Source organism: Lethenteron reissneri, chromosome 54 (genome assembly GCF_015708825.2).
Source record: "Lethenteron reissneri isolate LAM-NWPU_2019-01 chromosome 54, ASM1570882v1, whole genome shotgun sequence".
NCBI lineage: Eukaryota > Metazoa > Chordata > Hyperoartia > Petromyzontiformes > Petromyzontidae > Lethenteron > Lethenteron reissneri.
The window spans coordinates 10,431,358-10,708,748 of NC_083832.1; the positions used below are offsets into that span (position 1 = coordinate 10,431,358).

Sequence of the window (277,391 nt, forward strand, 5' to 3'; positions counted from 1 at the left end):
TTGGTACAGCACTCGGTATCCAGCTTGGTGGCGCAGAGGTCAGAGTGCAATTCGATGGTCGCGAGGTCAAATTCAAGACGGCCAGTTGAGCTCCATCCTATCATCCCCTGGGTCCATAAAATGAGTAACCACTTTTGTCTGAAGTCAACAGTGTTTTTTTCTTTCTACGACTAAAACACAAGTCCACTGTCGTGGCAAAGTGGAATTTTCAAAATTTGTAAAGTAAGTGGGCCTCCAACGGGGGAAAGCAAGGTGTTTCTGTGGGTTTTTTTGGTTCAGTACTCAGAAGCAGAGCTTCTGGATTCACACTCAAACAGGCCCTTGCAGGGAAGGCATTTGCAGTGCAACTTGACACTTATTGCTCTTCAACTTTTCGGGCAACTGTTGCTTACTTGAGCCGTTCAGTGCCGCAGCGATCGTAGTTTCAGTTTTGCAAGGATCGCAGAAACTTGCCATAGCAATGTGGAATTTCCACCACGGCCTCCGGGGGTGTCAGTAAATGAGCACCCACTCCATGTTCACTTGAGCAGAGAGGCTTCTTTGACTTTCTGAGTCAGTCTGATATTTTTACTTTGACCGAATTTCCATTTATAAAAAAAAATTATTGTGGGACGTTCTGTCGAGTTAGAGACATGGCAGCTCGCTTTGTGAAAAGTTTTCACTTCTCTCCTAGACGTTATATTGACGTAAAGCTAATAGCATCACAGCACACACATCCATCACTTTGTTATGAAATAACCATCAATATTTTTAAATCTCACCATATTACGGTCATTTTGCACGAGAAATTGAATGTTTGGCTGATCCCTTTCTTACGCAAGTGGGAGCAAACTACAATGCCCCAGAGAAAACCCACATCTACGAAGTGAAATGTATAAAAAATACATTAAGGTTAGACCATCTACTTGCTATGAATCATTTCCCTGCCCACATCAGTCTTTTGAGGTGGAAGTATCAAGTGTAACGGGGTGTTGATCCACCAACACTCGGCATCTAAAAGTGTTTTATTTACACGCTTGACCCAAGACAATGGGCTATCTATCCCTTGAATACTGTGTTCGGTACACAGAAGTTGAAACATTGAGCTACGGAGGTCAAGTTCGTCACGCCACTTTATAAGAAAAGAACACGGCTGGTTATCTGCGGAGAACACTGACCAATGTCATGAAAATGTGGAATTTTCACCACCGATTGAGCCCCCACCAACGTACACGTTTTTTTTTGTTTTGACCTAAGCATTAGGTTCTCGAAAACACGTGCGTCTTCAACTGGATGTGATTCAAAAAGGACTCTTCACCCAGCTTCCCACGGTGGCGAGCGAGGAGGGTCGGGACGATGCTACTTGTCGCGATACCACACGACGTCAATTTGCACGCTGCGACCACGATCGCGATTTCACACGATGAATATATGGGGCGGGGTGGAGGGGTCATATCGTGCGGCGTGAACACGGTGCCGCCACACTTGTGACCTCCCGCGTCGTTATTGAAGGAGGAGTACCACCCACGTTTGCCCCCACCTATTTGTTGGGGTTCGTTTTTGGTCTTCTATCGTTGTGGAGCCAGGAGGGGGCTACGATGGCCCGTAAAAAAACGGCAAGCGGTCAGTAACAAGCAGCACTGTTCGAAAGTAAATCCGAAAGATTCGATTTTTTTCATCGGCAGGAGTCGAACTGAAATCGCGCTTTTTGCCAGGCCCAGCTATATCATCGCCTGTTCCAATGCCGTGCGCGTTGTAAACTTACATTGTTATTACATATCTATATTTTCATATTTAAAATTTATCAGCGAGGGCCTGTTTAAAATCCAAAAGGATGTGTTTCAATCTGTTAGATTTTTTTTTTTTTTAGAAATCACTCGGATTGACTACCCACTCCGGAGGTTAAAGTTCAAATCCAGGTCAGGGATTGACTCGGCCCATCACAGTTGTCCCCACTGGACAGCATAAAGTAAGTACCACTTTGTTATAGCTCTTGCCATAGGAATGTGGAATTCCACTACTGACTACAGACTGCCATCTGTGCCACTGGTATATGTGCACCAATGAACATGTCTGCCCCCCTACTCTCACTTGGGCAAGGAGAAACCTTGACTTTTGTAATGAATGGAATACATTTAGATCCCCTAGATTATAATGGGAAAAGTGACTTTAAATTGCCATAATTGAGACGTTTGAATAGCATTTGATCAAATGAACATCAGAAATTCGGCAGCAGTATATTTACGTGGTTAAGTTTTCAACTTTTGACCGCCACTCTGGCGTGCCAAGTCACTAATGAGTTTGGGGGGAAATAAGAAGCGTGCATTATTTATGTATTTGGCTTGCAAAAGAAAATGTCATTTTCCTTTAAAAGACAGCGACCCTGTAATGTTTAACTTTTAATTCCATTGAGAGTGCTTTTGAGGTTGTTTCAGAGCTCTGATGTGCACGCTAGATGATTTGCATAATATAAAAGAAAGTCCATATCTCCCTGGTTGACATTCATCTCCATTGGTGTAGCCCTGAGCCAGCGTTGTAAATTCCACATTCCCATGACAGTGGCCAGTTTATTCATAGAGAACCAACCACTTGACTTTCCCACTGGAACCGATAATTCGTCTTGAGAGGTGGCAGTGGCTTTGTGGAGGCCTTCATCCAGCAGTGGATTAACCATGGCTGACGATGACGACGATGACAACAACGACGATGATGACGACTGATAGTGATGATGATTTCAGCAGCGCAACTTTGCACGTTTGGAGTCTTTCGACTCAAACACGCTATTGGGAAGTAGATACAATTCCACATTCATGACCGGCACCACGGTATTCTAAATACAGCTGCTGCTGATTTCTCACAAATTATTATTCTGTAGACATCTGGGGAATCGATGGCCTGAGGTGACCCCTAACCAGGGTTTGAACCCCCGTAACCTTTACAATTGTGAGTCAAGCGTTCTGACCACAGTACCACTCAGCTCGATATTGGTGTGTGTGTGTGTAAGTATATACAGTATATATATATGAAATGATTTGTATTTTCCCATTCTGGCTAACAGCGGCATTTCAAAACCAACCCTTTTTTTTTCCTTTAGCAAACCACACTTCCAGCGTGCGTAGCTGCGCCGTACACAATATGAATATTTTTGTAATTAATTGTATAATGTTATTAGGATTGGCTCAGCGGGCTGAGAGAGTATCGCGGAGAATGTACGGGGGGATATTTCTGTAAAATGTATTGTTTTCCGTTCCCGTCCGCGTGTGCGCTGTACGCATGTACAAACACTCTGTTGAGTTGTGCACCGCGTCACTGGCTAGTGATGTTAGCGAGCACCTGTCATCCTGTTTATCGTGGCCGAGCGGCTGTGCAATGCTTAGCCCATTGCACCATGGTCCCAGCGAACCCGAGTCCCGATCCATTTCCATGATGTACAATTAATCATCTGTCATTGACCATTGACCTGCGCCCTAGGTGTAGGTTAACCTGGTCTCAATTGAGGAATGCACCTGATGTGGTCTAAATCAGCAAAGGCGGGGAGACAAAGGCAGCCAGGGTCCCCATGGTCTTGGCCACGCCGCTGCAATGCAGCCGGTTTAATAGGTGCTCGCTAACAAGACTTGGCCCGGCAGGCAGAATGCTAAACAAAGGGATCTTGTCACGGATAATAATATATGGATAATATGCAAATGCAATTACTCTCAATTCATTGGCTTCTAAAGTCTTACACATACCATGTGCGGAGACACATGTTATTAAGCATTTATATTAAAACTATCAATTCAGATAAATATTTCAAATTAAATGGTCCCCCTGAAGCTAAATACATAAAGGATTATTAGCTTGGTTCCAAAGGGGTTGTGTAGCAATTTACGTTTTATTTTTGCTGCAATTTTCATTCAATTGTGCTCCAACTGTATTAAAATGTGATTTACATTCTGGGAAATTGCATTGGGGAAAGTTTGGCTACATATGCTCACGCAATTGGCCAGCAAAGTTTACAAACGGACCATTTATCAACTGAGAAAAACTGCAAAATGTAAAACAAAACCTCCTGAAATATAGTTTAAATTAATAATGACAAATGTCCTGCGATATTTTAAAGATTACCGCAATATCGTAAGAAGCTGGGAGCACAGCACATCGACTGCTGACCTGTCTGTAGGAATTGAGTTCTTTCTCCCTTCCAATGTGTTTGGGTTTTCTTCAGATAGCGAAACTCAACACATTCTTCAGTCACACGTGATCGGCAACGTTTCAAGCAATGGCCCTTCTTCATAATACAAGAGGAGGGCAATTGCCCATAAAGTCACCGAGTGTATAATTTTAATTTTAAGGCCACGTGGTGTCATTGACGAATGTGTTGGAGTTGTCTTGTTACGTATTACAATATTTGGCAATAAAAGGCCGTCCAGGTACTCTGGTTTCCTCACTCGTGAAGCCACTCATTCATCACATTGGCCAACGCAGCACCCTCAGGAAATGCAGCCTCGAGATTCTGTGAGGCTTTCCGCTAAGGCAATGTTAAAACGTATCAGGTCTGTAATAATCCTCTCATTCGCGCAGTTCTATTAATTATCGCAATAGTTTTTGTTTTCTGTTATGGTGAATGCGGTGTATCCACGACTTCCCAAGATTTACGAATCTAAAATAAACCACTCTTCCACGCACGATTCGATGCATGTTGCTGGAGCATAAGCATCGGTGATTCTATGGATCGTCACGCCACGAATATTTAACTCCCAACGAACTGGCAAACAATGGCTAACCTTTGTCTTGTGAATCGCATCGCAGTGTTGTGCGTTGAGAGTGCTTCTGTGGTGTAACGGTTAGCAGACCGGACTTGAAATCCAGAGATCACCAGTTCGATCTTTCTGGCACGGCAGTAGAAACAACACGTTTTTTAACCCCTCTCTCCCGCCCCCCCCCCCACTGCCTGCCTCTGTCAACCCAGCAGCATCAATGGGTGCCCTTCAGTTCGTCGATTGTCAGCTTGTGTGTGGTGGGGTAAAGTGTGGGAATACTCCCACCTCTTGCAGAACACCTGGCCAGCTTTGAAGAATAGGCCAAAGTAAAATACCCTCCCAGAGGGGGGGGGGGGGGTTCTTCTGCCTACAATGGAGGGCCCCCTGTTTTCCGCCAACAGCGATCTGAAGCAAGCAATTGCAGGTGGTGCACCTTGACCTTTTTAGCGTGCACTTGGCATCCGTGTCGCAACTTTGATGGCAACGCGCACGCTGTGGTAGCCGGCAGATGGTGACCCAAAAAAACCTCGCGTGCAGCCTGCCACCCCCTGTCGAAAGGGGTCACGCGCTAACCAAGTCCTTAACCTTTCCGAACGATCCCCGGCTGACCACGGCAATGAACCACCTGGGACCGTTCAATAATTTTTGTACAACTGGTTCGGTGGGACTGGTTCACACTTTAGCCGTGTTTTTTTTTCTTTTTTAAAGAAGAAGTTTATACTGTGAATTGGTAATGGAGTCTTGCTACTTAACAGCACGCTTTGATGATGATCGTAAGGGCAAATTGAAAGCACTTTAAATGGGCATGGCTTTCCTCGTCGTTTTGACACAAAGGGACAATTTAATTGTCCGTATCGCCACAACGTTTGTGTAATAGGGTTCCCACGAGACACAAATGTGGACTCTGGGGTCGGATTTTCAGCGACTCGATTGGAAGCGCTTGTTTTTACGTCGTGCTTGCTTTACGGTTGTCTGCCACTTGCAAGCAAGTGCTGGTTGCATGAAGGGGTGTCATTGGGAAAATGTGGTCTTGCATAGAAAACGCATTGAGTGAGCCTTTACACGAGGTGCGTGTCGTCCTCCGACGACGACGACGATGTGAACGCAAAGCAACTGGGTGGTACATCGGCGTGCCGAGGTCTTCATTCGCGCCTGGAGGGGGGAGGGGTGGTTGGGCGGGGGGGCGGGGTGGGTGGGGGGACCCTTGGGCTTGCACTTCACGTGAACTGTGTAACAGCACGCATCGCTTTCATGGCCGTTCAGGAGGACTTTGCTTTCTCTGCACGGTCACGCTTCCTGCGTCGGCACATGTGGAAGGCACTGGGAGCCGCCGTGTCGAGTGAATTGTATTTTTGTTTTGTTTCTCTACACTTTTGTATTTTATACTTTCACCCCCCTCTCTCTCACACCAAAAAAAATCTGTTGTTTTTCTCTCTCAAATTTCCTTTTTTTCCGGTTAATAATAAAGGTCAATTTAAACTCCTGTAAAAAATCATTAAGGTGTTGATATGATGTTTGGTACTTTTTTTTACGTATTATCAGCTCACGGATTGTGTTGTTGTTGACCACTCCTTGTTTGTCAAGCCAAGTGTTAAAATGCAATTCTTTGTGTGCCCGCTACCAATGGCGTGGAATCGACGATGTTTTCGCTGAGATGTGGCCGTTGCATAAATAGGCTTCAGTGGAAACGAGCACGTGGTATATGTTGAAAGTCAAATATGCATTCCAAAATCGCTGTTTCTAAGTCAATTGATAAGCTTAAAGTCAAGAAACCCTTCCGTAATTTATACACATTCGTGTGTTCCGGGCACGACCCTGACTTTTTGTTAATCAGTGTGGCCAAATAACCTGATGGGTGCATACAAAAGGTATTTTACCCAAACACATTGAGTGAGTCTAAAGAAGTCAAAGGAAATTTTCTGCTCAAATGGGCATTGAGGCGGTGTTAATTTACCGTTTACAGCCCTGAGAACAGTGGTGGAAAATTCCACATTCCCAAGGCGGGGTTGAGTCTGTCTTGAGTGGTCAGAAACCAAAATAACAAGAAGAGCCATATTTATATTTAAAGCTTTCGTGATTGCAGGGATTCATCTTCTTGGTTCTTTCGGTAAAGTCACTTAGAATGGAAATAATAAAACAATAAAAATAAAACATAATAAGATAATTCTCACGACGTTTCGGCCACAACGCAAGCAGCCGTCTTCAGGTGAAGAACAGGTCTGTCGAGACGAGACGACAGTTTGAATTCAGACTCTGTCGTCTCGACAGACCTGTGTAGAAGAGCCATATTTTCAAATTCGGTAAAATAACTAAACCCATTTTTCCAGAGCCGCAATGCATTTCAATGCGAGAAACGGTGGTCCTTAATAAATAACGTCACGAAGCTCCCCGAGCCGCAGCTTTCCGTGACCCCTGGTCGATCCGAAGGCCGACCACGGCCGATTTCATTTGAGCGACCCTGGAGGGAATCTGGGCCGAGTCAAGTGCCAGCCAGGATTTGAAATCGCGACCTTCTGATTGTGAGCCTACTCATCTCCTGCTGCGCCAGAATTTGGCATTTTACATCTTCAGTCTGATCGGTAGCTTACAGGGTACCACAGCACATCTGGTTGTCTCCTAAATGGTGGCGTCAGATATGAAATATATCTTATAATAATAATGATGATGCCATATTCTCTGGAATATAATACACTTTTTCCCCCTTCATATTTGAAAGAAGAGTTGGGGAACGCGTTTCATGATCCAATAGGGGGGGTGTGTGAGCATAATTGTACAACATGCTGGACACCTGGTACAAGCTTTTGAGGTGCTTAAGTCCCTTATAATCCAGAAAATATGGTGGTAGTAGTAGTAATACTGGAGCTGCGGTATATTTTAATGCATGGCCAGGTTGTTGCTGTTTTTCTAGGATTTGACTCACAATTGGTGGTCGAATCGGCCAACCACAAACCCTCTGGGTTCAATAAAATCATATTCTTAGGTTTTTTCGGTAAAGTCACGTGACTTTACCGAAAAACCTAATAATATGAATCCTTGCAGTCACAAAAGCTTCAAATCTAGAATTCAATAAAATCACTTTGCAGTCATTCCAACAGTCATCGTACTAAAGAGTATCGATTTAACAAGGCTTTTTTACCCTTCCATAGTAATGTGGAATTTCCATCACTGCCTCGGTGGCCACAAAGCAACGCCCCAAAACTCATTCGAGCAGGGAAATAGCCGACGTTGGACATCCCGAGTTCAACCCCAAATCATTGTTTGTACACACGAACATAAAGTAGACGCGGTTGCTATTTTTCCAGCAGCATTTCTCCTTCGCATAATGTGCGGTTGTTTGGTAATGGCAACAAATGAAATTGTGAAAAGAATGTATGGCGATTGTGAAGATGTCTGTTTGTTGTTTACCTGCTGCCGTATTATTGAGCAGTCCTGCAAACTATTTATCATTTCGCACCCATCCCCATTTCTTTGCCGCGGGGTGTGGGTTGTTTTTTTTTGTTACCCTGAGCACGTTTCTTGGCGTTTGTTGCTTTTAAACCCCGGGGCTTTCACATCAGTCACTCTTTCGTCTTGTAAGTGAAACTTGTAGTAGTATTATTATAAATCCCCCCCCCCCCCCCCACACACATACACCATGCCTTGAATGTTTTCAAACGTGAAGGTTGCGGGACACTGCCGTCATAATCAAGGCCTACTTTCCGAGTCGGATGACAGCACCTCATTAGTTTTTTCCTCACCTCGATGAAAATCACCGGTGACGTTTGCTGAAAACGTGTCTCGCGTTCCGCGTTTACAAAACAAAAAAAACACAGCGACGGACTAATGTTGACCTACCGAATTCGTGTACCTTCTTCAAAGTTGGCTTCTGCTTAATCCGGCAGAGAGATGCGTTTCAGAAAGCAAAGCCCCCTCGTGCGTTACATTTCCATCGTGTCTATGCCCTGAACGTGGAGGGAGATGTTCAGCGTCCTTAATCTGGGCACTCATGTCCACTTTGCAGATGAACTTTCGGTGAAAAATCTTCGAAGGATTTTGTTATGAACCGAACTGTTGTATACACAATCGAACGTTAACGTAATTGAGCCATATAATGGTGCAACCATTCCTTGACATTTCATTTCATTTAGCGCTTCCATGTGTCTTGAATGGTCTTATAGAGGGTACGTGTGTCTGTGTTATGTCAATAATATTGCTTTTTTACATAATTGTTCTCATAGAGTATGTGTAATCAAATAACCCCAGTATTATTTAATCTTTGTAGAATGTGTTCCAAATTAATGTTAAGTGTTTCTTAAGTTAAATTGTTCCGTTAGATAATTGTTTAATGTGTGTGAGCGTGTGAGCGAGATTGTACGACTGCAATAGTGCAAGCTTATGAATTTTTGCACAGCAAGCTGCCAAATTTGACCAAAGCACAGCACAGCGAATAGGAAAAAATATATATAAAATTGTCACTTGCGTTGTGCTTACAGATAAAAAAAATACTATTTATATACGATATATTTATAGTGTTGTGAATGCTAATGATGATATTGTATTTTTCAGTTATACTTTTTGTTACAAATTACCTTTACTTAACATATACCGTATTCTCTGGAGTAAAATAACTTTTCCCCCCATTCCTCGATTTGAAAGCAAAAGATTGGGATGGGGGGTGCATCTTATAATCTGGTAGGTGCGTGTCTGTGTGTGTCTGTGTGTCTGTGTGTGTGTGTCTGTGGGGAGTGGTAGTGTAGCGGTTAGCGCGCTGCGCTACAAACCCGGAAACCCGGGTTCGATTCCTGCTCACGGCCAACATCGGTGACGAATATCTGAACCGGTCCTGGGCCTCCCCTAAGTTGACTCAGCCTCAAATGAGTACCTGGTGCGGTGTGTAAACATCGTCACTTGGGAGACAAAAGCGGTCGGGCGTGGTGCTGGCCACCCACCCCCTCGTGTACCATTCTGGCCTTCATAGGTGCTCGCTAACAGCACTTTCCCTAACAGTCTGTTAAGGCTATACGGGGGATCTTTGTGTGTGTGTGTGCGTGTGTGTGCGCGCGTGCGTTACAGGCCAGATTTGTTCAACTTTATAGAAACCGGGGAGAGGTGAGGAGTGCTGCTTACTTTCCGGAGGCTCTAGTAATCCAGAGAATACGGTATGCGTATCAGTTGAGCTTGGCGCGGTACCGCTGGCATTTGCCCCATGCGATGAAACGCAGGGCACAAGCGAACGCTGATGGAACGCAGCACATTTTCTTTCTTTCTTACAGTCGAGAACTCCCTGGCCCGTAGATCGACGTCTTGTCTAGAGAGGCACCTCCACATAGGCTGTGTGAATTTACACCGGTTGCGCGTTTGCTACTATGACGGATTAAATGAAAGTCGAATTCTGCACAAACATGATATATTTACTTAAAACATTTGAATAAAAATTACGTCTTGAGTTTGTGGTGGTGCGCGTGTTTTCTGCAAAGCATCTGCATCTCGAAGTGTGGGTGTTTGGCACCATCGGTGTCAAGATCGGCCTCTGTGGAGGAGGCTCGTGAAGGTCGCTACCTGGAAATTGGAGGCAGCCCCCCTCCAAAAGCAACGGAGGGCAGAGGAGCGACGCTCACAGCAACGAGCGGAGCGTCGGGCGGCAAAAATGCAGCAAGTTGTCACAATCGGGGGTACAGCTGTTGCAGCATCTGCGCGTCATCTCAGTCAGCCAACCCATGTCACCTGGGTCTGTCCCGTGACCTCTTCCTGTCAGCGAGCCTTCGACACTTCACGTGGCCTCCAAGTGCACCTGGCCTGGCACGGGCGCCGTGGTGATGTCACCGTCACTGAGTGGCGAATGGTGTTGATTGGTATTGGTGAGCTTTTGATGGGGAGTAGTGGCGCAGTGGTTAACCCGCTGCGCTAAGAATCCAGCGGCCTGCATTTTAATCTCAGCCCGCTACTGATGTCGGTGGCAAACGATATCCCATCTGGCTTTGGGACTCCTCCTCATTGTGGAAACATCAGCACTGGTGAGACAAAGTGGCGTCGAGCGTTGGTGCTGGACACACAGCGCCTTGTGAAAGCTGACTTCGTGATTGAGAAGCAACGTATCAACGTTTCTTGAAGGAGAACATTGTAATCAATGTGTACAACCCGTTATGTATGTTGAATTTCGCAGGCGCCGTGCGTATTCGGAGGTGCGGGGAAGGACCACAAACTAAACACAAAGACCCAAAGAGTACAAAAAAGTAGTTCTAAATAAATGAGGTTCCAATCTAAATTTAAAAGCGCATCGCTCCAGTGGCGTCCTCATATCAGAAGGAAGAGTGTTCCAGACGGCCGCAGGAGTGCCATCTGAAAGCGCGCGATGCGGTGTTTGATGACCAGGCAATGGAACGAAGTTCAACACAACCGTAACAAAGTGGTACATTGACAAGAGAAAGCATCTTCTCATCCTCAAATGAGACCAACCCAAGTGGTTGATTTTTTTTAATGGCTACGTACGGCGCGAAAGAAGTTGAACATACATGCGTAAGGTTTACATACACAATAAAAGCGCATTTTGTGACACTTTTGTGGTAGATGTGTACGACTTCCAGTGGGGCCCGTTCCTTAACAATTTTTCCCGTTAATGCCACGAGAAATGCGCTAAATCCCCTCTCTCAGGCTTGCGCTATGTGTTTAATCTGTCTCAGAAGACTGAGCTCTTTATAATCACGAGCACAAGGAAGGGGATACAACTGCACAGATCGCACATCGGCCGGCAAAAAAACAAAACCCTGGACTCGGAAACTTCAAAAACAAATTGAACGCACGTGACGTCGCGATTTTAATTGTTCTGCGCTGTAAATTTCCACGCCGCGAGTTAATCCGGGGAGAGGGGGGCGCGGGGTGGGTGGGGGGGGGAGGAACGTGAATAAATAAATGATTGGACTCTTAATAAAATAATTAAAACTAAGCCCAAGAAAGAAGTAAATCTCGAGCGGCGACGCTGCCAAAGCCGACACCAACCCCCCCTCCAACCCTCTGCGCGCACGAAATGCATTCCTCGTGCCGCTCCGTCGCGGCAAAGGAGGCGTCGGGAACGATGAGCAAAGGCGCCGCGGGTACCGCCGTGTCCTGGGGCGCACTCTTCAGGATGTGCTCAAAGCCCGGGGTCCGTCTGTTCGGAGCGGGCAGGCAGTCGCGGGCAGCCGCTGGCGGCGGCGGCGGCGGCGGCGGCGGCGATGGCAGCCCGCACCAAGACGAGGTGAGGAGAAGTTGCGTAATCTCGGGGGCCCCCACCAATGTGTTTTTTTTGTTGCGATAAAGTTGCGTTGGTACCAAATCGGGCACGGCTTGGAGGGCCTCCCGACCACGGCACGAGTTGTGGAGTGTGTTCATCTGCCCAGGTGGGAACTCGAGGGACCCCCCAGGATAGTCGCATAATGCAAGAATGGCCTGGGTCTTGGGTCACGAAAATGTCTCCAAATTTAGCACGGTTGGCTGCGTACGGTGCGAAAGAAGTTCAACACGCGTACAGACAACGTGTGCGGTGAAGAGTGACCGGCGCCTCTCTGCTCGAGCATCTTCACATGCCGCGTGACGTTGTCTGCGATATCCTGTTCGGTACTGCACAAATACTATACTGGTTATTATTATTATATGAGTATTATTATTAGAATAGAAAGCAGAGCCACGTCGACCGATTAGAAATCAAAGTTTGTTGTCCTTACACCCGCACCTCTGGTTAGCACGGTTTGCTAAGTACGCGTGTGAAATAATTTCTACGTACAAAGAAAATTAAACCGTGTTACAGGATAAATCTAAAAGTGCTGCTCGAACATAGGTCAATTTAAGAAACACATTTCCCTGCAGCGAACGCTGGCCGCGACAAATTACTTTTAAACCGTCCGGCGTACAATGAAGTAGGATGAACATTTTGCAGACGTTTCCATAAACGCGTAGAACATACGAGGATGTATGCCACATCCGTTCTTGGTGATCGGAAACACTTGTTTCCATTGGCCGCCCACAACCGGTGGTGGAAGTCGCTTGATTTGTTGATTTGCGACACGCTCCGGTCCAGGTATCGGTGAACTCCATTGCCTGTGCCGGGCATTCAGAAACAGCGGTCAGAGCCAGTGGTGGAAGTTGCTCATTGCATAGGATGACCACTACGGTGGCGAGATGTTAACTACCTCGCCCAGTATACAGGAGGTCATGGGTTTCATCACAACCCTGGCGATGCATGTTGTATATTTCGAGTTTGCGTGGTCGCGTGGAATTTTTTCAGGGACCTCCAGCTTTTCCCCTCCACATTTAGAATCAACAACGTGCTTTTAGAATATTTGGCTGCTATAAATGTTCGCGCCATGATAAGCCACTTCGTTGTGCTATCACTTGTGGCCAGGTCTTCTCTGAAAAAGGGGCTATACAGCTCCCTGGGTCTTGGCCTAGAAAAATAAAAATAGGTCAACGTCTCAAAATCAGATGATACTTTTTTTTTGTTCCACCGCCACCCAAGTCTGCCTGTCCAACCGGGATTTAAACGTTCAACCTTCCAACTGCGAGTCGAGCGCTCTGAACTCTCACAACGTCCAGGTGTTGCATTTGGGTGACTCCATCCCGGAGCTTCATGAAGCCAGCATGCACGGCTGAGAGATGACGGAGCTCGCATCCAGGAAAGATGCCTGCCCACGATACGGACGAGGATTTTTTTTAATATTGTGGGGCGAGTGGCATTGACGGAGCTCGACTCGCAATCGGAATGGTACAAAGGTGCAGCCCTGCAATTGCTTTGCTCAATGCCTCTGCTGGTGGAAGGGCCTCCGGTAGACAGAGCTTCTAGAAGGGCCTTCTGGAGGAAATTCATCGAGTAAACACAACGAGTGTCTGTCAACTCAGACCCATCATTACTCCCGAGTGGCTTAAGCAGTGCACTTTGTACCAGATTAAACGGTGGTCACAGAGGGTGGTTAGCACTTACCATAGGAATGTGGAATTCCCGTCAATGGCTTGGGACAATCGATGGAAGTGAGCAACCACCTCATGCTCAGTGGAGCAAGGGGACCCAACTTTTGTTGCAAAGAAAAGTTTGGACCACCCCGCATTCATTACTATATGCATTTCACGCTGACGGTTTTGATATTTACATTTGTAAGGCGTATTTCATCCAAGTTATCCCAATGCGCCACCGTGTATGGAAAGCAGGGAAATAAGATCGAGCTTGCAGCGTAAAACGACCAACACTATTGGGAAAAGGCCATTTTACAGAGGTGAGTTTTCAGGGGCAGATTTAATAGCACGAGAGTTTCTGATCGTCTTATTGTCAGAGGCAACGAAATTCCAGAGTCTTGGAGCTGCACTGGAAAAAAACCGATCACCCCATGGACGGAATTTTGACCTGTGATGATGATGGTGCTCATTGTGATTTAACACAATCTAAATGGTGATGCTGCATTTTTTCAAATGTGCAATCTCTGCCCCGTCCTCCCATTTGTTCTGTTCTGCAGGCTTACGATGCCCTCTTGCCAATGGAACGAGACTCCCAGGACTCTGAAACCACGGCAACCGTAATGCCGGCCGAACAAGACAGCCTTGGCATGTATCTCTCCGGGACTACTGAGACGGAATCCGACTGCTAACGAAGCCTCCGTATGGACCCTTCACCGAAGGCCAACTTGAGAGCCACTGCAATGCCAAGATGAACATTATCTGAGGTGGTTGAGTGGCTACCCAGGGGGCTCTGATAATGGCCCTGTCAATGCCTCTGAGCCAGCACTACTGAGATCCGTGATGCAGAGGGCACCGATTCAACTTAAGATAGAAGATAGAGGTCTTGTTAGTGTGTGTGTGTGTACACTGATGCTTTCACGAGCCAGCATTTGCTGCTTGCCTGCTTCGCCTCAATATCATGTGAGGTTACGCAGGGAATCTTTGCCCGAGCATGTGTGTGTGCGTGCGTGTACCTTCATAGGTGCTCGCTAACAGCACTTGCCCCTACAGTCTGTTAAGGCTATACGGGGGATCTTTATCTTTGTGTGCGTGTGTGCGTGTGTGTGTGTGCATATGGGGAGCGGTCGTGTAGTGGTTCGCGCACTGCACTCTGAACCTGGCAACCCGGGTTCGATTCCCGCTCACGGCCAACCCCGGTGACGATCATCTGAACCGGTCCTGGGCCTCCCCTAGGTCGACTCGGCTTCAAATGAGTACCTGGTGCGATGTGTAAACATCGTCACTGGGGAGACAAATGCGGCCGGGCGTAGTATTGGCCACCCACCCCTCTCGTGTGCCGTGCCGGCCTTTATAGGTGCTCGATAACGGAACTTGCCCCTACAGTCTGTTAAGGCTACACGGGGGATCTTTGTCTTTATCTTTGTCTTTGATGGGGAGCAGTAGGCCAGTGTTGTGGTTAGAGCCTCGCGCTATGAACCCGTCGAACCGAGTTCAATTCCCGTTCACGACCAATAACAGTGGCGAATATTTGAACTGGTGCTGGACCAGTTCGAATATTGAGGTCCATTCAGTCTTGAATGAGTACCTGGTGCAGTGTGTACACGTTAGCACCGGGGAGACAAAGGTGGCTGTGCATGGCGTTGCCCAACCACCCCCTCGTGTGCTGGCCTTCTATAGTTGCTTCTCGCGAACAGCACTTGGCCGAACAGTCTGTTAAAGGCTACAACGGGGGGGGGGGGGTCTTTATCTTTGTGTAGTGTGTGTGTGTGTGTGTTTGTGTGTGTGTTTGTGTGTGTGTTGGAAGTGGGGAGGAGCGACGCTCACAACAACGAGCGGAGCGCCAGGTGGCTAAAGCACAGCAAGTTGGTACAGTAGGGGGCACAGGTGGTGCATCAGCCAGTCATCTCGGTCATCTCGGTCAGTCGACCCGTGGCACCTGCTGGGTCTGCCCCGTGACCTCCTGCCAGCGGGCGTTCGACACTTCACGTGGCCTCAAGGTGCACTTGGCCTGGCACAAGCATCGTGGTGACGTCACCGCCACTTATTGGCGAATGGCGGTTGTTGTTGTTGTTGGAAGTGGTGGCGTAGAGGTCGGCGCACACTGCCACAGATGAACCAAGACACGTCGCTGAACTCATCAAGGAGCATAAACCATCATTTGAATTCCGGTCGTCTTTGCAGCAGCAGCTTTTGGATAACCATCGAACAAAAACGCTCTTCTCAGATGCTCTTCCACGGCCGTCTGGAACGCTCTTCCGTCTGATATTAAGAAGCTACCAGAGCTATGCACTTCTAAATGTAGATTGAAAACTAAATTTATTCAGAACTTACTTTTATCGTGTTTTTGTGTGTTGTCGTTCCCTCGCACCTCCGATGCGCACGGTTGGCTACGTACGGTGCGAAAGAAGTTCAACGTACATATGCACACGTTGCTGCGAACTTCTGTTCAAGGCTCCACGGGGGGAAGGGGGGGGGAAAGCGGTGATCTGGTGTCTCCGTGCGTGCGTGGCAAAAGATGCCACGGCGCAGTGGGTCCCGTCGGCTTTGACGTCTCCACGCCGAGTTCCGTTCTAAAGTCGCCTCGTGCTCAAAGGGCGAGAGGGGGGGGGGACATTGAGGACATTTCCACATGTCGCCACATTTGCCCCACCGCTGCTCGATTGTTTGTCCTCGAGGGTCTGGCTTGGAGAAGGGGGTCCGATGGATCGTGGCGACTCGTGGGGGTGCTGTCGAAATGGTGCCCCCCCATACCCCCCCCCCTGTCTACGGTCTAGCGCAGGGCGTCTTAACCTTTACTGCAGCAGCCTTGCAACCCATTTGATTCTCAATCGTAAAAACATATTAATAAATACACTAGGCTTTGATGAAACCAATCAGTTGTACGTACTGTACGTGAGCGTGCTTCATTTGTATTTCGATGATTTACCTTCCAAACGCGTCTGGCCACGTCTCGCATCCACAGAGAGGGGGTTGCGTGCACCACTGGTGAAGAACCACGGACTCGAGCCGCTCTTGACTACCACCACTACTCTCGGTTGCTTCTGCTCAGAATGAGAGCTGTGTTCGATGAATAAAAGAATAGACTTTTACCCTTTCCGGCAATAATACATGAGGCGTTAAGATGTCCAAACAGCCAATGGGCACAGGACAATAGGTTTTACTCTTTATGGCAATAACAAAAGGTGTTAAGATGATGACACACGGGAAAAAAAATCATTTTGGTGAACATGCAAACAAAAAACATCCTCTGATTTTATATTCATTGTCTTAGGCTCAAAAGAAAGCTGTCTTTGGTGTGGACCAATAATAGATTTTATTATCAGAGCATGTTTTTTGTTTGCATGTTCACCACGAGAACGTGTGGTTGATGCAGACAGGATTCCTTGAAAAGAGATCCTGTTTGGAGTTTTTCACACCTTGACACAACTAATTTCTTGCCAGAAAGGGTAACACCTAATGTTTTATTTTGATACTGGCAAGAAAGATCCCATATTGTAAGCTGCTCACCAAAGAGGCAACGCCTATTGTTTCAAGGCGTCAAGTCTGCATGAACCACACATGCCCTTGGCAAAACATGCACACGCACGTGCTCTGATTGTGTGCGTTCTCTTTCACACTGATTGGCCTAGAGCAGAGGCCTCGTCTCACCTGTGTTAGACCAGAGAACGCCAAAAGGGCAAACAGCGTTTTCTGACTGTGCTCTATAACAATTTTCCCGACAAGCAAACGCTGCGGCAGACAGACGTGTACAATTGTAGTCGCTATTCATACGTAGGTTCTCACCCGAGAAAGTACATCATTATTATCGCATAAATCCACGTGATTTCATATTTCCCTTTTTACTGCTGCGATAGTGTCACAAAAATTGATTGTTTCCCCTCTATATCACACGAACACCTCTGCATATAATTTAAATAAAAAATAAAATAACATGTTCACGTAATTCCAAAGAGCGAGAATCCAGGGGTTGGTCCACTGCATCCCAATTTTTTCTACATTTGAAGTTTTTTGTTTTTTTCGGTGAAGTCACGTAGGTTAAAAAATAAAAAATACAATTAAATCACGACGTTTCGGCGGCAACACAAGCTTCCGTCTTCAGGTGGAACCGTCACAGCAAAATTACTGTTGATACAGCAAAATTGCTGTTGATACCGTCACAGCAAAATTGATGTTGATACCGTCACAGCAAAATTGCTGTATGAACAGCAATTTTGCTGTGACGGTTCCACCTGAAGACGGAAGCTTGTGTTGCCTCCGAAACTTCGTGAATTAATTTGTTTTATTTTTTAACCTACGTGACTTTACCGAAAAAAACAAAGAGTATAGTGCTTCATTTCTCGGGGCATATTCCTGGACCGCTCCAGCTGAGACAAAGCCCCATGGGGTGAAGCATTGCACAGCAAAACTCCACTCGCACGCCCTTTTCGTGGCTGTAACTCATACTGCGGCCTCCAATCGATTTGCGAAAACTTACCAATAGTTTGCCTTTTTGCGGATCAGACGAGTGGCGTGGCAAATCAATATCTGTTTAATCCACGGATAAGAGGCGCAACCCTGGATGTGATCGCCACTGTGGCGCTAAATTGACAATTTTTGTTTGGCAGGGTTTCACGGATAAGGGAGAGGGGGGGGGGTCGTCCTTTTATCCGATTTTTTGCGAATACTTGTGGGTCGTACGATCTGCCCACACTGCCCCGGACGAGGCGGATAAGATGCCCGTTGTGGCTTTCCCGAGGAGTTTCACCGCCATTGCAGGGACGTTTCGCAATGGACAAAAATAAATGAAACGTATCAAGCGGTGCCTATGCTGCACGGTGTTCGCTGGGAGAGAACGAGTCAGAAGTCCGAGGAATCTCAGACGAGCAGGAGGGCAGTCACGTGGTGAGCCGCTGGCAACGATTGCCCAAGTTCTGCAGTTATCTAAACATTAAGGTGTTTTTGTCAAATAATCAGCGCTTACATGTGGGAGGATACCGCAGCACCTGGTGAAGAGCCACGCATGCGAGGGGGAAACACTCTATCCCATACATATAGAACGGGTGGATTCCACATTTTGGCTGCAACGTCCCAATTCGTTACGAGTAGAGCTCACCGGTTGTGTTGGAGAGTAAACCCACAACGTTCACGATTCGAGCGAAACGTTTCTCCAGCAATTACAAGGAGCATCATCAGGCGACGGGAAGATGTGTGGAGAAATCCTCCGGTTTCGGTCTTCAATAGAGGGATGTGATGTCGTCACTTGTGAGCCATTCAGGTGCGAAGGCCCAGGGGGGGGGGGGGTGTTATTATTTACGCGATCTAACCCCCCCAAAAAAACTCTTATGGATAATATTGCTCGCGAAAGCCTACGTGTTAAACTACACACAAAAATAAGTTCTGCAGAAATTAGTTTCCAATCCAGATTTAAAAGTGCATAGCTCCAGTGGCTTTCTCTGATATTTGAAGAGCGTTCCAGACGGCCGCAGAAGATCATCTGGGGTATGGCACACCACCTCGACGCCCACGTGGAAGGAGTTTCGCAACAATTGTGCGCGATCCACATCACCCCCCGCTGTCTCCGCAGCTCTGGATCACCACCACTGGGCGGCTGGGAATTAAAGACGCACTCTCGTACAAAAAAGAGATGCCTTTAATTAGATATTTTGTTACAGATAAGTGTCGGCAGCGAGTTTGCTATGTATTCGCACGTCAATTTATTAATGACAATCGGTCAAGCAACAACACATGGGGCATACACAAGACAAATGACACCAGACCCAGTTGCATAGTTCAATTAGAACAGATTTGCACAGCGGTTCATATGTACACTACAAATCAGAGAGCTTTGCATTGGTGTTCAGAAATTGAAAGTCACGTACAATTCGAGTGTGTGTGATTTTAGTCACTGGTGAACCTTCACACAAACACCATTCTCCCCTTTCCTAGCGGCGTTTCCTTATTCGCTTTCATCCCTGGATGAAGAGTGCTATATGAATCCAATGTATTATTACTTTTTTTTCTTTTCTCGAGTAGCAGTAGTGATGTCTCGGATGCATTTGCCTAGAAATAAACGGACGGCTGCAGTTGGCTCAAGAATTTCCGCAGCTGCTGTTATTGATATCATTCATAGTCACGACACACCAACTTGAAATCGTGGTCGATTATAGATTGCCCACATTCTCTAACGCTGTCAAAACAAACCACTTGAATGTAGAATGTTGACGGTAAAATAACGTGTTTCTTGTAAGGTGCGTATAATTGTTTTTCAATCGCGGTGCTTCTCACAACGTTGCTTGCATGTGTATGGCATGAAAATAACAACAACAAAAGCTGTACGTTTTCTTGGAAATATACTTGTCAAGAGCAGTGGTCGTAACGGTTTGACGAATGTTACAACAACAACTTAAGTGAAATGGTAAAAAAAAATTCGTAATGAAGCCCCCCTCCACTCCTGGACAACGTTTCCGGACACAGCGTTAATATTGGTCGTGATTGCGATAAAGAATAACAATAGATGAAAAACGTGAGCAAAGTCACCAGAAAAGTAGTAGTTTGGACTTTGGATAACACTTGAATACTGTTGCATGGTGTTACAGATTACGCAATGCATAGTGCAGACAAAGATTTTAAAACAAACATGTTTTATTTATTTTACCAGGTAAGGCCCACTGAGTTATCTCGCTCTTTGATAGAAGCGACCTGGCCACAAATGATAGCTCAACGAAGTGGCTGATCACGTGGAAACTTATAGCAGCCAACTACTCGAAACGCACGTTGATTCTAAATGTGGAGGGAAAACCCGGAGGACCCGTAGAAAAATCCACGCGTCCACGGGAAGAACATGCAAACTCCAAATATACAGCAGGCGTCAGGGTCGGGATCCAACCCACGACCTCCTGTATACCAGGCGAGGTATGTAACATCTCGCCACGGCGGCATCCTTCTATTAGAAGCCACGTTTGTTGTGTTGCATTCAAGACCCACAGTTTCAACGGGGAATTGTGGCGTCGGTCAAAGTGGGGCTAGGCATGTGGAGATTACGTGCTCTCTCCCTGTTGGGTGTTCAGCCAGACCTATCTCCGTAATGAATAAGACTACATCGATGAGTCGCATGAATGAGACTACGCAGGTCAGCTTGGACTATCCCACGCAGACCTGTGTGTCATTGCTGTTAGTAACTTTCTCACCCAGCCCATACAGGAACATATGTGAAAAAGAGCCTCATAGTTAATCAGATTCCTCCAGTTCAAATAGACTCTGATTCTGTCTTTCTCACGTAATGTAATCCCTTGTCTCTACCCTAAATGGATTTTTCTCAAATTAAATAGGTCCCCCCCCCCCCCCCCCAATATCATTCTCTCTAATTGAACTCACTTTTTGTTTATTTAACAAGACAAGATAAACCCAATAAAAATGTAATAAATAAAACCCAAAAATTATCAACTCCATGCGTAACAAATGCATTTTTTCTTCTTTCAAGTTTCATTTTCTCACATATTTATTTATAGTTGGTGCACTCATTTGAGGAAAACTGCAAGGGCCATATATTTTCTGTCGACCTATGAAGCAGAAAAATAAAATTTGGTAGCACTCAAATGTACAATCGCAGCCCGAATACTGTGGTATTGGCTTCCACACGCACACCAGGGTTCGGGAAAAAAAGACAGGCATAGCCCATGGGCCAATGCAGACATTGATGCCACGTCAGGTGGCAAAACTTTAGTTGTACGGATTTAAACTTAAATTTCGATTTAAAGCTTTCGTGACTGCAGGGATTCATCTTCTTGGTTCTTTGGGTAAAGTCACGTAGAATGGAAATAATTAAAAAATAAAAATAAAATATAATAAAATAATTCTCACGACGTTTCGGCCACAGAGTCTGTCTTCTCGACAGACCTGTGAAGACAGAGTGTGTGAAGACAGAGTCTGTCTTCTCGACAGACCTGTTCTTCACCTGAGGACGGCTGCTTGCGTTGTGGCCGAAACGTCGTGAGAATTATTTTATAATGTTTAATTTTTATTATTTTATTATTTCCATTCTACGTGACTTTACCGAAAGAACCAAGAAGAAAAAAAATTAAACTTGATTGTCGTACGGATTTATTCACGTGTCCAGTGAGAGAGTGCGTTACTTGATAACTCCGCTCATTCCCAGTGGCTATCGCACAGTTCGCTGCGTTTGGCCACATTCGGAACCACCGAAGTTTCGCCAACTCGGGCGGTAGCAGGAATGGAATGTAAAACATTGCTGGAAATGTTTTTGACAACTTGAGCTCGGATCAACGCATCACAAGCTCAAAGCCAGGCGTGTGAACGTGGTGGGGCCTCAACAAACACATTGCAACACGAAGCCAGCTCTTCCCGAGGCACTGGATTAAAACATTAACCCGTAAAAACAAAGTTTTTCACTATAAATCCTTTATATTCGTGGCGGCTAGAGTCCTCTCGTCCTCTGGCTTGAGATGGCTGCCATCTATGGGTCAGATGATTGCCTGCCACCATTAAGCAATTGTTAATTAAATAAAATTAATTTTTTCCTAAAAAGTGTAAAATTTTGGAAAAAAAATTTCACGAAAATAAATTGTCACGCACAACGAGTCTGTGTGCAAAATGTCAGCTCGATTGGATCACGGGAAGTGGGTTAAAAAACGACCGAAAGATTTGCACGGTCGTAAGCGCGCAAGCAAGCAAGCAAGTGAACTTAATATAAAGGATTTAAAAATCAGGGGGTTTCAACTCTCCGTGAATGTTTTTTGTCACTTGCTCAGATCTCAGTATCATGGCTCATTCAGCATTAATGCCAAATAAAACGGAACATAAATCCCCATTGTCTCTTTTAGCACTTGATGCAGCCAAGGAATAATATACAATCGTCTGCCATATATCTTCAAGGTTGGGCTAATTAACTCACGCATCTAACAAGAGGTTTAATTTACAGCTCACAATGGCGTTCTGCTCCGTCTCCGTGCCGCCGGAAAAGGGGCATTAACAATGACAGTCCAAAGGTTTCGTTCTGTAATCAAATAAAACAATAATTGCTTTACAATGTAAATAATTAAGGAGAGAGGGGAGTCAGAAGCTGATTTAATTATATGAAAACACATGACAGTACAGCACTTTGAATAACGGCGCTTAATGCAAATGTTGTTGTGTGTGTGTTCGCAAAGTGATTTTTCATACGATATAGCTCTTAGCTGTTTGGAAAACCAAGCAACCAGTATAATAATCCACGTAAAATAATGTTTTAAAAAGGAATTTTTGCTACGCACCACGACTGTTATGGCACTAAATCACACAACCGCATGGATGCTTTCCAGACAAATGGAGTCACGTGATTTTTGATAATTTTATCAGCAAATCTTGAAACGGGCGGGTCTGATAAAGATTCAAAAAGTTCTCGACTTTCTACACCAGATACATTCTCTGAAGTCGGCGGACTCCGTTTTGCAATGCGTTCACTAAATAATGTTGTCGTTTAATACATTTTGAACTCCACTCCTCTCTTACAATCGTTTCTACTCACCCCCCATCAGGGTGAACACAGAACTGTCCACATACGTGTAGGAACGTTGGGAGCGTTCCATTTTTATTCAAAAGTGAGGGGGCTGGGGTTGTAATTAGGTTGGTGAGTATTTTAAAGCGTGGTGTTTGACAAGTATTTTGTATTTTTAGACAAAGCAAGCGGAACGATCGATCGTTAGACTCTCTCCGATTCCCTCTGTCGGAAACTTTTATCTCCAAATCACTGCATGCATACACACACGATATCGATGAGATGCTTAATCAAATGCAATGGAATCGTCAACATTATTATTATTGTACTTGACTCAGCACGAGTGATATTTGTGTGCCCTATAATTAGCACGAATATTTATTGTCAACTCCTATTTTTTTTTTGTATTTCGTGTCCTAAGGTTAGTCAATTTAAAACCAGTGGTGACAGTGTTTTTCATGTTTGTGTCTATTTGTCCTCGGGTCTTATGGGCCTAAAAGAAAATGCTGCTAGCGAGCCGCAAATCGACTGGCATGCACAATGCCCAGGGCCGCCTTTGTTTCTCCAGTGCGTACATTTATACACTACACCAGATCCTCAAAATTAAGGCGAAAAATGAACCTGGGTGAGGCCAGGGCAGGTTCAGATACGTGCATGGCCAGGAATGAAACCCAGGTAACTGGGATGATTGTAACACAGTATGTGAACCGCTGCACCACTACTCCCCAATGTTAAAAAAAACATGCATCTCTCTTCACATTCTGTACTTGAGCACGTGTGATGTGGTGTGTGTGAGATGAATAACAGATTGTGGGGGAGATGACATGGGATCTGATAAGATATTTCAACAACACAAAAATACCATTACCAATGTAATCGTTCCCTGCTTTGTAGGAAATGGCAATAACAGCTGGTTAAAAGTATTTTACAACGTACGTGTACTATTGTATCTTGTACACATTGTGGTGATGCCGATGTGTGCTATAAATTACCAGCTGGCCAAGCTTTATTTGCAAATTTTATCATACATGTGTCTGTATTCTGTGATTTGCGAGTTTATGGTAGGTACAGCAAGTAGGTTGATGGCATCCCTATAGGTGGTGAGGAGCATTGCCTCGTGTGTTCTCGAAAACGCGAAATTATCCCCGAGGAATTTGACCAAATATCCCAAAGCGGGAGCCTCGTGCAAAGAGTATTGAGAGTCAGCGAGGCTTCTCTTTGGCCATAAAAGAAGTAAAACAAAAATGAACAGCGTGAAGGCAATTAATCTTATCAGATCCCAGAATACAATTACCTAATTCAAAATTGCATTGGGTTTCGTTCCATAGATATTAGCTGCACTGAATGTTGTAAATTCTAAAACTCATTAAAACTTCATTTGTTGATGCCGTTCTGCTTTCAAATCCTCGTTCCATGGAAGTTGATGAATGTCCAATGCACACTATTGCACGTGTCTTTCAATATCCCAACACAACAGTCGGATCATAATTACCGTTTTGCTCTAAACGCAGCTGATCGTACAAGTCCACCTGCAAATAAGGTACAACAACAGTATTGCTTGTAGAGGAATCGATTGTAGATGTTGTCATCCTTTTTTTGTAAAATTAAATTTGCCTTTCCCGTTTATAATTATCACAAAAACACGGTAGTGTACTGTAGGAAATGTGGCAGAATGCTTTGCTCACAATCGAAAGGCTGAGTTTGAAACCTAGACTAGGTCAACTCAGCCCATCGTTGTCATCTCCGCAGGGTGCATAAAATAGGCACCACATTGTGGAAAGCCAACAGTGATTACTCAATGAAAAGACTGCTCCCTACCAGAGGAATGTGGTATTCCCACAACTGGTTACAAGATGAGAGTGATTGTGAGAGGTTCACCTTTTGATTTAAGATTACGATGATGATACTGATGATGATTATTATTGTATAGCGCCAGTAATTATTGAAGTACTTGGTTCTCATATCTTCTGCAATATGATTTCTTTGTAACAAAAAAGGAAACTGACTTTGAAGTACGCACATTTATATTACGGACACGAATACATTCCTTGAGTTAGGAGTACATGAAAACAAGATATTGGTGACTTATTTTTGTTTAACTGGATGGAACGCAACACTTGGGACAGACGATCATGCTTATTTCTCCGGGACGAACGGACGACGGAAACATAAAATATTATTTTTCAAGCAACGCACAAAGACCAAAGAAACGTCGGACAACGTGCAAAGGGGGGTGAACGGTCGACGTTGGGTTTCGATGATGGACTTGGGGGAGCGGAGAGGGACGGGACGGGGGGGTCCGCGTACAATCGGTTAGACGTGCAAAAGTTCTGCTCATACTATAGAGATATATACGTGGCGATGTCACAACGATTGCAGTTATATATTTTTTTTCTTAGAAGTTCCAAAAGCTTTCATTCATGTAAGTAATCATTCAAATGCATTACTTTTACAGTAAAGCTTTAATTCTCTTTTTTATGTTCGATTCATTTTTTTTATTTTCATGTGTTTTTTTGTATGTTTTTTATTTTAGTATTTAATATTTAAACGCCTCTGTATTTTCAACACGCACTTTCAGACATGCAGAAAAAGAGCATTATAGAATAGATATTGGTTTTTTTTTGTTAATCATGCAGCAAACGATATTCACCTTCTCCAGCAACAGGTAACAAAAACAAAGAAGACACGCAGACACACTTTATATTTTCAAGTTGTGTTCTCTCGTAGGCCCTACCATCCCTTATTTTAAGCCGCCTTAATTTTCCATCCTCTCCTGACGCGGAACCATTCTTCCTTTTTTTGCTGCAACAACAGAAAACCTCGCACGGCAGATTCACGCTTAGCAGCAACAATACTGACAATGTGGCAGCGTCTCAAGACCCTGACCGGGGCAGATTTCCGAGCGCTGATTTTGGGCCAGCGCTGCAAAACGCGGCACAATCATTTATTATTTGACTTCATTTTACTTTATTTTATTGTCGTTGTCCTCTGAATTTGGCGATGTGTAATCTCGCCACGGCAAGGATTTTGTCCATTTCCAACATGGTGTGGCAAGCCCACAACAAGAAGGACCTCGCCCTCATTCCACAAAGAATGAGTATTGCTTTGTCTTGTTAATAAATAATGATTACAGCCGCTGTAATATATCACAAATTGTTGACCTGTTCGTTTCTTCTTCTTCTGTGGGACTATGAGACCTGTTGCTTCCAGGATTCAATACTAAGAAAAAGCAGCTCCTTTTGTGTTAATATGCTGACGTTCGGTCAGTGAGCGTGCAATTGCTTTTGCTGAAAATGTGTGAATTATGCAGTTCAAAGTGAGAGCTGCCCTCCTTTGCTGCGTAGAGACACTGTGCCAAAAAGTGCACGTGCTGACCGTCATTCAGGACAATTTTTACGCGAAAAAATCCACAGAACGTAAAATTCCCCGTAGATTTCAAATTGATTTTTTCAATGAATTAAAGAGTTAAGAATAAATACTTGTAATGAATCAGTTTCGATGTTAAAATTTTATCTTTCAATTAAGACTGTAATATGATTGCACTTGAGGCCTTGAAAGATTTTGTAATCATAACAAATGGATTCACTGGGGATTTTTGTGTGTTTGTTTCTCTATAAGACGCACACTTTTGCATATGGTAAAACAGCATTGCGTTTGCATGGTTGTGTGCTCACGCACGCACGCGTTTGTTTGTGTGTATACACGCGTGGACACGCGCGTTCAATTGTGTGTCGCATAGCTGTTCGGCAACCAGGCAAGAATGCTAATATTAGCTAATCCAGCGTCAAACCCATACAAATCTCAACCTTGCTGGATTCATGCCAACCAAAGAAAACCAGCGCTCCGTTACAATTCCTATAATACATTTTAAATTGAACAAGTCATTCATGTCATCAAAGTGCACGGACAACGTAACTTTAAATAACTGTGTTACACTGATCAGGGAGAATCCATGATGCTAAGAATTAAAAGCGTCCGAATAAGATGCAACTGGGCAAAATTATCTACATACCCTGTGAACAAACAAATAAAATTATAGATTCCACTTTGTAAATGCACCGCTCTGAAACAAGGCATATATCTATAAAGCATTCAAAAATTATCCGCAAGGTGCTCTGTTATTCTCCGGCCAGTAAACAATCGTTATTTTAAATCAAATTAACGTAGACGTGTATTGGTGCGTTTGTGTCTTTGCCTTTGTGTACATGTAAAGAATTCTACATTAGTTTCTCAGGTAATGATTATACGTACAAGAATAACATTTTGTAGGGAACAAAGTCAGAAATGTATGTTTGGTCAGTTCCAATGTTTTCATAAGCGAAGCCCATCAACTTTAACGTCAATTTCCATGTTCAGCAATCATTTGTATTATGAACGGTTTATTTTTATTAGTATTTACAATATATGCATATATTCGAAGTGTATCTTTTCGCAGTGTATCTAAATGTATTCATCAACGAACACTTAGAAGTTAACGATTTCTCTTTCAAGAGCCAAATCTTATGCTACCATACAATAAAATTGGCCCCCTGCCATAGCAATGTGGAATTTCCACCATATGTTCAGGGGCTTTTGATAACGACGTGAATAGGCTTAACATTACGTTTGGTTGTTGTAAAAAATATATAATGAACATGTCTACCCAATTGCATTCACACACACACACACACAGGCGTGTGTGTGTGTGGATACACCCAGGACCTCGGATTAGCACAGTTCTACATATGTGCACGCAAGGTGGTGCATATACTTACGTGTATGTGTGCTTGTGTGTGTGCGTTTGTGGTATAGTGTGTGTGTTTGTAGTAGAGTGTGTGTGCTTGTAGTAGAGTGTGTGTGCGCTTGTCGTAGAGTGTGTGTGCGCTTGTGGTAGAGTGTGTGTGCGTTTGTGGTAGAGTGTGTGTGCGCTTGTGGTAGAGTGTGTGTGCGTTTGTGGTAGAGTGTGTGTGCGCTTGTGGTAGAGTGTGTGTGCGTTTGTGGTAGAGTGCGTGTGCGTTTGTGGTAGAGAGTGGGGTGACGGCCAAACCACCCCCCCCCCCCCTCGTGTGCCGTGCTGACAGCACTTTCCCCAACAGCCTCTGCAGGCTACACGGGCAGGGGGGGAGGGGAATATTTGTCTTTGTATTCATAGAAGCCCCCAAACCAAACATGAAACATAACCTCTGATGGAAAACCAAAGGGAGAACCGCGTCTATACTGAACGACCACACTATGGCAATGGAATATTTCGCCAATGTTCTCCCGTCTCAAGTTTGCTCGCGAGCGCCGCAATCGTTACGCCAGCGATCATGAACACTCCACCCGTTGTCACCGAGCGAACCTTGTTGACCACTCGATGAACTGCCCTGCCCGAAGGAAGCGTCTACTACTACTACGACGACGACGACTACCACACATGCGCCTTCGACTCCGACGTCTCGAAGATCAAGAGTCATCCGGATTGCGTCCTCCCCCAAGGGGACGAGGCCGAATTTATCGCACGCGAGAGACGCGGGCGTGCGGGCGAGTCTCCTCTTCCGTCTCTTCCGCGTAATGTTTGCCTCCAAAAGTGTCCCGGTCACTCACACGTCCCGGCAGTCACGCGGGAAGGTCCGGGTGCCGGAACGTCGCGGACAAAGCAGAGAGCGCGAGCTGCCCACGCGAACGTCGCGCGGTCACCGTCGCTCTGATTGCGGCACGTGCCACGAATCGTCGAACAATTTAACCAAAGCCATTGCTTTTTTTTCCTTATCCCCCCCCGCCCGCCCCGCCACGTGTAACACGATACAGTATATACATACACACACACGCGCGCGCACACACACCTGTAAATGTTTATACGAGCAGTTGCACGGCAATATAATTACAAGGACAATTCGGGGAATATTAGAGACGGTAATGACGCGGGCTCCTTTAAGTATCATCGTGCCGCTCGCGCGCCCGCTGTGAATTGAGAACATTTAAGAAGATAAAAAAAGATGTTTACGTGGGACGTTGTGATTACCAGGCTCTCTGTGCCATGCCGAAATGTCTTTGCCGTGAAATAGGCGATACGCAGACGCAGAGACATCGACAAAAGGAGTTTATGCGGGAGACATCGGGAGAGTTACTTCTGGGTATTCTTGAGAAGCAGAAAACGGCAGCCGAAAACCAGCGCTTCAATTGACTCTGCCAGTTTCTCCCTTTTGAATGATTTTGTTGTTGTTGTTACCAGCCCCGCCGCATTCGTCGCTAGCCTAGAGCTGCAGTAACATGGAAAGGGGCACGAACTGCGTCAATCAACGCGGGGGCCGCTACGCTCCGTGTAAGCCAATTGGAGTCATGTTCTGCCCCTTGAGTGAAGGCGGCAAGACTTGAACGACATCATTCTGAATTATAGGATAAAAATAAACATATATGGGGGTCTAAATGAAGCCGCATCTCAAAACGTGGTTCCAAATACAAATTTTGAGAGATTTGTATTTTTGCATAAAGAGGGACAGTCGTGGGCCGATGTTAAAAGCGAAGTCTTGAGCCTGCACGTGAATGGTGGCATGGAGTCAACAGGACAGACGGCTGGGGGGAGGGGAGTTCCAGACAGTGGGGGAAGCAGAGGAGAGTGAGCGACCCCCCATAGAGTGAAGGTTGACTGGGAGGTATTAACAGCAATCGTCGGTTGCTGTAGCAGAGAGTGCCACATTGCAGGAACTAATCAGTAAAGGAAGCCTGGTGCTGGCATTTTCTCTTCTGCAGTAATCCAGAATCAACTCCGATCATGTACAAACATGCAAATGGGACATACATTAGGCACATAATCGTTCATTCTAGATTTGAAGCTTTCGTGACTGCAAGAATTCATACTCTTAGGTTTTTCCGGTAAAGTCACGTAGGAAAAAATAAATAATAAAGACCAAAAAATAGAAATAAAAATAGAAATAAGAATAAACGTCGTGATTTATAATTTTATTTCTAATATTATTTATATAATTAATAAACATTTTTTATTTATATTATCTGTTTTTACCTACGTGACTTTACCAAAAAAACCCAAGAGCACATAATCGTTCACTCCTCGCCCCATGCCGCTTGTTAATTCTCCACGAATGGAGCTGGCCAAATTGGCCAACATAATCCAAATGCGATACCCTCTTTATAATAAAAAATATAACAACCTTAGGACACAAGTAAGGGTGTCCTGGGATAATGGGCATTCGTTGAAGTCGTGTCTCATCATTACTGTCTTAGGTTTAACTCTCGTCTTGTATGGTATGGTGATTGTTAGTGTCCTGTATGGTTTCAGTTGCTCCGTAAGCCCAGGGTATTGGGATAGATTGACTTAAATTGGATCCATTCTTACGCACACAATTTGATGCATGTGTCTCATGCAAAGGAATCTATTTTAATCGATTAACCATTTCATGCCGAACATACATGTCTGTATATGTATATACAGCATCCATGTATCGATAAATACAGCACCTTGTATGTTTGCATGCACACACACACACATGCAAACACACATGCACATACAAGCCTATATACTTATATATGTGTGTATACATAACATACTGCATATACATATCTATAAATATTCTGCAGGTATATACACGTGTGTGTTCTTGCACACCCACATTTTAGACAAACGTCCAAGCCTCGTTCAATCGCTCGCTCACTCACTCGCAAGAGGTGGACGTAATATTTTTTTCAACGCATTATATATTTTTTAAAGGTTTTACCAACCTGATGTTAGGCTTATCTATCGGTGCCTTTTTGACGCTTTAAATGTGGTAGCAGAGTAAAGCGCATTGATTTTCAGGATTGTGGGAAATGCAGTGTAGAGTGAGAAGGTTGAAAGGGTGCCGTGAATTGAATATTGCATCAAAACACATTTCCACCGCCACTTACGTGTGTGCGCGTGATTGTGGCTCAGATTCAGAACATCAGACGTAACATCGAAAAACATTTTATCTCAAATTCCTAGGCCACTTTTTGCCCCACTCGAGGCAACAAGACTCCATCAAACTGCCACTCTCCCGTCGATGCTTCATGTTGTGCAGAAAGTCACGTGAGCACGCGCACGCACAAAGAGTCACTGCTCTTGACACTTTGATGCACTTTTTTCTTTCCGGGTCCACGGATGTGCATCGCCTCTGCCGACACGTGAATGTTTGCACGTATGTACGTAATGAATAGAGCTGCGCTTCTGCGTTCAATGAATTCAGGGGGCACCAACTTTACTGATAGGTGGATCGTTGATGACAGAGTAAAAACAGAAACACCACAACTGTAGGCCGGGTGACCTTTAGTCTGTGGTGTGTGCGTGTGTACTGTTGCTATATCGGTATACATGCACACACACGGGGAGATGTGGTGCAGTGGTTAGTACACTGAGCCACGAACCCGCACACCCAAGTTCGATTCCCACTCAAGACCAATAACAGTGGTGAATATCAGAACCGGTCCTGAGCCTTCCGTAGGTTGACTCAGCCTTAAATGGGTAACCTGGTGCAGTGTGTCAATATAAGCACTGGGGAGACAAAGGCGGTCAGATGTGGTGTTGACCACACTCCCTCTTGCACTGTGCAGGCCTCACGAAGGTGCTAACAGCACTTGCCCCAACAGTCTGTTAAGGCTGTCTTTGTAGACCATATCTCCCAAGTAATTGTCCTCTTTATATATATACCTTTAAAAATTACTGAAACATTATTTTTACCGTAATATTGCAAGCTATCTTGTTGTTCGCGGACCTGCGAGTGACCGTCATAGATTCACCCAGAGTCTGAATCAATACGAGCGTAAAAAATAAATCAGAAATTCGAAACTGAAAGCTTAAAGTAGTTCAACATTATTGGCATTTGGCGATAATCGTGGCCGTTCTTTATCGATGCGGTAGGCTTCCTAAGTCCAATTTTTTTTTCCTTAAATGTACCCCATTACAAACATTTTATTGCCACTAAAAAACATTATAGGCGCTTCACTTATGAAACTTGGAAAGAAACGTGCTTATAGATTAAAGCGCTTACATTTCAACATTGGGTGTTACCTGGGTAATGGAAGCTATTATAGTTACTTGTGTTGTGGTAAGGAATCATTAATGGATGATTAAAGAGTGCTTGCAGTCTTATAAAAACAAATTCAACATTAAACTTTTTAAAAAGTCTAATACATTATTTTTGCACATTTAATCATACGCTTTTGGTTACAATAACGCCCCCCCCCTACAAACCGCTACTGTAGTGTCAACAGCAAAAAACGAATAAAAACGGCGTTCAATGGAATTGGCCAGGCTGGATTCTACAAAAAAGGTTAATAGCAAAATTTTTAGTAAATTGCAACCATGATAATAAGATCCCAATTAAATTCACACGTCTGTAACAGATTTTTGCTGTTGTTAAAATCGAACATTTTCTTCGAGTGGAATTGCAAAAAATAACGATACAAACAGGAGACGAAATATCATTTTCTAAACTAAGAAATAAAAATGGTGATGCAGATCCCTGATCTGTGATTACTAAAACATAAACTACCGTTCATGAAATGTTACGAAAGAAAACGTTTAAACAAAATCGACGAATGCGTTGTCACCCTTCTCTTATGCTGAATCTCTCGAAACAAAAAATGATTGACAGAGCCTGGATAATCATTCTCTTTCTGCTTGTTGATTAAAGAAGCGCTCTCATGGGCGGCACGGCTAAATAAATATTAGCTCAAACGATAAATCCGCTTGTCGTGATCACTGCACTAAATTCTACCTACACTTGACTTGCGAGCAAACAAGTCGATGTTTGACTTGAGATTTTTCAATTGGTCACTCCTCGCTCATCTCCATCCCCAACCACCCCCACACCTCTCCCCCGCCCTCCCCCGCCCCGTATTCTTCTGGGTGAAATACCGATGGCCATCATCTTCACCTGCCGGTGACGACGACGGCGATGAGGATGACGACGGTGCCGCGGTGGAACGAAGCTCTTCCCGATTGACACCGCCACACCCCCAGTAACGTATTCTGATTATTTTTTTGTCAGACTTTGACGATCCTCGGCCGCTCCCCCTCCCCCCAAAAAAATCCAAAAGCGCCCCCCCCCCTGCCCCCCGTCACCCACCGCGTCTCTCCGTCTAAAGCGCCGTCTCCAGGCTGTTTTGGGGGCTCGCGGGCGCAGAAGAGAGCGACGTGTTGGTGAGCGCCACGCCGCTGTCCGTGTTGCGGTTGGTCGGCGGCGAAGACGAGGACGAGGACAGATTGGACCTCCCGGTCGCCGCGTTGGCTTTCAGGGCCGCGTTGGGGCTGGGGTTGGGGCTCGGGTAGGGGTTGGGGTAGGGGTTGGGGCAGGGGTTCACGGCCAGGCACGGCTCGGACGCAGCGGAGTCGCCGATTGGCGGAGCGAAGCAGGAATTCAGAGGCGTCACTGTGGTGGTGGTTGTGGTGGTGGCAGGCTTGAGGTGAGATTTACTGCTGCCCGTGGGACTGGCCCTGGATTTGATGTCCACGTCGCTCGCGCCGCTGTCCGACGCCGCTCCTCCGTGTCCCAAAGAGGCCAGCTGCGTCTGGGAGTCGTCCATGTTGAAGCCGGGGTCGTTCATGAAGTTGTGGATGGAGGTGCGCGAATCGGGTTTTTCGAAGCCCTCGTACAGCGAGCTACGGAACGCATCCACCACTCGGAGCTGTCGAGGGGGGAGGGCAATGGGGAGGGTGACGGAGACAGAGACAAAGAGAGAGAGGCAGAGGAGGGCAGGGAGAGGGCAAGACAGGGAGACGCAGAGAAGCACAGAGACGGGCATAGAAACAGGCAGAGAGGCAAGGCAGGTAGATGGGGAGGGCTAGGAGATGAGGTACAGTGGGAGTGCAACGGGGATGTGGGACAGAGAGAAAGACAGAGAGTAACAGCGGTCATGGGGAGAGAGAAAGGCGGAGAAACGAGGGTGACAGGCGGATAGGGAGATGGTTAGAGATGTAGAAGGCACAATGACAGAGGAAGAGAGCGATGGGGTGGAGAAAGATCGAGGAAAGCAGAGAGGAAGACAAACAGAGAGGGGGATACAGAGAGACAGAGAACGCGAGAGGCAGACAGAGCAGCAGACGGCAAACACAAGCACGTGCTCGTGTTGCGTGTGTGTTGAATGGTGCATGCACACACGTGTCAGCATTTGATGTCGGTGTGTGTGTACGGAGGTGTGTGTCGAAGTATGTAATGTGCGTATTTAATTACGTGTACATATGCGCGTGTATGTAAATTTAGGTTATGTTTGTAAATATGAATGTGCAAAAGTCCCAAAAGTGCGAATGAGATGAGGTGGTGTTAGTTGGTGGGTAAATTAACGTATATATGTGTATGTATGTGTAATGGGCGTATGAATGTACATACGCAGGTATACACACAAACAGCGAAACAAAAAAGCACATATCCATGTAGTTGCAGTGAGAGAGAAAGAGAAAAGGGAGAGACAGAAAGAACATTGGACATTAGTTCCGCGTGCTTTGCTGGTTCGAATATTTTAAGAAATGCCATCACACGCTCATCAAATTTAAAGAAAATGAAAATCAAAAATAATTTATCCGAGGTTAGGATTACTGCCTGCAATTGCAAAGGGGGGAAAACTGATCAAATCTTTCTTTTTTTTACTGTCAAGCAGTGCTTGGTGCTGTCAATTTAGCGAACGGTCCTGGAAGATGACACTGCAGAACTAATTCTGGAGTCAATTCAAGCCGCTCTCATCAAACAACAGAAGCAATCCTTCGTGATTTGTGAAGATCGGTTTCACCGTATGTGGGTCACGTGACATATTTATTTAAAACAAGCATAGGCAAGGATGAATTAAAATAAAAAACGAATGTCTTACTGAGTGCAGTCATTGGTAACAATTAAGTGATTCGAATTACGAATCCAGTTTAAATGTGAGCAGCTCAAACTTAAACCCAGGAGCTCGTCATTGGCAGCTCAGTGTTTCAGTCAGAGCCATTCTCAATCTCTCCTGGGCATTTTCCGGCCACAATTCGAGGGGTAGGCTTTTTTTGGTGCCTAAATGAATTCTCATTTTGTGTTTTTTTTTTACTCGACATTTCAATTCCCCTTTGCAATTGTCATTTTGCCGATTTCAGGTTAGTTTGCTATTAACACTGCGATGACAAATTAGGCGTCTCATCGCTCGTTCCGAAATCTCCGAACGTCATAATTTTTTACGTAGATTGATTTGCAGGTGAAACTTTCGGTATTGTTTTAAGCATCTCACGTGTGTCGCAAGCTGAAGAGTGAAGGTGCGTTTGCAAATGGTCATCGATGAAAAATAATTAATTCATGTTCATGTTATGAAACGGAACCCTAATGGTTCAAATGGCACAATTTCTGCCAATGGTAAAATTATATTCAGTTGTTTGAAAGGCATCTTAATAGTATGTGGCTCATGAGCAAATATTCACGACATTATTTGTATTAATATTGTAACTTATTAAGAGTGGTTAAATTTGACACTGGTATAAAATTGTATGTTCTCGTAACTGATGTCAAAAGTATTTGTGTTAAATATATGGACTGGATGACTGTTCCACCCTACGAACCCTTGCAAAAGTGTTCCATTTGCTTAACAAGAATATGGGATTAAAACTTGTGATTAAAACTGACGACATTATTTAAATTGCTGATACTTCTAAGCGAACAAATGTTTCATTTATTCTAAGACGGTGAATATTTATCAGATTTCAAAGACCGCAACGCCAATTTTAAACATTTTTGAAAATAAACAAATATAAAGATGCATTGGTATGAGACCCTTTGTAGCTCAATTCATGTGGAAGTAGAGGCATTTTCACCGTCAGTTGATGGAGAAAAAAAAAGGTCAAATCTTTGCCATTATCACCAAATTGACCACTTTTATTCTCCACTGAACATTTTTGGAAAGCTGTCATTAATTTCTGGTGTCTGACCATCACAGGTTGCCTCGCCGCGCTAGACTCGGGCTGTGGTGGCGCGGGTCTGATGGGAGGGATATTTGCGTAAAAAAATAAAAAAGCGACCCTCCTGTTCGTCCAATCAAATCAAAGTTCAGCAACAGCAGCTGTGCTTTTACGGAGGCCACGCAGCGAGAGAAACGTAAGGGGGGTTGGTGGGGTGGGTGTGTTGTGCTCTAGATAGACTGTGTCGCAGAAGCTGCCTCCGCTGCTGCTAAGGCGGAGAGATTTGTGGAGGGTCGCACTGCGCTGTCCGGAGTAGCAGGAGTATCATTGCGACAGCCGGTCGGCTCGAACCGGCAAGAACAAAGTAGGGGCTTAGAATATGCGTGCGGTTGCTGAGCGTGGTTGTTGTTGTTGTTGATCGTTTATGAGTGCCAAATGAATCCCAAAATAATCCGGTCGGGTGGCACGATCGTATTCTTGCGTATGGCAGCGATATTTTGAGGCGATGAATGGCAATGTCGAGGTCTGCTAGCTACGAAAATAGAGCGGGCTTCAGGAGAGAGTTTGTGTAGTTTTGCTATCCCTCCATGGATAAAGTGCAGACTACACTGGTTTATTATATGGCCGACGGTTTGGGTTGCATGGCTCTGTAGCATCGGGTCGAGCCTTTCATCAGGTTATGAGTTTAAATAATGACTGGGGATCTGCTCAGCCCATCATCAATACTCTGGGGTCAGTAAAATTAGTCTCGCTTTGTAGGAATCCAATTTTACAATGAAGCTTGCCATGAGAATGTGAAATGTTCTCTACCAGTCCAGTGCCGACAAGGGAGGTGGAAACATCCCAATGCACGATTGAGTCATGGACAGCAAAGAACACCGATGACTTACAAAAAGGCAATCCGGTATTTACACACCGATATTTCTGTATTCCTGTCCATTTGTGAGCAAGCATTGTGGCACTTGCCATGAATTCAAATGATTCTGTGCTCGGGTGAGTGGATGACAAAGAGATTGCCTCGTGCTTGAGACTCAAAACCCCTTTAGATATCTCCGAGTCCATCAGCTTTCCAGATCAGCAAGGTCAAAATCGGCAGAGAGTCTGCCCGCTTAAATAAATGCTGCCGAACAATAGGCCAATTGGCTCACTGCCGAAACACATTTTAGTAATATGTGGAGGCACAACACGGAGTTCTGCGCATGTTTGTTTTATGGCAAAATACTCCAAGGAAATGCATAATGCGTATGAGTAAGTAAAGGCCTCAGGTTTATCCCCATACGTACGGGGTTTCTCCAGGCAACTCTGCTATTATTTTCACACGCGCAGCATACTCAATGAGAGGCTCCCAAGCAGGTCGCTTTGATCACGTGTTTTTGGATTTCCAGGCACGTAACTAACCGTGTTGAGCCGATGATTATGTACACATAGCTTCTGTTGTGGGGATGCAATCCAAACGATGTATAATATTGTAAGCCACGTCTAATCTACGCCCCTTTAAACGGAGATGGAACAGCAGCACGACATGAACTCTCTCATGAAGCCCTCTCGACATTGGCCTCGACCTCCTGAACATATCACCGTTGTGCGCAAGAATATCACCTGGCATCATTACTAATAAAATGAGTACACGGACATGATATTTGTGGGTAAACAAATCTCTGAAAATAAATAGGGCGTGCGTACAACCGTGTGTTTAAATGTTGAAATGCAAAAAAAGTCTCAACGTTTTATTAATAATATCCCAGAAATAAGCCGTGTTTCACAAAAATGGAACTGAAATGGGTGAAATCGAATAAGAACAAAGTTAAAAGAAAAAACGATCTTACAAATGTGTAAACAGGATAGCCTTGCTTTGAAGCCAAAATGTCCCATTTATTAACACAGGCTGCGTGAGTGCCAAATGGTTCGTTAACTTTAAATCGACTCTGATGCCGGGGGCCCTCGAGTGTGTGGGGGTTCCGGTATCGGCAGTGAATGCGAAATGAGGCGACCAATATGCGATCTGCGCATTCCTAATTGTTTCAAAAGAATCCGGCGCGAGACAAACAAAGAAACCCGTAAACCGCTCGGGTAGCGCGAATGGTAAAGCGAGTGCAATGCGTAAAGCAACATTGGCAGGGAAACGAAACCTGCAATAAAAAATATGCATTATCGAGGTGTAATTCGAGCAGAGATCAGCGTGCGATTGTGTTCGGCCTTTGTGGAGTCGATTGGCTTAGTAAAAATATCGACGTAAAAAAAAATGCAATCAACGTATGATCTGGAGCGCTAATTTATGCACGTACACACACACGCAATGAAAATCATTATGATGGTTAATATCGCCCCTTTGTTTTTAGAGGTCTACGCGGGCAAGTGCTGATAGCGAGCGTCTCTGAAAGGCGGCACTGCACACGCGTGAGTGGTGTGACCAGTGCTACGCATTTCCAGCTGCCTTTGTCTCCCCAGCGGTGATGTTCATCACCACGCCAGCTAGCCCCGGAACTGAATTATAGTCTCTCGTGAAATTCATTTGAGCGATTTAGTGCCATTAAAATGTTACTTGGTATTTAAATATATATATAATAATTGAGAGCGTTATGTCAACCTGTGGCTAGACGGTCTCCCCATGTGGGGTTGGCTTGACCAGAATTTACCACGCTGGTCAATGCAGCTTGGTGAAGAGAGGCCCCCATAGCCAGTTGAGGTGTCACCCGCCACTGATGTGAGCCGTGATTGTTAATCAAAATCTCGTTTTCTGGATTCCTCGCGCAATTGCACTAATCACCGCCCCCGCTTAACATTTGTTCATTTCATGAAAACATTTTGCGCGGGTTCACCTTTGAGTCTCACGTTCCCCTTGCCATGAACCTTGACAAACTCAATTATGAACTGAATAACTCACATGTAAAACAAAACCAATCGAGGAAATTAATTAAACACTGGCGTCAAATTTGGATGATGTCCAGGTTGTTTGTGAGAGGCTGCTGGAAAAATATGAGAACAAAAAAACTAACGCTTAATCACGGGAAAAAATATTAGTTAAAAAAAATGTTAGGTTGTTGAGCACTTCATGAAATAAAAAGTGTGATATTTAATTTGTTTTGTTTCAAGGAAAAACTATTAAACGTAAACTGAAGTCCAATACTGTGAAATAGTCTCGCGCTGCATTTAAAGAGAATCAATAATTCAATAAAGTATCCCCCTGTTTTGGCCGAGATGCCTGCACATGTACATTGGGATAAAGTGTCTTCCTTTGCGGAGATGATGATGTGAACCAAAGAACAACATCATGAATCTGAATGTTATGGTCACAAAGGCACCACACTGCACGTAATTACCAAAGTCCATGAGGCTACATGTGCGTAGGGTACACCAAACTGCCTGAGTGCTTTCGTGTTGATCGGTGGGCGTAAGTATTGCCACTTGTACCCACACGAAAGGCGCTGCAGAGCGGGTCGTAAACACGTCGGCTCAATGTGGACGTCTCTTTCAAGCGGAACGCTGCGATCGAATCTCTCGCAAAAAGTTGTCGATGCAACGCAATCGATTTCTCGCCGAAACTGCGCGCCGTGAACCACGCGTTGAAGTTCAAGTCGGGGAAATTGGGTCGAGTGGATGCAAGGGCGACGAACGAGCACGTGATTACATCTATAAATGCACATCTCTCATGGCCCAGGGTTGTCTCGGGTGCACGAGAGACGCGGTGAAGATCATTTGGAGGCGCGCGATCGGCGGTCGCGATGTCCGTCACTAGGAGCTCTGCTGTGATGGCGTTTGCAAGCCGGTGTCACGACCGCTGAATTGTGTCACGAGTTTCGATTTAAAGCTTTCGTGACTGCAGGGATTCATCTTCTTGGTTCTTTCGGTAAAGTCACGTAGAAGGGAGATAATAAAATAATATTATTAAAAATATCAAGTTTAGTTTTATTTGCACATGTGCATTCAATTTATTCAGGGATAAAAAAAAATCAAATCTGTCAGTGCAATAACAACCCAACATTTAGTTTTGGTTATCAAGTAGAGCGATTGAAATGATCAATAATCATGAACAGTGCTCCAGATAAGCCTCATTTACCCCGCAGTCTACGCATTAAAAAATTAAAATTGACTACCTTTGAAGATTGGATTTAACGCATACATTTTTTGTTTACGACAGTAGTCGAAGCGGTTTTGTTTTTCTGTTGCTGCGCCACTCGAGGTCACGTGGCCTTCAGGGCCCATTCGAGGGCATTTGGTGGCGTTGACCGCTAAACTACAATGTGTAGCTTTTGTTTGTTTTAGATTAGAATAAATGATTGGTGCGTGAAAACAGATTTGAAAATTTGTAATTTGCAACGTTTGTTGGGGCTCGTAAGACCATTTGTTTTTGTTTGCAGTAGCACCAGGTTTTTCTACAATTTAAAATTGCAGTTAGTGCACACCCCCCACACGTTTGCATTCATTTATTGAGCAGTATTTATCGAACGTACTCTTTGACGTCACGGCAACGTTGCGTTTCGACTGCGGCCATGCAACCCAAACTACGGATCCGGTAGTACACCACTGTTAGTGTGCGCTATATCAACGGAGGAAGAATATCAAAGTCGCACAAAACTCTCTCGTGAAGCCATCTGGTGGCAAGTAGACCTCAACTTTGCCACTCATCCCCTGAACGTATTTCTATGCACAAGAATAGAATGTTGCATGTTTACCATCTCTCAAACATTGGAGAGCACATTAAAAAAAAAACCCACCCCCCCCCCCCGAAAAAAACTTATTTGGAGCGCTGATCACAGATGTACCATTGGGTTGACATCGAACGGCGTTCTAACAGGATTAGCAGCGGTCTCGACAGACTAATGATGTGTCGGACAAAAAACAAAAACGAGCTGGCTCCTTTAGACACCGTTCACTAACCAGCAGGCTCCTCTCTCCTTCTCGATAAAAACAAAAAAAACACCAACTGCGTGATAGAAACCAAACAACACAGACGATGAAAGAAAAACACGCACACAAACAAAAATGGCATCTTTTTTGCATTTGGCCCTCACCGCCCCTTTGCAGCGCTGTGGTCTGAGCGCTCTGCTCGATATCAGATCACGTGGTCGAATCCCCGTTGAGGTTCCGTTGAGGCCCGGCCCATCAACATCCGAGCATCTATTATAGGTACCATCGCTACGCTGTGAGCTCCCGGTTGGCTGCCCCCCGTCATAGGAATGTGGAATGTACACCACTGGCTCAGGGCTGCTCATGGGGATATGTCCGCAGCCTAACACTCACTGGATGGAAGGAGTGGCGAACAACTTTTTTGTATCACTTACAAAAATTATATAAGTGCCTTCTTAGCAATGATTTAACTCATTACACAACAAGCACACACGTAAATGGCATGAAACAATAATGACATGATGACGAAAAAGTAATTAAAAGTAGAAGAACATAAAAAAGTACAGCATACAACGGCTCGAATGCTGAATTCCCTCCTCCACCCCGACCGATCTCGGTGTTCGACCATGGCTGAGAAGAGTTTCGTCATTTTCGCTGTTGCCTGCCCTTAACCGCGGGACGAGCCTCAACGCTTTAACTCCCACGGAACCTCCCCCAGGTGTCCGGCTGTCGAGCCCATTCAAGTGTCTCGTTGCACCGCCTATTAGAAATCAATCAATCGAGCGTTTTAATGCGCAACTGTAAAACGTTAGAGCAGTGCACTTTGCGAACACGCGGAGAATTAGTCCTCTGTTCTGAACTGCTCAATAAAAAAAAAAACTCGAATCCCGTTTTTTTTGGCGATAAATATAATTAACCGATGGGCAATCGCGCTTTACTTTAAATCCTGAATCACCTTGCGAACGACGAATGGTTTGCGCACTGAAGCTCTTCAAATCGAGACTTGAAATTAGACTGAGTTACTTCATTTGTTCATTCTCTCAATTCCTACTTGAGCTAAAACTGCATTGGGTAATACGTCGCGCCGAGTACTGTCCACGGTAACTGAAGGTACGCGATTGCTCTGAAGAAGGGTCATGATCCGAAACATCAGTCAATAAAATGAGTAAAGTTGCAGACCACTTTGTGGGCGGTCGGCAGTGGTTCGCATTTCGATTAATTTCATGCAAAAGGGGATGATGAAATATCGTCTTGAGATAATACGATTGCTTTAAATTGTAAACTTTCGATGTACGGTGAACAGAATTTAAGATATGGTTTCACGAACCCGCCATCGTTTCTATCACCGCGGCGCCGAGTCTGCTGCGATACGGGGTCGCGTAAGCCACCACTGGTGTTCCAGCTCATCCCGACCGTGTAGGGTTCAAATATTTCGTGAAAATATTTAGACATAAATAGACTGAAAAAATGAAAAATACAAAAATAGTCCTGCTAATTGCATTTTGTGTTTACATTTGTTTTCAACATTAACGACCATCAACCAATGGGCTTGCTTTGTATTGCAGCAAGTAAGGAACGTGGAAAGAATGAGTGGTTGAATAAAGGAGAACTTGACTGACGGTACATGCAATGTCTTGCAGTTTCACAACATTTAAATTCATATTCATGATAATTGTGTGTGTGTGGGGGGGGGGGGTGATGTAAGTGGGAAAATGCGGTTTGAAAATGTAGGATGACTAGAATGAGCGAGGGAGCAGTTCATGAAGATGTTCATGACTTACTTTGAAATGTACTGATCAACGGAGATTAAAGCAGAGGGTAAAGTCATAATTTACCACCCACAAGCTTTAACTTTGAGTCATGAGTGAAATCTATAATTTGTAACACGTACACTTAATGGTGGCATTTGGGTGAAAGTGATCAAATCACATCCCGATTGGGTGTTTTGCCTCGGGCACAATCTCTCCGGCATCGATGAATTGAGAACCATTCTGTGGGAAGCCAACGTGGGATATGCCATGGGTAGACTGGGCACCGTCATAGTAATGTGGAATTTCCATCAACGATAAAGGAGACGAGAAGCATCCCATGTTCATTCGAGCAGGGACATGACTTCCACTTGACTTCATCTAAACAATATTATTGTGTGTACGTGTGTGTATATTAAGTATTTTATATATGTATATATATTGTTTTCATCTGAAATGAACACACCTGAAAGGGCAAAACATTTCTTTTCAAAGTATAATAATGAAACCTTGGTGCTGGTGAACCACTTACGGCAGAAAGTGGTGGTGTTTTTGTTTTTAAATGTCAAGAGTAAAGCAGGCAAAATGCATTTCAAGAGGCAAATTCAAGGGACATATTTCAGCATTGACATTATAATGGCCAGGAGTGAATACACAAGAGGTGTTCGAAAATGTTTTTGAAACAAATATATCTCAGTTTTTTTTTTATATAATGGCCTGGCACCTCAGCGGTAGGGCAAGCGGCTCGCACTTGGAAGGTTGCCAGTTCAAATACTGGTTGAGGATTGACTCAGCCCATCATTCATCGGGGGCAGGGGGGGGGTCAATACAATTAGTACCACTTCGTAAGGGAAGTCAACAACAGTGGATGTCCCTAATGAAATGAGTTTGACATAGCTCAACTGTTTTCTTCTTGTTGTTAAGATGTAATTTTCAAAACATTTTTGAAGCTCCCCCTCTTGTTTGATCTGCCATGCATGGAGAAAAAACATCTGTGTCATGGATGCTGTCTTGCTTATCCAGATGCAGGGAACTTGCACAGCCGTAAGAATAAAAGGGGAGAAAATGATGTTAGAGGAGTGGAACAGCAGTCGCAATGGAGAGAGAGAGAGGGGTTAGTTTGTATGTTTGTGCGAGGATGCAATGCCTTAACACCACGCTGAAACGCTCTTAAAAAATGTTGAAGACTGGCGCAATGTAGTGTTAATGATGCAGTCAGGTAAAAATAAAGACGATGATTTCCTTTTCAATATCTGTGGAGCTTGTCGAGAGGCGAGGGTTCAAGACCACCGGCGTTGCATGCACGTGCTGTGTTGTCCGTAATGGCCATGACACAATGGCAATGAGATAGAATGTGATCAACTACCATGAGAATGGGCCGAGAATTTGCGCAATAGATACATCCAAGCTGCGGTTGTGACAGTGGGTAATGTTTCGGTTAAAAAAATCACACTGGAATTTAAAGCCCGGCGGATCTGAAGGAGAATAAAAAAAATGCACGCAACGTGATTTTGAATTTGGCCAATTGTTATGTTGGTTACAAAATGTCGTTTGTCAAGCAATACAAATCTGTTTTAAAAAACTAACTCGCCAAACGTCCAAACCACACTTGTCAACTCTCATCCGTGCCCCCGAGCTAAAGCAAATGTGACAAGCTTTGAAGTGATTTCAATTGGTTGAACATGAAATCAAGTTCGGTCATTGATATATCACTTATGAAAACATGAAAGCAGTGGCCGCCTGTGTAAACCAATTTCACAAACGGCCGTGGAACTCTCTCGCAGTTGTTCGCTTGCAAACGTCGCAAGTGCAAAAGGGAACTATGAAAAAATAAAAATCTGAAATTAAAAACGGTTGTGCATTGTGCGCAGCATACGTGTACGTGAATTGTGCTGTAACAATCTCGCGTGTCAAACGTGTAACGAATCAGAACTTATATCTGTAGGAGATTAAATAGCGGTACAAACAAATTATGAAAGTGTATTTTCTGAAAGGGAATAAGAAGAAGAATAATCAGGCTTCTGACGCAACACGCCTTGGAGGGGCGTGGGTGGGAGATGCGTCACGCTGGATCCAACCGAGGGACAGGGCACCAGGGGTGCCTTCATGAGGTGGTAGAGCAAGTAGCATGCTGACCTACGTGGGTTTTGTCGGAATGTAAGCATTATCCCTTCATAGGCGTGGGGTTTTTTTTTTATCCTGAAAACTTTGGTTTCGTCCAAATCAAGAAGGAAGTGGCCGAGCATCCCATGGCAGGACCCTGCTGAAATGAGCCTCGAGTCTCAGTGAGGTTTTTCTGGGTGGACAGAAACCGATATTAGGCATTAATGTAATAATGTTTTAATTGGCAGTCATGGAGCATGCTTCAGTTTCATACTTTAAGCATTCGTCAGCAACGTTTTCAGTGCATAATGGCTGACCGATTTTGGCTGTTTACGACAGTATCTTGGAATAGCAATCGACGACGGGCTTGCTGATGAATGCTTATAAGTGTGAAACGTGGTTTCAGTCCAGCTGTCGTGATCGATCACCTTCCAGTGGTAAATGTTCACCCTCGCAATGTGGCGGCCGAAAAGCTGAGTCACTATTCCCTTCAGTGATGAACACATTTTCATCGTCGTTATTTCTTTCATACACTCACTCCCTCTTATCAATAAAATAATAGAGAAAAACGAACACATTTATAAAGGGGACACTCTGCACATCGTTAGCAATCAAAGGGTTAAAAAGTGAGAATCAAGTCTGGTCCGCACTTAGAGATCCTTACGGAGAGACGCATCGGGGGAGAACTCGGGGCGACAATCGCCAATGCCGTCGCTTGCTGGGGGTCAGTAAATTTTCCTCGCCGTGACCTACAGTGGCATCAGCCGGGTGACTCTGTTGTGGCGTCAGGAGCTCAGCGAGTCGTGATGACTACGAGGAGGGGCTGGCCTCGTGTTTCTGTTGCACGAGGGCAATGAAGGAGGACGCTTGGAGACAGCTGCTGCCCCACGATGCCAATTCCAATGATGACATTCAACACGCGTGCGTCAATAGCACGGTGTGGAAGTAAAGAAAAACGTTTCAGCCAACGGACCTTCTTCATGGCACATCATGTAGAGCCATTGGCCCGATTTTTTTTTTCCTTTTAAGGCCACGTGGTGTTTTTGGCGAACGCGTTGGGCTTTTCGTTGTTTGCCTTCCGCTGCCGACGGAGCATCAACACCAAGCGATTTGTTTGAACTTCGATGTTAGTTTTGCTTGGTTTTCTTAAGGATGCAGGAACCAAGTTACGTGTCGGCGAATGTACATTTTCGCCTCAGCGTTGGCAATGCGTAGACAGATGTCTCCATTACCAACAGCGGGGTGAAAACATCCACGGCTCTGGATCTCTTTCGTGCGAAAGCCCCTTCTGCCAGCAGTGGCAATGAGCAAGTAATATCAGTGGCTGCACTTTTGACTTCACAATTAAATGACCAATCGCCTTTTGCCACGATATCACCTCCTGATTTAAAAAACCAAAAACCCCTCTAACAAGTGTGTGCGTAAATTTATATTTAAAGCTTTCGTGACTGCAGGGATTCATCTTCTTGGTTCTTTCGGTAAAGTCACGTAGAAGGGAAATAATAAAATAATAAAAATAAAACAATAAAATAATTCTCACGACGTTTCGGCCACAACGCAAGCAGCCGTCCTCAGGTGAAGACCAGGTCTGTCAGACGCTGTCTTTCCGACAGACCTGTTCTTCACCTGAGGACGGCTGCTTGCGTTGTGGCCGAAACGTCGTGAGAACTATTTTATTATGTTTTATTTTTATTATTTTATTATTTCCATTCTACGTGACTTTACCGAAAGAACCAATAAGATGAAGTGTGTGCGTGGCGTGGGAACGTGTCGCACTCAACTCTGAATGGCCATTCAACAAGACCACGCCTCCGCTATCTCAGCTGTTGTGAGCCCCCCTAAACCTGCAGCAGAATCAGAATATGTATTCATACTGGAGGAATCCGATGAGGTGTAGAGCTCTTTTTAACATATTTCCAGTAGGGGCCGAAACTAAATGACGCGGGTTAAACAGTTGGATGCAACTCGGTTGCATGCAATTCAATCGCTCATGCGAGGAAAAAACAAAACCTGGCTCGGGGCGGACCGAGAGGTCGGATTGGCCACCCTGCAAAAGCAAATCGCTAAGTGCGGACCGTTTGCTTGGAGGTAGTAGTGGCAGGGAAGGCGTGGGGGGGGGGGGTGAGGGGGGGGGTCTCTTTCCGTCGGACGAAACGCCATGCAACGCGCGGAGGAGCTCTCACTCACGGGACAAGCTTGCGCTGGGTAGGGGAAGAGCCAGCGGTCAAATAGCTGCAGAGAGCGGCCGGGCAGGGCTACACATCGCTGGCGCCAAAGGCATTCTGACTACGACATGCGCAGGGGTGCAGGAGGAAGGCGCATTCATTGCCGCTGCTGATGCTGCTGCTGTTGCTGCTGCTGCTGAAGCACTGATGGTTGCGGCTGCTATTACATCTTGTTGCTGCTGCTGCTGTTGTTGTTGCTGCTGTTGCTGCTGCTGTGAATTTATCTGCTGCAGTTGCTGGCTTAGCACGGATGCCTGTCTGCGTAGGGTCGGGGGAGGGGGTGCTGAGCTGCCTTGAAAGGCATTTACTACGTCCATCTGTAGGGCGTCCGGAGTGGGGGCAGGGAGGGAGGGGGAGGGAGGAAGGACACAAAGGGGCTCCCCAACACAAGGAGAATGAAGAGAGACGGACAGACAAGGCAGGGGGACGTGCGTGCGAGGAAGATGAACCAACGCACGTGGAGCGAGAGAGACGCCAACGGAAGAACAGCGGATGGAGAAATGATTGACAAAGACGGATGGACATGGGCTCGCATGTGGAGTTAAATAAAAGACATAGGAGGAGGGCGAGACACAGGGCAACCGGCAGGCACAGGGAAACAGGAGGTTGGACCGGCGTTCAGAATAAAGATTGACTTAAGCAGACAAGCACACACAGAGAGAGAGAGGGATCGATCGTAGAATGAAAGCAGCAGCAGAAAAGCGAGAAAACGGAAGAGGAATTATGACGCCGGCAGTGCAGGTTGCGGTCGGGCATGCCGGGAGAGATCGGGATGGACCAGGGGGTGAGAGTAAAAAACGAAAATGAAAACGGCACACACAGACGCACAAAGTCAGGACGAGCTCGACGCTGAGACGTTACATCGGGGCAGAATTCATTCGACAAAGAAACGCGCCGGAAACGGTCGAGGGTTGAATGGTGCAGCGCGGCGGTAGGATTTAAGAATTTAACTTCGAGCAAAGAGGGATCTCGTTTTGTCTTTTTTGAAACCGCCCTCTCCGCTCAACTCCACAACAAACGGCGCGACCGTGAGAGTCGCGGCTCGGCGTTGCGGTGGCGGAGGAAGCCCGTTGCCCTCACGGGAGCGCAACGATGCAGTGGCGGCGGTGGCATCGTCCATCTCTCGATTAAAACGCGTCAAGTGGCGCGGATCGTGGTGCCACTCGGCGGGTGAAGATCCGGCGTACACGGCCATCGAGGTGTTGGCGGTGGGGGGGTCAACACTTTGGCTGGCGTGTAAAGACATAAAGGCTCAGCTTGTTTTCCCTTTCTCGTGCATTATCTCCGCAAATGTGTCGCAGCGAACGCGGCAGTGTGTTGTTGGGCGTATGAAGAGACCGCAGGGATTCGCCCAAAGGCGGCGGGCGCAGTGGCTCTCAGTTGTAGACTCGGCAACTCGCTGGGATGGTCGCTGCTTTCGCGGAAACGCTGGACAGCGACACGCGTTGTTGCGGTTCGCTGGGTGGCGTGTGGGGGTGTAAATTCGCGAGAATGTTAAAAGAATTGACTCGTGAATCGAATCGCGATCCTGATTCGAGACAAGCCATCCGATTGATCGGGTGCCTTATGAGTGTTAAAACTTAGATGTCTCCTTGACCGCTGTCTGGCGTCTGCTAAGCTACCGTGGTTGGGACCGGTGAGTTGCAAGTCAGCATGTCCGCTAGTTCGAATCCCGTTTGAATAGTCGACTAGGACCACCACCCATTTGGGGCCGATAAAAAAATAGGAACCGCTTTGTGAAGAATTCACCGGCAGTTTTGTCCTCTGCGGTGACTGAACCCTTGCCATATGAACGTCGAATTTCCACAACGCGCGGTGTGCTATGCACTTCTGGGCGGTGGGAAGAGAACCTCGGCTTTGACCTAGCGTGTGCCCGCGTGCTACCAACTTCACCGAGCTCCGCCTAAACGTGTGAGTTTGTGCACCATTCAACCCTAAGCCCCGCGATGGCAGCGAGCGAACGTCAACGCATGGAGACATTTAGGACGCAGCGACAGTAAACGGCGTGGTTAGAAAACGCACACATGAGACGAGGTGCCCAAGGAGCGAGCGGTCAACGCGGCTAACGACCGGGCAAGATTGGCCGTGCCGCTGATAAGGAGAACGCGTGAAAATAGCACGCGCGCGTGTGCATGCAACTCGGCCGTTGTTACGCTGCAAGAGAGAAGTGAACGGTTAAGAGTGACTGTGAGCTCTGCATTTAATGGGATGCACAATGCGATTACGTTAGCCCTCGTTTACATGATCAGATTTTCTTTTTTGTCGCTCAAACGACGACCCTTTAAGGGGCTCACCGCACTTGCGGTGAGTGCGAAGGGGCAGCCCCCGTAACTGCTTGTTCAAGCCACTGCTACTGGCCGAAGAGCCTTCGTTTTTTATGGAGATCTATAACACCTCTGAATAGAGCATTTCAGGCCTCCTCTTGCAAGCTGATCAGACGTCCTGGAAGGGGTATGATTGCCCACTCTTTTCTCTGCCACAGGCAAAGACCTGCCCATTGACGAAAATCTATTCAGTACCAATTTATACAGAGGCGGGGGTGGGGGTTTATTTATGTAACTTAAACTATAATGTTTTTTACCAGGTAAGGCCCATTGAGCTATGCAGCTCTTTTTCAGAAGCGACCTGGTCGCAAATGATATCTCAACAATGTGGCTTATGACGTGGAAATGTATAGTAACCAAATACGCGTGTTTGGAAATGTGGTGGGGAAAAATCGGAGGACCCGGGGAAAAATCAACGCGACCACGGGGAGAACACGCAAACTCCAAATATACAGCAGGCGTCAGGGTCAGGATCGAACCCACGACCTCCCGTATACCAGTCGAGGTAGTTAACGTCTCACCACCGTGGCGCCCCATTGTTTTAACTGCCACGCCGGGAGATCTGCTTGAACCTTTGGATTGCAAGCCCGATGGGATAGCCGTGGGGTAACCGTAACACGACGATACCTTTCCAGGCATATGCAGCAAATTCTTCACTCTGGACACTTTAACGGAGATGAGTGACAGAAACTCCATTCGGCTTTTGAAATCAATATAGCCTGATGGAAAATAAATAATCATATAAACTAAATAAGGGTACGTTAAACACGAACTGGGTGCTGAAGGATACTTTTTAATTGGTCGGTCTAAATCGAGAGTGATGATAATGTTGATAAAATCGAAATGTTAAATCGCTTGCTGTGGCAGTCATTTTCCAAAGGCATTAAATACAATTGGATTCGGTAGCATCTAAATGCGAAAATAAAAACGGTGGCACATGTCTAAAGATAATTTGCATCTTAAACTGCATCGAAAATAAACCGTTGTCATAAGGGCAATTTCTGTATCCAAATTGTGTCAAGAATACATTTTTGATCTATATTCAAATTAGTTTTTTGTTTCATCCCACAGTTTAGAGACTTTTAAATTCCAATTTGATCATGTAAATTAAAAGGGCTAAAGTATTTCATCACTGAAAATAAAATGCGGTTAACATAAAACGACAACACCGTTTAAATTCACGTTCATCGTAGTTTCACACCTAAACACAAAACCGCAGTTCTTCATTAGCGAAAGTTGAGACTGTAAAACTTTACATTCGGGAACTGTGGTTTGTTTTCAATTAAAAAGAACCAGCAAGTTATTTAAACATCCAGATAGCCAATTAAAACTTCCGGGAATACAAAAATATGTGAAGTTAAAGACGCAGCCCTGCAATTGCTTGCTCACACCACTTGCTGGCAGAAGGGGTTCAGCTCGAGGGAGCATCTAAACAACCGCTTCTAGAGGGTATTTGGCCTACTCTTCCACGCTGGTCAGATGTCTTGGAAGAGGTGGGGGTACCCAGACTTGACCCCCACCGCACGAGACCTGCTGATCGACTCACTGCGGTATACTCAGTTAGACAGCTGGGTGGACAGAGGCAAGGATGCATAAGAAACTTGCACTATCGGCCAGAGCTTAATAATAATTACAGCACTATAGCATCCATTAACATGTTTTTGTTTGTCAATGGGATCCGCGGACGGAAATTTGATGTGCGATGGATGGTCACCGATTTCATAACCTCCAACCTAAAATCCTCAAATCATGCAATTTGGGAATTAAAATGCTAAATTTGGGGCTCAGTTTTTTTTTTCAAACGCTCATGCGAACATAAAAAACAGCGGAGCGCATCTTGACAGAAAGAATGTGCAGCTTCAAAAGTGTGAGTCAGAGGTGAACACAAAAACACACATTTAATTAGTCACTGACGCTGGGCCTGTAATGAAGAGAAATTGCAATTGTTAGTTGAATTATTTCATCCCTCCGAGATTAAAAAATAATCAGGCACGCCTCCTGTGGGCATGAGTTAATCGCCATTCACGCCCACGGCATTAATTGCGAGGAATCAAAGCCTCGGTTAAAATTCCCTCAACGTTGTTGCACAGCTTCGGAGATGTGAACATCGGGCTGTAGATGACCACGGCTGGGCGTCTAATAGCCCCGAGCCCCTGCCTGGAAGGAGACTTTGAAAGGTTCACACCCTTGGTGACCCTCTGCTCTGCTAGCGAGCACGCGGCTTAGGGCAAATGAGCCTTGATCCACCCTTTATCCACACCTTGCGAGATGCCATGCCGATTATTAATCAGCTACCTCAGCGTGTGGGTTTGACGTTGGTTGTTTCGATGCAATGGCCCAGATGGAGGCAACCTGCGGATGACGAAGCGTGGGTGCGGCTTCACGCGCACGCCGTCACAATGGATCGCCAAACGACGCGGTACAGATTCTACGAACCTTCGCTCGCAATTTTTTGGGACTTTCGGCAAAGGCTTTGAACCGCGTGGTGCGTGTCAAGAGATGAACGTCGCGCTAAAATGCCTCGATTTATCCACTGGAGCTCTCACGCGAAATGGAAGATTTGCAGAAATGATTTAACGCGACCTCCTGTTTTTTGCGACGGATATTTGCACTGGTTTCCATGGCAGCTAGAATTGGTGCTCGCAAGAAATATTTTAATGAGCAAATAAAAAAACGGATTAAACTTTAGCGTGTTTCAGAACACGTAAATTTTGTTAAGTTAGCAGTGACAGGGCAGCTGTAAATTTTTTGTATGCAGAGAGTAATTAAATTCCTTATTATTCGAATGAATGTTACCATCTGTTAGAACGGAAGCACCATTCTATTGTTAAACGACGATGGTGATGATGCAATGCTACTGCTACTGCTGATGAAGATCGTCAAGATGATGGCGATTTTTGATGGTGATGTGTGTCCGCCTGGAATCTAGGGATTTGGAGGCAGCATTTGGTGTTGATCACGCAAAGAACATTACGTGCGTGTAGCACCCAACTCAAACAGGTGGCCAGTAGATGCCAGTTTCATGAAGTGAGTCGGTGGTTCCCGTCTCTACATCTCACTGAAGTTTGGCATTTCGAATCTCATTAAAATGGTTTGTATGGTCACCACTTGCTATTCGGAGCACGCGCGCAAATGCGCACATATACAGCGGCGCACGCAGACCAACATTTCATGAGGGACCGAACTGTTTTCGCTGTTAATACGAAGTTTAACGAGATTGATCGCATACGAATTAAGCTTTCGTTACGTAACGCTGAACGCACCGATGATGGCATGCGCATCGATGGCCGCTTGCCCGTGTGTGTTCTGGGGGTTGCCCCACTTTAATTCGTGGACCGAATTTCAGGAACTGTTAATCGACGACTCGGTTCCTGAAAGCAGCTCCCGGCGCATGGAGCGAAACGTCGGACATTAGGCCAAGCAGCAGCAAACCCCCCGAAAACACAGCGGAGAGCCACAAAGCGCCACCGCTAAAACCTACACGGCAAAAGAGAATGGGTCAATAATGGTTCATTTGTTCAGTGTTACATTAACTAAAACTATATATTGAGCAGAACATCGTCCATGACATACAACATTCATGTAAATATTTCAGGGTGGAGGGGGTGGGTGGGAGGGGGGCGATGGGCAGCCACCCATCACCTCTGCACACACACAAACACAACAAAGAAAGACAAAGCTCCCCCATGTAGCCTTTCACAGGCTTCTGGAGCAAGTGCTGTTAGCGAGTAGCACCGATGCAGGTCGGCACGGCAGACGAGGCGGTGGGTGGCCAGCGCCACACCCGACCGCCTTCGCCTCCCCAGTGGTGACATTTACACATCGCGGCAGGTACACATTTGAGGCTGAGTCGACCTAGAGGAGGCCCAAGTGTTGGCCGCGAGCGGGAATCGAACTGGGGTCACGGCCGCGACTCGTCGCGCAGCACGCCAACAACCGCTATACTACCGCTCCCCACGCGTGACACGCACGCACTCACACACGCACGGACCTGCGTCTGGATGCGGTTGAGGCCCCGGAACCAGAGGATCTGGCCGCGTCGCAGCTCGCGCTCCGCGTGGTCGATCTCGTCCACGTCGGGCGACGTGACGTCTTCGTTCAGCTCGTGCTCGGCCGGCCCGTGCCCGGCCTCCTTCAGGAACTTGAGGTGGCTCGTCGGGATGGTGACGATGAGCTGGGGGGGGGGGGGGGGGGGCCCGGGACGGTAAGGGATAGGTTTGTGCCGGGACGGGGGACGCACGGCTCCGTACCAGAATGCGGGCCAAAAACCGGTGTCGTTCTCTCTCCCCAAACTCGTATAATCATAATAATAACCTTGCTCAATTAAAGAAACGTGTTCCACTCTTTATCGATGTTGCTGCCGGTTTGGTATTTTGGGCCTGTGCTCGGCACAAAACAAAGGCGATAACAACGTGAGATAGAATTACAAATTACGGTAAACTGACATCGTGATAGTTGTCCCATCGTGAAATCTAATCTGGCATTGTCAAGAAAACAGACCGGGCAGCAAGCCCTCGTGGCAACATCGAATGATCTCTTAGCACAAGTGCACCATCTGCTGGGGAAATTACCGGAACTACAAAATGAGCACAGGAGCATGTGCCAAGTGACCTGTGTGGGGCCAGACATTGCGCACCTTAACAAATGCATCGCTTGTTGACTATACAACGCCAGGCTTCGGGGGGGGGGGGGGGGGGTGGGGTCGCTAAAATAGGTACCATTTTGTGGGGAGATGATTGTCGTGGCAACAAAAGCCTCAACAATTAATTGGCCAATCATCTAAATAAACTCAACTATTATTTCACCGGGTAAGGCCCACTGAGCTATATAGGTCTTTTTCAGAAGCGACCTGGCCACAAATGATAGCTCAGCGAAGTGGCTTATCACGTGGACATTTAAAGCGGCCAAATACTCTAAATGAACGCACGTTGATTCTAAATGTGGAGGGAAAACCGGAGGACCCAGAGAAAAATCCGCGTGACCACGGCAAGAGAGAACATGCAGACTCCAAATATACAACAGGCAGACGACGGAAAACGTTCTGGAAATGATTTCGACGTCGCTGTACCTGTCCCCAGAGCAGCTCCCCGAATCCCAGGACGACGCACCACAGCCACTGGCCGATGTTGAGGCCCGAGCAACTGAAGGGTCTTCCTCCGAACTGGACGATGACAATCTGTCGGAGACACAGCTCGGCGTCACGTGGCCGGACCGGCGGTCCGTTATCGTTTGCATTCACAGTCGCTTCACTTTGCTGTCGCGCCTTGCGCGTCGTTCGCGTCGCTAAGTGAGCTGCGCCCGAGCAGCCAGCGGATGTCGTTCATGATGACGACGTCGTGTCGAAATCCTCCACCTTCGTTTTTTTTACTTTGCTCATTTTAAAAGCAATCTGGCCATCCCATTATCTGCGGGGTCATCCATCGCGGATAACCCGCAGATGATAGGATCTCGGGCTTTTGCTTGCCAGGATGTATGCCCCCCCCACCCCCCACTGCGTTTCTTGTTCTGTGATCGGTGCTTTGTAGCGGGCTCGTGTTTGGTTAAAATAAAAAAAATAACACCGCTACTGCATGCAACAACAAGTCGCGGTGACGTCACCACGGCGATTGTGCCAGGCTATGTGCACGTTGAGGCCACGTGAAGTGTCGAACGCTCGCTGGCAAGGAGGTCACGGGACAAACCCAGCAGGTGCCACGGGTTGACCGACTGAGATGACTGCCCGATGCACCACCTGTGCCCCCTACTGCCCCCTACTGGGCATTTAGGGCAAATTAAGGGGAATTAACGGAAGCAGCAAAGACAAAGATACCCCGTATAGCCTGAGCAGACTGTTGGGGCAAGTGATGTTTGCGAGCACCTATGAAGGCCGGTCCAGCACACGAGGAGGTGGGTTGCCAACACCACACCCAGCCGCCTTTGTCTCCCGAAGTGGCGATATTTACACACCAGGTACTCACTTGAGGCTGAGTCGACCTAGGAGAGGCCCAGGAGCGATTCAGATGATCACCACTGATGTTGGCCATGAGCGAGAATCGAACTCGCGTTGCCGGGTTCGTAGCGCTAACCGCTGCTACGCTACCGCTCCCCACAGAAGCAGCAACAACAACAACCATTCGCCACTAAGCGGCGGTGACGTCACCACGGCGCTCGCGCCAGGCTACGTGCACTTCGAGGCCACGTGGAGGTCACGGGGGCAGAACCCAGCCGGTGCCGCGGGTCGACCGACTGAGATGACTCGTCCGATGCGGCACACGCAGAGAGGGCAACTGGGTGGAGCGCCACACCTGGATTGCGAAGGTGCCCAGGACAATGGAGCAGAAGATGGGGTTTCGGAACACGGCCTCGAAGACGTTGCGCTCGCCGTGGATCTTGCGCGCGTTGATCTCGTTGAAGAGCTGCATGAGCACGAACGTGTTGAAGATGATGGTGTAGTGCTCCGACGGCGGCGCGTGCAGGGGGACGTTGCGGCCGTTGTCGATGTCGAAGATCTGCTCTCCTGTGTGGGGCGCGGCCGGAGAAAAGGATTCTCATTTACTTGATAGAGCGAGCGTGCTGTGACGGTCCCACCTCATCCAACCCACAGCACGATTGCTGTATCAAGTAAGTGGGTGAGTGGGTGAGTGAGTGGGTGGTTGGGTTAGTGGGTGAGTGGATGGGTGAGTGAGTGAGCGGGGGGTTGGGTTAGTGGGTGAGTGGGTGGGTGAGTGGGTGAGTGGGTGGATGAGTGAGTGGGTGAGTGGGTGAATGAGTGAGTGGGCGAGTGAGTGGGTGGGTGGTTGGGTTAGTGGGTCAAGTAAGTTACTTGACACAGCAATCGTGCTGTGACGGTTCCACCTGAAGACGGAGGCTTGTGTTGCCTCCGAAACGTCGTGATTTTTATTTTATTTTTATTTTACTTTTATTAATTTAAATTTTTTTACCTATGTGACTTTACCGAAAAAAACCAAGAATATGAATCCTTGCAGTCACGAAAGCTTCAAATCTAGGAGAAAAGGATGTTCAGTCCAGTCTTATTATTGTTCTTCTTGGTTCTTTCGGTAAAGAACCAAGAAGATGAATCCCTGTAGTCACGAAAGCTTTAAATCGAAACTTATTATTGTTGTTGTTATTATTATTAAAACAGACAGGCCAGTGGTGTCCAGTGTTACCAATCAGACACACGTGTGTCCGATGGCAAGACTGTATAGCAAGGTGAAGCCCTGCAATTCCTCTCTCCTGCCATTGCTGGCAGATGTAGATTGAAAACTCATTTAGTGAGAACTGCTTTTCCTGTGTTTAGTTTGTTGTACTTCCCCCGCACCGCCGATTAGCGCGGTCGGCTACGTACGGTGAGAGAGAACTTCAACACATACATACATACACACTCGTCCTCACTGACGTTAGCCATGGCCGATAATGATCTAACTCACAGGCCGCCTGGTTTCGTATCAAAAGTGCCCCAACCACTAACCCACCACTCCCCTACACCCAGATACGACTAAGGAATATTCTCCGTATAGCGTGTACGCATAGAGCTCCAAGTGGCGGTGAATTTCTTCTTTCGTACAGCAGCCCGTTCACATTACTGTAGCCCCGAGAAGAACCTTGAGTACCGTTGCTTTTTGGGCCCGGTATACCTTTGTGGGGCATTCGGCCGGCATTGTGACGTAGCAGTGAAGACCACGAGCAGGCTATCATCTACTCCCACAGTGACATTCATTGCGCTTCCGACATACATACACGCATGCATACACACATACGCACAGGCCACGCGCAAAAAAGACCGATCGGCCGACCGCGGAAGTCATTTTACCGCAGAACAAGAGCGTGAAGATGACGGTGAGCTGGTAGACGGTGTGGCCCAGGATGTTCTTCATCATGGTGCGCGAGATGAGCGGCTTGTTGCGCCCGTACGGCCGCCGCAGCAGCAGCGCCTCGGTGGGCGGCTCGGTGGCGAGCGCCAGCGACGCGAACGTGTCCATGATGAGGTTCACCCAAAGCATCTGCACCGCCTTGAGCGGGGAGTCCTGGGAGGGTGGCACGTGCGGAGGGGGGGGGGGTGTTGGAATCGTCGGTGAGTCGACTCGTCAACAGCGGAGGCAGCAGTGACCCCAAAACTTTGTTTTGCCCCCCCCCCCCACCACCGTGCTACCGGTGTCACGAGACAAAAGGATCCATTTGGATCCCTCGCAGGGCGGCAGCTGCAACCCTTCGCGTTAAGAGAATGGCCCACGCGCAAGTGGGATATCGAGGAGCTGCTGCTGCTGCTGCTGAGAAATGCCTTCGGGTGACCCCTGGCCCCGCGCACAGCAAAGGGCAGCGCTTTCCACGGCTGCCCTGCACGCGAGTGCGATCGTTCGCCGAATGACAGAGAAACCGTGATTTTAATTCTCAGGACTCGAATGTCGCCGCACGAAGTGCAGTACAAAATAGAATGCATTGGCCTTTTTTGTTTGTGTGTGTGTATGTATGTTGAACTTCTTTCACGCAGTACGTAGCCAACCGTGTGTGCATGTGCAGTCATTGGTGACCGTGTTGAGACCATCGACAGCCCTGCGGCTGAGGACTCAATTCTCATCTCACGCGGCCGCCTGGATTCGGAACCGGGGATCTCGCCGGAGCCAGCTCCTGTCCGCCCGGCCACCTCTCGACCCGAAACTCTTCGTTAACCGTGGACTGGCGCGAAGGGACACGGTCGAACGAGCGAGCCGGCGACCGATCGAGTTGTGGGCTGGCCCGGCAGCTTGGGCTCAGGGTACCTGCGTGATGCAGGCGCCGGTGAAGGCGACGATGACGGCCACCACGTTGACCGTGAGCTGGAACTGCAGGAACTTGGAGATGCTGTCGTAGACGTTGCGGCCCCACATCACCGCCTTGACGATGCTGCTGAAGTTGTCGTCGGTGAGGATGATGTCCGAAGCCTCCTTTGCCACGTCCGTGCCAGCAATGCCCTGAGTGCAATCGCAATGGAGGGGAGAGAGGAGATGAGAGGCGATATGTTGTAGATATATCAATGTGAGCGTGTTTGTGTGTGTGCGTTTGTGTCTAACGAGGCAATCGCCCACCAAGCAACAATAGAGGGCGGAGAAGCGACGCTTGCGGTGAGAAAAAGCGACAGGCAGCTAAAAGAACTGGGCGAGTTGGCACGGTGAGGAGCCCAGGTGTTTCATTTACCCCTCATCCCCGTCACTGAATCCATAACACCTGGGTCTCTCCCGTGACCGCCTGCCAGTGAGCCTTCCACACTTCGCGTGGCCTCAAGTGCACCTAGCTTGGCAAAAGTACTGTGGTGACATCCAACGTCACCGGGGGAGAAGATGACTGCCTGCTCGCGGTCTTCAGCGCCGAATGAAGCTAGTGCGGGGCCTGTAGCATATGTTATGAAGGGGCCCGAAAAAAAAAAAAAACGCTTAAATATTAAAACACAAATTCTTTACTTACATAGTAAAGTAATTGTATAATTTAATTTGCTATACAGCCAGATAATACGACAAACCGCTCACCTTAAACACACAGTCGTTCATAACAGTTGAAGGCAGTATAGTACTCTAGTAATAGAGCAAGTGCAGAATCACTGAACCGGAATTGATAGCTTGAAAGCATTTAGCGCGGAGCCCTTGAAAGTGCGGGGCCCTTGAATGTGCTGGGACCCGTAGCAACATATGTAGCTACTTTTGCTGCTAGGATAATCCGGCACTGGCGGTCTTCCCTGCGACATCAAATTCCCCCACGAAGGAATCCCGGCCTGAATAGCAACGGTACTCAAGGTCCTTCTCAGGGCAAAAGTAATGTGAACGGGCTGCCATACGAAACAAGGAGATCCCCGTCACTTGGAGCTCTACGGCGGTTTGTGTTATGCTCATCAGGGGCGGTGCTGGTCACAGACCGTGTCGGCGCTCGCCCCAACAGGGTGTACACGCTATACGGGGCATATTCTTTATTCGTATCTGGGTGTAGGGGAGTGTTGGTTTAGTGCTTAGGTTAGGGCACTTTTGATACGAATTAGGCCACGTGTGAGTTAGATTTTTGGCCATAGCTAACATCAGTGACGAGTATGTATGTACGTTGAACTTCTTTCGCACCGTACGTAGCCAACCATGCTAATCAGAGGTGCGGGGGGGAAGGACAACAAACTAAACACAAAAAAAGTTTCAATATCATTTCGTTTTTTATCTAGATTTAAAAGTTGCGCAGCTCCAGCGGCTTCCTAACATCGAAGAGCTTTCCAGACGGCCGCAGAAGCGCATCTGAAAACGTGCGACGCTGCGACCGTCTTTGTTCTATGACAGCCAAAAGCCGCCGCAAGGATGACCGGACTTCGCCTCGTGGTTTATGCTCCCTGACGAGCTCAGCAGCAACGCATCGTCGTTCATTTGTGGCAAGCACTTTGCGAAGTGATACCTGAACCGGTCCGAGCGCTCCCCTCGCTCCAACTTTGGCGTGCAGTCAGTGCCTGGTGCAGCGTGCCAAGACATCAAGGAATGGGATGAAAGAGGCGACCGCGAGCGTGAAGCTGGCTACCCCTGCCTCATCGTGGGCCATGCCAACTCTCAGTGGGTGCTCGCCACACTGAACTTGCCCCGACAGCCGATAAAGTCAACCTGCACCTCCGACTAGCACGGTTGGCTACGTACGGTGCGAAAGAAGCTCAGCATACGTACGCACATATCGGGGGATATTTGCCCGCTTGCGGGTGTCACGCCGAGTGCATGTATTCAAACTGGCCGTTCGACAATCCATCCTGGGCAGCTGTTAATGCATTGTTGCTGTTGGCACTGTTGTTGTTGTTAAGCGTTGAAAAGAATACCGCAGGCGTCGGCTGCCAAGCGCACGCTGGGACATGCCGCTTCGTGCGACGGCGCTCACCATCGCGAATCCGACGTCCGCCTTCTTGAGAGCGGGGCCATCGTTGGTTCCGTCGCCCGTCACGGCCACCACCTGCCGTTGTGCGCAGACGGTGCTGTCGATGATCCCTGCACGCGCGCGCGGGGACGGCGCACACACAGCCAACACGGAGATTCCACCCGTGTCGCCTTGGCAGAGTTGTTGGCGTTATAGAAAATGTGTTCCGTCATACATTCATCACATTGTATCCAATTCACGTTATGAAAACAACACGTGGGGTTATAGCAGAACGGAGCGTATTCGACAATCAGGCAAATGCACATACAACGACAACCGCCATTCGCCATTAAGTGGCGGTTTACGTCACCACGACGCTTGTGCCAGGCTATGTGCACGTTAAGGCCACGTGAAGTGTTGACCGCTCGCTGGCAGGAGGTCACGGGGTAGACCCAGTATGTGCCATGGGTCGACTGACACACACACACAGACACATTCGTACCTTTCACGAGCGTGTGTTTGTCCGTCGGAGAGGATCGTGCGAGCACCCTCAGCTTGGGCCAGATCTTGTCTATCCTCTCCTGCTCAATCTGCCAACGCAAGCACGCGTGATAGTAAGTAAGTAAAACTCAGTTTCACTTCGTGCCATTCACACGAGGCCTCGCAAGCGCTGTACAACGAACATTCCAGGAAAGACCCTTGACACTAAAACCAAGAGGAAAACCCACCCCTTACGCAGACGGATACGCAAGAGAGAATAAATGTGTTTTCAGACGAGCACCAAAAAGCTCGACTGACTGAGCGCCCCTCACGGTCTCGGGCCAAGGCGTTCCACAAATGGGGCGCCTGCCTTTATTTAGCGAATGCTTCTACACGTGAATGTCATGCGGTTAGAGCGCCAGCTTTGCAAGAAAATAAAGAACTATGCCTGTCAATTTTTCGATTTAAAGCTTTCCTGACTGCAGGGATTCATCTCCTTGGTTCTTTCGGTAAAGTCACGTAGAATGGAAATAATAAAATAATAAAAATAAAACATAATAAAATAATTTTTACGAAGTTTCGGCCACAACGCAAGCGGCCGTCCTCAGGTGAAGAACAGGTCTGTCGAGACGACAGACTCCATTCTACGTGACTTTACCGAAAGAACCAAGAAAATATGCCTGTCAATGTTACATGTTGTGTGAGTGGAGGTCAGCCCACGTAGCCACTGAGCCACGTGACAGCCTCCTCCTCCTCCAGCACGTGCAGGGCAACAACAACAACAACAACCACCACAACCACCAGTACCGCCCGGCAGGTCCTGGCGGACTTCACAGCCGCAGACGATGCGAGGCGCCCGACTACTGGACACTTTATCGCCCATTTAACCCAGATTTGTCCCCTGACTGGACATCTGTGAAAAGGAGCTTCCTAGCTGAACGCACTCCTCCTGTGTAAATATTCTACACTGACTGCCAGAAAGGGTTAAAGCCTTTTCTTTGTTTGTCTCACAGTGAACTGAATTTCACATACAAGGGACCGCATTGGCAGGAGTGCAAGCACATGTTATGGAGGGAAAAAAACTCACCATCTCCATTATTAGCAATTCCTTATGAAGGAAAATTACATCATAAGCCCATTCTTTTGGCATTAGTCCTCTATTCTATTTCGCGGATTTATCTAGCGCCCTGGGCGCTATATAAGTATCTCTCGAGAAAGGCTTATACACAAAGAGTTTACCATATATAATGTTCTGTTATAAGGCAATGTGATGGTGGTAGAAAATCACTTGACATGATACGGTCCAGACGAACAAAACCTCTCGCATTGCTCTACATCCCGCATCGCCCCCACTCGCCTCTCCCAGCTCGTTGCGAATCCGTCGGTTGAAGTCTTTGCCCTCGAGACACAGGAAGTCCTCTCCCGGGTGCAGGATGCCGCACTTGACCGCGATGGCACGCGCCGTGTTGATGTTGTCTCCCGTCACCATCCGCACCGTGATGCCCGCTCGCTGGCACTTGCGAATCGCTTCTGGGACCTGGTGGACGCACGCGCGGGGGTGATCACGTGATGGCGAGACGGTTCAGGGGGCAAGCCGTGCGACCAAATGTCACTCTCGAAAAAACGTTCGCACAACTTGACCGTTGCCATCAGACTGCTTTGTCCACGTCTGAGCGGGTAGTTGTGCACAGAGAATTACACGGGGGGAGGGAGATCGGGGTCGTAACCACTGATCGCAGATCGTAAATAAGGCACGTGATGGCAGACGTCGCTACGAATCGCTGAGCGGGACGCCTGAAAGCCGAGTCTGTGGAATCGGTTGCGTGCAACCGATCACTCACGTTTTGGAACCTGGCTTTAGCAGGTGTGATAGTCCACCAGTTTTACGCGAACTTTGTAACTCAACACTTTAGATGAAAGGCCGGTCAAGCAAGGAATGACTACGAATGTAAGATGAATGTTTGGGTTGTTTTATTGGCTAATGATAATGATAATTAGGTGTAACATTGTCATCATTTTCGTCAACATCATCTTTTGTTGTCGTTATCTAAATCCAATCGTAATTGACATCATCTAAAATACATTAACTGTCATTCATCAATTATCGCATACATATGTTAACCATAGTTCATTATTAAATATCCATCCATCAATCATTGTCATCAATACCCATCGTCGACCATCATCATCGTTAAACATTCAGCGGAATTATCATTCATTAGTCATCGACAACCACCCATAAATATTTTTTTCATCGTCATGAATCAATCGCGAGCCATCATTCATCATCAACATTAGTTAATCAGTCATCAACAATAACCCTTTGTTTTTGGGCAAACAATACAAACACCGCTTGCAGAGGCTGCGATTAGTAGGGTAAAAGAGGGGCAGATGCTCAATAATGTTTCTACACGACGTAGCCATCTCGTTATTTAACGCAATGCTTGCATTGTGAGTTATGTCATTTGTGTAATTTATGTACATTTAATCAAAGCTGTCGGCTCTCTGTGATTAATTTTATTTCTCAGTCCCTTGAAAATGCTCCACTGCGTTTAATCAAGAGTGGGGGGGGGGGTTGAATCTGCAAATGCACAATGATGCAATTAGTTTTCCCCCTAATTTCAAGCAAATTCCACCATCTGCGATGTCACTATTCATAAAGATTTATTTACGACACGACACAGTGTGCACCATCTGCGATTGGAAATGCAATCAGTGTCACCCCCCACGCCCCCCAGATAATAAAATGCCCAGCACGGGCAAGCCTTTGAAAAGGGTCGGGGATGAAACGAAATCAATGTTCATTCCCAAGTTTGCCAGTGCAGCAAATTCTAAACTTTTTAATGCATTCTGAGGACCCTTTGATGTTGCGTAACGCTTAAGTATTTTAAAAAAGAATGAGACAGATGACGTTGATTATAGCATAGATTACATTTTACAATAAAAACTCATAAAATATGTCTGGAAAATCAGTGGGCTGATGGATTTTACCAAAAATAGTGTTATTTAAATGTGGACAGACAGATTGGCGTAATGTAAAAAAAACGTGCAATGCATTTTGGATGCAAAATGTATTTTTGTGCTGAACATGGCACTATTGCTTAGACAGAGTGCTCGAGACAATAATATCTGGCAACGCAGCATTTTGTTAAACAAGCCTCACTGCTGATGAGACCCATAATAGCGAAACCCAGTCCAGTATTCTTGTTGCTTAAACAAATTCCGCGGATTACACTGGTCAACAAAAATTTTTTTTTTCTGGCATGGACTTTTGCAGCTGTTTTAGACTAATTTCAGGGTGCTGATTCAAAATCTGATCTCAGATTTGCTCTATCACATCTCTTTTTTATGCTATCGGCATACCCCATTTTCATTGATTTTACCCGAAATTAACTCTGTCACTTATGATTGCAAGTTGTTGCGAGTCAGTGACTGCTTTAGTGTTAAAATATGGTGCTGTATTTTTAGGATAGTGTGTTTATAACATCATTTTATGTAGATATCCACATTTATTGAATATTTTTCTTCTGCAGTTTTTATTGAAAATGCAATATTTGATAGACAAAACTGATGCCAGATTTGGAATCAGCACCCCAAAATTACCTTAAAACCGTTGGAATACCTTATGCCAGAAAACGTGTGTTGACCAGTGCTATTATCCTGGTAGCCCAGTTTGTTGACGGACACGTTTTTTTTTAACGCTCATGTATTTTTTAATTTTATCATTTGAGACCTGGGGATAAGCATTGCAGCTGTACACATCTGTGGCTATTTTATTTTAATGTTTACCAATGTATATACTTTTTATTAAGTGTACATTTAATTGTAATATTTTAACGGTATGTTTACTTTGTGCTCTGTGACAATGTTACTTGTGAAGGGCGCTATATTAAGTAAAGTTTGATTGACAGCATCCTCATGGTACAAATCTCTATCCAGCAGTGAATAGCGAGCGGCAGACAATGGTGCCCGCAATAAAATACATCTGACACGTTTAGGGAAATGTGTTTACAGTGTAACATGGTGCAGTATCGTGTTTATCCAGTAATGGATACAAAAAACATTGCCACCCAGAGAGTCCGGCATAATTGGCATCTGTTTTTGGTGGGCATGAATCGATTTTGTACCGAGATCTGATGGCATTGCGTTGAACTTCATCACAGTCCACTGCACAGTGTTGATAGATCTAGGCTGACTGAGAAATATGTCTTGGTCGGGTCTGATGAAAAAAGGTGGCTACCCGAGTGGATATACTATATCATCGTTATAAAATGTGAAACAAGGTCACCCAGGAGGTATATAGAACATGAGGATTTTTATAAAACATAGATATGTCTTTTTTTCTCTCTCCCTCCCAGTGCTGTGCAAAGGCACAGAGTGTAGATTGTTGTACTTTCTCGCTGAGTCAAGACAAACTGGTTTGCCATGGGGAAGTGTGACTCAAGGTGTGGCTATTGTTTTTTAAATAATTGGAACCCAGTGGGGGAAGCTAGCCAATTGACCAGGACCCATTATTAAGGGCGCTTACCCCATTAGATGGTTTAGCGTGCCTGGATAAGTGACGGCCCCGTGTGATTGGCTAATGCCTGGGCCAGGCATTATCTATAAGGTGGCAAAAACTCATTTAAATCAATCTCTGTGTGCTCGGCTAGCATGGAGTCCACTAGGGGAGAGCCAGATGATGCCACAGTAGGCAGATGCTTTGGTTATTCTGCCAGTGTGTCAAATAGTTGTAAATAGGATGTTATGGTAACGGTAGAGAGATAAAAATACTCTTTAAGGGCTCCAACTCCCAAAACTAAACCATTGTGGTTGAATGAACGAGTGAACGTTGAATGTATGTAGCACCATACGTAGCCAACCGTGGTAATCGGGGGAAGGGCAACAAACTAAACACAAAAATGCGTTTAAAATCTAGATTTAAAAATGAATAGCTCCGGTGGCTTCCTAACATTTGAAGAAAGAGCGTTCCAGACGGCCGCAGAAGTGCATCTGATAGTGCGCGATGCGGTGACCAACTTTAAACCTCTCTCCTGAGGATTGCGAACTTTCAATACGAAACTACTCCGAGAGATGTATTTTTTTCAACATGACGTCATGTACGTTCATGAGCGCACATACGCGTGCGTCCGTTATAGACTACTTAACGGTCACGCTGCCCATGACATGAAATAGGTGGTGGTTAATGGGTGAATGGGTAGTGGAGTGACCGGTTGGGTGTATCTAAAACAAGAAAAAAATTACCCAACAGGACCCACTGAGCTATACTGTATTGCTTTTTTTTTCAGAAGCAACCTGGCCACAAATAATACCTCGACGAAGTTGCTGATCATGTGAACATTTATAGCAGCCAAATACTATAAACGCATGTTTCCAAATGTGGAGGGTAAAACCGGAGGACCTGGAGGCAAATTCACGCGATTACGGAGAAAACATGCAAACTCAAAATATACAGGCATCGGGGTTTGGTGTGAACCCACGACCTCCTGCATACATCTCACCACCATGGCGCCCCAATTCTGCAATTCACCAATGCTGACAAAAGTAACCGATTTCGATTTAAAACTTTTGTGACTGCAGGGATTCATCTTCTTGGTTCTTTCGGTAAAGTCACGTAGAAAGGAAATAATAAAATAATAAAAATAAAACATAATAAAATACAATTCTCACGACGTTAAGGCCACAACGCAAGCAGCCGTCCATCAGGTGAAGAACAGGGCTGTCGGAAAGACAGCGCAAGCTTGGTGGTGTTCATTCAGACGCTGTCTTTCCGACAGCCCTGTTCTTCACCTGAGGACGGCTGCTTGCGTTGTGGCCGAAACGTCGTGAGAATTGTATTTTATTATGTTTTATTTTTTATTATTTTGTATTATTTTATTATTTCCCTTCTACGTGACTTTACCGAAAGAACCAAGAAGAAGAAAAGTAACCGAATGGCTAAATCACTCAGAAGTGAATCCCTAATACACGATTCTCTCACAAAGCGAACCCGCACGGGACAGCTGCGTGCCGAGTAGTGCGTAGGGTCCACAATGGTGTCCCACGTCCCACCGCACAGCCGCGTACGAGTGAATTCGAACCGCGTAGAGCGAATTTTGAGTGGCAAAAAGTTATCCGCATATACAGGGTGCTTCAAAAAATCTTAACACGTACATGGGACTATCGTTTTTAATGGAAAAAGAACGGATAATACGCTGTAACATGACAACAAATGTACGTTGTTAATAGCTTCAAAAAGTCAGAGTCTCCACTTGTTTGCCATCGTTGTCAACACGTGCCTGGAATCTTCTCCAGGTGGTCTCCAGAGCCCGGAGGGTCACATTTATTGCGGCAAATTCTCAGAAGTGTTAACATTGTTTTGAAGCGCCCTGTACGGCGTGTGAAACCACGCATGAAACCACGTAAACCGAACCGGAGTTTGACCTGTAGTTAGTGGCTTTCCATTAGAATAATAAGAAGAAGACCCAAATAAAGCAGTCCATTGGTGCGTCCTTGGCTCAAAAGTGGCCGAGGATCGCCGCCATCGAGGGTCGGCAACGGGTGGCGAACCGGGCTGACATGACGGCAACGGGCGGCGAACCGGGCTGACATGACGGCAACGGGCGGCGAACCGGGCTGACATGACGGTAACGGGTGGCGAACCGGGCTGACATGACGGCAACGGGCGGCGAACCGGGCTGACATGACGGCAACGGGCGGCGAACCGGGCTGACATGACGGCAACTAGCGGCGAACCGGGCTGACATGACGGCAACGGGCGGCGAACCGGGCTGACATGACGGCAACGGGCGGCGAACCGGGCTGACATGACGGCAACGGGCGGCGAACCGGGCTGACATGACGGCAACGGGCGGCGAACCGGGCTGACATGACGGCAACGGGCGGCGAACCGGGCTGACATGACGGCAACGGGCGGCGAACCGGGCTGACATGACGGCAACGGGCGGCGAACCGGGCTGACATGATGGCAACGGGCGGCGAACCGGGCTGACATGACGGCAACGGGCGGCGAACCGGGCTGACATGACGGCAACGGGCGGCGAACCGGGCTGACATGACGGCAACAGGGCGGCGAACCGGGCTGACATGACGGCAACGGGCGGCGAAACCGGGCTGACATGACGGCAACGGGTGGCGAAACCGGGCTGACATGACGGCAACGGGTGGCGAACCGGGCTGACATGACGGCAACGGGTGGCGAACCGGGCTGACATGACGGCAACGGGTGGCGAACCGGGCTGACATGACGGCAACTAGGCGGCGAACCGGGCTGACATGACGGCAACGGGCGGCGAACCGGGCTGACATGACGGCAACGGGCGGCGAACCGGGCTGACATGACGGCAACGGGCGGCGAACCGGGCTGACATGACGGCAACGGGCGGCGAACCGGGCTGACATGACGGCAACGGGCGGCGAACCGGGCTGACATGACGGCAACGGGCGGCGAACCGGGCTGACATGACGGCAACGGGCGGCGAACCGGGCTGACATGACGGCAACGGGCGGCGAACCGGGCTGACATGATGGCAACGGGCGGCGAACCGGGCTGACATGACGGCAACGGGCGACGAACCGGGCTGACATGATGGCAACGGGCGGCGAACCGGGCTGACATGACGGCAACAGGCGGCGAACCGGGCTGACATGACGGCAACGGGCGGCGAACCGGGCTGACATGACGGCAACGGGCGGCAAACCGGGCTGACATGACGGCAACGGGTGGCGAACCGGGCTGACATGACGGCAACGGGTGGCGAACCGGGCTGACATGACGGCAACGGGTGGCGAACCGGGCTGACATGACGGCAACGGGTGGCGAACCGGGCTGACATGACGGCAACGGGTGGCGAACCGGGCTGACATGACGGCAACGGGTGGCGAACCGGGCTGACATGACGGCAACGGGTGGCGAACCGGGCTGACGTGACGACAACGGGTGGCGAACCGGGCGGGCGTGACGGCAACGGGCGGCTCACCTCGGGCCGCACTGGGTCCTCGATGCCGACGACGGTGATGCAGGTGAGGTCCGTGACGATGTTGGCCTCGTCCTCCCAGTCGGGCTCGCCGGAGCTCCCCGCCGGGAAGTCGCGGTAGGCGAGGCAGATCGTGCGCAGGCCGTCGCACGCCATGGGCTCGATCACTTTGCGCACCATCTCGTCGCGGTCGCGCGGCTTGAAGGCGCGCGCCTTGCCAGACGCGTCCAGGATGTGCGAGCACCTGCGTGTGCGTGCGTGTTTGTTTTGTGTGTTGTTTGGTGCGTGTGTGTGGTTTGAGTGGAGTTTTCGACGTGGGTTGGACGTACGTGTAATGTTCACATGTACGTGCGTGAATTTTGTTGCGTGTATGTTTTACGTGTTTGTGTCATTTTTTTGTGGGTTTTGCATACGTGTAATTTTCACGTGTGTGATTTTGTGCATATATTTACGTGTGCGTGTTTGTGTGTGGTTGTGTGTGTGTTAAATTCGTGTGTGTGTAAGTTCACGTGTGTGTTGTAATTGTGTGTGCGCATTGGCATGTGTTTGTTTTGTGTAAGTTTACGCGTGTTTGCAGTGCGTTTGTGTGATTCCGTGTATTTGTGTGTGTTCATGCGTGGATTATAATTTTGCATGAGTTTTAGCGTGTGTGTGTTTTGTGTAATTACGTGTGTTTACATGAGTGTTTGCATATTTGTGTCATTTGTGTTTGGGTTTTATGTTCGTGGTGGAATACAAATTTGCTTTGAATGTGTGTGTTTTGTGTTTGCAGTTTATGTACATTTGCATATGTGCGTGCGTGTGTATAGTTTAGTTTTTGTTTGTGGCTGAATGCAAGTTGAATTGTATTTTGTGTTTGCATTGCGGTAGTTGTTTGCATGTGTTGGTGATTAAATAGTGGATGGGATTCGTGTATGTGTTAAGCAATTGAGGTGTGCACAATGAATTGCATTTTGAGTTTGTGGATAAATGTATGTTTGCAGATCATTTATATTTGATTTTTTTACGTTTGAATTGAATGCACAATTACGTTTACAAATGCGTCGATAATTGCGTTATATTTTTTTTGTTCAATTATTGTTTGGGAATTTGTGTTGGCAAGTTGTGTTTTGTGTTGTTTGTGTTGAGTTTTGTCAGGAGTGAAGAGACGCGCTTTGTGCGAGTGCGCAGAAGGGCCCAAAACATCACGTTCACCATTATAATTTGTACCAAACCCTCCACGCGCAAGACCTCGCGACGCACCAAATCGGCAGACCGGTGTCCGTTTTTCACCGCAGCCATGGTGGCTGTGCTGGCAGGGATTGGTGGATCGCACAAACCTCGTGGGTTTGGCATCGATGTCTCCATATCGTGGGTTCCCACGAGAAGGTGGTACAACAAATTGATTCCTTTCCATCCATTCCCATCCATTGTGGGATGATGTTGCCCCCTCGAATGCATGTTTTTTTTTCGGGTACTCTGGATTCCTTCCACATGTATAAACGCTAAATAATTAGCCGAAAACATATTTATATAGAGAGGACAACATATCTTGAAGGGGGGGGAGGGGGTGGAATTCGGCACCGAAAGAAGGAATGAGTAACAAGAAGAAGACAAAACTATTGATTTCCTGAATTATTGTCAAGCCACAAATACCCTCTGGAGCAGGGCTACTACAAAGCTTCCTCTCGTAGAGGTCCTTCTGCCTAATGAGGTTGTGAACATTGTTCAACTTGTCGGCGAGCTGATAGAACAACAACAAATCATGATGCTAATAATCATAGGCGGGTTAAATGCATGTAACAGTGACAATTTTATTAGTTTGCCTGTGTCGGGCGGCGGAGGCGTTCATGACGAGAAAAATAAAATTTGGTCAAAGTATTAATTTGGCACGACCCAAAAAAATATATATTGCGAACTAATACAGTTCGCTTAACGGTAGTGAAATCACCGCTGGTGACATTTGCAACTAAACGGGCCCGTGGCAATTGATGTACGAGGCCTGGGAGCAAAAAATGCCACTTTTTCGCCCGCCACTCTGAGTGGGCCCTGCCACTCCGCCCCCACCCCCAGCCCTCATCTGCTCATGACCACCAGTGCCCCGGTGGCCCGCTTCCCATACTTCTTGAGGACGATCTCCGACGCCCCCTTGGTGTAGAGGCGGAAGCTTCCGCCCGGCTCGCTGAGCACCGTGCTCATGGACTTGCGCGTCGAGTTGAAGGTGTAGACCTTGTAGAGGGACTCCTCGGGGAGCCGGTCGCGCACCGCCTGGTAGCTCCTCTTCATATCCAGCACGAGGCCCAGCAGGGAGCACTCCGTCTTGTTGCCCACTTGCTTGGGGAGGCCGCCCTCCTTGTCGGGCGGCTGCGTGGTGCCCGTCGACGAGACAGACGAATGGGGTAATTGATGAAGGAGTGTATGTGCGAGAGTTGCGGGGGTGGTGGGGAGGGGAGGGTGATAGAATGAAATGGATTGATGGCCACATGAAGTACGTATGGCATTAGACCGGCGGTAGTTTTGTCAGGCCAAAAATACCGTCAAATAGAGGGCTCTACAGTATGGCCCGCTAGCACAGACCCTTGCAACAGCAGCGGTGCCAGTAAGTAATTGCAGGGCTGCGTTTGTGCATTTGACACAGCAGTGCAGTCCATTGTCGACTGGACTGAGACGATCAATTCACTTGCAGGCAGCTGCCTGGGTTGGAACCCAAGATTTCGGTGGTGCCAGGTCTGTGATAGCTCTAAGCCACCTCATCAAACGTGATATTTTAAGGGGTTGGATATCACGAGGCGTCAGAGGAGGCCAGGAAGCTAAGACACTATGAACGGAGGTCGGCTCCAACTACAAAGAATAATATTTCTTTATGCAACGTTTGTAAAGGACGGGCCGCAATTGAATTACCAACGGACGAACAGGCGGGCAGTAATTACTTATTTTTAAAGGTCTCTGTGTTAAAAGTTAAAGAGAATACTGGCACTTTTATATTATTATTTTTTGTGACACTCTAATTAAAAATTGAAATGTATAAATCTCTCATGACATTTTTAATCTTTGTTCATTTATGAGGAAGGCACGTTTTTGCGGTGCTGGGAAATTAAACATCATGCACACTTTTCGACGGCATTTCCCAGGAGCCCTTGAGACGACAATCTTGTCTGAGAGCAGATCACCCCAAATGCTCCCAATCTCATCACACCTCAGAAGCTCAGCAAGCGTTAAGCCTGGTTTGCAGTTAGATCCATGACAACAACGGTGACCACGATGTCGCGATAAGATCCACAACAATCGTATTGTCCATAATCTCGTCGTCTATTTTGTAATAATTAAGCATGTCTGCTGGGGCGTATGCCCTGCGGTGGCTGGGTACGCCTGCAATGCAGCACTGTGGAGGAAAGGGTTGGTGGACCACACAAACATTGTGAAACTCTCCACGCCAGGAGAAGGTGGTACAGCAACTGTGGAAAAATATCCATCTGTTCCATCTGAATGGAGTAAATATGCCTCTAACCGTGAACAAACAAACCAAAAAGTAAAATCGGCTTGCCATATATTGCGGAACGAACATTGCTCAGTGACTTTATAAGATGGAAAGTGCCACAAATGCCCAGCAGTGTTTTATTTGCTGTTCATACTATCGCTACTTGGGAGAAACTAACAGTCTCCTTGAGTGCCTGTCATGTTAGCGAAATATAAATACAGTTAACGCCTCCTCCCCGTATTTGTTTCTCCACATATATATATATTTTTTTAAATGCTGTACTTTTCACACATCCCATTGGCCGCATGGCCTTCTGGAAGTACATCTCATCAACGGTGTTGGATCTATGCAAGCGCACTCCATACCGCTTTTGACAATACGTATTTTATCAGCAGAGTCCAGCTACATTGAAGCCATGCCAGTGAACTGCCTGATGTTTATAGGTGAGGAACCCTGTGTGTAAGAAATTAATCCTTGCAGTTGGGCTGGGCTCTGTACTCAAATAGCAACACTGTAAACATAACTTGATCGTTTGTGGAATAAGCTGTTGTCTTGGGTCGCTTGCCTAACAAAACACCTGCTGGTTTCTGTTTTAGGTTTGTACACGAGACAAATACAAAGTGCCCCATATTGCCTAAACATACTTTTGGGGCAAGTGCTGATAGCGAGCAGCTATGAAGGCCAGCACGGCACACAAGGGGATGCGTGACCAGCACCACGCTCGGTCCCCTTTATCTCCCCAGAGGTGATGTTTACACATCGCACGAGGTACTCATTTGAGCCCGAGTGGACCTAGGGGAGCCCCATGACCGGTTGAGATCATCGTTAGTGGTGTTGGCCCGGAGCGGGAATCGAACTCGGGTGACCCGGTTCGTGGCGCAGTGCCCTAAGCTGCTGCTCCCCACTGTGGGCTCGTACACCACTAGCGCACGCGAACACGCGCACGCATACACACGCGCACACACACACACGCGCGCACACACGCGCACAAACACAAGCACGCGCGCACACACACGCACGCGCACACACACGCACGCGGCTGCAATTACGCGGCCAATGAATAAGGTGCAAATTAACAAGTGGAAATGCTGCAATCTTTAGACGATCCATAAATCACGCGAAAAAAATGCAATCCATAACACGGTGCCAAGGAAGATAAATTGTTTTCGCCATAACGACATTTTACATTTGAATTACTCTGTCTGTTAGGCTGCATGTAGAAGTGCCTGCAAGAAGAAGGCCACCCACTATGAACGGGTGTGGATCTGCTGGCCCCCATATCCCATTCGATGGTGAAACCTCTACCGGACGCACAGACCTCGCCGCATGCGAGTCCTATGTTGAACTCCTTTTGCAACGTACGTAGCCAACCGCGCTAATTGGAGGTGCGATCCCGTAGCTTCAGCTTGGTTCGTGCTTGGATGCGCGGCTACCCAGTGCTTACCAGGCAAGTGGCTGTCGAGGGCTGTGAATGACCGCCAGATGGCAGCACACGTGCACCCCAGGAAAGCCACCGGTGTGCTGTGCTAGTGACGAATTGGCACGTTCTGTTCACGTGACAACCCTTACGAGTTGGCTGTGTCGGTTGGTGGTGGGTTTTAACGCCACAAATTTACGCGATCTAACCCAAAAAACTATATTATGGATGGTATTGGTCGCGAAAGCCTGCTACGTGTTAAACTGACAAAACAGTAAGTGGGTTTGGGCAGGACGATGGGAAATGTTCGATAGTAATAATGGGCTGCCAGCCAAGGTATGGAACGTGTTCGCGCGGACGTCCACAAGAGATGGAGCGATGGGATCAGTAGCATGTGCAGCTGCCAGATGGATTGTCGCATCGCAGGATCGTGAGTGGTTGCGGGTGCTTAGCGATGCCTTTATCCAGCAGTGGACGGGTCATGGCTGACGATGGTGATGTTCTATGTAATTGGGTCACGTGACTCCTGCATATTCAATAGCTCAGACTCAGTCCATTGAGCGGATGGAAACCACTGCTGTGGTCCAGAAATGGATTTGGCCCACGCGCTTTATTGACTGTGGATTTAATCCATCTGTGCAAGAGCTTTGAGTGTCATCATCAGCATGGCTGGCCTCTGCGTGCTCTGGTTTACTCCCACTTTCAGAGCACTCAAAGCAAGTCAATGCAGGATCCCACCAGAAATAAATAAATACAAATATTAAGACTCCGTGAGGCTTTTTTGGGAAAAAAAATATTTACGCACAGTATATGTTTATGTTTAATCTGTATATGGGGGCAGTGGTGGTCTAGTGGTCAGAATTCTCGGCTGTGAACTCGGTGACATAAGTTCGATTCCCGGTCGAGGGTACCTATCGGTGGTGAGTGATATCTGAAACTACCCCGAGTCTTCCCTTCACCAAACTCGCTCTGGCCGGGATGGTGAAGTTTGGTGTAAACAGATCCCTATAACTCACCCGGTGTGGGGAGCCCTTTATCCAGCAGAGGATCAATGTAGGGCCACGCTGTTTTATTCTTCTAATTATTATTGTCCATTACACTATAAACCCAGACAACTGGGTTAAATCCCTGGCCACAGAAAGAAAAAAATCATCGGTGGCGAAGTGGCGTCTGAAATCTCCAGTGGGCCTCCCCTACATCGACTCAGCCTTAACTTGGCACTTGGAGCAATTTTTCTTCGGCCTTTCATCTCACAGAAGAAGGGGTGGGGGTGGGTGGGGAGGGGGTGGCCCAGGACCAGCTCAGACATCGATCTCCACTGTCGTTAGCTCTGGCCAGGAATCGAACTTAGGTGGCCGGGGTTCATAGCACGGTGCGTTAACCAATGTCCCCGTTTCTCCCGTCGCCTGTACTGCATATTATTCGTAAACATGTGCATATGCGTGCGTGCGTATTTATATGCAAGCCTCAAAAGCAATTAGTGAATATTGACAAATATGGCTTCTTTAGAGCCAGAGTGACTGTTGCAAGGTCATAGGGCAACGATATTGGTGGGTTGACCTATAGGCCTTTGAGGCATAGGGCTTGTGTTTTTTTTCCTTTCGAATGATTCATGCAGGCAACCAACTTCAAAGTGTACAGCAAAGCTATTGGTACCTCAGAGCCTGGCAATTTGAAAGCGTTTTTAAATATCCGCTCGATTAACGACTCGTTTTCCATTCGGGGGTGGGGGTGTCTCTTTCCGCCCCCCCTCCATCCACTCTTTGCCCATGCACAACAGCAATGCGATACTTCTAGATTTGAAGCTTTCGTGACTGCAATGATTCATATTCTTAGGGTTTTTTTCGGTAAAGTCACGTAGGTAAAAACATTAAAAAGTAAAATAAAATAAAAATCACGACGTTTCGGAGGCAACACAAGCTTCCGTCTTCAGGTGGTACCGTCACAGCCACGACAGCTGTATCAAGTAAATGAGAGGATTGCAGGAGCTACCACTCCGTTTATATAATGGTTGGAGAAGGTGGTGGGGCAAGGGCCACATACTTTTTATTAATATGGTAAAGTGAGGCTTAAGACTAAGAATAGACTGCATAACAAAGGCTGAGCCTTTGTTATAACAAAGGCTGAGCCTTTGTTATGGAGAGGTGCGGTTTGTGACTCAACCTGTGACAGGGAGACCACCACTAGACATGGTAAAAGTCGCCCTCACCCTTACTTTTTAATGTTTTTACCTACGTGACTTTACCGAAACAACCTAAGAATAGCAATGCGATATTACCCGCCTCTAAAAATAATCGAACGCATTCTGAGCTTCACCTCGACTTTAAACGTCAATGTTTCCCAAGTGGCGACGACTCGAGCGAGTTTTCTTCGGCGTAGGAACGCAGCTCAGGAAGATCCTCAGATCGTGCCTTGCTCACCGTCACCACGGTCTCGGCTTCACACTTGGGGGGGTGAAGGCGCCTTTGCAAATTGGGGCACCTGAACTCTGGAACTCCGAGACCTTTACAAATGTTCACATCTCCACTAAGAACGTGTCTGTTGTTTAAATCGGCGTTTCTCTCTCGTTATTTTCAAACGTCTCTCTCGCTTCTACTTTACCTGCTTGTTGTTAACCATTTTCTGGCTTTCCATGCGTAGCGCCGTGAGAACGATTGTTTAAGCGCGCTATATGAATGATTATTATATTATTACTAGCTTGTTTGCCCTTTCAAAGTCGGGTGTTTATTGCAGTTAATCTGAAATATTCAATAGAAAAATTGTTCAGCTCATGATTATTAATGAGGGGGGGGGGGGGTTGCCCCATGTGGAGTGACGTCACCCGCTAATGGTTATTGGGGAGGGGTGCGGGCATGTGCAGTGACGTCATCCCCTCATGGTTATTGTGGAGGGGTGCGGCATGTGGAGTGACGTCACCCTCTCGTGATTATTAATGAGGGGAGGGGTGCGGCATGTGGAGTGCGCGACCTTCCTGTGCATTAGTGGAAATTTCCACGCGGGCATGAATATTAATGAGGGGGGGGGGGGGGGGCTTCTTTTGCAGTGACGTCACGCACGGATGTCGCACTGTGTTGCGTAGATTAATTTTTTACCGTCACTTTCTGTAAAGAAACGTCATATTTTAAGCGACTTTGCGTAATAAATTATTTAATTCAGCTCGACCTTCCTCTGCGTTAGTGTAAAAATCCACTCACTCATGAATATTAATGATGGGGGGGGGGGGAGTGGGCCTCATGTGGAGTGACGTCACGCAGGGGGGTGGGCCTCATGTGGAGTGACGTCACGCGGGGGGGGGGCACCGAGCGGGAGGGGGCACTTGGCAGAAGTTGACAGTTCGCAGCCCAGTGGCCACCCTGGTTAATATGGCGACTGGCATGAACCGCAAGTATGTGCTGTCTGCTTCACAATGTTTGAGGGTGCTCTATACATTTTAATTATTTTTAAATATCGCGTAACATTACGCAATTGACAGTGGGCCTTGTGTACCTGCATCGTGGTTTTTCTTTTTAAATAAAATTTGCCATAGTTTCTAAATGACTCGCAAATTATCTCAGCAGGGTAAAGCCAAAAGTAACATTTTCCCCCCCCACCTCCGCCCCCACCACCGTCCCCTACTGTGACTATAATCGTCTGTGACACATGGTGTGGTCCTGAGAGCGTTGTGCTATGATAGCGGGGATACCAAATACGCTCGTGATTTTATTTGGTAATTCTGCTGAACGAGACGGTCGGATTAATCCAGCACTCAACTCCCAATCGCGAGCTCCACGTTGGGCTTGACTCGTTCCTCGGTCGATGAACGAGTACCACTCTGCACGAGCGGTGAGTTCTCATCTCCAGAGCTCCCTTTCGCCGAGACCCTTAACGCAAGCGGTGACATCGGCTGGGCAATTGCAGGGCCGAACCTTTACCTTTCAACAGAATTAAGAAACCGCCGTGCAAAGGTTTTTTTTCTCTTCCCCCCCCCCCCTACTTCGGCAAAAGGCGAGAGACAATATCCGCCGGGCGCTGAACTCGTTTGCTGGACATGTGGGAAGCAAATAAAAGAGCATTAGAGTTCATCGGATTCCTGCAGTATATCGCAAATATTCCGATTCTGTTTCCGCCGGGAGGCTTTGTCGTGGTGCGTGTGTGTGTGGCAAGAGGCGCCAATCGGTGGGGGGCCGAACCGGGCAGACGAAGGGGACTCAACTAATTCACGCTGGGATGGGGGGGCGGGGGTCCGTTAGGCGAACGCAAACGGGTGGGCGGCTTGGAAAAAAGAGGGGCTTGCTACATAAATTGCGTCGGTTCGTACGCTTGTGTTTTTATTAAAAGCGCGATGGGAGTGACACGCAGAGAGAGGGCGCTTCTGCTCCCTGATTGTGTCCGAGAGCATTGACGTGACTTTAAACCGGAAAACTGGCACTCATTCGGACACGCGTGTAGGATGGACAACAACAGCGCAATGTGAAAGTCGTCTTGTTGTTTCGGGGGTTAAAAATAGAAGGAACCGGAAAGAGAGGAAGACCTAACAGAGGGTGTCGTGACGACGACGACGACGACGACGTCACAAGAGATTCGGTGCCAGAAAGATGTGGCCACGACTCGAGCGCATTGGCACAGGGCATAGGAAAAGTGGAAAGGAAATCACGAAATGTGCAGCGGACACCCACGGGGCTATCTGCCCCATGGATCGTGATGATGATGATGATGAACGTCGGCGGGATGGAACGCATTCGCTGATGTGGGCAATATCGGCCTCGGGGGTGAGGGGGGCATTAACGTTGGTGGGAGGGGGGGATGGGAAGTCAATCGGCGCAGAAAGCCAACAAACACTCGCTGGGTCCAAGCCGGAGATGCAGATTCTAAGAGAGCAATCGGCGCTTAGCCGGTCAGCTGGGCTTGGAGGGAGAGCGAGCGGTTCCCCATTGTTTTTGCGAGTTTCAAAAAAACCTGTTTGCCGGGTCGACTGGGCCCATCATCCTTCCGGGGGCCGACAAATATAGGTACCGCTTTGTGTGGGAAGTCAACAGAAGTTGTCCTAATGGAGAGAGCCGACCCGCCCCGCCGCAGGAAGGTGGACATTTCCACCACTGGTTGTGTTAAACAGGAGATGAGTGCCAATAATTGGTCATACGAGCAGGAAATCACTCTGACTTTTGAATGTGAATCGTATTACATGGAGAGGCCTCATCATGGCCTGACGACTCTTTACTATGGAGGGTTCTGTATTTAGATGATTGGACAATTAATTATTTGAGGCTTTTGTTGTTTTATAACACGTCGGAGAACACGTCAATGAAGGAGATGGAGCGATAGAATTCAGGCCATATGCAGGTGGTGGATGCATTTCTACGTCGTCGAATTATGACAGGTGGCGGCGGGGGCTCGGAGGAGACCTTCATCCATCAGTGGATTGACCATGGCTGATGATGAAAACGATGGTGGTGATGAATTATCTTTTACCTGTGTAAGATAACGACGCCCGTGAATTCAATTCCGCAGGTCTTTTAAAATGTAATCTGTTTTTTTTATGCGGCCTCTGCGTGTGAATGCGTGTAGGTGTGTGTGTGTGTGCGTGGCGCAGTGGTTAGCGCTACGCTGCGCTACCAACCCGGCGACCCGAGTTCAATTCCCGCTCATGACCACCACCATCGGTGATGGTTATCTGAACCGGTCCTGAGCACCTGGTGCGGTGAACATCGCCACTGGGGGAGACAAAGGCGGCCGGGCGTGGTACTGGCCACCTACCCCCATTCGTGCTCCATGCCGGCATTCATTGATGCTCGCTAACAGCACTTGCCCCAACAGTCTGTTAAAGGCTATATGGGTGATCTTTGTCTCCGTGTGTTTGCATCACAGCGGGTGGGGATTGCTTCAAGTCACTCAGAACGTCGATTTGCACAAATTAAGAATTTGCGTCCGAGTTGCAAATTGGGATAACCTCCGTGCCATTTCGAACACGAGCCGCGATTGGTGGGCCGATTGGGACTCCTGTCTGGGATTCAGACGTTCTTCTGACAGCGCTGCGTCGGCCGGAGGATGAATCCCAAGAGGAATGATAATTATAATAAAGACGGAATCGCTTTTCAAACCGGAAGGTGCGATTGTGCTCATCCGTGCGTGCCGCTACAAACGAGAACGAGCCGTTCATCGTTAACGAGGCCTGCGCGAATTCTCCCCAACGCCCGCGCCTCGCGGGGTTAAGCAAAAAACACTGAAAAGTCAGTCGCTGCAATTAAACTCGGCGAGGATTCGCAGCAATTATCAAGTCTTGTCAGCGGGTGAGCTGATGGGACTGAGGAGGGGAGGCAAGCAGCAATCAATAAAAGCATCGGTCGGCACTCATTGCTCGTGCCGGCGCGTAAGTTCCGGCGTGTCTGTTGGAATATTATATTTTGGAGTCATCTTATTTAAGGCTCCTTTCATCATCCAAGCGTCGCACAGAAAGCTGAACGTGAGCGGCGATTATTTACTATGACTCTTTATTTGTCATTTTACCAAGTAAGGACCACTGAACTCTATAGCTCTTTTTAAGAATCGACCTGGCCACAAATAATTGCTAAACGAAGTGTCTTATCATCACATGGACGTTTATATCAGCCAAATGCTCTAAAACGCCCGACAATTCTAAATGTGGAGAAAAACCCCGGAGGACCTGGAGAAAAATCCACGCGGCCACGGGGAGAGAGAGAGACGTGCAAACTCCAAATATAAACTTGGTGTCAGGGTCGGGATCGAACCCACGGGCTCCTGTGTCCCAGGCGAGGGAGTTAACATCTCCTAGCCACCGTGATTAGTGCTCGCGTCCAGCGAAACAACCCTGTACCTACGATGGGTGTTGTAGGTAGCAGGGTTGTGGTGTGTGGCCAAGATAATGTCCTTGCCGTGTCCTGCATGAAGCCACACTCCTCCGATTAGCACGGCTGGCTACGTATGGTGCGAAAGAAGTTTAAAATACTGTACATACATACTCGTCATTGGGATTGGCCAAATATCTCAATGCAGGAACCTGCTTTGAGATTGTTCTAAAGCAGTGGTGTTTAACCTTTACCGCAGCCTCCAATCGTTAAACACATGTATCGTGTTAAACACATGCATAGGTTTCATGAAACAAAGTTGTACTTATATGCCCTTGCTTATTTTGTGTTTTCGATTATATACCTTATAAAAAAAATCTGGCAATGTCTCGCACCCCCAGAAAGGGCATCTTGCAACCCCAGGGAGTGGCGTGCACCCCAGATGAAGAACCGCCGGCTTAGACCAAATCGGAAATAATTTGTTCGATCTCGGCCATTCTCGGACCTGGGTCCAGCTTTTTCGGGAGTTACGTGGAGGGCGCCAGAGGGCAGTGCAGCGACAGAAACAACATTCCACCTCCACGTTCCCATGGTCCCTGCCTTTGCCAACCCACATTGACCGGCGTGGTTCAAGTACGGTCATGTGACACGTGCGACCCGCACGGCATGGTTGATGGCTTCATCCAGCAGTGGATTGACAAGGGGCAGGGCTGTGCAGACCTAGAGGGTGGGTGGTGGGAGGTTTCGGGTAACACTGCCACTATTTTGTGAGTTCGTCACGGTCAGGAATTGAAAGCCTTGAATTTCAGGGTTTGCGTTCGCCGGCAACAACATAGCAACTCCCTTCAACTGACGCAGACGTATTACTGTTTTTGTGCGGCTATATATATTTATTTCTACAGAATGCTAACGACCCGTACTAAATTGGTTTTAATTAATTTGCTCCTGGTATCAGCATGGGGGGGGGGGGGGGGGGAGGAGGCATTAACCAATATGCTGATCTGTGCGCGCTGCCGATCGCTGGCGCAGCCCCAGCGGAGTTGTCTAAAAAAAGTCAATTAAGTCGAAAGAAACGCTAAACGGCACACTTCAACATCGACATCCAGCTCTCGGGAATATCATAATGAATTGTGACGACCTCACATCCTCATATGAGTAGGTGTTAGAGTTGCCACGGTAGTATCTTCCCTCCCCCCACCGCCCCGACCCGTGCCTTCCACCTCGCGCCCACATCCCAAGTTTATTTAACGTTTTGAACTTTTTACCATCAACTTTGGAACACTGGAAACGAACGCGGCAGGTAAGCCTTGTTGCTATAGTCGCAACGTACAGAGACTCCTCTACTTACGAACATTCGACTTACGAACTTTCAGAGATACGAACAAATCTGTCCGTATATCCAGTTGGCTGTTCAGAACGAGAGTCGTAAGTTCATACGGAAAACCGATATTGCAATTGCATCCTCGTACGTACAGTATGTATGCACGTATGTCATGTACGTGTATCTGTATCCTCTAGATTGGCAATTCCTTTCTTGAGAACTGCTTTTTGTGTTTAGTGTGTTGTCCTTACCCGCATTTTCAATTAGCACGATTGGCTACGTAGGGTGAAAAAGAAGTTGAACATCCTGTATTTAACCAGGACATGATATAAACCCAATGAGACGCATGAAAACCAAAAAAACGTAACCCATTTTCGCAAAAGATCCCCCCTGGGTGCAAACTTTGACATGGCGAGACTCATCGTAACTTGCTGAGACGCCTCTACTGGACATCTGCGAACAAAAGGAAGCTCCAAGGCTCATCGCATTCCTCCGGGGCAGGACTAAATAAAGATTCGGATTCGATCTCGGCAGCACCCGCCCCGCCTGCCCACCCCTCCCCACCCTACCCACCATGCCCGCCCCACCCCACCCCACCCCGCCCTGCCCCACCCCACCCTACCTGCCCCACCCCGCCATGCCCCACCCCACCCCACCCTACCTGCCCCACCCCACCCCGCTCCACCCTGCCCCACCCCACCCTACCTGCCCCACCCCACCCCACCCCGCCCCGCCATGCCCCACCCCACCCTACCTGCCCTACCACCGCCATGCCCCACCCCACCCTACCTGCCCTACCACCGCCATGCCCCACCCCACCCTACCTGCCCCACCCCGCCCCACCCTACCCCACCATGCCCGCATCAACCCCGCCCCGCCCTGTCTGCCCCACCCCGCCCCATCCCGCCCCACCCTACCCGCCTTGCCCGCGTGCCCCACCCCACTATGCTCGCCTCGCCCCGTCTACCGCCCCTGCCCACCGAGACGCGAGCGACCCGTGGGAGCGACCCTCACCAGGATCTTGGTGGTGTAGGCGCAGTTGACGGCGATGCCGTTGATGAGGGTTTCCACCGTGCTGGACGCCACCGAGTCGGGCTTCGGGATACCACGGTGGTGCACGTCGCCGATGTACACCTGCACCACCGTCATGCGGTTCGTGGTGAGCGTGCCCGTCTTGTCGGAGCAGATGGCCGTGGCGTTGCCCATCGTCTCGCACGCGTCCAGGTGCCGCACCAGGTTGTTGTCCTTCATCATTTTCTGTCGAAGGGGGAGGTGGGTGGGGGGGTGGCGCTATTCGTTGATGACGATCGAGAGCAATCGAGAATGCGTAAGGGCAACAGCGTTTTCTTGGTTCTTTCGGTAAAGTCACGTAGAATGGAAATAATAAAATAATAAAAATAAAACATAAACGTCGTGAGAATTATTTTATTATGTTTTATTTTTATTATTTTATTATTTCCATTCTACGTGACTTACCGAAAGAACCAAGCAGATGAATCCCTGCAGTCACGGAAGCTTTAAATTGAAAAAGGGAACAGCGTTGTCGTTCAATCCTTGAGAGAGAGTCGAGGGAGATTCTATGGTGTGGGAAAACCACAAAGTGGGATGTTAACCACAGAGCCGGTGCCGACAATTGCCGAAGCTCTGTGCTCCTGCATTCATTCTTTGGCCTACTCCGTCATTGCGTGAGCGCCATTAGCGAGCACCTATTAAGGCTAGGACAGCACAGGAGGGGTTGGGTGGCCAGCACCACGTCCGGCAGCCTTTGTCTCCACGATGCTGATGTTTACACACTGCACCAGGTACTCATTTATGACTGGGTACACCTAGGGGAGGCCCAAGATCAGTCCGAAAATCGTCAACTGGTGCTGGACGTGAGAGCGAATAAAACTCAGGTTGCCGGGATCGAAGTGCTGCTTGCTAACATCTGAACTCCCACGCACCACACGTGACACAGACATGTTGGGTCCATGGGCATCACAACCTCTCATGCAAAGGTCACAGTTGAAGCCCAATGACATTCGGCTCAGTTAGAATATGTAATAAAGTTTACAAAGGGATGGCCATTGATTTCAGTGCCGTAAGTAAAAGCCCTCGAGGGAAAAGGTAATGCAGTCTAATCGATACGCAATCGCAGGTCCAGCAGGTACACAGGCTTCAAAGCAACTCTGACCACAGCAGCAATCACGCTGTGGAGTGTGACTGCTACAGGGCCATCAGAGTGCACAGCAGGACATTCGACGGTGATGGGGACACCGATGGACTCCCAAGCAAAGGTGGATTTTTACAACGCGCAAACCCGTGTGCAGGATTGCACGTGCAAAAAGCTTCTCGGGCCTTGCCCGGATCGCCAGCTCGAAATAAGTGGGGTGTGCGATCGTTTTGTCGTTTTTGAGACCACACCGACTGGGAAGAATTGAGAAAACATGGGCGCATCCTCACAAGAAGTGGTGAAACATGGACACATCCTCACAAGAAGTGGTGAAACATGGGCACATCCTCGCAAGAAGTGGTGAAACATGGACACATCCTCACAAGAAGTGGTGAAACATGGACACATCCTCACAAGAAGTGGTGAAACATGGACACATCCTCACAAGAAGTGGTGAAACATGGGCACAGCTGTGGGCCGCTATCATCATCCCCACCATCGGAACAGTGGAGTCGTCACTCTCGCACCTCCGAATTAGCACGGTTGGCTACGTATGGTGCGAACCCATAAGCACACTCTGTACTTACACAATAATGGTCCTTTACAAATCCCATTATGCCGTTGACCAACGCTCTCGGAATTCACCCAAACTCATTGGATTTCGGAAGCTCGGCAGAATTAGGCCTCTGACGGTCCTTGGCTGGGCGACCACCGTGCATGACAGGCTATAGACTGTGGAGGCTTGTGCGGTGGTGGACTGCGGTGGCGTCGTGGTTCTTGTGCTACGAACTGGCGACCGGAGTTCGATTCGCACTCACGGCCAGCAGCAGTGAAGATTATCTGAATCGGTCCTGTGCTCTCCCCTAGGTCGACCCAGCCTCAAATGAGTACCTGGTGTGGTGTGTAAAGATCGCCAATGGGGAACCAACGCGGCCGGGCATGGTGCTGGCCACCCACTCCCTCGTGTGCTGTGCCGGCCTTCATAGGTCCTCGCTAACAGCACATGCCCCAACAGTCTCTCACTTACACACACGTGCGTGCGGGTGCACACACACGCGCAAACACTCCCAGCGCGAGGGTGACTCATTATATCTCGCGGAGGATCACTGCTGAACAAAATAGGTCCGCCGTTCTGTTTGCAAGTACGAGTTCGCGTTTTAAGTCAATGTAAAATGTTTTTATCGGAAGCTGGTTCTTAAGTACGGGTGTTCGTAAGTCGGGTGTTCTTAAGTTGGATCTGTTCATAAGTACGGGTGTGTTCGTAAGTCGGGTGTTCCTAAGTCTAGAACTCCACGTACACACAGACCCGGGATCCGCCATTGTTGCACGCACGCAAGCAGCACGCACATGGCACGCACGCGGCACGCACAGCGGCACGCGCGCACGAACCTTCACGGAGTAGGCGAGTGAGATGGTGACGGCCAGAGGGAGTCCCTCTGGCACGGCCACGACGAGCACGGTGACGCCGATGATGAAGAACTTTACGAAGTACTGAACGTAGACCGGCGTGCACTCGGCCAGCCAGGGCCGGCCCTCCACCCAGAACGTCTGGATGACGAAGTAGAGAATGAGGATGAGGACCGTGATGGAGGACATGACCAGGCCTGTGTGTGGACAGACGGGGTTGGGGGGGGGGTTAAGGGACACGGGTAGAGAAGGGTGGAGAGACCGTGTGAGGGTAAGAGCAACACAGTGAGCTAGTAGGCGCGCGTGCGTGAATGTAGGAGGCAGGTATAGATCTTGAGGGCACAAAGAGAGGCAGAGCCAGGTAATGAGAGGTTATTGAAGGCGAACACAGCAGACGGCAGGTATCTGTGTGGGCGATCAACAATATCAGGAACTTACTTCCCCCAGTCATCTGAGCTGTAGACTCCCTACCACCCGTTGAATAACAAGTTCAAGACCTTGTACTATCCTTCTGCCTATAAGTGTCTCTTTCTCTTCTATAATGTGATATCAGTATTCCTACGTTATACAGGATGCACGTGTCTGTTTAACGCGTAGGCTTTTGTGACCGGGTAAGCGTCGCGTGATGGTCACCTCCCCGTTCGTGGTCCTGAACCGGTGGGGAGATGTCCATGATCCTGATGAATGGGCTCGGCAACCACTCACGATGGACAGCTTCTTGACTCCCTCCAAAAGTGGTGCTCGTTTTTAAAGACCAACAGAAAAGTGATCGTGCGAGTTGTGACCCCCCCCCCCCATCCGCCTGGGATTTGAACTCGCAACCTTCCAACCGTGAGGCTTTCATTTGGCAAAGGTCAAACTCATTGGGAAATAAAATGCTCATGTTCCATTGGGACTTGGTTGCATCGTAGAAACCTGGTCACTACAGCAACAAAACACGAACGATCCTTAAACGTGGTTCATTTACGAACGGCAAGGTCATGCATCAAGGATGGTATAACTAATACAAAAAAATACAAGGCTAATAGAACGCCAATTTAACACGGAGGCTTTAAAGCACATCGCATACAAAATCAATAACTCAAATTCTGCAAAGCAGAGCAATCGATTGCACAACTTGAACATAAATCTGAGGGCCAAAAGTTATTTTAAAGTAGGACGAGCATAGTAAGGTTTTTATCCAAAAAATAGATGGTACCACGTGGTCACATAAGTGGCCACCGTCACTGCTCTCTGCCATATGAATGTGCAATTGCCACCATCGGTTCGGGGCCACCGATGAACGGCGCCAGGTGCCACCCCACGCACATTTCACACTTTTAATCCTTTCTTCCCACCTTCGTATTATCTGCCATCGGCCTTGCCCTTGCCGGCTGCTTCGCTTCACAAGGCCTGAGGGTCTCTCTGCGTCTCCCGTGACCCGCAGGTTACTCACCGGCTTTCCCGATCTGCACCGCGAGCTTGGTGAGCTTCCCCTGCAGCACCGACTTCTCCTTCTTGGACACGTTGGGCTTCTTTTTGACCTCCTTGTTCTCGTCGCCGCCGCCGTCGACGCAGGCGACGCCTCCCTCGCCGCCGACCATGCCGCCCGTGGCGGCCGGCATCGGAGATGAGGGCACTGCCCCAACGCCGCCGATGCCGCCGCCGCCATCCACCGCCAGCCGTGCCACCTCCAACCACCATCACCTCCGGAGTCTTCAGCGGTTGCATTTCCATGGCCGCTCCACCTGAGGCTTTAACTAGGAGAAGGGGGGCAGCAAGCACAAGTTGAGGACATTACATTGCAGTTTTCATCAGATCCAACTAATTTAACACGCAGGCTTTCGCGAACCAATATTATTCATAATATAGGTTTTTGGGTCAGATCGCGTTACTTATAAATGTGTCGTAACCATCCACCACCCGACACGGCCAAACAGAAGAGAGAATCAACAGCATTTAAAAATTTGAGTACAAATTTTAAAATGCTGTTGATTCTCTCTTCAACACACCGGTGGGCTAAAGAAGTGAATTATTTTGTCCTTTGAAAAACGTGACACATTTTTTACTGTTTGGCTGTGTCGGGTGGTGGAGGGTTACGATACATTTATAATTAACGCGATCTGACCCAAAAACCTATATTATGAATGGTTGTCATTGGTAAGGATGTTTTGCCGTGGCGCCACGGTTAGCACACTGGGCTTGCAATCCAGAAGCCACCGGTCCGATTTCATCTCTTGGCATGGCAGTGGAAGCAATGGGCAAGGATATATTAATCGCCACACCACAATGTGTTTGGCAGGTCCCGTGTGGTAGGGTACAGTGTGAAGTTCTCCCACCTCCTCCAAGATGTCTGGTGGGCGTGGAAGAGTAGGCAAATGACCTTCTAGAGGGGTTATTTTTGAGTTGCTTCTACGAGAGGCCCCTCCTGCGAGGAGCAGCATGAGCAAGTGATTGCAGCGCTGCACCATCACCAAGAGCTCGAATTATTCGGCAGTTTGAGCTACGCCCATGAATCCACACCGACGCAGACTTGGCATTGAGAACGTCTCTCTAAAACCTCCACGTGCAGGCCACGCCGTTGCTGGCGACGGAGCGCGTTCGCACCGAGGGGAGAAAGCGGCGGTCGCCAATGTCCCGAGTGCGATCGTCTCGTGCGCTTCTACTGCGTAGACTTTCGCGGTCGTGCCGCCGCCGCTGCTGCTGCTGCTGCAACTCTGACGTGGTTGTGGGTCGTGCCCCGCGTCGTTCGGAACGACGCCCGACGTTTCGCTTGCCCTTGCTGGAAGAGCCTCTCGGGGAACGGTTCGCGGTTCCCACTGTCCCTGAAGAAGCTCTCCAGCACTCGGAGCGAAACGTCGGACATATTGCGCCCAACGGCTTCGCTGTTCAACCTGGAAAACGCTGCAGAGAGCTTGGAAGTATTTTGTTTTGTGTGTGTTTGCGTAGTTTTATGAACTGATTATTGAGCTCAAACTGCGTTTTTATCATAATTCCTTCATAGTGGATGATACCCTGATAGATGCCATGTCAACTCAGAATTTATGGCAAAGGAAGACGCAACCCAAAAGAAAACAGATATTATTTTCTCACCAATGCAGGCGCGACAGAAAATAAAACACATTCACAATTAATTAAAATTTCGATATAAATGCAACCATATCTCAAGACGCCCTACAAAATACTGGCCCATGTGTTTTATTTGGAAAGGTCAGGTGTTTAAGATAATGTTCATGTTTTCATCATCGGTGAAAGGGAACGGAGAAGGGGGTGGGGGGGTCACGTGTTCGCATTTGGGAAGGGAGTCCACAGCACGGATGGCTGGGGGAGCGAGAGGATGAGTGAACAATTCCAGACTACATGAGCAGCAGATGAGATGGAGCGACCTCCCACAACGCGAAGGTTGACCTTGGGGATTTTGCAGGAGACATTGGCGGAAAAAGCAGAGAGGACACGAAGTCGACAAACGCTGCGGGATGAGCGGTGGGAGCGGTGGGTGGGGGGGGGGCGAAATCCGTGGAGGATTTTGAAGATGGCAAAGGCATTTTTGTATTTGATCTTAGTCACTGCATTGGGAGCCGGTGGAGGGGAGAGAGAAAAGAGAGTTGTTGTGGAGTGATGTGGCCTCGTTTTACTCGCGAGCGAGAAGTCTGGCCACTGAATCCTCAACCGTGTCTGAGCAATCGGAAGTGGGGGGGGGGGGAGTGGAAATGCGGCAAAAAAAGTCAACCGCATTACGCGCTTGACTCTTTTTTGGGTCCTTCAGACCTCCGGGAGGAGTCGAGAGGGACACACTCAGTGGCCCGCAGAACCGGTGAAGAAATGCGTCTTGCTGCTCCGTCGCCGAGACGGCAAACGACGAGATGTCGCAGCGCAGCTTGCCGACGGTGCGCGTCCTGGGCTATCTGACGTGACTCGAAAGCTTAGTGAGAAGATGCTTGAGGAGATGCTCACAAAGCTGGCTGTCACCTGATGAAGCTGGTTGTAATTACTGGCGAAACGTCGTTCTCAGATTGTAAATGTTGTGGCTTGGTTTCTCCAACACACCGGTGTGCTGTACGAGTGACGAATTGTCACGTTTTGTTTACGTAACAAACAATACTAATTGGCTGTGTCGGGTGGTGGCGGGTTTAACGACACATTAATATATTTACGCGATCTAAGCCGAAAAAATACAAGCATCATCAGCCACGATCTGTTCACTGCTGGGTCAACTCAGACCCCAAGCCCTCGTATCTCACAGTCTCGTGAAGCAGGCTATCCCATCTAGCTCCTCCACACGATCCGATTCCATCGCTCCATCTCCAAGCTGCGCGTACTGCCGTGCGCCGCGTTCCCACCTTTGCCTGCCCACTCCATCGTTAGCCTCAACCGTCAGCCACCATCCCTTCAGACGACGTCTCCTTACCTAGCCCACTTACTTTTATTCACAACAGCAAAACAAATTAAACGAGGGATTACAACGGCAAAAAAAACATTGTTTCTTTATAACTGCTTACTGGCCATGCACGGTGCGAAATAAGTTCAACATAGGTACTGGGCTCCCATTTTCTACGTACGCTCACGATCGTCTACCCTCGCCCACCTTCAACTACCATCATCAACCAGTGTGGTGAAATACGGTCAAGCAAGCCTCGTGACCCGCGCACGGCATGGGGAAGGCCCTCATCCAGCAGTGGATTGGCACAGTGCCGTGCGTGTAATTGCTTTGGTGGGGCTGTGGGTGTGCCGTGGTCGATTTGATAGGGCAATAAAATACACGTTCATAGCATGGGCGGTGTGAACGTTTACTTACGTGCCAACATCGCAAATAAACCTTTTGGGTCATAAATTTTTACAAACTGCATTTGACTGTGCTTTCAGGTAAAATGTAAAAAATAACGAATATCGTTTAAAATGCAATGACATCACGAAACATGTCCAACCATTCTGGTTAAATGTATGAGCAGTTGTATATCTTAATATGAATTAAGAATTTTACAAGTACTAGTTACAGTTTATACTGAAAGCATTGACATTGAATTCAGGTTCCTAAAGCGTTGAACGCATTACTGAAACCAGACTACCAAAGGATTACCTGTAATCCTGTATTTTTACCTTACTACTGACGTAATAAAGTAATATATTACTACGAACCAGTATTTGCTAGATGAATACTCTTCATGTTTGTTTTCGTATTATTACTTTTTTATTCCAAAACAATTACTCGACAATTAATTTGGGAGGAAAATAATGGCGTCATTTTCCCAACGCGGGTTATTCGAGGACCAAAGCTTCACGTTTTGTATGCACCTGGCAGTGGTGGCGCATGCCTCCTATCCAGCACTGGAGGAAGCGAGTGTTGGTGGATTGCACAAATGTTGTGAAACTCCCCTTCCCTTGGGTCTCGAGGTGCCACAACCTGGACAGCGAGTCGACTAATCGCCATCTGTTTCCATCTGTACGGGGGATCGAGCGTTGCCCCCCCCCCCCTCCCCATGCGCAAGGCGTGGCGTTTTCTCCGGACGCTCCAGTTTCCTCCCACGTGGTAGAATAAACACAGCTCACCATTCATTGCCAAGGACAACATCTTGACAAATAAAAGCCCCAACGAAGAAAAGTCATCCAGCTCGGTGTCGCTTTCATGGATAAAATAATAAAATTACAGGTAGTGAGACAGCCTACAGTCGTAGCAGCGTGCCGCTATTCTGGAGGCTAGATCTATCAAAATGTTTCATTTCATTACACGTCAACTTTGCCTCCCGTCATGAGATTATGGAATTGCCACCAAAATTTATATTTTAGTCAAGGGGGCACTTTGAGATTGTTTCGTAAAAGTGTTGTCAGATTGTGAATTTTCAAATATCACGTATTTAAAATGATATTTAACTGCACGTAATTTGTAATTGGAGACTATTTATGAGTAAGCCTAACCTCCATTGCCGGGGAGTTTATGTTTCCGAGGTTTCCGGCTCTTTGCTGGAAGTGAAGATCGGACAAACCCTGCTTTTGAATGTAGCGTTACTTTCCAATATCCTGCACAAGTATTATTATATAACCTCGATATATAAAGTGGCAGTCGTTTAGAGAAATATAACACAACTTTTTTAGTTTCTGGTTTATATATTTTTTCTCATTACCTTTGCCAGTCTCCACAGTTGCGTCTTGGTTTTTTCCTGAAGGCATACAAATGCATTTTGCACAACAACAAAAAGGATGGGTTTTCAATGGAAAAAGAAGGACCGTGACTCCAATGGTGGTTGAAACAAAGTTGGAAAACGCACGCGTGAGAACATCTGAATATTTTTCGGTGCGTTATGCGACCTTTAGCAATTACCCAGACATAGCATGCTGCAAAATACAACACAGTGATACATGCCGCCTGATACCCAATGCAAAAATTACAGTAATATTATTGAGTACCCCCTTGCATTCAACGGGCGATGCTAATATTTGCATTTAATGGTCACCGTGTTAGATTGTGCATTGTAATGTGGTCAATGATTTAGTGTGCATATTACACGGCACTGTGTGTGTATACACTTCACTGGGGAGCGGTGGTGTAGCGGTTAGCGCACTGCGCTACGAATCTGGCGACCCAGGTTCGATTACCGCTCACGGCCAACACCGGTGACGATTATCTGAACCAGTCCTGGGCCTCCCCTAGGTTGACTTAGTCTCACATGAGTACCTGGTGCGATGTGTAAATATCGACACGAGGGAGACAAAGGCGGCCGGGCATGGTGCTGGCTACCCACCCCCTCGTGTGCCGTGCCGGCCTTCATAGGTGCTGCTCGCTAACAGCACTTGCTCCTACAGTCTGTTAAGGCTATACGGGGATCTTTGTCTGGCTGCACTATCCCCTTTGTGCTGTGCTTGCCTTAATAGGTGCTCACCAACAGCACATGCACAGACATTTTATAAGGCCAGACATTTACAATTTATATGAGATTCATTATTTATAATGGGGCTAAACTGGTATACAAAAAAAACCCTTTAATGCTGTGTTCAATTGACCCAGCCAATATATAATTAGGCTGGAATTCCATAAATAACCAAGCAGGAATTTACCATACATAATTGAAATGGCAAAATATTTGTACATAAGACATTTTTACGTATCATCGATAGGGGAAAATTACAAAATATAAATATGCTTTAAAAAATCAATTGAGATTTTTTAGAGCAGCACAACAATTCAACAATTAGTGCAATACATTTCATTTTGATAACTCAAGGATAAGCAGGATAATATAGATTTCCAAGCAGTGATCATTTGGCCAGCATTTATTTTTTATTGCATTTTAGTCAAGCGTCCTTGTCTAGCCGATGACCAACACTGGCTTTGTAGTCAAGTCTGTGGCTGTGGATTTCACGTCTCATGTCGTCATTCTCTCCCGATCTCGCCGACTCGAGCAGTCAAACACTGTGTTGCCCCTCGTAGTTAAACGTTGGCGAGAACTATGTGTAAGTTTCAGCCCCCCCCCACGCTCCCCTAATATTTTCATGTCGACCGATCCATTAACTGGGTGAATCTCTTCCTATGCAGTTCGAGCCAATCACCACGGTTTTTTTTTCTTGGCGCATCGCAGGGGCGCCACGGTGGCTAGGAGTTGTTAACTACCTGGCCTGGTATACAGGAGGTCGTGGGTTCGATCCTGATCCCGACCCTGATACCTGCTGTATATTTGCAGTTTGTGTGTTCTCCCTGTGGTCACGTGCATTTTTCTGCGGGTCCTCCAGTTTTTCCCTCCACATTTAGAATCAACATGCTTTTATAGTATTTGGCTGCAATACATTTCTACGTGATAAGCCACTTTGATGAGCTATCTTGTGTGGAAATAAAACTTTATCGCTCAGTGGGCCTTACCTGATGAGATAAAATAAAAAGTTTGGTTTAGCTTGGCTCTAAGAGGGCTTCTAGATCCGCCTGCATCGTTAATTTCGGCTCATCGTGGCCACGCTTGGATCGACAGTGGGCGGTCGTGGTCATCGTCATTGCGTTTCGTGCACTCCGTAGTCATCGTTGAAATAAATAAGAATCGACCTTTCGACAAATATTTTTATCACTAGTTTCATTCACATATTTAGCACTTTAAAATTTTACGAAGAAAGCTTTTGTGACCGATATGATTTGGTAATTGATTTTTTTTTGGGTTGGGTCGCGTAAATAAAACTTTGTGTCGTGCACCCTTCTCCACCTGACACGGCCAATGAATAAAGTTGTCACGTGATGAACAAACCTGCCAGTTTACCGCTGCTACAGCAGCAGCACCACCGGTGTGTGTTGGAGAGAATTCTCACAACATTGAAATGGGTACGCCATTTCGCTGACAGTTACATCAAACATCATCAGGCAGTTTCTAGAGTGATGTCGTTTTATATTATTGTAATCCCAGCACGGTGAATCATGAATCCACATGTCACACGTTCAACACGACACCTTGGATTGAAGCGAAGCGGGAATGGAATTTGCGGGGAAGACATTCAGAGTTGGCAAAGCTTGGCAGAGTTTATAATGCCTGGGCCTTTCCAGCAATAAGACGTCAACATAGGATAAATAATGAGGGAAATCGGACTGCGAATAATGCCGCCAGAAACGTAGACAAGAGCGAAGCAGATTTTACTAATTGTGCACTATTCTATGCCACAGATCCCGGCGAATTAACAAAACCATGACAACTCCACTGAAATTGGCCCCTTCTAATAACTTATTTACCCAGGACAGCCTCGGGCGGAGGGAGACCGAATGCACATTTTAAGGACGATCCTGAATTGGGATGTTGGGCCAATTGTTCCTTGTTGAGTGTGCTTGCATGTGGGCTGACATTGCAGCACCCAGGGTATGAAGAGATAAAGTTTGTGTGCACCACTTCATGGGAAGTCAACAGTGGTCCTCCTATTGATAAACTAGCCCCGTCACGGGATTGTAGATATGAGTGCCATCTCATTTGCCCATTACAACAGGGAAACTCCGATTCAGATTGTCATTCACACATCCCCAGTGGAACTCACTCGTCACGTGTCTTTGCTTAAAGGAAATGGGACAAAACTCCCATGTTAAAGTGGCATGCGTGTGCACGTTGTATCCCGTTCTGAAGTTCACGAATTACTGGTTGGTATTTACATCGTGGGCTCATCTTTATTTCCCAGACCCGGATTTACTTTTGAGAAAAAATAATTCAACTTTGATTTATTTATTGCGCTGCCAACAATAATGGGCTGAGACGATCCAATCGCCATACTTGGTAACTTTGTTTGTTCAAGGGCAGCTGCAGCTCCCGATCGGAACAGCGCATTCGTCAGTGCTGACTCTCGTTCAGCTCAGACACGGCCAAATGATGAGCCTCTTTGTGCAGCTCGGCGAACTTGGGAAGGCGCGGTGAGTTCAAGTGGCCCAGGGTGGAGTGCCGTCCCTGTGGCGATTTGCAGCGGAGTTGCCATTAATTTCGCCGGGGAGATGGGCGGAACGGCGGTGGCACGTACCGTTGGAGACACCCGGGTTTGGGTTCGCGGCGGAATTAGCGTGGCCCTGGGCACGAGGCCCGGGGCCCAGAACTGCGGGCCGCTGGGGACGAACCCCTGGGGGGCTGGCCCTCCTCCACACCAGCTGGCTTTCCTGAGTGCAGGCAGTGGCGTTGGCGGTTTGGGACGGAGGTGGCGGCGAAAGGTTGTGAAGGCGACGGAGGTGATGATGGATGTGGTGGCAGATTTTTGAATTCACGTGGAGGTGATGGATTTGACAATGCAGGTAATGGTGGTTGTAGTGGTAATGGTGAAGTTAATGAGTGGCGGCGGTGGTCGTGATAGAAATGAGGCAGGTGTGGTGGAGGTCGTGGATGTGCGAACGCAAGGTGGTGTTGGAAGTTATGGAGGTGGTGAAGGTGGGGTAAGTGGGAATATGAGTGGTGAAAAATAGGTGCGAATGGGGGTGGTGTAAATAAAGATGGCATTTGAGGTGGTTGTTATAGCGGTGAAGGTGATGGTATTCAGCATAGAGTTGGTAGTGGTGGTGAGTATTGTGGTCGTGGTGGCAGGAGTTGGTAATGATGTAGTGGTGATGATTTTTATAGTAAATTATTGTTGCGTAGTTAATTATGATGACGATGATGATGGAACAGTGGTCCACAAATGATACGACAAAGGTGGTGGTGGTGGTGGTGGTGGTAATGAAGATGTTATTGAAAAATATGATGCGAGTCAAAGTATAAAATGAGCATATGCATAATTTTAACGACATGCAGTAACTTCAACTTGATAGCAACCAAACATTCCACGCCTAGTTAAAGACAAATCACACGCACAATCTTTTAACAAAAGTAAAACCATGACACGGACAAATGCGAACGTGTCCAAGAGTTCCACGCCAAAGGGGAGCACTCGGGATCCAGAAGGTGGCCATGACGAGATTGAAGCGGCCTTACGGGCCTGGGTATCAAGTGCTAAACAAGAGCTGAGAGATCTAGCAGAAGGAAGGCAGATGTTGGCCCTGATGACCTCTTGTGTATGTAAGTTGAGCTTCTTTCGCACCGTACGTAGCCAACCGTGCCACTTTGAACGAAAAATATAATATAGGTCCTCTCATGCGCAAGAATATTTTCCCCGACCACTCCTATCTACCTGCAAATTCCTCACCCGCGGAACATTACACCTTAAAGTGGATGAATATTCATCCTATTACCGAGTTGTCCACGGCACACCAATGACGCTGCTGCAGCTGCTACTGGCAACTCCTGTTGTCCGTGGCAATTTCACTGACAGGAGGGGAGTCATGCGGCAGATTCCTCCGATAATAACCGCATTCATCTACATTTCAACTTGCTGTCTTCTGAATCTAGCATTCTCATCGTGCTGCTACCGAACCTAGATTACTGATATTATTGGTGCAATTACATGATACATATTTGTATTAAATCGGAGTACATATTTCGAATGTGTAAAAAAGTATACATTAATATTAAACTGTAAAATTTTCACGGAATTTATATGATGTATGTTGAACTCCATTTACCGGACATGCACAGGCTAAGCACCTCTTTGAGATCATCGCACCCAATCCTGATATCGAAAGAGCATCTGAGGATTTCCATGAAGACAGTGTGGGACTTGGCGGATTGCCTGGCAGGCCTGGTGCTTTATAGAGCGGAGCAGTGCACTGAGAACATGTGCTGTAATAGGGGCTGTGGGATCACGGCCTGAGCCACACTGCAGAGCTTCCCGCCTGCGATGGACGGATTCCCGAGCGTGAGTATCTGCGACCGAGACGCACGGCGCCCGCCACCAAAAAGCCGAGAAAGCGAATCTCTCGCCACGTGACCTTCAGATGCCCTACACTGCCGAGATGGCTGACAGCGACGTGTGGTTGGTGTGAGAGTGGTGGTTTTGGGGATCGGTGGTGTAGCAGCGGTCAGCGCGCTGCGCTACGAACCCGGCGGCCCGAGTTCGTCCCCGCTCACGACCAACACCAGTGACGATTATGTGAACCGGTCCTGGGCCTCTCTTAGGTCGACTCGGCCTCAAATGAGTACCTTGTGCGACGTGTAAATATTGCCACTAGGCAGACAAAGGCGATCGGGGCCTGGTTCTGGCCACCCACTCCCTCGTGTGCCATTCCGGCCCATCGTAGGTGCTGTCTGACAGCACTTGCCCCAACAGTCTATTCAGGGTTGAGAAGGACGTGGGTTTAAATCCCGGTTGAGGGTTGATTCAGCCCATCATCGTCGTCATCATCCGTCGTCATCTCGAGCCTCCGCTTAGCTTCGTACAGTGTGAAAGAAGTTGGATATACGTACATCATGCCTGTTGGGCATGATGATGATGATGATGGCCACGGCTAACGTCGGTGGCGAGTGACATCTGAACTGGTCACCAACCCGCACGGGATCAGCATAGTGAAGTATGGACCAACAACCCCCATGACCGACACGATGTCGGTAAGTCCTTTATCCAATAGGGGATCGATAAAAGAATGCAAATGGAAACCATTAAGGCACCCAGGTACTTGGGATTACTCTGATGATAAAGTACCAAATTCTGGTATGTGCGCACAAGGAAATGTAATCAAGTGATTTCTAGCTCATGAGCATTGAGGTAGTTCTCATCACGTATTTACAGGTCTGAGCCTCTGGTAGAAATTACATGTTCCTGTGGCAGAGGTGAGTACATCCATCTACTACTACTATATAATGGTTCCTTTTTTTACCAGTATCAAAGTATGAAATATAACAATAACAATAAGTTTCACCCGAACTGGCAATACAACAGAAATTTTATTAGATATTAAGTTGTATCCATCTACGTTGACTTCTGCACAAAGTTCTACCTATTTTATCGACCACCCCCACACTTCGAAGAGATGATGGACTGCGTCAAGCCCCCTTCCCCAAAACAGGATTTGATCTCACCACCTTGGGATTTGCGAGCCTCTCGCCCCCCTCAAGCCGCTGGCAAGTTGTATACTCAAACAGCCCCGAGTAATTGGCATTTGGAGACTTGTGATGTATCAAAACATACCCCTTCTCAGCACCCCCTATTGATATAAAATGTTGCGTCACTTGCCCACTCGGTTGTTGGGTGTAAGATGACGCTTGTTGGCATTGTTTATCAAGCCACGAGGGAGCTGAAATAAATCGCATTAACGGATTTCTAATTTGCACTCATTTACACTTCTGTTTCGAAAATAAGGAGCCAGGGACCTTGGTAGCATTTTTTCCACAATTAGTTTAAATGGAGACAGATCGCGGCTCGCAAATTGTTTTCTCCTGCCTTTGTTTATTTACTCATCTCATACAATTTTTGGCCGATTTCAAAACAAGCGATCACCCCGAGGAGCAAAGTCAAAGAGAAGACATAAAACATGCACGTTTTCTTGACACAGTCCATCCACTGCACAGCCTTCTGGGAGCTCCTAATTTCGGCAGCCATAGTGCAAGGAGAAAAGGATTGCATGGGTATGAGTGCACAGACACGCACGAAAGATAAAGATCCCCCATATAGCCTTAACAGACTGTTGGGGCAAGTGCCGTTTACTGGGCACTATGTAAGCCGGCACGGCACACGATGGGGTGAGTGGCGAGCACCACGCCCGGCCGCCTTTGTCTCCCCAGTGGCGAAGTTTACACACCGCACCAGGTGCTCATTTGAGGTTGAGTCGACCTGAGGGAGGCCCAGGGCCGGTTTAAAAAAACCGTCACTGATGTTGGCCGTGAGCGCGGAAGCGAACTCGGGTCGCCGGGTTCGTAGCGCAACGCGCTAACCGTCACTGCCACCGCTCCCCATCAGCGTACACAAGCACACTGGGACGTGCGTGTCTGCTGGTAGACCAGCATTTCCATCATTAAAAATCTGTAAAGGAGAAACAACCAACCCGTCACAACAACAACAATAAAATGAGTACACAGCTGGAAAACGCAGCAATTATTGTTCATTCCTAGTTGCCTGGAAGAGAGGAGTGTCACACGTGTGCTGATTCGGCACGGTGAAGAATGATTGCGAACTAAAAGAAGGGGCGACGTGAAGCTGGTGTGGGAATGAAAGAGGCGGATAGATCTGATTTGGCCTCCACGTCGTCTCTGACAGAATAAGGGGTGGGGGGGTAGAATAAATTTAAAGTCGCAACTCGGTACAGGCTTCTGATGCCAGGGCTTCTTTGTAAATGTAAGAAAATCAACTACACAGCGAACCATGGAGCTTCGAGAAAACTAATAGCGTGCCTCACACCAATGCGTAATGTCCTGAAATGTTGTTTGCATGGTTTAACGTTTGTTTGCGTATCTTGTCATCTATTCCAGTTGCTTCTATTCGCATCGTCATGAGACTAAGCGTCCAGTCAGAACTCTCACGGTGCGGAGCGTCATTAAGAGAACGGCCCACGGAGCTAGCTGTCGCAGAGCCACAACTCAGAGCCCTACGAGCAACATTTTAATTCACAAACCAGGGGGCACTGCACTTAGCCCACGCGCCCCGCTTGGCATTAATTAGTGATTGTGTTTTAAATGTTTTCACAATTCGGACTGTGCTGTCACCTGTGACACCGACAACTACGGAAAACATACTCTTTGCTTCTTTCGGTAAAGTCACGTAGGTATAAAAGAAAATAAATCACGACGTTTCGATTGCAACACAAGCAATCATCAGTCAGGTGGGAAAACCACGGCAAGAAAATTTTTTGCTAAAGTGCAAGAATTTTTTTTTTCTTGCTGTGGTTTTACCCACCTGATGAAATGTTGTGATTTATTTGATTTTGTACCTACGTGACTTTACCGAAAGAACCTAAAGAGTATGGATTCCTGCAGTCACGAAAGCTTCAAATCTACGTAAAATATTCAGTATCCATGACCCAGACAAGAGCAGAGGGCTGGCGCTGGTCATCGTAATAGCTGACGGCAGAAAGATGCCAGCCTTACCCTTCATGCCTCGGTGACGGATCACTGGAATGAGCTGATCTCATTTGATGGCATCAGTCTCATCGTTATCCTGGCATGAGTTCACTCGTCACTTTTGACGTGGATTTGTTTTTTTTCCCCTGGACCTTTTTCTTATCACAAATTATATCAAATCATGTCACAAGAAGAGGAAGTAGAGGAAGGGCCCCGATAGAGCCCTCGCAGTTCGTTAGGCAAAATGGCCCTGCAAGGCGATGCCATGGAAACGCATCTGCAGTCAAATAAACATGCCTCTTGATAATAATAATAATATCCTTCATTTAAACCTGCAAGGTGATACCACAGAACTGCAACTGCAGTCAATTAAATACGCCTCCTTGATGATGATAATAATAACAATAATATTCTTGCACCATTGGAACCTCCTTTACCAGTAGCAAAATATGATAATTGGCTTTTTACCCTTTTATCTGGCAACAAAACTGACACCTTTGTTTTACAAGGAGTCATGTTTGCATTGGACCAGATAACGCCAAAAGGCGCCTTTTGGCGTCATCTGGTCCAACACCATGTGAAACTAGGCTCTAAGAAAAGCTGTCTCGGGTGTGGACCAATCAATTTCAAGGACAGTGGCATACATTATCAGAGTTGTGTTTTTTGTTTGCATTCCGACCGCAGGTATTGTGGTTAATGCAAACATGACTCCTTGTAAAAAAAGGTGTCAGTTTTGTTGCCAGATAAAAGGGTAAAAAACAATTATAATAATGTTCTTTATTTAAACCAGGAAAGTCTCCTTGAGTCTTAGTCATCCTTTTTCAGGATGGGTCCAGCACTGGCATGCGACCACAACTCCACAGGCGACAACACTTATCGTTCTTCCGCTTTACCTCTGTGGCTGCTTCCACTGGGAAATTCATTCCCGTCTCTTCCCTTTTCTACCCCCCGCCCCCAAGCGCCCCCCCCCCCCCCCGTGTATGGCCTTACTCGGTGCCAAAACACGTGACGTTCATAACGCCTTTAAGAGTGCTGTTTGTCGCTGGCACCTTGGCAAACTTGATTTGCCGGCCACTTGGCATGTTGGACCTTTGGGTCGACTGCAGTGCTCAGCAACTGTGATTAATATATTTTTTTAAAATTGGCCCCAGTATCATTTCAAGGGTGTGTTGGATATTAGCACGGTTGGCTACGATAAAAGTTCAACATACAGACATACGTAGGAGTGAATAAGAGTTATTGCACTCTAAGTGACTAGCATTGTGGCACAGTGGTGACATCGTAAGACATCACTCCCACGCGTTTCGACACAACATCGGTGGGGAGGTTCCACCGCATCACGTTGACGGAGCATCCTGACCTCGACTTTGAAGTCTCTCTGCTCATCGGCGATTGCGACGACACAGAATCATCAGAGGTTGTTTAGCGAAGCTGTCGTTTAACCCCAGGTCACGCCTCGCATTAGTCGGTGAACTATCCAAGGCTCGCGGAGTCCCGCCGCAGCATTGATAGTCGTCGTCAATTAAAAATGTAGGTACAACTGGATTTTTTGCCATCTGGGGTGGCCCAAATTTGCCAAGTCTCAGAAATGACCCGCAAATGACTGCATTTGAATTACACTGAGCAACCATCGTCCCCTCCTGGCAGCCGCATGTTCACTTGGAGCCCAGTGCTGCGAGCTGTCTTGTGCCGCAGAGGAAGAAGTTGCCATTGGAGGGTCCCCTCGGCTAAAATAACCTGTCTAGGAGATAACGCATTCCATTATAGTCAAAATCTAAAACTATGAACAACTTTTTATTCTGCCAGGTAAGGCCCACTGAGCTATAGAGCTATTTTTAAGAAGCGACCTGGCCACAAATGGTAGCTCAACGAAGTGGCTTATCACGTGGGAATCTATGGCTGCCAAATGCTCTCAACGCTTGTTGCTAAATGTGGAGGGGAAAACTGACTGACCCGAAGAGAAATCCACGCGACCACAGGGAGATCAAGCAAACGTCAAATATACAGCAGCAGGCGTCAGGGTCAGGATCGACCCCACGACCTCCTATATACCAGATGAGGCAGTTAACATCTTTCTACCATGGCGAGATGAATGCAAGTGTTACATTATTTCATACACCGTCAGGGTCCCATTCTATGTATGTTTGTTGAACTTCTTTCGTACCATACGTAGCCAACCGTGTTAATAGGAGGTGCAGTCCTGCAACTCTTATCCACTCTTGTCATGTGCTATGGAGAAGGGACACTTCTCGAAAGGACGCTGGCTACATATTCTCACTTTCAAGGCCACAATGTTCTTGACGAACTTGTTGACTTCATTGTATCGTTCATCCCTGCGGTGACCTTTCCGACACCTTTTGCCCTCTCCTCGTGAATGAAGCTTTGAGGTCCGTGTGGGAGAGGCTGGGACATTGCGCACGGAGGCTGGCTTTAGTGCCCTCATTCGGTGACCGGGTTGATGAATCCGTTAGCGACGGAAATTTTTCTTTTAAAAACTTCCAAGTGACCTCACGAGATTTTCGAGCGCTTGCTTTGTAACTTCGATATTATTGGGAGGGGGGGGGGGGGTGATCAATCTCCTCCGACTTTCTCAAAGCAGCAGTGCGTGCGAAATTGCTCTGACCACAGCTCACGGTTATATACATCTCAAACATTCCCTTCCATTTGGGACACCATTCAAATACAGCCCGCGAGAAAGCCAGTTCCATCACGGATGGCTGAGACCCAGGATTGAAGTCGATGATTTAAGCCGTGCTTTTTCTTTGCCCCCTGACCTGCCCATCACGAGTTCCCTGAGCCCGGCGCACCCTGGCCATGAAAGTATTGTCGAAGGCCAGCTTGTGAGGTGGCACAAACAACAATGCCATAGACCAGCAAATACTTGCTATGGTGAAACAATGTGCAGCGCCTGTTCATTCATGGACGCATTGTTGCAAAATATCTAAACAAGACGAAAGAGTTGCTGCTACTAAGTTGTAGGCGTCATGATCTATTGATTCATCAATTAATATAGATTATTACGCTAATGATAGGTGCATTAAATCACGTATGTAACAATCGACATTCTCTGGTTTTCATCATCGACAATTATGGTTTATCCGCTACTGAGTGAAGGCCTCTCCAAGTCGTCACCGTCTCCACATCGCCTCGCGTCGCAAATATCCATCTAAGCGCCTGCACGGAGAGAGGGGGGGGACCGGGTGATTCATCATCTTCTCGCGTCTGTTGCCTCCCTCGGCTCTGTGATTGATGCAAATTGTATGCACGTGATGTGAAGACATCTCGCGTGGGTTAATTAATGATGCGAACAAAACTGTGCAAACGAGACGGAACATTTTGAAATGGGAATGAGATTCTACAAACGAGACCGATCGTAATTGCTTCGTGCATTGAACAGTGGCCCTGAGTACAGAAGATTCATCCCTGGGTGGGAGGGGGGAGGAGAGAGGGGGGGGGGGGTGCTGGATGAATACCAGCAAGTCTGGCCCATCATCTACATCCTCGTGCCAGATTCTGCAAGTGTTTCACTGCCATGAACAAGACCTCTAAGGTCTGATTTTGCAGTGTCTATCATCATTGTCGCAGACGTCAAATGACTACTTTTACAATCTCCATCATCACAGACCTCGGTCTGATTTTGCAGTCTCATCACCATCTTCATCACCACCATCGAGCTCTGTATATTCTACTTGTTAACCAAGTCAATAATCTAATTTGAGGACCATAGTTGCAGTCTTCATCGTCATCACCACGTGGCTTCAGCTCTCCCCCCATCCCCCCATGGCTGCCAGCCTCTGGGTGCCACTCCGCTGCTCGTCTCGGTCACCTACCTTTGTCCGCCCAGCGCCACCACCTCTTTCCCGATTTTATGTCCTCAATTCTTTCTTGCCGTTATTCTATTCCAAGCTTGCGAGCTATTTATTCTCCCTTAACACATCACACTGTGGGTGTGTGTATATATAAAGTATAACAAAAACACACCAACCTACATAATCTAGTGAGCAGATTAATTATAAGAGGCACGTAAAATCCCCATGGGTGTAACATTCCACATTTAGTTTAGCCCGAAGGCAAAGATATGAGATTGCTATGTGCGTGCGTGCGCTGTGTATACGCGCGAGCGTGCGCGTGTGTGGAGTTGCAGCAGTGTGGTGGTTTAGGTTAACAGCGCTGCAAACCCAGCGACCCGAGTTCGATGCCCACTGTCGACCAATAACAGGGACTAATATTTCAACTGGTTTTGGGTCTCTCCAAGGTCCTCTCGGCCTTAAATGTGTATCCGGCACGGTGTGTAACATGCAGCACTGAAGAGACGAATGCCACCCACCCCCTCGTGCGCCGCCGCTACCGGCCTTGACAAGTGCTCGCTAACACCACTTGCCCCAACAGCCCGTAACGGCTAGACGGGGGTCCTTTGTCTTTGTTTGCGTGTGCGGGTGAGCGTGTCTCTTTTTTCATTTGATATTTTCGGTGATGAAAAGGACTGTCGCACTGTTCAAGGTGAGAACAAGCGACCCAAATTAATTTTTCACAACAGCGTTTCATTGCAGCTCAAAGGAAAAGCTATTAATGTTTTGTTGTTCGTGTTTTTTTTTTATATATAAATTATACACACCGCACCTTGGCTTAAAGCAATCGTATGTGTTTGAAAGACATAGAGGTCAGAACAAGTGCGATTAAAAATGGGTGTAAACACATTTGTAGTAGCGTTTATTGGCCGTGTCTTTTTTCGTTGTGGTTCATTCGAGATTAATGCCACGGTTTGCCAAGCATACCGAAACGTCACAACGGTTCTAAACGGGTTAGTGCTCTCACATGTACGTGCATTCTGGAAGTGAAGTGTGGACACTGCCGCAGTGGTGGTGTAAGAGTAAGCCGACTGGATTTACAATCCAGAGGTCGCCGGATAGATCTTGCCTGTTGAAACAATGGGGTAAGTGTTTTCATATGATTGTGGCCTTGTTATGTCCTAAATGCAACATCCATAACAATAGCACACTTGTGGCCTGATCGTAACATAATTATGGTCTAATTGTGTCCTGATTGTAACATAACTGCGGCCTGATGGTGTCCATGACTGTACTCATGATTGAGGATTCACTGTGACCTGCTTGGGACCAAGCGGTAACTAGACCGCGCCTTGATTGTAGCCTGGCTATTGGCTGATTTGTGGACCCAGTGAAGGCCCTCTTACTTTGGTCTTTGTCGCCTTCTTCGGCCGCTCCCAGGAGCGTGAAGATGATTCCCGTTTGGGAGTTGACGCCAACAGCCGTGACCACCATTCGGCCCGAGCCCTCCATCACGTGGGTACCTGCAGCATCATCATCGCCATGGTCAATCGCCATTAGCACCGACACGGTCATCAACATCATCGTCATCGCCACCAGCAGCGGTATCAACAGCAGCAGTTTCACCATCATTGTCACCATTATCATAATCCTCAACAGCAATCAAAGTCGCGGCGATGATGATGATGATGATGAAGATAACATTGCTGCAATATGATTGTTGTTGATGAATACGGAAAATGAAATGCACTCGAATAATATAAAAGTACAAATATGTGCCTGAAACAATTAGATACAAGTTCAAGTAACCTCTATAATTTACTATAACAGTGACATGAAGAGTTTGGGGGGGGGGGGGTGGTGCATCTATTAATCGTGTGTACGTGACCAGATTTGTATAAGTCTATTGAGCGTCTTACAATCCCGCAGAATGCGGCACTCTCGTCATTTCATCGGTTCCCGGCGGCGATGGTGAACTTAGTCCACCCCTTTCCCAGCCGTCGGGATTGTGATGGAAGTACTTGCACCTCATCACCGCAACCACCCAGCCGCATTGATGGCGAAGCATTACAACTCGTAAATAAATTAATAGGTCTGTAAATAAATAATTCAAGCGCGTTCCGACAGGAGAAATGATACGGACTGCAAACAAAAATCAATAGGGCACTCAGTCGTAATGAAAAGAAATTCTAAAATGAATGTATTATTAATCTGCGAGAAGCATCTTGTGTTGTTGTTGTTGTTAAAATATGTTGCTTTTGTGCACAAAATACAAACAAAATGAACAATGGTGGCCATTGTGAATCGGTGATTGCGCGAGGGTTGTGATTTTATTGCACTTAGTTAACGCTTTAGTTATTTATTTAACTGGTGATAGCTCAAGTGATATTCTGGGAACCCAAAAGCCACTCAGCGACAGATTTAGTTTGTTCTTAAATGCAATATCAAATCGAAAATCAACGAGATTCTTAGTTACGCAGTAATAATACCAATTATTTGTCCAATAGAGAATCGCTGAGACTCAATACATTTTTGAAGGCAGGTCCTCCTTTGGGATGTTTGGCTTCATGGACGTAATCAGAGAAAACCCAGGAGGGGTAAGATATCCTTAAGGCTTTTGAGAAAGCTAGGCCAAGCCCTGACAGTGAACACCTCACCAACAACGATCGTTAGGGCAAGAACTCCTTCTAACCATCTCGGTCTCCCAATGACCTTTCTGTTGCGAATCGAGGCACAGGACCTCTCATGCACAGTGGCTTTGGCGCTAAGGGTTGGTGTGCCACGGTGGTGGGATGTGAACTACATCGCCAGGTATACAGGAGGTCTTGGGTTCAATGCCGACCCTGACGCCTATATATTTGGAGTTTGCATGTCTCTCTCCCTGTGGTCATGTGGATTTTTCTCAGGGCCAACTTGGTTTTTCCCTTCACGTTTAGAATCAATGTGCGTTCAGAGTATTTGGCAGCTACACATTTCCACATGATAGGCAACTTCCTCGAGCTATTACTTGTGGCCAGATCGCTTCTGAAAAAACAGCTACACAACTCAGTGGGCCTTACCTAGTAAAAACTATATATATATAAAGTTTTAAATAGTTTGGTGCTGCGAGACTTCCAACCGACTGGGCTGCAAGGTGGCCAGTACTTCAGCGAGTAGGTTCCTAACTCGTCTGCGTAAAGCTTTGAGCGTCTTCTCCCCTGACATGGATGATGCCCCCTTGCTATCCGTACACATGGTGCCACGCGCCCATTGAAAAGGGAATTGGACAAAACGTTCACAAAGAAAGAAACAAAACGTCTTGAGACTTGATGAGGCTTTCCTGAACAAAAGGACACGGTTGCCTGTGGTAGTGTTTACAATAGTTCTTGACAACACTTACATAGGTTGGTAACAACTGGAAGAAAAATACTCTTGTAATTTATTAGAATACGAAAATACTGTACTGTATAAGCAAACTCTATTTGCGGCCTCCGAATATATTTATCATATATTTTAATTGTCAGCCTATCGACATATTTGGACCAACATTTTCAAGCAGCAATTGTTTAAGCAAGCACACTCTGGACCAGTTTCAACATTCTGGGTCTCATTAACAGTCTGGCTTGTTTAACAATTGCTGCTTGATAACCAGGAGTTATAGCCCATAGCACTCCATGTAAAATATGGGACCCCCGTTGAAAGAAAAAATCGATCCTGAACCATGTACTTATTAGGTTCCATTCGTAACTGTTCTGGCCACTAGGCTCCTTATTTATAAAAATGCAAATTCTGTAAATAATTTTCTACATTCCCTTTTTCATTCTGTCTTGTTCCATTAAGCTATTGTTGTTTCACCTTTCGTCGATCCGTCAAGTTATTTTTAAAACCGCAGCAGCTAAAAGTAGTGATGACACGAAATGTGACATTGGAGATATCCTTGTTGAAGTTTAAACAAGATTTAGCCATGATTAGAACAAGTCCTCAAGTCCGGACAGATTATGGCCTCAACCGCAGTCAACAATGATTACACCATAAACCATCACGTGAAATTAGTTTTTTTTCACTTAAATTTGCTAAATTGCAACTCTGAGAAGTAAAGTATCGATTGCACTGTCATCCCACAATACGAGAGCACAGTGTGTGGGAAAATGTGACCCTTCCTAACTGCGTCAAAAGAGAATAAGGACGCATCTTCGTGCATGACAAGACGCCAGTGGTACAAATTGGAATACATTTGGTCAAAATATAATGTAAATTTACGGAACTGGAGCAATTAGCAATACATTTAATTATCGAAAGTTAAAGTGGGTTCTCACTCAAAAAAGTCTGGAGCAGTGCTCCTCCACTGTTTAAAAGCCTTAATTCATGGATGGAAACTCCACATTTCTCTGACAGGGATTAGTTGTTGTGTGTTTTTCACAGGGGAACACCATCCTCTCAAGTAGTATGCATTTTATTGACCCGACTGGGTATGAAGTGCCGAGTCGATCCCTTTCACCTGGATTCGAACCTCTGCCAGCCACTGGTTTTACAAACGAAACAAGTTGGCGGTGCTGTGTTGGCAGCGGCGCGCGACCCACATGTTAACAATGAACGATTCATAATCTTGGTTCTTTTGGTAAAGTCACGTAGAAGGGAAATAATAAAATAATTAAAATTAAACATAATAAAATAAAATTTTTAAAATATTATAAAATAAAAGAACCAAGAATATGAATATCTGCAGTCACGAAAGCTTTAAATCGAAAAATGAACGATTAATGTTCTGCGAAAACAAGTGCCGTTGCCCAGAACGTCGACCGTCGTTACATTTTTCATTTTTAAGGCCGCAGTGTTTGTCGAGGGGTTTGTTTTTGGAGAGGGGGGAGGGAAAGGGGGTGGAGGGGGGGTCTCACAAAAGTCGTTTCGAAGTTTGAAGAGGAAAAAAAATCTAGGCGTCAAGTTCACCTTCACCAAGACTTTCTCCGCCAACAATGTGTCAAAGAAACAACTTTGCCAACGCTATATATTTGTTTTTGTTCTCACTGTTACAATCAGGCTTGTGTTTTACAAGACTTAATTAAGGTTATTTTTCCATCATTTTTCGAGAGCAATGTACTTGAAAAAATTACTTCCGCGAAATTCCACAGACCCGTGTTGAAAGCTCGGTGGTTTCAAGAAATGTAAATGCCTGCCGATTATTTATTAGGGGAATTTGCCATTCTTTACCACTTAAATAAATAGTTAATTTTAAAAGGACGGCTTTAGTGTACAGCATGTTATCGACCTCTGTTGGTTACACCTGCTAAAACAACGTTATGTATTGCAAATGAAAATTATGCTGTGGCTGGAGCCAATGACCAGATTGCAAAGAATGTTCATATTTACGTGTATAATCTTCATATTTACGTGTATAATTTTCATACATGCATGTATAATAATCATTCACATTTATAATTTTCATATATACATGCATCATGTTCATACACACATGCATAATGTATGATCATATGCATGTGTGTGTGTGTGTGCCTAGGACAGCTTTAAAATACAAATGACAAATTGATGTCTTAATTCTACCAAAAGAAACGAGAACCTTTTCACAAAACCACGCTTGGATATTAAAAGTTCCACTGAAGCATTCATGATGTCAAAAAATAATAATAACAGAGCTATTATAATTTCGCATCAAAAAATGAGTTGTTGATTTTTTTTTACGTAAAAATACATTTGGGAGAAGAATAAAAAACTTAACCCCGATTTATAGAGCTGTCATTCCCCCAACGATCTTCCATTCATATCCGACGCACGGTGCTTTTTATTACTCCTGTAATTTTTCTCTTATTTCTGCACAATTTAATGATTGCCGAGGTGTAATTATGGATGAGGGCCTGGGTTGTGGGTGAGGACCTGGGGTTGTGAGTAAAGGTTAGGGTTTGGGGTTGTGAGTTAGTGTCTGGGGTTGTGGAAGAGGGTTAGGGTTTGGGGTTGTGGGTTAGGGTTTGGGGTTGTGGGTTAGGGTCTGGGGTTGTGGGTGAGGGTCTGGGGTTGTGGGTGAGGGTCTGGAGTTATGGGTTAGGGTTTGGGGTTGTGGGTGAGGGTCTGGGGTTGTGGGTTAGGGTTTGGGGTTGTGGGTTAGGGTCTGGGGTTGTGGGTAAGGGTCTGGGGTTGTGGGTAAGGGTTAGGGTTTGGGGTTGTGGGTGAGGGTCTGGGGTTGTGGGTGAGGGTCTGGGGTTGTGGGTGAGGGTCTGGGGTTGTGGGTGAGGGTCTGGGGTTGTGGGTGAGGGTTAGGGTTTGGGGTTGTGGGTGAGGGTCTGGGGTTGTGGGTGAGGGTCTGGAGTTATGGGTGAGGGTCTGGGGTTGTGTATAGGATCAGGGCCTAGAGCTGTGGGTTAGGGCCTGGGGTTGAGGTATAGGATTAGGACCTGGGGTTGTGGTATATGATTAGGGCCTGGGCATGGGGTTGTGGGGTTTGTCAGATTCATAGCACAATGCGGTAATCCACTAATCCACTGCAAATTTGGAATAAAATATGATTATCATCATCGCCATCATGATAACACCATCATCATGTTACTGCTGATGACGATTATGATAGCTGCTGTTCCTGTTGCTTCTACTGCTGGATTTTCTCCTGCTGATGATGATTTTATAAGCTGATGATGATTATATACGCTGCTGCTGATGCTGCTGAAATTTATCCTCCTGATGATCATAGTTACTGCTGCTGCTATGATGATACTGGCTATAATTGCTTCTGATATTTCTGCTGTAATTGAGATAACTCCAACTGTTGCTGGTGATGATAGCTGCTACCAATGATGAAGATGATCATTGCTGCTGCTGCTCCTAATGAAATGTCTTCCCCTGATAACGAGAGCGCCTTCTGCTTCAATTACAATGATTATGACGCAATCTGCTGCTCCTGCTGCGTGGATGACGACGGCGACGATGATGATGATGATGACATCATCAGCTGATGAAGATTTTGTAAAGCCTCACCCGAGAGCAGCATTGGATCCCTGTCGATGCTTTTGCGCACGTGGTCCGATTCTCCGGTGAGAGAACTCTCGTCGATCTTGAGATCGTTGCTCTGTATGAGCATCCCGTCGGCAGGCAAGAGGTCACCTGGGCAGAGGAGTGGGGGGGTGGGGGAGTGGTGGTGAACGAGGGCAGGAGGTCAGCGGAGGCGTCAAATCGTTACGACATTACTCTTGACAGCAACGGCCGTTTCCACTGTGAGATGAGCGCGTGCCAATGTGGGGCCCCGTGTGCTCACCGGTGTAATTTTGTCTCGTGCCGCAATTTTATTCCAGCATCGGGACTCTCATGGGGTGGCGCATCGTGCCGTGTTCGAAAAAAAAATCCCATCCGTGGAGGGAGATGTCGGAGGAGATGCCTTTGAGTTGAGCTCTTATCAACACTTGGTGGGTGGAGCTGTTTTTCCTAAGTGCCCTGATATGAATAAGTTGGGCGCATGGAAATCAAACTATACTTCCCATGTTTTCGTGCTCAAAGCTGGAATTTAGCCAAATTAAATTTAGAAAATGTGGGCTTTGTGCAGTCATCGGCGGTGACCGAACCGTGACCATCAACTCACTCCACTTGAGAAGTTTTTGTTTTATGTATAATGGGGTGAAATCTGGATTCGAAAAACGTAAAGAAACCACTGGACTTTTCGCCGGCTCCAAACGCAACAGTTTTGCGTTTTCTCCTGCGTTGCGATTTAGTACAGAAATACGACGCCACGGTCAAGCCGTTTGCGTAGCAGCATCACTGATGGTGGATGAGGTGGTCCCGACGTTTCCGCGCAAGCCCGAAAAAAAACACGTCGGAGAACTTTTTTTTTTCTCTCAAGAAAAGTTCAACGGGTTCCAAAAAAAAGATGTTTAACGACCTGAACAGGGCCAGGGGTTTCGTAATCACGATAAATGATGGTAATTAACGTCAGTTCGTAATTAGCATCGCTGCTCTTAGCACAATAAGTCGAGTCAATCGAGCGCAAGATCTTTTTTTATCGCAAGAGGTGCGCAAGTAATTATGAAACAGAATAAAACATTTAAATAACTCTTCTGACTAATTCAGTAATAATGGGGGACTGAGGAGGGAACGAATGAAATTGTCTGTCTCTGTGCATGTCTGTCTGTTCATTTAACTGTCGGTCTCCCTACCATGTATTTGTCTGGCTTTGTCTTATCTGTCGCATGTCATCTACACATCTATCTGAATTATCTGTGTGTCTGTATTTCAATCTGTCCATCTGTCTGTCCGTAGGTCACTCTGTCTACACGTGCATCTATGTATCCATCTGTTCTTCTGTCTGTCTGTCCATCCGTATCGGTCTGCCTGACCTTGATCAGTCTGTCCACTTCTGTGTGTGTATTTGTAGCGCTGTGGTGACATCACCGTCACTTAGTGGCGAATGGCAGGTATTGGTATTGGTGTGTTTGACCCGACAACCGTCCTTCCATCCGTCTGTCCGTCCATCATCGGTGGCAGTCTCTCCGTGACTCCCCCCTCCAACCGGCATTGGCGATCATTCATCGCTAACGCTGGCGGGGCGATATCATCGGAGGTGGGGCAGTGGCCGAAGCGGGCAATCGTCTGCATTGCCAGACAACATCCCGGTGCCTTGCAACAACAAATTAAGGAAGGATCTAATGGAATGCGTTTCAGCCCATGCCAAGGTTCCACTAACTTTGTTCAAATTCAAGATATCTGCTCCAAAAACCGTAGCCTTGGCCATGACCACTCACCTCACTGCTGTGGAAGGTCTCTCTCCAAGCCGCTACGGCCTCATTGTACAATACGGTGCTGCCATTGTAGCAACACAATCAAGGATCCACAGCCGATATCACAGCCCCTTCTGCTGTGGTGCTACAGCATTTACCCATCACCGGTTGCTGCTCCATCACCAGTCTCAACCATTGGCCGAGGTTCCCTTGCCAAACACATTCCTTTCTGTATATTAAGAATGCAGTCTATCAATGTAAGTTGAACTTTCTTCGCACCGTACACCGCCGACTCACCGTACTTGACCTGCGCGATGTCTCCCACCACGATGTCGGCCACCGGCAGCTGCAGCAGCTGCCCGGCGCGGATCACGGAGAAGCGCTGCTCCTGCTCGATGCGGCTCTGTAGGCCGCGGAACTGGCGCTCCTTGCTCCAGTCGTTGAAGGCCGTGACGAGCACCACGCACGCCACCGACAGGAGGATGGCGGCGCCCTCGATCCACCCGGCGGCCGACTCGCCCTCGTCCTCCGCGCCTCCGCTCACGTTACCGCACACTACGCACGCGGGCGAGTGCAAGAGGGGGCGGGCGAGCGTCGGTCGAGCGGGCGAGTGCTGGCGGATGATCGTCAGGGGACGGTGGGCGAATTGGACGGTCGACAGTGTTGATGGACGGTGGTGGTCGTTGTTGGTGAACGATGGTCAGCGATGGTGGTTGAGCGGGTGACCACCAGCGTTTGCGGATGATCGTCACGGCATGGTGGCCGAATGGATTCTCATCATTGTTGATGGAAGATGGTCGTTGCTGGTGGTCAATCCTCAGCGTTGGTGTACGATGGGTCAGTGTTGTGGCTGGGGCGGCAAACCAGCAGTGTTTGTGGACAATCGTCCACCAACAAGGCTGATGATCATCAATGTTGGTGGACGATCATCAGCATGGGTGGATGTTCGTTGATGGTGGTGGACGACAACGATCGGTGTTGTGGAGTGTCACATGTCGAGTTGCGTGTTCATGAAATCAGATCGCCAGTGGCCAGTACTGAGCCGGTAATCTTTACTAATGTGATGGTCCGGTGATGGGCCTCTCCTAGGTCGCCTCAGCCTCAAATTAGTACCTGGTGCGGTGTGTCAACGTCGCCAATAGGGAGACAAAATCTGCCGTGCCGGCCTTCATAGGTCCTCACTTGCAGCACTTGCCCCAGCAGTCTGTTAAGGCTATACGGGGGATCTTTGTCTTTGTTTCGGAGCAGCGGCACAGTGTCTCACATGCACTGGGCCACGGCCGTCGTCACCCAAGTTGGATTCCTGGCCACGGCTCAAATCAGTGGCGAGTGCTCTCTGAAGCGGTTCTGGGCCGTCCCCTAGGTCGACTCGGCCTTTACTGTTTACCTGGCGCATTGTATACAAATGAGAACTGATGAGACAGTGCTGATGTTTAGTGTATTGCTCATCACAACCGTCCCCCCCCCCCCAAGAATGTCTACGATTCTATCCTTAATAGGTGCTCGCTAAGTTTTCAACAACAGGGCACAGGTCAAGGGTTGGAGGTCCAAACCCAAGACCGAGTTTTGGGAATTCTAAAAGCTTTGTATTAACATTGGAATGTCTGAGGCAAGGTCATGTACATGTCCCCCCCCCCCCCCCCCCCATCGCATATATTATATAAAGGTAATAAATATTACAACTGTCCCTCAGAATAATTTTTCCTATTAAATATTAATTGCAATGTCACTCTCAGCTCAGTGGTGACACAGACGTAGCGATGGCCACCTGAGCCACACGTCCGCTGCTGAGTGCCAATGGGGGGCTTTCTTTTGTTGCGTCCTTTCTCCCGTCAGATGAATTTGATGAATTGTTGCCATTTCTCGGCTCCGACTTCCACCGCGTCTTCGCCTCAACCGGCACTGCTCAAGCGAGGTGGGTCAGCCGGCCCATCTCGGCTTCAGCCATCGCATCGTGCGTTCCGTCTCGTAGCCTCCAAACGGGCGCGAGCGGCCTCCTCCCCCCTTCTCCCTCCTCCTCGTCAAGCCCGATCGTCTGTCGAACCCTACGAGGGGAACGTCGCTTCTCTGTCGCAGCTCCGGTCGTTTGGAATTCCACTCCGCCCATAGAGCAATGCCCACAGAGACCCATAGACTCGCAAGGAGAGCCATATACTCCCAAAGAGAACCATAGACTCACACAGAGACCCATATACTCACACAGATACCCATAGACTCGCACAGAGACCCATAGACTCACACAGAGACCCATAGACTCACACAGATACCCATAGACTCACACAGAGACCCATAGACTCACACAGAGACCCATATACTCACACAGAGACCCATAGACTCGCACAGAGACCCATAGACTCGCACAAAGATCCATAGACTCACACAGAGACCCGTAGACTCACACAAAAACCCATAGACTCACACAGAGACCCATAGATTCACACAGATACCCATAGACTAACTCGGAGACCCATATACTAACAGAGAAACCCATATACAAACAAAGAGACGCATAGACTCACACAGATACCCTAGACTCACACAGACACCCATAGACTAACTCAGAAACCCATATACTAACTCAGAAACCCATATACTAACACAGAAACTCATAGACTCACACAGAGACCCAAATACTCGTACAGAGACCCATAGACTAATTCAGAGACCCTATCATAGCTGCAGTAGTCTTGAATAAATTTAAACCTCGCTCACTCCACCGCACATCGGCGTCAGTGTTGTCTTCCTTTCAGAATCTCCGGGATTTTCTCTTCCATTAATTGATCCTCCCACGTCTCCGTCCCTTCAAAGTCCAAATTGCGCCTGCTACTAATCATATTAATGAATGTGTAAATGGATAATATTCAGGTGGACGTGGGTCTCGCCAGAAAATTGAGTGGCTGAAGTTGACGAATAATTGGAAAAGGAAAAAGAAATCGCAATGCAGCAAAACGCAGAAACAGCTGACCCAATAGATAACCTCACGCCGAGAATTTCCCAATCTGGGATTAAAGACGAGATTAAGTCACAGACACACACACAGGGGATCGTGTTACCGTATTGACACTGGGATAAAATAAGTCCGGTGTAAATTGCCGACTGCCAGCGCTCTCGTGATGAGTAACACCCACGGCGTCTGTACGCGTTGCGGGATGAGGCGCCGTTCGACTCGACAAGCCGGCTAGCCCAGTAGCGTTAAGCGAGGATCTGTTTGGGATCTTCAAGCTTTTGCGAGAGAATTAAGCCGGATCGATCCGTGCTCTCTGTGGTTTCCTTATTAAATGTCACCGTTTATGCAAGAATACAAAGATACATGGGGTCCATTCCTAAACCTTAGAACACTCTTACATTCCTGAACCTTAGGCCAGTCTTAAACACCTAAACCTTAGAACACTCTTTAATACCTGAGCCCAGAATGGCAATTACCTGCCCCCCTCCCCTAAGGAAAAAGATGAGAAATAACACATTTTGTATTTTAAAAAATGTCACCGGTTATGGAGTCAGCATCCTCCCCTCCCACCCTCTAAGCCCCTCCACTTCCCCCTCCCCACTCCCAACCTGAACCTTGCACATTGACCAGCGTGGTGAAGTATGGCCAATCAATCTCTCCTGACTGGAAACGTGGGGGAAGCCTTCATCCAGCAGTCCCATGAATTATTATATTTAATCTATATGAAAAAATATTCAAGGCATCTATCCGTAATTTGAATAGCGAAGTTCCTGCATCAATTGATTTCAACAATGTTTCTTCATACAAAATCTACATAACGGCTCAAGCAGAGCTATTAATGCTTCGATATTTGCATCGCTTTTGTGCTGTTCGCCTTTGGCGTTCTCTGGTCTAACACCGCTGATGCGACAAGGCCATGGTAGGAAAATGTCTCTGGTGTAGGCCAATCAAGTTTAACGAACAATGCATAATCAGAATATATATATTAGTTTTGACACTGGAGGAATCTGATGAGCTATGAAGATATTTTCCACAGACGTTCGATGAGAACAATGGCCCTATTCTCTGACGCGTTTCCCCATTTGTTGAAGGCAAAGCTTTGCCGTAAGATTTCTCTTCTTTAGCCAAACAGTTGCAAAGCGTTTATTGGACGGGCGAGCTGATTGAATGAGCATCTCAGATGTAATTTTTTATCCCCCCCCCCCCCCATTTAGTTTAGCCGCATGTATTTATTTATTGCATTGCCCCTATACCCCTACCTTCCCCCATCACCCCCCCCCCCCTCGCCCCTCTGACGTTTTCCCTAACCAACAACCGATTGCGCAAACAAATCACGAGAGAAGCACAAAGAAGACGGGGGGGGGGGTCTATGTGCGTGTGGGAGATCGATAGCGGGGAATGAGAAAACCCGGGCCGTGCGAGATGTTTAATTTGAAAGCTGTCCCCACAGCCGCCACCACCACCAAAAGATAACCCGTGTCGGCCACTGAGTTGCTGAGGGCTGGTGGAGGGGGGGGTGGTGGGTAGTGGGGGTGGTGTGGGGGTGGTTTTGGGGTGGTGTGGGGGGTGGTGTGGGGATGGTGTGGGGGTGGTGGGGGTGGTGTGGAGGTGGGGGGGGGGTGGTGTGGGGGTGGTGGGGATGGTGGTGTGGGAGTGGTGGGGGGGTGGTGTGGGGGTGGTGGGGGGTGGTGGGGGGGTGGTGGGGGGGCTCATAATGGCCGTGTCAAAGACACGGAGGATGGCGTCACTCACATCCCAGGGTTCGAATCCCGAGTTTTGGACACTCCCGTGATTTATTTAGAGCTGCAGTTTTTGGTTTGTTGTCCTTACCCCCGCACCTCCGATGAGCACGGTTGTCTACGTACGGTGTGAAAGAAGTTCGCCATACAGACACACGTACGGGCGTGCGGTGACGAGGCCGAGCGGTCGTGCGCTCGCCTCTTGTTGCGGAGGTTTGTGGTTCGAGCCACGCGTCTCTCCCTGGTTAATACTGCGCGCGGTCTACCAACCGTAAGATGCGCCACCATCTGCTTCACAGTGGAAATTTAAAAGGGTTCAGAATGAGAATATGTATGTATTTGAGCTTATAAAGCTCACAGACAGAAGTCCAGTAGTTTCACAGACGTCCAGTTCGGGTTCTTCAAGCACAGCAAGGAGCTGAGGGTCTCGGGCCGGTCTCCAAGTCTGTTACTTGAGTCTTATCCAACCGTGAGGTTGAGGTACTGGCAACAGCGCGGGCGCTGCAAAATATGCTCGCTCATGTCAACGCTGGTGGAGGGGCGTGGGAGAGCCCCTCTGGATGGTGCTTGGCCCGACTTATCCGCATCGGTCAGCCATCTGGGAAGAGGTGGGAGTTCCCACGCTACACCCCGCCGCACGGGGCCTCGTGACGATCGACATAACTGTGGTGCTTGGGTGGACAGAGGCCGCGGGAGATCCGACGGGTGACCTCTGGTGTGGTGACCTTTACACCACCATGGCAGCGTTGAGCCTTGGAGTGCGTAAGCGCATCGGATGGCTGACACACGGCATTCCGATGTTTTGAGGGCACGAAGGAGCGCCGCTCTCGTGTCGGGGTCAGGTACAAGTTTATTTCATTCAGCGAGAAAAACAAGAAAGAGCGTCTCGTTTGCCGAGAGTGACCTGGCTCACCAAAAGGGGCCGCGGTGATGAGATGTCAACTTCCTCGCTTGATGTACAGGACGCCGTGGGCTCCATCCGGACCCTGACGACTATATTTGGAATTTGCATGTCTCTCTCTCTCTCTCCGTGGTTGCTGGGATTTTTCTCCTGGTCCTCCGGTTTTTCCCTCCACATTTAGAATCACGCGGTTAGAGTATTTGGCTGCTATAAATGTCCGCATGATAAGCGACTTTGTTGAACAATCATTTGTGGCCAGGCTGCTTCTGAAAATGGGATATATAACTCAGTGGGCCTTACCTGGTAAAATAAAAAATATTTTTTTTCATGGAATTGAAGTGTAGCAAATAATCTAATGAGAAATCGGATCGAAAACAACTGCTGTGTATCGCATGAGAAATCTAAAAATATCGTGTTGGAAATAAATCGATGTGAAATAATATTACTTCTATACTGGTGATAGTACAATTAAAAATAAGTTTCAGAAACATTAAAAACTGATTAATGCATCGCTATTGCATTCATATGTAAAAAGACAAGGAAAGTCACCCTGAATCTCAGACAGAGATTGAGGTGGCTTCCTATTGAAGTGGTTCTGTGGTGACTTTGTCTTGCGGGGCAGTTTCTCCGATGCACGTGTGTACGTGGGACTTCTTTCGCGCCCTACGTAGCCAACGACACAAGACGGCGCGCCAGGCCCCCGCGGACCGGGACGAGCCCACGAGAGGATTTCTTCACATCGCCGCAAACTGGTCGTGAACGTCGCAACCGGAGTGAGAGGTGGGGCCGGGAGGGATGTCCCCCGTCGATGTAAAGCCACGCAAAAAAAAATTATTCACGCAACGTGCTCATTATTAAACAGGTTGTAGTTGTTGTTGTTGTCGTCGTTTAAATTCCACGGCTCGTTTGTGAGCGCGGAGACTCGACAGGCGCCAACGCTTCGGCCTTCTCAAAGAGCAGGGCGTGTAATCAAGTCGTGCATCATGACGGCTGACGTTAATGTAAGTGCTCGAGGCGGACTGCATTTACGGGGGTGGGCTGGAGTACTTCTTACCGGAATACGCACGAGGCGATGAATGACCCGCGGCCGCTCAAGGCGCCCTAGGACGGCGGGCGTCTCAACCGGCCGATAGCCAACAGCTGCTATGAAGAAGCTCTTTTACCCACAGACACGTCCAGCCACACATAAGTCAATGTGGGGGGGAAACGAATGGCAGCGAATGGAGCGAATGAAACGATTTCTTCATTCATGTTGCTGCCAAGTGAAAGTGGCGGTGTGCAGCTTGCGTGGTGTGTGAACTCCGCATTATACACTGCAGCACTCTAGGACCCGATCACTGTTGTGAAGATTGCCGTTTCGATTTACAATCGCTTGTTTTACCTTTTTTAACTCGTGGCAATGGTGGTGGTTGTGGTGATGATAATGATGGTGATGACAACAACATTAATGATGATCACCATGATGATACTCACAACGATGACGACGATGACGATGATGGCACTGGTGATGATCATCACGATGACGATGGTGATTACGACGACTGATGGCGATGATGACCGTGTTAATGATTTCAACTTGTCATGCACCGCAGAGTATCCCCCCACTCTGAAAGAAAGAGATCAGCCTGGAGGCGTCAGGAACCACGGCCAAACCGGGCAGGCTGACATATGGTGAACCCGCAACAAATGCCCCACCAAGCTCTGTGGTCCTCTATTAATTAAGATGTTATTCGCCAATTCATGACTGTTTTACTTGTGGGAGGAAACCGGAGCACTCCCGCAAAGAACCCACGCGCGCGAGGGGGCAACGCTCTATCCCATACAGCTGGAACAGGTGGAGTCCACATTTGTTGTACTCCTGGCGAGCACGGGCACTCCGAAGCCCACGGGAAAGGCAGTGTGACGAGATCTGCGCCTGATCCACCAACCCTCACTGCCTCCACGGTGCTGGATCAGAGGCCGCGTATTAGAGCCACCACCGCCCGGCTAATGACCATGATGAAGATGATCATGATGACTCTTATGATGATGATGATGACGATGGTGTTTTCACGGCGCGTTAGCAAAGCTAACGGAGGGAGATCTTACTCTCGGTGTTCTGCCCGGGTGGCTGGTAGAAGGACAGGCCCAGAGAGACGATGGCGGCGATTTCTAGGATGATGAGAGTCACGTCCTGCAGGGCCTCCCACACGAGCTCCAGAAACGTCTTCGGTTTCTTCGGGGGAATGAAGTTTTGGCCGAACACCAAGCGCCGTTTCTCCAGGTCAGCCGCTGTGCCTGGCAGGCCTGCACACGCACACACACACACACAGACACCACGCAATAAAACACAGATTTCCCCCTGTGTAGCATTTAACGCACACCGCACTGGGTACTCATTTGAGGCCGAATCTACCAAGGGGAGGCCCAGGACCGGTTCAGATATTCGCCATTGTTATTGGTCGTGAGAGGGAATCGAACTCGGGTCGCCGGGTTCGTAGCGCAGTGCGTAAACCACTGCAACCAGAGCCCCCCCTACAAAGACAAAGATCCCCCATATAACCTTAACAGACTGTAGGGGCAAGTGCTGTTAGCGAGCACCTATGAAGGCCGGCACGGCACACGAGGGGGTGGGTGGCCAACACCACGCCCGACCGCCTTTGTCTCCCCAGTGGCGATGTTTACACACCACACCAGGTAGTCATTTAAGGCTGAGTCGACCTAGGGGAGGCCCAGGACAGGTTCAGATAATCGTTACTGGTGTTAGCCGTGAGCGGGAATCGAACCCGGGTCGCCAGATTCATAGCGCAGTGCGCTAACCGCTACACTACCGCTCCCCACACGCGTGTTTATACTTACACAAATGCATGCTGGGATTTCCACCTCTGAGGTACATCAACTGGGACATGTCACGGCATAAAGAATATCTCAAAATACTGGAAGAGGGGAGAACTGCATTTGAATGCGTTGTCTTGAGCGAGTGGCGTACTGTTAAAAATTTGACAAAAGCTGGGACTTTTGATGTCACAGGAACATTTCCAGATTTCCCAGGACAGCAGCTGCCTCAACAAGAAGACGTTCCTGGGAAAACCGGGACAGGTGGCAACCCGAGTTTATGCACAAGGACACTTGCGGTTGGCTGGTGTTGGCTGTGGTTAGAGAATTCTACTCGCAGCCGGAAGGTTGTGAGTTCAAGTCCAGGTCGTGAGGTTGCTGGGGGTCTATAACGCGAGAACCACCTTGTGTGAATTCAGTGGGAGAATTCAACGGGAGTTGTCCTCAGAAAGGACTTATTCCTGCCGCGGGGATGTGGAGTTTCCACCACTGCTCTTCCCAATGGGGAGATGCTCTTCCCAATGGGGAGATGCTCTTCCCATGAGCAATGGGGAGACGCTCTTCCCAATGGAGAGATGCTCTTCCCAATGGAGAGATGCTCTTCCCATGAGCAATGGGGAGACGCTCTTCCCAATGGAGAGATGCTCTTCCCATGAGCAATGGGGAGACACTCTTACCAAGGGAGAGATGCTCTTCCCATGAGCAATGGGGAGACGCTCTTCCCAATGGAGAGATGCTCTTCCCAATGGAGAGATGCTCTTCCCATGAGCAATGGGGAGACGCTCTTCCCAATGGAGAGATGCTCTTCCCATGAGCAATGGGGAGACACTCTTACCAAGGGAGAGATGCTCTTCCCATGAGCAATGGGGAGACGCTCTTCCCAATGGAGAGATGCTCTTCCCATGAGCAATGGGGAGATGCTCTTCCCAATGGGGAGATGCTCTTCCCATGAGCAATGGGGAGACGCTCTTCCCAATGGAGAGATGCTCTTCCCATGAGCAATGGGGAGATGCTCTTCCCAATGGAGAGATGCTCTTCCCAATGGAGAGATGCTCTTCATCGGTGGCCCTGAGCCAGTGGTTGAGGGCTAGTCGACTGTTCCCTCGTAGCACGAATTGGTAAATTCCACATTCTCATGGCAGGAGTCAGACCGCCCCATTACGATGCAGCCAGTTCGTTTCCCTGCAAAGTGGCAGCACGCGTCAAGAGCACGAACGAGAGTCGTCTTTTGTCAGGCTTTCCGCCGGCAGACGCTTTTGATTTTATATTATGTATGTATTCTCTTTTATCTAACTGATTTATTTATACTGAAGATTTTGGCTAATGTGCCCTTTGGGATTATACAACGGGATTCAGCAATTCTCTCTGAATTAGTGCAATTAAGTGATTCCTGCTGTGATCTATTACAGACTCGTTCTACAACAGGGCCAACATTTGAATGTAAGTGCCTTCCGCCGCGATTTGATTACCATATACAATACCTACCGACAATAGGGCAGACATTATATTTTAGCATGCCCGTTGCATTCCAGCCTTTGCTTCTCTTTCCCTCTGCTCAGTGTAATTTCCATGATTAAGTTTGACATCGTTCCTGTTTATTATGTTCTCAATGTACAACATGTAAAAAAAAATGTTGTTTACGTACAAAACACAATGTCAGAGCCAAATCGCGTCCGCCCCTACGAAATGCATATTTATAATCGTGACGTTCCGTTAATTACATGCCCGGAGCGGTCTCGCCGAGTCTCAGGACACTTTAACAGGGAAAGTACCTCGAACTACGGACGCTTGGCCAATTCCATTTAAATGAATTCCAGACAAACCTGGGAGAAAAACCGGAGAAGCCGGAGCAAACCCGTCGTGCGCGAGGGGGATAACACTCGAAGCTCTACGCAGATGGATTCACGAAATTTCATTCCGTACTGCCGTGTCTTGAGTGTGGGGACTCCCACGTCTGGGCCGCCGTGGAAAAGCAGGACAAAATAAATCTCCCTCCAGAGCTCCTTCTCGTGAGGGGGCCCTTCCTCCAGCAGTGGAGTGAGCAAGCAATTCCAGGGCTGCGCTTTTACCTCGTTTCTTTTTAATGATCAGCCCCGAGTTAAACGCCTGCACGAAGCTTCATCCAGCAGTGGATAATGGCCCTAGGGTAAATCGCCGTGCTAAATTATCATTGTGTTTCAACAACGGTGCCCATACATCCTGATAACGTCGGCACCTATCCTAACTGTTAACTTTAAAAAAAGGCATTAAAGAAAATGCATTCAACTATTACATCGCATTCATAATCAACGTTTTTGGGTTGTTAGATCGCGTTATTTATAAATGTGTCGTAACCCTCCACCACCCGACACGGCCAATCAGCAAAATTTACAATTTCTGAGTACTCAAAAACTGTAAATGTTGTGGATTCACTCTTCAACACACCGGTGGGCTAAAGTAGTGAACTATTTGTCTTTTGTCAACGTGACACTTTTTTGCTGTTGGCCGTGTCGGGTGGTGGAGGGTTACGATACATTTATAAATAACGCGATCTAACCCAAAAACGTTGATTATGAATAATATTGTTGTTGTTGTGTTTTACCAGGTAAGGCGCGACCTGGTCATCACGAATGAAAACTCAACGAGGTAGCCTATCGTGGCGTGGGAATTTCTCGCAGCCGAATAAATTACGTGAATGCTGCCTAACAATGTATGGCTGTGTTAAGGACGTCGCGAAAATGAGTAACGGACCCCCCCCCCATCCCCTCTCCACAAACAACAACAACAACACGGCCTGGCATGACAACCCACTTCTCCAATCTGCTGCAAGCAAGTTCCAGGCTTGTCGAGGTTGTTTTTTAAAAATAAAAAGTGGCCTTGAAATGCTCCAGACTTTTGACGTACGCTTCACGGAAGAAAAACACAATGTCCCTGCTCAATGGTGGGGGGGGGGGGGCCTTTGTTGCCCGATTTAACCTATGCAAGAGCGGGCCGAAATCAATCAGCGGTCCTTTCTTTCAGCAGGTGAAAGCTGTCCCCCCCAGCCCCCCCACAATGAGATTCATTATCTGTTTGCAACGCAGCCCTGTCATGATTTTTGTATTCAATTTACATACGGGGGTGGGGGGGAGGGGGAACTTGGTGTCCTTCTGGCAATTATCATCAACCCAATAGAGGGAAGACAATTAAGACTAATTTGTGGGAAGAATGTTTGTGCTGCATGATGACCAAGGGATAAAAACGCGCGGTGATGGATTCTTTAATCCATCCGTGCAGAGCTCCGTTGTCCTCCCTCGTGCGCACGCGGCTGCAGGCTGAACGTGGGAATTATAAAGATTCTAATAATAGTTACTAACATTATTGACAGAACATGTTAATGAATGCAGATAAAGCGTCCACCTTCCATGTGAACTTGGCGTTTCTACCAGTGGCTGGCAGGCTTGCAAAACAGAGATCAGGAACAGAATCTCGATTCACCCCAGAAGAATGCGATGAGCTACAAAGATCTATTTTTTACGGATGGTCCAGAATGACCAGAGGAGCACCGCGAGCATGCGCAGTGGTCCAAGAGAGAGAGAGAGAGAGACACTCTGTGGACACACTTTTAAATGTGACCCCTAGTGAAATTGGCACCGGCTCGCCGACCAACGCTGGCGAGTTTGTGTTATTTGCGGCAAAAAAAATTTAAGAGCAAGAATTAACTACGCTTCGTCGATCCACTGCTGGATGAATGCCTCCCCGCGCCGGTTTGGTCACCGGCTGGGGGGGGTGTAAGGTTGTTTGACTGTGCGTGGCCATGCTGCCAGGTGTCCGCGGTACACCCTTGGCCGGCAATCAAATTCGTGGTCGACGGCTAGAAATACGCACTGCGCATACCGCTGCACCACCGCTCAAGCCATCGATCGCCATTCGGTCGGAATTGGGGGGTTGGTGGTACGGGTTGAAGGGTGGGTGGGGGAAAGACGCCGGAGTTTCGGTGCCGCAGAAGGGCGGGGACAGCGTGGCGGAGAAGAAACCGTCCGCTGCATATGGGAGTGGGGGGGGGGATTGCCATCTTCTCCCATCAATTAACTAAAATCAATGCTGCCATCCCCAGAGGAGGAGAGAAAAACAATTATGGAAAATTGCAATGGCTCCAAGATGTGGTTAGAGGTTTTTTTTTTGTTTGTTCTTTCTTTCTCAGGGAGCAGCCGAGCCGGTTGGATAGGAGGGCGAGTACATTCATAGCACGGGATGGTTTACCGGCTAATGCACCGAGTTTGATGAAGGCACAGCAGAGTGCCCAGCCTGGATGTTGTGGCTCGTTGATGGAGCAGAGCGGTGGTCGTGTGAACGAATGGGAGCGTTGCTCGAGACTGGTGCACAGAAAAGACAAACTCTCTGCTGTGAATGTCCACGTGATGATAAGCCACTGCGTTGAGCGACCATTTGTGGCCAGCTCGCTTCTGAAAAAGAGCGAAATGGCTCAGTGGCATTACCTGGAAAAATGAAAAATATTGGTTCAATTTTTCGATTTGAAGCTTTCGTGACTGCAGGGATTCATCTTCTTGGTTCTTTCGGTAAAGTCACGTAGAAGGGAAATAATAAAATAATAAAAATAAAACATAATAAAATAATTCTCACGACGTTTCAGCCACAACGCAAGCAGCCGTCCTCAGGTGAAGAACAGGTCTGTCGGAAAGACAGCGTCTGAATGAGCTCATTATTATGTTTTATTTTTATCATTTTATTATTTCCCTTCTATGTGACTTTACCGAAAGAACCAAGAAGATGAATATTGGTTCAGTTTATAGTTTTGTTTTATTGTTTGTGAAAGCTGTTCTTATGAAATTTCATACGTTGCCCGCTCTTATGCATGTTGGGTTTTCTCCGGTCATTCATCCCACGCTCATTAAAATGCAATTGACAAAACATCCACAACGCAGGACCCTCTGGAAAAAAATTGCCTAGAGACTCTGTGAGGCTTTCCTGGATAAATAAATTACAACCGTATTCTATATATTTTATTATTATTTACTGCCATGGGACATTTTGCATTCAGGTTCAGTGTTGTTCTCCAACAATCGCCGTGTATACTTTTGTAAAAGCGTGTACCTATACACCGCGGGCATCCACGTCCATACGCTCTTAGAGGAATGAAAACAACATATTTGAAGAACGCGGTCTCAATGGAATAAGCAGCGGGATATTAGAGGCCAACCCTTAGACAATCAAATAATACAACTTTTGCATGCCATTGTATTGAGTAAACCAATTTCAAAGATTATAAAAAGCACGACCATATGTTCCAAGCACTGTTTTTTTTTCAAAGCTCGAGTAAAGTCCTACTATATTCTTGGTTCTTTCGGTAAATTCACGTAGAAGGGAAATAATAAAATAATAAAAATAACGTAATAAAATTCTCACGACGTTTCGGCCACAATGCACGCAGCTGTCCTCAGGTGAAGAAACAGAGCTGTCAGAAAGACAGCGTCCTCATTAGGACGCTGTCTTTCACCTGAGGACGGCTGCTTGCGTTGTGGCCGAAACGTCGTGAGAATTTTATTATGTTTTATTATTTTATTATTTCCCTTCTACGTGACTTTACCGAAAGAACCAAGAATATGATTCCCTGCAGTCACGAAAGCTTTAAATCGAAAAGTCCTACTCGTGAAGGGGGAGGGGTGGTGGGGATGTTGCTGTTTGGTTTAACCCAATAAAGTAATTTTCAAATATATATTTTTAATAGTTGGTAAATTTGGACCATGACGCCGGGGACACGTGGCCTACTCTTTGTTTTTACTAACGTCAGGGGACCTTTAAACGTCCACTGTGAAGCAGACGGTGCTCATCTTACGGTTGGTACACCGCGCGCAGTATTAACCAGGGCAAGACGCGTGGCTCGAACCACAAACCTCCGCAACAAGCGGCGAACGCACGACCGCTCGGCTGTGTCACCGCACTCCCGTACGTGTGTATGTATGCCGAACTTCTTTCGCACCGTACGTAGCCAACCGTGCCCATCGGAGGTGCGGAGGAAGGACAGCGAGCTGAACACTGAGCGCTTAGCAAACGCACTGCGAGGCAAGGAAGAGGAGCACATGGAGGAAGAAACAAACCCGTACGAGAGGAGAGTGCTCTCTGGGCTTGAGCGGGACACAACATCGCCAGGAGAGACGATAATGTATGTTGAACCTTTTTTGCACCGTACGTAGCCAACACAAAAAATCAGTTCCAAAGAAATTAGTTTTCAATCTGGATTTAAAAGCGCATAGCTCCAGTGGCTTCCTAATATCGGAAGCAAGAGCGTTCCAGACGGCCGCCAAAGGGCACCTGAGGGCGCGCGACGATGACGATGGCAAGGGTGAGAACCGCAGCCGAAGGAGGGAACATCGCATAAGCAGACGAGGACGACGACAACCATCGCGGACAATGAATGGTGAGATCAGTTAACGTGTGGAGGCGAGGCGGCGGTTTGGGGCACCGCAGGACCACGAGGGATGGGGGTGACCGCTTGCGGACGCTTTCATCTAGCGGTGGATAGACATTGGCTGATGACGATGATGACAATGGTGATGATAATAGGGAGTTGCTGCTTATGCTGCTGATGATGATGATGAGTTTGCTTCTGGTGATGATGACAGCCACTGCTATGGCTAATGCTGCTGCAGATATAGCTGCTGCTGCTGCTGCTGCAGCTAATGATGTTACCTTGTCACGACTTTAATGCCTGAAGAGAGCATCGCTAAGCAGACTCCCAAGACATGTAAATGTTATCATTAAATATGAGAGCGCATCGCAACTCCATAATCCGATGAACACAGTGGAGCGTGAGCAGGAGCAAAGTGCAATGTACACGCGCGCAACGCGCTGCGTGCCATTTGCATTCCGCTGACGAACAGAACGAGGCAGCCCGGTTCCCAAAACCAATTTGTCAGTCATACTTCAGGAGAAATGGCCGGAAGAACTGCATTTTGGGATTTTACGACTGTGCCCATAAAGGAGAGTGGCAATAACTCACTGGCGGGCAGGGGTGGGAGGGGGTAACGCAGGGCGTGCGTGGCACGGGAGAGGAGGCGCTGGAGGATTAGGTGAGTTGACCAATGATCCAAGGGCTGTGTGTTGCAATGGTTAAGAAACTGGGAATAATATGAAAAGTTGTTTTTTTTGCTGTATGCAATGTGTTTTGTTTTTACTTTATGTATCACAGCCACGGTGGTGAGAGATGGACGAGCTAGGGATTGATGGAGATAAGGCAATATCGACATAGATTCAATGTGAGAATTTATATAAAAAATATATACATATTACTCAATCCCCTCGCTCGGTTTTAATCCATATTAACACATTGGTAAAGAACCCGTGACAGATTGGGCAAAAAAAAATCAGCTTTCAGATGATACCGAACAATGAACGAGGAATGCATTTATTAAATTTGCTGATTCGCTTGCGATCGTGACACTCGCTGGTTTCATCGCAGAGTCACACCGTGAATTCTCACGCACTTTAATTCCTTGGTGTCGACCAATCGATGACAATTCACGATATCGCCTTCTGGTGGCCCTTTAGCTCTCAACAGTGAGACTTACAAAGATTCAGGGGGGGGTTCTTAATTTACGTACGAGTATAATCATGGTTTGCGGTAAAGATGGAAAGTTGAGCCAGCATCGAGGCAACGTTTGTCCAACAATCCCAACGTTTAACCAACGTTGGTATTGTTTAACTAGGTTGAATGCTCGTGTTCTATGATCGTGATCACGGTGGTCGTGATCCCTTTGGCGACGACCAACCCAATGACATTTCACCATCACGATGCAGATGAAAGGTCAGGAAATGCATCGCTACAAGCAGCAGCAGCAGCAGCAACAAGCATCATCAGCAGCAAAATTATGTTAATCGTCAATCAGCCGTCAATCATCATTAGACCTCCTTTGCCAGTACCAACATATAATAATAGGGTTTTTCTAATGATGTAGATGCTTACCCCGAGCCCTCATTACTTTTACAGTGCATTGTCTTTGAGCTGTACGCCTTTTGGCGTCCTCTGGTCTAGCACCAATTGGGTCGAGGCTCAAAAGAAAGCTATCTCTGGTGTGGACCAATCAGTTTCAAGGACAATGCATATATTATCATAGTGTGTTTTTTGTTTGCATTTTGACCGCAAGTATTGTGATTAATGCAGACATGATTCATTGTAAAAGGTTTCAGTTTTGTTGCCAGAAAAAAAGGGGAAAACCCCTATTCTTATAGCCGTCAATCATTCATCTTCATCGTTACGATCATTGTCTTGAATCAGCCATCAGGTAATCATCATCACCGTCAACAATGAACCATCACTGATGCTATCATCGTCATCACAATCATTATCCGCGCAAGCGTTAGTTGACCATCAAGGAGCAGCAGCGGTAATTAAAACTCCCAAGGAACCCCTTCACCATCACGAACAAGCATCAGCATCAGGATGATTCTTTTCTTGCTCCTGCTGCTGCTGCTGCTCCCGCTGCTGCTGATGATGATGATCGCGGTTTGGCAATTACCAAAACGCACGCGCGCAATAAAATGACATCTCCTCCTTCCGTGCGTAATGCACCGTGGCAAGCTGCCTCCCGTAGTAGCTGACACGATTGCAAACTAAACTAATGAACAAAACGTACACGCAATTTCAACGTTTTAATTAAAATTAGGGACAAATTTGAACTAATTCAGGCTCCAGCCGAAATCATTGCATTTGTAATGTTCACCAAATGCACGGCGAGATCTGCGCCCATCCCCCAACACGCAGCCAACAAATTAGTAAAACAAATAAATGAATTAAACATTTCATTACGATACAGTTTGAATTCATATCACGTGCTTGTTTATCATCATCATCATCACCATCACGATTATGGAAGGATTTTTTTTCTTCCTAAAACCCTTTGATCGGACCACGCGCCCCATCTGATGGCATCCCAAGAAACGCGGCCAAGGGTTCAGCCGCGGCAGCGCTGGGATGGGGGGGCGGCCGCCAAGCGTGAAACGGGGGGGTGCTCTAGCCTGATGCCGGGTGGGAGGTCTCTATGGGGGGCTACTTTATGGGGGGGCTACTCTATGGGGGGGGGGGGCTACTCTTCTGAGAATGACGCCACGTGATCTTTAACGGCCAGTGCGTAGCAGGCACGGGGGGCGCGTGTACTTTTTTTTGTTACGATTAAAAACACAAACCCGCCCTAATGACCAGGGTGGCCGCTGGGCTCGAACCTTTGCAACGAGCTGGCAAGCGCGCCCGGTCGGCCGGCCACGCCCACGGTGGCCCGAGCCGCAACTGGGACTCCGCTCCGAGTCGGGCGGTGCTGGGATGCCACTGCGGGTGTCACCACGCGGCGTCACTTGCTCGCGGGGCGAGCCTGAGAGCTCGGGGTCCCCGTGGATGTAATTGTAATCTATTTTGTTTTTATTATTCATTGGAAATGCAGCCCAGGGCGTTGGCGGGGGGGGGGACTTTGGAAGAGGAAAATAAGCAAGACCTGTGAAATGAACCCATAAACAAGCCGGAGGTTTTTTATTTTTATTACGGCCCCATCTCGATAGCCTTGTAAATGTATTTGACGAATAGCTCGCTGGGACAATCAAAACCTTCCTACCAGCTGCCCCCCCCCCCTCCAGAAAAGATTGGATTGGTCTGCTATCATTGCTCGCGTATGCCTGTGCACAGATGTGGAACGTACCATTTCTCATTTGTGATGGTGGTGGTTGGGGGGGGCGTAACAGGGGTGTATGATACTGGCCTAACGATGTAAATACATGTATCAAATTTGATGCGAGAATTTTTGGTTCTTTTTTTCAATTGAATTGTTTTGCATAATGAGTTCACGTGATCCCACCCTTCAGCCACTAGAGGCCGCTACATTCACCGCATTGTAGCAAGAAAAATATTGATTCTGGAATCGAATTTGACCTGAGGTCGTGACAATTCATCACACCACCGGGCGAATGGGGCTGGATTATTTTTTCAATCGGTATATCTCCCTCAATCATTAACACCAATCAATCAATCAAAGGCCTCTTTTACAACCATTTTAATTGAAAGCGCTCGGCGTATTAAGATCAGCTCGAGGTTTAAACGAGCACATCAAAACCAGCACATTAAAGAAGCATAAACTGGTTTACAATGAAACGTGCAGCATTTGACTGCCAGCAAATTGGACAACTCCCGTCTTCTCTGCGTTCTAAGACGGAGCTACGAAGGTGAGACGCTGTCCAACTTGTGCCCGGTGTCAATAAAGTGAGACTAGGCTGGTCTCTCACACAAGCACCTGCCGGAATATAGGACGCACCAAATGAATGTTGTTTAAAAAAATGTTGTTTTAAAATACACACGGCGGAGGTGTGGGCAGGAATACGTAATACGTTATAATCCAGAGCATACGGTAGTTGCAAAAGTTGCCTGCTTGATTATTATTCTATATTCATGACATTCACGTTTTGATCGCCAAATCCTAAATCTGTACAATGGCATTGGCTGGGTTGATGAGGATGGTGAATCCTCGTAATTGGGGAGACCGTCTTACCCTCCAATCTGTATCTCGCTTTAAAATAGTTAAGATCACATTTTGAGCTCGCTCAAAAAGATCTTCCAACTATTTGTTCCATCAGCTAAAAAAACCTGCATGTTTCTGCCCAGTAGAAATAGATGCTCTTTAATTCAAAAGAGTAGAGCTTTTCTTTGGTGTCACGATCCAGTCCTATTAACCGTCTCATTGCTGTCAGAAACTCTGGATTGGTTGCAAGTTCGCAAATGTCCTGAATTTGATTTTTGTGCTTTTGATATAAATTTATATATATACGTGTGTACACCGTATTGAGTATACTTCCTTTCACAAGCGTTTATGTCAACGAAATTGTAACAACAACAAAGGTGGAACCTCAAATTATCGAGAAAACTCATGACTTGGAAAAGATAAACATTTTGTGTGTAGAATAGCGTCTCTAAAATCGTAATTGAATGTCGTATTACCAAGAGCTTCCCGAAGCAATACATTAAATGTTCTAGGAACGTGTCCTAGGCCAATGTTTAAAGTCACATAATATTCGCTCAAACAAGCAATTGGGTGGCCCTGACTCCTGAGCTTGTCATGAAATTTCCACATTCCCAAGGCACGGGGCCAGTGTTGATTGTCAAGCCCTTAAATGGTAGTGAGTTTACTAGCCTCAGAGTGATGATGCGCTAAGATGACCCCCCCCCTCCCTCCACCCATTCAGGATTCAAACTCCAACTGTAAGCCAGTCGCTCTAACCACGACATAACTCTCGCAGTGTTTGTATGAGATCCGCTTATTAAAACTTACAGGGCGAGGAATGTATTTCATAATCTAAAAGAAAATGTAATATAACAGGATTAAATAAACACATTTTTTAGGTGAAATTACATTTTCCCGCACACTTGCGGTTTCAAGTGCACCCCGCAAAAAATACCGTTCTTCTCCATATCGGTGCAACTTCAAGGCACCCGTGCATCATCTTGTGTGGCGCCTGAGATTTGAAACTCCCTTCCGCCAGCCCTCAGATTGCCTCCGAGCACCAAACAGTTCAGAGAACACTGCAAGACTCATTTTTGCTTTCTAGATTTGAAGATTTCGTGACTGCAAAGATTCATACTCTCGGGTTTTTTTCCGGTAAAGTCACGTAGGTAAAAAATAAAAATAAATAATAAAAATAAAATCACGACGTTTCGGAGGCAACACCAGTCTCCGTCATCAGGTGGGACCGTCACAGCTAAATTTTTATATTTATTTATTATTTCTATTTTTTTACCTACATGACTTCACCGAAAATACCTGAGAGTACTAATTTTTGCCTTTCAGCTTTTCTTCGAGTATGTCCTCTTTTTTTATCCTTTTTTATACGCGTCTTGAATTCATAGGGAGGACCACATTAGTTTAAATTATACTGCAAAGCATTGCGATGCCCTCTTTGGTGTTTCTTTTACTCGATAAAGTAAATTGAACGAATGAATCTTGTGCCGCACGTGGCAGACGATGTTTTTGTTTGTTGGCTGGTAACGCGGAATTCCGGCGTCCACTCTTTATTTACGTTTTCAAACCGCGGGCGTCGATCGACGAAGGGTGGGTTGCGGTTTGGAATTGGATGTACGCGGAGGATGAGAACAAAGGGAGTCGAAGTCGTGTTTAGAGCAATGCAGTGACCCTTGTTGAAGGGTGCGAGAAGAGAGAGAGAAGAATCAGTCCACTGGCCACGTGACCGTCACAATGCCTCCGAGATTGAGCTCGAGAGGGGAATGGCTCCGTCGTGAATTCGTTCATAAAAATAAGTTTACGTTCATATTCCCGACACGATCGGTTCACACGAGGTGCATCTTGTGAGCTGCGTGCTCTCCTGCCGCGTTAAGCCTCGACGGGACTCGGCGTTTTGTTCACGCGTTTCCTTTACAACAAGCAGAGCGTGTCCCCCACACGTGTGAGTGCATGTGTGCTTGTATGTGGTGGGGAGCGGTGGTGCAGCGGTTAGCGTGCTGCGCTCCGAACCCGGCGACCCGGTGTTCGATTCCCGCTCACAGCCGATACCAGTGACGATTATCTGAACCGGTCCTGGGCCTCCCCTAGGTCGACCTTGTGCGATGTGTAAACATCGCAACGAGGGAGACAAAGGCGGCCGGGCGTGATGTTGGCCACCCACCCCCTCGTGTGCCGTGCCGGCCTTAATAGGTGCTCGCTAACAGCACTTGCTCCTACAGTCTGTTAAGGCTATACGGGGGATCTTTTTTTGTATCCACATTGAACTTCTTTCGCACCGTACGTAGCCCACCGTGCTAGTCGGAGGTGCGTGGAGGGGGGTAGGACAACAAACTAAACACACAAAAAAACTGTGAGAAATAAATGAGTTTTCAAGCTTGGTGATTTAAAAGTGCACAGCACCCAGTGACTTCCTAAGAGCGTGTCCAGAGGACCGCAAAAAGCGCATCTGAAAGCGCGCGACGTGGTGACCCCCCCAGTCTTTTGTTCGACGGCCAGCCAACATCCTGCTGCTGCTACTGCTGCTACGAGGAGGATGACCCGAGTTCGCGCGATGATGAATTCCGTTCCTTGACGAGTTCAGCGAGGTGCTGCGGTTCATATTCTTTGGGTCTTTCGGTAAAGTCACGTAGATAGGTTGAATTAAAACCTACCTACGTGACTTTACCGAAAGACCCAATTAATATGCATTCCTGCAGTCACGAAAGCTTTAAGTCAAGATTTGAGTTGCGGTTTGTTTGTGCATGCACGTGACCTGGGGGGGGGGGGCAGCGTCACAGAGGGCGCCATTGCGCCCTTAGCAGGCGAGGTTCAACTGCTGGCCTTGCAAAAGGAAATACAAGTGGCAATTGGCAGCTGAACCTGCTGTGTTCCTCCACTGGGTCAACGCTGCCTAAAATATGTGTTTGGTGCGGTGTTATCGTCAGGGGCAGCGCTGGTGAGACTCGGGCAGCCGAGCAAGAGCATCGCTGCGCCAACAAGATGTTACTGATCAAAGGAGGGTTGAGACGGTGCTGGACATTCCACATTCCCATGGAGAGGGCGAGTCAATCCACAAGACGACAGCTCTCGACTTCCCCGCACTTGTTTGATCAACCCCAGGGGGACGATGGGCTGAGTCAACCCCCCCAACCACCTCCAATCCGCACCACCGATGAGCATGGTTGGCTACGTACGGTGTGAAAGAAGTCACACGTGCATAGCGCCCCTATCGTTGACAACGACGGTCACTGTACCACGCGCTTTCATCATCTTCCTCACTGAACGCCGTCGGTTTGGATTTGAAAAATAAATCCGAAATAGAATGGAATAAAATAAAAAATATGTATAGTTCATGTGAACTGGCATATGATTTGACTTGGTCATATCAAACAACATGAAGTTGAAGGTTTATAAATGGGCCTTTTGAAGTAAAGGTTACAAGCACGAAAATAATGAATGATGTGGACCGAGTAATCCTCACAGGAATTCATGTTCACGGGACAATATTTTGATTTATACAGCATCGAAATGCGACCACATCTCAATATGCCGTACGAAACATTGCCGCGTGGGTTTCCTGGGGATATAAGGCATTGTTATTATTTATCGAGAGGAGACAATTAGATGCAGAGGAAGACGGGTAGGTCTTGAGCCTGGCCCTGGAAGTGGGCAGGGGGGTCAATACCTCAGACGGTGTGGGAAATGCGGCTTTAGACTACCAGGCCATGCGTTTGTGTTTTTTTTCACAAATCCTGCAGCAATATATCACAGAGTCGGTGCATCACGCAGGATGATATTACAGAACAGGCTAGCAGAGTGGCAGAGCGGTAACGCCTGCGTATGTTCTCCTCCTGTTCCGCATGGGATTCCTCCAAGATTCTTGAAGTTCCACTCCCCATAACTCACTTGCTAACACCGTACCCTGCTGGACATCTGTGAAAAAGTGCTTCATAGGTCATCAGATTCCTCCAGTATGGGTAAAGATTCCGATTCTGAACTAAAAAAAAATCGACGCAGTTTCAAATTTGGACAAGAAATAATTACAGTCTCCCCCTTTAATGCCGTTTCGCAAATACGCCGTCGCTTAATGAATACCACGGCCGGATTTACGTCGCCCTCAACCCCACACGCTTAAGTCACTGACGCATCATCTGACTTCCTTGTACACGCTTTCTATTAACTCACTCTGTCTGTTGTCGTATCTTCAAATCGTGTAACTCAATTTTAACCCACTTCCCAATGTGGTATCGACGGCAAACGTGGTATACTTATGTCATACTGATGACAATACTATATTCTATCATAAAAAAAAATATTTTTAAACAATCTTTTTTACATGTTATGTTTTGCCTTGGGTCTAATTGTCCACGCTCAACTGACGTTGGCCGTAAATCACCACGGTTCCTTACGTTATGGCAAGCTTCGGGGCCACTCCTGGAGTCGTGGAGTTATTCCATTACTATTAGGGTACATTTCATTAAAGCGTGTTTAAAAAAAGTTTTTTTAAATATTACTTATTTCGTTGTCCCTCACCTCTCAGTCTCCACCACCACCTACCATCCTCTGCATCGCGTTGTGATTTGCACCGTCTCGATATTCGCCGTCGCGAACCAGCAACTGTGGTCGCGATGACCTCTCCCCCCTCCTGGCAGATAAATGCGCGTCGTGAGTCAGGTGCTGAGTCACATTTTTCTTGCCGCACAGTGACAGCTGCCAATGGGCGGGTGGATTTTCGCTCCCAGAACGTTTCGTTGTTAATAAAAGTAGTAATAGAAATAAAATAAAATAATAAATCACGACGTTTCCGTCATCAGGTGGGACCGTCACAGCTAGATTTACTGTGTCAAGTGAGGCAACAAATGTCAAGATACAAGTTCATAAATACATTAACTTAACTTGTATTTAAGAACTTGCATCTTGAAAAAATTGTTTGCCTCACTTGATACAGTAAATCTGGCTGTGACGGTCCCACTAGATGACGGAGACTTGTGTTGCCTCCGAAACGTCGTGATTTATTATTTAATTTTATTTCTATGATTACTTTAATGATTTTTTTTGTTACCTACGTGACTTTACCGAAAAAACCTAAGAGTATGAATCCTTACAGTCACGAAAGCTTCAAATCTCGCTGATCTCGTCAAGGAGCATCGACCGTCACGCAAACTCCGGTCACGCTCGCAGTGGCGTTTGGCTGGCCGTCGAACAAAGGCGGTCACAGCGTCGCACGCTTTTATATGCGCTTCTGCGGCCTTCTGGAATGCTTTTCCTTCGAATATTAGGAAGCCATTGGGAGCTGTGCACTTTTACATCATCTAGATTGAAAATTAACTTATTTATTGTTTGTTGTCCTTTTCCCACACATCCGATTAGCACGGTTGGCTACGTACGGTACGCAAGAAGTTCAACATACGTACGTATGCTCTCCGCAGCGACAGCATGTTTTGTCGCCCAACTTCGCGACGTTTCTCATTATCCAGGCCACCGCTCCTACGGTTACCCCGGCGGAGAAGTTCACTGCACGGCACTCGATAGCCCCATCGTACAAAGCTCCGGGCTGCGATGATCCTGGGTTCGAATCCAGGTTTCAGCTCCCTGTGATTAAACCGGGTTCCAATGACTGCTCTGAGACTTAAATGTTTTGGTTTGTGTTTAATTGGCATGTGGCAATTTCTTGTTGTTGTCGTCACTGTCAGTACTAGAATATTTGCCAAATGCCGTGAATAAAAACCACAAATATACATGGTGGCCTTTATTTTTCTGTGCACTAATCGGTCGCCGGGCTGAGATCACAAACTCGCCACGCGCTGCAGAACTTTGCTTAACGATGACGGGGAGCTGAATCCTGGATTCAAACCCGGGCCCTCAGTGGTGACGGTTGGGCACTGTCGTCCATTCATCCTCTCGAGCCACGTGCAATATTTCTGAGATGTTTAATATGAGGCCCATTAAACTCGTCGTCTTTCAGTTAATAACGTGGAAGGACCATCCGAGTGTGTCCTATCTCCTTCCAAGAGGAAACCTGAATGTTCACAATTGCATTTGCGACGGTCGTTGAGATACAAAAGGAAAATTGTGCCCCCGAAGGAAGGGCTATATTTCCTGAAGCTACGGCTTATTATTTCGAACGTGTCGGCTAGAGAGCCGTACGTGGCGTGAGTGAGGAGGGTGGTCAAATTTGTTTTATCTGAAATGTCAATCTCTCCACCATCTACACTAAAGGGCCCTTCGCGTGCAATATCGCCCCATTGTATATTCTCCTCTAACCGGGCAGCACTAATGACGGATGTGGCAAGTAGAAAAAACGCATTTCATTGCAGTTTGATAGCAGCCCATATTTCATTCGTGCGCAAATGCTGTTCATCATCATCAGCAGCATCATGGATGACGCCTGATGTACAGAAAGTTGTGGATTCGATCCCGGCCCTGACGCCTGTATACTGGATTTTGCGTGTCCCTCTTCCCGTGGTCGTGTGGATTTAGCTCCGGGTCCTCCGGTTTTTCCCTCCACATTTAGAATCAACGTCACGCGTTTTTGGGTATTTGGCTGATAGACATTTCGTTGAGCTCTCATTTGTGATAGCTCGGTCGCTTCTGAAGATGTACAGCCTTACCCGGTAAAATACAAAAAAATAGTTTAGTTTTAGTTTAGCAGCAATAGTTAATCTACTGCTGGATGAACGCCTCCCCATAGCCAGTTCTGATAGTCCCCACTAAAGTTAGCCGTGGATAAGGAATTGAACTAAGTTTGCTGAGTTCATAGTGCAGTGCCCTAACCAAAGCACTACCACCCACCTTCCCACCCCACTACACATACGCACGTTCACACACACACACACACCTCCGCACTTGCAACTACCGTGGTCACGTAGAGGGTACTCATGTATAAAGGATGTATCGTTTAAAAATTTAAGCACCTGGGTGCTTGTCCTCAAGAGAACTGCAGGGTTGATTTAAACGGATATGGGTTCCTTTGTTTCTCGGTCGAATTAGATCCTGGACGCTATCGCGGGAACCCATCTCTCTTAACAGACGCAGCAACAACAAAAAACCCCAAAGAATCCCGGTATCAAAACTCTTCGAGGACGTCCAAGGACAAGTTTCCGCCGGTCGCCACTCGATTCTCACTTTGCAAGTGTGCGCCGTGCGGCTGTAATGCCTCACTAGTGGGGCAGCGGGGAGCGCAGTGGTCAGCGCGCTGTGCTACGAACCCGAAGGGACCCGAGTTCAATTCCCACCCCAGGGACCAACGAAATGGAAAATGTCTGAAGGGTTTCTGGGACTCCCCTGGGGCGACTCGGCCGCAAATGAGTAGCTGGTGGGGTGTGTGAAGATCAGCAGTGGGAAGACAAAGGCGGCCGGCGTGGTGCTACCCACACACCCCACAGGTGCACGCTGCGCCTGCCTTATGATGGGTTTGCTAACGCCTCCCGAAGTCGCTTGAATGGCAAATGCATCTACACTCGGGGCACACCAACTCATGCCCTTGAGTGGTTGCCGCGTGCCAATCAAAGCGAAAGCAAAACATGTCAGTCTCGGAGGCAAAATTTGCCGTGAATATGTTGTGCACAGTCACTGAGACCATGAACTCCATGCCCGTGATCATTTGGTTTAATCGCTGGTGGCTGTAACCTGGATTAGAACCCAGGGTCATCAGCAGCTGCAGCCCTATGCTTTGTGACACGGTTGCTATCGAGTGCTGTGCAGTGAACTTTTACCAGGGTAACCGTCGGAGCGGTGGCCTGGATAATGAAAAACGCAGCAAAGTTTGGCTACAAAAGCATTCTGTCACGTACGTGTGTTGAACTTCTTTCACGCCGTACGTGGCCAACCGTGCTAATTGGAGACGCAGTCCTGCAACTCTTTCTCTCTCTCGCCTCTCTAGTCATGTGCTATGGAGAAGGGCCGTTGCCCGAAACGCCGCTTACTAAATATTCTCACTTTCAAGGCCACAATTTTCTCGACAAACTTGTTGACTTCATTGTATCGTTTATCCCCAGTGCTGGAATTTCTCTTGCCCTGTCCTCATTAACGGAAAAGGACAACACACTAAACCACAGAAAGCAGTTATAGAGAAACGAGTTTTCAATCGAGATGATTTCAAAGTGAATAGCCCCAGTGGCTTCCCAATATCGGGAAGGAAGAGCGGTCCAGACGTTCGCCAAAGCGCATCCGAGAGCGCGAAATGCGCTGAAATTGTCTTTTGGGCATCGTTTACAAAACTCGACCGAGAATTCTGAATGACTTAAGACGAAACTGAACTGATGAACGCTCGAGGATTACACCTTTGCAATCTTTAAACGACAAAAAGTCCCGAATTGATTTTAAAGAGAGATTCCGTGCATCACGAACGACTCTTAATAGAGGTACGCTTGAGCATTTGTTGAGATAAATTAAATAACCATATACGATTTGTTAAAATAAATATCAGAACCCTCCGTGTCCTAACTTTTGGGTCACCATGCATATATAGAGATATTATATCATCAAGAAGCTGGATGTTGGCAAGGCGTGAAATTGCGACTCGCTGATATTTTACAGAGCGCCCTTAATTTGAAGATGCATCGTCTTCGAGTTGAAACGAGTTGAGATTGGGGTTTCTAATTCATTTCTTTCTTTCTGGTAATCTGCACGTCGCCGCAATCCTTCGCGTTGCGCGATCAAACGGCGCCGTGCCGTGCGTGACAGTTTTCAAGTGACGTGTTCCGAGAGGGTTAGATCCTTAGAACATTTGTAGTAAAAAAAAAAATTGGTGGCGCGCTTTGCGCTTTTGGACTGCATACGAGAAAATTCACGGCAGACGAGGTCCCGGGGCCAAAGAGATTCTCTGCGCTGAAAGAGAATAGCCAATGGAGGAAATTCCACATTCCCATGACGGGGTCGGTAAGCCCGCACAACAAACATTGTGATCGGTGTAATCTTATAATATTAAGCCGCTGATCTCTTGTATACTGATATGTGTGTGTGTGGCAGTCACAGTGTTTGGTACACTGCTATGAACCCGGTGAACTCGACTTCAATTGCCGGCCATGGCTAATATCACAGACGAGTAAAATCTAAACCAGTCTTGGGCCACTCTTAGGTAGACTCAGCCTTAAACGAGTAACTGGCGCAAGTGTGCAACTATCAGCATTGAAGCGCCAACCGTGACCGGGTGTGGTTTTGACCACATCACTCCCTCATGCACCGTTCTGGCCTGAATAAGTGCTCGCTAACACCACGTGTCCACATGATAGAGACAGGATATAGCAAAAAATTGTGCAAATTGCGGGGAGCGGTAGTGCAACGGTTAGCGCGCTGCGCTACGAACCCAGCGACCCGAGCTGGATTCACACTCACGGCCAACACCAATGACAATTCTCGACTTCTCCTAGGTCGACTCAACCTAAAATGAGTACCTGGTGTGACGCGTAAATATCGCCACTGGGGAGACAAAGGCGGCCGGGCGTGGTGCTGGTCACCCACCTCCTCGCGTGCAGTTCCGGCCTTCATAGGTGTTCGCTCACAAGACTTGCCCCAACAGTCTGTTGCAGGCTATACCAGAATATTTGTATTTGTTTGTTGTCAAATGTGTAAATAGTCTCTTGTAACCCAGGCCGGGCCTTCCCGATGTTCATCTGAGGACTAAATGACTGCACGGTGCAACGCAAATCCGCGCAGGAATTCTTAACGAGGAGCCTGGTTGGATACGCAGCTGGCTAGAGCGGCGAGCGGGCCCCCACATTCTCTGCTGTCTCTGCACTCACTCACACATCATACACTGGGATTGCCATGCTGCCAGCTATGGCTGCAAGTTTGGTCGTATGTGTTATGTATATCGTTTATTATTACATTTGAATCACACTTCCTATGATTGCTGTTGTTACATTGTTTTTATAGCTTTATTTTGGTGATTAGAAAACATATGGTTCATCTAAATTGTCGTATGGTTTTTTTATTGTTGACTTGCACCACATTGGGATTTTTGCACACAGCGTCTTAATACTTTTTTGTTGTTGAATATTTGCTGGTTTATTCCAGGATGTTTCTGTTGCACGTCGTCGCTTTAACATGTTCTGTGTTCATATGTTGTTTGTTGCGGTTGCACCCGACTTAAGAACCGCATGGCTCACAGGGCTATACCAAATAAATGAAACTTGAAAAAAAACCGGGCAGGTTTGCGAGTGGACTGTAAGATCCTGCTGTTGGAGACTCTTGATGGGTCAACCCCACAATATGTCCTGGAACCGATCCATGTATATTCTCCAACGAGGTCCCTGAGATCTGTAGATCGCCTTCCTCTAAGGACACCAAGGTCGAGGCTCTGCCCCTGGGGTGATAGAACCGTTGCCAGCGCAGCTCCCAGACAATGTATCGTTTATGCATTTTGCTAATCAGGCGATTAGAGTCACTGGAGGTATTTAAATCTTGAAACTTCACCCCTTTAAATTGGCCTTCACCCCACAGTTCTGGCCATTTGCCCTGGCTGTGTTTTATTTAATGATTTCTATTCATGGCACATTGGGATCTGTGGATGAAATGTGCCTTGCAAATTTAAATTATGATTATAATTGCAGTGAAATGGTGTCAGGACTTGGGAGACAATAGCAGGTTGCCTTGCCAGCCTTAATAGGTGCTCACTAACAATATGTATTCGTATAATCTGAGGCTACGCGGGGCATATTTTGTCTTTGTGTTCGTGTGGAGATTTTTTTTGCATGCAAATATATGCGCATAAATTAGATCTCAATTTGAATAAAACAGTCGTAAAATTATGCAGAATTTATCCGATTTTGCTGAATATTGTAAAATTAAATAATTCCATTGCTCCCGTGCCACCCATTTACATTACACCTTGACATTTTTAAAATCTGATTTTGCTAAATTGTTCTTATAAATATATAGCGTTCATTTTAGGCGTTCTCTTAAAAATGTCAAACTGGGCATTTTCTGAGTCATATGTCATCTGTTGCGCGTAGAATATGATACTCGGTGTAAATATTACCAAATTATATTAACGTTCTGAAGGCATTTCACCTGCTCGAGTGATCAGGTCCGTGTGCTTCTGAATATACAAATCTGTCTTCTTACCTGCCTTTCCATAACCACTCTTTAATCTGACAAAGATCCATCGCCTTAGCCTCATAGACTGGCGGGGCAAGTGGCATTTGGCGAGGGCCTAATAAGGCCACAGCAGCACACGTGTGACCTGGCGTGGTGTCTCCCAGGTGCTGAAGTTCATGTTACACACTGTGATATGAATTAATTTTAGGCTGAGTCGACTTAGGTCAGGACGAAGCTAGGTACAGAAGCGTAAGTGCCGATGGTGAAGAGTTTGCATCATGGACAGGAATCAAACCCGGGTCTCCGGGAGAGGGATTTATTCCGGCCACAGGAACGTGGAATTTTCAGTAGCTGGTTTTGGACCACGAGGGGAGATGAGCACTATCTCACGCTTACTTGTGTGTGGGTGCCTTGACTTTTTAAAATGTGTTTAATTAGATGGTAAATAATAATCTGGATGTCATAAACGTAGCTGGGTAGCGCTGTGATTAGAGCTCTCAATTTGTGCTTGATAGGTTGTAAGTTCAAGTCGTAGTCTGGGGACAATTCATCTCCATCATTCTATCATCATCATCATCATCATCCCTCTGGGTAAAATAAAACAAACTCCACTTTGCGGGAAATGAACAGTTGTCAATCTATGGAAAGACCGGCTTCCTCCATAGAAATGCGAATACCCCCCACTGACTCGGTTACAAGTGAAGTTGACTGCTCTCCTAACACTCACTTGAACATCAATGCATTAAATTTGAATACACCTTCCCGTGACTAAGACCAAATGACACAGATTGTACACGATGGTGTCAGATCTGAAAAGCTGATCAGTGTTGAACCTAGATCTGTGCGAACACCAAACATAACAGGTGCTATAGGCTGCTACGGGGACAGCGTAGTAAAATCCAATGTTGTACTGTACTTTCTATGCTCTCGCGTTCATGCACCCACAGTGACCAGCGTGGTGAAGTATGGTCAAATAACTCCTACGGCCCATGTGGTGTGTGTGGGGAGGCCCGCATCCAACTGTGAATTGAGAGAGGGGCTGTAAATTGTAACGCGTTATGTATTGTTCCCTGCGTTCGTGTGCGATGTGGGTTCTCACTTTTTTTCCAGGACACCATCACAGTTTATCCCCGCACGGACACTTAAAACTATTTACTAAACAATTTTTTCATTTCACCAAGTTACCTACATTGAGTTACGAGTGGAACTCTCAGAAGCCACACACCAAATAACTACACACCCATGTCCCCCTCCTCTCCCTTTGTATGTGCGTGTACGTATGTTGAACTTCTTTCGCACCGTACGTAGCCAACCGTGCTAATTGGAGGCGCCGGGGAAGGATAACAAACTAAGCATGAAAAGTAGTTCCAAAGAAATTAGATTTCAATCCAGGTCTAAAGGTGCATAGCTCCCAGTGGCTTACCAATATCGGAAGGGAGAACATTCCAGACGGCCACGGAAGCGCGCTCGCACGATGCGGTGTGACCCTCTTTGTTCGATGGCCATCCAATTGTTTATTTTTAATACCACACTCCTGATCGTTGCCTCCCCCCTACGAGAGGAGTAGAGCAGTGAGCCCAGTCACCTTTTGCCGGTCCCTATCCCCCAAGGCCCCTGGCTCCTCGGTTTTGTTGCTCGCGAGGTGCCTCGTGTTCCCTTTGCCCAGCGTGCGCCGTCTGTATTGCTGCGGAAGGATGCTGCTGCAACTCTCTCTAAGCTGGACGCGAAAGAGTGAGCGATGTAGAAGTACAGACTAAAAGGTAGCACCCAAAAGAAGACCTGATGATGTGGCCAGTGATGAGAACGAAACTGACACTATTTGGGCACGTATGTAGGACGGACAACAGCGCTGGAAAGCGACGGCGCTCACCGTCATTGGGTGACGTCTGCAGTCGCAGGCAGACTCCCTCCTTGCCCCCGTACACCTCCTGCACCATGGCGATCGCTTCCGGCCCCCGTAGTTCCATGAGGGCCCTGAGTTCATCCACGGAGAGGCCAAAGTCGCTCTCCGGGCTGCCTCCGGACGGCCCCGCGCCCTTCGGCACATGTCCGACGTTGGCCGTGCTGTTGGCCATTTCTCCCATGCTTGGGCGGCTGGTCTTAGCGGAGGCTTGTGGTGAGAGCGGCCAGTTCTACGGCAATGTCAGCTTTTAATTATAATTGTTTTGCCAACGATTGCATACGTCCTGGATTTTAACGCCAATTGAACTGAACAGACGGTAAACGCAATTTTTGTTTGCCTGTTTCGTTCCACCGAACAACAGCCGTTGTTTGAGATTTTACTCGTTTCTAATTTCTTGGCTTTACTTTGTTTTTCTATCTTATTCTCTTACGGACACTATAATCTATTATTTCTGAAATTATTATTGGCCAAGGCAGAAATTCAATTTACTATCAGTTAGCAGTCTTACAGTCGTCGTTGTTGAGACGTGTACAGCACTCGTTTAAAAAAACGTCCGTTGTCCATGCAGCACCGAAATAAAATACTCATAGCAAACAAAAACTTGATTTTTATGACTTTCGACGCCCCGACTTGACGAATGCGCAGCTGTGTATTTCTTGATGTGAGCAGTGACGTGGCTTCTGCCTCGATGGCTGTGCAAGTGGCCCCTTTCCGTCGTGTTAGGAGATGGTGGCTGTCCCTTGGCTCTCTGTGACTCGAAGAATTCAGCTGCCCATGGCCGCGCAGATCTGCCCGGACTCCTTCCGTCTCTCGCTTCTCCTCGGCGCCTGAAACGGCAAACGGGTGGATTCGTCAGCAGCAGACAAAGCCTGAGCACAGGGCCCAAACGTCCACAGTGCCAAGTGGCCAACAACAGACGGCACTCTTAAAGTTGTGTTTTCTCATTCGGTTGTTTGAGCCAGCTGTCGGAGGATTGGGCAAAACTTTTCCCACTTTTCACCCAGGCAACTCAAGAACAGCACAAAGTAGGTGTCTAACTCACAAGAAACATGTTTAAGAATCACAATTAGGAGACAAGCAACATTTCTACTTTAAAAATAATTTAAATATATTAAAATAAGAACTTTAAATCTCATAAATGTTTCCTCATACTATTCGCGACACTGTTCATGTACAAGGAGGTGAGAACTCTATAGATCAAGGATAAAAGTGTAATTTGGAAAGGGTGAACCAGGGGCATTCGTCTGTCAGTATGGGCCACATATCTACGTGCACATATAGATGCGTATGATTTATTAAACCAGGAGAACAGTGGCGAGTCATATCTGAATCAGTTCTTTCGCCCCCCACTTAAAAATAAACATCTGTGCTGACCAGCGTGGTGAAGTATGGTGTCGCCATCACCATGAGGATCAATTCATTCAGCAGTGGATTAACAAAGGACTGTGCAACATTGTATAATCATCATTATTATTATTTGCGATATCGCTGTAAATGTATGCGTGCACGACATTTGCCAAACATCAACGTTCGGGACCCTCTTGAATGTCTTGAGGCCCATTGTGGCTTTCCTTCATAAAAAAATACAATAATTCTTATTATTTATATATATACATAAACATGCATATGCCCCCATACACACACACACACATATAAAAAGACAAAGACCCCCCCATATACCGTTTAACAGATTATTGGAGGCCAGCACGGCACACGAGGTGGTCGTGTGGTAACTAGCACACCCGACCACCTTTGTCTCCCCAGTGGCGATGTCTACACACCGCACCAGGTACCCATTCAAAGCTGAGTCAACGCTTTTGCCGGAACGAGCCAGTGACTCGTTCCGGCAAAAACCGCTGACGTTAGCCAGGACTCGGACTCGAACTCAGCTGTTGCAGGTTCGCAGCACTCGCCACTATGCTACCACTCCCTTCTCACATTTCAAACACACACACACACACGCGCGCGTTGCAATTATTATTAAATTGTATAATACAAACCCCCACGTCATCCATCATCTCCGCCAATCGCCCACGCTCGTGCCACGCTTCCAGGGGGCTGGCACGTAGCCAGCCCCGTGCTCCCGGGTACCATCACCCCCCCCCCCCATCACTGCCCCCCCACACACACACACACTGCAGGCTGCTGGCTATTTTACACGCGCACGCCCACACACAGCAGCAGCACAATGTCAGACAACGGCGGCGATCGGTGGCGGTTAAAAGTAATGGCTTTGTGTAATGAGTTTTTCCAAATGCAAGTTCCATTCAGGTTATGGCCAAGGTCAAGAGGTCATCGCGGCTACAATGTGTCGCAGCTCTTGGCCTTCTGCGTCCTTCCTTGCTGCCTCGTGCCCCAACTGTAGCCGCAGTTGACATCCGAACCCCCACAGGGTCTTGCTCTTGAGTCGATCACGTGCTCATTATTAGCATCGCTGCCTCCGCCGTCGAGCGAGAGGTCTTCTTGCCCTTGGTCTCCGGAAAAAAAAAAACCTGGGTTGACACTCCACTGCCCGTGTCGGTGGCCTGCCCTCCACCACCCTGCGAAACGTGTTGCTCTCATCGTGGCAACCAAACTGTGGAACGCCTTGCCACTCGGAATGAGCCAATCGGAGTCGGTAGATATAGAGGGTTATTAAAAAAAATGTGAACACTTACATGGGACGATCGTTATGTACAAAGAACGGATAATACTACACTGTAACTGTGTAACACGATAACAAATGTATCTTAATAGCTTCAAAAAGTCAAAGAGTTTCCTCTTGTTCACCATCATTGTCGATACACGCCTGGAATCTTCTCCAGGTGGTCTCCAGAGCCCGTGGGCACATTTCTTGTGGTATTGTTGCAAATTCTCAGAAGTGTTCACATTTTTTTGAAGCACGCTGTCTCCAAGTGTGCTTTGAAAACTCATCTCTTTAAATTGGCCCTCCCTCTTAAGTTGGGTCGGTTGCCCTGGTTCTGTTATTGTTTCCTGATTTTCATGCATTGTGATCCTATGATGGGATACACATTATCCATTTTAATTATTATTATTAATCTTGTTCACCTCATCAGATCTACAATAGCTCATTTCCGGCAAGTTGCTTGACAAAAATGTCCTTCAATTAAATACCTACCATATTCTTGGTTATTTCGGTAAAGTCACGTAGAAGGGAAACAATAAAATAATAAAATATAAAACAATAAAATTATCACGACGTCCCGATTGCAACACAAGCAATCATCGTCAGGTGTGAAAACCGCAGCAAGAAATTTAGAAAAAAAGAAAGTGGCGGTTATTTTCTTAACGTCAGCACCACGGACAGCGATTTAGGCAGTTGGTCAGATGGACGAGTCCATCTATGTTCGGAAAAGAGGAGGGGGGAGAGGAAGAGAATGGAAAGCGGTCTGAAAGTCACCGTAAGCGTGAACACAATCAATTAAGACCCGAAATGGTTGATCAAATCCTTCCAATGATTGAGAAGATGGATTCTGGCTTAGCAATCAATTTCGGTTAAATAATAACGTACGACTTCTATCCCTTACATATGAAGGCACGTGATTTACAATTATTTCGTTTCCGTATAAAAAAAAAATCAACTTGCTTACCCTGTTTTGCCAGAACATTCCGGGTACCCTCCACATGCACTGGTATTCAAACAAGAAGCGAATATTTGAAACCGACGGTAATGCTATAATTTAACTATTTTTGGTGTGTAATCACATTAATAATTTTTACTTCATAACACGCATAGTTTCAGTTCACTCCCAGAGAGAGAACGATTCAGAGGTGCGGGAAACCACACACAGACAAAATCTGAATATGCATTTATACTGGATGAATCTGATAAGCTATAAAGCTCTTCCACAGCTGTCCAGTAGGGGCGGGTCAGAACGTTACAACAACAACACGATACAAAAACACGATAGGAGTGCAAAGTATAGGAAAGGTCAGTAAATCACAAACACATACAAATACAACTAAATTATTTTATTTTACCGGATAAAACCCACTGAGATATTAGCTTCTTTTTCAGAATCGACCTGACCACAAATGACAGTTCAATGAAGTGGCTTATCACGTGGGAATTCATCGCAGCCAAATACTCTAAATACTCTAAACTGGGGAAGGCCAGCCAGAAAGCAGTGCAATAACTGTTGTCCTATATTGCGATGCTTGGCCAACTCCCAATGAGGTTAACAAGTGCCAGTTTAATACTTTTTATTGACGTGAACGGAAGTGAAAAGTCAGAGTGTGACTCCGCTCAAATGTTTTCCAATCCATTGCCAGTGGTACGCGAGCGGTGGAATTCCACATTCCCATGGCATGAGCCAGTCTCTCCAAAGGCTTGACCACTGTCAGTGGTGGAAATTCCTCGTTTCTATTAGCAGGACATCAAGTGGTAACTTCAGCAATGGAGTACTCGGTTTATCAACCATGGAGAGATGATGGTACGAGTTGACCCCAATGACGATTTTGAACTCGAGATCTCTCGATTCCTGATCGAGGTTAAATTATTATATTATATATATTTGTTTTTACAAATTAGTTAATTAATTAAAAAATCAATTAAACGCAGAGAATGCCTGGTGTCAGCAGCATGGATCAACTTGATGACAGCAGCAGCCAATGTGAAAAGATCACGACAACAAAGCCCACAACCTTGGCACGTGCGGCTGCTATTTCCATTGCTGAATCAACCTAATGTGTATTGATTTCGAGAAAATAATCGTTAAGTCAAAAAGTCAGGGCGGAAGTGTCTCCCTGTTCGAAAGAGTGAGGAGCAGTGCTCATCTCCGCTCGTGGGCAGAGTGCATGGAGAAAAGGAGCAGCCCTGCAGTGCCTTGCTCGCGCCAATGCTGGCAGAAGGGTCTTCATTAGGAGGAGGGTACTTGGCCTACTCTTCCATGCTGGCCAGATCTCTTCGAAGAGGTGAGATTAACTTACACTTTACCCCACCATACGCGAACTGCCGATTGACTGTTTAGTTTGTTGTCCTTCCCCCCCCCCCTCCACCACACCTCCGGTTAGCACGGTTGGCTACGCACGGTGGGAAATAAGTTCAGCATGCATGCTGCGGTGATCGATACTGCCTCAGGGGTGAAGAAACTTGCCCCATTGTTGAAGCTGCCGCGTTGAGAAATCGAACCCGGCGACCTCGGCATTGCAAAATCCCGTGGCCATTCATGGAATCACCTTGGGGAGGTAAACAGATGAAAACACCTCCTGATTTTGATTAAAAGTGAGCATCCCACCTATGTAATCTACACCTCCTTCAAGCCACCAACACCCATGCTGGGTAAAGTCCACAGGGAGCACAACTGGGAATGTTCCGTGCTCTCTCCCTCCTCGTGTTCACTCGCGAGGAAGGATTCAGAATCGGAATATTAATTGATTTATACTGGAGGAATCCGGTGAGCTGCAGAGCACTTTTTTACAAACGTCCAGTGCCCACTCCACTCCAATCCCCACCAACCAACCCCTATTCTTAAACTCTTTTTTTCCCCCAGGTAAGTCGTACTGAGCTACTTAGCTAATTTTCAGTAGCCAGCTGTCCACAAATGATAGCTCACTCGACGTGGCATACCATGCGGAAATTTATAGCAGCCAAATACTCAAAACGCATGTTGATTCCAAACGTGCAATTAACATGCGTAATTCATCATAAAGGTTTTTAGGTTAGATCGCTGTAAGTATAAATGTGTCGTAACCCTCCATCACCTGACACAGCCAGTAAGGTTTGTCACGTTAACAACGAGAAAATTAGTTACTACTTCAGCCCACCGGTGTTTACATGACAAACCCTGCTGGCTGTGTCGGGTGGTGGAGGGTTACGACACATTTATACTCACGCAATATAACTCAAAAGCCTTCATAAAAATGATATTCTTAGGTTTTTTCAGTAAAGTCACGTAGGTAAAATCCGCCTGAAGACGAAAGCTTGTGTTGCCTCCGAAACGTCGTGATTTTTATTTTATTTTGTATGAATTATATTTTTTTACCAACGTGACTTTACCGAAAAAACCTAAGAATATGAATCCTTGCAGTCACGAAAGCATCAAATCATAAAAATAATATTAGTCACAAAAGCCTAGGTGTTAATCTAACATGCTTAAAACGCTCAGTAATCGGCCGCTAACATCTTCGTACGTAGAGGACCGCAGAGCTTGGGCCATTGTTGGTGCCGGCCCATCGCGTGGCTGCCTCCCTGCTTGTCTGCGGTTCCTCCTCGCACCTCCGAGTTGTTCTCTCCCTCCTCTCTCTGCCTCTACGACAGCGAGCGGACGCGGTCCGGCGACGGCGCGTTACAACTTGACTTGTTTTATATTCTTAAAATCAAGAAAATACAGACGAATTATTAAGAGTGACAATCCGTCCCATCCCAATTCTGGACGAATGCGCTGGGCAAAATTGCAATCACAAAACCGCACCCCACGGAGAAACGCGTTTAATTGGTTAAAGGTTACGGGAGGGAATATGTTCGGGTGGTGTGACGCTGATGGGAAGGGGTGGGTGGCTCGTGGGGTGAAGGGTAGGTTAAACGTAATGGCTTACACTCTTCAGACCCAGCTTGACGCAGGGATTAATTTTTTTCATTTTCACTCTCTCCTCTCCTGGCTTCCCTTCCACCATGCCAATCAATCAGATTCTATGACCCGTTCTCATTTGCTATTCCTCTCTCTCTCTTTGTGCCATTCCTCACTCAGTGAACCACATAAACCTACGCTATCTCTAATATGCTCACGCTGCCTGGTGCAATGCAAGGACTTCACTCGCAGCTGCTGTGATCAGGGCTGCAAAAGCAGCAAAAAACAAACAACGAAAACGACATTTTAAATTTAGCACGTAGCTTTTCATAGCCAATATTATGATTCATAATCTAGTTTTGGGTTAGGAGGAGTAATTTACAGATCAAATTCGTGTCAATAGGACCGTCAACCACCTGACACAGCCAAAACTAATACAATGTCACATGTACAAACATTCATCATGTCAAGAACATATATTATGAATCGTAGTTTTTTTTCTCCATTCCTGATCACGTGACGCCGTTCGAGTAAATGCCGCTTGGATTTATGAAAGCTTAAAAATGCACACGGATCTCTAAAAAGCCACGCAGATTTAGCGGAGTGCTTGCGCTTTTGAGATTTTAAGGGAGAATTGTGACCAACTGAGGTCTACGGGACCGTTACTCGGCAGGTAGGGAGACGCTATCGAAGCAATGTGAAGCAAAGACATTCATTGGACAAGTGGGAAGTGTTTAAATCCATAATGATCATCAGCTGGGATCTATCGCTGGGATCTATCGCTGGTCTGATGAAGGCCTCCCCCAAGCCCTCTTCACCTCCCTCTCTCACCGTCGTATGATTCTACAATCCGTCCAGCTGCTCACACAAGTTGATTTAATCTCCCCAAGCTCTCCGGCGGATGTCCTCTCGGGCATATTCTCTATCCATAATAACAACCCATTATTTAGCCTTATTTATCTGGCCAGAGGCCACTGTGGTCATGGCACTCAAATCAAAATCGGCGGGTTACGACCCCGCATCGAAGTTGGGGGGTCAATTCATCCCATCAGCATCGCCGTGAGATGGATAATATCAGAAGCACTTCGTGTGATGTCAGCAGCGGTGGTCGCAAGGAAGAACTCGCCTCTGTCATGGGAATGTGGACTTTGTACGAATGGATCAGGGTTCTGAACGGAATTGGTGGCTGCCCAATGCTTGTTTGAGCAGAGAGAGAGCCTTTGCAATTAAACCTTTCATAGAGAGACATCCATGTACGGGATGTTGAACTTCTTTCGCACCGTATGAAGCCGACCCGTGCTAATCGTTTGTGTGGCCCATTAAACATGTGCCACTATTTTGACGTTTTCTTGGATCTTTCGGTAAAGCCAGGTAGAAGGGAAATATTAAATGAATAATTATATATGTATTCTTACATTTTCTTTCTACGTTACCTTACCGAAAGATACAAGAATATGAATCCCTGCAGTCACGAAAGCTTTAAATCGAAATATTTAGACGTTGTTCCCAGGCTTGACAAACATTGTTTGTAGACGTATGGAAAGATGTTGAACCCCAACGTAGGATATCACTTCTTGGCTAAGCCAAAAACAATATTAAATTTAGGGCCCCTCTCCACAATAGTGGGATAAAAACATTAAATTGTAACTCAATTTTGAAGCTACGAAAGTTTGTAACGGGATGATTTGGAATGCGTACTGAATAAAAAAAAATTGCATGAAAGAATGTTTGTTGACATAAATGTATCATCCCATGAGCAATGGGCCAGGTAATTTGCATCTCGTGTTGCGACGTTCGACATGACAGAACGTTGGGAAAATTCCACTCTGTAGGCTGCTCGTGAACAATATTCACGCAGGACACTGACAAAGCGTTATGCTCACACACGATTTACCTTGCTTTACATTAACTCCTTCAACCTAGAAAAGCAGAGTTTGATACCAGGCCTCAGTTAGCATCAACGGCAAGTGATGACTCAATAGTCCCTGGGTCCCCCCCCCCAACTTCACCGATCCACACTGCCCAGTGCGGTGAAGTATGGTCAAACAACCCATGGGGATTGACAAGAGGGCTGAAAATAGATTTTACGGGAATTATGTTTTTGTATACGTACTCTGCAAAACCCTAGGCTTTCAGCGGGTTTGAATAAAGAGATTGATTTCACCAATTGACCGGAGCTCAATAGGCAATCCCTTGCTCGTGAACAAATGCTGGATAGATTTTATCCACCAATTAATGTATGACTTGACGACGTTGCTCATTTCGAGTTGTGATTTCCCTTTCGAGGCGTGGTGGTGGAAGGAGAAGGAGGAGAGGGAAGCTGAAACAGAAGTTGTTGTTCATGATAAATGTTTTTGGGTTAGATCACGTTAAGTATAAATGTGTCGTAAGCAGCCACCAACCGACACAGCCACTAAGGTTTGTCACTTCAACAAAACGTGGCAATTAGTGACTACTTCAGCCCACCGGTGTGTCGTAGAGTAAATCAACAACATTTACAATTTGAGTAACTAATTGACACGTTTTCTTTACACGATCAACCTTACTGACTGTATCGGGTGGTGGAGGGTTAGGGGCCGCCCATAAATGACGTCACTCGATTTTGGACGATTTTTGACCCCCCCCCCCCCACTCGTCACACGGCGTCACAAAACGTCAGACCCCCCTCAAATATGACGTCACAAAGCTCTGCCCCCCCCCCCCAAACCACATTTCCATTTTTTTTATAAAACATGCTTCAAATCGCTTTAAACTATTGTCATTGTAGTGCGTATTTAATGTGGCGCTGCACTCTGATGTTGTAGGAGAAAACTTTATTTAAAAGTCTATTTAATTAAGTAGAACGTGTTGTCTATATTTATTTAAAGTTGCGCATTTTGATGTGACGTCACATTTCTTAAACCCCCGCCCCCTCGTCACATATCGTCACAAATGTCTGACCCCCCCCCCCCCCAGGTGCGTGACGTCATTTATGGACGGCCCCTTACGACACATTTCTACTTTACGCGATCTCACCCAAAACCTTTATTATGAATAACGTTCGTCGCCGCAGCCTGCTACGTGTTCAACAGAAGTTGTATTTATTTCGCCAGGAAATGTTGTTTGACTTCACAGGAATTGACTGTCCCTGGGTTCTCAGGTTTCCTCCCGCATGCAAAGCACTCAAGAATTGGCCGATAACACCTTCATATACAGAGAACAGCAGAGCTTGGGGAAGAATATAGTGCTGGCTCACTGTGTGGCAGCCTCTCCCTCCCGCCCGTGGTTTCTGGCACCCCCGAGTTATCTCTCATTTTCTTTAAGAGCGAAGGAATACTGCGTGGTGTAAGATAAAATCATCACTGGATCCCACCAGCCTGATTAGTGCTTGAATGGGTAAGCACAACAATAAAACTATAATATATATTTTACCAGGTAAAAGCGACCTGGCCACACATGATAGCTCAACGAAGTGGCTTATCGTCCTGTGGAAATGTACAGCAGCCAAATACTCTGAAACGCCCGTTGATTATAAATGTGGAGGGGAAACCCAGAGGGCCCGGAGAAAATTCCACACGACCACGGGGAGAGAGAGAGAGACACACAAACTTGAAATACACAGCAGCAGGCGTCAGGGTCGGGATTGAACGCCATCGCTGATCTAGTATCAACCACGGGCGGGAATTTTACTTAGGCCGCCGGGTTCATAGTGGTGTGCGTTTAACACAGCAACATGAGTCCACCCTGAGTCGTTTTCTTAAAAACGCAAACATAAAAAAACCACGTTGTTTTGAATTTCAGCCCCCGAAAATACATCGTCGGATATTTTCACTGTTTCGCTGATTGCACAGCCACCTAACCATTGCACCACCACTCTTCCCTCGTGTTGCATATGTGTGTATGTTTAATATATGCATGTGTACCTATGTAGGCGTGAGTAGATAATGGGCGCTCACTTGCGCTGTGTTTGCGTGGGCGCTTTAATCTGTCACCTCCTCCTAATTTGATTGATTCGTTAAAGGGAGTCGTGCACGCGAGCGCGTGCGTGTGCGCGTGAGTGTGCGAGCGCGTGCGTGTGCGCGTGTGTGTGTGTGCGCGCGTGTGTGTGTGTGCGCGCTCATTAATTTCTACTGCGTCGGGGCGAAACATATGTTTATAGGAGGTGTCCCCCCCCCCTTCGCCGCCCCCCCTCCCTCCGAATTCGCAGAGAGTGCGCGCGGATGTATCGGCCACGTAATGGGAGCTCTCTCGCTCATTAAACTTTCAAAGGCCGCCCCGCAGTTTCCATCTGAAGAGCCCCACCCCTGTTAATTATTCAGCAGATGGCTTGCCTGGCTTGAGACCGCGCGGGATCGGGAGGGGAGGAGAGGGGAGGGGGGGAGCGGATGGGAGGGGGGTGAATTTTGCACGGGGCAGGCAGAGTAGACAGAGGGCGAGGCAGGAGAGGCAGCATCCTGCAACTGACCCTTACAAATGTTTGATTTTTTTTTCATTGGCCGGTGTTGGTCGAATTTGGGTGCATTGCATGCATTGCCGCTGTTGTTGCTGTAGCTGCTGCTGTTGTTGCTGCTGCTGTTGTTGCTGCTGCTGTTGTTGTTCCCCGTGGTAACTATAATTAGCAGTTGCGTTAGCATGGAAGGTGGCAGTAGTGTCATCAGCTGCGAAAGCATCGGCAGCAGTCGAGGTGTTACCTCCATCATCATCAGCGGCAATAACAGGAGCAATAGCAGTGCCATTATCGGAATGTATTATCATCTTCGGCAGGCAGCAGTAGTAGCATCATCGTGATTAGCTTATTAAGCATAAGTAGAATCTTCAACCGTGCCCACCATAACCCACCACCACTTTGAAAAAAGATGACAATAATTGTGCTTTCGAGACCAATATGATCCATAATATGAGTTTTTGGGTTAGATCGCATGAACATAAATGTGTCGTTAAACCCGCCACCAACCTACACAGCCAATGAGTAGGTTTGTTACTAGTACGGCACACCTGGGTGTTGGAGAGTAAACCCACAACATTTACAATTCGAGAACGACGTTTCGCCAGTAATGTAATTACAACGGGCATCATCAGGCGACAGCCAGAACTAAACAGGTGGATTTATCGGCAACTATGGCTGTCGCGTGATGGTACCAGTTATAATTACTGGCGAAACGCTATCCACATTTGTATTTACGCGATCTCACCCAAGACACGTCGATTGTGGATTCTACACACTCAAAAATAAATTAAGCCAGCTACCACCACCACCGCCACGCGCCACACGGGTCAACATGAACGACGGCGGCGAATAATTATCGGTGAGGTCCCACGCACGCCGCGCCGAAATCCATCCGTGCGTAATTTTAAAGCACACGTGCGCGCGGCTCGTGGGCACGTGTGCATGGGTGGGTGTGAGAGCCCGTGTTCGTGGGTCCAACCCTCGTTGGCGTGCCACGTTGCCGTGAGCGGTGTCTCACACCCACTGTCCTGTGCGTGATGGTATTGCGATAATGTCCGAGGTGGCTATGACCGCGTGGTACATTCCGGGAAACAAAAACCGCGATCACAATCAGTATTTATACGGGAGGAATCCGATGAGCTATAAAGCTCTCTTTCACAGATGTCCAGTAACACACCACCACCACCACCAGTTCCACCATCAGCCACTAACACACCAGCACAATCACCACCAAGTCTTGCACTGTCACGATCACCATCAAAGACAAAGATCCCCCGGTATAGCCTTAACAGACTGTTGGGGCAAGTGCCGTCAGCGGGTAGCACCTACGAAGGTCGGCACGGCACACGAGGGGGTGGGTGGCCAGCACCACGCCCGACCGCCTTTGTCTCCCGAGTGGCGATGTTTGCGCACCGCACCAGGTACTCATTTGAGGCCGAGTCGACCTAGGGGAGGCCCAGGACCGGTTCAGATAATCGTCACCGGTGTTGGTGGCCGTGAGCGGAAATCGAACTCAGGTACACGGGTTCGCAGCGCAGCTGTAGCGCTAACCGCTACACCACCGCTCCCCACGACCACTAACAGCACCACTTCCAACGACGCTATGAGCACAACCACCCACGACAAAGGCACCCTGTATAGCCTTAACAGCCCCCAGGACCGGTTCAAATGGTAGCCGTGAGTGAGAAACGAAGATCGGGTGAGCGGGTTCTCAGCGCAGCGTAGCGCTCACCACGACACCACGGCACCGCACGAAGCGCGCGCACATTGACACACCCCTGCGCTTGCGTCAAGTAATGCGAGAACATCATAACGCACTGCAATGTGTGTGTTAAACACAAACTTTGTTTATATTCTCAGTTTTCCGATTTGTTCTTTTTACTATATATAAACAAGGCTCTATCTCTCTCAAACTACACAATGATACGTATACCACTGCAACAGTTTATTGGCTTTTGTTACACGTTTAAACAGCAGCATCTGTAGATGCACAACTGCGAGATGTAGAATGTTGGCCCGTGGGTTTTCTCGCCTACATCCATGAAAGGGAAATCACGCGTTTCGCTCACTTGATTTAGCTGCACACACTCAAGACTGAAACATTCACGCACACGATACCAACACACACACACGCGTGCTTACAGACACAAAGACAAAGACCCCCCGTATAGCCTGAGGTTGGTGCAAGTGCTGTTATGTTAGCGAGCACCTATGAAGGCCGGAACGGTAGACGAGAGGGTGGGTGGCCAGCACCACGCCCGATCGCCTTTGTCTCCCCAGTGGTGATGTTTATACACCACACCAGGTATTCATTTGAGGCTGAGTCGACCTAGGGGGAGGCCCGGGACCGGTTCAGATAAGCGTCACTGGTGTTGGCCGTGAGCGGAAATCGAACCCGGCTCGCCAGGTTCATGGTTCAGCGCGCTAACCGCTACACCACCGCTCCCCACGCACACAGACACACACACACAGTGACACACACACATACACACACACACAAAGATCCCCCTTCGTGCTGTCGGCTAGCACATGCCGAAGGTTGGCACAGCTCACTAGCAGGAGGTGCCGACATCGCTAGGCCCAGATAACTTTATCTCCAAAGTACTCACATTGCAATCGGTACTCATTTAAGGCTGAGTCGACCTGTCAAAGGCTCACGACAAGTGTACGGGTTCCCGAAAGGGGCGCTCAGAGAGAGACCGACTGAAGTGTAAGCGGTGAGTTGAGCCGTAGCCAAGAATCAAGCTAAGGTCTCAGCGTCGTCGCAGCCGATGGCAATAACCAACTTAGCCACGACTACAAATGCACTTTCACACAGTCGTGCTCGCGAAGCCAAATATCAGCATTCAATCCCCGTAAACGGAGCAAACGCCAAACAAATAACTTTGCACATGACTTCAGTCGTTGATATTCCACGGAGGGGGGGGGGTGGAATTGGCCCCTACCATAGCAATGTGGAATTTCCACCACGAGCTCAAGGAACCTCAAACAGAAAACAAAAATGAGCACCGTCAGAGAATCATTTGAGCGGGGAGACACTTCGATTTCATGAATGAAGGGGAAAAAAAACGACGCCAAGATCAATCGCCCTGAACCCTTGTTCCGATTCCGCCTTCATCCCCTAAAGGACATTGCTGCGATGAATCACCGCATCTTGGCCACCGGGCGGGGAATTGGTGTACAGGAATATCCTGGGTAGACAGACCCCGCGTGCCTTCTGCCGAGGCAGAGTGGTGCACTGTTCATTCTCCGCGAGTGGGTTTATGGATTTCCTGCTAAGAGTGCATTTGCGAATAGAAGCGCCGGCATTGCTGATTGGTATGGAGACTGGGTGGAGTCATTTTCTGGCCAGCTTGGTCTCCATCGAGTGGGCACGTTCTTCATCGGCGTCCAACAGTTCAGTCTGCGATGCTTCAAAATAGCTCCGATAATGACAATAATAGAACTTTAAACATACAATGTACTCTAATATCCAAGCAACTTGGCAGAGTGGTGGTGTAGTTGTTAGTGCACTGCACCGTGAACGTAGTTACCCGAGTTATTTGGCTGCTATAAGTTCCCACGTGACAAGGCACTTCGTTGAGCTATCGTTCGTGGTCAGGTTGTTTCTGAAAAAGAGCCGTATAGCTCAGTGGGCTTTACCTGGTAAAATAAAAATGTTCGTGTGACTTCCTTACCTTTCCTGTACTCTGCACTCCTGTCGTGTTTCCGTATTGTTTGTTGCTGTAACTCTCTGAGACCCGCCCCTACTAGACATCTGGCGAATCTGAATTCCTCCAGTATGAATAAAGATTCTGATTCTGAGAGTTTGATTCCCGGCCATGACTGGTATTGAAGCGAGTGGTGTCTCAAACTCTCCTGGCCACACACCCACCCCCACTTCCCGTTCACCAACGCACACCGACCAGCGTGGTGAAGTATGGTCAAACACCCCCCCCCCCCCCCACAGACACCACCCCATTGCCAAGGCTGCCCAGAAGTTTCCAAGAAGTTCCTAAGATGTCCAGGGTAAAAAAAAAGCCAACGTCCAGGCCCCCTTTATTCATGAACAACAAACAAAACAGGCCCTGCTGGAAGGGCTCTTCTATCGCGCTAGGCCCAGAGGCAAATGTCCTCTTTGTTGGCCGCTTGCTTCTGCGAAGCCCTGCCCATGACCGACATGGAATGGGGAGGGTTTGGTGCAACAGTGAGTTACCAGAGATCCCTTGGATTTTAACGATAAATCACCGATCGGGTTCGGTATTTCGTGAAGGAGAAGGTTGCGTGTATTTGTGAGCGTCTGCGTGTATATACAGGGTGCTTCAAAACAATGTTAACACTTCCGAGAATTTGCAACAATACCACGAGAAATGTCTCTCCGGGCTCAAGATTCCAGGCATGTGTTTACAATGACGGCGAACAAGTGGAGACTCTTCAACTCTTTGAAGCTATTAACATACATTTGTTATTACGCTACAGTGTATTATCCGTTCTGTTTTCCATTAAAAACGATAGTCCCATATGAGTGTTAACATTTTATCGCATCAATCCTGTATATACATTCTGGTGTCACAGACCTCGTGAGGAATAAGCGGCGGCAAAACGTGGGGCACGTGTGCGTGGTATGCAGGAGGGCAGATTGCCAACATGAGAATTGCAGTGGCTCCCTGGAGTCGGCAACCACAAGGGGAAGACCTAAAGCCAGAAGATGAGACAGCAAGAGTGATCCTGGGAAATAAGGTGTCAACTCTCCTACAGCCGAAGGAAGGAAGCGATGCAGCTGTGTGGTGACACCGGCAGCATTGTGGACGCATTGGCAAGTTAGCTCGGCCCAAAGTCAAGGCCATTTTATGGGAAATTCGAAAGTGAACGCTCCGTGGATGTACTGGCACCCGTCATGGGAATGCGGAATCTCCACCACTGGCTCTGGCCTATCAACAAACCAGAGCCCCAACCCATTGCGTATTTATGCGGAGAAGATAACTTGTTTGACTGAAACGCCCTTCCTCTATAACAATTTCCAAAGAGATAGCTTGATGTCTCAATGATAAAACAATGGCTGTCCTGCCACTCTTTCTGCCAGCGTGTGCACTCGGAGAGAGAGAGAGAAAGAGACAGGAGGGAGAGACTGCCAGAGAGTGTATGTGTGAAAGAGAGAGGCACACACAGAAAGAAAGGGGCCGCGGCGTTGCTTGTGAGAATGCTAACGAGCCCCAATAGGCGAAGCTGTCATCATTGTTATCATCAGAGTCGTCATCTCCCGTTGCCGTCTTTGTTAAAAATAGGACTTCAAGCTGTACAGTGCAAGTGCTTTGTAAAAGCAGCCATCTGGCCTCTCAGTGATGATACCAGCCAGATTCACGCACAGACAAACACGCACAAACGCAGATATATATTTCTGCACTCTTGTCAAAGACCCTCAAAAGTCATGGTAATAAATGACCGTAAAACCATTACAGCAGCAGTTATAGCTTTGTTTATTTTGAATTATCCAGCCTTGCGGCACTGTGGTTAGGGCAATCGACTAAGCGATTGGAAGGTTATGAATTCAAAATGCTGATTGAGTGTTGACGCAGTACGTCATCATTCTCAGCACATTAGGGTCATTGAAATGAGAAACACTTTGGGGGGAAAATCAACAGTGTTTTTTCTATGAAGAAACTGCTCTTGCCTCCTCCTCATTATCAAATGATTATCATCGTCATCAGATTAGGGAGAATGTGTGAGCAAGGATGAACGACGAGATGAGGTTATGCGGAGAGGCATTGAAGTAAACACCCCGTGGTTTGGCAACCAATGAGAAGATGATTCGACCCTGTGCGAGGCATCGACTGCGAAACGAGGGGAAGACCCAAAGCCAGACGACGACGACGATGATGGTGGTGATGCTGAGACTGCTGGAGCCGAGTTTGGAAGTCAAATGCCGACGATCACACACATATCTTCTTGGTTCTTTCGGTAAAGTGACGTAGAAGGAAAATAATAAAATAATACAAATATAACATAATACAATAATTCTCACGACGTTTCGGCCGCAATAATTATTTTATTATGTTTTATTTTTATTATATTATTATTTTCCTTCTACGTGACTTTACCGAAAGAACCAAGAAGATGAATCCCTGCAGTCACGAAAGCTTTAAATCGAGATCACACACATACTCTCTTGGTCTACCGAACGACCCAAAAAATGTAAATTCCTGCAGTCACGAAAGCTTTAAGTCAAGATTTATCACACAACGGTTGTGGGATCTTGCGCAAGGAAGAAAGCGATGACGAAATGGGGAAACCTCAACAGCAATGGGTGGTGACCTCTTGACCTTGCCGCTGACCTCGACCTCAAAGCAATTTTTTTGCTACGTACGTTGAACGCCGTTCTCGCCGTACGTAGCCAACCGTGACAATCGGAGGCTCGGCATCGAAGCAGCGGCTTGTGAGACGCCCCTGCGCTCGAATCTCCCGGCAGGCGCGAACGTTGAATCTGGGCAGGAGAGGCTACGGCGAGATTCCCCATTGAAAATGTGGGCCCGGCCGAAACCCCCAGAGGCGTTTCTTTCCCGCACTGCGCAGGGGTTAAACTGAGGGTTAAGTTCCAACATCTAATCCTTGTGCCCTTGCGAGTTCACCCGGGTCTAATTTGAGCCCCTGTGAGCAAGCACAAAGTGTATCCGCAGCTCGTGAGCAGAACACTCAGCATGGGGCGACTTAGAGAAAGGGTGGGAATGCACTGCTATGCACTAAAGAGGGCCCGTAGAGGGAATTTTTGCCTACTCTTCCACGCTGCCCAGATGTCTTCGAAGAGGTGGGGAGCACCCACGTTTTAGCACACCGGTGGTGTATACATTCGCCCTACTGGGTGGGCAGCGGAAGGGCGATTTGAGAAACGTGTCCCATTGTTCCAGCTGTCACGCCGGTAATATGGAATCGAACCGCAACCTCTGGATTGTAAGTCCAGAGCGTGCGAACCGTTGCATGAATGTGAACGGATCGACGTTCGGTTGATGGGTTTACAGTTCTCCTTCGTAGTTATTTATTTTACTCATCCAAATTCAGAACGCAGGCTCGTGTCCCGTTACGCGTGGCCGCTTGGCACGAAGGTCGGAGGGTCAACCCCGCAAATCGAAAGTCGTAAGTTCAATTCCCGAGTGTGGGTGAACGAATCCCACAAAATGTATCGTGCCTCTGGGGACGTTAAAGTAATTCAGTTCCTGCGCGATGCAATGAGCCGTCACAATGTGATTTAATGATCGATGGTTGTTGTGCTATTGTTGTTTTTTAGTCGAAGCGACTTTGCTCACTGTTTCTACACAGCACAACTCCAAATGTTATTGCACTGCCCACGCACAGTCGGGGTGGAAGGTGGGGGCCACGGCAGAGGGGGGGCGTGACGTCACCGCGACGTACCAACCCGGCTTAACGCTGCCTGGGATGCGGGGTGACGTCATCACGCAGATCTGCGCAGTGACGTCACTACCGCGTGTCAGCCAGCCAGCCAGCAAAACTTTTAAATAGATATATATACGTGTAGTATGACAGCTTGCGAAATCCCCGTGGAGGTTGCAAAGTTTCCATCAACCAGTCATGTAGAATGTACATTGTTTGTCACACGCACAATGCGATGAATGTTGTCATGGATTTTTAGGCTGACGATGAGACGCAGACAATTGCATGGCTAATACTATAATTCAATATTGCCGATGTGCCACAAATATATTGCCGATGTTACATTTAGGCTGACGAAGCGATACAAAAACAAATTGGACAAACAAGACGGAGAAAAACAATAATTGTGACTGGAGACATTTTGTATATTTTGCTAGATAGGGTTGGAGGCAAACGATGCCCACACATTTTTCGATTTAAAGCTTTCGTGACTGCTGGGATTCATCTTCTTGGTTCTTTCGGTAAAGTCACGTAGAAGGGAAGTAATAAAATAATACAAATAAAACATAATAAAATAATTCTCACAACGTTTCGGCCACAACGCAAGCAGCCGTCATTAGGTGAAGAAGACGCTGTCTTTCTGACAGACCTGTTCTTCACCTGAGGACGGCTGCTTGCGTTGTGGCCGAAACGTCCTGAGAATTATTTTATTATGTTTTATTTTTATTATTTTATTATTTCCCTTCTACGTGACTTTACCGAAAGAACCAAGAAGATGATGCCCACCCACTTATAAAAAAAAACAGGTGGGCAGTACTGGCTTTTGCCGTATGAATGTGGAATGTCAAACCACTGGCTCAGGATCACTAACAAGGGACGAGCGGCAAAGATTTCTCGTTTGAGAATGGGGACTGATTGTGTTTCTCTTCGTTTAATTGTAATGCCATTTTGAACACGTGGGGTAGTTTCATTCATTGAGTGGACTGTGTACCCCTGAGAGCTGCATTAAAGGATGCTCTGTCCCTTCATTAACGTTGGTTGTTGCCTGGGCTCTCCCACAGCGCTCAGGTGCAGGTGGTTACTCACGAGGACAGGGGGGGTCCCTGCGGTGACTCACAGTGGGAAGGTGGCGATTTAAATTCCCGGCCGGGGTGGGGTGGTGGGTAGATTCATTCCACCACTCTACCACCACCGCTCCAAGTGCGACCGAGTGGCTATCAACTTTGGGAAGCCAACACTGCGCGTCGTATCAGACAGATTTGTCCCTGTCACAGGAATGTGGAGTTTCCACTGCTGACAATGGAGATGAGATTGCATACATTTTTCGTTGAGAGGGGGGGGGGGGTAAGTATAACACGTCGGCTGTCGCGACCAATATTATTCATAATAAAGGTTTTTGGGTTAGATCGCATAAATATAAATGTGTCGTTACCCTCCACCACCCGACACAGCCAATGAGTAAGGGATTTGTCACGTAAGCAAAACGCCAATTAGCTACTACTTCAGCCCACCGGTGTGTTGGAGAGTAAATCCACAACATTTACAATCTGAGTAGTAGTACGACGTTTCGCTGGTAATTACATCAACCAGTATCATCGGACGATTCGCCAAAATAGTGAAGCAATCCACCTGCTTCAGGTCTTAACTAGAGCATCAGCAGGACGACTTCGTCACTGTGAACCCATCAGTGATGACGTCGGGGGGGGGGGGTAAGCTTTGACATTTAAAATAATTGATCCTCATGGCAGTACCCCGGTGTACCAAATAATACAAAATGGCCGAGGCAATAAAATATTTTATTTCTGGGACACTATTTTTTCCAGGGGTGTACTTCACTCCGCGACTGGGGTATCAATCAATCCGAAATCGGTGCCACACTCCGCGATGTCGAAACGCAGCGAGGACGATTGCGCCGAAACCCTGAACGTCCGTACGCACCGTAGTAGTGGTGCATCGTGTACAGCTCGTCGAGATGAGGCGATTGCCGCATCGCCGACCATCAACAGACTAAAAATTACTGAACCACGGACATTATGCGAGAGCCTGGGTACTATGGTACACCGGGGTACCACCACAAGGTTCAAGTGTCGAAGAGGTTGGTGGCTGGGCACCTCAGGCGTCAGAGCAAAGAACCAGCGCTGATGAGATCTTGGGTTCGAGTCTAGGTTTCAGCCATCAGTGCTGAAACCGCGTGGTCCCGAATATTATTTTAAACACATTGTTTTTATTTTACCAGGTAATGCCCACTGAGCTATATAGCTTGTTTTTTTCAGAAGCGACCTGGTCACAAATGATCGCGACCACAGGGAGAGAGGCATGGAAAATGTGTCAGGGTCGGGTTCGAACCCACCGGCCTCCTGCATACCAGGCAAGGTAGTGAACATCTCGCCAATCAATGTGTACTACATTTGAAATTCAGGAATTGTATTTGACTGCCGTGCAATGCACGGTGGGCAGGCGGGTCACTTGAAGGCGTCTCTGAAATAGTTCTGTGAAATCTGCTTCCGCAGGCCGTTCTCTAACTCGAGGTGATGCACAGCTCTCTGCAAGAGTTCCAAGCGGACACTTCATGCAATGGTGGGAGAAAAAATTGGCAAAAAAAACATTTTTACAATATATTGTTGTTATTATTACCATCGTTTATATTCCAATTGGCATTCAGAGCATGTCTTGATGTGAGACTCAGGCTAGCTTCAGATACCAGTTGCCACTGGTGTTGTGCATCGTCGTTAGGAATTGTACTTGGGTTGCCATGATCACAGAAAAGTGAGTTACCGTCAATACCACTATATTCCACAAAGACATAAAAATACCAGAATCGCCTTATTAGCGAGCACCTATGAAGGCTGGCACGGCACACGAAGGGGTGGGAGGTCAGCACCACGCTCGACCACCTTTGTCTCCCCAGTGGCGTGGTCTACACACCGCATCAGGTACTCATTTAAGGTTGAGTCGACCTAGAGGAGGCCCAGGACCGGTTCAGATAACTAATCGTCATTGGTGGTGGCTGTGAGCGGGAATTGAACTCGCGTCACCGGGTTCGTAGCGCAGCGTGCTAACGCTACACTACCGTTCCCCATATCTAAACACACACACACACATACAATAATCATCCCCTATTTTTTTCCTTATAGACCATAGGGGAAAGTGCTGTTCGCGAGCACATATTAAGGCTGGCATGGCACACGAGGGAGTGGAGTGACAAGCTCTATTCCAAAAACACAATTGTCTCCCCAGTGTCGATGCTTACACATTGCACCATGTACTAATTTAAGGCTGAGTTGGCCTCTGGGAGGTCCAGGAAATATAATTCAGGTTGCTGTGATTGAAACACAGTGCGCGATCCACTACAATCCACTTGGTCACTGCTCCAAAGACAAAGATCACCCGTATAGTTAATAACAGACCGTTGGGGCAAGTGCCGATTGCGAGCACCTATGAAGGCCGGCACGGCACACGAGCGGGTGTGTGGCCAGCACCACGCCCGGCCGCCTTTGCCTCCCTAGTGATGTTTGCACACCGCACCAGGCACTCATTTGAGGCTGAGTCGACCTAGGGGAGGCCCAGGACCGATTCAAATAAACGTCACTGGTGTTAGCGACCGTGAGCGGGAATCGAACCCTGGGTCGCCGGGCTCATAGAGCAGCCCACTCGCCGCTGTGCTGCCACTCCAAACAAAGACAAAGACCCCCCGTGTAGCCTTAACAGACTGTTTGGGCAAGTGCTGTTAGCGAGCACCTATGAAGGCCAGAACGGCACACGAGGGGATGGGTGGCCATCACCACGCCCGGCCGCAATTGTCTCCCCTAGTGGCGATGTTTATACACCGCACCAGGTACTCATTTCAGGCTGAGTCGACCTACGGAAGACCAAAGACCGGTTCAGATAATCGTCAATGGTGTTGGCCGTGAGCTGGAATTGAACTCGGGTCACTGGGATTGGTAGCGCAGCGCACAAACCGCTACACTACCGCTCTCGACGTACACGCACACACATTTTTGTCGCGAGCCGGGCATTATAGCACCTCGCAATGGACGAGCACAGCATGTAAACAAAGTGGACCTCTAACCTCGTGCGATTCACTGCACGAGACCGGGAGACTAGGCTCCTTACGCCGCCGTTGTTTAGCTCGCAGACAGGATGCACTCGCCACCATGACGATGGCCCAATTTCAGCGGGCCCCTTTGAAACGCTCGAGTGCGGCCGCGACTTTGAAATTTCACGGGGGATGCCCTTTTAAGAACGCACCCTAAACGAGCTCATTTCCATATTTATTCCGAAGCTTACTTCATGGCTGCAGGAAAAGGCACAAAACGACGTCCCTTCTTCACATTGAGAGCTATCTAAATATGTTTTTTTCTCCAAGCAACACTGGTCTTTTTTCTTCTTGGTTCTTTCGGTAAAGTCACGTAGAAGGGAATTAATAAAATAATAAAAATAAAATATAATAAAAAAATATGATTTATTTTTATTATTTCATTAATTCCCTTCTACGTGACTTTACCGAAAGAACCAAGAAGATGAATCCCTGAAGTCACGAAAGCTTTAAATTGAAAAATAAAACACTGTCTTTGTTTGTGCGACGATCGTCACCACGACCACCACAGCATCCGCCAGGTGGCCATTATTGTTCATTCAATTTGTGGTCAGAGGTTCTCGTTTTTTTTTATTTATAAGAGAGCAGATTCGCCTACTTTATTTTTACGCCTGGGAAATATGTCTGTCCCGTCCATCCATCCATCCCTCCCTCCCCCATCAAAAGACACTTCGTGTGCTTTGATGAAAGCTGGCAAAACGACTCCGGCCATTTGCAATGCAACTCAATAACACAGCTTTGCAATGCTGTTTGTTGCCTGGGTCTGTATAGCTTTCGGGCAAGTTGGGCAATGATACCCTTTCAAGTTAAATGCTGGCTTCAAAATTGCGCTGTTCGTGAGCCGAGCACCGGTGTCATCGGTGACAGCTCTACGCATCGGCGTTTAGGCATCTCCGGAGTAGTTCTGTGGTAGCTTATTCCGCAAGCCGTTTCCTCACGCTGACGCGAGGCACTGCCCTGCGAGAGTTTACGAATGCACAGTCTCATGACGCCATACATTCTGTAAGTTATAGAACAAAAGACAAAGCAGGTTGTGGAATCACGATTCGTGTTGTTACATTCTGCCGACCTTGTTTCAACATGCGTTCATCCTTAATAGTTTTAGTTAAGATTGTTAGCATCTTAAGTGAATCACTTTCGATTGGGAACAAAACATACCTGAGACAAAAAAAACACACAACTTTAACATGGCGTGGGATTCTCCTAGATCAACTCAGCCTTAAATGAGCAACGCCTGTGTGTGTGTGGCTCACATCGAGCGCTATGAGAAACAGGCGGGTTGGCACGTTCCTTGCTGACCTCGCTAACCACGCATTATATGTGTGTGTGTGTAAAAAAAATACGTGGTACATATGTCAACCAAATACTGACCCAGACTCCCGACTGAACCACACACACACCGTGGGAGGGGGGGGGCATCCAAGAGACTGCAGCAGAACCTCAAGAAACCGAGGCACAGAAGCCTTCAGCCATCGCACAAAGGCAAAGGGTTGAGTCTCGTAGCTGTGAACCCACACGGGTCACGCCGTATTGGTGTACAGGGACATTGAGTTTCCAGATCCATACGGCGTACATCCGTCTCGATCCGGGCCAAAACATTATCATACTTTTTTCTATTTGTTTTGGTTTCTCCCTTGCGATGGGACTTGATGAACGTTGAGATGTATAAGGGCACGGGGTGACCATTAAGGTCTGAATTGGTCTGTAATAAGGTAGGGCGCTGATAAGGGGTTGACACGTGTGCTCTGCCAGCAAGGGGGTTAGCTCCCACAAGCCGCAAAAGTGCGATTGTGCCCGTGAGACCAAAACTATGGACCGAATACTTAACCACTAACGCCTGCGCTCCTTCCGTGGAGGAGGAAGAGCAAAACTATATCATCAGCTCTCTCTCTCTCTCTCTCCATCTCCTGAGCCCTCTCGTTGTGGCCAGCAGACCTCGACATTGGCACTTAGCTCCTGAACACATTGCTGTTGCCTACCGTGCACAAGAATAGAACCGGGCATACAACTTGTAAGCATGAGCCATCATAAAATCCTGGCACGGAACTCACGGTTATTGGAGGGGGGTGGAGGGGGGGTTTGTTTTTGGTGCTTTCGTCCAATCGACGCGGCACACGGTGATCCGACTGCGCCCCGAGAGGGAAAAAAATAATCACTCGGAAAATTACCGGCTTGAAAGGATGCCGTGTGTCCCAGGGGGTTTATAATGGCCGTGTCGGAGGCACTGAGCCGGCACCGGCAATACCCTGGGTCCGGTTCCGGGTCTCGGTTAAATTCCGCTTAAACCGGGGTTTTGTTTTTTTTGTTTTTCAAGCGAAGCGAGATTATGGTCACAGCCCGGTCGATAAGTGGCGTACGTACATTTTCTACGCGCGCTAAAGTTTCAATATTATATAACATTCCTTTGGGTAGCGGGACAGCAAGTAGGTTTCTGAGCTTATGTACGGGCTATGAAGAAGGGTCAGTGCGCAATTACGTTGCCTATTATTAAAAAATGTCCCTTCTCTTTTTTAAAGTCAACGTTGACTTCTGACAAAGTGGTGCTCATCGCTCTGAACGCGCTCGGTCTCGTCAGATATTAGAAGCTAAGCAGGCCTTTCAGCCTGGCCAATGCTTGAATGGTTTCCCATCAGGGATTTCCAGGCCAGCGTACAGCTGTGAACTGGCCGTGAGATGGCGGTATTGAGTGTCACCGCCACCACCACCTCGTACGCATGGGGTTTTCTACAGGTTCTCCGGTGTCCTCCCACGCGAAGTCAAACGCTCGTTAAAGGGAAGTCAATCATCCCCATGCAGGAATCTATTGGAAATCAGGAGTGATACTCAGCGAGGATTTTTCTTAGGCGATTGATATTATTATAATTATCATTGTTGATAATCCTGGAGGGCTGAGTCAACCGGTGATGACCATATTTTTTGACACGACATCTCTCGCCAACGTAAACAGTGCCGTGGAGGTCCACGTTGTGGCATACCCTTGAGTTTAAATGCTGTGCAAGATTACCGGCATGGAATTTTTATTTTTACTTTCTGCCGATGCGATGGAATGGGGGGTTTGAGCAAAACACAGCGTTCCTTTATCCATTGTTCCACCTGCGGTATAATCTCTGCCTGGTAATCCACGCCGGCATTTAATTTTGGTTTTTTTGTTTTTAATGAACGGAGATTTTTTAAGCCACGTTTAAGCGCGCTTGGCGCAGTCGGGGAAAATCCCGATAGGGCAAATTCTGCCAAATGGCAGCAAACAAAAATGCCAGCCTCAACATCCCAACTGACCATACGCTTAGGTTTTTTCGGTAAAGTCACGTAGGTAAAAAAAAATGTTTTTACTAAAAGTAATAGTAGAAATAAAATAAAAAACTATTATAGTATTTTATTTTATTTTTATTATTACTTTTAGTATCTATTTATTTATTTACTTTTACCTACGTGACTTTACCGAAAAACCTAAGAGTATGAATCCTTGCATTCACGAAAGCTTCAAATCTAGAATCCCAACTGACCGTTGATTCTCCCCACGATTCCCCAGCATCGCTGAAATTGTGACCAACAAAAGATCAAGGTTGGGTGCATTAGCAGCAGTGCGCAAGCGCTGAATAAGAGCCATTGCCTAAAACGTCAGTCTGTCATATATGCTTACTTATTTATTATCATTGTCAGCCACGATCTATCCGCTGCTTGATGAAGGACTCCCCTCGTCATCACGATCTCTCACAGTCGCGTCCAGCCACAGTCCATACAGCTGCATGTAAAGGTTTAAGAACCACTGCTCTAGCACATTCGCCATGCAAGCCTTGACGAATCCGCACTTTGTTAACATTCGCTAACGGCGCTTGCCACTGTGGTCGCAAACCAAAATGGAAGTTCTGCCATGGCAGATTGTTTTGCCGTGCATGTGTGCGTGTGTGTGTCTGGGCGTGCGTGCTCAGGTGCAGTCGATGTCACACAAACACACAAGCAGATCGGTATTACATTTCATTGTTATTGCTCTACGTTTCAAAATAAGACGCGGAGCATCGCAGCAGTAGCGCAACACGAGATGCCGCACAATGCTTTACAACGGGGATCTCTCTCCCCTGCAGAGAGTTTACGCAAGAGCCGTCGATAAAATGACGATACTGAAGCCTCCACTGCGGAGGGGTCCCACACGTGCTGGGACGCTTGGCCATGTCCACTCCCGGGCATTTGACCTCACGCGGAAGGTCAACTGGAGCACCGCGCCCAGAGAAGCCCCCACCGTGCGCACGAGAAGATAAAGCGGCGCAAAGCGCCACACAGATAGATTCTAGAATGTATTTAGTACAGAAATCCACTGGCGGTCTCGCAGTCCAGGCCCACACCTAGTAGTCCCTGGTGGGCCGCCGTTCAATGGCTGAACAGGCTCAATAAATGCTTAGCTTTCTTCATTTGATGCACTCACATCCGGTGCATTAAGGGTGATATAATGGTGTGCATAACGTACCCCTACAGAAGTGCGCATGCAATGTGAGGTATGATCACCTTGTGTTTGTAATACGGTAATGTATGGACTTAAAACGTACGGACTGAACAGTAATTTGGTGAATTAATATTGCCAGTTTGGTGTCTATAGAGCCACCAAGAAGCATCATCATATCTATCGATCTGCAATCATGTCTATATCACCAAGATTACAATGATCATCATCATCATCCATTCATTCTCACCTTTATCCATGTCCATCTATACCATCATAATCATCGACTCCATAATCAGCTCGTATTCATTTCCGCATCGTAATCTCCATCATCATTTATCATCTTCAACATAATTACTGCTCATACTCGTGCATTAGGAATCATTGTCGTCATTATTATCACCATCTCCATAATAGCCATTCATCTTCATCTCTATATCACCATCATCACCATCGTCATCACCTTCATCAACATAGATCTGATGTCCATAAAATTATATTCCACTCCGTGGCAGTCAACAGTGGCCTTGATGGAGATGGACAGGCTCCCGGTATAGGAATGTGGATTTTCCACCACCAGCTCAGTAGCACCGGGATGGGAATGGGCGTGGCCAAAATGCGTGTTTACCCATGCGCGCCTCCCATTAGCACGGGCGGCTACGTACGGTGCAAAAGAAGTTCAACATACATGCCTGCTGTGACATGCGGTTCGTACACAGCAAAAACAGACAGAACAAAAGCTGAAAAGTGTTTTGGGTTCGATCGCGTGAATAGGAATTGTCGTAGACCCACCTCCACCCGACACAGCCACTCAGTGAGGTTCGCCACGAGAACAAACACGTGCCAGTTGGTTACTATTTCAGCACACCGGTGTGTTGGAGAGTAAACCCACAACGTTTACAATTCGAGTTAGAGACGTTTCGCTGATGATTACAACCAGCTTCACGAGGCGAGATGGGTTTATAACTCAACAAAACAACGTCATTAATAATAATATCGGTCGCGAACGCCTGCGTGGTAAAAGAAAACAATGAAAATTGTTTTATTATGTTTTATTTTTATTATTTTATTACTTCCCTTCTACGTGACTTTACCGAAAGAAACAAGAAAATGAAAATTGCACAAAGAACCGTAGAGAGAGATGCATGTTTGGAATTACGATGATACAGAAAGAGGAACACGTGGCATTAGAGAGCACACGCAGGTCAATGGCATCATCCGAACTGTTAAGTGAATGAAGTTGGCTTGGGATGACGCGTCGCTCGAAGAAATAGAAGCAATGACGGCCGATGCTCACGAATTATAATAATGATGAGAGCAGCAGCCAATGAATGGTAGGCATGCGAGAGTACATGTACCCGGGAGATGGAGTGACGAAATTAGTTTATGCGGATGATGACATCGCAGAATCACGCGAGGTGGAAGTTGACGGTTTGGGGTCACCTTCATCCAGCAGTGGATTGACCCTGGCTGATGATGATAATTCTGACGGCTGCCACAGAACTGCATTGTGGGTGTTCCTTCCCATGCACCCGTACAAGGCGACTTGAGCCGCCGTCCGCGTTGTTAGCCGCGGAGAGTTTTGTGATGCGTCCCCGTGCGCGTTCGAGTTACAACAGCAGCGTGCGGGCAAGCCGATGGAAGAGCTCGACTCATCCCTGTATCACGTGGCCGGCAAGCCAAGGGGTTCCAGGGTCATGAGCTGGCACGCGCACGTGCGGTGAGTCACAACGTTGGGGGTGGAAAGTTGCACCGAATACGCACCGCAAAACCCCCTCCTACCCGCCCCCCGTTCATTTAACGGTAACACAAAACCTGCTAAACCAATGAGTTGGCGAGCCAGGAGATACAGAAAAAAACGAGCCTCTACTTTAATTTCGGGGGGGGGGGGGGGGGGACGACACACAGCAACGCACCTCCTTTAAGAAGCATAGAGGTGTCTTGTGTCTTGGACGGGTAATATTGAACACCTCGAATTCCAATGGTGTCTTGGTCCGCCCGTCTGAGCTCTTGAGAATTTACACTGAACGGCAATAATAATAATAATCACGCGTGCCTTGGATCTATGCACCGTAGACACAAGCCCAAAGAATACCGAGATATGCCCAAGTCTCGTGTGATGTGACACTGCAACCAAATAATTACGCCGGTGCCTTAGCCTGGGTGTTTGAGTGCTGGGCGTTACCACTGAACCGTAATCCTGCTATTGGTGCCGTATTCTGACACTCTAAACCTCGAAGTGCCAGACAATAAATTTCACTGAAACTCTAAAGAATCCTAAAGATAATTGTCTGTCTGAGTGGGTCAGTTTTTAGACTGAACCCTAAAAATCTTCACGATGTCAATTTAGTTATATGAGACTAAACCCCACTGTAGGAATGATAGTACAATTGCATGTACAATGAATGTTTAATACAACCCTTAATGAAAATTACATCATTGTTTTGAACAAAACAAGGACTTGTTTTAAGGATAAATATTCGCACCGTGTATTGGAGAGTCTCATTGACGACAAGAATTATAACAATAGTTCACAATGTTGGGGGGGGGGGGGGGGGCTTGCAGGGGGCTTGCGCTGGACTTTGCGGCGTCACGAGATGGGGTCATGACTCGTGGGTGAGAAAGCACTGAGAGAACAAAAAACTAAACTTTGTTTTTTATTTTACCAGGTAAGGCCCCACTGAGTTACGTAACTCTTTTATCAGAAGCGACCTGACTATCACAAATGATAGCTCTACGAAGTGGCTTGTCGTCACGTGGACATGTATAGCATCCAAATACTCTAAACGCACGTTGATTCTAAATGTGGAGGGGGGGGGGGACCGGAGGACCGAGAGAAAAATCCATGCGGCTACAGGGAGAGAGACACACAAACTCCAAATATCCAGGCGTCAGGTTCGAGATCGAACTTACAACCTCCTGTATACCAGGCGAGGTAATTAACATCTCCTAGCCATCGTGATGATGATTATGATGAGAGAGACACACAAACTCCAAATATTCAGCAGGCGTCAGGGTCGGAATCTAACCCACGACCTCCTGTATACCAGGCGAGGTAGTTAACATCTCGCCTCAGCGGCGCCAAAGTATGGCCACACTTGGGCCATGAGATCATTTCTGCCCAGGGCTAAGATGGATCGTGGCATTGAACAATCGAAAGGGGTGGCATGGGGAGGCCTTTATCCAACACTGGCTAGACAATGGCTGATGGTAATAATGATTGGGCAAGACTATGCCGACATTTAAGACACGATTGAAGACTCGCATGCAGCGCAACAAAACACCCCAACACGGACCCTCATGGAAAGTCTTGAGACTGATATTCTTAGGTTTTATCGGTAAAGTCACGTAGGTAAAACATTTAAATTAGCAAAAGTAAAATAAAAATAAGTTAAAAATCACGACGTTTCGGAGGCAATACAAGCTTCCGTCTTCAGGTGGAACCGTCACAGCAAAATTGCTGCATCAAGTGAGAGAAATTATGTTTCATTTTTTATTATTTTATTATTTCCCTTCTACGTGACTTTACCGAAAGAACCAAAAAGATGAATCCCTGCAGTCATGAAAGCTTTAAATCGAAATTTACCCTAGTAGTGCTTGAGACGTACAAATCAAGGTCTTTATTTATATAAACGATGCCCTCGTGGTATATTACAACCATTTCACTCAACTAGATCACTTCCTTTTTACTGCTGATCGAACAACAACGTTTGAGCATCCCCTTTATATGACGTTTTTATTATGTTTATCAAGTGGGAGGTGGAGCAATGGCATGGTGGTTACCACACTCTACAATGACTCCTCTACTTACGAACACTCGACTTACGAACTTTCAGAGATACGAACAAACCTGTCTGTATATCCAGTTGCCTGTTCGGACCGAGAGTCGTAAGTTCATCCGCCGCGCAATAGATGGTGGTGGTGACATCTACAACTGCAGAACGTGAAGAACCAGTGGCATCTATGTCTACAGCACATTATACAACTTTTAAAGACATTCCCCGTGTTTCGTGCACATGCCGTACAACTATTTGTAATCGACAGGAGTAAAGTTTAACTTACGAACAAATCGACTTACGAACCGACTTCTGGAACCTAACTCCTTCATGAGTAAAGGAGTCCCTGTACTTTGAACCCTGTGATCGAAGTACTGTTCCTGGCCATGGCAAACACCAGTGGTGAGTAATATCTGAACCATTCCTGGGCCGTCATTTTCACCAACTTGCACTGGCAAGTGTTTTGAAATATCGTTATAGAACCACCATGACTGACGTGGCATGTGGAAGCCTTCATCCAGTAGGATGAAGAAAGTATTTTTTTAAACAACACATCAGCCGCATGGCCTTCTGGGAGTGTGCAATTTCAGCAGCATTGATTAAAACACGCAAACCGGACCGGTTTTGACACGGGGTTTATTTTTTACCAGTAAATAACTTAAACCGACATGGGCTCTTCTGCAAGCTCAACTGGGTCGAGATGCCCTTTCAAGTAAAATGGAGAGATAACACAATCAAACAAGTCTTGCGCGTGATCACAAAACATGCCTCAAAAGAAGCATTAGCATTGTTGCGGAGAATTTAAGTGGCAAAATAAGTGGGCAGAAAGTGTATATCCATCTTTCCACATGAATAAAAAAATATTTTTTTAAACAACACATCAGCCGCATGGCCTTCTGGGAGAGTGCAATTTCAGCAGCATTGATTAAAAACACGCAAACCAGCCCGGGTTTGACATGCAGTGTCTCGTCAGCAGAGCCAAGATTGTCTGAATGTAAATGTATGGCACAAAAGGCAAATTAAATACATTTATTACAACGAGCAATGCCGTGAGTAGAAATATAATGACGGGACAAAAGCAGCCGATGGATTGCAATGGACGGGCATACACCATCGGGTTGTAATCATTACAATATTATGTTGGGCGCTTGTCGCCACTGAAATTTGTTACACTAACCAGAGATGCCACTGCGTGTATGAACCACCCCGAGTGATATTTGCAGCGGCATCCACGCCCTGCAGTGTAAATCAACGACGTAGAACGAACCGATGAAGGGTTCTTTAAATCTTTTCGTAATGCGTACGAGTTGTACCAGAGACATTTTACTGAACAAATCAGAATTATATGTATATATTAAGATGAATACATTTATCTCAAGAAATGGGATCCGATCAATGAAAGCGGGTCTTTATTATTCTTGTAGGGCGTTTTTGAGAACGGGTTTCTCCTGAGACCCGCAACTACGATCTCCCTTCTCCCTCGACTGCCTTACCAGTCCAAAATTCCCTCCCGCCCCAGTAGCAAGATGTTAACTACCTCGCCTGGTATGCAGGAGGTGGTCGATTTGATCCCAACCCTGACGCCTGTATATTTGTTCGTGTGTTCTCCCCGTGGTCGTTGGGATTTTTATCCAGATACTCCTGTTTTTTCATCCACGTTTATAATCAACGTGCGTTTAGAGTACTTGGCCGCTATACATTTCCACGTAGAAAGTCAGTTCGTTGAGCTTTCATTTGTGGCCAGGTCGCTTCTGAAAAAGAGCTGTGTTACTCAGCGGGCCTTACCTGAGAAAAAAATAGTAATCGTAATTGGCCAGGGCGGATATTTGATGGTAGGTATGCCGCGTTGCACGGTATGAGTGACGTGGAGTGAATGTACCTCTGTGCATCCGTGGGGGGCCGTTTCATAATGAGCACCAGACTGGACTCCAATGTCACTCGCCTTGGTTCGATCCCTGGCCATGATGTGCATCGTCACCAGTGGCCAATTCGTATCTAAGCCCGGCCTGGGCCTCCCTTAGGCCGACTCAGCATGAACTTCCTACCTTGCACAGAGCCATCGTTACATTGTTTTCCTGCCCAAACGGGCATCTGCTGAGCCGACTGTGGGAATTTAAGGCTCCTCTGGTAAAAGTCAGTCGCTCCCTACAATCACTCCTCCGTGTTGACTTTCCACAAAGCCATGACTCGTGCTCGTAGACTCCATGGACGATGATCGGTTGACATTTGGTCAATGTAACCGCGTGTTTTGCGTACGACCAAATCGGCCGGGACGCGACCGCCACCTGTTCGGACCTTGGAAGCCAAGCAGAGTTGGGAGCCTCAGACGGTGACGGGACGTTGAGGCCACCATGCATAACAACGTTGCTGTAGGCCGTGGAGATGGATACGCGGTGGGCGGTAGTGGAGGGGGCGTCGCAGGCGATTCCCTTGGACTCATCGCCTCCACCAACCCGCACTGAAGGAGCGTGGCGAAGTTCTAAGTCTAATAGCCCCCTATGATTCCACACGGCATGGGGAGGTCGTGCATCCAGCAGTAGACTGGACAGAAGGACCCAGTACGCGTGCGTCTAACTGCACGATGGTAACAAGTGCCTCCACAAGCGGCTGGATTTCAATATAAAAAAAACAGCGACTGCCACTGTCGACGCATATTTGTAGAGCGCACAGCACGGATGCTCATCACACACGGCACCGTGACGCAAAGCAGCCGCTCTCTTGCCTCTGGGTCTCGGGTCCGTTCATTCAAATCCAATCTCAGATGGGACGGCATTAATTAACTAAACCAGCGTGTCTAATTTGCATGGTCAGTTATTTATTTATTATCATCATATCACGCTATTTTGTTACCTGTTAGATGTCAGATTTGCTTTAAATCTGCAGCCTTTTTTGTATCGCGGTGCCCACGCCAAATGTTATTTAGATGTATATTTTGTATATATACTGTATCTCTGTGGGTAAATGTCTTCTTATTAAGAGCTAAAGTTTCTCCTTCTTCAAGCGCCAGTTGGTTGGTCGCCATCTTTGTGGCTTTGAGACACTGGGTGACAACTCCACATTCACGTGGCAGAGGCCAGTCTCTCCATGGAAACATACCTTAGTAATGTGTGCTAATATAACCCAGTAGGTAGCCCACTATCATCATCATTTGTAGTCATAATGGCAGCACCATCATCAGCAGTGGCAACATCATCATCACCAGCAGCAGCAACAGCTGCAGCAGGAGCAACAGTGCCAAATCAGCAGCAGCAGTATCATCAGCAGCAGTATCATCAGCAGCAGCAACAGCTGCAGCAGGAGCAACAGTGCCAAAGCAGCAGCAGCAGTATCATCAGCAGCAGTATCATCAGCAGCAGCAACAGCTGCAGCAGGAGCAGAAGTGCCAAAATCAGCAGTAGCAGTATCATCAGCAGCATCTGTAACAGCTGCAGTAGCATGATCATCATCTGCATCATCACATCATTAATAGTACAAGCAACAGTGGCAGCAGTAGCATCATCATCACATCGTCCGCAACAGCATCAGTGTCATTATCACCATCAACGGCAGCAGGAGGATCAAACATCAGCGACAGTAACAGCAGCAGCTGCAGCAGCAGTAGTGTGTGGTTATTATTGTGAGCATCAGTAGCAGCGGTGTGATTATGAAAATCAGCGGCAGCAGTGTCGTTGTTATTATCAGCTGCAGTAGCATTGCAGTTATTATGTATTAGCAGCAGTAGCAGCAGTGTAGTTATTATTACGTTTCACCAGCAGCTGCAGCATCATAGTGATTATTGTTAGCATCAGCGGCAGCAGTGTCTTTATTATCAGTATCAGCTATAGCAGCAGCAGCTGTAGCAGCAGCATCAGCACCAGGAGAGGCAAGTGACGACTGGCATGGCATGCGCCCTACTTTGGGACGATCCTTGCCAAAAGCTTCCGCTTGTTGTCTCAGCCGTGACTCGCATTAAACACGTTGGTAGCGCAGCGATTGCACGAACATTTTGCTCACAAACCATTGAATCATCCGGCTGCTTAGAATTCTGATAAAACATATGCTGTGTGTGTGTATATATACACACCGTGGCCTCAATTTTCAGCACAATTGCACAGCACATTGCCAACGGGATCGTGTGCACAAGTTCTCGTTTTAAAATGTCACCGGGCCTGCAGGCATTGTTCTATGCATTGTTATGTAATTGTTATTTCAGATTACATGCTTTTATGGTTTAATTATCAGCGGGATTAGATAGAATTCTTTCAGAATCAGTGCCTCGGGCTCAGAGTTGTTGTACTTTGCCATTCTAAACAGCAGGCCCAGATAATAATCCCTCCGTTTGCATGCGAATGACGTACACACAGTGTAAGGAGTTCCCGTGGTGCAATATGTAGGTGCTGTGTGTATGTTGAACATCTTTCGCACCGTACGTAGCCAACCGTGCTGATCGGAGGTACGGAAGAAGGACAGCGAACTTCACACAAAAAACAGTTCGAGAGAAATTCGTTTCTGAATCAAGATTTAAAAAACAAAATCCCTCTGGACCTGCATTCTAGAAGCCACCAGTTTCGATTCCAACGCCTTGCCTCAGTCTACCCCGGCAGTATAGAGGGGTGCACGCAACCAGCCGGTAGGCACGTCACGAGCGGTGGGGCAAAGTGTGGGTGCTCACACCTCTTGCAACACGATTTGATCGACGTGGAAGATTAGACCAAATGCCTTCGAGAAGTCGCTCCAGTGGGAAGCTCTTCTGCCCGTAACGGCGTGAGCAAGCGATTGCAGCAACGCATCTTCAGCGTTTTCGAAAGTGGAGGTGCAATGCAATTCTGCTGGCAATGCCGTGGGAGGAGGGGCAACACAGTGGCGAGATGTTAACTACCTCGCCTGGTATACAGGAGTTCGTGGGTTCGATCCCGACCCTGACGCCTGCTGCTGTATATTTGGAATTTGCGTGTCTCTCTCTCTCTCTCGTCATCATCACGGTGGCTAGGAGATGTTAACTACCTCGCCTGGTGTACAGGAGGTCGTGGGTTCGATCCCGACCCTGACGCCTGCTGCTGTATATTTGGAATTTGCGTGTCTCTCTCTCTCTCTCGTCATCATCACGGTGGCTAGGAGATGTTAACTACCTCGCTTGGTATACAGGAGGTCGTGGGTTCGATCCCGACCCTGACGCCTGCTGCTGTATATTTGGAATTTGCGTGTCTCTCTCTCTCTCTCTCGTCATCATCACGGTGGCTAGGAGATGTTAACTACCTCGCCTGGTGTACAGGAGGTCGTGGGTTCGATCCCGACCCTGACGCCTGCTGCTGTATATTTGGAATTTGCGTGTCTCTCTCTCTCTCTCTCGTCATCATCACGGTGGCTAGGAGATGTTAACTACCTCGCTTGGTATACAGGAGGTCGTGGGTTCGATCCCGACCCTGACGCCTGCTGCTGTATATTTGGAATTTGCGTGTCTCTCTCTCTCTCTCTCGTCATCATCACGGTGGCTAGGGGATGTTAACTACCTCGCCTGGTGTACAGGAGGTCGTGGGTTCGATCCCGACCCTGACGCCTGCTGCTGTATATTTGGAATTTGCGTCTCTCTCTCTCTCGTCATCATCACGGTGGCTCGGAGATGTTAACTACCTCGCCTGGTATACAGGAGGTCGTGGGTTCGATCCCGACCCTGACGCCTGCTGCTGTACATTTGGAATTTGCGTGTCTCTCTCTCTCTCTCGTCATCATCACGGTGGCTTGGAGATGTTAACTACCTCGCCTGGTGTACAGGAGTTCGTGGGTTCGATCCCGACCCTGACGCCTGCTGCTGTACATTTGGAATTTGCGTGTCTCTCTCTCTCTCTCGTCATCATCACGGTGGCTCGGAGATGTTAACTACCTCGCCTGGTATACAGGAGGTCGTGGGTTCGATCCCGACCCTGACGCCTGCTGCTGTACATTTGGAATTTGCGTGTCTCTCTCTCTCTATCGTCATCATCACGGTGGCTAGGAGATGTTAACTACCTCGCCTGGTGTACAGGAGGTCGTGGGTTCGATCCCGACCCTGACGCCTGCTGCTGTATATTTGGAGTTTGTATTGCTCTCTCTTTTTGTGGTTGCGTGGATTTTTCTATGGGGTCCTCCCGTTTTTTCCTCCACAGGAGGTTGCGATAAGTGTGACACCACGTGATAAGTGAGACACGTGATAAGTGTGACACCACGTGATAAGTGAGACACGTGATAAGTGGGACACGTGTGCATGGTGGAGGAGGGCGGTTTGCACTGGAGAGACTGTGTGACAAGAGGAAGGCCAACGTTTTAAGTTTAAATTATTTGCTTACCTTACCTATTATTTCGTAACTTTCTGACCCACCCCTACTGGATATCTGTGTAAAAAGAGCTTCACAGCTCATCAGATTCTCCAGGATGAACAAATTATTCTGGAGACATCGAGCCGTAGGGGTGATGGTGATGGTGATACTGTACGAGCAGAAGTTGGAGGTCAAGTTTAGAATGTGCAGGATCGAGTTTAAGGAAGCGGTGGTGAAATGTGGCGGCATTGGCAGGGTCAAGGTCAAGAGGCCGCCATGACCTCTTCACCTTGAATGGGTGGGGGGTGGGAGGGGTGGGGCTGGGTGGGGAGGGGCTGGTCACCCCGTGGTGCCCTTATCAACGTTTAACCTACCCACGCCGGCTTGTGCCCGCCCTCACAGTCGGGCATATTTGTGGAATACACCACGCCGCCGTTGACCCTGGCCATTGACCGAGCAACCCAACGTTCCTACCAGCTCCCTCCGCAGGAATGTGTTTAATGCAGACTTTATTCATTGCCAAATGTGCCTATTTGGTGTTTGACCACCTTAACTCCTCCTGGTTTATTGCCAGAAAAGGTAAACGTCTCTTCCTATTTTAATTTTGACGCTGGCAAAACGGTCCCATAGATGTCGAGTGTTCGTCTTCACCTGTCTGCTCTTCCTCCGGCGTCTTCTGCCACCACGCGCCAACAAAGATCACCCGAAAAGGTGTTCAGTTTATTCCTCCCCCACCTCCTACCGCACCTCCGATTAGCAGGGTTGGCTACGTGCGGTGCGAAATTAGTTCCACGTGCAGACATTGCCCAAACATCCCCGGAGCAGCACCCCTCCTTGAGATCAAAATCTTGAGGTCTCGGCGAGTTCTCGCCCTCGTGAGCAGAGACGTTAATTGGGAGATCTGCAACGGCTGCAAGGGAAGCACGGCACACCATCAAACAGCTCGGCGACGCATTTTTTTGTTTGTTTGTTTCTATCTCGTCGTCGTCGTTGTTGTTCTCTTTTTTATTTTTACGCTGTACGCCGAGGCCTTAATCGCACCGCTCGTCGCCATTGTTCCTGCGAGCCCCACTTGGGAGTCCGTCAATGACGCTGGGCAAAGTCGTGACGAGCAAAGAGCACGGAGCGAGTCGGGGGGGGGGGTAGCGTTAGAGGCTAACGAGTGGGGCGTGCGCTTTGTTTTGTGCAGTGGAAGAGGATTTCTTTGATTGTATTTTTTGTTATTCTTTTTCTTCTTCATTTGGTGCCTCTGCAGTGACCTTCAGGGAAGCCAATGGGGCTTCTCGACACTCTATAATCCGAACGAACGATCAATCACTGCTCGGCTCAGAGCGCTGTGCGTTCACCCACTCGCGCGCGTCCGCCGTGCCGCGTGTAATACACGCGCGCGCGTGCGGAGCGCAGAGGTGCAGCGCTGCAACGAGCTCGCTCACGACACTGGCGGCGGAAGGGAGGCTTCCGCCACGAGCGGGAGCTCTCGGGAAGCCCCTGTCGACGATATGTTGGCCGATGCTTCGGAAGAGGTGGACGTGCCCATGCTTTACCCCACCACACGCAGCCTGCTGATGGACGAATTGCGGTGAACCCGTTTACATGTTAACTACCTCGCTTGGTATGGAGGAGGTCGTGGGTTCGATCCCGGCCCTGACGCCTGCTGTATATTCAGAAATTTGCGTGTCTCTCTATCATCATCATCATGGTGGCTAGGAGATGTTAACTACCTCGCCTGCTATACAGGAGGTCGTGGGTTCGATCCCGGCCCTGACACCTGCTGTATATTTGGAATTTGCGTGTCTCTCTCTCATCATCATCATGGTGGCTAGGAGATGTTAACTACCTCGCCTGCTATACAGGAGGTCGTGGGTTCGATCCCGGCCCTGACGCCTGCTGTATATTTAGAATTTGCGTGTCTCTCTATCATCATCATCACGGTGGCTAGGAGATGTTAACTACCTGGCCTGGTATACAGGAGGTCGTGGGTTCGATGCCGTACCTGCTGTATATTTGGAGTTTGCGTGTCTCTCTCTCCTCGTGGTTGTGTGGATTTGTCTCTGGGTTCTCCGGTTTTCTCCTCCACATTTAGAATCAACGTGCGTTTTGAGTATTTGGCTATTAGAAATTTCCACCCTGTAAGCCACTTCATTGGGCTATCATTTGTGACCAGGTTGCTTCTGAAAAAGAGCAATGTAGTTTAGTGGCCTTACCTGTTAAAATAAAAAAATAGTTGAGTTTAGTTTAGATCCACCCCTTCCAGCGATTCCATGAATTTCACAGGCGTCAGGGTCGGGATCAACCGCACGATATCCTGCATACCAGGCGAGGTAGTAAACACCTCGCCACCGCGGCGCCATAGCGACATGGCTCAGGCTACACACTGGTATATGTGCATACGTGCAAATGTATACAAGGTTTTTTCAATGATTAAAGGGGAATTTTAACAATAATTTTCGGTGCGATTTAAGTGCGCGGCGTTTCTATTCGCGCGGATAGCTATGTACGGTGTGAAAGCAGTTCCACGTACAGTGCATACACTTCATCGTGAACTGGGGCGTAATAATGTAATTCGTGTGCTGTAATATATTTTTTCCAATGGAAGAGCAGCCAACCGTTATTTTTTTTAATCCTTTTAGGGTGTAAAAACGAGCAAAATATATTGAAGGTTAAAGCTGCAATATGGTGACAATCGCAATGAATCAAAGGCGGTTTTTACAAATAGGTGGAATGGCTTTGGACGCATAGAAACCAAAAGTTGCATTGCTTTCGTGTGAGAATGTCCGATAAGGTGTGACCTAAAGTGACTTCTGCTCGCTCTGTGGTCATTCGTACCAATATTTTTGGCACTCTTTCAGAAATCCACGCGTATCCCCGCGGCTACCGATATTCTGCGTAATTCCTTCTCGCCTGTCATCCGCAATGATCGCTCTCAACGCGAGCGACGTCGGTTGGAGTTAAAACGTAAACTCACTTTGCACTTGCGTGGACATCACAGACGCCCCACTCCCTGTGGATGCAATCGCCCCACCCGTTTGTAAACACTGTTGATACAAATTTTGTTACATTCAAAGTGTGCTTAGTCTTAGACAAATATTATTTGCTATATTCTCTGGGTTAAAAGATGCTTCTTTTTTCCCGCACGTAATTTTTAAAACAAAAATACGGGGGTGTATTCTATCATCCAGGACACATACAAAGACAAAGGTTCCCCCGTGTAGCCTTCACCAGACTGTTGGGGCAAGTGCTGTTAGCGAGCACCCATGAAGGAGAGCACAGCGTTTGACGGGGGTAAGTGACCAGTACCATACCCGGCCACCTTTGTCTCCCCAATACTGATGTTTACACACCGCACCAGGTACTCATTTTAAGGCTGAGTCAACCTCGGGGAGGCCAAAGACCGGTTCAGATATTCGCCACCGATATTTCCGTGAGCGGAAATCGAACTCTGGTGGCACCTACATGTCAAATGAACATACTGATAAAAACAAATCAATAATCATAGGAATGATCTCGGTCGCAGTCACGACGATGATCATGATGATGATCACGATGAGGGTGCTGATTAATATCGGTGACGGTCATGACGACAGTCAACGTCACATTGCCAGTATCAACAGTGACTCTGAGAGGCGGAGAGAGAGAGAGACAAAGACGACAAGCCTCGATACAGGCAATTTCTCCACCTCGCCGTATCATCTCGCGGCAGCATTATAATTTTTCTATTGAATGATTGCGAGGTTAAACGCTAAAATTACAAGGACCTTGCGCTCTGCCGACACCCTTAGATACGGCGTCGCGGGGAGGGGGAATTTCCGCAGAGAGAGAGAGCGAGCGAGGGAGCGAGGAACGGTGGGGAGAAGGGAAGTGATTGGAGATAGAGGCAGCAACAGCACAAATCGTTCGGTGTCATCATCGGCAGACTACTCCCGGTGCACCCGGTGAACTCAGTGGTGTTAATGGACAAAGAAAAACAAAACAACAACAACAACAATCCCCCGCACAGCCTTCACAGACTGCTGGGGCAAGCACCCACGAAGGCCGGTACGGTACACGAGGGAGGGGGGGGGGGTGGCCAGCACCACGCGCGGTCGCCTTTGTCTCCCCAGCGGCGATGTTTTACACACCACACCAGGCGCTCATTTGAGGTTGAGTAGACCTAGGGGAGGCCCAGGACCGGTTCGAATATAGTCGTTGTCACCAGGACCGGATGAAGATTTTGTAGGCCCCTGGGCTACAGGCACTGTGAGGCCCCCAGTAATATTTTCACAAGGATAACAAAGTTCAAGAAAAATTAAAATGTATTTTTACAAGGCTAACAACAAATACAATTCAGCAATTCACTAACGAAAGAACTTTTCACTTCATCTCTGGAGGGCCCCCTCCAGCTGGCTGAGTCCTGCTGGGCTTGCAGCCCCTAAAGCCCCGTGCCTGAATCCGGCCCTGGGTGTCACTGGTGGTGGCCGTGAGCTGGAATCACGGACTCTGCACGGACGCCGAGGGCAGCAACGGAGGCAACGCGTTTCCGTCCACACCTCTGCAATGCGCTTAATACGGCACGCGCGTTTCGATTGTAAATGGAATGAATTGCTTCGTGATAATAGTTTGCAGCTGCTTGTCAAATGCAGTGCCGTGGAAAGCCTCCCAAGCGTGGTGGTGTTTCATTTAGACGCTGTCGCCTCGACAGACCTGGTCTTCACCTGTGTTGTGGCCGAAACGTCGTGAGAATTACTTATTATGTTTTATTTTTATTATTTTATTACTTCCCTTCTACGTGACTTTACCGAAGGAACCAAGAAGATGGGGGGGGGGGAGTTGTTTAGCCATGCAGGAGAACTCCTCCTGTCCGCGGCCCTGTGACCCTCGTCTCCTCCTACACGTGCAGCTGTAGGCTGTGACCCGCGTCTCCTCCTACACGTGCAGCTGTAGGCTGTGACCCGCGTCTCCTCCTACACGTGCAGCTGTAGGCTGTGACAAAACCCCGATTTTCCGTGGCCCTATTTCTTCCTATTTTCCGCGATCTGTTTTACTCCGCCGATAACAAGAGTAGAATCGCGAATAAACCCCGCGGACAATATGATCCGTGATATTGGTGTCCCCCATATCATCGCGGGGACCGGGACCGGCTGTCAGACATGGCTCACCGGCTGATGTTAGCCATGACCGAGTGTCATGTAGCGACACAACCATACGGAGACAGAGACTCTCGAAGCCTGTAACTCCGCGTGCTAGGTTTATACCGCATTGCACGAGCCACCTAAGGGGCCATCCATTTGGTACGTTCGCAAAAAATCTGTCAAAACTTGACCCCTCCACCCCTCCCTGTAGGCAACGCGAACTTTTTACACCCCCCCCCCCCACACCTGCGTACGTACGCCTGACGCACCCCCCGAATCCGATAGAACGGCCGATATTTAATCCACGCAGAAACGATCAAGGATTAATAATATTAACGTGTTCAAGCAAACAGATAGTCCACTGCCGGCTGCATTGTTATTATCGAGGCTTCAACCCCCCCCCCCCCCGTTTCCTATGCGTACATTGTCAGTAGACACCCCATACGCAAGCGTATGCACTTGGGTTACCCCCCTCCCCCCTCCATGCGTACGGACTAAATGGATGGCCCCTAAGCCTCCACTTGAGTGTATATTGCTCTGCGTCCCTCTGTGTCTGTCTATTGCCGCGTCTCAATCTTTGCCCCGCGGTGTCTGTTCCTTTCGGTGCCTGTCGGGTTTCTCTCCAGCCACGTCTCTCTGGCAGTAGTTCTCAAGCAATGCATCGAAATGGATAAAGTTGTCACCGTCATATTAGCTTAGACATTGCATTAATTTAAGCTTTCATCACAGAGGTTTTTTTCAAAGCAAGCTTTTTTTAATCTCAAGGCTGTATCTTAGGCCTGTATTCCAGGTTATCCTAATTATAAGACTAATCTAAAATTACAAAAGAGTATTTTACTGTTGCCCATAGCAACAGAGAAGATGCCTACATCATGGCCAACTGGGCTTCTCTGAGGAATAATTGAGTTATTTTAAGGCTCTTGTCATGAAGCCCCCCCCCCCCCCCCTTGCTGTTAGAACAAGGCCCTATTTTTCAGGCCCGTTTGCTCATACCTCGTGGTCACAGTCAGGCTCTACAGTAGTCCATGGCTTAACATCAGCGGTGAGTCATTTCGAAGCCAGTCCTGGCGAGAAAGCCTGGAGACATCAACTCTAAATTTCGATTTAAAGCTTTCGTGACTGCAGGGATTCATCTTCTTGGTTCTTTCGGTAAAGTCACGTAGAAGGGAAATAATAAAATAATAAAAATAAAACAGAATAAAATAAAATAATATAATAATATTATATAATAATATTATAATATACTTTTATTATGTTTTATTTTTATTATTTTATTATTTCCCTTCTACGTCACTTTACCGAAAGAACAAAGAAGACTTCAACTCTCTTTTGCAACCAACGCACAATGCAATGGAGCCGTGACGTAACTGTTGATTAACGGCTGCCACCTGCCCTGGGTTTACCAGGAATCGCCCTCTTTCTGAGTTAGCATTCTGAGGAAATCTGTGCAATCTTCCTGGGACATTAAAATTCCAGTTTTTTTTATCAGCTGCTAAATAATAATAACGTGAATACACCTCTCAAGACAACGCAATGTAACTGTAGTTCTTTCCCCTTTTGGTCCTGTGAGATATTCTCCAGTGATGGCAAACTCCGGGTTTTAACCATATAGAGGCCTTTGCACGCACATCTCCTGTGATCCAGAGCTTTGTCGGCAAGGGTCGGTGGATCATGCAGATTTGGGCTGTGTATGTATGTATGTATAAACCTCTTGCCCACCGTGTGTAGGCAACCCGTGCTAATGGCGAGGTGCGAGACGTGTGCAGCCGTGGAGTGTTCGGTGTCACGCAGCACCCAGACAAGCGTTTTGCGACAGCCGCCATTCACCACCGAGTTGCCGGCAACCGTCGCCACAACGCTCGTGTCAGGCCAGGTGCACTTTGAGGCCCCGTCAAGTGTCGAAGGCTCACCAGCCAGAGGTCAACACGGCAGGCTCACCAGCCAGAGGTCAACACCGACAGCCCCAGGTACTGACACATCGGCTAACTGGGTCTGTTCCAGGGGGGATGGGTGCGGTGAACGTAGTTTTCACACAATCAATAAATCAAACTTTATTTCTCTGAAGGGGCCTTTCTTAAACCAATGCCCCCGATCTCTCTATCTCTCTCACACACACACTCCTTATGCATTGGAAATGTCCAATGATTAATCTGAAGTTTGGGCTGATCAACCCAGGGGTATAATGTGACGGACTTTATGCAAAGTGCTCACGAACCGGTGTCAGCAGTGGCCGCCGTAATTGCTTGATTAATGAATTCCCGTGCCATTCGTGCACTGAAACCCCGGGCGTCCAGAGGCCCTTTGCATTTGCAAGTGCGACCGCGTCCACTGGCCGGTGCCGATGTTTCATCGCCGCTGCCTTCTTCATCTGCTTCGTCTCATCTCTCCGCTGTGCGCAATTCTAACGCTGCCTTTACCACGTGACGTGCGTTATCTGAGCAGTGTCTCGGCTGCACTGCCTTCTTCGTGTGTGTTCTGTCTTACCTGTAGCTGCCTGTCTCGCCGAAACTGTGTTCTTGGTGATCGTTTTCGTCTGTAACGTGCATCTTGTTTATACCGTCTGACTTGATCATCATTATCAGTACTGAATGCCTCCTTCGTCATATTTACGTTGCACGTACTGTCTTTCTCCTGTTTTACTTTGTGTTGCGTGTACAAGGTGTCAACTGTACGGTCTTATATGTACTGTCTCATTAATCCCAGGCTTTATCCCAACAACAACAACAACAACAAAAAATGCATACCACTTTGCAAGGATCGTAAACAATGGATTTTTAGCGGCATTAATTCGATGCATGCAAACGAGGTGTAAGGATCGATTGTAGTCGTGAAAGCGTTACATTCCAAGTCCCTTGCATTCCACAAAGGGAATGTTGAGGCTCATTTAGAAGACACCTCTTGTCAAACTGCCAAAATGGATTGATTCCAGTTTAATAAGTGCATGCCAGATTTATTTTTTTGACCACATTAGCGTGACCACGTCTGGCGCAGGTAGGTGCTGGCCGGATTAACGCAACTGATCGACGCATCTGGCTGTCGCCTGATGATGCTAGTTCTAATTGCTGGCGAAACGTCGGACTCAGATTGTAAATGTTGTGGATTTACTCTCCAACACACCGATGTGCTGTATTAGTGACGAATTGGCATGTTCTGTTTACGTGACAAACCGTATTAATTGGCTGTGTCGGGTGGTGGCAGGTTTACCGACACATTTGTATTCATGCCATCTAACCCAAAAAAACTCTATTATGGATATTGGTCGTGAAATCCTGCTACGTGTTAAACTGTAATCAAATTACAAAGCTGCATCGTAATGATCATCAGTTATCATCAACCAATATAAAATGCTGGATGAAGACGTCCCAAAGTTGTTTCTTTGGTCGTGTAATGATAACTCTATTGTCAGCGTTTAATCGGATTACCTGTTACGTGTTGCTTAGCATGGGCCGGTTGATTACTTTTCTTCATTACACTCATTATTACAACTGTGAACGTGGTCCCAAAAGGAATTAACCAAAGAGACACGATGGTGGCAACAGCTTCGAGAACTCTGGGGGGGGCAGCAGTCAAAGCATTCACGTCACGGTGCACAGCCTGCAATCATAGCATAGCGCTGTGATTTCTGAGGTTAAATCAAGCAAATGTGCATTCATTCAAAATAATAAAGACATCAAATCTGCCGTCCAACCAAGGTGGTGTTGAGGTCAGAGCTATCAACTCACAATCAGAAGTAAGACTGTCACCTCACCACTCACACTCAACTACCACCACCCATATACACCAACCACTATACTACCACGACCAACAACAACAACAACAAGCGCCATTCGCCACTAAGTGGCGGTGACGTCACCACGGCGCTTGTGCCAGGCTATGTGCACGTTGAGGCTACGTTATGGTGTTGAGTACCGCTAAACCACTACCACGACTACAACCACCCACACCCACCAACCACTATACTACCACTACAACCACCAACCACTACCACCACTACCACCTCTCACACCCACCAACCACTATACTACCACGACCACCACTAGCACCAACCACCAACCACTGTACTACCACGACCACCACTCACACCCACCAACCACTACCACCACTACCACCACAACCACCAACCACCACGACCACCTCTCACACCCACCAACCACTCTACTACCACGACCACCACTCACACCCACCAACCACTATACAACCACGACCACCACCCACTAACCCCTACCACCCACACACCCACCAACCACTATACTACCACGACCACCACCCACTAACCCCTACCACCCACACACCCACCAACTTTCACCATCGCTACCACAGACGACCAGTTTCGGGTTGCCATCTGTCCTGGGTTTTTTATTTTTAAAGCAGTCATTCTAGGAAATCTGTATGTCTTCTCAGGAGAGATGTGTAGCACTACACCACACTCAGGTCGATGCATTGGACACGGAGTTCTGCCCAGTGCCCGTATTGTGAGATGTTCTTTTTGGCGAAGTGTCCAGATGTTAGTTGTACTCCCCCAGGGGGCGACAACTCCGATTGGAAGGCAGAGAGTTCAAATCCCGGTTGGGTTATTGACTGGGCCAATAATTATCACCCCTCTGGGGCAGATAAAATAGGTACCGCATTGTCGAAGACAACAGAATTACCCCCCCCCCCCCATCACCCCCTCCCACCTTATCCGTGAGCGATTAGGAAATGATGGTGGCCCGATGGCCGATGGACAAGACTGGCGACGGAATGGCAGCCGAAGGTGGAGCGCAATGCCTGCCCGGAGGACGACTACCATGGAGGTGGTGGTGGCGACATCGCCTCCCGCGCAGGCGGAGATGGTGTGATGGGTGGTGACGGACGGCAACGGCACGAGGAGGCCTTGATCCCGGCAGCGGATAGACACAAAGGGGCCGACGGTGGCGGACAGTCGCGAGCGACGGTGACGGACAGTCGCGAGCGAATCACCTGATGTCACGTTGAGGCTCTGCCGCGCCGCTCGCCTCTGTCTACCCGGCAGTCTCGACGGGGTCACAGCGCAGTCGGTCGCTGGGTTGGCGCGGTAAAGTGTGGGCACTCCGGCATGTTCTAGGGCAGTGGTTCTCGACTGGAGGGTACGCTGACCCCCTGGAAAGGTGGGGGGGGGCGGTGTATTTGGAAATGTCCCAGGGGGGTATGTGAGCTGATTTTATAAATGTGCGACATTATATGGTGCATGAGAGTCGTTGGTCAATCATGATTGTATGATTTTGCCAAATATAAAATAACCACGATACAATTTAAATCCACGTGGTAACCTCGAGCGATATAAAGTCCCTTCTTAACCTCGTTGATCGTCAACAATGTTGGTTTCCAAGCGTAACCAGCGATCGTGAACAAAATGACATCACGCGTTGCAGAGCGTCAATTTCAATGTTTTCTCTTCGCTTGCGGTTACTTAGCGAGTCGTGATGCCTCACAGAAATGGACAATTGGTTAAAATATTGATGCTCATTATTCGTACATTCATTTCTCAGAACCACGTTGGGTCAGGCAAGTGGGGAGGGGGGGTGCAGTAGTAGTCAAACAAAGATTGAGAACCACTGCTGTAGAACATCTGCTGGCATGGAAGAAGAGGCCAAAATGCCACTTAGAGCAGTGGTTTCTTAACCTTCGCTGCAACTTTGCTCCCCTTTGGTTCTCAATCATGAAATAAATGTAGAATGTTAATAAATACACATAGGGGTTTGATGACACAAAGTGGTTGTACTTACGTGCCCGTACTCGATTAGTGTTTCGATGATTTACCTTCGAAAAAAAGTCTGGCCCACATCTGGCACCCCCTGAGAGGGCATCTCGCACCCCCAGCGGGTGCAGCGTGCCCCCCAGGCTAAGAAGAACCGCTGATTTAGAGAGACTCCGTAGAGCTTCCTCTGGTGGAGACCCATTCACCAGCAGTGGCATTGGCCGGCAATTGCAAGGCTGCACCTTTACTTTTGACACGGCAAACACGAACTCATATTATACTCCTAAAACCTCGAGTAATCGGTAATTGGCGAATAATTACTTTTACACAATTAAGCTCCCGCTAGAGGATTGGTAATTGAACGGCGATGGAACTGTAACACTAAAGCAGTGTTCCTTGTGTATGTGTGTGTTGTCTGTGGGGAGCGGTGGTGCAGCGGTTATCGCGCTCCGATACTAACCCGGCGACCTGTGTTTGATTCTCATTCACGTCCAACACCAGCGATGATTCTCTGAATGAGTTCTGGGCCTCCTCGAGGGCGACACAACGTCCAACGAGTACCTGATGACGATGTGTAAAACATCACCAATAGGAAAATAAAAGCAGTCGGACGTGGTGCTGGCCACCCACCGCCTTGTGTGCCATCCCGGCCTTCATAGGTGCTACTCGCTAACGGCACTTGCCCCTACAGTCTGTTGAGACTATACGGGGGGGGGATCTTTGTCTTTGTTGTCTGTAAGGTGATGGCAAGGGGTGGGTGGCTTGTGGCAGGTGGAGAGGGTAACCTTCCGGTTGTCTATGCGTTCGTCCCGTGTGTTGTATATTCCAGCTGCATGTCCCGCCGAATTGGATGTTTAGCCCACGCAATAATTCGAGATTTTTTTGTTATGAGATCTTGCGCCGTCGGTGTAACGTTGCGTCGTCACATTACTTGGTGCGGTATTGATAGCTCGCGGCTGAGGCTTGACGGTTGCTGCCAGCCGATGGGGCAGACCCAAGAAGGGACTCAAAATTGTCACGAAATTCCAGTCTAGGACCATCCATCCTAGCTGAACTGGTCATGGCCACAATTTACAAGGTAGAACAGAAGACCCTTGCGCATGAGTGTGTGTGTGTGTGCATACTTGCGTGTGTCCACATATGTGTGCGCATGTATGTGTTAATGCGCGTAGTGTAGAGTGGTGGTGCAGTGGTTTGCGAATTGCACAACAATATTGTACTAGTAACATGGGTTTGGGTCTCGCTGGTATCTGAACCGGTCCTGGGCCACCCATAGGTCGAATCAGCCTCAAATGTATAGCTGGTGCGGTGTATAAAACATCACCACTAAGGAGACAAAGGTGGTCGGACGCGTTGCTGGCCACCCACCCCCTCGCGTGACGTGCCGGCCTTCATAGGTGCTTGCTTAAAAGCACTTGCCCCAGCAGTCTGTCAAGGCTACACGGGGATCTTTGTATTTGTATAATTGTATGCGATACGCAGGCCCCCGTACCCTCCAAAAATATATATACATTATACAAATTTACATTTTTCTAAATCTCTGTGTGATTCAATTTGTGCCAAACAGTCAATCGTATAGATTTTTGTTCAAATAAAAATGTGTACGCCTGTAATGTTAAGTCAATGGTCACGGTGCCCTTACACTGTGTTAATGGTGCAATTAAACAGCCACCATATCGGTCGGAGGCCTGTAGCCAATACCAATGCAAATATCGGCAACTGCATGTGGTCTCAAAGCCACCAAAACTCACCGAAATGCAAATTTCACGTGCGTTCAAAAGCTCGGATATTACGTCGGTTACCGCACGCCACGTGCTGCATTGGTATTGTTTCGTGTCCAAGTGGCCATCGATAATTTGGTAACACCTCTCTGACAAAAGAACCATTCTGAAAACGAGTCGTGAATCTCGGAAAGGATTTCATGGATTCAAAAAAGATGTTACGAGGCCTGTAATGGTTCACTTCCAGTCCCAAGTGATGTTATGAATTGTCATGGTGCTGGGTAATGAGTAGGGGGGGGGGGCGGGTTGGCGCCTTTGTTGAGAATTTTAATAACGAAATAAATAACGCCACCGTCCCTATATTTGTCTCCAACACGTAAAATGAGACGCTTCATTCTTACTTTGTTATGTGTTGTGTAGTTTTTTGTTGTCGGTCTCATTTTGTCGAGACATTACCCTTGGCTGGAGTATCAACATCATGCACTTCACCGCAATTGGTTCAAGCAAATCTGACTCCACTGATGAGACACTAAATGTTAAAACCGGTCCAGAGCTTTTTAAATCCTTTATATTAAGTTCACTTGCTTGCTTGCTTGCGCGCTTACGACCGTGCAAATCTTCCGGTCGTTTTTTAACCCACTTCCCGTGATCCAATCGAGCTGACATTTTGCACACAGATTCGTTGTGCGTGACAATTTATTTTCGTGAAAAATTTTTTCCATAACTTTACACTTTTTAGGAAAAAAAAAATTATATTTAATTACCAATTGCTTAATGGTGGCAGGCAATCATCTGACCCATAGGTGGCAGCCATCTCAAGCCAGAGGACGAGAGGACTCTAGCCGCCACGCATATAAAGGATTTATAGTGAAAAACTTTGTTTTTTACGGGTTAATTTTTTATTATTATTATTATTATTGAACCGACGCTACCGATTATTGACCAGACCATCAACTCTCTCCACTGGAGAGCCACGTTTTAATCACGGGCGGCTGGAAGGTGGATTCGAACCCAGGGACTCAACGGTGCAGGTTCAGTGTCCTGACGAAGCTATTATCAATCCCCCTGAAGCTACCGTGGACACATCGCTGCACCGGACTGACGATCGTCATTATTTGTGTACGCTAATTTTCAGAGAAGCACAGGATTATGGTAAATATCAATATATACATTAACATCGCGTTCTGTGAACAACCCCAATCGCCTCAAATCAGCTGAAGCTCATATGTACCACACCGAGGCGTTGCCGAAACAGAGCCAACGCAATTCAGTGAGGATCATTGACGGAACGAGATTCCTTCTTTTTTAAATCGAATTAACCACATGGAAGTTGTTGGTCCATTCAAACCGAAAGGCATTTTCACCAACGCCGTATGGAATAGTGAAAAAGTTTTCAAGGGGCACTTGTGATTCGTTGTGGTCTTTTGAAGGGAGAGCGATTCTGTGATACGCTCGTCACTGGTGCGACAGAGAATGTGCGTCATAATCCAGCCTGTATGCAATAGTAAGGGAGCACATCGGCCCGTGTCAGAACATGATTTGCCATCATGTTTTGCCAAACCCACGTCCTTCATTTTCGCTGGCCGCACTTACAAAAAACTTAATTCATAAAAAAAAGATATGGGAGGGTATCCCCCCTCCTTCACTCCCCCGCAAAGTTTATTTACATCACGCTGTTGGTTTTATTTCATGAGACAGAGACTCCATTTGGAAATCCAGTGTTGTTCCAAGAATGGCAGTGGAATAAATTGTTCACGGGCCATCAACGGCGTTAGCCTCTGAATGGTAGTTTTAGCCTTCACACAGTAGGGGTCACACTTCCCCACACACACTGCTACGAGATTGCTTGTCACGTGCGAATCAAAGTGATATTTGTATTTCTTCAAAGCTAGAATTTAGCCAAATTAAGTGACACCTTCATTTCAATCCAAATTTGTGACGAGTTTATCTCCATTTAAATTATGTTTGGTTTTTGTCTGCTAGATTTTGCAGCTGTTTATTATTTTGATTGTGAGTGTATTTATTTGTTTTATTTACGTGTGTACTCTACGCGGTGTATACTGTATTCAAAAAGTCAAAGTATCATCCTGATAAAACTCTCAATGGGATGGAAATCCCCCTCATTGGTGGCACCGAGCAAGTGGTGAAGATCAGCGACAAGGAGCAGGCGTAGCAGACAATCACCACTCTTTATCGCCTTCAACGTGATACTCCACCGAAGGTCACTTAGTCGGTTTACTAATAAAAGATAATCAGAACATTAAAGTTTTTAGCAAGGGATTTGAAGGCAAATTGTGCACCCTAGGCTGAGCCTACCTTGTATATAATTAAATTGTGCGTGGATAACCACACTCTGAATCCCTTTCCTCTTCCCAGCCCCCTGTGAAAACACACACCGCTCCCCTTTCACGTCAGCCCGCCCATTTCTTCTCTCTCGCTCTCCTCCCTGCCATCTCATCCCCGACATCTTGGCCCGGTCATTCCTTCCCCCCCCCCACTCCTCCGCCTTCCCGCCCCGGCACTCCTCCTTTCTCTCTGCTGCTCATCTTGAGCCGTGCCCTCCTGCTCTTTGTCCGTCTTGGGGACATCCGTGCTGGCATCCGTTCCCTTTCCCGCTCCTTTCTCTTTTTCCATTCCTTCCTTCATTGACTCCACTCCCATTCCCGTGATGCGTCATGGGTAATAACGCTTTACGAGTGAAACTAAGCAACCTTCAGGATGTCATTTTGGGGGCTTGGGGGGCTTTTTGGGGGTTTGGTATTCAGGTTTTGTTAGTTATGAGCATGGGCGCGACTATGTCTGTGCCAAATTTCAGCTCTCTTGTCATTCTGTAACATTTTAAAATGTAGGCTTTCGCGACCAATATTATCATCCATGAATCTGGCTGTCGCCTGATGATGCTGGTTGTCATTACTGGCGAAACGTCGTACTTGAATCGTAAATCTTGTGGGTTTACTCTCCAACACACCGGTGGGTTGGACTAGTAACGAATTGGCACGTTTCGTTTACGTGACAAACTTTACACATTTTCTGTGTCAGGTAGTGGCGGGTTTAACGTCACATTTATATTTACGCGATAAAACCCAAAAAACTTCTCTTGTGGATTCTATAACATCATTAGAATGTACATCATTCGGTTCGTCACGATTATCTGTGCTAAGATACACGCACTGGTATAATACCCACTTTGTGTTCTCTTTTAATGAAATGTTTGCAGGTAATAAAAAAAGTAAATGCTATCAGACAGTGCCATGAAATGCACTTCAGAGCCAATATATTTCATCCGAAGGGAGCGAACATGCATTGGCGCGCACGTATGTGTACTGCGATACCTACGCACATTGATTGAGCTCTTTATTTAACTCGCGTGCAAGCCCATTGAGAGTCATGATCTATTTCGCAAGAATACCTGTGTGACTAGAGTTACACGGGGAGAGTTATTAATGTTTTAACACTTACTCGCAAGTCAAAGTCAAAGTCTCTCCCCGTTCCAGCGAGCACGGAGCGGTGACCACCTCCGCTCGTGGCCCTGAGCCAATGGTGGAAATTCCTCATTCCTAAGACAGAGACGAGTTCGTCCAAAAGACAACCGCCATTTACTTCCAACGATGTGGTGTTACATTTCCACAACCTCTTAGGTATGATGATGGACTGAGTTAACTCCTGACCTGGTGTTTGAACTGCCGACCTGCCACTTGTGAGTCCGGTGATTTACCAGCAAAGTCAGCTGTTTCCCACTCAAGTGATCACCTCTAGCTAACAGCCCTGAGCAGTGGAGAAAATTCCACACGTCTATGGCAGTAATCCGTCTATCCATAGGACAGCGAACATTGACAAACATCAAGTACACTCAATGGTAGGGGTGGAATGATTGAGACCGCACCATTGCACGGGCGACTTAATTCATGTTCATGTAATCAGGAGTCATGGCTCGATTCAATAAAAACGAGGTTGACAATTAGCATGAACCCTCAAACAGCAATTGAACTTTTAATCTCACAGTGTCGAGTCAACCGCTCTAGCCATAACGCCAACTGTCTGGATTTTGATAATAACAGAGGTCGTCTTTTTTCTAATTTTAGTACATGAGCTATGACCAGTGCATAACTTAATCCAGAACAGTCTGGAATGCGATTGCGGGAATTATTGTGGACGCACCACATCGATCTCGCCATTACAAAATCCGCACTCACAACAAGGACGAGGCCATATGCGTTTCATTTCTATAACCCTACTCATACGATTATAATGATATCGGGTACAATACAGGATTAGTATGCATAGGCATGCTTTGTCCTGTAGTGGTAGTGCCTTGTGCCGATAATCCCGACTCCGAGCCAGCCTTGCGGCATTCTGGAAAATATCGAGCGAGAGATTCAGCCCTGGCTATGACTCTTGTGAACGCATTCTCTCTTGCAAGACATGTCACACGATCCGGAACACCGACTTTTACGTAAAAGATGTCTCGTCCCGAAATTCGGTGAGGAATATTACCGATCGGATTGCGAAGGGCAAACCGAACCATGGCCTTCTCGCGAACTGGCTCTCAATAGAGTGACACTCAGCCTAATCAGTCGCAGCCAATCTGGTTGTAAACGGTGAGAATATCTACGGGCCCTGCAAAGCAGCATAAACTACGGGTGGGGGTGACCTCTGATTTTGCTTAGACGGATAGCAAGGTATGCATTCTTGGAACATGTCAAACGTTACATACAAATTGGACATCGAGCCCTGAGCCAAGTATATAATGCCACATAATAGCATTAGTGTACCTGCCCGGCTATAATTAGTGGCTGCATTTCAGAATACAGTAAAGCCTTCTTTAGTACTGGCGATGTGTGCACGTGCACGCGTACATCTGCACTTTTGTCTGTACGTGCGTCTGTACGTTCCCACAACAAAGACGACGGCCATCGTTCGCCGCCAAGAGGGCGGCGATGTCACCACAGCGCTTGCGCCAGGCTAGGTGCACATGCATGTGCGCTCAATAGCGATGCGCGACAAGAACGGCAGTGTGTGTGTGTAGCGGTTAGCGAGCTGCGCTACGAACCTGACCAACCGAGTTCAATTCCCGCTCACGGCCAACACCGGTGACGAATATCTGAACCGGGCCTCAAATGAGTACCTAGTGCGGTGTGTAAACATCGCCACTGGGGAGACAAAGGCGGTCGTGCGTGGTGCTGGCCACCCACCCGCTCGTGTGCCGTTGCGGCCTTCATAGGTGCTCGCTAACAGCACTTGCCCCTACAGTCTGTTACAGGTTATACGGGGGATCTTTGTCGTTTGTTGACATAGATTAATCTACATGCGATGGCATCTCAAGAAGATGTACAGAAACAGAGGTGAATTTCCGAAATTCCTTTTTCAACCTTACAGACAGTTGGGTCAAGCGCTGTTAGCAAGCGCCGTTCAAGGTCAGCACCGGTGCTGACCTGTGGCCATTGGCAGCACGTGCCCTTGGCCGCCTTTGTCTCTCCAGCGCTGATGTTCACGCCCGCCATCGTCGCACCAGGCGCACATCGCAGGGCGGAATGATCCCAGAGGGAGGTCCGGGCTTGGCCCCGATACGATTTGGCGCTCGGTGATAATGTGCATCACGACGAGGAGTTGAACGCGGGTGGATTAGATTGCAATTGTGGCGCGAGCGTGTATTATAGCAGATTAATAATAACATGACCTGCCCCTTTTCGACCCTTTACAAGACTAATTCATTTATAATTAATTGGCAATGGCTATAATTTATTGCTGGCAGTGTGCAGGTCCTGCCAGGTAGTCGGCAGCGAAATAGCACTGCATGCAAGCAATGTGCAGAGTGTGCTGCATCTGATCAGTAATCTGAACATACATATATTTCTCGTTACAGACACATTCAATACATGTATGGCATCTAAAGTGGACCATCCCTCGTAATTCTCAGTCACGCCACACATTGCATTGCACTAATAAATGCATCGCCGGTTGGCAAATGGTGACAGAGACAAAGGCAAATATCTACCCCATATAGCCTTCACAGACTTGGGGCAAGTGCTGTCAGCAAGCACCCATGAAGGCCGGCACGGCACACAAAGTAGTGCGTGGCCAGCACCATGCCCGGCCGCCTTTGTCTCCCCAGTAGGGCTGTTTACACACCGAACCAGGTGTTTATATGAAGCCGAGTGGACCTAGGGGAGGCCCAAGACGAATTCAGATAATCGTCACTGGGGTTGGCCGTGAGCAGGAATCGAACTCTGGTCGCCGGGTTCGGAGCGCCATCCGCTAACCAGTGCGCCACCGCTCCCCATGGTCACCCATGGTCACACACACGCACACTCAGACGCAAATACACAATTTCCATTGTAGCGTTCAGCGAGCAACCGGTGCAACGTCCCCGTTGAACAGTTGCTTGGATGCAGCCGGTGATGTTGTGCCTTTGCACGGTGCCCAATCTTCGTGGTAAGAAGTGTGCGTTCAGAAAACATGAACAGCTATATATAAAACCATATTTATAGGCATGTGTTCACTGTGTCTGTGAATACAATTATCTGCCATTCATTACGAACATGGGTAAAGGTGCAGCCCTGCAATAGGTTGCTCACGTCACTGCTGGTGGAAGGAGCCTCCACTAGAGGGAGCACTTAGAGGCTATTTGTGGCCTATCCTTCCATGGCAGCAAGACATTTGGGAAGTGGTGGGACTACCCACACTTTACCCCACCACACAACCTGCCAATGGACTAACTGTGGTGGCACCCAATTATTTTACTTCAGAGGACAGAGGTGGGGTCTGGGGCGGGGGAGGGTATTTAAGGAGCTTGCACCATCGTTTAAACTGCAATGCCACGAGTTTGAACCGGTGACCTCTGCATTGCAAGGTCACTGTGCTCACCATTACACCGTGGCAGCCATCACCATTCATTACGACTCGTTATTAATTTGAATGAAAAAGCCTGGGCTGAGTCTGAAGACTCTCTTTCAGGAGGTTCCTGCCTGGTTTGTGAGGCTTCATTCCTTAGACACAAGAGTGTTTTGTGGGAGGATATTGGGGAGTGCCTAAAGGAAACCCCATGAGCAGAGAAGTGAGAACACTCAAACTGAAGCGCGTAGAATTTTTGCAACCTACTTTCTGTACTGCATCCTACGAGTAACGTATCTTCCCTGTTGATGGATGCCATTTGTTTGAAGTCTCCATCTCTCTGTGAGCCACTAACCCCCCCCCCCCCCCCCACCACCACTCGTAGTCACTAGATACAGGCAGATTCAACCACACATTACTTATCTTGGCGTGGGGAAGGCTTCATCCAGTACAGAACGCGTGGACATTATTATTTTTAAACAGTTATAATCCGACCGGATGCTGCTCCCAAACGATCGGGCGCCCATCTAACAAGGCCAGGAGTCACCTAATCACATCATCCATTTTGCCTTCGTCAAAAACAAGTACACTATTGCAGTTGTACCACTTTGTGAAACATCAACAGTGGTTGTCTATGATGACTGTCGCCTGCTAAAGGAATGTGGAACTTCCAATAACGGCCCCATGGCTGGCAGTAGAGGTGAGCACTGCCTCGATGGGATGGTTTATTAAGACCGTACGTAAAAAAAACTAATTGAAACAAAACAGAATGTCTGCATGCATATATACAAGTCAATGTTTTTTTTCATGTAAAGTATTTCCACGTTCGAATGGCGCATTGGGCAGTGCCGATCTCTCTGTCGGTTTGGTCCGTCCCACGTGCCTGGAGTGGGAATGTCACGTTTCTATGACAAGTGCCCGCCATCCAGTGCACGTGACCACACCGTGCACGTGACCCCACCGTGCACGTCTTGCCAGTGACAGACCTGGCTGCCAATATAAGGCCATTTCCAAGTAGCCGTCCCCACATAGCCCATTCTTGGAAACTGTTGATGGATAATCTGCCTTAGGGCTGGATGAAATGCTCAATTCAAACCGCGTGCAACTGTGCCAGCCGTAAGGCAAGCTGATAAATGTCCATTAGAAAGCCCCACTTGCCCAGTTGCATGCGTACGTACGCCTGGTCGAGCAAAGTTGATGTCGTAAATATTATCGCTATTTTGTGAAATGGAACTGTAATTGTTTGCGTACGGATTCATACGCCAGTACGCGTGTGCAGTGTTTGTGTGTCACGGTATGTTGTATTTCAAGCCACATAAAATAATCTGCGGGCATTACATTTACAAGGTACTGATTTGTTCCTGACTTTAAATGTTTTTTTTTATGTGGATGTGACATACAGACAATTTGCTTTTGCAAATTGATGCTGCGTGTTATATTTATCCTTTTTTGTCAAAGGATATTGTTTTTTTGTTGTTTCATTTCCGATGTTTAATTATTTAAGTTGAATGCATCATTGTTAAGTTGTACTCGTGTCGCACGTTCGTGGAGTGTTTAACGTATCTGTATGTTCTCAAATTACCAGTGCCTGAATTGTAACCCTTGTCATTCTCCCAACGAAGACGCTGTGGCATGTGATCTTGTTATCGCTGGAGGAACTCACTTACACGCGCATTTAAAAAATATATTTAAAAAAAATAAACATTTGTATCATCTTATCACGCGTTCTGTACTGTATTATACCATTCTCACGACTCTACACACACACAAAAACGCTCGCACAATGCTACGTGTACACACGTGTACAAAATTGTACAACCCTTAAGACAGTACCAGTAGTGATATGCAACCGACTATGCACGGTAGGTAGATTCCACAGCGATCTATGCAGCGAAGATTGTGGCAGAGAGAGAATGTCACTCGCGAGGAGACGCAGTTTACGGAATGACCTTGAAAATCCATACCCAATCCAACCGATCCCAAATCTTACAGGCGTACATGCCTTCCACACACTCACACACATGTGTGAGTATGTAGCACATACACACGCACGCGAGTGTGTATATTCAGTAAACCGTGCACATGCAATCCTCACGGCAATGTCATTTCACAGGGCTTCATTTTTCCGTTGATATCAACTGGCTAGCAACCAATCCCTGCAGACATGCCGCTAAAAGCACTGCAGTTACACACACACGCGCGCGCGCGTACGTACGCATTTCACATGTCAAATGTACACGTGTGTGTGCATGTACTTTCATTAATGGCAAATGCGTTTTGTCTTCATTAAATGTTCGCTAACGTGGAATTGTATACGCATTGTATAGGACCTACGTGTACTGCGCCAACATGGATTCATTACTGCAGTGTATGGAAAGTGGTGTTTGCATTTATGTGTGTAGGTGTATGTGTATTTCAGTCCGACGATATATACACACACACAAAATAGCATGCAGAAAAAAATATAAAATACAGCCGAAAAGCCAGGCAATTGTATCCGAGTGTTAAAAAATTGCTTAAGTAAGAATCTGTGCATGTGCAATTAATATGAGTTGATATGCTGCAATTGAAGAAATGTTATATTGCTTTATAATACAGTACCATTTTTGTCGTTCAATACTTAACGCCCCCTTTCATACATAATATACACTATGTAAATACAGCTACTAAAGTGTACGCATATGTACTGTGGTACAATGTAATAGTAAAATTATATTATTATGTAATTCTATAAAATAGTGGTATAGAGGTGATGACACAGGTGTTAATTGGGAGGTGGTGTGTGTACGTCTGTGATGTGTGTATGTACGTAACAACGGTTTTGTATATACTACACATCGTTTGTTGTCGAATGCAATTATTTATATAACCTGTGGCTACACACGTGAATACATGTAAGCAACATGTGTGTTGAGTGAAGGTGTGTGAATTCATAACATTACATTTGCAGCTCTTGGTAACAGATGGGCGTATGTGTGTGTTATGAAACACAGGTTAGTGTGTATAATGTATGTGTGTGTGTACGCTTGTCACACTCACTGTGTGTGAACGCATGCAGCATGCATTACACACTCATTTACGTTACGCAATATCAGTATGCAATGCATGCGTCACAGTGTATCAGCATGTGCAACGTGTACCTACGCCTGTGACTACATATGTGTGCACGTGTGTCCATCCACCAATCGCACACACGTGCAGGTTACACACCTGCATGCACGCGGACCACACGCAATCCGCGTGTATCAGAGACGTGTGCGCGCGTTATCCTGTGTATGGTAGCCCGCGTGTCCACTGTGTGACCATGTGTGGGCAACTGTCGATGTGCACACGTACGGCCGTGTACAACGAACAACACGCGTGCATTGCCGCCTATCAATGTCGCGTCTCACAATGTACGTTCACCTGTGCGTGTGACTGTGTCTGTGTGTGTGCGTGTGCCCTGCATGATACCCGTGACAATGTCGATGTGTGGTGTATGCGCGCGTGTGCGCGTGTCCGCGTACACGATATGCTACGGCTCGTCTTACCGCAGTCAAGATGCAGACTGCTGCCACCTCTTGCCAGCTGCAGCGGTGGCCAAGAGCGGACGATCAAGGATGGATCAGGCAGCCGCAGCAGCTCCCTCCAAAGCGAGCCAGCCCTCTCTCCTGCGCGGCACACTGCGGCTCAGAAACACAGCTCTTGCTGGGAGCGGTGCAGGGCGCAAAGGGGAGTGGGGTTGGCGATGGAGAGAGTGGGTGGAGAGACGCGCGCACACACGCGCACACAACACGCGCACACGCGCGCGCACAGGGATGGAGGGAAGCAAGCAAAGCGAGCAGGCGGTGGTGATGGAGAGAGAGTTGGTCGGAAGCTGACGGGGGTTGCGTTGGATGCTCTAGATGGGGAGAGCTCCTACAGGGGCTGTCCTGCACATGCAGTGAAACGCGGTGCAGCCTCGCAGCCAGAGCGTTGGCTCGTACCACTCCCGCTCTGTGGTGGAGGGGGGTGGTGGTGGGGACACGATGGCGATGCTGTAGTGGGATATTCGTGGGTTTGGTGGCTGGGGGGAGCGGTGGCGGTTTAATGTGGCTGCTGCACGTTTAGTCATTCAGTGCAGCTGGGCTGGGTTGTACCACTCGAGCCAAGGGGGGAGGAGAATGATGTCAGTGAGGTCGTCTTCGCAAGGTGGCTTGTGTGTGGGGCAATGGTTCGGTGGTGCCTTAGCTCGTTGGGGACCCTAAGCAAAATAAAAAAAATTGCTTCGGTTTCCACACTTTCAATTCATGACCGCCCAGCGAGGTGAAAGGTGTACAATTCTAGAAATGCAGTGAGATTAGATAAGGATGGGGGGAGAGGGAGATTAATCAGAAGTGTAGTGAAATGAGAGAGATGCAGACAAGAGATGGCGTGAGCTGAGAGATATGCGGACAAGATAGGCGCGTGGAGATGATACAGGAAATGCATGTAGCGCTAAAAGAGAGTAAGATAACGTGGACATGGATGTATTTGGAAAAAATAAAAATTTGAATTGCGGGAGATGTCTTCAATTGAGATTCGAGAAAGATGGTAGAACACGCATGGAGATGAACGAATACGCGTGGGAGATATATTTTTATTATTCAGAGATAGACATGCGCTATAACTTGCATTCAGATGGGTTAGAAGGGGGATATGGAATACGATGTATAATAAATTATAAATGTTCGTATGATATATAAGCGATGATATATGAAATAGGAAACGGATACATTCGCACTTAATAGGAAGATTTAACATTAATTCAGATGAGATATTGAAGAGAGTCGCATTCATCAGTTTAGAAGGGAGAATGATTGTAGGAGAGATGCACTAAGATGACACACATCCTGATAGAAAGAGATTACTGAGAAGAAGAGACGCAGGAGCGACAGAACAGGGGGCAGGAGGGAGATGCAATGAGAAGATGTGAGATAGGAGAGACAGGAGAGAGATGCAATGAGAAGATGTGAGATAGGAGAGACAGGAGAGAGATGCAATGAAAAGATGTGAGATAGGAGAGACAGGAGAGAGATGCAATGAAAAGATGTGAGATAGGAGAGGCAAGAGGGAGATGCAATGAGAAGATGTGAGATAGGAGAGGCAGGAGGGAGATGCAATGAGAAGATGGGAGATAGGAGAGACAGGAGAGAGATGCAATGAGAAGATGGGAGATAGGAGAGACAGGAGAGAGATGCAATGAAAAGATGGGAGATAGGAGAGACAGGAGAGAGATGCAATGAGAAGATGGGAGATAGGAGAGACAGGAGAGAGATGCAATGAGAAGATGGGAGATAGGAGAGACAGGAGAGAGATGCAATGAAAAGATGTGAGACGGGGACAGCCGTGTTCAGAAGAGATGCAGCCGGAGGGGGCAGGAGAGAGATGTTGCAGAGCGCGCTGATACTCTCTGCTCATCGTGCTGTCCGATGTTGTTGCCGTGACGAGCATTAAGTCACCCCCCCACCCAGCCCACCACCCTCACTGATGTCACCGCCAGTGTTACGTGACCACCGGACACGTGACGTAACTTAATTACATCACACGGTTGTGTCGAATAATTTCGTCGAGCGACTTCCCTGCAAATGTACCACTTTAAAAGTGTCATTTGCAATCGACGTATTTTGGCCTCTGAATGCGGAGATGAATTTTGGGTTCACTCCTAATGGCCTTTTTATTTTCGCCCTCTACCCAAGGGGCTCCTTTAACCACTTGGGGTGGGGGTGGAGGGGGGGAGGAGGAGGAGGGGGGGTACACCCCTAAGCTTTTGGGCCTGGCACCGCCACTCGGCGTGCGGCGACTTTGACGGTGGTTGCGCGCTACAATGCCCAACGCTGCGCCGTGTCGTGATGCTGCTGCTGCGCTGCTGAGCTGGGATGTACCACTCCTCCTCTTTCCGGGGGGTGGGGGGGGTAGGCGAACGATGTCGATGTTGGTGATGGTGGGATTATCCCAGGCAGATGGCTGTGTTGGTTGGGATGGGGCTTGAGCAAGGGAGCGCGTGGGTGGGGGGGGGGGGCATAATTCCGCAACTCCGATTAGCACGGTTGGCAATACGTACGGTGCGAAAGAAGTTCAACATGCATCATGCGGTTCTGCACTCTAAGCAGTGTCATGCAGCTTGGCTAGATTGTACCATTGTGAAGTTTGAATGGGGGGTAGGGGGGGGTTATAGGGATACATGTGTGAGTTCAAATAGGCTGTGTGTGCAGTGGTGCAGTGCACGAGCGTGGTGCATTGCAGTGCCCGGAAACAAGTGACAGTGGTGGTGATGATAGCAACTGTTGACATTCCGCAAAGTAGTATTATTGTTATCGCATCATGGCGAGTGTCGTCTGCACTGATGCTGGTCAAGCCGTCATCAGTCCGCACTGAACCGGAATGGTGAAGTATGGTCAAGCAACCTCCACATGCGATACGACGTGCTGATGCCTGCACGCCAGCAGTGGATTGAGAGCGGAGCTGTAAATTGTAGATTTGAAGCTTTCGTGACTGCAAGGATTCATACTCTTAGTTCTTTCGGTAAAGTCACGTAGGTAAAAAATGAAATAAAAATTAATAAAAATAAAACAATATTATTATTGTTTTATTTTTATTAATTTTAATTTCATATAAAAATAAAACAATATTATTATTGTTTTATTTTTATTAATTTTAATTTCATATATTATTATTGTTTTATTTTTATTAATTTTTATTTCATTTTTTACCTACGTGACTTTACCGAAAGAATTAAGAGTATGAGCTGTAAATTGTTACTCATACGAGAATTATAAATGCATTGGAGTATTATTCCGCACCTCCGATTAACGAAACAAGTTCGACATACCGTACACTCGGTAAAGTCAAGTACAGTAGGTAGAAAAATAAAATAAAACCAAAAACAATATATCACGACGTTTCGATCGCAACACAAGCGGTGGAACTGCTGGATTAATTTTTTCCGCCTGAGGACGACCGCTTGTGTTACGATCGAAACGTTGTGATGTATTATTTTTTGTTTTATTTTATTTTTCTATCTACGTGACTTTACCGAAAGAACCAAAGAGTATGGATTCCTGCAGTCACGAAAGCTTCAAATCAAGATTGGCCATAATGAGTTTCGTGAACAATAGCGGACAAATGTACGGCACGTGTAACACAATACAACGGAGACACGTCAAGTGATCAGGAAACAGGTGACAGCATCGCTTTGTAAGCTGCCTGTGGCCAACCTACGCCGTGGACTCGGCACTCGACTCGCATGTAATAGAGCCGAATGGCTCACAGGGTTATACCTAATAAATGAACTTGAACTTGATGTGAAGTCCAAATTCTGGTCGGAAGTTGGCTCGGTTCATCACTCCTCTGGGGTAGATAAAATACCGTACCGGTTTTTTTAACCTTTCTGGATGAATTTCGATTTAAAGCTTTCGTGACTGCAGGGATTCATCTTCTTGGTTCTTTCGGTAAAGTCACGTAGAAGGGAAGTAATAAAATAATAAAATTATTTTATTATAAAATAATAAAATTATTTTATTACTTCCCTTCTACGTGACTTTACCGAAAGAACCAAGAAGACTTTCTGGATGAGTTTAACAACAACAACAGCCGTAATTCACCACTAAGTGGCGGTGACTTCACCACAGCGCTTGTGCACGTTGAGGCCACGTGAAGTGTCGAACGCCCGCTGGCAGGAGGTCACGGGGCAGACCCAGGTGCCACGGGTTGACTGACTGAGATGACTTGCACCACCTGTGCCCCCTACTGTGCCAACTTGCTGTGCTTTAGCCACCCGGCGCTCCGCTCGTTTGTTGTGTTTTCCTCTCAGTGTATTCCAATCGTGCCATTGCCGTCATGTTGTGAGACAAATCCATTCGGGAAATATACTTCGAAGAAGGGCTGTGGAAGAGATTTCGTTTTTCCTCGGGGAATAAAAAAAATCCTCCAAGTCAACTTTTCGATGTAGGGGGCGCAATATCATCCGCACGCTACTATGGATTATTTCAATTTAACAAGTAGGTTTTCGCGACCAATATCATCCATAATATAGGGGGGAGGGGGATTGTGTTAGATCGCGAAAATATAAACGCGTGAATTTTGTAATAATTAGATCAGCTCTGAAAATTCACAATTGAGAGTGGTGTTAATATTGTAATCATAAATATTTACGTGATCTAAACCCCCCCCCCCCAAAAAAAAACTTTATTATTCATTATTACAATATTTACACAACCATCAATTGTCAATTCTCAGAGCTGATCTAACCCACCAAAATAAAACCATATTTATAAATTATTACAATATCCACACAACTATCAATTGTGAATTATCAGAGCTGAAACTGTACAATACCAAGTGTAACACGATTCATTATTGATATTCTGGGTTAGACCACATACAGTATATGCTCGGGCCAAATTTGTGTCGTGAATACCTTCCGCCGCCCGACACAGCCAAACAAATGTAATTGTCACTCGATGTAGAAGCATTTAACGCTCCAATTAATATTATTATCGTTTCTGAATTCACTGGTCAGTCGAAAAATGCCCAAGACCAGATTTGGCAGAAAATTCGATGCACCGTTTTTGTTAGAAACTGTGTCAAGGATCATCAGGACAAAATCCAGAAAGTCACAGCCATCAACTCGCTATACGTACTTAAGAAGCAGGATTAATTACAGGCAAATTGCCCGCATTTGAATCCAGGCTCTGGGCAGCATCGGTTATGTGTGTGTGATGTGTGAAGCGACCGGGTCACCGCTGTGATTACCACCTACGAGCAGTCACTCGCAACAATCACTGTCCTATGGAATTGTACAATTTGCTATGGACTCTCAGAGCATCATCAACGTTATCATCATAATCACGATCATATTAATTTTGCCGTCATCACTATAATTAACATCGCCACCGATGTTATTAGCGTCAGCATCGTTACCGCTCCTTCGTTGCCTCCACAGTTAACGTTATTGTCATCACCACGCACTGATTTTTTTTCGATAAAATATGGAGAAATTGACGTATCATTTACGAACGCTGAAAATAGAACCCCCCCCGGGCTTTTCTTACACGTACTGCTGCCCGCGCACATGTAAGGGAAGCAATTGCAGATCCCATAATCTTTGAGAAATTAGACGTTCACAATGTCCTTGTATTATCCAATTAAACGACCAATTAACGTTAATGCATCCTAGCACGGACTGCTTTTGCCTGTGCCAATGTGTGGGCTTTCCTTTGGAGAGGAGCGGTGGCGTAGCGGTTAGCACGCTGCGCTATGAACTCAGCGACCCCAGTTCGATTCGCGCTGACGGCCAACACCAGTGACGATTATCAAAACCGGTTCTAGGCCTCCCCTAGGTCGACTCAGCCTCAAGTGAGTACCCAGTGCGGTGTGTAAACATCGCCACTGGGGAGATAAAGGCGGCCGGGCGTGGTGCTGGCCACCCAGCCCCTCGTGTGCCGTTCCGGCTTTCATAGGTGCTCGCAAACAGCACTTGCCCCAACAGTCTGTTAAGGCTATACGGGGGATCTTTGTATATGGAAGCGGTGCGTTGCTGCGTGCTAATTGGAAAGCGTCTTCTCTGCTGTGTGCGAAGGGGCGGAACGGTGCACGCATCGATTCTTCCACTAATATCGATTTTTGTTTTGTTTTTCAGCTCACGATACATGCAGAGAATCATGCGTGCACGAATAGATGCTTTATAGATGCTTTTCAATTTCCCATATTCGCTTGCGAGTGGGATGGTTTCATGTCGCTCTTCCTTCAGCCTCTAGAGGCGCTACTATTCTCCGCAATTGAACAACTAATAAATAGCGCATAGCAACTGTGTACTTATTTATACATAATAGTGTATTGCCTTTTGTTTTAATATACATTTTATTTATATAACCCTTTTTCTGATTTTTAAAGTGTTACATGAACAGGACAGGTGACATGTAATCATGTAAACCAGGGGTCGGGAACCTTTTTGACTGGGAGAGCCATAAAAGCCAAATATTTCTAAATATATTTCATTGAGAGCCATATAGTATTTTGAACGTATAATAAATTAAATATGTCTTATTTTTAATGCGACTTCTGGTGCTGCATGGTTGCTGATGGCCTTGTGTAGTCTGATTCATACGTGGTGTGGTTGAGCTTCATGCAGGCGTGACCCGTGAAATGTATCTTCAATTTCTGTTTACTTTAAAATGACACAGTATTATTAAGCAATATCACAAGTATTTTAAAATCAGTTCCAAACTGATTCTTATTTTTTATTTTTTTATTCTTTTTTTAACTCAAAATTGGCTGGGAGCCAAATGCAGTCACTGGAAGAGCCATATATGGCTCGCGAGCCATAGGTTCCCGACCGCTGATGTAAAGTAACCATGAACACACGAAAAGATCTCGGTTTGCAATTCATGAGTAAAACTCTACTATCTACACAATATACATAGATGTAAAATGTTAAAACTTAAATATCTTGGGAACAGTAGTCAATCAGTTGTTTTATTATCATATTCGAATGCAGCACATCAAAATTCATAACAAACAGCACATTTCATCTCTGAAACAGACGACGTCTACAGATCTTTTTGGTTCTTTCGGTAAAGTCACGTAGAAGGGAAATAATAAAATAATAAAAATAAAACATTATAAAATAATTTTCACGATGTTTCGGCCACAACGCAAGCAGCCATCCTCAGGTGAAGAACATATCTGTCGGAAAGACACTCAGACTCTGTCTTTCCGACAGACCAAACATTCCACAAATACTTAGTTGGGATTACACATAGCAATCCTCGCCCCCCCCACCCCACTGCGAAAAAAACGTGGTAGGACCTTTTTGAAAGAAAAAAAAGTTGTGAGACTAAGCGAAACTTCTCTGGGCAAACGAGCGTAATAGCAATAATAGCATGTTTTTTCTCGATTTAAAGCTTTCGTGACTGCAGGGATTCATCTTCTTAGTTCTTTCGGTAAAGTCACGTAGAAGGGATATAAAATAATAAAAATAAACATAATAAAATACAATTCTCACGACGTTTCGGCCACAACGCAAGCAGCCGTCCTCAGGTGAAGAACATGTCTGTCGGAAAGACAGCTTCACCTGAGGACGGCTGCTTGCGTTGTGGCCGAAATGTCGTGAGAATTGTATTTTATAATTTTTATTTTTATTATTTTATTATTTCCCTTCTACGTGACTTTACCGAACGAACCAAGAAGATGTTTTTTTTTCTTTCAGTCTCACCCCCGCCAGCGAAATGTGGAATTTCCTCCACTGGTTCGGGTTGTAATCAATAGATCAGTGTTCTTCATGGCAAGGCCCGCTGGCCACCGACGGCCCCTGCTGTCCTTGATTGCGACATGCCATTGTAATAAACTTACAATACAGCTCACATTATGTTTGTCCTCATTATACTGGGGCACCATAGGGTTACAGGAATATAGGATAACAATAATATAGGCTACAAAATATAGCAATATTATGGATTGGCGTACCTTGTATTCTAGTGCTAGTGCCTTACACTAATAATCCCTACTCAAAGCCAAGCCTAACAGCGTTTCCGGAAAAAATATGTGGGTGAGAAATTAAGGCCTGGTTACAATGAATGTATCGATTTACGCATATTCAGTCTCCTATTCACTGGCACATTGCGCGTGTAGTTTCATTGAGCTCAGTCAAGCGCTAAAATAAAATCTGTTCTCACCGACTGGGGAGATTTAATTGACATAATGATCGAATGCTGCCATTTGAAGGAGTTTACCGTGCTAACGAGAACACCATAATGCTATTCTGTAGGTGTGTGTGTGGCAGTGTGTGTGTGTGGAGTGGTATCAGTGTGTGTGTGGGGAGCGGTAGTGGAGCGGGTAGCGCGCTGCGCTACGAACCTGGCGACCTGGGTTCGATTCCCGCTCACGGCCAACACCAGTGACGATTATCTGAACCGGTCCGGGGCCTCCCCTAGGTCGACTCAGCCTCAAATGTGGTACTTGGTGCGATGTGTAAACACCGTCACTAGGGAGACAAAGGTGGCCGGGCGTGGTGTTGGCCACCCACCCGCTCGTGTGCCGTGCCGGCCTTCATAGGTGCTCGCTAACAGCACTTGCCCCTACAGTCTGTTAAGGCTATACGGGGGATCTTTATCTTTTATCTGTGTGTGTATGTTTGTGCAATGTGTGTTTACTTATTATCGTGTGTTTATCTTGTGTCTGTAGATGTATTTGCTTCCCATATGCATTCGTCGTACATTAGCATCATCTTCATCAGCGGACACAGTCGAATCTCAGCTAGGGGGATAAATACTGGGGGCATCCCTGGTCTGGCGCGCTGAAACGTCTGGCTAGCCAGGATTGCAAAAATAATACTAATAAATGTTGGGGGCAGAAACAATACACATGTGGATATATCCATGACATATACACACCAGTAAAGGTTGTGTTGGGACACGTTGAGGTCAGGCGAGGACACACTACAATATAAATGAATAAAGACAACGGTAATCAGAATCTTTATTTAGACTGCAGGAGGAATCCGATGAGCTATAAAGCTCTTTTTCTATACAGATGTCCAGTATCGGGGCGGGCCAGCAGAGTTACAACGGGAAACAAGACAACAACACACACGATAGAAGTGCAACACAGAGAGAGTGGGCGATGGAGGAGGCCGTGTGCTCGGTGGCAGATGACGGGGAGCTCTGCATGCAGTTATGAGCTACCCGTCGGAGGCCGTTGGACTGCGAGAAGGGCTGTGTGCAGAGCGAGAGAGCGAGCGAGAGAGCGAGCGAGAGAGTGAGCGAGAGAGAGAGCGAGAGAGTGAGCGAGAGGTGGGGGTTTACATAAAGCAAAGTTATTTTTTTTTTAAATTACGAAATGATGAACGAAGCAAAGTGCCGACTACATCAAGCATCTTCTTGTTTCCACTGATCGTAAAAAAAAGAGAGAACACACGTGCAAGCAAGTCACTAGATGTAATGCAGTCGGTAATACGGATCCAAGGCGAATTGTCTGAGGACTGGAGGAGAGAGATTTGGTGGGAGGGAGAGAGGGAGAGGAGGGAGGGAGGGAGAGGATGGAGGGGATGGGAAGGGAGGGAGAGGAGGGAGGGAGAGGAGGGAGGGGATGGGAAGGGAGGGAGGGAGTAGAACGCTTCCGCGGTGTCAGGAACGTCAATGTAAGTCCTTACCTGAAGATGACCTGGCGTGGACTCATTATTTCTCACGTACGAGATGAGTTCGACTGGATGTAGAGGCCAGCACACATGTTAGGGTTGCTGAAGAAGGTCAGATTTAGCTAATTGGTAATTGGTGGCATTTGACGTCCTTAAAATGTGTGTGTACGGGTTTATGTATTACGTACATTAATGATTGAGACGTCGGCGCCGACATCATCATCATAACTACCACCACCATCATCATTATCAACACTACCACACCATCATAACTACCACCACCATCATTATCAACACTACCACACCATCATAACTACCACCACCATCATTATCAACACTACCACACCATCATAACTACCACCTATGAAGGCCAGCACGGCACACGAGGGGGTGGGTAGCCAACACCACGCCCGACCGCCTTTGTCTCCAACGTGGCGATGTTTACACACCATACAGGTACTTATTTGAGGTTTATTCGACCTAGAGGAGGCCCAGGACCGGTTCAAATAATCGTCACTGGTGTTGGCCATAAGCAGGACTCAAACCCGGGTCGCCAGGTTCGTAGCACAGCGCACTAACCGCTACACTACCAACACCACCACCACCTTCATTACCACCCATGATTATCATAACCACTTTCAACACCACCATCATTAACACTACTACCATTATATCACTACCGTCATCACTGCAACTACCAGTAGCAGCGCCACCAACATCGTTTTCTTTAGACATGCTTTGTGTCCTTAGTTTGTTGTCCTTCCCCCATACCTCCGATTAGGATGGTTGGCTACGTACGATACAAAAGTAGTTGAGCATACATACACATACATACATCATCACGACCAACACCACCACAATCTTCATCATCATCATCCAGACTCATATCATCCGCATCACAAGACGACCAATCAAAGTGTATTGGTCGCATACACAGTTCAGCTGATGTCATAGCGGGTGCAGCGAAATGCTTCAGTTAGCAGCTGCACAGAATTGCAATAGAATGTCGAACAGATAAACAACAAACAGTTGAAGGAAAAAAATAATTTGGAGAGACTTTGATTTTGACTTTTAGTTCATGCTGTTAGCTCTCATCAGCAAGCCATAGCATGATAGACTATAACCAGTTCACACACCCGGAAGTTTGCGGATGATAATCCAGTAAACGGCACCCTGCATGACTAGCAATCGTAAGTTCATGAGTTCAGTGGGGGGATTGAATCTATCGTCCGTCATGATCATTGCGATGATATGAGCACCACGTTCTGACAAGTCAACATCCATCGTGATGTGGGTAGATCGACGAGTGGCATAGGAATGTGGAGTTTTCCACCACTCGCTCAGGGGCCTGCAATAGAAATGAGTATCTTCTTGGTTCTTTCGGTAAAGTCACGTAGAAGGGAAGTAATAAAATAATAAAAATAAAACATAATAAAATTATTCTCAAAATTATTCTCACGACGTTTCGGCGTTGTGGCCGAAACGTCGTGAGAATAATTTTATTATGTTTTATTTTTATTATTTTATCACTTCCCTTCTACGTGACTTTACCGAAAGAACCAAGAAGATGAATCCCTGCAGTCACGAAAGCTTTAAATCAAAAAATAGAAATGAGTACTTTCCCGTGGCCCGTTTGAGTCTGGAGACCATTTTACTTGAACATCTGGAAAACATATTATGCCAATAGAATGCAATACTTAACGATGTTAATTTCTTTTTTATGCGCATTTGGAGAGCGTGGGTTAATTTATTTATTCAATTATCCAGACTGCTCCACGGCAGCGTCCTGTCATGTAGACGTAGTGCTCTGACCGATTATATTTGTAAACCCAGCAGAATGTGCAAAGCAAGCCTTACTCTGCTGATGAGATCAAAGAGGTCAAAACCAGAGCAGAAATGCTGATGACGACAAGCAACGTTGGGTCCGGAGGGCCACATAGCCGGATGGACTAAGACATTTTTTCTTCATGAAGACACAGAACGGTGGTCAGTATTTATTTAATCACTTGCTAATGTATCTTCTCTTGAATGGGAAAAGCAGATGGAGCTTCCTCAATGCATTAACCGGCGCATTGTGTTTATTAATGTTGTATAAAGAAACTACTAAAACGCTCGCTTGCAACTCTAAAACGGCTGACGGACCCGGTTTACTTTGTCCTGACATGATTCAAATATCCAGCACGAGGCACGGGCGACTTTTCTCAGATAAGGTCAAGACCCCTCTATTGAACCTGATGTGTATTGCATTGATGTATTTAAATACAAGCTAACCAACAAGGACTGTGGTAAGCATGACTCAGGCCGCTATACTTTAACCCCTAAAGCCTAACCCATTGCCTGTGACTTTAACCTCGGAATTCAATTACCACGAGGTATCTTGCAAAAGCAAACATTCGCCCATATAGCCTACCTAGATTGTCGGCAGCGAGTGCTGTTAGCGAGCACCTATTAAGGCACGGCTGAGTGGTGTGACCCCTTCGTCTCCCGAGTTACACAATGCACTCGGTATTCATTTAAGACTGAGTCTAACTAGGGGAGACCCAGTACCGGTTCAAATATTCGTCGCTGATGTGAGTGGGCATCAAACTCTAAGCCCGCGGGTTCATAGGGCCAGGGCGTTAACCAGTGAGCCACTGCTCCATGCACACAAATGCAAAGACAAAGATCCCCTGTATAGCCTCAGCAGACTGTTGGGGCAAGTGCTGTTAGGGAGCACCTATGAAGGCCAGAATGGTGCACGAGGGGGTTAGGTGGCCAGCACCACGCCCGGCCGCCTTTGTCTCCCCAGTGCCGATTTTTACACACCGCACCAAGTCCTCATTTTAGGCCGAGTCGACCTAGGGGAGGCCCAGGACCGGTTCACATAATCGTCACTGATGTTGGTGGCTGTGAGCGGAAATCGAACCCGGGACGCCGGGGTCGTAGAGAAGCATAGTGCTAACCGCGACACTACAATGTGTATACATTTGCGTCACACACACACACACCTGCTGGGTAAGGCGAAGCACGCAATCTGCACCGACAGAATGTGCAAACAAGGGTTGATGCAACTGGGTCTCGGCTTGATCCGTGGATTGCGCTTCGAGGCGATGTCGGAGACTTTGGATCGGGACTCCGCGGAATGGGTAGAGCGCCCTTTAGGTCTGGGCCCTCGAAAACGTTGATATCCACATTTAATTTCACGTGAAAGGAGCCCACGGAAGCCAGATGCTTCAAACTGAAAAAAGAGCACAAATTAGAAGAGACACTGAATTAATTATGCATTTTTCAATTGTATTTCACTTACCGGTATATGACCTTAAGAGTGGAGCATTATATAACTACGCGACGGGGGTTTAAAGTGGCTCTCGTACGACTGAATCAGAATCAGAATATGAATTTATACCGGGGGAATCCGATGAGATACAAAACTCCAGTTTAACAGATGTCTAGAAAGGGGCGGGTAAGAACGTTACGACAACCCGACCTGTCGCTGCCGCGGGAATGTGTAAATTCTACGACTGTTTCAATACAACACGTACGCATTGTATTTATGCAACGTCAACATGGAACCCCATCTCCTGAAGCTGTACAACACACAGTGGCATATGGAAACAAAGGACACGAATATCCCCTGTATACACGTTGTGTTTTTTGTTGTTATTAAGAAAATTGACATCGCCACAGCTTACTTTGCACAGAAATGCTCATGAATGTAATTGACCAAAAATGCGTGTGTATGTGTGTGTGTAGCGGTTAGTGCACTATGCTATGAACCTGACCAACCGAGTTAAATTCCCGCTCACGGTCCTGGACCTCCCTTAGGTCGATGCAGCCTCAAATGAGTACCCGGTGCGGTGTGTAAATATCGCCACTGGGAAGACAAAGGCGGACGGGCGTGGCGCTGGCCATCTTCCCCCTAGTGTGCCGTTTCAGCCTTCACTACCACTCCCCACCCACTCACCCACCCACTCACTCACCCACTCACCTACCCACCCACTCACTCACCCACTCACCCACCCAGTCACCCACCCACCCACTCCCCACCCACTCACCCACCCACCCACTCACCCACCGACCCACTCACCCACCACCCACCCACTCACCACACAGCACATCACAACACGTCTCTTTTTGCATTTTCCCCTCGCACCGCTCTGCTTTGAAATCCCACCCACCGCCCCCTCCACCAATATTTTATTTTTCAAAGCCCACACGACCCTGCCCAATTCATGTGACGCAATGAACTCTTATCTATTACAATTAAGTGGTGCTGTTTGTTGCTGCACACTTAGAGTTTTAGGCCTTTGCGCACTGTGCTCACAGCAACTGCGAATACATTGTAGATAGAAGAAAAAAAACACCCCCTCGTATGCCAAGCAAGAGTCACTTACGTAGCAACTTCGACCAAAAAATTTCGCTCGTCCATTAAGTGCCGCGCTCTTCAGCGTTGCCCATTGATGGCCGAGAAAAGCCCCACGACTCTAAATAAAGAACGGACTGGATCGCCCCGTGCCACACATTATAAAGCCAATAAATTATGCATCGCGACGACGACGACGTGGGAATTTGCTTCCTCAGTGGCCGCGTTCCAGCGTACCAACAACGAGCTCGGCCACTCCTCGCTCTCACCGCGAAGATGCCACAGGGCATCGAAGACAATCCTCGTGAATGGCGATGCCCTCACACGGTGCGCGGTACCGGGCAGCTCTGTGAACTCTATGGATCCAGAGGTCGCCGATTCGATCTCCTGGCGTGGCAGTTGAGACCGGTTAACTTAAATCCACCCCCGACTCTGTCCAGCCACCGTCGTGAATGGGTAGATTAGGGTCAAGTGTGGTGGGGTCAAGTGTGGTGGGGTCAAGTGTTGTGGGGTCAAGTGTGGTGGAGTCAAGTGTGGTGGGGTCACGTGTGGTGGGGTCACGTGTGGTGGGGTCAAGTGCGGTGGGGTCACGTGTGGTGGGGTCACGTATGGTGGGGTCAAGTGTGGTGGGGTCACGTGTGGTGGGGTCACGTATGGTGGGGTCAAGTGTGGTGGGGTCAAGTGCGGTGGGGTCACGTGTGGTGGGGTCACGTATGGTGGGGTCAAGTGTGGTGGGGTCACGTGTGGTGGGGTCACGTATGGTGGGGTCAAGTGTGGTGGGTCGTCACGTGTGGTGGGGGTCACGTATGGTTGGGTCAAGTGTGGTGGGGTCACGTGTGGTGGGGTCACGTATGGTGGGGTCAAGTGTGGTGGGGTCACGTGTGGTGGGGTCACGTATGGTGGGGTCAAGTGTGGTGGGGTCACGTGTGGTGGGGTCACGTGTGGTGGGGTCAAGTGTGGTGGGGTCACGTGTGGTGGGGTCAAGTGTGGTGGGGTCACGTGTGGTGGGGTCACGTATGGTGGGGTCAAGTGTGGTGGGGTCAAGTGCGGTGGGGTCACGTGTGGTGGGGTCACGTATGGTGGGGTCAAGTGTGGTGGGGTCAAGTGCGGGTACTCTCACCACCATCAGAGTGCGCAATAAATTTGCAGGGCCCTGCATTTTTTTCCCCATTTCTTCTTCGTCTTCCTTTATTTTATATCGCTATTATCCTCCCGCCGTCACGATCAAGGCATCCGCCGCGTGGACATCGGTTCGCTGGCGAGCGCGAGGAGCCCACTTGTCAACTCCCCCCCCCCCCCCCCACTTATCTTATCGCAAGCTGACAAGATGGTTGCGTGAGGCGGAGCCGCATTCGCGCGCGTGTACAATCTGTGCCACTGTTCCGAAGAGGAATTCATTGATTTTATTTTTATTTCCTCCCCCCCCCATCGTATCGCGGGGGGTGGGGGGGGGGCAGATAAAAAGTGAAATACGATCACGCGCGTGGGTGAAGAGGTCAGACGTGTAAAGTAAATCTTTGTCTTCGGCGTACACTTCGTTGTCAATGAATAACTGTGAGTTACAATATGCAATGATTGGCAGGTCCATAAATTGCTTGCTTCCCCCCCCGCTACAAGGATAGTAAAATATAAACATCGGTAAGGGATGTTCACCGATACAAAACTTAAGAGTGCTGTTACGGTAAGGTTCGTATTAAATACATCTAGATGGCTCAGCCAAGGGTCATCTTGCAGGATTTCAGTTTTCACTCGATATTTTCTGGAACGCCACTCGGCTGCTTTGGGATTGTTAACATCGGAATAAGGCACTACCATGAGATGGCACTCCTATACATCCTGAATAATGCTATAGCATTATTAATCCCCTGACTCCTATAATTCTACAGATAAGTTGATTCAAATTGAGTGCGACATAAGCCGAGATGGACGTGGTGTGCCAAAATAATTGCCCAGAATAGCGGCCTCATTCTGTCCAGCGTCATGTCTTTGCCCAAGCCAGGCTCGTACTGGCCATGGGGCATTCCGGGAACTTCCGAGGGCCGGTGGGCCGGGTCTGTGTGGGCAAATTGCAAATGTGATCAGAGTAAAAAAATATATATATTTTTCCAACATTTTATTACCTCTAATGTGTATGCGCTTAATTGCTTCGTTACGCCCTCAGTTTGCCATTAAGTCTCCGTATATTCGGCAGCCCCGAAAATATTCTTCCTCACCGGCCCCATTTGTTTTCTTGGCCCAGCCCCAAATGGGGCAATGAGATCGCACGACAAAAATCACGCCGAGACGTCGTCACATCGCCGCAGCATCTAGCTACTCCGTAGCCCTAATGTGGGGCCGGTGTGTGTTAACAAGTGTTTAACGAGTGCCTGGGCCGATTTTTAGTTCCAGTCCGTCACTCGCCCAAGTCCTCTGGCTCGTCGAACCAGTCAATGTGATGGCTCTCCCTTGTGTGTGTTCCCCAGTCCACGTGTTTCCTCTTCGCTCTGCTTTATCGCCGACTGGCGAGAAAAAAAAAACGTGTTGCCCTGCGCTGCTCACATGGTTACGGTAACTGTCGACAAATGCTGCTCCAATTTCCATTGCTGGCCCAATTCACATTCGCCAGTGGTAGAATGTGAGACGTGGGTGCATAACAACGCGCGTGTATCCCGGCGTACAAAGGGGGATTGAGGGCTGCTCTTCTTTGTTGACAAGTGTGAGCCAGTGGTGGAAATTCCACGACACTGTGGCAGGGACAGGATGGCCACTTTGGACTTTCCCCAGTACGATTCAGTGGACTCTGGAGGAATGACGTTAAGGAGTAATAATGATGATTACGATGATGATGATGACCTTACATTTGAATAAATTATGTTAACGAGCGGCGTAACATTGTATTCAAATACACACGTATGGTGATGCTGCCGCACAGTATGGTGTAATGGCCAGCAGGCTGAACTTGCAAACCAGAGGTCGCCGCTTCGATCTCCCGTCGTGGCAGCCTAAACGATAGCGAAAGTTTCTTGAATCCTCCCCACCTGCCCTACCCAGCAGTGCACATGGGTGCAGCTATAGTTCATCGATCGCCAGGTCACGTGTGGTGGGGCAAAACGTGGATACTCCAATTATTGCACGATGCCTGGCCAGCGTGGAAGAGTAGGCCAAGTGCCCTCGAGAGGAGCTATTTGGACTTCTTTCCAATGGAAAACCCCTTCCACCATCAGTGTCATGAGTCAGGAATTGCAGGGCTGAGCCTTTCCCTGACACGCTTATGAACACTGATTTCACAAAGAGTAGATGTTGGATTTTGAGCAAACGTGCATGTAATGCCGAGGATGTTACACATCCAATGGCAGGGAAGGGTATACACCTCGTCAGTTGGGTTGGATCGGGGGGGGGGGTAGAGTAATCGCCAAGAAAGAAGGGGAGATGTCCTTAAGAACGGGGAGGTTGCAATGAGTGAGCAGCCTGCGTGGGGTAGAGCCGGGCAAGGATTCCAAAACAGACATGGGGGGGGGGGGGGCACCCAGAGGTCAATGACTACGAGGGTAAACCCAGTGTGGCATCGTAGCGACATTATCAGCTCAGGGGGTGCCGGCAATCGGTCAGATGGCGCCCGAATATTTGATTTGAACTCGCACGGTCGCACCGTCAGCTATTTATACATCGCGGCCTCGTCTTGCCCCAATCACATCGTCGCTACACTCACGGTCTCGAACGTTTAACGCCGTAGGGGCTTACACCGTCTTCGCAAAAATTTGAGCCACGACTAAATTTAAAAATGTAAAGCATTTTCACCGAACAAAAAATCGATTTAAACCGCGTTTAAAATAAGCGCTTCGTTCTTTTACGCTGTTGTTGAAAATATCTCGCAGTGGTTGTCAAGGGGGGGCCGAACTCGTAGCTCTGGTCACCACGGGGGGAGGGGGGGGCACCCCCTGCGTGGCTCCACCATGGTCACGCTGCTGGTGCAAGAACGAGAGCCACATTGTGGCATGAGACCGCAAGAGGTGTCCTCAGAGGTCCGTTGTCGACCGTGTCACAGGCGCGTGAGATCGACCCACGGTTGACAATCACAAAGCTGTCAACCCTCACGGTTTACTACCCCGTATTCTTGTGCAGGGACATTGAGTTTTCAGGTCCATACGGCGTACAGCCGTTTCCATATGGGCAAAACATTTAATCTATTTGTTTGTGTTTCTCCCTTGTGATGGGACTTTGTGGGATGAACGTTGAGATTTATAAGGGCACGGGTGTAACCAATAATGTCTGAATTGGTCTGTAATGAGGTAGGCAGCACTGATAAGGGGTTGACAGGTATGGAGTCGTTGTGCCCCACTGTTGCCTGTCAGTGGGGCACACTCGCTCCAAGTTATTTTGACGGTGGCCGATGACAAGACGACCACAATGCTCTACTTGAGCAAATGCTGATGGGGTCCCCCCCCTACCCCCCAGATGAGTGTTCTTCTTGTGCGTTGTTTGAAACTGAACAGGCGTGGGATCTTGCAGCAGGAAGGAAGTGATGGCGAGTGTGTGCGCACGTGCGCGCTGACGCCATCGGCCACCTTGCGAGCATCGTTCTGCGCGTAGAGCATCAATTTATCCGTTCGCGTACAGTGCCCACGACGTAAATGCGAATTATCGCTGAGCCCCGGTGGGGACACTGCGTTTGTTTGCATTGCAGCCTATTGTCAGCGGAGTTTGGGGCAGTGCGTTTCGCCCGTGGGGTGAGCGACTAAATATAGCGGCGATGTTCGTCACCCCCCGCCCCCCCTCCCTTTTGATAACCCCCCCCCCCTCGTCTCTCTGATGGCAGGGCCACGGCGCAGGAGGAGAATGAAGGACGGCAGCTGCAAGCGATGTCCGCACGTGCGCTGCGTGAACTTGCTTGGTTCAAATCCGAGTACGTGACTCGGCAGGTAGCAAAACACTGAGTCGCGTTACGTTCGCGAGACATCCGGGCGAACGATCGTTGAAGAAGGACCCACCTGTTACAAATGAACCCTCGCAACACTTTGATTGTTTTTGCAATCCACTGCTGGATGAAGGTCACGCCGTGACGCTGCGCTGGATAAGTGTGGGCCGGTGGATGAGTTGCCGAGGGCTGGTTTCAGACATCATTGCACGCCCATGTCACTCTCCGTGGCCGGGAATCACACTCAGGTTCGTGCCAGATTCAAAGTGCTATTATCCCTCGACATCCCAGCACCAGGTATCCACGTGTGTACCGACGTCGTTTATTAATCCAGGAAAGCGTTGCCGAGTCACAAGGATTGTTTCAAGAGCGGCTTGAATGGGGAAGTGTTTTTTTTTGTTTTTTTCTGCTTATGGTAGGAAGCTGGAGTTCCCGGAGAAAGTCCTCACCACGCATGAGAGGATACAACGTTTAAAAGTCCACGCACAACGTTTTCACGAACCCATGTGCTGCCCGGCCATCTCCTGGCCACCTCGCCGTGTAACGGATTTGGGAGTTTCGCATATGATATGCACGCTCAAGGGATGTTCCCGATGTTCCGATGTATCTGGAAAATGTGAAAATGTAGGCCTCGATGTAAAATATCGGATGATGCCGAATTAAATATGTTCTCATTCGTACGCAAGTACGGTATAGGAAGTAACGTCGATTACACGATGCCCCCTTGCGTGGTTGCCCTACCAGATGTGTTGTCACTTGGCATCGGGTGATATCACAATAGTGAGCACGACCAATTGTTGAATTTGTACAAAATGAAAATTATCTATAACGAAAAAATATTTTTTTAGAAATCTAAAAAAATCCTTTAATCCCAACCTCATCCCAAGCCATAATCCACCAACCCTTGTATCTAAGGTGTTGCCACACATGGCTTGTAGGCAATATTTCCTGGGCAATGTGGATGTGCAGGAGGACAGTGTGTGTGGGTGTTGTCGGGTTTAGCACGACGCTCCTAGATTGCTTTTATCCACAAACCATGCCATCGCTTCCCACCCCACATACACTGACCATGGCTGCGGCAAGATTTATGCTTTAATCTTCCGATGACATTTTTTTTTGCCGACTTTCATTTGGAGCCACAAAATTACCAGGGACGATGTTGGGGTCAGGGTGGGGTCGGCAGTGGGAATAAGTGGTGGGGGATATATTTACTGTACATGTCGTACCGGGTTGGTGTGTGTGTGTATACAGCACGTGTGTGGATGTATGTGTGTGTGTGTGTATACAGCACGTGTGTGTATGTGTGTGGAGAGCGGTAGTGTAGTGGATAGCACACTGCGCTACGAACCTGGGTAGCCGAGTTCCATTCCCTCCCACGACCAACACCAGTGACGATTATCTGAATCAGTCCTGGGCCTCCCCTAGCATGATTCAGCCTCAAATGAGTACCTGGTGCGGTGTGTAAACATCGCCACTGGGGAGACAAAGGCAGGCGGGCGTGGTTCTGGCCGCCCACCCCCTCGTGTGCCATGCCGGCCTTCATAGGTGTTCACTAACAGCACTTGCCACAACAGTCTGTTCAGGCTATACGGGGGATTGTTGTCTTTGTAGTCGATAGTACACGACCCTGTGAATTTGCGGACCTGCGTTTGATTCCTGTTCACAGCCAACATTCGGGGTGAATATCTAAACCAGTTCTGGGCCTCGCCGAGGCTGACTGAGCCTCAAATGAGTAGCTGGCGTGGTGTGTAAACATTGGGGATACAAAGACGGCCGGGCGTGGTTATGGCCAACCAGCATTTGTCCCAACAATCTGTTAAATGCTATATGGTGGATCTTTGTCTTGTGTATATATACATAGACACACAAAGACAAAAATCCCTCCTATATCCTTAACAGACTGTTGGGGCAAGTGCTGTTAGCGAGCACCTATGAAGAGCGGTACGGCACACACCCCCCATATGCTTTGCTGAACATATGCACGTTGCATTGCATAGAGCCTCGCATTCGCTTCCACTCGGGCAAACTGTGCAGTGAATTAAAATGATTTGATTTAAAACAGGCCACATACTACAGGGAGGCACTGCACTGCCAAAAGGTAAAATTGAGTGCGGGCAGCAGACAAAGGGAGGCTTTTGGACATTTCAGTCATTCTGTAAAACCACCACGGGACTCATATCCATCGTGAGCACACACACTCCAGGACCGAGCGAGACGTTTTTTTTTTACCCCCGCGGTTACGGGTGCCTGGCAAGATAAGTGCGTGATTTTCCTTGCAATGCATGCCTATTTCCGTGCTGCAATTGCCCGATTTGAATTCCTTAATCTTGTCCATTGGTTGCCTTTTTAATTTCGCGATGATGTAATTGCTTTCCGCATCGCGGGTCGGGTCCGGTTGCTGCAGATGTCTTGGCATTTCTTGTTGTTGCTGTTGCAAGACATCGCTTCGACTGCCCCAAGGTCAAGAGGTCACCATGTCCAGCGTGTCCTTAATGCCACTTGAACCTCGCCATCGCTTCCTTCCTTCTGCTGAAACACGCGGCTGTCGCACAAGCTCGAAGTTCTGCGCGCTAACATTGCAACTGACTCGCATCAGAATCAAGACTCGTTTCGATTTTACACGCTTTCATTTAACTCCGTCTGTTGTTGTTGTTGTCGTTCTTGTTGTATCCTCAAATCTTGTATCTCAATTTTAGCCCACTTCCCAATGTGGTATCGACTGCAAACTTGGTATACTTATGTCATACTGATGGCAATTCTATATTCTATTATATTAAAAAAATTACATTCTTTTTTATATGTTATGTTTCGGCTTGGGCCTAATTGTCCACGGTAAACTCACGTTGGCTATAATTGCCCACGGTCCCTTACGTTATGGCAAGCTTCGGGGCCACTTCCTGGAGTCGTGGAGTTCTTCCATTACTAGTACATTTCATTAAAAGCGTGTTTTAAAAAAGTTTTGATTTTATTTTACTTATTCACACCGTGGGTGAATGGTAGCGCCTCCAGTGGCTGCACGGTCGATTCTCAGTTGCCCGATTGGACGCACGCATCGCTGAGCTGAAGAATCGATATTAATCCATGAATCACTGGTAGCCACTCCCACTTTTACTCCAAAGTGAACCACACCAATCTTATTCATCCAGAGCACGTGTCACGATGTGGTGATTAGTTGCTGATGGAACAATGAGCAGTAGCTAGCTAGTCCTCTCCAAGTCACTACCCGAGGCTCATCTGCTTTTGGTGATGCTATGATTTCCCAGGGTTCCACTATCATGTGTGATGCTATGATTGCCCAGGTGGCATTGCCTCTGCAGTTATTCTTTGCCCGCGATCCCACAACCATTGCACGGTGGTTAGCGCACTAACCTCTAAACCTAGTGAGCTGTGTTTGATTCCCAGCCATGGCGACAGATATCAGAACTGGTCTTGAGCCCTGGCTTCGCCAACCTACAATATTCATCATGTGTGCAATTATTTATATTCTTAGGTGTTTTCGGTAAAGTCACGTAGGTAAAACATCAAAATTAATAAAAATAATAAAATAAAATAAAGATCACGACGTTTCGGAGGCAACACAAGTCTCCGTCATCAGGTGGGACAGTCACAGCCAGATCAGCTGCATTTATTGTTAATTACTGATGACGATGATGGCGACAATCATATATTGATCATTGAGCACGATACTTGTTAGTAATAATGATTGATGATTGTTATCATGATGATAATAACTATGACTGATGATTAAGATAATGGTTGATAATGATCATTGATCTCACATTTTGATGATGATGATAATAATAATGGTGACAATATAACGATTACAAAAATGCCGACGATAGCAGTGAACATGATCAGAATGATGATTTGTGATCATTATAATGACTATCATGGCTATTCTGACCCTTGACTGGAATTTAAAAATTCCACTGTTATGTTTGGCAGTGGTGGAGTGACTGTACACAGGCTATCAGTGCCGTTCGGTTGATTGAATGCCCTGCCGTGTCGAGCGTGAGTTATGGCTAGACGCTTCATAAATTCCAGTGATTCAGCAACTGCTGCTAATAAAGATTCGCCTTCAATCCAAGCCTCACTCCCAACGTGACGCGAAAGCCGTGATGTTTGCTGCAAGTGGGCCATTCATGTCTGGCTGCCCAATGGAATAATGCCAACAGGTCAGCCGCGACGTCAATCATCTCCCCCCGCCCCCTACCGCCGTGTTGATTTAATCCCGCTGTTGTCATCATCGTTACCATCAATGGGGACGGTGACACGGCCCAGCGGTAGCGCGGTCGCCGCTCGCCGCAGAGGTTCCGCGGTTCGAACCCAGCGGCCGCCCTGGTTAATACCGTGGTGTATTAACCGCAACGTTTTAATGTTCAAGGTCCCGTCATTCAACATAGACATTGCGCCCCGGAGTCGTTGTCCAAATTTGCCAGATTTTAAACATTTCAGTTCTCGCAAATGACCGAATTAGGTGACGCAATGCGATTGTCTCCACCCCCCCTCGCCCCACGTAGAGAGTCTTGAAACTCGGTGATGCTTTCCTGGGTGACACAAGTGTAGCAGCATAAACAATGAATTATCTTTCCACTGAACTTTCCAGACTGCGTGTTCCAGGGTTTCTTGGAGAGTGCGTACTCGCAAGGCATTTATGGGTAGGTACTCAGGAATGCGAGTGTATGGATCGGCAAGTAGGTCGGGAGATAAGGTAGATATTTACGTATATGGGAAGGCAGGCGGGAGCTTGAGTAGGCAGGCAATTGGGTGGTTCCGAAAGTAGGTAGGCAGGTATGTGCGTAGGTAGGTGGGCAAGAGGTTAGGTGTATGCATAGGTAGGAAAGAAGGTAGCAAGTCAAACGGGTGGGTAGGTGGGTCGATAGGTAGGAATGTAGGTAGATAAGTAGGCAAGCAGTAGGTGATTAGGTAGACAGGCCAATACTTAGGCATATATCAAATGTTTAATTAGGTGGGTGGGTGGGTAGGCAGGTTGTCAGAAAAATGGATGAGTGGGTGCTCTGTCATCAGATGTGCCCTTTACAACATTCAATATGCCGACTTATTTTCATATTTAATCAACCAAAGTGGAACATCCACTGCAATACAATGCAGCACAGCATTAAACAAATTAAATCTCAACAAAATTGCCGATGCATATTTGCCCCTATTTTTGGTTATTTTTGTTTTGTTGAAACAGTGGAGCAATTTCAGCCCGACGCGGCCCTTAAACTGCTATCAAAATTAGCATTTCTTTTGTTTTACCGCACCTCCGACGTGAATGCTAACTCTTTACACCACCCACCGCGCGCCTGAAATGACTGTGATTAGCTATTGATATTGGCCACCAACACGGGCGAGATGTACACATGCTATTGGCAGGCAGTGCATCGGGTTCATTTGTACGCATACCCATGTGCCAACAGAGCCAAAGCATAGATTGTTCGTATGTATGTTGAACTTCTTTCGCACCGTACAAATCCAACCGTGCTAATCGGATATGCGGGCTAATCGGAGTTGTTCACATTATGCGTGCACTTACTGCAAGGTGACTGTGGGTAGAGTGTCCGAGTCACAGCTGGAAGGCTGCGAGTTCAAACTCTTGTTGGGGATCAACTTAGCTCATCGCGCCTCGGAGTTTCATGAAATGGAATCAACTTTGTGGGAGGTCAACAAGGGTTACGCTATGTAGATAAGGGTCCCGGATATTGTAGTTAAAATACAATCGTTGTAATATCTACATAATGCTCCTTTCCCAGGAAGGTTTTACTGAGTCCCAAGATTTTTTATCAGGAGGATGTTTGTCCACTGCGATGGCGTGTGTGAGGACAACTGGAGTGAGTTTTTACACGGTCATTTTGGTTGGCCAAGGCTTTCTACTGTACTTCTGAGAACTCATTTTCAATAGCAGGTGGCTGCAACTTGGATCTGAACCAAATGTCCTCCAGTGGTGGCAGCTCAGTGCTGAGGCTCCAAAGCCACTAGACCACATCTCCTGGACATCTGTGAAAAAGAGCTTTATAAACTCTTCGGATTCCTCCAGTACGAATACCTATTCTTCTTCTTTGCATTCTTCTAAATACAAATGACCTTGAGATTGTGTTCATCTCCGTCATCGGCTCTGAGCCAGAGGTAAAAATTCCACATTGCAACGGCAGCGGTTAGATTATCTCCGTTACGGCAACAACCGTTGACTTCCCGTGATATATTGATACTCATTTTATTGACCCCAGAGGTAAGATGATCATGATTAGAGTCAACTCCTGACCAGAATTTGAACTCTTGAGTCTTCCAAATGTGAGCCAAGTGCTCTAACCGTAACACCATCTGGCTGGATTACAACAATAAAAAACACATGGACACCTGTATATAATCACGAACAGCAATATTAACTTTGAAAATGCCTCTGAATTATCCGCGAAAAAAACCCATCAAAGCAAACGATAATTGTACATTTCGCTTAATGTGACGAACGCTGAAGATGCCTCGCAAGAGAGCGAGGCGGGCTTGCGGGGCGGACTTGTGCATATGGCGCGGCGGTTACACGTGTAATCACTGACGGAGAAGATCAATTCTCCGGCGAGCTCGCCAGCCACGTCCGCCATCATTCCGCTTGAGCCTCCGTGCCAAGCCGAGCAACACCTTCGCGTCGCCTATCGCACTAAGTGGCGTTTGCGTGTGATGTAGAGGCCGGCCCCGCGGGTAGACCTTCAAATAGGGGCGAAGCCGCAGATTTACCAAGCTTTCAAGTCGTGCGCTGCATGTAAAGTTGAATCGCGAACGACCTGCGACTGCACCACGCAGTTGAGTTCCATTGAATTGAATTTCCCAATTATGTAATCAGTTGACTGCCTCCTCTTGAGATTCATCGAGCACATTTAGCAAAGAGATGGCTTGCGCCAGTGCAGGGATGCATGAGCGTTTGTTGACGTTGACAGAAATCAGTTGATAGACATCTCCCAATTTTTTATTTTATTTCTGGCTGTGATGCGAGGATCTGGCTGGGTAGCAATGTTGTTAGGATCCTTGCTTGTTAAGTGGAGTTCACATCCCATTGAGCCTATCATCACCCTTATCATCATTACCACAAATACTATCATCATCATACACACGATCAACTTAATACCATTGGCAAATTGGCATCTTAACCTGGCCAAGCCCACCCTGAGGTCAACTCAGTATGAACATAGCACCTTGCTGCTATGATTTGGTGTGGACATCATCAGGAGCAGCATCATCATCATTGACATTGCTCATCATTAAAAAAGCAGGACCGTTATGCGTGAAGTCAATACTGGTTATCCCCATGGTTTGTAGAACACTCTGTGAATCACTACATGACCACTCGCCATGACACAGGCTATAATAATAACACAGATGATGTAACGGACTCTCTGACGCTGTGACATGCCGACGGATTTTAGTTTTTAAAATTCACGTAGAGCGTGATGGAAGTATAGAAACCTGGTCAATACATCAAAGTGTATAATTCATGGCAAGCAGGGCACCATTGATCAATGGAGACATGGAATTGAATCTGGGTTCAAGCCACCTAAGGTACAGCTGAGTTCTCAAGCATAACAAGCTGATGACCTCAGCCCATTTACCAATGACTTTACAATAAAGCATCACCTCCGATTGTCACGGTTGCCTACGTACGGTGCGAAAAAAGTTAAACATACGTATTTAATTTTGTTATCTCATTCGTTCAAAAGAAAATATTTTTCTTACAATTCTGCATATTTGTTTGACAGCAATGAAAATAACACTTCTCGTTAGCAAAGCCATTTTTGGAAATTCCACATTCCCATGACAGTGACATCCACAATGGAAAAAGAAATACAATCTCCAGTTGAATATAACCACACTATATTCTGTTTGAGGTGTTGTTGAAGACCTGACTCACACTTGAAAGTTTTCAAGTTCAAATTCCAGTTTGGTGTCCACTAAAGCTCATCATTGTCACTCAGCGGGTGGGTAAAAATAGTATAACGCTGTGTACACGTGTTTTGATTGCTGGATAAGGGTCTTCCAATGCCATGTGGGTTGTCGGGATTATTTAACCATACTTCACCAAACCGGTCTGGGAGCACAGACGTGGGGACATGTACAGTACAATGCAATGGATATTGCTGCACTCTCCTCTATTGCTCACCACATAACCCCGCAGCCTATGACACCCGTTATGCACAGCATTCACTCATCCAGGCACTATCCAGGCTCTCAATCCTGTTTGGCTTTTTAGAGATGTGATGAAATCGGGTGCTTTCTATTTGGTTCTGTCATATTCAGGGATAAAAAAAAATGTTAAATGAATATTTTTCCAGGTCGCCGGTAAACTGGAGTCGGCAACTGGATGTGGTGTGTGGTTGCGGAAATGTTTTCTGAGTCGCCAGCTCGGACATACCCGGCTGATACATTAATCCACGGCCGTGTCACCGAACGAAGTCACCGATGGTCGTCCAATAAGCGAGACCCTTTTTTCACCGTAATAATGCTGCGGCATTAAAAGCCAGTGGCACAGGGCTACCAGTAGAAATGAGTGTCGTTTCCCCATGCTCAAAAGAACAGGAAGATGCTTTGACCGTGTCGTAAAAATGCTTTGTTCTTCATAGATATGCGCATTTTTGGCTGGGACACAAAAAACACGGACACTGTTCGGGGTTGTGTAGCGAGATGTTTGACGTCACGAGCCTGCATTGCAGTAGTGACGTTTTTGCTAGCAAATCGTACCTCTTGCTGAGCAATGCAATTACTCTCCTAGTCAAATGTCCTATTGATTTCCCCCCATTGATTAGTCAATATTCAGATCAATGCAAACCTAACATATGGTTGTTTCTAGTTAGGGTATGTGTGTGTGTGTGTGGATATGCATGTGGCCGAGTGTGCTCGTGTCAAGAGGCACGTACACATGTGGGTGGTCGTGTTTGAGTAGGCTGTCTTTCCTATATTTTCTCTTGTCCTGGTGTTGTGGGGAGCGGTGGTGCAGCAGTTAACGTGCTATGCTATGAACTCGGCCACACGTGTTCGATTCCCGATCACGGTGAACACCAGTTACGATTATCTGGACCTGTTCTGGGCCTCCCCTAGGTCAACTCAACCTCAAATGGGTACCTGGTGCAGTGTTTAAACATCAGCACTAGGGAGACAAAGGTGGCCTGGCGTGGTGCTGGCCACCCCCCCCCCCCCTCGTGTGCCTTGCCGGCCTTCATAGGTGCTCGTGAACAGCACTTTCTCCGTCAGTCTGTCGAGGCTACACGGGGGATCTTTGCTGTGCGAGTGTGCTCGTTGTAACGATGCACGCACATATGTGGGCGGTGGAGTTCGAGTGGGCTCTGCCCTTTTTTTTCTGCCATGGTATTGACCTACGTCAGTATGGTCCTTCGGGAATATAGAGGACAGTGTTGTTTTTGTATAAAAATTAGACAACGCAGCCCATAATTTTTCTTGGGTTGATAAAAGGGGCATTTAAAATAAAAATCCAGAGTCTAAGCATACAATGAAATGAGGTATCCATTCGTATTTTTGGCAGAGTAGTACAAGCCACCGTATCAGAATACAGTCCATGGAAGTGGATATGACAGAACTACCTCTGAAATCCCCTCAAGTGACCTCTAGTCCACACACAGTCGACAGCAGTACTTCCCACCCACTCTGCATATGAGAGTGTCACGTGGTAGTCAAACATATAATTTATTCTCAGAGCTGAAATTTAGTTAAATAACGTGCAGAACCGAATGTAATGTAACGTTGTTTTTAGACTGTCAATGATCACGGGCTACGACCATTTATTCACTCCACTTGAGAAGCCGGTTTAATCACAGGAAACTGTTTGGATTCGAATCCAGGTGCAGTGTTGCCATCCCAGGGCTTTGACCTCCGAGCCAACTGGCCAACTCAGATGGACTGGAAATAGGGCTGCCAATGAAAATGATTCCTGTCCCGTGCTCATTTGGACAGTGGGAAACGTTTGGCTCTTGGCTTGGCCACATGCAGACATGTACAGAAACCTACACCCACACACCGGCGCTAACATGCACACACACAAACACTTGCATGCACACACACAAACACTTGCGTGCACACACACACAAACACTTGCATGCACACACACACACACAAACACTTGCATGCACACACACACACAAACACTTGCATGCACACACACACACACACAAACACTTGCATGCACACACACACAAACACTTGCATGCACACACACACACACAAACACTTGCGTGCACACACACACACACAAACACTTGCGTGCACACACACACACACAAACACTTGCATGCACACACACACAAACACTTGCATGCACACACACACACACACAAACACTTGCGTGCACACACACACACACAAACACTTGCACACACACACAAACACTTGCACAGACACACACACACAAACACTTGCATGCACACACATACATCGATGTCCTTGCTCAAACTGTTGAGGGAGGTGGTCATCTCTGTTGGTGGCCCAGGGAGTGGTGGAAATTCCATGTTCCAATGGAAAGAACCAGTTTATACAATTTACATCTACTGTTGACTACCCACAAAGTGGTACTTATTTTATTGACTAATTTAACCGATAGGCTAAGTCAACCACCAACTGAGATTTTAACTGCTAACCTTCCAATTTCCATGCGCTTTCAATGACAGTGCCACCTGGCCATTCACACACACACACACACCTGCACATATAATTTTGCGGACAATTAAATACTTGTCCTCCAAAGGCGTACGTACTCAGCTATGAAGGAAGCACGCTTAATTAAATATCTGTAATGGGCCAAGTTGGCATGACAGTGCACTTTACTTGGAAAAATGATGTAACTCGCGTTATTGAAAAGCACCGAGAAAGTAACTCGCTCTTATGGATCTACAATAGAGCACTAATAGGTTTTAAAAATAGAGCAGATTGGCCAGCAAATTAACTTTTCAGCCATTCTCATAAATGTCACATACAAAACACTACCCGTTGACTGAATCAATGGCTGTGCTATTAAGACAAGTTTTTATTTTATTTTACTAATCAGTAAAGCTCTCAGCTTTGTATGAATTTTTTAAGAGCATTTTATGTTTGCTAAAGGCTCTTAAAACTGCTCATTGTCCTCTCAAGTATCATAATTTATACGAAAGCATTGTTTCTAGCATCTGCCATCTCAATTTAATAAAATTCGGCAACTATTGGGGATTTAATTGTTTGAGAAGACATAGGAATTTCAATGCACACCAGGTTAAGCACCTTGAAAATTGGGAATAGAACCTAGCAAGAAGGCGTTGTCGATATAATCAGTGCGTGGAGGTCGCAATGGGTGGGACATCTGTTCAGGATGGAGGAGGACAGGACCGGCATTGGAGTCGCACACATCGGTCAGCAACCGAGAGGAAAACCCAAATATAGAGGGTTATATTAATCGAGGAAAGCCTCAATCAATCCAAATGGGGGGGGGGGGTTCTGGAAGGAACCATATGAGAATATTTATTCAGATCCAATAAAGAGTTTTTTGGTATGTCAAGGCACCTGGAGAAAACCCACACAATGATGGGTTTACACTCAGAGCACTGCACAGGTAGGTTCAAGAATCCATGACTCTAGTGCCATTTCCAGGCAGATTTAATCAAGGAGAGGAGGTTGTGATGGGTGGGGCACGTGTGAATGATGGAGGAGGCCAAGGTTACCACGGCAGGCATTCGAGTTGGCAGCCACGTTCAGTAACCAAGGGGAGGACCTAAACCCAGATGGTGGTCATGATGAGTAACAAGAGGAAAATGTCTATAATTTGGCAGAAGGAATGCATAGTGAGGTGTGGTAGCATCATTAGCATCTCTTGACATTTTGTCCTTGGACTTATATTTTGCACGATATTATATTGTTGTGGAGTAATGAGTAACAAGAAATGCCTTACTGTAATTAGATAACCAAAGATAAGGCACCAGTTATTCCATATTATTAGTCCATTTGCAGCGTGTGACCAACAATCGTTACTCATCATTTGCCATGTTATTACTGTTTATGATTACTATCCAGTATTACACACCTTCGTCAGTACAAATTACATTACTATGTTACACTCATTCTAAAACATCGTGTAAACAGTAATCACCCACTAATTATTTTTTTCTAAAGTATCCCTCCCAACACTGATACTAGAAAACATTGTTACTGCTTATTGGGCCTGTCCACACATCCCATCGGAGCAGTTTTGGTTTTAAATGTTGAAATGCAGGCATTGAACGACTGGGTCACCTCGCCTATACTTGACCCCAACAGATTGAGTTAAATTTCGATTTTTTTTTGGGGGGGGGGGGGGGATCGATGACAAAGTGACATGACTTGCTCCTGTAATGACACCGAGGTGGTGGTGCCAGTGGTCAGTAGAAAAACAATTACGGCTTCGTGTATTTTATAAACCAGTGTAAACTACGGGAAATGTTCACCGACGGTGTCTCGTGGACCTTTATTCAGAAGTGCATTGAGAATGACTGTGATGGTGGTGTTAATGGTGGGATGTTATTGATGGTGTTTCTAAGCAATGGTGAATCAAGAATGGCCGATGATAATGAATGATAATGTCTCTATTAAGAAAAGAGTCAAGAATCACGGTGATAATGCCGTTGGCTTAGATTTTTTGTTGTTGGTATTATTCAGCAGCGCATTAAAATAACACATTATAAAGAATCATGGTGGTGGAAGTGATGACATTGGTGGTGGTGGTAGTGGTGATGTTGATGGTGTTGGTGGTGATAAAATCACTTTTCGGTCGGGTTCATGAATGTATGGTGATGATGATGATGGGGCTGATAATGATGTTATTTATGGTGATTATGATAATAATAGGGCTGATAATTATGTTATTTATGGTGATGTTTCTGAAGGTGGTGGTGATAATGATAAGTCCATTATTTTGAAGTGGCTTAAAGATAATGATTGGTAATGATTCAGATTATGGTGATAATTGTGCGGATGGTGATGCAGATGATAGTGACAATGACGTTCCACGAAAACTCCTGTTATCCGCAGCACATTTGCTTCCTATAATCCGCGATTACCCGCTATTTTACCCATAATGCAAAGTGAAACTGCATCCTAACATCCGCGAACTTTTAGCGGGTAAGAGGAGTCTCACTGCAAATTCATCCTACGAGGTATTTTTGGGTAATGGGCGTTACATCATTTGTCCTAGTATCCATTTTTTCCCCCACATCGCCGCGAAGACGGCGTTCTCCTTCATTTGACTATGAGTGAACACCACGTTAAGTTTGACGAATGCATTGAGATTATTGGGATTATGTTGCTGCTTTAAATTTATACGCTATACGCAACTTTGTTGAGCTATCATTTGTGGCCCGGTCGCTTCTGAAAAATAAGTTAATACCTCGGTGGTCTTCACCTGATGAGATAAATACATTTAGCATTATTTGTATATGTAGTTTTAAGTGATTTTCTTCCCTTTCCTATACTTTGCACTCATATCGTGTTTTAGTATTGTTTATTTTTGCAATGGTCTGACCCGCCCCTACTGGACATCTGTGAAAAAGAGCTTTACAGCTCATCGGATTCCTCAAGTATAAATAATTATTCTGATCCTGACTGGAAACCGATCCGGTTTTGCTTTTAATCCTCAAAAAGAGCCAGAATCCTCCCGTTGCTAGGCAACATTTTAGCTGGACCCGTTACCGTGGCAACGGGTACCCCCCCCCACTCTCCTCCCTACCACCACGCTCTCGAACTCGATTGGTCGAGAGGGCATCGCTGCGTCACGTGGCTACTCTCAACGGGCGGAAGCGTCGTCGTCGCGGGCCGCAAACTTGCAACGCTACCGCGGTACGGAGTGAAATAAAACAAAGAGAGACCGTCGATATGTCGTCGATAGATCGTCGATAGTTCGTCGATAAGTCGTCGATAGATCGTCGTACACTTTGACGATCGGGTCGGGCGGTGGGAGGGTTAACGACAACACTTTTTAGCATTGCAACTTCCATCCTGTCGCTCAAAAAAAAATTGAATCTGCTTCTTCGGCGGCCCTCTTTGTAAGGGCCGTCGCCTCACTGGAAGTCATTGAACGTCGCGGGTTGATGACAATCGGTGGGGGGAGGGAGCTAGGAGGCGCGTGTTGATACTTCCCCACGTAAGATGGTCACTTAGCGTTCAGTTCAACTTCCCGTGGACCGTCAACACCACGGCAACAACTCAGTGCGACTTCAGTGCCACTACATTCGCCGTTGTTCAACCCACGTGCCGGGCCGGGCCACGTAAGACGATGCATTCGTGTGTCGCTTCGACACAATACGTTCCCCCTCCCTCCCCCACCGCTTAATTGTACACACGCACATGAATGTTGTTGAATTGGCGGTGTCAATGTCCAACAGATCGGCATCATGGTGGGGGTCTCCCTGCATGCGCTGGCGTTGTTGATGTTGGGCGCCGTCTGCTGCGTTCACCTCGCCGCGTGCCCCTTCACCAAAGTGGAGGAGAGTTTCAACCTGCAGGCCACGCACGACCTCCTGTACCACGGCTCCGACCTGCAGCAGGTGCGTGGTGGTCATGGTGATGGTAGTGGTGATGTTGATGGTGTTGGTGGTGGTGATGTTGATGGTGTTGGTGGTGATAAAATCACTTTTCGGTCGGGTTTGTGAATCTATGGTGATGATGATGGGGCTGGTAATGATGTTATTTATGGTGATGATGGGGCTGATAATGATGTTATTTATGGTGATGATGGGGCTGATAATATTATTTATGATGATGATGGGGCTGATAATGATGTTATTTATGGTGATGGGGCTGATAATGATGTTATTTATGGTGATGGTGATGGGGCTGATAATGATTGATGGAGGCTGATAATATTATTTATGATGATGATGGGGCTGATAATGATGTTATTTATGGTGATGGGGCTGATAATGATGTTATTTATGGTGATGGTGATGGGGCTGATAATGATGTTATTTATGGTGATGTTTCTGAAGGTGGTGGTGATAATGATAAGTCCATTATTTTCAAGTGTATTAAAGATAATTATTTTTGTGATGCAGATTACAATGATGATTGTTACAATAATTATAATTATGATGGTAATGATTTAGATTATGGTGATGATTGTGCGGATGAGACCCGTTTAACACGTCGGCTTTCGCGACCAATGTCATATATAATACAAGAGTTTAATTCTAGATTTGAAGCTTTCGTGACTGAAAGGATTCATACTCTTAGGTTTTTTCGGTAAAGTCACGTGGGTAAAAATAAATAATAAAATTATATTAATAAAAGAATCAAGTCACTTGATACAGTAAATGTAGCTGTGACGGTGCCACCTGATGACGGAAACTTGTGTTGCCTCCGAAACGTCGTGATTTATTACAAATTTAATATTATTTTATTATTTCTTTTTACCTACGTGACTTTACCGAAAAAAACTAAGAGTATGAATCAAGTGTTTTTCTTGGGGGGGGGGGGGGGGTTAGATCGCAAACACAAATCTGGCTGTTGCCTGATGAAGCTAGTTTTAATTGCTGGCGAAGCGTCGTACTCAGATTGTAAATGTTGTGGTTTTGCTCTCCAACACACCGGTGTGCTGTACTAGTAACGAATTGGCATGTTCTATTTACGTGGCAAACCTTTCTAATTGGTTGTGGTGTGTTTAACGACACATTTATTTACGCTACCTAATCCCAAACAAAAAATCTGTATTATAAATGAGCCCCGTGTTGTGATGATGATGATGGTGGTGGTGGTGTTGTGTGGGGAGCGGTTGTGTCGCGGTTAGCAGAGCTGCGCTACAAACCTGGGCGACCCGAGTTCGATTCGCGGCCACGGCCAACACCAGTGATGATTATCTGAACCTGTTCTGAACCTCCCCTAGGTTGACTCAGCCTCAAATGAGTCACCCACTCCCTAGTGTACCGTTCTGGCCTTAATAGGTGCTCGCTAACAGCACTTTTCCCAACAGTGTTAAAGCTATGCAGGGGTACAGCCTGTAACATTATTGCTTCACTCATGTATTCATAAGTGAAGCAAGGATGACTGATTAAAGAGTGGTGGTAGTGCTGCTGCCTTCGATTAAGATAATGTGGCGAGATGTTTTGGACCTTGCTTGGTTTACAGGAGGCTCGTGGGTTCAATCCCGACCATGACGCCTGTTTATTTGGAGTTTGCATGTTCTCTCTGACTGTGGTCGCTTGTGTTTTTCCCCTAATTTAAAATCAACATACGTTTCGAGTATTTGGCTGCTATACATTTCCACATGATAAGCCACTTCATTGGGCTATATAGCTCAGTGGGCCTTACCCGGTAAAATAAAAAAAATCCTCGTATTCAGTAGTGACAAAGTGATGATGACGTTGGTAATGTATTCAGCAGTGAATCGAGAATGGCTGATCATGGCGTTGTTGATGATGCAGCCCCTCTGGTAAAGGTCACGATGGTGTCCTGTTGTTGACGATCCATTCCAGCAGGTCCTGGGTTCATCCCAGGTGGCTGAGCCCAGATTCCAACCTATGATTTCAGTTGCCCAGATCCCAGATACACATCGATGAGCAAATTATTAATTGCACACTGCAACTCTTATTGTGAATTACACACCTGTCAACAGCTTATCAGTGCCTACCTTATTACAGACCAATTCAGGCCTTATTGGTCACCCCCGTGCCCTTATAAATCTCAACTTTCTTCCTTCAAAGTCCCATCACAAGGAGAGAAACACAAACCACTTTTTATTTGCCCGTATTGAAACGGCTGTGCGTCATATGAACCTGAAAACTAAATTTCTCTGTACAGAAATACAGGTAAACCGTGTGGGTTGACAGGTATGGAATTACACATTATAAGCAAACATGGTTATTCAACCAATTCTAACATTTATATGTAAATTATGAGAAACTAATTCGGAAAGTGAACACGTTTGACTCTGTGGTCTTAAAACCAGGCCGTGTGCATTATACACGCAGTATGGTGATGTCACGTGACATGTTAGGCACGATGGGAGGATCCATGCAGTGGCTACATTTGAGCCTTTTGTTGTCCACACACAGACTGTACTGTAATTTGTTTACACATTCCTGCGGAGGGAGCTGGTAGGAACGTTGGGTTGCTCGGTCAATGGCCAGGGTCAACGGCGGCGTAGGTGTATTCCGCAAATATGCCCGACTGTGAGGGCGGGCACAAGCCGGCGTGAGTAGGTTAAACGTTGAGTTTTAAAGGGCACCACGGGGTGACCAGCCCCTCCCCACCCCTCCCACCCCCCACCCAGCCCCACCCTCCCCACCCAGCCCCTCCCCACCCAGCCCCTCCCCACCCTCCACACCCAGCCCCTCCCCACCCTCCCCTCCCCACCCAGCCCCTCCCCACCCAGCCCCTCCCTCCCCACCCAGCCCCTCCCTGCACGACGGACACAATAATCCCCTGTGGGCTGGTGTAACCAGGAGGTTCCTATCAGTATTAAATACTGTAGTTTAATTGTTTTGGGTGGCTTTTTGCCTTGTAATATGACTGATAGCCACGCGGGGGCGTCACAATGTCAACCAATATGGCTGATGCGGATATATCTTTCAAGTAGAAAGCTGTGATCGAATTTCGAGCTGAATATTAAACAGTGATTTAAATGAACTATTTATCTTTTCATTGTTTGTATTGATCCAGGTTTGCATATCCAAGAGTTGCGCTCTCTGGGTAGTGTGAATGAATACTTTTAACGATGAATGATGATTGCGATGTTGATTCATTTTTGCTGTGCAGTACGATCACCATGAGTTCCCGGGCGTCGTTCCTCGATCTTTCCTGGGCCCCCTCGTCATTGCTGTGATGGCTGCCCCATGGGTGCACCTCTCCCATGCCCTTGGAGCTAGCAAGTTCGTCTCCCAGTACATCGGTAAGTTGCATTCTACAAATGTTGTGAATCGTGTCATGTTGAATCCCATGCATGTAAATATGTGTTCATTCAAAGTAATATTTCCCTTCGTGCTCGGATTGTGCACGTACGTGTGGGGGAGCAGTGTGCGGCTGCCTGGTCATGTGCATCCATTATTGTGGACGGACGGACGTACGTGTTAACATACACAACCATTCAGTAGTGCACTTGGTGTCGTGTGCAAGCTCAATGTGTTCTTGTGCATTGTTAGCGTGTATGTGCACTCATGTTAGTACGTGCATGGCTTATTTGCGCGACTGCCTGGGCACGGGTGCACGTGTTACGGTGTGTGACATTTCACGTGACCACAAGGTGCACCTAACTTGCCACAAGTGCCGCGGTGAAGTCACCGCCACTATGTGTCGAACGTCGTTGCTCTCGCGTGTACGTCTTTGTGCGTGCGTGCAGTGCGTGGCTGCCTGGGCGTGTGCGTGCTGCTCGCGCTCTGCCGCTACATTGGGGCTGTGCGCGCGGCGTTCGGACACCGCGTGTCTGTGTTCACGGCGCTCGTGACGGCGAGCCAGTTCCACCTGCTCTTCTACAGCTCGCGCAGCCTCCCCAACTCCATGGCCCTGCCCCTCGGTGAGTCGCCCCCCTCCCACGTCCTCCCTGTCTCTGCATCTCTCCCCTTAACGTTCTCTTCCCAACGTATCCCTCTTCCCAGTTCATCTGCTCTTCTGCTGCATCTCTCCTCTACCTAGCCCTTCAGCTGTCACTCTCTTTCCTGTCTGTCCGTTTTCCTAAAATTGTATTTACACTTGACTTAAAGCTTTCGTGACTACAGGAATTCATATTCTTTGGGTCTTTCGGTAAAGCCACGTAGATAGAAAAAATAAAAATAAAATAACAATATCACGACGTTTCGATCGCAACACAAGCAATCACCTAATGACGATTGCTTGTGTTGCAATCGAAACGTCGTGATATTATTATTTGTATTATTTTTTCTATCTACGTGGCTTTACCGAAAGACCCAAAGAATATGTAATTACACTGTCTTCCTATCCCATCCTGCCTGTTCACCTTCTGCTCTCTTCTGCTCTCTTTCTATTCCATCAAACCACTCTCTCCACTACCTCACTCTGCACCTCTCCGATCTCTTTTTTATCACCCATCTATTCATGCGCACGTCAGGACCTGTTCACTCTTTAATCTTGCCCCTTCATCTCCTCTCCGCTCCCTCTGTCTCTCACCTGTTCGTCTTGAATTATCCCACGAGGCGCTTTGATGCGGTTCTCCGCTAAAGGTGCTATGTGTGCGAAGTCAAACAGCTGTTATTTTGTAAATACACAACTGGGCTGTGTCTTGGGCTGTCACAACACGATATTGAAGTTTTGTTAATGGTGACTGAATCTCATATTCATACACGCCACCACAGCGCCATCTAGTGATATCTCAGGAGTGTGTTTTACATTCAGAACGTTTAACACGAAGGCTTTCGCGACCAATATCATCCAAAATACAGGTTTTTTGGGTTATATCGCGTAAATATATAAATGTGTCGTTAAACCCGCCACCACCCGACACAGCCAACTAGTAAGGTTTGTCACGTAAACAGAACGTGCCAATTCGTTACGAGTACAGCACACCGGTGTGTTGGAGAGCCAAGCCACAACATTTACAATCTGATTACGATGTTTCGCCAGTAATTACAACTAGCTTCATCAGGCGACAGCTTCATCATGACAAACCTTACGAATTGGCTGTGTCGGGTGGTGGCGGGTTTAACAACACATTTATATGTTTACGCGATCTTACCCAGAACACCTGTATTATGCCTTTACTACATCTACCAAAGGCTCTGGATTATGACAAGGACCAGAAAGTAAAAGGCAAACCAAACTATGGGATCGTTTTGAAAAAAAGTGTTTCATAATCGAGAGAATGCATTACTCTGGAGAGCTAGAAGATCATTATGGATGCTTTAAAATGATTTCTTCTGGATTTTTTTTGTATAAACAATGAGACTAAAACATGTCTTCTAGAAGATAATGTTTTATTCTGTAGAGGTGTCTTCCTGAAAATGGTTTTGAATGCGCTCATTAAAAATGAGGAGAGATGTGCAGGAAGACTATTCTGAATCATGGGTTGTGGTCATCTGCCCTCTTGAGTGCTATTGTATTGCTTTAGAGAAATGTCTTCCGGAAGACAATCTACTCTCTGCATTAAAAGACACCCCCCCCCCCCTCCCCAACATTTGCTTTCAAATGTAGTGATACAATTCCATCTTATAATTTCGAGAATACGGTAAGTTGCGACACGCGGTGCACGCTGGGCGCTGTCCACGTTCACCCAATGGAGGTCATCACGCGCCGTGAACATTTGAAACCCCTTGACAGCCGCGCTCTGTGTCTGTGACTGATTAATCGTGGTTACGGATATAAATGAGCACATTACAATTCGCAGCGGCGCATTAAACCATTGCTTCAGCCGTAGATGTTGTTTCGATGGTGAAATGAAATACCCCAGCTGTAACACCTAAAAAAATGTTCCTACCAATAGTTGTATTGCATTAATGTCTGAACTGGAGCTGGGCCTCACTTAGGCCGACTGAGCTTTAAATAAGTATTTGTACGGTTTATTAACACGAGCCCTCCTGATGTTGTGTGCCGTGCCGGATCTCATAGGTGGTCGCTGACAGCACTTGCCCAACTGTCTGTGTAGGCTTCACGGATGTCTCCCCACGAGCGTGTCTCTGCTTGACGGCAGTGTTGGAAGCAGTGGCTGCGTGGCTTGCCACCTCCACGACGCAATGACCAAACCACACGTCTCTCCCCTGGCTCACTTGCCACGTCTCTCTGCTTGTGTCTTTCTCTGGGTTCTGCGTCTGTCTCTCTGCTTGTGTCTGCTTGTTTGTTTATCCCTGCATGTGTCATTCTGTGTCTTGTCTCTCTGTTTTTCTCGCTGCCTGTGTCTCCCTGTGGGTTTATCTCTGCGTCTGGCTCTCAGTACTTGTGTCTCCCTGTTTGTTTCTACCTGTGTGTGTGTTTGTCCTGCATTTGCTTCCCTGCGTGTGTGTCCCTGTGTGTCTCCCTCTCGGTTTATCTCTGCGTTTGTCTCTATGCTTGTGTCTCCCTGTTTGTTTAAACCTGTGTGTGTGTGCATTGTCCTGTTTTTGTCTCCCTGCGCGTGTCTCCCTGCGCGTGTCTCCCTGTGGGATTATCTCTGCGCAATGACAGTATTGGAGGCGATGGCTGCGTGGCTGGGGAGCCGGCACGCCACGTTCGTGCGGTGTTCGGCGTGTGCCGTGCTGGTCTTCCGCGTAGAGATCGCGCTGCTCGTTGGGCCCATGCTGCTGCTGTCGCTGTGGAGACGGCAGCTGAGCGTGACCGACGCGCTACGCCTCGCTGTGCCCGCTGGGCTCTTTTTTCTCGGTATGTGCGACTCTTTGTGGGGTCAAAGTTAACATCGTCACATTCATCGTCGGCGATGCCATCACTGGCATTGACTCCGTTGTGGTATTTGTTGACATCATCACCTTGGTCTCCATAAAACCCATCAAATTCAAATATTATTTTCACCTCCCTCAGTCTGTTGCTTATCCAATGATAATTTCAGCTTCCAATGCGACAAACATTCACGCAGTGTATCAGGGTTCACCATCTAATATCGGATAAGTGGGCCAATGAAGTGACTGCAAGAATATTTTAAACATCTTATCTTTCAAGGCCATTCCCTGGCCCGATGTGATCTTAGACGACCCACTGTGAGAGTCCCGAATGATAATTTCTTTAAAACGAATCGCACAATGCCGCCGATGACCACAATGGAAATGTAATTTTAGAGGATTTTCTATTTTATACACGACGGAATGCAATGATGATCCTCATCTTTTCATTTCAGGGCTGACTGTGGCTGTGGACTCTTTGTTTTGGCGCCGACCATTGTGGCCAGAAGGAGAAGTGTTTTGGTTCAATGCCATCCTCAACAAGAGCTCCCAGTGGGGCGTATCCTTTGGTCCCTCGTGTTCGATAATTGATCATTATTCTCTTTACATGAATAATAATAATGATGTGATATTTTTTTTTTAAACCTCTCATTTTTTTCAGGAGAATCCTTAATAGGGATGTACGTCCAATTCATTTTATTGAATGAAGTTTTGAATGTGCGATTGAACCACACTAGCCAGAGAAATCCACGCTTTAGAGGGGTGGCTAACAGCCCAGGGTCCACGACTGCTTAGGTTTTTCATGGCCTTGCCTTTTTGGGTTGTACCTCGTGTCGTTCGCCACAGTGTCCTGACGTTTTGCTCCACTTCCTTGGGGGAGAAGAAGCCTCCCAACGTGTCAAACTCCCCACTGGTGAGCCATTCGACACGACCGTGAAAACTTTACACGGCAAGTGTGGAATCTTGCAGAAGGAAGGAAGCGATCAGCGTCGACCTCTCAACTTTAACGGTTGGTGAGATGGCGAGGGGCGCCACGGTGGCATCTTGTTGATTACCTCGCCTGGTATGCAGGAGGTCGTGGGATCGATCCCGACACTGATGCCTGTTGTATATTTGGAGTTTGCATTTTTCTCTCCCCGTGGTCGCGTAGATTTTTCTCCGAGTCCTCCGGTTTTTCCCTCCACATTTAGAAACATGCGTTTAGAGTATTTGGCCGCTATACATTTCCACGTGATACGTCGCTTGTTGTTGGGGTCTCATTTTTGGCCAGGGCGCTTTTGAAAAAGAACCATATAGCTCAGTGGGCATTACCCAGTTAAATAAAATGAGTTTATTTTTAAACTTGAAAAGCGTTGCGTTTCTCGACGTATTTACCCTTGACCCTGACTCGCCCGCCCGTCGCGTCGCGCAGACGCAACCTCTGCCCTGGTACTTTGTGTCGGCTCTGCCACGAGCCCTCGCAAGCAGCGCCCCGCTCGTAGCGGTGGGCGCGTGGTGCGACCGGCGCGTGCTTCCCATGCTGCTGCTGTCGCCGCTCATCTTCGTTTCGGCGTACTCGGCACTGCCGCACAAGGAGCTGCGCTTCGTCATCTACGTCGTTCCCGCGCTTAACGCGGCGGCAGCACGAGCCTGCGCCCTCGTGTGAGTAAGACCGCCCCCATCGACGCTACACCGTGCTGATGATCCTTAACCCTTTCCCCTTCCGATGACGTATGTGTACGTTTGTCCATCTATCTACGCTGCGCAACGATCTTCTCGTTAACGGCCTGTATCTGAGCTGGGCATCCCTGCCACCTTTGTACACAGCTTGAATTTCAATCTCTCTCTCGATGCATCGCTCTGTTTCTATCTCCGTGCAGCTTTAACACCGCGCACAAGTCGGCGTGGCGCAAGCTGGCGGCGCTGGCCGTGTGCGGGCACCTGGCGCTGAACGGCGCGTACAGCGCGTGCCTCCTGTACGCGTCGTCCCACAACTACCCCGGCGGAGACGCCATAACACGGCTGCACGAGCTGGTGCCACCGTCTCAGAGTAAGGGGAACGCGGGGGGAGGGGGGACGGAGCACGGAGGGGACGTGGGTGTGTGTGTTTTTTCGTGAGTACCTAGTGCAGTGCGTAAACATTGCCACTGGGGAGATAAAGGCGGTTGGGCGTGTTGCTGGCCACCCCACCGCTCTGTGTATAGTGCGAGCCTTCACAGGTGACCACTAACAGCACTGCCCCAAGTCTGTTAAGGCTATACAGGGGATCTTTGTGTGAGTGGGGAGCGGTCATGTAATGGTTAATGCACCGCACTACGAACCGGGTGACCCGAGTTCGATTCCTGCTCGTGGCAAACACCAGTGACGATTATCTGAACTGGTCCTGGGCCTCCTCTAGGTCGACTCGGCTTCAAATGAGTACCTGGTGTGGTGTGTAAACATCGCCACTGTGGAGACAAAGGTGGCTGGGTGTGGTGCTGGTCAACCACCTCTTCGTGTGCTATGCCGGCTTTCATACGTGCTCGTTAGCAGTACTTGCCAAAAGAGTCTGTTAAGGCTTTATATGTATGTTGAACTTCATTCGCACCGTACGTAACCAACAGTGCTGATGGGATGTGCTTTGTGCGTGCCGATCGCGATGTTGCAGTTAGTGGCGAGAGTTGAAGGATGGCGGTGCTAGTGAGGGATGGTGGAGATGGAGTTGGTGGTGCCATTGTGGTGGTAACGGATGATGGTTGTGAGGTGTGGTGGTAGTGGTGACTTGTGGTGGAAGTGGTGACTTGTGGTGGTGAGGGATTGGTGGTTGTTGTGAGGGGTGGTGTTTAGAGTTGAGTGGTGATGGTGGTAAGGTGTAGCAGTTGTGTGGTGAGGGATGGTCGTGGTGGTGATAGGGTTGAGGGGTGATTGTGGTGGTTAATGCGGTTTGTGATGGTTATTTACATTGCTTCTCAGTTCAGGATAATTGTTCTTGATGATGATGCACTTTGTCTCTCCTTCCACCAGATGTCTCCATTCACATGGATGTAGCAGCAGTACAGACTGGCGTTTCAAGGTTTACGCAAATTCATGATCACTGGAGGTATGGTTATCACCGACACACAAAGATCCCCCATGTAGCCTTTGACAGACTGTTGGGGGCATTTGCTGTTAGTGAGTACAAGCCATACCACACTAGGGTGTGGTGTGGCTTGTACTCCAAACCGCCTTTGTTTTCCCACTGCTGATGTTTTTACACACTGCACCAGGTATTATTTTACGGCTGAGTACATTTAGAGGAGGTCTAAGACCCCTCAACGCATGTTAGCCATGGCTGGGTGAAATTACTCACGCACACGGGGACAAACGTACACAATGCACATGCAAACTCGTACACAAACACAAAAATACATACACCCACATAAACAAAATATACTCACACAGTTAATCCTGCGCACGTGTATCAGCCGTAAAACATGCATTTGCCGTGAAGCAGACGGCGGATGCCGTGACTTTATTAGGGTGCCGATGTCACTCTCAAATTTTGCCAAATTACCCGCAAAACATTCGGAGAACCGTGGCGCCTTGGTGATAGCCTCGTCGCGATGAGAACGGCGCACGTACCCGGCCTCCTTGACTATAGCGTGCTGCCGAACGGCGCTTTGCCTGCCGCAGGTATGACAAGCGGGAAGACCTGGACCCGAGCGATGTGGACGGATCCCTTGCGTACACACATCTGCTGCGGTCGGCCGAGGTGGCCCTGGCGGGGCTGAAGGAAGGCCCCTTCTCCAGGACCCACCGCATCCTGCATGTCGTGCGCGGCTTCGTCGGGGTCTCGTTCGATCGCCGCCGATTTCCGCCGTTCGCCGTGGAGCTGCGTCCCGCCGTGGTGCTTCTCGCGCGGAATCCATACGTGGAGTCGGTGGAACTTCCCGCTGGTGGCCTAGTTGCCTGAGATGGCGGCCGGGGCATGGATTGGTGGCAAAGGAAGGGTGAAAAGAAGAATGAGCTCGGCTCAGTGTGTGTGTGTGCTTGAAATCTCTTTCGTTGCACAGACTGCCTGAAAGACAATCAAAAGAGACCGTTACAATGGGTGCCACTACTTCCTTCTGCCAGGTTCCACAGTTGTACCGGTGACACCCGACCTCCAAAGCTCTGCTCTGAGAGTTTCATTACTGCCACCATCTGGCTTTTCTCTTCCCCTTGGGCACTGACCTGTGGTTGCCACTCCACTGCCTGTCTCATTAACCTGCACTCTTTTCTCACGCACACACGTCACACTCACCACGGCCTCCCCTGTCTAATTATCAGCAGTGCTTACCTGCTGCATCGCATTGGATGGTTGTCTCCGATCGTAGTCGACGATGACAGCCCATCGATTTCTCTTTGTGTTTACAGTGCAGGAGTCCAGTAGGGGGCACAGGTGGTGCATCGGCCAGTCGTCTCAGTCGATCCGTGGCACCTGGGTCTGCCCCGTGACCTCCTGCCACCGGGCATTCGACACTTCACGTGGCCTCAACGTGCACATAGCCTGGCACAAGCGCCGTGGTGACGTCATCACCAGTCCAGGGCTGCGTTCAACTGGGGCAGAGCACTCCAGAACACTCTTCTTTGTCGGCTCAGAGTGCGGCACAGCAGGAGCCAACGGTCCGACGGGCCGCCTCGCCGAGCGATAGGTGGCTCGGTTCAAAGTCAAGCCAATCGGATGAAGCGCCCTATCTTCCTGCGAACTCCCGGTTTATGGACGTGACGCGCGCGTGCCCCATTGGCTGAGCTGGTGCGTGATGTCACCCGCCGTTGCGAGGGACTCGGCATCCTTTTAAATCGTCTCGATTTGCTGTTAGAACTGCTCTTTGTGTTTAGTTTGTTGTCCCACCCCGCCCCCCGCACCTCCGATTAGCACAATTGACTACGTGCGGTGAAGTTGAACGTACATACATCCTAGCAAACGCGCCGTTCGCGAAGAGCTAACGTTCGCCTCGTGGCTCCACGACAGAGCCCTCTCTGCCCATTGAACGCACCCCTGATGTCATCCGCGCTTCCAAGTAGCTGCTTACCTTATGCTACTATTACATTTCTATTATGCTCCATGTACCCAAAAACCCATAAGTATTTTTTTAAATCCTTTATATTAAGTTCGCTTGCTTGCTTACGACCGTGCAAATCTTTCGGTCTTTTTTTAACCCACTTCCCGTGATCCAATCGAGCTGACATTTTCCACACAGACTCGTTGTGCGTGACAATTAATGTTCGTGAAAAAATTTTTCCAAAATGTGACACTTTTTAGGACAAAAATATTCTAATTACCAATTGCTTAATGGTGCAATGCAATCATCTGACCCATAGGTGGCAGCCATCTCAAGCCAGAGGACGAGAGGACTCTTGTCGCCACGCATATAAAGGATCTATAGTGAAAAATTTCGTTTTTACGGGTTATACTTGTTCCTTTGTTTCCAGGGGGACTCACGAAGGCTCATAACGACAACGTCAGAGCAATGGGCCGGCACCTGTGAGGTGTGGGCTATAAATCCCAGGCACGGTTATAGTCTCCCTGCACAAAATATTTTTTGAAACAAGCGCTGCTCTCCCATTGACAGCTTTGAGCCAGTGGTGGAGAGTCCACATTCCCTCACCAGGAGTCAACCTCCTCTACTCCACATAGCAAACTCTTTACCTTCCATGAAGTGATGCTCATTTAATCTTTCCCGGAAGGATGATGGGCTAAGATGATAGAAATGCGAATAACAACAGTTGTTTATCCAGGGAAGTCTCGTTTAAGTCTCAAGTATTTTTCAACAGGGTCCTGAATTTTAATGTTTGGCATTTTTCTCATGGAGCATTAATTGCATTTGAAGGTAGGCATAATTACCCAGTGAAAACCCACACATACAAGGGGTGATGTCACCACCGTGTAATCAATACATATGGGTCTGCAACATCGTTCTTGCACTGCCATCTGCTGGTCACCCCACTGCACCTGCATTCATCATCATCATCACCCTTGGTTACCGACCTCTGGGTTCCACTCCAATGCCTGTGTCGATAACCTGCCCCCTTCTAACCCACCACAGCCTCTTCACTGCTATCGCTCTTGCGTGTGACTGTTTTTGCAAGGTTCACCAGGTCCGCCTAAAAATTCCTGAATTGCAGTCTCATGTCGCCACCACCAGCACCGCCGCCATGTTCACCGCTCCAGGCTGACCGTTCTGAGCGCGCAGCTGGCCTGGAAAGGAACCCCGCGTGGATTCTCCCCATTGAGCGGCGAGCGTCTCTTCTGAGCCTGTCGCACTCCGCAGTAAACGAGTGGCGGCCGAAGAATTGTCCTCGTAGCCCCCACCCCCCCAAAGGCTCGTGCTGTCCCATCCCATTCCATCCCACGCCGCCACACCTTGCTCCCTTCCCTCCCTCCCAGGTAATGTGTGAAATGCGATACCCGCGATAATGGAAGTGTTGTGGGAGGTGAAGACAAGCACCGTGTTTTACAACTGCCGGGCGTCTGCAAAGGGCACCCACCCTGAACCGTGTAATGCGACACTTCTGGCGGAGGGGAATGACTGGTTATTTGCCACAAGTTATCTCGCGTCGTTAATTGCGCATTGAGTTGGTCTTCCCACACTTTGGTTGTGGTCCGGGTGCGCGATTGCCGCCTTTCTGTGTCGTGTTATTGGCCTGGTGGTGTTGTGGTTGGAGCGCACGACTCGCAATCAAAAGGGTGCAAGTTCAAACACGGGTCGGTCTTACTTGGGCCCATCATTAACATCACCAACGTCCTCCATGAAATAATAACGTTGTCCTTTCGTTACCCATGGAAGCTCCCACCGAGTCCAAAGGACATTTCTTTCGTCGGGTCCTGCTTTGTGATGTTTGGTACATTCCGTTGATGGGCGTTTGGCTTCATGTGGGGAGATATAACCAGAGTGCCTCAAGAGAAACCCACGCATGTGAAAGGGATAGGGGGGGCGGTTAATGTAGTTTTTTTTACTTGCAGACCTCAGGTCGTGAGTCATGCACTCTTAACCACAGATCTACACAATGGAATGATCGCCATGCAACTTGATGAAGGTTAACGCAACACTATTCGCCGTTAACTTTTTTACACGTTATCTTTTTGAGCATAATGTGCTCACCCCTCAATCGGTTGTCCTGAGCGACTGGAGGAAATTCCACATTCTTGTAGCGAGGGGACCAATTTATCCACAGGATTATTAGCACAATTTCCACCATGCGATGTTGTCTCAACACGTGTGTGTGTGTACATGTACAACACTTCGTCATTTCACTGCTGGGCGAGGGCCTCCTCCCCATGCCATGAGGATCATGGGAATTGTTTAGCCATACTTCACCATGCTGGTCAATGTAGGTTTATGAAGGCGGGGGGGAGCATAGATGTATGGATGTGTGAGCATAGAAAGTACATAGCAACAATGTGTTTATCTGCACTGCTTGCCACCCACTACGTCACCCCCAAGCAGCCTATGACAACCTGCTGTGCATGGTGATTGTCCATCCAAGCTCTGTCCAAATTGGAACCTGCTTAGCTTCCGAGATCTGATACGCTCGTTTGCATTCCAGGTGATGTGGAAAAAAGCGTTGTCTCTGCTAGTAGCGCTCATTTAAATCTCCCAGAGGGATGACGATGAGAATGATGGCGACTGGATTTGAACCCGAGTAATAGTAATGCTCTTTTGCATTGTCTTATGCATTATGGCCAGGATTTTAACCCTTAAGTTTAAAACCTTGGAGCCCTATTGCTCGCTCAGTAAAAGTATATTCCAACCTGTAATGTATTTTATGGCAAAAGTGCATTAGCAATTCATTGTGGACTGTAATAGAATAATCATGAAATTTAAATATTGGTTTAAAGGTCACATGGCCATGTTCTCCCTGCTGTGTAAAGGATTAAAAAGGCCACTTGAAAGTTTTTTTTAAAGATAAATCCTTTGATCTTTTCCACAGCTATTCTGACGAAAGGGCAGACCGTGGGATTTCCAAATGGATTCTTCAAATTGTATATAAGCAAAATATAATCATGAAAGCAGACCAAGCGAATATGTATATATAAGGGTTAATTCACTCTATCACGACCTCGCTCCCGTTGGTTGAATCAGCCCTAAACGAGTTTGTGGTGCAACATATAAATGGCAGCACTGGGGAGACAGGTGGCCAGACACGCGTGGTGCTGGCCACCTAACTATGTCGTGCCACCTGTAAGTGCCCTCTCGGCTTATTAATATGTATGTTGACTCAGGAAAGTCTCATCGAGTCTCGGGATTATTTTTATAAGGGTCCTGCTAATTTTTTGTTTTACAGCAGAGGCCGATGTTTGCCATGTCTAATCCCAATTGAGTGATTTTGTGGTGTAATTTATCAAACTTGTATCGTGGTGCCGGTAGCACACAATGGATTTCTCTTGCGAATTACGTCATGGCATCTTTAAATCCACTGTGAGCGAAGCAGACGGACCGTAGTATTTGTATGGTTCAAACCCACCGCAGTATTAACCAGGGGCGGCCATTGGATTCGAACCGCGAACCTCTGCAACAGCGGCAAACGCGCTCCTGATGGGCATTGTCACCTCCCTATAATGCTTGTACCTACAGTCAATAAGGCTTAATCAGGGATCTTAGTGGAGGTGTGGCCGTGGTGCTGGCCACCCACCTCCTCGTGTGCCGTTCCGGCCTTCATAAGTGCTGGCTAACAGCACTTACCCCGGCAGTCTGTTAAGGCTACACGGGGGATCTTTGTAGGTGTGCGTTGTCGCATGGGTGTCACCTGTCAACCGAGTAATATTCCCACTGAGAGGCGTCCCTTAATCCGTGACGGAATGTAACAGCTGATCATTTCCAATCATGTCATTGAAGTAAAAATGACGAAACCAACACTGGAGCGCTTTGGGCTGTGAAAATTTTAATTTCAAAAGGGCACGCTTTCATTTCATCACTTTTAATATAGTGACAGATTTTTGAACATCCACGATATCGCTGTGCTCGATTTTTTTAATCATTACACTTGTGTCCTTTTGATGATACATATCATTGCTGGGCATGTAACACTTATGTTAAGTAATAATTATTCACGTTTGAAAACCTCGCTCTGCGTACTAATTTTATAAGAGTGTCCTTCTGATGTTTGATCATTTCCTTATTCGTTTGTTTAGTGGGTGTAGGAACTAGAGGGCACAGAGAAACCCGCATAGAAAAGGGAAAATTGTTTGCAAAGGTAAGCTAGCAACCTACTTGCACTGCCGCTTGTGGGCAGTCCAAGCATCTTACATACATGGTGACACCATCTTTGTATGATCCACCAACCCCCCACCTGGCATGCATCCACGACATCTGGCCAAATACATTCACAGTGTCTCCTGCTGAACAGGCAGTGTTCTCTACCACAGGTGACCCCGAGCAAGTGGTGGAGAGTTCACGTGACGATGACGAGGGGCGAGTCTTAGCAAAAGACCACTGCAGTCTGTTCTTTCACGTGGTAGTTGCGTTCCTGAAGAACACCGCGTTATGGAAAAATCGCGTTATAATAAATAATGTAGGGTAAAGCACAGTCGGCGATAACACGTGAGATGCGTATGCAGGCTAAACAAAGACTGGGGCGCGTGGGTAGCATCTAGAAGCATCCAGCAGCATCCCGCCTTGTGCGATGCTAAGCCAAGGCAGCCATACGACCGCCTATTTCTACTCGCGCGACATCGTTCTGTTCACTCAATCGCGTTCTATCCAATTGGCATCCGCGTTATGAAAAATGTGCTCCCTAATGCACTCGTGGCATTATATTCAATTTGCGTCATGAAAACACGCGTTGTAGGAGAAACACACTGTCCCTTCGACCTCCCACAAAGTGGGTGACTTGATTAAGTGAACAGCATATGCACCGTCTCTGTGAGTTTGGGTCATTATATGGTAGGTATATCTGCAACGATGGAGCGGCACGTGTACTTGGCCATGCCACTGCTGGCAGAAGGACCTCCACAAAAAGAGAACTCGCTCTGTTCGTGGGTATGTTGGCATTACTCTTCCACGCTGGCAAAAAGTCTCGGAAGAGATTAGAGTATGTATATACCAGGGGTCGGCAACCTACGGCTCCGGAGCCGCATGCGGCTCTTTACGGGCTGCTTCTTGACGATATGTACGTATGTACAGTATGTACTCAGATGCATTGCGGCTCTTGAAATACTGAATTTTGTACTGAATTGGAAAGAAATGGCTCTTCTTGTTATTTTGGTTGCCGACCCCTGGTATATACCGTTGCACTTAGCCAGAAACCTCAGAAAACCGTACGAAGACTGCACAGAGGCTGTGTTCTATAATCCAGCAGTGGAAACGTGGAAGACTCCTTCACTCCCTGAGGTGGCTCCTGCTTCTGTTTGCTCTCGGTAGCAAGTGTTTTAGTAAAAGGAAAAAAATGTTCCCCATCACAACTTACAATTAATGATATTAACATTATGCACTATGTTTTATACGGCAAAAGAGTTGCCGTATAGAAACAGTGCTGGAAAGAAAGCATTGGTCCAGGATTCCCTGATGGAACGTCCACATTACTATCTCTTAAAAATCTTATGGCCGCATGTTTAGCTCTTTTGGAACTGGTGGTCTGAACAAGGCTGGGATCATTGAACATGCAATGTGGTGATCAGGTGGCATGCAAAGCACGAGGGAGTCGTGCCTTCCCGGTGTTTGAAAGCGCATGTTTGTACGTCGATTTTGCCCCCTTACAGAAAGTCCACAGGCCAATTGACTTATTGTATTCCTAAGCGATGTGTTCTGTGACTCGTATGCATAAGACCTTGTCCTCCCCCCACACCTCCGATTTGCACGGTTGGCTACATACAGAGCGAAAGAAGTTCATACAATAATACTTAAGACACACTGACTTAATCTGTCAAACTTTGCATTCCTGTTGGGTGTCTTATGAGCTGTTGAGTATCTTCATTTTTTTTAACTTATCCATTTGCATCCAAGAGACACCAATAATTGGATCTCTGTGACAATCGCCCACATCGTCAGACAAAGTCTCTGAACCTGCGGGTTGTGGGAAAACGTCCATTCATGCGTCAAGTGATGGCAGTGAGGTATTTCTGGTTTAGGGACAATTGCCTGACACTTTTGAGTCACCTGACAGATACTAACAACAGCTGTCGTGAAAATACGAGGCAAGCGTTTACAGGTCGGGTACCTTGATTGTATGTTTGAACTTCGTATTACAAGCAGGTGGGAACTCATTGAGGCAGCAAGTCTCGTCTGCAAGGCAGACTTTTTGGGATGGTCAAGTCAAAGTGGTGTTTTTGTTGCTCAAGTGAGCATTTCGAGTGTTGGAAATGCCATATTACCACCCATCGAGCAGCTTCCTGTTGGCTTCCCCATCGAACAGAAGCAGTTCGGTGGCAGCAGTCGCTCGTCTTGGCAGGACTCTCAACATCTTTCAGAGTCTTGGGGCGCCACGGTGGTGAGATGTGAACTCCTTCGCCTGGTATGCAGGAGGTCCTGGGTTCAATCCCGACTCTGATGACGCCTGTATATTTGGAGTTTGCGTGTTCTCTCTCCCCGTGGTCGCGTGGATTATACTCGGGGTGCTCCGGGTTTTCCCTCCACATTTAGAAACATGCGTTTAGAGCATTTGGCTGCAGTAAATGTCCACACGATAAGCAACTTCGTTGAGCTATCATTTGTGGCCAGGTCGCTTATGAAAAAAAGAGCTACATAGCTCATTGGGCCTTACCTGGCAAAATAAAATAAAAAAAATGTTCCGTAATGTTCACTTAGAGGCCGGTGGGCCAGACTTGCGTAGGAGGCTGCTGTCCGGTCTAGCAAAGTTTCCCCCTGTTATTTTGAAAACCCGATCTGGATGAACGTAGTTCAGCCCCGACCCTTGACCGCGTGTAGTTGTGACCTCGCCAGAAGCCAGCCAGGTCGACGCTGGACATGTGAGGGTTTCAGAATCATTAAGCACTTTTAAAATAAGTCTAAAATCTGGCTTTTTTAAACTGGCTTTTAATTAGGATATTCTTAATGTGTTATTTTTATTATGTCTTTGGAATTTGGTACGTGATTTTATTTTGGGTACAATTTCACTTGTATCGTTCATGCCTGTAAAACACGATGTATTGCATTTTTTTGCACGAATAGTGCTATAGAAATAAAGTTTGATTGTGTGAAATCGCTTCGTGGCTCATCGGATTCATCCACTCTGTGTGTTTAGTTTATTGTCCTTCCCCCCTCCCCGCACCTCCGATTAGCACGGTTGGCTACGTACGGTGCGAAATAATTTCAACGTACCACCCCTTCCCCATCACCCCCCAGGACCACGAGAGATGATAACACCTCTCGGAGGCCTTCAACCACATTTATGTAGATCGTGGATGATTATAATCATGATGATTCCCTAAATATACGGTTGATGTCAATTGGAGGTACTGGCCCACACCATAGGAGTATGGAATGAGCCTGTCGATCACATAAATGCAGACTTTGAAATGTCTTCATCTGGAGGCAGTCCAGGGCACGTTATAATGTGAGGAAGCAAACTAAAGACTAATACACTCTTGTTATATTTGTGTTGTAAGTATAGCACTGCGCATTCGTGCCTTGTGCATTTTTCCACTCTCTGTAGCAGTAGAACATGTTTGTTCTAAACCACAGTTTGGACGTAATATCCTGGACCGTGCATCATGGACAGACAGTGGCAAGAGAACACATTTTTCTGTTCTCTTTAATACCACACATGTGTGTGAACTTTTACATTTCCAAGCGGTTGTCGAGCGTGATTCTATTTATATTGTGAATGAGCAGTGATGAGAGTGTGTTTGTAAGACCGGGCCATTATGTAACCATCATTCATTGTCAGCCATGCTCTATGCACAGCTGGATGAAGGCCTCCCCACTTTCTTTAGATGATGAGAAACTCGTCCTACCAAAACGTGTGTGCAGCTTGGAAATAAACAAGATCAATTATGAACGTAAAAGGTAATTTCTACAGACTGCAAGGGTGGCTATTGGGGCCAGGGGATTGGTCCTCCCATCGTGACCAATGTGTCACGTGATCTCAACATATGACTGGACATATTTAGATAAAGAGCTTCATAGCTCATCGGATTCCTCCAGTATAGATACATTCTGATTCTGAACATACAGTGTGTGTAATGCACTCGCCGTTGATTTAGACCACCGACTCAAAAAGGGTCAAGAGTGCGTTGGGAATCATGAGTCCAGTGCAATCGTATGGCCATTATATTGACAATCCAATATGGGGAAAAAAATAGGTATGTTGATATTACGTGACATGCAAGGCATGATGGGAAAACTGATCTTGTGATCACAATTATGATTTTTTTTGCCGTCTAAAAGTCGCACTGTACGTGCGTGTACAAATAACTTCATTATTTGGCGGAGAACATTGCCACGGAACATCGCTGAAAGTCACACGGGGACGCTGCAGTTGTGAACAAGATGGCCCAAGCGGACGCGTCTCTCAAGCTCGAAGCTGTGATCGTATGTCGAGAGAAAGGAGACGCTTGGGCCGCCAACGTTCATGGCAGAGCGTGTGCTGTGCACAGCGACACATGCGCAAGCAGCAATGTTACAAAGCTTGGTCAAGCGATTCGCCTCTTGACGAAGTGCACATCGCTGAGAAGCCTCGGAGCGGCATACCAAGAAGACCCCCCCCCCCCCGACAGCAGCAGGGGAGAGTAGACAACGATTCAGACTGACGGATGAGTCGTGAGTTTTATGGCCACTGCAGGTTTCGCGCAACTGTGCTAGAGATATCACCTGTACCGGATGATCATGACCGGCGTGTAACTCTCGATGTTGACAGGTGTCAGCACAGCAGACGCCGTTGGCACTTTGGTGTGACGATGCAAGAAGCGTGACGATCGTGCTGGCGATTACGTGAAGTGACCGACGTCGAAACTCAACTTTTTATTTGCCAGGTAGGGCCCGCTGAGCTACCTAGCTATTTTTCAGAAGCGAACGGGCCACACAAATGTTAACATCACGCGTTTAGAGCCGCATCCTCTAAACGCGTGACGTTGTTTCGATATGTGGAGGGAAAAACCGGAGGACCCGGAGAAGGATCCACGTGATCACGGGGAGAGACGCCGCAAACTCCAAATATACAGCAGCAGGCGTCAGGGTCGGGATCGAACTCACGACCTCCTGCATACCAGGCGAGGTAGTTAACATCTCCTAGCCACCGATGCGTGCCTACTGTCAACGGGGTCTGTTTAAAGTGTATCCTCTACCTCGACTCCAACGCAGGGCGATGTCAGCTCCAATGGAAACGAAGTCATTAGGAAGAATACATGTGTTCCCCCGAATAAATGAATTAAAGCCGTGCTGCTCAAAGGCCCCGCAGTGATTTGTTGTCATCTTTGAAGTTGGTAATAAACTCCACGCATTTTCATTGAAAACTAAAACATCTAATTTCCTAAGCTCCACGGTTAATCAACCAAGATCATTTTCCCATGACTGGCAATGCATGTTTTTGTTTGCAGTGAGACAGCATGAGTGTTAACTCGTTTGTGTATGATAAATATGCTGTGTGTACACACAGAGAAAGAGAGAGACATCGTTTAATGCGCCTTGAAAAATGTATAGCATTTGTGGAACGATGGCTCACGCACTCTCAACGTGATACCAAAGCCACACACACACACAGACAGTCAGTCTCCGCGTGGGAGGGCGCATTTGGGATATATCAAACAAAATTAAAACGCCGAAAATATTTTTCATTTACTTTGGCAACGCCCCCGCTCTCTTATGTGGTTCTGGAGGCTTTGGTGCCGGCCACAATAACCAGTAGAGTTGCACTGTACAGCGGAAGCAATCTGACCAATGTTCCGCACTTGCGCTTTTGTTGGGAACACAAATGAGATGATGGCGATGGTCTACTGCGTTAAGTAAGACCCCGTTAAACTGCTTCAGAAAGCAGTTCAATGGAGACCCTTTTACTCTGCTAAGTTGAAAATTCATTGATTTGGAACTGGGGTTTTGTTTGTGTGTTTATTTTGTCCTTTCACCCCCACCGCGCCTTCGATCAGCGCGGTTGACTACGTACGGTGCAATAGAAGCTCAGCATACATTTCATATTGTCGTCGTTTATATTGAAGCTGCATGAAACCCCACTGAGATTAATCATTTTTGTCGTAAGTAATAAATGAAAATGTACTTACCTTTTTTTCTTACAAATCACAATGTTTGCTCACAGACTTTAAATTAAAAACACGTGGCCTTCACAAACGCACACAATGTTATTTTTTTTACAATTATGCCACGGGGTATTCAATGGATCTTTGGCAACAGAGGGCATGGATTGATAATTTGATGGAAAATGTCAGGGAAAAAAACCCCTTTGTACGAGGGGCTGACACTCAAAAATCTGTACTGACAGTTCAGCATCGCACGCAATTACTCTACGCACGTATGTTGGACTTCTTTCGCACCGCACGTAGCAAATCGTGCTAATCGGAGGTGCGGGAAATTATTAATTACTGGGAAATAGCATGTTTCGAGTGAGATATTACTTTAGATTTCCTCAAAGGCAGAAAGCAGTAATCTGGCTTTATTTTGGTGGCACTGTCTTAATTGTAGTTTCACTGCTTAGCATGTACAAGTTGAGTACTCTTTATGATTACTCTCATTTTAAAGAAGATATAGAAATTAATTTAAAAATAAAGGGGCGGGGAGAAATTGCATCACCAGCTTGGATTAATTATCACACCACAAAGCCGGCAATCCTAGCATCATCAAAGTTTTTGTCCATTAAATAGCTTCCATTATAAATGTAACTTAACGTGTATAACCTTCCAAATAATTAGATCTCAATGCTTTGAAAATACCTCTTATGGGATTTACGTTAAATAACTTTCTAGAATCTTCTTGGTAGCCGAAACGTCGTGAGAATTATTTTATTTTATTATGTTTTATTTGTATTATTTTATTGTGACTTTACCGAAAGAACCAAGAAGATGAATCCCTGCAGTCACGAAAGCTTTAAATCGAAATTTAACTTTCTAAAACCTCAAGTAATCAGTCATGGGGCATGACCGTTCAACAATAAACCCTTCCCACTGCTCCATCTCCCAACCACCTCCCAGCCCAGAGACGGCTTTGGCGTCTGGCAGCGCGCGATGATCTTTCCACGATCCGCCAACCCTCCACCCACAACGTGACGAGCGCCACGCCCGTCTCGAAGCGGGCCACGTGTTTCCCCCGCCTCGAGTCGAATCCCTTCCACAGACATCGCGTGTGGAATACGACTCGGGGGGGGTGGGGGGTAGTCGGGTCGCCTCAACCGCATTGCCCAAACTGGGCCAGTGCCCGAAGCCGCCGAACTCAGGAGGAAGAGAAGCCGGCGCTTTGATGCGATGCCCCCGTGGCAAGGCGGAAGGGCAGATATCCCGGCGTGTCTGTGGTGCGAGTCCCAGAGTTCTTGTCTGAGTTTCCAGTGGAATGTTGTTCGGGATCCAGACGTACAGACACTCTTTTTAAATCCTTTATATTAAGTTCGCTTGCTTGCTTGCTTGCGTGCTTGCTTGCTTGCTTACGACCGTGCAAACCTTTCGGTCGTTTTTAACCCACTTCCCGTGATCCAATCGAGCTGACATTTTGCACACAGACTCGTTGTGCGAGACGATTAATGTTCGTGAAAAAAAATTCCAAAATTTTACACTGTTTAGGGAAAACAAATTAAATATTTAATTACCAATTGTTTAATACTGCAGACAATCATCTGACCCATAGGTGGCAGCCATCTCAAACCAGAGGACGAGAGGACTCTAGCCGCCACGCATATAAAGGATTTAGAGTGAAAAACTTTGTTTTTACGGGTTATACTTATTTTTGGTTAAGACAATTGACGTTTCGGGTAGTGACCCCTTCGTCATAGCACATGTTCTCAGACCAGTGGCTCTTTACTGCAGCCTTGCACCCCTTTGGTTTGCAATCGTTAAACCAATGTATTAATTGTTTTAACAAAGTAGTTGTACAAAGTAAGTTGTAACTTACCTGTCCCGTGCCTAAATTTGCGCTTCGATGATTTACCTTCTATAAAAACGATCCCACGTCTCGCACACCCAGAGAGGGCATCTCACACCCCCAGAGAGGGCATCTCACACCCCCAGACAGGGCATCTCACACCCCCAGAGAGGACGTCTCACACCCCCAGACAGGGCATCTCACACCCCCAGAGAGGACATCTCACACCCCCAGACAGGGCATCTCACACCCCCAGAGAGGACATCTCACACCCCCAGAGAGGGCATCTCACACCCCCAGACAGGGCATCTCACACCCCCAGAGAGGACATCTCACACCCCCAGACAGGGCATCTCACACCCCCAGAGAGGACATCTCACACCCCCAGACAGGGCATCTCACACCCCCAGACAGGGCATCTCACACCCCCAGACAGGGCATCTCACACCCCCAGAGAGGGCATCTCACACCCCCAGACAGGGCATCTCACACCCACAGACAGGGCATCTCGCACCCCCAGAGAGGGCATCTCACACCCCCAGAGAGGGCATCTCACACCCCCAGAGAGGGCATCTCACACCCCCAGACAGGGCATCTCACACCCCCAGAAAGAGCCTCTCACACCCCCAGAGAGGGCATCTCACACCCCCAGAGAGGGCATCTCACACCCCCAGACAGGGCATCTCACACCCCCAGAAAGAGCATCTCACACCCCCAGAGAGGGCATCTCACACCCCCAGACAGAGCATCTCATACCCCCAGAGAGGGCATCTCACACCCCCAGACAGGGCATCTCACACCCCCAGACAGGGCATCTCACACCCCCAGAGTGGGCATCTCACACCCCCAGAGAGGGCATCTCACACCCCCAGACAGAGCATCTCATACCCTCAGAGAGGGCATCTCACACCCCCAGAGAGGGCATCTCACACCCCCAGACAGGGCATCTCACACCCCCAGAGTGGGCATCTCACACCCCCAGAGAGGGCATCTCACACCCCCAGAGAGGGCATCTCACACCCCCAGACAGGGCATCTCACACCCCCAGAGAGGGCAACTCACACCCCCAGAGAGGGCATCTCACACCCCCAGACAGGGCATCTCGCACCCCCAGACAGGGCATCTCACACCCCCAGAGAGGGCATCTCACACCCCCAGAGAGGGCATCTCACACCCCCAGAGAGGGCATCTCACACCCCCAGAAAGAGCATCTCACACCCCCAGACAGGGCATCTCACACCCCCAGAGAGGGCATCTCACACCCCCAGAGAGGGCATCTCACACCCCCAGAGAGGGCATCTCACACCCCCAGAGAGGGCATCTCACACCCCCAGACAGGGCATCTCACACCCCCAGACAGGGCATCTCACACCCCCAGAGAGGGCATCTCACACCCCCAGAGAGGGCATCTCACACCCCCAGAGAGGGCATCTCACACCCCCAGACAGGGCATCTCACACCCCCAGAGAGGGCATCTCACACCCCCAGACAGGGCATCTCACACCCCCAGAGAGGGCATCTCACACCCCCAGAGAGGGCATCTCACACCCCCAGACAGGGCATCTCACACCCCCAGACAGAGCATCTCACACCCCCAGACAGGGCATCTCACACCCCCAGACAGGGCATCTCACACCCCCAGAGAGGGCATCTCACACCCCCAGACAGGGCATCTCACACCCCCAGACAGGGCATCTCACACCCCCAGACAGGGCATCTCACACCCCCAGAGAGGGCATCTCACACCCCCAGAGAGGGCATCTCACACCCCCAGACAGGGCATCTCACACCCCCAGACAGGGCATCTCACACCCCCAGACAGAGCATCTCACACCCCCAGAGAGGGCATCTCACACCCCCAGAGAGGGCATCTCACACCCCCAGAGAGGGCATCTCACACCCCCAGACAGGGCATCTCACACCCCCAGACAGGGCATCTCACACCCCCAGACAGGGCATCTCACACCCCCAGAGAGGGCATCTCACACCCCCAGAGAGGGCATCTCACACCCCCAGAGTGGGCATCTCACACCCCCAGACAGGGCATCTCACACCCCCAGAGAGGGCATCTCACACCCCCAGAGAGGGCATCTCACACCCCCAGAGAGGGCATCTCACACCCCCAGACAGGGCATCTCACACCCTCAGACAGGGCATCTCACACCCCCAGAGTGGGCATCTCACACCCCCAGACAGGGCATCTCACACCCCCAGAGAGGGCATCTCACACCCCCAGAGAGGGCATCTCACACCCCCAGAGAGGGCATCTCACACCCCCAGAGTGGGCATCTCACACCCCCAGACAGGGCATCTCACACCCCCAGAGAGGGCATCTCACACCCCCAGAGAGGGCATCTCACACCCCCAGAGAGGGCATCTCACACCCCCAGAGTGGGCATCTCACACCCCCAGACAGGGCATCTCACACCCCCAGAGAGGGCATCTCACACCCCCAGAGAGGGCATCTCACACCCCCAGAGAGGGCATCTCACACCCCCAGACAGGTCATCTCACACCCCCAGACAGGGCATCTCACACCCCCAGAGTGGGCATCTCACACCCCCAGACAGGGCATCTCACACCCCCAGAGAGGGCATCTCACACCCCCAGAGAGGGCATCTCACACCCCCAGAGAGGGCATCTCACACCCCCAGAGTGGGCATCTCACACCCCCAGACAGGGCATCTCACACCCCCAGAGAGGGCATCTCACACCCCCAGAGAGGGCATCTCACACCCCCAGAGAGGGCATCTCACACCCCCAGACAGGGCATCTCACACCCCCAGACAGGGCATCTCACACCCCCAGAGTGGGCATCTCACACCCCCAGACAGGGCATCTCACACCCCCAGAGAGGGCATCTCACACCCCCAGAGAGGGCATCTCACACCCCCAGAGAGGGCATCTCACACCCCCAGAGTGGGCATCTCACACCCCCAGACAGGGCATCTCACACCCCCAGAGAGGGCATCTCACACCCCCAGAGAGGGCATCTCACACCCCCAGAGAGGGCATCTCACACCCCCAGAGTGGGCATCTCACACCCCCAGACAGGGCATCTCACACCCCCAGAGAGGGCATCTCACACCCCCAGACAGGGCATCTCACACCCCCAGAGAGGGCATCTCACACCCCCAGAGAGGGCATCTCACACCCCCAGAGAGGGCATCTCACACCCCCAGAGAGGGCATCTCACACCCCCAGCGTGCGCCCCACGTTAAGAACCGCTGGCTCAGACGAAGGGCCCATCTCGACTTCATTTGTTGTTCCTTATAAACCCGCGGTGTTGTCGACGAACGTGTCGAGCTCGTTGTTGTTGTTGTTTGTGCACCACTGCGAACGGAGCATCATCGTCGAAGCTCTAGCCTTAGACAAGCGCCGTGGTGACGAACGTCGCTTGTTGTTGCTGTGGGTGGTGGTGTGTTTGCTGTGTGTTTGCTGTGTGTGTGTGCAAACCGCGTTCGAGTCTCGGTGGCGAGATGTCGTGTGCTCGATCCCGACCCTGACGCCTGTTCTTGTTGCTGATGCTGCTGCTTCTGCGTGTATGTCTGAAATGTATCCGGCCTACGAGGGTTGACCGGCCAAATTGTCCCCGAAACAAATATTCCGGGAGTGATTGAGGTCTGAGTGCGATCACCCGTCTGTGGGTGCCCTCTCGTGTCTGTGCACGCCGAAGCTTGCGCACGGACGGCCGGGCGGACACACCACCTCGCACATTGAGTGACAAGGGCCAGATTCACGCCGCGACGAGATTGACTTTTTGGATGAAGCACAACATGTCCGTGGCGACGTGCCCAGTTGTGCACGAAGATCGGGCGATAAGGGGGCGTGCTCCGACACCGGCTGTGTCCCCCAGTGTGTCGTCTCCACGGCTCATTGATTGAACATTCATGTGGCATCTTCTTGGTTCTTTCGGTAAAGTCACGTAGAAGGGAAATAATAAAAATAAAACATAATAACATAATTCTCAAAATTCATGTGGCAGTCATCAATGTCTCCGTAGGATCCTCCATGGACTCACCCCAGCCTACCACTCCCCTCTCATCTCACTCCCATCCACGTACTCTCCTCTCGCTCTACTCCCCTCCACGCACTCTCCTACCTCTCACTCCCCTTCACGCACTCTCCTACCTCTCCCGTCCTTATCTCGCTCGCACACACACAAAGACACACAATCTTGCACGAGACAAAGATCCCCCGTATAGCCTGTAACAGACCATGGGGGCAAGTGCTGTTAGCGAGCAGCACCTATGAAGCCCGCTACGGCACATAAGGGAGTGAGTGGCCAGCACCACGCCCGAACGCCTTTATCTCCCTAGTGGCGATGTTTACACATCACAGCAGGTACTCATTTGAGGTTGAGTCGACCTAGGGGATGCCCTGGACTGATTCAGATAATCGTCACCGGTATTGGCCGTGAGCGGGAATCGAACTCGGTCTGCCGGTTTCGTAGTGCAGCGCCCTAACCGCTACACTTACCGCTCCCCACAGAACGCACACACACACACACACCCCCAGTGTTCTGGGTGAAAGTGTGAGTGGCTGGGGTCAACTTGACTTGAACACATGTTAACAGTGGACTTGCACAGGCTGAGACGTTGTTTTAGGTGCCAACAGACGTCCAGGGCAGGTTGAGCGAGGAGGACTGACCTCTTTCACCTCTCTGTGCCACTTTTTGCCCCCAAACACAAAAAACGCCTCCTAAGCTAAATCACGTTACTTGTGATTGCAGTGTTCCGCCGGCTTCTACTGGGGCTCGGGGGAGATCCCATCACGACAGTTGTGTAATTAATTCTAGATTTGAAGCTTTCGTGACTGCAAGGATTCATATTCTTAGGTTTTTTCGGTAAAGTCACGTAGGTAAAAATTAAAATTAATAAAAGTAAAATAAAATAAAAATCACGACGTTTCGGAGGCAACACAAGCTTCCGTCTTCAGGTGGAACCGTCACAGCCGTCACAGTTGTGTAATTGCAAGCTCTGCGTCAGGAGTGTCAGGAGCGTGGGGCAGGGAGCCGTGGGCAAAGCTTCGAGTTGGGCCCCCTCTTTGACAACCAGTGTGAGATATTTTTCAACAACGGTTGTAAAACGAACAAAAACACGTATTTAAAACGCGGTTTGAATTTATTTTGGTTTCAATATGAACATGCTTTCGTTGACGTGCCACGTTCTTATTTAAAATTTCAATTACAGTGGGAAACATTTGGGAAATTAAATATTAGGGGGGAGGGGGGGTTCCCACCTGACCTATTACCGCACCCCCGAGTTGACAATGTAAGCTACTATGCTACGATTGGTCGACTACTACTGTATATATATGAAGATGTTTACGTATAAAATGTTAACCATTTTATAGCATTCCAGCGCAGTCCTGCAATTCGCGTATTCACTCCATTGCTGGTCTGCTTTTTTTGTAGCCTGGCCAGACGTCTTGTGTCTCGGAGGAGTTTGAGTTCCCAACACTTCATCCCCACCAACAACACGGATCTGCCGCTCAACTGCGTAGCTGGGCGGGGGGGGGGGCATTTAATGAACTTGAAACATCGTTTCAAATGCCGCGCCGGATGGTCGACTTGGTGACCTCCAGGATTTGCGAGTCCAGTGGGCGAACCTCTCCACCACAGCAGCATGGAGAAGAGACGGAGGATTACGTGCGGATGAATTTAGATCACGGGATCCATCCATGTCGTGCTTTCCCGTCTCTCGGTATAAATATGAGGATGCGACAGAACTGGATCTGGAGTCACTTAAGTCGAGCTAACGCACCCAACCCAACAATTCACACTTTACAAAAAAATTGCTTCCCCACAAGTCAGTCTAATTAATTTAACAATGTTTTCCCTCCAGGCTAGGCCAGGCCACATTAAGAGAAAGCCCAAATTTATACGACGAGGTTATTTTGTTCAAGCCCATACCTTCATCTCACTACAATTGGGGTCCCGCATTTAACCACACGTGGTTGGATTTCCGAATTCAAACCGAGGGTACAGTGGTGCCGACAGCGGTAAAAATGTCAAGCAGGGAAAAATCATAAACATCCGACAACAACCACCTCATTGGCGAGCTTGCAGGCCGCGTTTGGTTGACCCTGCCGCTAAATCGGCAGAAATGCCAGTGATTCAAAATATTTCTTCGGCCCCACGATGTCCTCTCGGTCTGGTATTTCCCTAGGCTATCGTGAGCAAAATGTGTTCTGTTATCGACAAGCATCTCTTCGCCTACCATTTAAACAGCAAAAAAATCTCCACCAAGGCGCTACCCCTGGGCAAGGGAAAGCAGATCCCTTTTCATTAACAGTCTCATTCCAAAGGCGTTTGCTTCTTCTTTTATAACCCTCTCACCCTTTTCACCTCTCGCAACACTTACAGCTTCGAGCGTGTTCCGTTTTAGACGTGGCTATGTTTATGTTTTGAATTGTGGCGCTGCTGGTGGTGGAGATAGCAGAGAGCCCCTTGATATTCTAACCAGTAATGTCCTACTGGAGCTCAGAATGTTCCGTGTTAAGCCACGCGGCGACATTTTTGTTCCACTAAATGTTTCTGAGACGATTAATGGCAAGAAGACGCGCCTTATTGTGGACACAACAAAACAGGAAACACAGAAGGTCGAGGTGCCCCTGTTGGCAGAAGGGCCTCCGCTTGAGGGCGCTCTGGACAGCCTCTCTGGAGAGTATTTTTTGAGTATTTTTTTGCCTACTCTTCCCCACTGGCCGAACATTTTGGAAGAGGTGGTGGGTGCCCACGTTTTACGAAATGTGGGAACTCACCACGAAACACCACCTGGGTGGGTAGAGGCGGGAAGATTTCCAACAAAGACTTGCTCCGTTGTTTCAGCTGCCGCGTCATGAGAATGGATCGGCGACCTCTGGATTTGAAGTCAACTGCGTCAACCGCGACAGCATCACGATATAGAACACAAACAACAATTTACTTGGAAAATGCCCCTGAAATGTCACGGTTTAACCCCCCCCCCCTCCCCAAGCCCACCTGCCCTGTACCCAAAGGCTCAATGTTTCCCCAACATGCTAGCAGGGCTTATTTCTCATACTCTTTGTTTTTTTCTCAAACTCTTTTCTCATACAGGAATCCATACTCGTTGGTACTTTCGGTAAAGTCACGTAGGTGACTTTACCGATTCCTGCAGTCACGAAAGCTTCTTATTTATCATTTTACGAACTCGGTGCGGCCGATAAGAGACACGTACTGACCGACTGCTCGTTTGACCAGAGAGACAGTCGCTGCTCAGACGCAGCCGCTACATCTCATTGTAAATGATGCGATTAATAACGTACAGCTTCTATGTCACTCCACTGCTGGATGAAGGTCTCCCCCATGCCGTACGTTAGTCGTCGGATTTGTCTCACCGTGCTTCCCCACGTTGGTCAGCATGGGTTTTGGTGAAGCGAGGGAGCCACAGGGACCAGTTCCGATATCGCTCGCCGCTGCCGATAGCCATCGCTGGCCGGGGAATAGAATCGGGTCACCCGGGTGTCGAGTGCAGCGTGTGCTGTAAACCGCCCTCAGCTCAAAGGCACGACAACAACAACAACAACAAAAACAACCGGACAGCTACGGCTACCACCTGTGGAATCCGCCTAATTAGTAGGTCTGGAATGAGGCTTCATCGCCAACAACATAAAATGATGCCCAAAGCACACAAAGGGAAATTTTTACTGCTGACCCCCGCCCCCCCAGTTAAGTGTTTTGAGATTCTGGGACAGCTGAAAGTAAATGTGCGTTTTTCAATTTCTCGCTGGCCTTGCATCTCGGCGCCAAGTCACCCCTCCCTCTGCCCCAGCCTCAACTTTAACAACCCCATCGCGCTCGACTGCGTGTCCACATACACTGTACACATTGTTGGCCTGTTGCTGCTGCTGCTAGGTTCTTTACAAGGCGATACGGGAGCAGAGCGGAAAGCATTCGTGGTGCGCCTGGGGGTTTTAATGGGTTAGGGTTTCACGATTAAGCTCACGGGAGCAGTGGAGCGAAGTGTTGAGATCAAGCCTGGACTGGCCACAGAGCAAGCAGTCCGTAGGGCAAATGCCCAGGTGGGCCGGGCTGTCCTGAGGGTCAGTGGCCCGGCCTGTCCTGGGGGTCAGTGGGCCGGTCTGTTCTGAGGATCAGTAGGCCGGTCTGTTCTGAGGGTCAGTAGGCCGGTCTGTCCTGGGGATCAGTAGGCCGGTCTGTCCTGGGGGTCAGTGGGCCGGTCTGTTCTGAGGGTCAGTGGGCCGGTCTGTCCTGGGGGTCAGTGGGCCGGTCTGTCCTGGGGGTCAGTGGGCCGGTCTGTTCTGAGGGTCAGTAGGCCGGTCTGTTCTGAGGGTCAGTAGGCCGGTCTGTCCTGGGGATCAGTAGGCCGGTCTGTCCTGGGGGTCAGTGGGCCCGTCTGTTCTGAGGGTCAGTGGGCCGGTCTATCCTGGGGGTCAGTGGGCCGGTCTGTCCTGGGGATCAGTAAGCCGGTCTGTCCTGGGGGTCAGTGGGCCGGTCTGTCCTGGGGTCAGTGGGCCGGTCTGTTCTGAGGGTCAGTGGGCCGGTCTGTTCTGAGGGTCAGTGGGCCGGTCTGTCCTGGGGATCAGTAGGCCGGTCTGTCCTGGGGGTCAGTGGGCCGGTCTGTTCTGAGGGTCAGTAGGCTGGTCTGTCCTGAGGATCAGTAGGCCGGTCTGTTCCGAGGGTCAGTAGGCCGGTCTGTTCTGAGGGTCAGTAGGCCGGTCTGTCCTGGGGATCAGTAGGCCGGGCTGTTCTGAGGGTCAGTGGGCCGGTCTGTCCTGGGGATCAGTAGGCCGGTCTGTCCTGGGGGTCAGTGGGCCGGTCTGTTCTGAGGGTCAGTAGGCCGGGCTGTTCTGAGGGTCAGTGGGCCGGTCTGTCCTGGGGATCAGAAGGCCGGTCTGTCCTGGGGGTCAGTGGGCCAGTCTGTTCTGAGGGTCAGTGGGCCGGTCTATCCTGGGGGTAAGTGGGCCGGTCTGTCCTGGGGATCAGTAGGCCGGTCTGTTCTGAGGGTCAGTAGGCCGGGCTGTTCTGAGGGTCAGTGGGCCGGTCTGTCCTGGGGATCAGTAGGACGGTCTGTCCTGGGGGTCAGTGGGCCGGTCTGTTCTGAGGGTCAGTGGGCCGGTCTGTTCTGAGGGTCAGTGGGCCGGTCTGTCCTGGGGATCAGTAGGACGGTCTGTCCTGGGGGTCAGTGGGCCGGTCTGTTCTGAGGGTCAGTAGGCCGGGCTGTTCTGAGGGTCAGTGGGCCGGTCTGTCCTGGGGGTCAGTAGGCCGGTCTGTCCTGGGGGTCAGTGGGCCGGTCTGTTCTGAGGGTCAGTGGGCCGGTCTGTTCTGAGGGTCAGTGGGCCGGTCTGTCCTGGGGATCAGTAGGACGGTCTGTCCTGGGGGTCAGTGGGCCGGTCTGTTCTGAGGGTCAGTAGACCGGTCTGTTCTGAGGGTCAGTAGGCTGGTCTGTTCTGGGGATCAGTAGGCCGGTCTGTCCTGGGGGTCAGTGGGCCGGTCTGTCCTGAGGGTCAGTGGGCCGGTCTGTTCCGAGGGTCAGTTGGCCGGTCTGTCCTGGGGGCCAGTAGGCCGGTCTGTTCCGAGGGTCAGTAGGCCGGTCTGTTCTGAGGGTCAGTAGGCTGGTCTGTTCTGAGGGTCAGTGGGCCGGCCTGTTAGGGGACATTTAACATGTGATCAGAGTAACGAAGAAGAATATTGTATTACTTCTAATGTGAATGCTTCGTTGCTTATTGACGCTTTCAAATGGCAGTGCCAGGGTGGGGGGGCCTCCGCGGGGGTGGTGACCCCCTCCTCTGCTCCCCCTGGAGACCGTGACAGTTTGTATTTTATTGACGTTAACCACAGAAAATGCATTAAATATTTGTTTTATTCATATCGGGCCCTATTTAAGGGCGCCACGGTGGCGAGATGTTATCTCCCTCGCCTGGTGTACAGGAGGTCGTGGGTTCGATCCTGACCCTGACGCCTGCATTTTTCTCTCCCCGTCGTCGCGTGGATTTTTCTCCGGGTTCTCTTCTTTTCCCCTCCACATTTAGAATCGGCACACATTTAAGAGAATTTGGCTGCTATAAATTTCCACACAATGATGATAAGCCACTTCGCTGAGCTGTCATTTGTGGCCATGTCGCTTCTGACAACGACGCTAATATCTCAGTGGGCCTTACCTGGTAAAATTTTAAAAAAGTTTGTTTGAGTATTTAAAATGTTGGGACCGCCCAAATCCTCCATATCGACTGATAACCGAATATCCATTGAATGCGCCCGGTCTCATCCGATCACACAAGCTCAGAAGACTTCATCGTGGCAAGTTCCTGCGCGAGAAACTACGTGTGAATTCCAGGGGTTTTGGGCTCGGCATGGGAGCTGGCAGTACGGCAGAGCAGTGGTTTGGTCTGTGACATTGGGAGTGTGACCCAGTAGCGTCACTCGCAAGGCCTCCCCCCGCCCCCGGGTGGCTGAAGCTGCGAGTCTGGGCCCTCTTGATAACCACCATGAGATCTGTATTCAACGACACTGTAACAAAAATTTTTTTTTATCTAAAACGCGGTTCAATCTTTTATTTATTTCATGAAAATCCTTAATGATGTGATTAGACAAGATGAGCCGCGATTTATATAGCGAGGTGCGACCGTCCGAGACAAATCAAATATTGGGGCCACATCTGACCGATTGTCGAACCCCCTGAGCTGATAATGTCGTTACGACACTGGTGTGACCTCTATTTGTATGCTGTTTGAGTTTCCCCGGGTATTCTGCCCCCCCCCCCCCCCCAAGACAAAGATCCCCCGTATAACCTTGACAGACTGTTGGGGCAAGTGCTGTGAGCGAGCACCTATGAAGGTCGGTCCGCACCACGAGAGTGGCCAACACCACGCCCGGCCGCCTTTGTCTCGCCAGTGGCGATGTCTACACACCGCGCCAGGTACTCATTTGAGGCTGAGTCGACCCAAGGGAGGCCCACGACCAGTTCAGATAATCGTCACTGGTGTTTGCCTGAGCGCGAATCGATCTCGGGTCGCCGGGTTCGTAGCGCAGCGTAGCGCTAACCGCTACACTACCGCTCCCCACTGGTTCCCTACCACCACCACCACACACCACACACATGCCAAGCACGTGTTCATGGAATTGCCACACATTGTCTTGAAACTCAAGAGAGGCTTTCCTCGGTAAAAAATGCATTATTATTATTATCATCAATATACATCGATTCCAAAACAAAGCATGCATTGAAACGACCGAAAGTGACTTCACACCATGTTTAAGGAATATCCTTCAAGGGTTTGTCTTTTCAAAACCTCCGAGAAGTAGTAGTGCATCTCTCCGCCACGTTCGAACTGTAAAGTTAACCATCCATTATACAAACCTGTCAACCCATACGGTGTACCCGTATTCTTGTACAGGGAAGTTGAGTTTTCAGGTCCATACGGCATACAGCCGTTTCAATATGGGCGCAAAAAAAAGTGTTTGTCTACTTGTTTGTGTTTCTCCCTTGTGATGGGACTTTGCAGGATGAACGTTGGGATTTAGAAGGGCACGGGGTGACCAATAAGGTCTGAATTGGTATGTAATGAGGTTGGCACTGATAAGGGGTTGACAGGTATGATTATACCATGGGTGCATGATATCGGGGTTGTGCATTGAACATGCTTGCGAATAAATAAATAAATATGTATTGATACATCTGTGAAACCGCTGGTTTAATATTATCAGCTGCTCCTCGGTGCCCACGTGACCACAAACATATCAATAAGTAAACCCGATTAAACCTTAATAAACACTAAAAACCGGTGTCGCATCTATACCCCCCCCCCCCCCCCCACACACTACCCCCATCCTCGTCTTACATCGGTAAATACATTGTTGCGTGGCTTAATTTTCAACATCCCTGTTTTTTTTTATTATCCCAACGGCCGTGGATATTCTACGACTGCTGACCGAACAAGTGCGCTGACCACCAGCCAACCCCCTCGCCTTTCTGACTCTGAGAGGCATCTTCCCTGACAAGGCGCGCATGTTCATGACCACCCCCGACAGCGCCTCCCATGCCGCAGTTATATGACCAACTCGTGACTGCCGCTTCTGCGACCACGTGCTGTTCACGTTTGCCACGACCGCCACTCGGAAATCCTCGCGTGTTTCCGCGTGCGGTGTATGACCGATGCCATCGAGGAAACGAGGCCGTTCTAGTGACGTTCATGGCCGGTGCGTCGGGAGGGATAAAGGCCTCCTTGCTGCGCCATCTCGGTCATGGGGCGGGGGGGGGCAGTGCCGGATTAAGCTAGTGCGGGACCTGTAGCATATGTCTTAAAGGGGCCCTAAATAGAAAAAAAAAACACGTAAATATAAAAATACAATTTTTGTACTTGCATAGTAAAATAATTGTACGTTTTTCATTTGATATACAACCAGATAATACGACAAATCGCTAACCTTAAACACCCAGTCGTTCGTAAAAGTTGAAGGCGGTATAGTACTATAGTAATTGAGCAAGTGCAGAATCACTGAGCCGGAATTTAAAGCTTTAAAGCATTTAGCGCGGGGCCCTTGAAAGTGCGGGGGCATCTAGCATATGTAGCTACTTTTTCTACTTGGATAATCCGCCACTGGGGGGGGGGGGGGGGGGCGTTAGACCATACTTTACCCATGCTGGTCAGTTTGGGTTGATGATATTTTGCTGCTATACGTTTCCGCACGAGAAGCCACTTTGTTGAGCTATCATTTGTGGCAAGGTCATTTCTGAAAAATAAGTAACTGGTAAAATAATATACAGGGTGCTTCAAAACAATGCTAACACTTCTGATAACTTGCAACAATACCACAATAAATGTGCCTCCGGGCTCTGGAGACCACCTGGAGAAGATTCCAGGCACGTGTTGACAATGATGGCGAACAAGTGGAGACTCTTTGACTTTTTGAAGCTATTATCATACATTTGTTATCATGTTATAGAGTATTATCTATTCCTTTTTTCCATTAAAAACGATAGTCCCATATAAGTGTTAACATTTTTTGAAGCACTCTATATATAGTTTCGTTTTATTTCTTTATTTTTTTTAGTAATTTATTTATCTTTCCTATATTTTGCAGTTCTATCGTGTTTTTGTAATGTTTGTTGTTGTAACGTTCTGACCTGCCCCGACTGGACATCTGTGAAAAAGAGCTTCATAGCTCATCGGATTCCTCCTGTATAAATAAATACCTTTTCCGATTCTGATCCTGAGATTTCGCTTTCCACAGATGTCAGCTGTGGCCAGGAATCGAACTCAAATACCCTGGTTCGTGGGACATGGCACTAACCTCTGTGCCACTGCTCAATCCAGAGTAAGTGTAGCTGTGTGTGAGTTGGCGAGGGTGTGAGTGAGTGAACGAGTGGATGGGTGGGTGAGTTAGGGGGCGCGCGGTTGAGTGATGTGGGTTGGTGATTGAAGGAGTGAGTGGGTGATGGAGCAAGCGATTGATAGATTTACAACTCTGCCTTGTCTGTAAAGTTCGGGAATTAATTGGAAATTCTTTGGAGAGAAAGAAATGCCCGGTAGAAACGTCTGAGATGTAATTGAGGGATATAATAGTTGGAGGTAGCCCGAGGGAGTGGGTGGGTGGGTGGTTTGGCTGGCTGGGGGGTGAGTCACCGGAAGATGGAAAGTGTTGCAGGGAATGTGCCTGTAATTTTGCTAGAACGGGGAAAAAAGTAATCGCTACATGAAATTCAATATCGGTCTCATAATCATGATTTCCAAATACAATTCCACTAATATGACCCGGTATGTATAACTGAAATGGATACACTCACACGTACCTTCTTGGTCAAGGCTATTGACAATGTTTTTTCTATGGGCTATGTAAAAAAAAGACAAGTAAATACGTGGCAAGCAGATTTTGGGTAGTGTTCAAATCCAGCGGCAGCTTTCAAAAATCATAAATTCCCATGGCAGGACCAGTATGTCTATGAGATCACAATGTTGACTTCCTCCAATTTTATTCCATTGTGTCCACCACGCTCAAGCCGCTCTTTTATTTACAGAACCTTATCATCTACGCCAACGTTTTGAATAATCAGAGATGGATTAAACAGCGTTAAAAATAAATCAAAATTTAACATGATGGGCTTTTTTTTATTGTGTCGTGCAGTCATTGGTGACCAATTTGGCCACCCAAGTATAGTCATCAACGGCGTCTGGATTCGAACCCAGGTAATCAGCATTGTTGGCCCGGTGCTCGCAAGAGATTTGAACGAGTCGACACTGAACCGCATCACGAATCCTGAAACTGACCTGCACATTCGACCGTGTCCATGCAGTGCTCGACGAACTGCATTGGCTTCCGGTTGCCGAACGAATATATTGATGATGTCGCACTGAGTACCACACAAAGTGCCACAAATGAACCACGACCCCTCGCTGATTTCGTCAAGGAGCATAAACCATCTCGCAAGCTCCGGTCATTCTCGCAGCGGCTTTGGACTAACCATCGAACGAAGACAGCCACCACGGTGAGCACTTTCAGATGCGCTGCTTCTGTGACCGTCTGGAACGCTCTTCCTTACGATATTAGGAAACCAGTGAGAACGATGCACTTTTAAATCCACGTGGCAAATGTATTTATTTAAAACTGCTTTTTGTGTTTTGGTTTGTTGCACGTACGGTGCGAAATAAATTCAGCATACAAAGACAAAGACCCCCCGTATCGCCTGAACAGGCTGTTGGGGCAAGTGCTGTTAGCGAGCAGCACCTATGAAGGCCGGCACTGCACACGAGAGGGTGGGTGACCAGCACCACGCCCGGCCGCCTTTGTCTCCCCAGTGGCGATGTTTACGCATCGCACCGGATACCCATTTGAGGCCGAGTCGACCTAGGGGAGGCCCATAACCGGTTCAAATAATCGTCACCAGTGTTGGCCATGAGCGGGAATCGAACTCGGTTCACCGGGTTCGTAGCACAGCACGCTAACCCCTCCGTCACATATATACACGTACATATATATACATATATAGTGACTGACATTGTGTGTTGAAGGCACTCTGGTTTAGTAACACGACCTGACAGTAACATTTAGTCACTCAAGTTCCCAGTCAGGACGGCTGGTAGACTGCCTGACTGGCGACGCCGAGACGGTGAAGACGGAGACGGCGCTGAAGACTCCATCAGCAGCATGACGGGGACCCCCCCTCCCACTCCACACGACAGCCCCGAGCTCCCCTCCCGGGGCCCCTCTTATACCGCCAGCGTGGCCTGGATCCGCCCCCGGCCACGCCCCCCTTCTGGAACCTACTCGCGGGTTCTCGATGTGCCCCGTCCGTGACCTTTCACCTACATCCCTCTCTCTGGTCTATCACGTGACCTGCTGTCAGTCAGGGCTGCTGTAGCTGCAGATCCCCTTCCCTGCCAGCAGCCAGCGCTATGCTGCTACGTGACCGATTCCATGTCACTACACATATATACACATACAACCATACACAGACATACACGCACATACATACATACACACACATACATACACACACACATACACACACGTAACTAAAGCTTTGGAGGAACGGAAGAGGCCGTGTGGTTGAAAGTGGAAAGTGAAATATTGTCTTGTTTTTATTGTGCTCTCTGTTTCCACCCTCGGGCAGATGAATCCCCGAGTGTGCGACTCAGGAATCTGGCCGTATCAGGTATCTCTGATCCACGTGTGCGCCTGTGTCAGTCCAACACCCGTCGGCAAATGAAACACGTGGCGGGGGGGGGGCTCTGTGGACCTTGTCCCCTGATCATGATTTGCCTATCCGATCATTATGACGCCACTTTATCTACAACACATTCATCAACACCCGCCCTTTGGGATGTGCAGTTTGTGGGCTTGGCAAGTGCTTATTGCTTGGACAAACCCCAATGTGTGTTGCGTGTGCGAGTTGTGCTGCTTAAGGGGCCGTCCATAAATGACGTCACGCGATTTTGGACGATTTTTGACCCCCCTCCCCACTAGTCACGCGGCGTCACAAAAAGTCAGACCCCCCCTTAAATATGACGTCACATTTCTCAACCTCCCCCCTTCGTCACAAATGTCTGACCCCCTCCCCCAGGTGCGTGACGTCATTTATGGACGGCCCCTAACGCATTATACACGTGTGTACATGCAACATTATTAACAGTAATCATTCTTTTTTTTTAAACACCGGTGCAATTAATCTTCTTGGTTCTTTCAGTAAAGTTCCGTAGAAGGGAAATAATAAAATAATAATACATATTTTATTATTTCATAAAAAAATACAATTCGCGTTTGACGCTGTCTTTCCGACAGCCCTGTTCGTCACCTGACGACGGCTGCTTGCGTTGTGGCCGAAACGTCGTGAGAATTGTATTTTATTCTGTTTTATTTTTATTATTTTATTATTTCCCTTCTACGTGACTTTACCGAAAGAACCAAGAAGATGAATCCCTGCAGTGACGAAAGCTTTAAATCGAAATTTCACCGGTGCAATTTTCATGTTGCTGGGAAGGGGCTGGTTTTATTGCAGATTTCATTGCCTTGGTGGTCCACACCGAAAACATCAGTGGCGAATTCTCTTCACGGGTGATGAATTGGTCTCGGGCCTCCACCCTCAGGTTGACTCGGCCCTTAATTGAGTACCTGGTGCGGTGTGTAAATGTCGGGTGTTCGCTCACAGCACTTGATCCATCAGCCTGAGAAGGCTTCACGGGGATTGGGAGTCTTTGGGGAATGTACGTGCATGTGTGTGAGTGAGTGTGAGTGTGTGCACGTGTGAGTGTGTGCACGTGTATGTGCACGTGAGTGTGTGCACGTGTGTGTGTACGCGAGTGTGTGTACGTGTGTGCGCGTGTGAGTGTACGTGTGAGTGTGTGCACGTGTATGTGCAAGTGAGTGTGTGCACGTGTGTGTGTACGTGAGTGTGTGTACGTATGAGTGCGTGTGTGTCAGTTTGTGTACGTGTAA

The 277,391-nt window shown here is 47.6% G+C and overlaps 1 protein-coding gene and 1 pseudogene across 3 annotated transcripts; one reads left to right on the forward strand and one right to left on the reverse strand.

Annotated features, from left to right (window-relative positions):
* Nucleotides 1-19,300: 19,300 nt before the first annotated feature.
* On the reverse strand, nucleotides 19,301-203,915 carry LOC133356417 (plasma membrane calcium-transporting ATPase 2-like; annotated as a pseudogene).
* A 32,090-nt stretch (nucleotides 203,916-236,005) lies between these two features.
* On the forward strand, nucleotides 236,006-255,653 carry ALG12 (ALG12 alpha-1,6-mannosyltransferase). 3 transcript variants are annotated; one of them, XM_061573887.1, is made up of 11 exons: nucleotides 236,077-236,495; nucleotides 236,613-236,774; nucleotides 239,980-240,112; nucleotides 240,560-240,733; nucleotides 243,331-243,525; nucleotides 243,995-244,098; nucleotides 244,951-245,180; nucleotides 245,399-245,568; nucleotides 246,522-246,597; nucleotides 247,170-247,486; nucleotides 247,893-255,653. In XM_061573887.1, exons 2-10 carry the CDS (start codon nucleotides 236,622-236,624, stop codon nucleotides 247,447-247,449), a joined length of 1,515 nt encoding a protein of 504 aa, XP_061429871.1. In that variant the 5' UTR covers nucleotides 236,077-236,495; nucleotides 236,613-236,621; the 3' UTR covers nucleotides 247,450-247,486; nucleotides 247,893-255,653. The 3 variants fall into 3 exon arrangements, with proteins under 3 accessions (XP_061429870.1, XP_061429871.1, XP_061429869.1); XM_061573886.1 differs by lacking the exon at nucleotides 236,077-236,495 and adding an exon at nucleotides 236,006-236,067 and having other exon boundaries at nucleotides 247,170-255,653; XM_061573885.1 differs by having other exon boundaries at nucleotides 247,170-255,653.
* The last annotated feature ends 21,738 nt before the right edge of the window (nucleotides 255,654-277,391 follow it).

What these genes read in the sequence shown, in the direction of transcription:
- ALG12 (XM_061573886.1), top strand. Translation starts at nt 236,622, where the DNA reads ATGGTGGGGGTCTCCCTGCATGCGCTGGCGTTGTTGATGTTGGGCGCC. An exon ending in ACAAGAGCTCCCAGTGGGGC is followed by an intron (nt 244,099 to 244,950) that starts GTATCCTTTGGT and finishes CGCGTCGCGCAG; the next exon opens with ACGCAACCTCTGCCCTGGTA. An exon ending in CAAATTCATGATCACTGGAG is followed by an intron (nt 246,598 to 247,169) that starts GTATGGTTATCA and finishes TGCCTGCCGCAG; the next exon opens with GTATGACAAGCGGGAAGACC.